The following is a 273,881-nucleotide window of genomic DNA, read 5'->3' as shown; positions in this document are numbered from 1 at the left end:
GTTCAGGTTTTTTGTTTTTGTTTTTTTGTTTTTTTTTGTCTTTTTGCTATTTCTTGGGCCGCTCCCGTGGCATATGGAGTTTCCCAGGCTAGGGGTCCAATCGGAGCTGTAGCCTCCGGCCTACGCCAGAGCCACAGCAACGCAGGATCCGAGCCGCGTCTGCAACCTACACCACAGCTCACGGCAACGCCGGATCGTTAACCCACTGAGCAAGGGCAGGGACCGAACCCGCAACCTCATGGTTCCTAGTCGGATTCGTTAACCACTGTGCCACAACGGGAACTCCCGGTTCAGGTTTTTCTTGGGTGGCACTGAGGCCAGCCACATAATAATGACCCTGCCAAGACAGGTGAAATTAGCTTATTTGGGTATGATGTGGATTATTATGGACTCGATGTAGATAAAATCCTAGAGGAAATAAAAGACCCATCATTTCCCAGGACAGCTGGATTTTCCTGCTTCAGGGCTTTCCTTCACAACAGTAGAGGATGCTTACTTCCCGAAAAAGAATTCCCTCAGCCGGTTGGCTGTGATTTACATGTTTTGATTGAGTGGTACCTAGGTTTCAGGGGTGCTTAAATACTTTGGACATCACCCCTGCTTACAAGATAAAGTCTAAACTCTTAAGAAAGGAAACTCACATTAATGTGGCATTTCTATGTGCCAAGCCTGGACTAAGTGCTTCATAGAATTGCCCTCTTGGTTTTCAGAACAGTCTAGAGACAGGGACAATTCCCATGATAACAGTTGAGGAAACTGCATCTCTAACAGATTTAGTAATGTGGTCTACACGGCCCCTAACACCACACCCTTATACTCTAACCACACTGATTTTTTTTTTTCTTTTCAGGGCCACACCTGAGGCATATGGAAGTTTCCAGGTTAGGGGTTAAATCAGAGCTACAGCCACTGGCCTCTGCCACAGCCACAGCCACAGCCACGCCAGAACCAAGCCTCATCTGTGACCTACGCTGCAACTTGCAGACAGGCCAGATCCTTAACCCACTGAGTGAGGCCAGGGATGGAACCTGAATTTTCATAGATACTAGTTGGGTCCTTAACCCACTGAACTACAAAGGGAACTCCCACACTGAATTTCTGACTGTCCCGCAGTCATAAGCTCTGTCCCACTTCCCTGCCTTGACATCAGCATCTGCTTCTGCCCCTGCCCGTTCTTTCCACCTGAGAAGACCCCCCAACCAGTGCTCAAAGTCACCCCAATGTGAAACCCTCCCTGCCTCAATAGTGAAGAAACAATTACATGGGAGTGCTGCAGTTAACTGAGGTGAATTCAGCCATACACCGTGCAGGGTCCCTGTGCATCAAATAAGCAACAGATACCACCAAGTGTGAAACTGGCAGGGAGGGAAATGTGTAAAATGAAACATACTGTCAGGTAACCAGGCAAGAAGATACTAATGACTTGGTCTAAAACTTAAGAAGACATTTAATTGATTAAGAACCACAGGGCATGATGCAACCACTATGGAAAACAACATGAAAGTTCCTTAGAAAACTAAATATAGAACCACCATATGATCCAGCAATCCCACTCCTGGGCACCTATCTGGACAAAACTTTGATTCAAAAAGATTATATGCACCCCTATGTTCACAGCAGCACTACTCACAATAGACAAGACGTGGAAATAACCTAAATGCCCATCAACAGATGAATGGACTGAAAAGATGTGGTACATGTATGCAATGGAATACTACTCAGCCATTAAAAAACACACAAAATGATGCCATTTGCAGCAACATGGAGGCACCTAGAGATTCTCATACTAAGTGAAGTAAATCAGAAAGACAAATACAACATGATATCACTTATATGTGGAATCTAAAAAAATGGCACAAGGTCACCTATTTACAAAACACAAATAGACTCACAGATGTAGAGAAGAGACCTGTGGTTGCCAAGGGGGAGGGGGAAGGGAGTGGGGTGGACTGGGGATTTGGAGTTATAAAGCAAACTATATGTTTGTTATATAATACAAACTATTATATTTAGAAAGAATAAGCAACAAGTTCCTATTGTATAGCACAGTGAACTACCTCCCATCTTCTGGGAGAGACCATGATGGAAAACAATGTTAAACAGAATATATATATATGTTGGAGTTCCTGTCATGGCTCAGTGGTTAATGAATCCGACTAGGAACCATGGGGTTGTGGGTTTGATCCCTGGCCTTGCTCAGGGGGTTAAGGATCCGGCGTTGCCATGAGCTGTGGTGTAGGTCACAGATGTGGCTCGGATCCCGAGTTGCTGTGGCTCTGGTGTAGGCCAGCGGCTACAGCTCAGATTCAACCCCTAAGCTGGGAACCTCCATATGCCGCAGGAGCATCCCTAGAAAAGTCAAAAGGACAAAAAAAAAAAAAAAAAAAAAAGGATATATATATATATATATATATATATATGTAAACTGAGTCACTTCACTGTACAGCAGAAACTGGCACAACATTATAAGTCAACTACACTTTAATAAAAAATATTAATTAAAAAAAAAAACCACAGAGCAACAGTGGAGAAATTGATAGAGGGTTGCATATACAAAACATCATGGACAATTGAAGAGCTATTCAAGGAGAGTTTGGAATATAAATTAATTCTATTTTAGGGCCGAAATTGTTTATTAACAACTAGTAATAAAATGTAGTTCCTGGAATTCCCTAGTGGCTCAGTCAATTAAGGTTCTGGCGTTGTCACTGCTGTGGTGCAGATCCAGTCCCTGGCCCTGGAACTTCTGCATGCCGCAGGCACTGTCAACACTCCCCCCCCCCAAAAAAAAAACCCCAAACAAATAAAATAAAATGCAATTCCCCACATAATACAGTGTGGCAGGAGAATTGATCCCTCATTCCAATTGGAACAGAGGGAGAGGCAAGATCAAAGGCCCCCAGGTCCCCGAAGCCCTCCCTGACACACACTGTTTTTAAATAGTTGCTTCCTCTTTGCCCAAGAACAGCAACATCAATTTCCTTTGTGATTGCATCTCTTACAGGAGGGAGTGGGCAGTGAGAACTGGAGGGCACGTTGTCAGCTCTTCCTGAAAAACGGTAAAATAAATATTTCTGTATTGTGGGAACCCAGAAGGGTGCTAAACTAAGCTGGGGGAGGGGAGACGAGGTTATCAGCCACCAGGAGGAAGGAGGAATGAGCCAGTCTGGAGGAACAGGGTAAAGGGAGATCCAGGGAGAAGAAGCTGGCCCAAAGCTCAAAGTTAGGAAGGGGAGCCAGAAGTAGGAGTTCAGGATGGAGACTGTGAGGGGGAAATGCCATTTGGTCAAGAGAGAAGATGTTAGAGTTAGAGAAGGGTAGGAGGCAAATCACGAAGGGCTTCGCAAACTATGTTTGGACAGTCGCCTGAAGGCAATAGGTAGCCACTGAAGGCTTCCAACGAGGAGACGGAGGACAGGGCTTGCTCATCAACCCCTGAGAAATACTGCTACAAATCCAGGACAAAAAGAGGAACAGGTATTCTTGTTGTGGCTCAGCAGTAATGAAACTGATTAGTATCCAAGAAGATGTGGGTTCAATCCTTGGCCCTACTCAGTGGGTTAAGGACCCAGCATTGCCATGACCTGTGGTGTAGGTCACAGACACGGCTCAGATCTGGCATTGCTGTGGTTAAGGTGTAGGCCAGCAGCTGCAGCTCGGATTGGAACCCTAGCCTGGGAACTTCCATATGCCTCAGGTGTGACCTTAAAAAGAAAAAAAAAGAGGAACAAAAAGAGCAAGGAGGTGCTAAAGTGAGGCCCAACAGAGCCCTCCCACATTAGCCAACTCTAAACTGGTGATAAATGAGGATGGCAACCATGGCTGGATGCCCCGCCCTCTTTTCTTATTCCCTCCCTACTCACTGCCCTGAGCTACCCACAGGCTGCCCAGGACTCCCAAGGCAGTATCTCACCTAGGACTGTGCTTCTTAAACCCACAACAAGCCTCTACACCCTCAGCCTACTCCCAGAAACTCACTGAACCAAAAGAAATGCAATAAGGACCCACCAAGTATAAGGCACTGTGCTAGGTATTGCGGGGATAAGGATGCAAATATCCAATGATTTCTGCCCTGTAAGATAAAACTACATTTTTTGCCAAGTTCCTCAAGGCCTTGTTTTCTCTCTTTCTTTCTTTCTTTTTTTCTGTTTGCACATGCAGCATATGGAAATTCCTAGGCTATGGGTTGAACTGGAGCTGCCGCTACAGGCCTATGCCACAGCCATGGCAGGATCAGAGCCACATCTCCAACCTACTACATAGCTTGTGGCAACGTCAAACCCTTAACCCACTGAGCGAGGCCAGGGATCAAACCCCCACCCTCATGGATATGAGTCAGGTTCTTAACCCACTGAGCTACAGTGGGAACTCCAAGGCCTTGTTTTCTGCTAAGGAATGTTAACAAAGAGACAATTCAAAATATTAGACTATCTTAGATACTCACCAGTGTTCAGGTTTGGGCTCCATTGTTTAACTGACCTGGGTCTCAGTTTCCTCATATAAAAGATAAAGGAGTTGGCCTAGTTATTCTCCAGTTGGGGGTCCTTGAGCCCCTGGGTCCTCAGATGCAGCACTTGAGAACTATCCTCAGTAGTGAAACCTGATGGAAATCACACATCCGAAAGTGGTATGGCGCCATAACTAAAGTTGGTTTTTTTCTGTGTTAGCTTGTGGCAGGAATTACTGAACACGGTACCATGGTTATTTCCTGTTGATAAGAAATCCACACTGGCAGCAAGCATGTCTGATTAGTAAGAAGGGAAAATAAATCCTTGTTTTAAAATCATGTTTGTCAGCCAAAAGTATTTCAAAATATGAGGGGGGGCTAGGTGATGAAAAGATTAGGAATTATTAGGTTAGGAGGTAGTTAAGAGTCACCCAGCTCTAAAAATCCTATGATTCTGGAGTTCCCGTTGTGTCACAGCAGAAACAAACCCGACTAGGATGCATGAGGACATGGGTTTGATTCCTGGCTTGATCCTTGGGTTAAGGATCCAGCGTTGCAGTGAGCTGTGGCGTAGGTTGCAGATGCAGCTCAGATCCATTGCTGTGGCTGTGGCTGTGGCGAAGGCCAGCAGCTGTAGCTCGGATGCGACCCCTAGCCTGGGAACTTTCATACGCTGTGGGTGCAGCCCTAAAAAAAAAAAATTTTTAAAAAGTCCTGTGATTCTAAGCTGATAAATGAAATACGCTATTATATTATTCTGTTATACTTATCAGCAACATGAACATTGTAAGGGAAGATGTCTGTAATCTCATGATAAGACTAATGTTGAAAATTCTTAAGGAAGTTTGGAGCAGTCAGGATTTTAAGGCCATCCTTCCAGTTATGCTGATGACCTTCTTAAAGGATTGGCCCAGTGCCTTCCTCCCCTAGACACTGTGGGCACTATGAGTACTGTGCAGCCCCAGCAGCACCCATCACTGTTTTGAAACTGAGCAAACAACACATGCTGGCAATGCCTTCACTGATATGGAAGCAGTCAGCTCCCACCACAGACTTTGAGAAGATTTCAAGGAACCCGACCCTTTGAGGACAGTCTTCTTACATGCTTTCTTCAGAGACTGTAGCTCCTGACACTTTCTTTCCACTGATTTTAAATCTAACAACCTAGGCAAGCAGAATCTAGGGGGGGAAACCCAGACAACTCCTCATGTGTCCCTCTAAAAGATCATTCATGCTTCTCCAACCCTGTGGGTTTTTTTTTGTTTTTGTCTTTTTGCTATTTCTTTGGGCCACTCCCGCGGCATATGGAGGTTCCCAGGCTAGGGGTCGAATAGGAGCTGTAGCCACCGGCCTATGCCAGGGCCACAGCAATGCGGGATCCGAGCCTACAACCTACACCACAGCTCATGGCAACGCTGGATCGTTAACCCACTGAGCAAGGGCAGGGACCGAACCCGCAACCTCATGGTTCCCAGTCGGATTCGTTAACCACTGCGCCACGACGGGAACTCCAACCCTGTGTTCTTAAATGTAGGTAAAGGGACAATCCAGTTCACCAAATAAGCAACTTAATAAAGGTATCTTTGGAGTTCTTCTGTGGTACTATGGGTTCAAGATCCAGCATTGTCACTGCAGTGGCTTGGGTTGCTCCTGTAGTGCAGGTTTGATCTCTGGCCCAGGAACTTCCACATGCCACTGTCCTGGCCAAACAAAAACAAAAACAAAAACAAAACAAAACAAAACAAAACACCGCCACCACAACAAATTTAAAAAGGAAAAAGAAAAGTATTCTAACTCAGGCAGGAGAGGAGGAATCTTGAGCTGAGGTAATCTGGGGACTAAAATGTGTAGGCACACTCAAGTCTCAAGATGGAGAAGAGAGTAGAGGTTCAGGGAGAGAGTCCAACCTTAGGACCCAAACTTCTACAGTCCAAACAGGCATTTATCGGAGGTGCCAGCTTCCAAGCCAGTAATTACACTAAAAGGCCTCTGCCTCGCCTTAGGTGTGCCCTTTAACATAAGGAGGAAACAGGCACTCACTTTTCTTTCATAGGGCAAACAAGAGCCCCTGCAGAGCAAGACAATTGATGAGAAAGCACAACACCTCCAACAAGCGGACCCGACCTGGACACAGCTCGAGAGGCCCGCGTCCACCTATCCCGCCCTCCTCCCGCGGCCCCGCCCTCCTCCCGCGGCCCCGCCCTCCTCCCGCGGCCCCCCCCCGCCCCGCCTCCTCCCGCGGCCCCGCCCCCCCCCCGCCCCCCCTCCTCCCGCGGCCCCGCCCTCCTCCCGCGGCCCCGCCCTCCTCTCCGCGGCCCCGCCCTCCTCTCCGCGGCCCCGCCCCCCACACAGCAGCTTCCGGCGAGAGGCGGGGCGTCCGCACGCTCTGCTGCGCCTGCGCGGGAAGGGCGGGCCGGCGCGCCGGGGTAGTGAGTCGGTCTCGCAGACTGCTGTGGCCCGAAGTGCATTTCCCTTAGTGTTGGTCCAGGAGGAGGAAAGATGGTGCTGGATCTGGATTTGTTTCGGGTAGATAAAGGAGGGGACCCAGCCCTCATCCGAGAGTCGCAGGAGAAGCGCTTCAAGGACCCAGGACTAGTGGATCAGCTGGTGAAGGCAGACAGCGAGTGGCGACGATGTAAGTACAGAGACTCGCGGAGTATCCCTGGATCCTAACCCCAGCTACATCTCTCGGATCTCGATACTGCTCCTGAGGCCATAGCTTCCACCCCTTGTCAGACCCCCTCCTAGGTTTCGGTGGCTCGGAAGCTCTCCCTATCACCCAGGGAGCCGGGACGGTCCCCACCTTTCCCTTCCCCCGGGGCGGTAAGACCTCCCTTCCCGGCGTGCGGGGCGCGGATCCCTGCTCCTGAGTCTGTGGGAAAAGAGCATGGCGCATGCGCGTTAAGAGCTGTCAAGCCTTCCGGCCGCAAGGGTAACCCAGAGAAAGTCGGGGCAGATTTTGTTGGGTAATGGGGGAGATTGCTCCCCTTTCCTAACACTTCTCTGTTTGGTCGCCTCCGGTCTTTTTATCTTCAGCAAAGCCAGAGTGGTCCCTATTTTGATAGACTCACAGGCTCCAGTCTGAGTCACATCTGCAGCGCAGTAGGTTCACTCCTCCCATATTGGAGGCATTTGGGGATTTTGGAGGCCGCTACTGGCTAAAAGCAGTGATCGCAGAGCTTTGGGGAAGGCAATCCCCCTGAACTGTGGGCAGTCCTTTAAGAACCGACCATGGGCTTCCATGGTAGATCAGACGTGGGCAGAGGGATGCGGTGAAGCAAGAAAAAACTCGTAATTACTGAGGCTGTTTAATTGTGATTTGTGGAAGTTTTCCGGAATAGACGTTGATGGAGTTGGGCTACAACCTGGAACTGATCCGGACATCTTTCGTGAGGCTAAATAAAACCATAGCACCCTCTGCCTATCAATCTTTGCCTAGATTAGTTGGAGTAGTCACTAATTGGCCGGATGCTGTCAAACACGTGGTTTATTTTGTCTGATGCAATAGGTCTGCAACCCGCTGAAACCCAGGTTTATGACGGCGCCCTGCAAAGTCAGTCACTGTCCCAAAAGGTGATGGATTTCTCTTAGGAAAGTTGATTTCCCTAAATTTATGTGTCACCCGGGTAGGGAAAGAGCTGAAGGAAGAATTGGAACATAAGGATATTGGGTACCAGGAGAATATTTGTTCAGCTCAGATTGTCTGCTGATTCTATGTATCACAGTCAAGTCCCTTGTGGAGAGATCCCACCACCTGAATCTGAATCTGAAGTTTTGAGTTGCAGTGGAATTAAATTAAATGGAAGGGGGAAAAACTAGACTGGACACTGTTTTACTGAGTCAGAAGTCTGAAGTAACAAATTTTTCTAGCAGTCTAGCCATTGTCCAGCTACTAAATGATTTTGAATGTCTCTTGTGTATAATGTACACGTCTGTGAGAAGTTCTGTCTTTTGCCTGAGGATTGGCTGTGTAGTGAGGAGATGAATTCTTCAGGGACAGTGTTGTGTTTTAGTCATCTGTATGTCAGTACCCAGGGTATACACATACATATATGGGGTATAAATATACACATGTGTACAAATAATCCCAGAACCTAGCATTGCACATGGTAGGCTTGACAAAAGTTTGTTGAATTCATGAATATCTTCTGTGCTCAGGGCACTTTGCTTTTCCATAGGAAGAAGCAATTGATGTGAAAAGCCACTGAAGTTCCCATTGTGGCTCAGCAGGAACTTCACTTTGTCACAGAGACTATATGGGGTTCTTAATCCACTGAGCCATAATGGGAACTCCACTTTTTGTTCTTTTCCATTATGGTTTATTATAGACTATTGAATATAGTTCCTTGTGCTCTACATAGGACCTTGTTTAGTGATTGGTTCTTTTTCGTTGCTATATAGTACTTCGATATAGAAATATACCAACCAATTCTGCTGATATTTGGATTGTTACCAGTTTAAGGGTAATAGGAATCAGATGCTGTGAACATTGTATCTTTTTGTGGACATAAGCACCCCTTTCTGTTGAGTACCTACCCAGGAATGGAATTGCTAGGTCATAGGGTAGGCACCTGTTAAGATTTAGTAGATATTACCAAATAGCTTTCTTTTTTGTTTGTTTGTTTTTTTGTCTTTTTTTTGCCGTTTCTTGGGCTGCTCCCGTGGCACATGGAGGTTCCCAGGCTAGGGGTGTAATCGGAGCTGTAGCTGCCATCCTACGCCAGAGCCACAGCAACGAGGGATCCGAGCTGCGTCTGTGACCTACACCACGGCTCATGGCAACGCCGGATCGTTAACCCACTGAGCAAGGGCAGGGACCGAACCCGCAACCTCATGGTTCCTAGTCGAATTCGTTAACCACTTCGCCACGAAGGGAACTCCCCCAAATAGCTTTCCAAAGTGGTTGCAGTAATTGATACTCCAACCAGAAATATATGAGTTTCAGTTGCTCTGCATCCTTGCCCTTGATATTGGCAGTCCTTTTAATTTTAGCCATTCGGATGGATATATAGTGATATCTCATTGTGGTTTTAATTTGCATTTTCCTGATGACTACAGACATATTGAGCACCTTTTCATGTAATACGTATTAGCATTTGGACAGCCTGTTTGGGGAGAGGTCTATTCAAGCCCGTTGACCAATGTGCATGTTTTTTTCTCATTTCGTAGGAAATTTTTATCTATTGTGTAGACAAGATCTTCTCTAGTTGCATATATTGCAGATATTTTCTCCCAGCCCGATTTGCTTTTTTACGTTCTATCTTTTAATGAATAGAAATTCTTGATTTTATTGATGTCTAATTTATTGATTTCTTTTCTTTTATAATTTGTGCTTATGTTCTGTTTAGGAAATCTTTTCATTCCCAAGGTACTGAAAAGATTCTCCAACTTTTTTTTCTAGAGGTTTTATTATTTTACCTTTCACATTTAGGTATATGATTTATCTTACATTGGTGTTGGTATATGATATGAGATAGGTATCAAAGTTCATATTTTTAAATGTGGAAATCTAATTGCTTGTGATAAAATACAGCAAGCTAGGAAAGGAAAGGAACTTCCTTAGTCTGAGAGTAAGTATTTATCGAAAATCCATAGCTAACCTTATTCTTAATGATGAAATATTGAACGCTTTCCCCATGAGGTTGGGAACAAGAGAAGGATGTCTGCTATCACCACTTGTAATCGACTTAATGTTGGAGGTTCCAAACAGTACGAAATAAGGCAAGAAAAAGAAATAAAAGATTGGAACAGAAGAAAAAGTGTCTTTATTTGCAGATGACTTGATTGTATGTGCAGAATCTGAATTGTTAATAGTGAATTTAGCAAGATCACTATATGCAATATACAGAGTCAATGCTATTTCTACATACAAGTAACAATTACAAAGCATCTGAGGGAGTTCCCTTTGTGGTTCAGCAGTTAATGAACCCAACTAGGATCCATGAGGATGAGGGTTCGATCCCTGGCCTCACTCAGTGGGTTAAGGATCCATCGTTTCTGTGAGCTGTGGTGTGGGCCAGCAGCTGTAGCTCTGATTCGACCCCTAGCCTGGGAACTTCCATATGCTGCAGGTGCAGCCCTAAAAAGCCAAAAAAAAAAAAAAAAAAAAGAATCTGATACCTACAAATATATTTAATAAATGACATTCAAGATTCTTACACTGAAAACTATGGAACATGGCTAGGAGAGATTAAAAATAATGAAGGGATATGCTATATTCATTGATTGAAACATTCAACATTGTTAGAATATTGTTTTTAAGTTGTTATATTTTTCATTTATTTCCCAGCCCCTAGTAAGTTATTTTCTATTATATTCCCAACACAGGGCCTTGCCAATAGGCAGGATTAAATTTAATTTTTTTTTAAATTTATAGATAGATACAGATTTATAGAAAGTGATAAAAATTGTACAAGAGGAGTTCCCGTCGTGGCACAGTGGTTAACGAATCCGACTAGGAACCATGAGGTTGCGGGTTCGATCCCTGCCCTTGCTCAGTGGGTTAACGATCCAGCGTTGCCGTGAGCTGTGGTGTAGGTTGCAGACGCGGCTCGGATCCCGAGTTGCTGTGGCTCTGGCATAGGCTGGCAGCTACAGCTCCGATTAGACCCCTAGCCTGGGAAACTCCATATGCCGCGGGAGCGGCCCAAGAAATAGCAAAAAGACAAAAAAAAAAAAAAAAAATGTACAAGAGGTCCTTCACCCATTTCCCCCAGTGATAACATCCAATATAAGTGGTACAATGTCAAAACCAAGAAATTGACATTGCTGCAATCCACACACCTTATTCAGATGTCATGAATTTTACACGTACCCCTTTGTGTGTGCCTGTAGTTCTCTGTGATTTTGTCACATGTGTAGATTTGTGTGACCACTGCTACACTCAAGATACACAACTGTTCCATTATCACAGAAATCCCTCTTGCTGCGTCCCTTTGTAGGCCACTCCCTTTTCCCTGCCACATCTCATCTCTGCCAACCACTAGTCTTCGCTCCATCCCAATATCAGTGTGAATAAGTGAATGAGAAAGTAGTTGTATGATTCATGGTGAAGTTTAGTTCAAATCTAGCTTACTTAAAGTTTGACAAAACCTTAAAGAATAGCTCATCTCTAGTCATCATTTTACCTGTCCAAAACTTGATTTTTTACCATATTGTTGCTGAAGCTTAGATTCCAAAAGTCCAACTTTTGCTAATCAGGTTAGACTGATGAATCAGAATACCAAGATGTTCATTTGGGCCAGAATAGCTCTGTAGGCTGATGAGTGCACTGTCTTCCTCAAAAGAACCCAAAGAAACTGAAAGATTCTCAAGGCTGCCAGATAAGCATTGTGTCAAAGCAAAGGGAACAATGTTAACCATTTTTAACAAAGAGGTGCAGTGACCAAGTTGATGGAAATAGAAACACGATGGCCTTTGTTCGGGATTCTGGTGCATACCACATAGTTTCTTTAAATGAATTTTAAGGTAATTGAACAGGTCATAGTTACTGGAATGTTTTCCAGATTTCTCCAATGTGTTACTCTACAGTGGTATCATCCAGGTTATGATACTTTTTAATTTCAACCCCAGAATGGCCTTTTCATTGTCACCAACATCCCATTGTAGTCACCAGTCTATGTCAACTAAATTTGGGTCTCTAGAGCTGTAAGATTTCACACCCTCGTAAGGCAGATCCTTTAGCTCTAAGGAGAGCTAAGATCGACCCTAAGGAGCCATGGTTAGGAACGGAGGTCTCTTCATTATGTGCTCATCTTTGGTATATTCTCGGGTTCTTTATTCTTCAGGCAGATTTCGGGCAGACAATCTGAACAAGCTGAAGAACCTATGCAGCAGGACAATTGGAGAGAAAATGAAGGTAAGAGAAGTGAGAACAGCCTTGAGAGCTTGAGCAGAGATAGTCAACCTTATTCTTAGTTAATACATAATTTCTAACTTAGTGTTTAATTCTACAGGATACTGAATTTCTTACCATAGGAGGAAGAGTATTTTTAAGAGGCAGGAAGGCAGGCCAGGAGGGAACTAAGACACACTTTCAAGGATCCAAGTATGTCTTAGTCTGTTCAGGCTGCTGGAACAGAATCCCATAAACTGGGTGGCTTATAAACAACAGAAATTACTTCTCCCAGTTCTGGAGGCTGAAGTCCAAAATCAAGGCGCCAGCAGATTGGTGAGGGACCACTTCCTGGTCCATAGTCTTCTTGCTGGGTTCTCATATGGTGGAAGGAACAAGGGAGCCCTCTGGGGTCTCTTCTGTAAGGGCAGTAATCCCACTCATGAGGACTCTGTCCCCCTGACCTCTCACCTCTGAAAAACCCCACCTCCAAAGACTGTCACATTGGGGATTAGGTGTGAACATACGGATTTGGGGTGGGGGGAGGCACAAATCTTTAGTCAATTGCAAGATAAGATTCTTGCCACACAGTCATTCAGTGTCTATTCTGTTCGTATAATATTATTTCCACCAGTAATCCTTTCCAGTTATTTCCTGAGCTCAACCCACAGTGCCAGAAAACTTTCCTTATAGCATATGTCAGATTCTTCACCCCAGTGTAGTCGTGCTCTTTAATGAAAGTACACAAATATGGAGTCCAAATCCTAGACTGTTGGTTGTATGACTTTAGGCTAGTTAACTTCTGAGCCTTGGGTTTTTGGCCTGAAATGACTTGACACCAATTTTTGGACTGGAATTGCGAGAACTACCCTTTTTAAATATAGAAAACCTGGCATAATACCTAGAATGTTGTAGTTAGTTAGTAATTGCAAGTAACAATGCTTGGCAAGTAGTTCCTGACCTTCATCCAGAAAGTGTTTCCTGTCCTTGAAGAATGTTACACGTTTCAGCTCAGCCTTACTTTGTCAACCAGATTAGTTCATGTTGTTAATCTTTCTTCAAAAACGCCCTTTAAGCCCCTTAATCGTTTAAAAATATATATTAAATGCACTCTACAGTCTGTCTCATTTTTAAGTTTTAAGCCTCTAAACTAAAGCAAAAATTTATGAAATTTTGGAACCGGAACCAGGGAAGAATGTAGCCAAAAGATTCCCTTGGGATTTTAGCACCTTCTCCTTCATGATAGTCTGCATCCTTCTCTTTAACACTGTTTCATTACACTTCCACTTCCAGCATGTGGCAGGCTATAGAAATTGATATCAATAATCATACAGTTTTCTTCCTATGGGACTCTCAACACTAAGTCATTTGCATGTCAGAGGCCTCATAATGATGTTAATTTCCACATGGACCCCTGTCTTTGTGTTCTTTGGGGCATATGTACAGATAGTGCCAGCTCAATATTTTTTTTTTTTAGCAAAAGGATGGGGGTGTTTTCACCTGCATTTACATTCTTAGATTCCCTTTAAAGTGGGCCTTGCAAGGAGTGCTTTGGTTTTGGTCTTTGCTATAAACCTGAAGTGGAGGTAGCACATTTGTCAGCCCTGTGGAAAGGGCAAGAGGGTAGGCTTAGGAAATTAAGGAGCTTGTCTAAAACTGCGCCAGAAATTAGTTTCAGGAGTTCCCGTTGTGGCGCAGTGGTTAACGAATCTGACTAGGAACCATGAGGTTGCGGGTTCTATCCCTGGCCTTGCTCGGTGGGTTGAGGATCCGGCATTGCCGTGAGCTGTGGTGTAGGTTGCAGACGCAGCTCGGATCCTGCGTTGCTGTGGCCCTGGTGTAGGCCAGCAGCTACAGCTCCGATTCGACCCCTAGCCTAGGAACTTCCATATACTGTGGAAGCGGCCCTAGAAAAGGGAAAAAGACAAAAAAAAAAAAAAAAAAAAGAAAGAAAGAAAGAAATTAGTTGCAGAGCCAGAGCTTGAACTCAGAACTTGAATTCACTGCCCTGAGGGATTATCAGAGAGCAGGAGGGCCTTGGCTGTCTTGGCTACCCAATGCAACGTCTTTATGTTTTCCGACTTTCCCAACTTTTAAAAATGCTTTTACTTAATTCACTGACGGGTGTGAGTTGGGTTTTGGTCAGAACCCTGACTTCTCGCTTTGGTGGATGAAATGGCTAGTAAAGCTTTAGGACATTGAACATGATTTCTGCATATTATTTTACTTATGCTTGCGAAGCAGACCCTAATGCTTCTCAGCTTATTTTTTTTATATGTGTTTTGCCGAGGTCTTATGTGGCTTGAAATATGGACTTTGATAATTTTATCTCTTTCAGTTTAGGAAGAATTTGACTCTTAAAAGTATCATCTCCACGGCTCTGGACAGGATTAGAAATGATGACTTGGCAGACTCTCAAGGAGAGAAACAAAGGGGAAAAAAAATCTAGCCCTGGGTACACCCCTGCTCTGTTGTCAAGCTGCATTTGATTGCTTTAAACTTAGTTCCAAATTCTGTAGCTCTTTTCCTCAAAAATTGTGTTTCTCAGAGCTCCCACTATGGTGCAGTGGGTTAAGAATCTGACTGTGGGGAGTTCCCGTTGTAGCGCACCAGAAACGAAACGAATCCGACTAGGAACCGTGAGGTTTCGGGTTCAATCTCTGGCCTCGCTCGGTGGGTTAAGGATCTAGCATTGCTGTGAGCCATGGTGTAGGTCGGCAACTGTAGCTCCGATTCGACCCCTAGCCTGGGAACATCCATATGCCTCCGGTGTGGCCCTGAAAAAACAAACAAACAAAAAGAATCCGACTGTTGGTGGCTCGGGTTACTGCAGAGGCATGGGTTCAATCCTGGCCTCACCTGGCTCAACGAGTTAAAGGATCCAGCACAGCTGCAGCTTGGATTCAGTCCCTAGCCCCGGAACTGCCACATGCCACAAGTGGGGCTATTTTTCTTTTTTTTTTTCCATTTAAAAAAATGTGTTTTTTTGGCTCCCTAATATTCTATCATCCCATCCATTTTTTTCTCTTCAGCCTCAGGCTTCAAAGCTAGGGTTGTTCTTAGCAGGTAGAGGAGGATTCACGAATTGACATGCAAGCATCTGCCCAGCACTGAGCATTTTCGCATGTTCTCAGGGCATAACTATTCTGCGTCCACATCAGACATTTTTCTTCTCGAATTCCTGATGGCATCAACCCTCTCCCCTGCAATGGGTAAATCAATCTGTCCAGAATCAGAAAGCTAGAACGTGGCAGGACAAGGACTTGAGATACTGATTTCTTGCTTCCAATTTACTAATTTTCCTCCCAATTTACTAATTTTTAAAAATTTTACTAATTTTTCAAAAGATGTGCTATATCTTTTAGAGACTAAGTTGTGCAGAAAGTTCTGTGATTCGTTTATATATATATTAGTTGAGCATGCACTTTTAAAAACTCTTATCAGAAAATTTCCTTTATAATTCATGTGTTGTTATTTGTTTTTGTTTTTGTTTTTTTCTGTAGAAGAAAGAGGCAGTAGGAAATGATGAGTCCCTTCCAGAAGATGTATTAAATCTTGATGATCTTACTGCAGACACTTTAACTGTAAGTTATTGTCCTTTTCTAGGTTGGCCTTTCTGTTCTTTTATCTTAATTTCCTTCTAAGCAAATACTGACAGTCTGTGGCATCCTTGAATTTCTGAAGCTGGGAAATGTCCCTACCCACTCTTGTTAATCTGTAAAGTTGAATATTAGACAGCACAGATGGAGACAGGTGGAGTGGAAAAGTCAGAGTAGGAAGAAGAGAGAAAAAAAAAAAAAAAGGACTTAAACTATGTTTGGTTTATGTAATAACTCCATTCCCACAGAGTCAAGGAATTTTTTGATTTATTGTAATTCACTAAATATTCACTGCCATGCACCTTGAGCAGTAATTTTCAACTTTTTAAGTCACTGAACCCTTTCTTAAAACCCGCAACACAGGACTTCCCATCAAAACTTTCAGCGTTGTCTCTGCAGTAGCTCTTGTCTGGTTTGATCCCTGGCCCAGGAACTTCCATATGCCGCATGTTTTAAAAAAAAAACCCAGCGGAGTTCCTTTCGTGGCGCAGTGGTTAACAAATCCAACTAGGAACCATGAGGTTGCGGGTTTGATCCCTGGCCTTGCTCCGTGGGTTAAGGATCCAGCGTTGCCGTGAGCTGTGATGCAGGTTGCAGACGCAGCTCGGATCCCGAGTTGCTGTGGCTTTGGCGTAGGCCGGCAGCTACAGCTCTGATTTGACCCTTAGCCTGGGAACCTCCATATGCTGCGGGAGCAGCCCAAGAAATGGCAAAAAGAAAAAAACAAACAAAAAAACACAACACAAAAGCATAGCAGGAGCATAAACCCGAAAAAGCCCAGTTGCTGTTCTAGAAAGGGTTGGGTTGGGGGTGCTATTCCTGTCCTCCCCTACCTTGTAAGGGCTCCCCCGCCCCGCAAGAAATCAGTGCAATTTGAAACACCTGCAGTAAGAAATACAAACTAAGCTTAAAACAAAGTCTCTTGCTCCTGATAAATTTGTAATTGTCCTAGAGCACAGTTAAACGGAGTACATATTAGGGTGTTAAATTGGTTTAATCGGGAGTATCAGGAAGTGCAAGTTAAGGGAAAGAGATCTTAAGAGAGCTATGGTGTTAAAACTCCTGGAGTTCTCTCATGGCGCAGTGGGTTAAGAATTCGGCATTGTCTCTGCAGCTGCCCAGATCACTGCTATGGCGCGGGTTCGATCCCTGGCCCAGGAACTTCTGCATGCTATGGGCACAGCCAAAAAAAATTTTTTTAATTTAAATAAAAAAATAAAACTCCTGAGATAGATAGGAACAAGAAGAGCGGCTGTGTCTGCCTTAGGCATCCTGAAAGAAAATGCCAATGAATTTGTTGGGCAAGACTGTATCTATCCCTCTGTGAAATAAATCACTGTTCTTTGAAAGGCTTCCATGTCAGTTTTTTAAAATGCTATCTATCACTGTGGCCTCGGATGGACTTGGCCTTTTCACCTACAGAACCTCAAAGTCGCGCAAATCAAAAAAGTCCGACTCCTCATTGACGAGGCCATCCTAAAGTGTGATGCTGAGCGGATAAAGCTGGAAGCAGAGCGGTTTGAGAACCTTCGAGAGATCGGGAATCTTCTGCACCCCTCTGTGCCCATCAGCAATGATGAGGTAGGCGTGGGTGACCCAGTAGGCAGCCGCAGCATCGCCTTTCTCCATAGGGAGGTGGCGGTCTGGGCGGGGTACAGTGAAAGCCTGGCTCTCCCTGCAGAATAGAAGCAGGCTCTTTGTCTATGAGCTCTGCCCACCAATTGAGAATTGAAAGAGTCAGATCCCTGCCTGACTGGGGAGAATCAGAGCCAGCAGGTAAGTGGAGACTGCTGGCATGGAGACCTCTCCTAAATCGGGCTGCTGTCCTCCGAGGCGGTGGCGTGTTGCCCTTGGTAGCAGCTAGTGTTGTCAGAGGGATCTGCAAAATCAGCCTCACCCCTCACCCACACCCTGCTGAGAAGCTGCTGGTTGAAGGGAAATCTGCATGATAAAAGTTTCCTGCTGAGCGGGAGCTTCCCTGGCACAAAGCTGCTTGGAGCCCAGCCTTTGTTCCCTGACACCCCAGCCGTGGCAGGGCCCATCTGTGCCTCTTTCATTCATTCCCTGGTGAAGGAACATTAAACCCACCCAGGGCTGGGGTGGCAGACTCCAGAGGTCAGGGCCCCCAGCCCGCCTTCATGTGGCAATAAGAGCCTGGAAAAAAAAAATCTCCATTCTCCTCTGTACCCTAGGCAGTGCGGATAGTCCCGGGGAGGGTTTTCTGTGTACAGGATTTTCAAGGAGTCATTTGAAAGGGTAAGAAAACAAGAGAATACTACAGATTTTTTTGTGTGTGGAAAATCATGACTTCAGTTCCATGGCAAATCACTTCTAGGAATTTATAAATTGTTTCTCTGTTGAGCACAAATTTGCCAGCAGATTCCCTCTCTAGTCTCTGCACATGAGGTCCAAAACCTAGTGTTTGCATTAAGCGGTGGCTTCACAAAGCTCTAGGTGTTTCTTGGAAGAGTTTGGAGAGATGGAGGATGTAAAATTCCGAGGTCACACAGCCTCCTGTCCTGGTCTTGTTTCCTTAGGATGCCGACAACAAAGTAGAGAGGATCTGGGGTGACTGTTCGGTCAGGAAGAAGTACTCTCACGTGGACCTCGTGGTGATGGTGGATGGCTTCGAAGGCGAAAAGGGGGCTGTGGTAGCTGGGAGTCGAGGGTACTTCCTGAAGGTAAGAGGTGGCAACCAGTGGCATTGGTTATAAAGAAAGAACTAGGAGTTCCCGATGTGGCTCAGAAGTTAACAAACTTGACGAGTATCCATGAGGATGCCTCACTCAGTAGGTTAAGGATCCGGCATTGCCGTGAGCTGTGGTGTAGGTCGCAGATGCGGCTCGGCTCCTCTGTGGCTATGGCTGTGGCCGGCGGCTTCAACTCCGATTGGACCCCTAGCCTAGGAACCTCCATATGCTGTGGATGCGGCCCTAAAACGACCAAAAAAATTAAAAAATCAAAATTAAAAAAAGAAATGCAGAAAACATAACCTACTTAAAGAGGCCTGCAAATCCACCACTTGTACTCGCCTTTCCACTGCAACCTTAGTGGCAATTTGATGCAGTTCTCTTTCTAAGGCAGGCGAGTGCTTATCAGGATTCTCTAGAACAAAAGCCACTGAGTGATCCTCCATAATGAATATAAGTTTTGCTGACTGAATTAGAACAGTCTCTGCCTTTAAGAAGCTCAGTGTGATTGGACAGACAAGTAACAAAAAATCAAAAACCCACTGTGAACCAGTGCTGTGCTGTGAGTAGCCCAGAGTGCATGAGAGCGGGTAGGCCGAGGCAGCAAGCCCGGATTAGCTGGGACAGGGGGCAGACGAATTCAGGCAAGACTTCCAAAAGGACATGGTAAAGTAACTTTGGCAGTGCCATCCTTAATATACACATACATAGGCATGCTCTGCAGATACAGATGAATCTAGTGTTTTAAGAATTAGCACAAGACTCTCCCTGGGTGAATAATCCTTTCCCCTTGGCTTGGTATCTAGAAGGGAATTCTCTTCAGCTGATGTTAAGAAAGAGTCTCTCAGTGTTCTTGCCATGGCACAGTGGGTTAAGAATCTGCACAGAGTTCCCAAGGTGGTTCAGCAGTAAAGAACCTGACTTGTATCTATGAGGATGCGAGTTCGATCCTTGGCCTCGCTCGGCTCTGGCATTGCCGTGAGCTGTCGTGTAGGTCACAGATGCAGTGCATGTGGTTGTGGCTATGGCATGGGCTAGCAGCTGCAGATTCGACCCCTAGCCTGGGAACCTCATATACCACAGGTGCAGCCCTAAAAAGCAAAATAAATAAATAAATAAATAAATAAATAAATAAAAGAATCCAACTGCAGCTGCAGAGGCACAGGTTTGATTCCCTTCTCGGTGCAGTGGGTTAAAAGGATGTGGCATTGTCCCCGTGTAGGTCAAAGCTGCAGCTCAGATTCAGTCCCTGGCCTGGAAACTTCCATGTGCCTTGGGTGCAATCCTAAAAAAAACCAAAAAACAGAAAGAAAGAGTCTCTTCAGTCAATTATTTGCATCCGTGGTCTTTGTGGCTTCCTATGTGCCCCCAGGTGCCTCTGGGTGTAAATGATGCCAGCAGGTGAATGTGATGGCGGCAGAACCCAGTCACCCAGTGCTGTGTCTCTGCTCCTGTAGGGGGTCCTGGTGTTCCTGGAACAGGCGCTCATCCAGTATGCCCTTCGCACTTTGGGAAGTCGGGGCTACACTCCCATTTATACGCCCTTCTTCATGAGGAAGGAGGTCATGCAGGAAGTGGCACAGCTCAGCCAGTTTGATGAAGAACTTTATAAGGTGAGTAGCCTGGGGCGGTATGGCACAGTGACCCCTTAAGGTATGAAGTTCACCTTCAGAGACAACGGCAGTGCTGTCCAGCAGAGCTGCCTGTGTTGATGGAAATGTTGTGTGTCATGGCTGCTGAGCATTTAAAATATGGCTAGTGTGACTGAGGAAGTAAAATTTAATTTTTATCCATTGTAATATAAACGAGCACCTGTGGCTGGTGACTAATAGAGCCTATTTTATCTTTCCCCAGATGATCAATGTGATGCATCTAAATTGAACATGCTTTATTTAGTGCCAAGAGCTTAGAAAAGAAGCGCATACATTATTATTAAGCCTGGCTCTGCAGAAAGGAGTCTGAATAGTATCCATGAGGACACAGGTTCAATCCCTGGCCTCTTTCAGTGGATTAAGGATCCGACATTGCCGAGAGCTGTGGTGTAGGTCACAGATGCGGCTTGGATCCCACGATGCTATGGCAGGCTAGCAGCTACAGCTCAGATTAGACCCCTAGCCTGGGAATCTCCATATGCCAAGGGTGTGGCCCTAAAAAGACAAAGAAGTAAAAAAAAAAAGATACAATGAACTTTGTCCTGTCTATAGCCTTTTTTTTTTTTTTTTTTTTTGCGTTACCTTTTTAGCTGAATACCAAAGTAATTCTTCAAAGATTATAACCCTAGACTAACCTCTGAGCACCAAGAGAGCAGAAACTGTCTCCTTTCGCCCAGCATTGGCCAAAAGGACTTGGCTCGTACTAAATGCCTAACAAACATGTGTCAAGTGGATTCATTTATATTGCTATCAGCTCAGATTTTATTGTACACCTGCCATCATTGGCCATTATGCATCATTTGAAAGCATTTCATTTATTAGTAAAAATAGTCTCAAAATATTTAATCTCCTCTTGCGTTTCTTTGCTCTCTAGTAGCGACCCCGTTTGGGGCTGTGACCCATCCCTTCCCTCCTCTTTGTAGCATCCCCTGCTCACTCTGGGGCAGGGATTGAAGAAAATCGCTCCTCTCATCTCTCAGACTGTCATTGTGGTTACTTGCTCAGCTGAGGTCCTCCTCCCTCCCGCTTCACTGGTAAATATTACCCTCCTCCTACAGGTGATTGGCAAAGGCAGCGAAAAGTCTGACGACAACTCCTACGAGGAGAAGTATCTGATTGCCACCTCTGAGCAGCCCATTGCCGCCCTCCACCGGGACGAGTGGCTTCGGCCGGAGGACTTGCCAATCAAGTATGCTGGCCTGTCCACCTGCTTTCGCCAGGAGGTGGGCTCCCACGGCCGCGACACCCGCGGCATCTTTCGAGTCCATCAGTTTGAGAAGGTGAGTTGATAGGTCCAGGTGAGGAACGGGACCCTTCCCGCCATCTCTCAAGGGTGGTGAGACGCGAGGCGGGATCAGGAGGTGCCCATCCCCACCCTGCTCCGGCCTTTCCCCTCGTTGCCTCCAGCCGTGTTTCTGGGGAGGAGCCTGACAAGCCCTTGGTGGAGCGGCCCTGAGCACGGACACTGGAAACGGGCTGTCTGAGTCCCAAGGCCGCTCCACCACCTGCCCGCGGCATAGCCTTGAGCAGGTGGCTCAGCCTCTCTGCTCTTTCCTCCTCTGTGAAAGGAGCCTAATAGGAGTACCTACCTCAGCAGGCTACTCTGAGGATTCAGTTAGTTACCGTGTGCGGGGCATCCACAGCACCTGGCACGTCTGTGGGCAGCTCTCAGCCTTGTTCTTGCTGCGGCCCAGCCCGTCCATCTCAGCCTATCCCTCTCGCCAGGGGGGGGCGCACCCGACTCGCCGCGGTGTAGGACTAGGTCTTGGGTTCATAGCGCGGATATCTCCAGGGCAGCCTGCGGTTTCTTCACCCTGCCCCGGGGTCGCTGTCTGCCTGGGTTCCTCTTTGCAGATTGAACAGTTTGTCTACTCATCGCCACACGACAACAAGTCCTGGGAGATGTTTGAGGAGATGATCGGAACCGCGGAGGAGTTCTACCAGTCCCTGGGGATCCCCTACCACATCGTGAATATCGTCTCAGGTACCGGCCTCCCTTTCGTGCAGCGGCAAACACCACCCCACCCGCTAGAGCTGCCGCACGAAAGAAATCGCTCCCAGTCCAATTAATTGCCCATGTTAATTAAAATATCACACTCTTCTCCCTTGGGAGTTTCCAGCGATGAGAATATCTGGGTATGATTTCACCTCTGGGGATAGGATGTGAATTAAAGCATTCTTTGGCTTTGCTGAAGGTCAGTTCTGAAATCCTATTCCTCCTCCATGAATCCTAGGGGGTTTTTCCTTACAGGTTCTTTGAATCATGCTGCCAGTAAGAAGCTTGACCTGGAGGCCTGGTTTCCGGGCTCGGGAGCCTTCCGTGAGTTAGTCTCCTGTTCTAACTGCACCGACTATCAGGCTCGCCGGCTCCGAATCCGATACGGGCAAACCAAGAAGATGATGGACAAGGTAGGTGCCCCCCCACCCGGGCGGCGGGAGGAGGCCTTCAGCTCGGAGTAGATCCAACCCGTTGCTCGGTCCTTGGAGGAGGGTATCTCCCAGCGTCTTGGGCACATCAGAGCTTCTCGTCCAGACCAAGAAGGGAATCTGAAGATGACTTCACTGTGTCAGGGCTGAGTTTTTTAAGGTAGAAAACTGAGTCTAGCTCTATTCTGTAAAGTCATGCCAGCTTTTTGCTTCTTGGCTGTGTTTTTCACAACTCCAGATAAAGAGTAACCCCATGTCTACACAGAATAAGTTGGAGGCAGTGCCTTCCTTCTTCTCACCCAAGAAGGTCTGGATTGTAAGCTTATCTCTTCAAACCCAGTTTTCAGGTCTCATATTTTCCAGGTCAGGGACTTGAAAGGGGTTAATCAAAGGGCCCAACTCTCCTCAAAATACTGAGACCTACCACTAGGCACTCATTGAGATGTGAGCAGTCTTCCTGGAGTTACCTAATAGGCAACAAACACCAAACAATTCAAGTTTTAAAGATCAATAGGAGTTCTTGTTGTGGCTCAGTGGGTTAAGAACCTGACTAGTATCCATGAGGATGCGGATTCGATCCCTGGCCTCCCTCAGTGGGTGAAGGATCCAGCATTGCCGTGAGCTGTGGTGTAGGTCATAGAAGTGGCTCAGATCCCGAGTTACTGTGGCTGTGGCCGTGGCTTAGGCTGGCAGCTGTAGCTCCAGTTTGACCCCTAGCCTGGGGACGTCCATATGCCACAGATTCAGCCCTAAAAAGCAAAAAAAAAAAAACAAAAAAGAGAGAGAGAGAAAATGGTAATGGGTAAAACTCTTGCTTGATTTTGGATTTGGATAGTTGCAGTTGGGGGTTCTGGCGCAGTGGCTGGTTCCTGGGCATCTGTGAGACCAGCTCAAGGTTGAGTGTAACTGCTCCCTCTGGGGACCCTCTCCTCACAGGTGGAGTTTGTCCACATGCTTAACGCCACGATGTGCGCCACGACCCGCACCATCTGTGCCATCCTGGAGAACTACCAGACAGAGAAGGGCATCGTCGTGCCTGAGAAATTGAAGGAATTCATGCCGCCAGGTGAGCCCCCCAGCCAGTCTGCCTTCCTCCTCTTCCTTATCTTCACACTCTTCTAAAGAGTGAGCCCTTTCAGAATGGACCAAGTTTTCTTATTCAGACTCTATCTGTCCTCTGGTGCTGGGCATTGCAAGGGGCAAGGTTGAAAAGTAGCCAGTACAGATAGGATGTCTGTTTACATGCAGCTAAAATTCAGACTGGGGGAAAAAGAAGAAATGAAAGCAGTGCCCACTCTTGTCTTGTGGAACTTTCCCCAGAGGTCCCTGGGCTTTGTCTCCTGAGAAACGATGGGTTCTTTGGCTGACTCTTCCCTCCCAGGTCTCCAAGAACTGATCCCCTTTGTGAAGCCTGCGCCTATTGACCAGGAGCCATCTAAGAAGCAGAAGAAGCAGCATGAGGGCAGCAAAAAGAAAGGGGGAGCCAGAGAGGTTGCCCTGGAAAGCCAGCTGCAGAGCCTGGAGGTCACTGATGCCTGAACATTCCTCTGTCCCACCTTGCCAGGCTTTCACTTCCAGCAGCTGGAATCTCCGCCTGCCCACAGGCAGGAAGCCAAGCACGCACGCATCACCCACCCATCCGACTACATTGCTAAAAGGGGAACCATCTGCCACGTACAGTGTGCAGCGTTCCCTTTTCTCGCCTGGCATGAGATCCAATCACTGGTGACTGATGAAACCATGTAATAAAGCATCTCTGAGGGAGTCCAGGACTCCTCCTCAATCTTCTGCCCAGGGCCGGAACCCTGTCTCTCACAGCTCTCCCTGGAACCATAAACGCACCTCTGCTTTTCCTTCTATATGAGGTGGTTCCATTTAGCAAAGACCTTTGAGAAGGTAGGTGAAGGCAGCGGTAGATTCAATAAAAGCTCAAGGGGGAGGTGAAAACTCTCCATCTCAGACACACGGGCGTGCAGGGCAGGGGCAGGATCCTCCTTCTTTGCTTCGCTTCTGCTTTAGTAAAACAGTGAGATGCGGCCAGCTGAGAGGCCCGAGTGATGCAAAAAGGTTCATAGCGCTTCTGTCCCCTGGGAAGCGCACGGTGGAGAGGGAGGGCGGCTATGAGACATCAGGGCACAGAAGACTATATTTAACCCAAAAGAGCCCCGAGATTTCTAGAGCACGAGGCAGGCCTTATTCACAGCTGCTTCTCTCTAGTCATCCCCAGATGGGAGACCAACTGCTTGGCAGCTTGTTGCTGCAACTCCAAAGGATTGATGCAGCCCGGCGGGGGCGGGTGGTGGGAAGATGGGTTTCATCCCTTCTGTGGAGCATCCACCGTTGCCCTAATAGGCAGTTCTCCCTTTCTCTGGGCAGAATGATGTTTAGGCTCTTTATTTCCCTGCTGCCTTTCATCTGCAATCTACAAACACATCACTTTAATAACACCTTCTGTTGGTTTAGTGCTTCTCCCCTAGGAACCTAAAATACTTCCTATAGGTGATCTCTTTGATCTTTTGTGACAGTCCCAGACGGGAGGGTGGGAACCTGATTCAACCTCTTCCATCATTGGGAAGGCAGTACGAGGTGGCTGAGGGAGATGAGAGAGCATGACCAGTGGAAGCCAGGAGTCCTGACTCCTCAGCAGGGCTTGACGCTTGCTGCGTTTCTTGGGGAGGATGAGTACAGGGCTCTGAACTGGTCTGTCACTTAGGAGCTTTATTTCATCTTCTTTGGTCCCTGAGCAGCAGCTTCCCCCAGCAGGGGCTCAGCACCCAGAAAAGAGGCCAGGGGCTTCATTTTTCACTGGGGGCTTGGGCTGATCCTATGAATCCTGCTACTGGAAACCTTGTTCAAAACCGGGGCACCTGAAACCCACAGTGGCTCTTTTGCCACAGGCGGACTCACCAGCCCATCTCTACTGTAGCCAGTGGCCCGGCTCTGGGATAACAAAGCCAGGGCAAGAGAACAAAAGAGCAAGCTGCTCCCATCTATCCAGAAGGACGAGATGTTCACATTCCTGTAGCCTCAACTATTTGGTCTGAAGAAGGGCAGTTCACACAGTGAGCAGGAGGCTGGTTTTGGTCACCGCCACACACTGTCCTTTCCTGTTTGAAAAGCCCATTGGGCTTTGGGGTTAGGAACTTTCCAGTGACCCCTAACAGCCCCATCTAGCCCTAGAGGTCACTGCCGCTGCCTCCTCTGCTCCCCACTCCTACCCTCTTGGCTGCTGGTCCCCATGGCCTCCCTTCCACCAGGAGGCACTGCTTTTCTTGGGGCCCTGAAAGTACTGGGAGGGCAGAAGCCAGGACTCTGAGCCCTGAGGGCCCAAGCCTGGCTCCTGCCCCCCTCCTCCCACCCCCTCCTCACTGACCTACCTACTTCTCACCTGACTAGTTTCCAGACCTGTTTGCACCTGGGACCTGGACATGTGACATTTTTACAGAGGGCCTCTTACCTTGTGCTGCTGGCAGCCCAGCTCCCCAGACCAGGCTCCCCTACCTGCCCTGCGGCTAGGAGCCTGCCTAGTGAAAAGGAGTGAGTGGAGGCCTGGAAAAAGCTGCTCTGTGGATCAGCCAGTCTGTTAGCTGAAAGGCTATACCCACTTCTTCCTGAAGCCGCAGGAGGGAGAAATTGTAACTGCAAAGGAAAGAGCAGGTCATACAGGAGAACACACAAGCAGGAGGCACACAGGCACACACCCTCATTTACCAAGTGCGTGCCCTGTGCGAAGCACGCTTAGGAGCAGGGGTTGCAGAAAGAATGGGACACAGTCCCAGCTGTCTCAGAACTCCCAGTCACTGGGAAAGGTGTGGCTTGCCTTCCTCCAGAGTGAGCTGAAAACCAGGCTCCTTCCCTCCCTGGAGCAGTGGGATGGGGCTGATGTAAGCCTTGTTTAGGGTAGGCCAGCCAGCCTGGAAGCTGAGCGCTGGGAATGGGGCCAGCTAACCTTGACTCCACCCCGGCAGTTGCCTCTGCAACCCACAGCTGATGCCCTCATCCCTGGCACCTTGACCTGCCCCATCTCCAACCTCAGCTACCCAGGTTACCTCAGCAAACAACCCCACAGGCGCAGGGGAGTGAGTCAGAGCCCTGGGTCTCCTACCAACCCTTGGTTCCCACACCCAGGGAATTTAGGGACCAAAATGCAGGTCTGGGTGCTTCAGTTAAGGGAAAGAAGCCACTTTGTCTCTACAGCAAGAGAGAGAACTGGAAGCCAGATTTCCAGAGAGAGGTTTCCAGACATCCAGGCCACTGTGGGGACCCAGTGTGAGACCAAGGGGCCTGTGGGAGCTCACAGTCTCCTGGGGAGTTCAGTTTATCAGCCAAACACCTCCAATGGTGAACTGGCTCCTGGGAACTGACACTTTACTGGTGACCCATCATGCTTTTCCTTCCCTGAAGCGGTTCCGGTTTACCCAGGGTCCTGGGAATGCTGCTTCTCCCCCATACCTCCCACTGGGGCGGCCCTGGCTGCACTCCCAGGATGAGTCTGACAGGCAGAGCGGGAAGGGCCCCAGAGAAATGTACTGCATGTCAGAGCCTGTGCCAGGACGAGGGGCCTGTTCCACTCCCCCAGTCACCTCCCAGCAAGGGGTTCCCCAAAAGCTCCTCCCAGATACACTCGAAAGGGGGCGCTATCCTGCATCTCCAACTGGGGAGGACCTGATGCTGCAGACACAGCAACCTCTGACATCGCCCTTTTAAGAGCCCCCCCCACCAACACCACTCGGAGGCGGGGGTGCGGCGGGCAGGTTCCTGTTGCAGAACCCCAGCAAGTGCGGCTCCTGGTCTGCGGAGAGCAGGAGACTGGACGCCAACCTTGCCAATTCTCAGCCTCTAAGTCCCCGGAGCTGCGGGCCGAAGTGGGCAGCGACCTCTGATTCTGAGAAAACCCTTTCTTTCTAGAGGGAAGTTGCTCTTCGCTGTCCTCATCGGTTGGCTGGAGCGCCCTGCGTTTTGGAGAGCGGTAGGGTCCTTCCTCAGGACCAGGGCTTTCCTCCCCCTACGCAAACCTGCTGTCAGAAACGGTCTGGACAATTATTTTCACTGAGGTGTAAATTGCTAATAAGATGGTGTGACCCTCCAGGGAGACTTTTTTTTTTTTTTTTAACCCTAAAGAAAGGGAAGAATTGAGCTCCCATTTAAAATAGCATTCATCCTCCCCTCCTTCCATCTTGTCTCAGAGAAAAAAAAGTGTTAGGTTTTTTGATTTGTTTGTTTCTACTCTTTCTGCAAAACCAATCCTTGTGCACTTGTGCCCTGGATCTCACAGCCATTCCGAAGCCCTGAGACCCTGTTCTTCAGCAGCTCTCTCTTCAGCCTCCCTCTCCAGTGCCCCCTCTCCCCACCCGTCCCCCTCAAGTGCCAACCTGCTTACACTTCCCCATCATACGGCAGCCTTCCTTCCAGCCTCTGCTGTCAAGTTATAATCCCATCTGGCTCCTCTCCCTCAAAGAAAAATAGACATGGACACTTGTAGTTTCTGCTACCTTAACATTACTGGCCCTCCTAGTCCCCGCCCTTCAGAGGTAAGGTGGTATGTTCCAGACGGAGGGAACAGCATGACGGAGCAGGAAGAAGGCCCGAGTAGCTGGAGCACCAAGAGAGAGGGATGTTAGTTGGGGCTAGAGAAGTGGGCAGGATAAGGAGACAGGGCTTGGCCCTATGCTGGATTCCTCAAAGTTCTGCTCTGCCTCCCAAACCCACCATCTCTCATTGTGCATCTCTGGCTCTGGGCCACCTTCCCCCAACACACACAACATCTCCACCAGGATCCAAACTTTTAAGTCCGAAGTCTAACTCCCTATCTGATCCTTTTCCCAACACCCTCCTTTGGGTATTCAGGCATCCAAAACAAATACCCAGGAGTCACCCTGAACCCACCCGTTCTCTTCCCCGGCAGCCGGCCTCCCACACTCCCTCTGAGGCTCATCACTCAGATCTGCCCCTTGGCAGCCTATTCCTCGGCCACAGGGCCACAGCGCAGGCTCTCCTTCTGGATGGCTACAGCCACCTCCTGCTGGTCTGCCAACCCCAGCGCCTCCTTCAGGTATAGCCTCCCTGCTGTGGCCAGTGGTAGAGCTGATGGTACAGCCATAGCATGCCCTCCCTCTGCCAAAACACTTCAGACAGTTGAGTTCCCTCAACTGCTCAAAGTCCAGACTTCTCGGCCAGATCCAGATTCATCAAACTGTGGCCACAGTTCAGATTAGCAGGCTTTCTGCTCCTCTCGTCCTTACTGTGAGCCCTGCCCCAGCCCCAGGGGACTACTCACCTCTCCCAGCACTGACCACGCTTTGCACCCTCCTTATCTGCTCATGCTGTTCCCTCTGCCCAGATGCCTTTCCTCCTTCCTGTCCCTGAATTCCTCCTTCCCCTTCAAGGTGGGTTTTTTGTTTTTTGGGTTTTTTTTTTTTGTCTTTTTGCCTTTTCTAGGGCCACTCCTTCAGCATATGGAGGTTCCCAGGCTAGGGGTCTAATCAGAGCTGTAGCCCCCGGTCTACACCAGAGCCACAGCAACGTGGGATCTATGCCACATCTGTGACCTACCCCACAGCTCACGGCAATGCCAGATCCTTAACCCACTGAGCGAGGCCAGGGATCGAATCCACAACCTCATGGTTCCTAGTCGGATTCGTTAACCACTGAGCCACAACAGGAACTCCCAAGGTGGTTTAAATGCCACCTCCTTTACAAAGCCTTCCCTAACTTCTCCCACCCTCATACAGAGATATTAATGACTACGTTTCAGAGATCCTATCATGGCTTAGCAGTAACGAACACGACTAGTATCCGTGAGGACATGGGTTTGATCCCTGATTTCACTCGGTGGGTTAAGGATCTGGAGTGGCTGTGGCTGTGGCTGTGGCTGGCAGCTGCAGCTCTTAGTCAACCCCTAGCCTGGGAACTTCCATATGCCCAGGGTGCTGCCCTAAAAAGACAAAAAAAAAAAAAAAATTCTGCAACAGCATTTGTCTCTGTCCACACTGGATGGGTTGCGCCTGAGGCCAGAGCTCCTTATTCATCTGTGTACCTCTCACGCCTAGCCTGCTGCCTGGAGCACGGCTGCAACCAGCCAGGGCTCTCTCCTCAGCCTGCTCTGATAAATTGAATGAAGTTATTGCAGATGTTGCTTTGGGATTTGCTGCTCACAGCTCAGCCCCAGGCCCCATCTCTTCCCTTCTGTGCTCAGGGGTCAAAATGAATCTCAGCTGGATCTTAGGTGGACTGTGGGTCAGTGTCGTGGCTATTGAGCCACCCTCAGTAAAGCAGTGCTGGCACGGTGGGCTGAAACAACCCTGGTTTAAGGCATCCAATGCCATCTTTTGAGTCCCAGCGAGAATCTATTTAACTTGGCTAGGACATCAGGCTTAACAACTACTGGCTGCAGCTGGAATTGGGAATACAGTTTTGCGATTAACATGAATGAAATCCATGCTGCCAAAGAAAAGCCTAGAGACCCCACTGGCCCCTAGATGGTGGCTAAGGAATGAGAGACATCCGGTTACCCTCTATGCCATTCATTCATTCATTCATTTGACCAGTTTTTACTGGGTGCCTGCTATGAATCAGATGCTGTGCTAGGTACTAATTGGTATTTAAGGCAAATATGTTCTCCCTGCTCCTGGAGCTTATGGCTGGTGGGTAAGACAGACGTTAACCAAGTAAGTTAACAAATGGTTTATGTAGTTCTGAATGGCAATACATGTCTTCAAGGAGAGGCCGTCTAGGACTGCCATATTCAACAGCTGGAAGGAAGCCAGGGTTCCCAGAACAGAAGGATGGGGGAGGAGTGAGAAGAGGCTGGGCCCCTCCGTCCCTGGCTTTGTGGGCTCACATGAGGAAGTTGGCTTTTATTCAAGGCAAAACCCAAAAGCCCAGTGTGAGGTTTTTAGGGAGGGAGCAACATGCTCAGACCCTGACTTAGTAAGATTACTCTGCAAAGGACACCGTGAGGGGGTCTTCCATTAATCAGAAAAATCCAGAATGTGACACATGCAACAAGAAAACTAGCCTGGCTTTTTCAAACAGTCACTATCACAAAAAGAGAAAGAAGAAAAGGAAGGAAGAAAGGAAGGCAGAGCGGGAGGGAGGGAACTAACGTATCATATGAGCAAATGTAATGCATAAACTTCCAGTTTGAAAGCACAGCCATCAAAGACCTTTGAGAGACAGCGAGCAGTTTAACTGGAACTTCGATGACACTGGAATCATCACTCAGGTGCTGGGTGTGGCCCTGCAGGGTTCTGGCTGGGAACCTGCATGCTGAGGGGCAGGGGACGAGGTGCCAGGATGCTTGCACTTCATTTTCACTTTGTTCTCCAAAAACTGAGCCAAAGCAGAGTGTCAGCAATTACTGAATCTAAGTGGAGAGTATCCAGGAAGTGCATTGTACCATTTGGGCAATTTTTCGGAATACTTGACATTTTCCGAAATAAACAACTGGGGGAGATTTTTTAAATCTAAAAAAATGTTTATTGAGTCCTCGCTGTGGCTCAGTGGGTTAAGAAACTGATCTGGTGTCCTAGAGGATGCAGGTTCGATTCCTAGCCTCGCTCAGTGGGTTAATGACCTGGCTTTGCCACAGCACATACATGTGACTCGGATCCGGCATTGCAGTGGCTGTGGTGTAGGCTGGCAGCTGCAGCTCCAATTCGACCCCTAGGCCAAGAACTTCCATATGCCACAGGTGTGGCACTAAAATAATATAATAATAAATAAATAACTGTTTATTAATTTTAAAGTGTTTCAAGATTACGTAGGGTGCTGCGTGGTGACTGGTTGGCGGGGAAGAATCCGCACAGCTCTGGTTGAGCGCCCCCTCTGTGCCAGGCATGGCGTTGGGGTCTGAGAAACCACCCACCCTGAAGGCACACGCCCTCCGGCTGTGAAGAAGCCTGAGTGTGGACAGGAGAACATGCAGGTCCTGGCCCGCCCAATCCAGGCCTGCTGGCCTGTGATCCCTTGATTCTCCCGCCCCCAGTCCAGGAGCAGCCCTGCTGGGAGCTCCCCAGGGCCAGGCTCGCCCCTCCCCTTGTCCATGCTCTTTGTTAAGCAACACCGAGCCCAGAAACAACATCCAGCTCAGCTGTCCTGGCCTCTCCTCATCTCACGCGCCCGCCCTGCCCCCCCACCAAAAGTCACTTTGACCCCTGCTATTGATAGCCTCCCTCCACTCCCCTCTTTCCAAGCAGGCCATTGGTCGCAGAATTTCAGGCCACAAGACACGACAGAGGTCACCTGGTTCTTCCCCATCCGGCCGTGTCTGTCCCGCCAGGGTGCTGGGCCACAACACACCCACCCGTCTTGGCTTCAGCCAAGGTGACACTCACTTTGCATTCATTCATTCATACTTTATGCTGCTTACGCTGGAGCCAGACTGCCTGGGCTCCGATCCCAGCCATGTACTAACTGCGTAACCTTGGAGAAGACCCTTAACCTGTGGGTTAGAGTTCGCTGGTGAATTCCTCTGGCCAGGAGCACAGTTCCTGATTCCTCAAGAGGCGACCCAAGTCCTACCTCCTCCAAGAGGCTGAGATTTCTCAACCCTCACTGCTCCCTCCTCTGAATTCCTTTAGCCTTTTCTGCCCCTTTTTTTTGGCTCTGCAGAAATTCCCAGGCTAGGGATTGAACCCACACCACAGCAGTGACCCGAGCTTCTGCAGTGACAGCGCAGATCCTTAACCTGCTGCATCACCAGGGAACTCCTCTGGCTCAGTCTGCTGCAAGCATGTACTCTCCATAGGCCTGGGGCACCCTCAGGAAGCAGCGTGGTGAGGAAGTCCCAAGGGAGCTGGAGGACAGCCCGGCTGTCCCCCCACACGTTACTCTCCCTGGCCAGGAGGTTTGTCCTAGAAAGCAATAAGTTCCCTTAGAACAGACTCCAGGATCTCGCTGCACTTTAGTTTTCTCCAATGGAGGAGGGCCAGCTAAAGTGTCCTTATGGCCTTGCCATCGTGGCTCATCAGTTAACGTATCTGACTTGGATCCATGAGGATGTAGGTTCGATCCCTGGCCTTGCTCAGTGGCTCGGATCTGGCGTTGCTGTGGTTGTGGTGTGGGCCTGCGGCTATAGCTCCAATTGGACCCCTGGCCTGGGAACCTCCATGTGCCTTGGGTGCAGCCCTAAAAAGCAAAATAAATAAATAAACAAATAAAGTTTCCTTGAGGAGTTCCCGTTGTGGCTGATTGGTATCCATGAAGATGTGAGTTGGATCCCTGGCCCTGATCAACAGGTTAAGGATCCAGCATTGCTGCAAGCTGCAGCATAGGTCACAGATGCAACTTGGATCCCACACGTTGCTATGGCTGTGGTGTAGGCCAACAGCCGCAGCTCTGATTTGACACCTAGACTGGCATCTTCCATATGCCACAGGTGCAGCCCTAAAATGAAAGGAAAATAAATAAATAAATGTGCTTTAATTTGGAAAGTTCCATGAAATATGCAGGCCTTCCCCTAAGGGTCAATGAGAATACCACCAAGACAAGCTCTAGTTTGAGACTGCTTTGTGGAGGCGGGGAAGCAGCCAAGGAGACGAAAATGTTCTAGGCAGCTCTGTCTTCTGCCCCTGGGGGCAGGATTGGGGGATGATTAAGGACTATTTGCCTAGAGATGAAAGGAAGCTTTCCTTGCCATCCTGGCCGGTCCCTGGGCAGAAAAGCCATGTGGCTAGAAGGGAGCTTCCTGCACCCGTGCTGCCTCCATCTTGGCAATTCCTGAGCCAAGGCTGCTGCGCTCTCCTAAGCTACACTCTCCACAAGCTTATTTTATTTTACTTTATTTTTGTTTGCTTGTTTATTTATTTATTTATTTTGTTGCACCCAAGGCATGTGGTTGTTCCTGGGTCAGGGATCGAACCTGCAATGCAGCTGTAACCAGGGCCACAGCAGGGACAATGCCAGATCCATAACCCACTGAGCCACCCGGGAACTCCCCAGCAAGCGTATTTTAGCACAAAGGGAGCGAGATGAATGGAGGGCTGCAGTTTCTCCATGTGTTGGCTTGGGCCTTCATTCGAAATGAGAGTCTCATTACCCAACTCCAATTCAAAGGATAATTAACAGATGGTATAATTTCTGAGCATTCTCTGAGCTACATGGCTATTACGTGAGAGCAAAATGCCCACACAGCTCCTAGATCCTCCCAAACCAGAGAATCAGAGAAAGTTCAGAGAAGCAGAGCCCCTCAGAGTCCACCTAAGCCACCCCTCTGTCTCTGGAACTGCCCTTGGCCTTGTCCAGAGGAAGAAAGTTCATCTTCCATCAGAGGAGAAGACACTTCCCTGAGCCATGGGTCCTCTGCCCACTTCCTGCTCTGCCTCCCACTGCCAGGAGTGTAGCCTAATCTGAATCCTTCTTTCTGTCCCCAAAGCCCATCTCCTTTCCTTTTCCCTGGGAAGAAAGAAGAAAGATGATGTCTCCACCACGGGTCATAGGGGAGCTCCTTAGGCCTGGGGTCCCTGAGAGGGGAGTCACAGCCCCTCTCCTGTGACTCATTGAGAGTGACACTGCTGCAACCAGAGTGCCATGTAGGAAGGCGGCATCTGGTTCAATGCTTTTCAAACTGGGCTCCTCCAGATCCCCAAGCTTCACAGGGTGGCCCAGAGCCTTCCTGGCTGGGGAGCAGTGGGGGTGGGCAAGACCCTGGCTCTGCCTTCTCCCAGCACCACTTTTATCTGGTTTTTATTCCAGGCTTCTACTATATTTTATTTTATTTTTTTAAAGTGCTGCACCCTCGGCACATGGAAGTTCCTGGGCTAGGGGTCAAATCCGAGCTGTAGCTCCCGGCCTACACCACAGCCACAGCCACTCAGGACCTGAGCCACGTCTGCGACCCACACCACAGCTCATGGCGATCTTGGATCCTTAACCCACTGAGCAGGGCCAGAGATTGAAACCTCGTGCTCACAGGTACTAGTCGGGTTCATTACCACTGAGCCACAACAGGAACTCTTGGGCTTCTTTTTAGATTTCACTTGAAATAAAGAATTCTACTGCTAAATATGTTTTTGAAATTCTGGGAGTTCCCATCTTAGCGCAGTGGAAATGAATCCTACTAGGAATCATGAGGTTGTGAGTTCTATCCCTGGCCTTGCTCAGTGGGTTAAGGATCCAGCATTGCCGTGAGCTGTGGTGTAGGTCGCAGATGTGGCTCGGATCTGGCGTTGCTGTGGCTGTGGTGTAGGCCAGCAGCAACAGCTCCAATTCAACCCCTAGCCCTGGGAACCTCCATATGCCACGGGAGTGGCCCTAGAAAAGGCAAAAAGACAAAAAAAAAGAAAAAAGAAGAAAAGAAATTCTGGAGCTTTTCAATCCCCTCATTTTACTAAAAGAAACTGAGGCACAAGCATTTGACCAAGGTGTCCCAAAGCTAGAGGGTGGTGGGCTTGGAGGAGAAAAGCCCTGGCCTCCTCCCTAGGCCAGCCCTCTCACCACCAGCCTCAGCCTTGTGCTGCTCCCATGGTTGGCTCCCACAGTTCCCCGTCCGTCCGGGGAAGGACGGAGCTGGCAAGAGGGCATCTATTCAGACAAGAGGCCCTGATGGAGCAGTCTAGGACTGGGGAACCTGTGTTAAAACTTGGCTCCACCCCTAGCACAGCCTCATGACCTGTACAAGTTTCACCCTCTCTAGGCCTCAGAAGCAGCTAAGTGTGTTTATACCAGCTGGCTTTGGCTCTGACACTCCTGGCTTACCTCCCCCAGAAAAGCCCAGGTGGCCTCGGAATTGAGGCTGGGGTCATCATTCTGCACTGCATTCTGCAGCTGGACCCCAAGGGGGGCAGCCTGATTAGATCACAGCTTTGCCAAGGCGAGGGGTAGGGGTAGGGGTAGGGGTCCGGGTCAGGGTAGGGGTGGAGGTTGGGGAGAGGGGCTCAGGACCTTTCTGTGTGTTCCCAGGGAAACAGAGTGTTTCTCTGGGCGGTGGGGGAGACTTTATACTATTGAGCAGGGCCATTTTAGCTCAGTCTGACCCGAGAGCTGTGGAGGGGACAGCCACAAGGGCTCTTCTCAGCAGCTAGCAACATCCAGCCTTTCTGAGCGGTGTGAGGTGGACACACGGTCTGAGAGCCCTTCAAAATATTTTGAAAACCCCTAAGCATACTTAGGGGTTACTGCCACCATTATTATCATTGCTGTCTGGCTTCTGATTAATTTCTCTCTAGACTATTGTAGGGATCTGGCATCGGCCCAGGGGCAGGCCTGGGGTGCGGTTCGTTAGGGGCAGGGGCGTCTGGACTGCGGGAATTCTAGAGACTCTTGCGGAGGAGGAAGCTGGGCGGGGCCCACCTCCTTTGGTGCGGCTGGCATCGCCACTTTAAGGCGGCGGCGGCGCGAGCAGGTCTATGGTAATGAGCCGCCGCCGCCGCCGCCACCGCTCTGCAGAGCTCGCCCGCCCGCCAGCCTGGAAGGCGAGGGAGCGTGGGGCTGGGCCCGGGGCCGCGGCGACAGCAGCGGCAGCGCCGGCGGGGACGCGGGGCACGAGCGGGCGGCGCGGGGCCGTCAGGGGCGGCCGGGTCCCGGCCAGGGTCCGGGTGCAAAGCTCCGCGGGCGCAGGTGGGCTATCCCGCGGGGGCGAGGGGCACTCCAAGGACCGGGGGACCGGCAGGGCCAAGGGCGCGGGGCCCGCGGGCGCAGGTGGAGAGAGCCGGGTGTGCAAGTAGAGGCGCCGCGCCAGCCGGTGGTGGTCGGGGTGACCCGGGTCGCGGGCCCGGCTCGGGGAACGGTGGGAGCCGGGGCGCGTGGGAGCGCGCAGCGCCAGGCCCTGTTGAGGCATTAAGGAGCAGGCCCTGCGGGGCGCACGAGTGGACCCCGGGGACTGGCGCCCCGGCCTGGGCATGAGGCGCGGCGGGGCCGGCAGGAGCGGGAGGAGGAGCCGCCGCCGCCGTTGACCCGGCCGGCCGGGAAGTGGGAGAGATGCGGAGCCCGGCGGCCCGCGCCCCCCTTCCAACGCCGCTGCCGCCGCTGCTGCTACTGCTGCTGCTGCTGCTGCTGCGGCCACTGCTGGGAGACCAAGTGGGGCCCTGTCGTTCCCTGGGGCCCGGGGGACGCGGCTCCTCGGGGGCTTGCGCCCCCGTGGGCTGGCTCTGTCCAGACTCATCCTCGAACCTCTGGCTCTACACCAGCCGCTGCAGGGATGCGGGGACCGAACTGACTGGCCATCTGGTGCCCCACCACGATGGCCTGAGGGTCTGGTGTCCAGAATCTGGGGCCCACATCCCCCTGCCGCCAGCCCGGGAAGGCTGCCCCTGGAGCTGTCGTCTTCTGGGCATTGGAGGCCACCTTTCCTCACAGGGCAAGCTCACCCTGCCTCATGAGCACCTGTGTTTAAAGGCCCCGCGGCTGAGATGCCAGTCTTGTAAGCTAGTGCAGACTCCAGGGTTCAGGGCAGGGGACAGCTCGGCAGAAGAGTCCATGGGTGGGCGTCGGAAAAGGAATGTGAATACAGCCCCCCAGTTCCAGCCCCCCAGCTACCAGGCCACAGTGCCCGAGAATCAGCCAGCAGGTACTCCTGTGGCATCTCTGCGGGCCATCGACCCGGATGAGGGTGAGGCAGGTCGGCTTGAGTACACTATGGATGCCCTCTTCGATAGCCGCTCCAACCATTTCTTCTCCCTGGACCCAGTCACCGGTGCAGTAACCACAGTCGAGGAGCTGGATCGTGAGACCAAGAGCACCCATGTCTTCAGGGTCACGGCACAGGATCACGGCATGCCCCGACGCAGTGCCCTGGCCACGCTCACCATCCTGGTGACTGACACCAATGATCATGACCCAGTTTTTGAGCAGCTGGAGTATAAGGAGAGCCTCAGGGAGAACCTGGAGGTTGGCTATGAGGTTCTCACTGTCAGAGCCACAGATGGTGATGCCCCTCCCAATGCCAATATTCTGTACCGCTTGCTGGAGGGCCCTGGGGGCGGGCCCTCTGAAGTCTTTGAGATTGACCCTCGCTCTGGGGTGATCCGAACCCGAGGCCCAGTGGATCGGGAAGAGGTGGAATCCTACCAGTTGACAGTGGAAGCAAGTGACCAGGGTCGGGACCCTGGTCCACGGAGTGCCACAGCTGCTGTTTTCCTGTCTGTGGAGGATGATAATGACAATGCCCCCCAGTTCAGTGAGAAGCGCTATGTGGTCCAGGTATGGGAGGACGTGACCCCAGGAGCCCTGGTACTTCGGGTCACAGCCTCGGATAGAGACAAGGGCAGCAATGCCCTGGTGCACTACAGCATCATGAGTGGCAATGCTCGGGGACAGTTTTACTTAGATGCCCAGACTGGCGCTCTGGATGTGGTGAGCCCTCTTGACTATGAGACAACCAAGGAATACACCTTACGGGTTCGGGCACAGGATGGTGGCCGCCCCCCTCTCTCAAACGTCTCTGGCCTAGTGACAGTGCAGGTCCTGGATATCAATGACAATGCCCCTATCTTTGTCAGCACCCCCTTCCAGGCTACTGTCCTGGAGAGTGTCCCCTTAGGCTACTTGGTTCTCCATGTTCAGGCCATCGATGCTGATGCTGGTGACAATGCCCGCCTGGAATACCGCCTGGCAGGGGTCGGGCACGACTTCCCCTTCACCATCAACAATGGCACAGGCTGGATCTCTGTGGCTGCTGAGCTGGACCGGGAAGAAGTTGATTTCTACAGCTTTGGAGTTGAAGCCCGAGACCACGGCACCCCTACCCTCACTGCCTCGGCCAGTGTCAGCGTGACCATCCTGGATGTCAACGACAACAACCCGACCTTTACCCAACCCGAGTACACGGTGCGGCTCAATGAGGATGCGGCCGTGGGCACCAGCGTGGTGACGGTGTCAGCCGTGGACCGTGATGCCCACAGTGTCATCACCTACCAGATCACCAGCGGCAACACCCGAAACCGCTTCTCCATCACCAGCCAGAGCGGTGGTGGGCTGGTGTCCCTTGCCCTGCCCCTGGACTACAAACTTGAGCGGCAGTACGTGCTGGCTGTTACTGCCTCTGATGGCACACGGCAGGACACCGCCCAAGTGGTGGTGAATGTCACTGACGCCAATACGCATCGTCCCGTGTTTCAGAGCTCCCACTACACGGTGAATGTTAACGAGGACCGGCCAGCAGGCACCACAGTGGTGCTGATCAGTGCCACAGACGAGGACACCGGTGAGAACGCCCGCATCACCTACTTTATGGAGGACAGCATCCCCCAGTTCCGCATCGATGCAGACACGGGGGCTGTCACCACCCAAGCCGAGCTGGACTACGAGGACCAGGTGTCCTACACCCTGGCCATCACCGCCCGGGACAACGGTATCCCCCAGAAGTCTGACACCACCTACCTGGAGATCCTGGTGAACGACGTGAATGACAACGCTCCTCAGTTCCTGCGGGACTCCTACCAGGGCAGCGTCTACGAGGATGTGCCCCCCTTCACCAGCGTCCTGCAGATCTCAGCCACTGACCGTGACTCTGGTCTTAACGGCAGGGTCTTCTACACCTTCCAAGGTGGCGATGATGGAGATGGAGACTTTATCGTAGAGTCCACATCAGGCATCGTGCGCACGCTGCGGAGGCTGGATCGTGAAAATGTGGCCCAGTACATCCTGCGGGCGTATGCAGTGGACAAGGGGATGCCTCCAGCCCGCACGCCCATGGAGGTGACGGTCACTGTGTTGGATGTGAATGACAATCCGCCCGTCTTTGAGCAGGATGAGTTTGATGTGTTTGTGGAAGAGAACAGTCCCATTGGGCTGGCTGTGGCCCGGGTCACAGCCACTGACCCTGACGAGGGCACCAACGCCCAGATCATGTACCAGATTGTGGAGGGCAACATCCCTGAGGTCTTCCAGCTGGACATCTTCTCTGGGGAGCTGACCGCCCTGGTAGACTTGGACTACGAGGACCGGCCGGAATACATCCTGGTCATCCAGGCCACGTCGGCGCCCCTGGTGAGCCGGGCTACGGTGCACGTCCGCCTGCTGGACCGCAACGACAACCCCCCCGTGCTGGGCAACTTTGAGATCCTTTTCAACAATTATGTCACCAACCGCTCAAGCAGCTTCCCGGGGGGTGCCATCGGCCGCGTGCCTGCCCACGACCCTGACATCTCGGACAGCCTGACTTACAGCTTCGAGCGGGGGAACGAACTCAGCCTGGTCCTACTCAATGGCTCCACTGGCGAGCTGAGGCTGAGCCGGGCCCTGGACAACAACCGACCTCTGGAGGCCATCATGAGCGTGCTGGTTTCAGGTAAGGAAGGGCCCAGGTGACCCTGGAGTGGGGTCGGAGGGGGAGGGTGGCCCTTGAGGGAGGGCCTGGGCAGCTGTCCCAGGAGGAACCGCTGAGCTGCCTCTCTGCCCAGTACTGGGTACTGGCCCAGCCGTCGAGGGGCGAGAAGCAAGCAGCCTGGGAAGGAGCCTGCGGAATCCTGGCAGCGGGGCCGGCCTCGCTCGCCACCCCAGGCCGCCTGGGCTGCTCCGGTTGGCTGCCCCCTGCCTACCAGCCTGTGACGTGGTGGGGGAAGCGCTGTGAGGCTGCCCTGGCCATGGCTGCTGCCAAGAATTTGGGGGGTGGGGGAGGCGCGTGGAAGACTGGGGTTCAGGAAAGCTGGGGGAGGGATGGAGGACTGTGGCCGGGAGAGGCCAGCCGCCGCCCAGCGCCCCCCACCCCCCACCCCCCCAGGGTATCCCTGTGATCTCACACAGCCTCCCACAGAGCCGAGGCTCTGGGGGCACGGGGTTGCTGCTGCGGGGTCAGGACCTTGCGGTCGGGCCCCTTCTGGTCCCCGGCTGAGCCGCAGACTGGCTGAGGGGGACTTTGTCTAGTACATTCTTTTCCCTCCAGGCAGAAAGAGCCTGGCCTGGCTCCCTCTTCTGAGCTCCCACAGGAAGTGAGGCCGGAGCTCATTGTCTCTGTCCAAACAGACCCCACTGTCGGAGGTTGTGGTTCGGGTCCCGCCTGGGGGAGGGGCTGCAGGGGATCCAGGGGCAGGCTGAGGCCTCTTGGGCCCCTTGCCACCCCACGGACTGTTCTAGATGCCAGGCTTTCCCTGTGGGCCCTGAGAGCCTGGGCTCAGAGGATGGGACGTGGGGACCACCACGTGCCTGGGAACTGGTGACCTCTGAGGGCAGAGCCGCCGGATCCAGTGGCGAGAGAACAGAGTCCTGGGGCGTGGGAGCCTGGCCAGGACCCAGGCCGGGCGTTCCAGCTGCCTGGCCAAGCGCTCAGCCTGCAGACTCCCAGGACAGAGGGCTGGGGAAGGAGGGTTGGGCCAGGGACCACGTTCTGTCTCTTCTGCCACCAGCAAGGAGGGGGCCCGCCCCAGGCACCTGAGCCCCTGCGCCACACCTGGGAACTGCTGAGATCCTCCAGAGGGCTCCTTGTTGGCTGCACCCTGGGGATGGGCGGGTCAGGGCACCCCCACTCCAGACACATCAGGGAAGGGGGAAGGAAAGGAGCCTGGCGGGCCTCACTTCCAGTGCAGGGAGTCCAGGCCGGGAGTGAGAGGCAGGCGGGACACAGGGCGTGGCTTCAGCGCCCCTACTTGTGGCCCTTTCTGGACTGATGCTCCCCTGCCGCACTCCTCAGGTGGCCATCACAGCCAAGGCACATGAGCGTTTAGAGGTCGCAGAGAAGGCTCTGTGCCTCTGGAAGCTTCAGTTCTCCTCCAGGAGGAGGAAGTGGGAGCTGGAGCTCCCCTGTCTCGTGTCCTTCTCTGTGCTGGGAGCCAGTGGGAAGCGGTGGAGGGCCGTGGCCTCTCCCTCCTGTCCACCCCCCAGTCCACTCAGTGAGTGCGCAGGATGCCGAGGGATGGGGCAGAGGAGGCCCCCCCTGCCCCCGCCTTCGTGTCTCTACCGGGCAAAGCCCCAGACCGCAGCCCCCCAGAATAGAGGGCGCAGCCTTGGCTGGCCCTCCGGCCCTAGCCCCACCCTCTCCCCTCGGCCCTGACCCTTGGAGGCAGTCACCACGGCAACCCCAAAGTTCAGGGAGGTTGGGGTGAGAGGGATCGACTCCCACTGCCCCTTTGTTTTCCTTCTCTTGTTCTTTGTCTCTTCTTTCTTTCCCGCCTCTGCCCCCGGGGCCCTTCTGCTGGGCCCCCTCCACTGCCCTCTCCCCATCTCCTGTGTGACTCTCTCCTCCTTTCCCACTTTCTCCACTGCTGGCTCTTTTCCTGGGCCTTTGTCTTCCCCTGTTTGGTCTCTGTGCTTATGCCTCTCTGATTTCCCCCTCTCTTGTTTGCAGCGGCTGCAGCTGCCCCAGCCTGGGCTGCATGGCTCTCCTGAAGCCTGAGTTCCCCCTGCCTTTTCTTCCTCTGCTAAGACACGCAGGAGCTCCTGTCCATGGCATGGTCAGCCCCGGGAGTGGCAGACCCCCTCCAGGCCTACAACTTCCACTGGCACATCTGCCAGGGGAAGGGAGGCTTGGAATCCGATTCTGCCACAGTCTGGGATGTGGAACTTTTCCAGGTGTGGCTGGCTGGGCTCTGGGCACAGACGGTGTTTCCTGGGGTCAGGGCCCACCCCAGCCTTTTTTCTGTCCAGGAGGATGGCTCACGCAATGCACCCCCCACCCCTGTTCCCACCATCTTCTTTGCACCTGAGGGGTGACCCAGGTCAAGGCAGGGGAGAGGAACAAAGAGGCAGGAGAGGGCAGTGAGTTGACTGCTGGGAGGGGGGACAATAGCAGAGGGGCAGGTGGCCACAGATGGTGGACAGATGGGAAGCAACAGAGACACTGGGCGAGGGGCATAGGCGGGGCCTGAGACAGCAGAGGAGGGACGTGGGGAGGAGTGCTTGTTCCCAGGGCTGAGGGGTGATGAGGTTTCCGTGGCTCGTTGGCCTTGACTGCCGCCTCCCCTCCCCAATCAGTTAGGAGTACTCTGTGTGGACGCTTAGGCCGCTTTCTACCCGGAGGGACTATCACACTCAGGATTGGCTGGGCACCAGGTAAACAGGAGTCCTGTGCCAGCTCCATACCTCAGTGCAAGGGGGGTCTGAAGAAGGGAGAAAAGGAGAGCCTGAGGTCATCAATCTGGGGGGGCTTCCTGGAAAAGGTGAGTTTAGGGCAGGTTAGAAAACTAGGACTATGGGCCGGTGTCTGGAGAGGCCAGGTAGGAAGGAACAGCCTGTGCGGTATCTGGGTATCTGCAAGTCGAGAGAAGGAGGAGCAGAAGTGGGTGACGACAAAACAGGCTTGCTGCTGGGAGCAGGCGGGCCTCGGCGTTCTCAGACCATGAGGCTGGAGGGCAGGTGCGCGGTGGGCCGCGGTCATGGCTGGGACAGGTGTTGGGCTTCGGCTTTCCCAGGCTCAACTGAGACACCAGTGCCGTCGACGCCTCCAGGAGATGTGACAAAGACGCAGAATCTATTCCTAGATCCCTCTCCTACTCCCATCCCACCCCAGAAACACCAACTCCTGCCCCATTCCTGCCAGGGTGTTCTTTTTCATAGCTGCTTAGGCTCCTCCTGCTGTTTGTGAAGCTCATTTTTTCATTATGGAGACCAAACAGATTCTCATGAACATCTTAGTATTGACTGAAAACCTACTATGTGTAGGACACTGTAGTAAATAAAAAATGAGTGTCCCTTGTAGCCCTGCCGAGCCTTTTCCCTCTTCCCTTGGCCTCTAGTTTTCATTTTCAGCTGAGTAAAATCCATTGCCATGTATTTGCGCATTCAGGTGTACATGGTATTTCTGGGCTTAGGGTGTGTGGGTGGAGTGAGACACCGGCGAGTGCATACTTAGCTGTTCATAAGTGAGTGTGTGGCCTGAGGGTGTGCCAGGCTGTAATTTGGCGAGCCAAGTGGGCGATGAGGAGCTGGAGGGCCTAGGGCTGGAGGAGGGGTCAGCCCTGTGGGGCTCTGTCTGGGCAGCAGGATGGAGAGCTGCCCAGGCCCTTCCATCTCTGGTCCCTCGGACCCCGCAGCAGCAGGGCAGTGGGTGGTGCTTCCACCGGTAAGGTGGCTCAGCTGGATTTCCTGGGGTGGGGCCCCCCGGCTACCCTCAGCAGCCCAGAGTTGGGCGGGAAGAATGCTTTGTGTGGGGCGTTGCCATGGGGATAGCGGGCCTGTGCCCAAGCAGCCATGGGACTCAGTGGGAGGAGGACTGGGTGGCCCAGTGACCCAGTTCACCCCCCACTCTGCCGCAGTGGGGGAAAGGGGAACACGGCCAGGGTCAGGGTTGTGGTAGCTGAGATACAGAGGCTGAGGGAGCGGGAAGATTATGTTTGTGGATCTCTCATGCTCTGGCCCCTACAGAGAGGTAAGAAACAGGCAAAATGGGACTCTTGTGTAGGGAAATTTGCCAAGAATGGTATAATGAAGTAGAACCTGTGGCTTGGGCAGGAAAAGGTGCATAGACTTAAAAGATGTGCCCAGGGAGTTCCCATCATAGCTCAACAGTTAATAAACCCGACTAGCATCCATGAGGATGCAGGTGCGATCCCTGACCTTGGTCGGTGGGTTAAGGATCTGGCATTGCCGTGAAGTGTGGTGTTGCTGTGACTGTAGCAAAGGCCGGTAGCTACAGCTCCGACTGGAACCCTAGCCTGGGAACCTCCATATGCAAAAAAAAATAGATGTGCCCAGAAGTTCCCGCTGTGGCACAACGGGAGATTGGTGGCGTCTTGGGAGCACATTCCATCTCTGGCAGGCACAGTGGGTTAAGGTTCCTGCGTCACAGCCAGCTTTGGCTTAGGTCACGACTGCAGCTCAGATCTGAGCCCTGGCTGGGGAACTCCACATGCCAAGGGGCGGCCAAAAATGAAAAACAAACGAACAAACAAAAAACCAGATGTGCCCATGTTACACAGCAGAGGGTTTCTGGAAAGTATGCAATGAGAACTTCTGCAATCAACCCCCTTAAGTGCGAATGGGGGCTGAGCCCTCAAGGAGTGACTGTCCCACGGTTGACATACACATACCTCCTAGGACACCATTATGCCAGTCAGAAAACAGGACGCCTTCTTGGCAACTGGGCAGTGCAGGAGCCTGCAGGGGGATTTCGGCCCACAGGCTCTCCCTCCCCCGGGTGCTCCTGCCTCGGCCGGGTCTCTGGCACCCCTGCCCTCCCCGGGTCCTAACCATCTGGCCTCTCCGCAGATGGCGTGCACAGTGTGACCGCCCAGTGCGCCCTGCGAGTCACCATCATCACCGACGAGATGCTCACGCACAGCATCACGCTGCGCCTGGAGGACATGTCTCCCGAGCGCTTCCTGTCGCCGCTTCTGGGTCTTTTCATCCAGGCCGTGGCCGCCACGCTGGCCACACCCCCAGACCACGTGGTGGTCTTCAACGTGCAGCGGGACACGGACGCCCCCGGCGGCCACATCCTCAACGTGAGCCTGTCGGTGGGCCAGCCGCCAGGGCCCGGGGGCGGGCCCCCCTTCCTGCCCTCGGAGGACCTGCAGGAGCGCCTGTACCTCAACCGCAGCCTGCTGACGGCCATCTCCGCGCAGCGCGTGCTGCCCTTCGACGACAACATCTGCCTGCGCGAGCCCTGCGAGAACTACATGCGCTGCGTGTCGGTCCTGCGCTTCGACTCCTCGGCGCCCTTCATCTCCTCCTCCTCCGTGCTCTTCCGGCCCATCCACCCGGTCGGGGGGCTGCGCTGCCGCTGCCCGCCAGGCTTCACCGGTGACTACTGCGAGACGGAGGTGGACCTCTGCTACTCGCGGCCCTGCGCCCCCCACGGGCGCTGCCGCAGCCGTGAGGGCGGCTACACCTGCCTCTGCCGAGAGGGCTACACGGGTGAGCCTTCAAAGAGGGAGGGGGCCCCCCAGGGGTGGTCCAGGGGGCTGACACTGTGGTGCCAGCACAATCGGGCTAAAGACAAGAGTGGCGGTGTTCCTTTCTGGAGGAAGGTACAGAGTACACTGGGCGCCCACCAGTCCCACTTGCTCTTTCACACCAGCCACCTATTAGGGAAGGCAGAAGGGGGAGCCCTTCTCGGCCACCTATCTGCCCCCACCGCAGGGGCTGTAACTGAGGTCAGCCCTAGCCTTCGAGCCAACCTGCTTGCATTTGTATCTCAAGCTTGGACAGGAGTTGCTGTGTGACCTTGGGCAAGTTACCTAACCTCTCTGTGCCTTAGTATTTTTAAATGGAGATAATGAATCTACTTACATCATAAGGTGGTTGTGAAGATGAACTTAATTAACTTAACCTGTGTAAAGAGCTGGCCTGGAGGAAGCGTTGGCTGTGATTTAAGGGCAGGCTGAGATCAGGTGACTTGCTCACAGCTGGTTTAGGGGTGATGCTGGGCCTCATACTGCTCTCTCCCCACTGCTGAGTGAATTACCTTTCTGGGCTGCTGCAAGTGCTTTTCTCCCGCCTGTTGAGGGGAAGGCACAGGAGAGCTGGGGAAACTGGAGAGTTTGGGTGTGGGCATAGGGGTGTTTCAGAAGATCCCTGCACCTGTGTGACCCGAGCAGAATAGCCCCACCCCCACCCAGGTCTGTGAAACAGGGTCCTGACCAAGAGGCCTTCCTTTTTTGGCCTGATTTACGCATCCTGTTCCCAGCCTCTCCCTGGGATGCTCCTTGCCTCTGCTTTGTGTTCCTGATTGCCCTCCGGATACCCCCTCCTCTCCTCCATGGGCCCTTCCTTCCCAGATGCCTTAGGCCTGGTTCTCTCTCTCCCAGAGCCATGCCCACTGGCTCTGCCAGCAGTGGTAGGCAGGCTCCACTGCCTTCCCTGCTGCATCTTCCTGCCCAGAACTTGCCAGACTTGACTCCTCTCAGCTGCTGCTGGTGGAGGGGGGGCTGGGGGGAGGGGAGGGAAGTCTTTGTCCAGGAGGATGGGGTTGGGGGGTGCTTAGAGTAGGCGAACAACAGTTTCCATGGAAACAAGAGCCAGTCACTAGGCACTGGAGCTGAGAACCTATCTCTAGAATCTGGGAATGGGGAGGGAGAGAAAGGGGTGGATTTTTCCATCTGATCTTGCTGGAATTTTCAGCTCCTCCTTGGACTCCTACTCTGCTCCTAGGCTTGGGGCCCTACTCTCTCAGCATCTCCCAAGTGCACCCAGGTCCTCAAGCTGGACTCCACGGCGCAGGGTGGGAGTTCCCTGCCCCAGTTCTGGAGAGTCCCCAGCTCCCCGCCTACACCTCCCCATAACTCTGAAACTCTGACAAATCCAAGTAGAAGCCTGGTCTCGTCCCCAGGGAGGGAAACTGATCTTGGCGCCTGACAGGGACAAAAGCACCAGTGAGGGGGAGGGCGGGGGTGTTGGCACCAGGCCTTGTGCTGACCCGCAGGCTTTTCCCTCCATGCGTTCACCCCCGAAGGGGCCAGGACACTCCCAGCTTGCTTGGTAGCCCTGACACCAGAGGCCGTGAGGACTGGGGCCTGGTGATCAGGGGTCTCTCGGGCCTGTGTTTTTGAGGCCCAAACAGGGGTATGGACAGGTCTGGGAGCTTCGAGGAACTTGCCGGAGAGCAGTATGTGGGTCTGTGGCGAGTTCGGCCCTGGGGGCCACGCACAGCACTGGGAGGGCGGGGGTTTCACAGCCTTCAGAGAAGACAAGCGCATGAGAAGTGGGGATGCTGGGGAGAGTTGGGGAGATTATGGGGGTCACACTGGGAGCAAAGGAGCCCCAGTTCCCCTCCTTCTCCTCAGGCATTTGGCGCTCACCTGCCTTACCTCTTGCCCAGGTGAGCACTGCGAGGTGAGTGCCCGCTCAGGCCGTTGTGCCCCAGGTGTCTGCAAGAACGGAGGCACCTGTGTCAACCTGCTGGTGGGTGGCTTCAAGTGCGACTGCCCGTCTGGAGACTTTGAGAAGCCCTTCTGCCAGGTGACTACACGCAGCTTCCCCGCCCGCTCCTTCATCACCTTCCGAGGCCTGCGCCAGCGCTTCCACTTCACCCTGGCCCTCTCGTGAGTGCCCTGGCGCTGGGGAGGGCGGGGGCGGGGGGACCCGGATGAGGTGGGAAGTCAGGCAGCAGAAGTGCTCAGAACAGGTTGTTGGTGGAGCAGGATCAGTTAGCATTTGGAGCTGCGTGTGCCCTCGGCCAGCAGGCCTCCCGCACCAGCAGGACCACCTACACTCCTCCCACCCCACACTCAAGGGTGGGAGCCTGGAAGCCCGGGTTCTGCTTCTGGTCCCGGGTTGGGCTCATCTTCCCCATTCTAGTCACGTGGTCTAGAGCCTCGGCCAAGAGTTAGTCCTCTGGAGGGTCCTGAGCAGGGTCAGGGTTAGTTAGGTGGCCGGGGTGTGGCATCCAGCATCCAGGCGGGTGCTCCATCCCCTGCCCCCATCCCCCACTCCTGCTAAGGTTTGCCACCAAGGAGCGTGACGGGCTGCTGCTGTACAACGGGCGCTTCAACGAGAAGCATGACTTTGTGGCCCTCGAGGTGATCCAGGAGCAGGTCCAGCTCACCTTCTCTGCAGGTGATCCCGGTTGCCCCGTGCCCATCTCCTAGAGGCCTCGTGTCTCTTGGCCCTTGACCCCAAGTCACACCCTCTCCCAGCCAAATCCGGGCCCAGCCCGACCGTGAGCACACCCTCCCCGTTCCCAGCCCTCATCTGGTGTCCCAGCTCACCTGGGTCCTTTCCCCAGGGGAGTCGACCACCACTGTGTCCCCATTCGTGCCCGGAGGGGTCAGTGACGGCCAGTGGCACACGGTGCAGCTGAAGTACTACAATAAGGTGGGTGTGGGAGGGGCAGCCAAGGAGTGGGCGGGTTCTGTCCTTGGCTCAGGCTCTCACTCAGACCCGGGTGGCCCTGCCTCCCCCGGGGCTGGTCGTGGCACTCCTGGCTGAAAGCGGGGAAGGGGGCAGGTGGAACTTGCCACCTTGCTGGGCAAACCCATTCCCCGGGTGGTGTAGATGCTGCTTGTTCCTTTAGACAGGAACAAACTTGAGTGGACATTGAGGAAGGTAAACACATTAAGACATGCACACACATCTGTGTGCATGTGTGTGTGTGTCTATACACACGTGTACGTGTAGGCGCACACGGAGGGGATCAGTGTGTGCTAGTGCCTTCATGCCTGGCCCGTGCACTGAGTGGCTCCTACCCACTCTTTCCCATCCCATCCCTGCCCTGTCCACAGCCCCTGCTGGGCCAAACAGGGCTCCCGCAGGGCCCATCTGAGCAGAAGGTGGCCGTGGTGACTGTGGATGGCTGTGACACAGGGGTGGCCCTGCGCTTTGGAGCTGTGCTGGGCAACTACTCCTGTGCTGCCCAGGGCACCCAGGGTGGCAGCAAGAAGTAAGCAGGGGCGAGGGGGGGTAAGGTGAGGTACAGGCCAGGCGGGAGGGAGGGTTGTAAGGGGGGCCTCTGGGGACCCTGGCATGGGAAGCAGTTCAGCTGGGGGCCTTCCTTCAGCTTGCTTCCCTTTGCCCCTTCTCAGTCCTCTGCGGGGGGCTGGGGTCAGGGGTGGGAGCGGGCAAGCTTGGGGGACTAGAGCCGGGCCTTGTGCAGCAGCCTGAGGAGGGGTGGGTATCAAGGGAGCAGCTCCAGGTTGGGGCCCGCCTTCTTCTGGCTGCTCTGCGGGGCCCCTGGATCTCCTGGCCTGGTGGCAGGCCGTGGGGAGAAGAGCCGGAAGCCCCCCACTGTCCCTCAGCTCGTGGCCGTTTTCGTTCCCCCAGGTCTCTGGACCTGACGGGGCCCCTGCTGCTGGGCGGGGTCCCTGACCTGCCCGAGAGCTTCCCTGTCCGCACGCGGCACTTCGTGGGCTGCATGAGGAACCTGCAGGTGGATAGCCGACACGTCGACATGGCCGACTTCATTGCCAACAATGGCACCGTGCCTGGTAGGGGAGCTGGGCCGGGCCCCAGTGCAGGGGGGAGGCGCTGTGCCTGGTGTGGGCCTCAGAGCCCCCTCTAGCCATTGCCACAGCCTCCGCCCGAGTGCCCTTCTCTCCACTCTAGGCTGCCCTGCCAAGAAGAATGTGTGCGACAGCAACACCTGCCACAATGGGGGCACCTGTGTGAACCAGTGGGATGCGTTCAGCTGCCAGTGCCCTCTGGGCTTCGGGGGCAAGAGCTGTGCCCAGGGTAGGAGCGCAGCCATCCGGGGCCAGGGCCCAGGAGCTGTCAGCAGTGCTGGGAACACACTGGCAGGGTCGGGGCAGACACTGGGCAGGGCCCAGCTGAGCTGGGCTGTGGGTGGAAAAGCGTGTCAGGGCAGAGCCCCGAGAGGGCAGCACGAGAGACAAAGGGCCCAGTCAGAGGCAGGCCTGGGCACAGTGTGGGGCGGGCCCGGGGCAGGTACACGCTCAGGAGGGTGGGGCAGACGTGGAGAGTGGGCACTCGGAGAGGCAGTGGTGCCCTGCCTTCCTGGGAGCCACCACTGCTGAGCATCCTATGCCCTGGGTCACTCAGCTGCTTAACCTCTCAGAGTCCGCTTTTATCTGCCTCTCCAGAAATGGCCAACCCGCAGCGCTTCCTGGGCAGCAGCCTGGTGGCCTGGCACGGCCTCTCACTGCCCATCTCCCAGCCCTGGCACCTCAGCCTCATGTTCCGTACGCGCCAGGCCGACGGCGTCCTACTGCAGGCTGTCACGAGGGGGCGCAGCACTATCACCCTGCAGGTGATGCAGGGAGGCGTGGGGCTGGCAGGCCCTGGCCGGGCCTGGCCGGAGACAGCTGGGCGGGGCCTTTACCCGGGAAAGAAAAAGGCGGCTGGGTTCCTTTGGTGGATCATTGCTGCCATCTGTTGAGCCCAAGGGACATGATGCCTTTTCCCCTCAGGCCTTCGCGGGGCTGCGGGATGGGTTTGGTGGCCCAGGAAGGTCAGAGGGCTGGAAGGAGAGTGGATTAGGGCAGGCCGCTGACCCTCTTTTCTTCTGGTGCCAGCTGCGGGAGGGCCACGTGGTGCTGAGTGTGGAGGGCACCGGGCTCCAGGCCTCATCTCTCCAGCTGGAGCCAGGCCGGGCCAATGACGGGGACTGGCACCATGCACAGCTGGCACTGGGAGCCAGCGGGGCCCCGGCCACGCCATCCTGTCCTTCGACTATGGGCAGCAGCGGGCAGAGGGCAACCTGGGCCCCCGGCTGCATGGGCTGCACCTGAGCAACATTACGGTTGGGGGAGTGCCTGGGCCGGCCGGGGGCGTGGCCCGTGGCTTCCGGGGCTGTTTGCAGGTAAGCACCCTCACCTGCCTTTCCATCGGCAACCCTTGGAGGCCTGCTCGGCAAAAGGCCAACAGCACCCCGTCCCTCCCAGGGCGTTCGGGTAAGCGAGACAGCTGAGGGTGTTAGCAGTCTGGATCCCAGCCGTGGGGAAAGCATCAATGTGGAGCCAGGCTGTAGCCTGCCAGACCCCTGTGACTCGAACCCGTGTCCTGCCAACAGCTATTGCAGTGATGACTGGGACAGCTATTCCTGCAGCTGTGATCCAGGTGTGTCAGGGGTCCAGGGAAAAGGGGCAGATTAGCAAGTGCCGGGGTCTCATTCTGGCTCTGCTGAGTGGCTTGGGGCCTGTGACATCACCTCTCTGCGCCTCTCCTCCTACACGCCAAAGTCATAGCCAGCTGGTGTAACGCTCAGAGTAGGAGGTGGCTGAAGGCAGGTTTGAAGAATGTGCCAGGGGAGGGTGGGGATTGAGCTTGTTGTGTCCTTCTGGTCCCAGGTTACTATGGTGACAACTGCACTAACGTGTGTGACCTGAACCCATGTGAGCATCACTCCATATGTACCCGAAAGCCCAGTGCCCCCCATGGCTATACCTGCGAGTGTCCCCAAAATTACCTTGGGCCATACTGTGAGACCAGGTAAGTGACCAGGAGCATGCAGCAGCAGGTCCCCGTGGCCACAGCCCATGTCTGCTGTGGCCCTCAGAGCATTGAGAGCCTAACCGCACCACAGTCAGGGTCAGAAGGAGGCAGAGGAGGGAGCTCACTCCTGCCTGGGCCCCTCTCTGCAGGATTGACCAGCCTTGCCCCCGAGGCTGGTGGGGACACCCCACCTGCGGCCCATGCAACTGTGACGTCAGCAAAGGCTTCGATCCAGACTGCAACAAGACGAGCGGCGAGTGCCACTGCAAGGTGACAGCCCTGACCTAGGCCTCCACGATGGCCTTGGCCTCTGTTCTTTATCTCCTGGGCCTTTTGGGGGGCAGTGAAGAAAGCCTTGCCACAGAGATCTGAGGGCTGTGTGGCTTTGCTCCGTAGGGGGTGGACCAGTGGCTGTTTGTGCACATGTGTCTGGGGTGTGGGGGTGCCTGGGACTCAGCCAGCGAACTCTGAACCAGCTGTCCTCATCTGCAGCCTGTTCTAATTGTTTGGCTCATTGATGGGTTAAACTCCAAATCATTAATCATTATGTTAAATATTTTGAATATACCATTCTTGGGGGGACCTGTGGTCAAGGAGCCTCTCCCCAGAGGGGTCACAGTGAAAGGACCCACAAGGATCCAGGGAAGGGAGCCTGAGCCGGTGACCACATCTTTCCTCCTCCCTCCCAGGAGAACCACTACCGGCCCCCTGGCAGCCCCTCCTGCCTCCTATGTGACTGCTACCCCACGGGCTCTCTGTCCCGAGTCTGTGACCCCGAGGATGGCCAGTGTCCATGCAAGCCAGGTGTCATTGGGCGTCAGTGTGACCGCTGTGACAACCCTTTTGCTGAGGTTACCACCAACGGCTGTGAAGGTGGGGCTTCCCAGTGTGGGCCAGGCCCTGGTGTGCCAGGGAGGCCAGGGGCAAGGGCTGGTTGCAGGCCTGAGGCTGCTTAGGGAGGGAGACGGAGCCTGGCTTGGAGCTGTAGGCAGACAGCTTCTCCTGTGACCGTGTGTGTTTCCCTGCAGTGAATTACGACAGCTGCCCCCGAGCTATTGAGGCGGGAATCTGGTGGCCCCGTACCCGCTTTGGGCTGCCTGCTGCTGCCCCCTGCCCCAAAGGCTCCTTTGGTACGTACTAGGGGCCTGGGATTGAGGATTTGGCCTCTCATCAGTGGGGTGAGGGTAGGGAGGCCTGGCTGTAAATCCAGGACTCCACTTTCTGGCCTCCAGGTCCTGGGAGGCCTCCTGTTCCACACTTCCTTGGCCCATTTCCCAGCTCACAGGGTTGCCTATCTGGAGGGTGCCTACAGCTGAGATTCTGAGTTTTTTTTGTCTTTTTGCCTTTTCTAGGGCCACTCCTGTGGCATAAGGAGGTTCCCAGGCTAGGGGTCGAATCGGAGCTGTAGCCGCCAGCCTACGCCAGAGCCACAGCTACGCCAGATCCGAGCTGTGTCTGCAACCTACACCACAGCTCATGGCAACGCCAGATCCTTAACCCACTGAGCAAGGCAGGGATCGAACCCGCAACCTCATGGTTCCTAGACGATTCGTTAACCACTGAGCCACGATGGGAATTCCAGATTCCTAACCAAAGTGCTCAAAGCCGTGCAATGAGTGTGGCACAGGGCTGGGGACTAGAGCTTCAGAGATGAGTCACGCAGGCTTCCGGTCCTCAGCTTGCCACCCAGTAGGGGTTATGCCACTAGAAAGACGGTCTGGGGAGCAGAGGCTGCTGGGTGCTGTCTCCAGGGACCCAGCCCCAGGGTGGGGGCTGGCGCTGGCCCTCAGATTGGTGATGAGCAGGGTTCAAAAGCACAGAGTGAGTGGCAGAGCGTGCAAGGTGGTGGCTTGAGGGGGCACCATGTCTGGGCTCAAGGAGATCCACTTGCCCTGGCTCCTGTGGCCCTGGTTTCGGCCGACCTTGCAGAGGTTTGGGCTCTGGTATTCAGTGCGCCAACCTTCCTGTTCTCACCTGGGGTGGGGTCCAGGGTGGCAGGGCCCTCGTTTGCTTGTCTCCTGTCTCTGGTCCACAAGGGGCCCCCAGCAGACGTCAGCCTGGTCTCGGCAGCCCCCTGTGTCTCTCCCTGAGGCCCGGCCCTCCTGCTTCCCACCCCCAGGGACCGCTGTGCGCCACTGTGACGAGCACCGAGGGTGGCTCCTGCCAAACCTCTTCAACTGCACGTCCGTCACCTTCTCGGAGCTGAAGGGCTTTGTAAGGGAACCTTCTCGTCTCCTCGCTCCCTACCCCCACCTGCCCAGGAGGACAGCTCCGGGAAAGGGGACTCTGGAATTCCAGCCCTTGTCTCCGGGAACCCCCACCCCTACCCTGGAGGCCACTTGTCCCCTTTTCTTCAGAGTTCTAGTTCTTCCCTGTGGGTACCTCATTGCCATCCTCCTGGGCTGACCCCTGTCCCTCCCTGTCCTGGCCCAGGCTGAGCGGCTGCAGCGAAATGAGTCAGGCCTGGACTCGGGGCGCTCCCAGCGGCTGGCCCTGCTTCTGCGCAACGCTACCCAGCACACAGCTGGCTACTTCGGCAGCGATGTCAAGGTGGCCTACCAGCTGGCCACAAGGCTACTGGCCCACGAGAGCGCCCAGCGGGGCTTCGGGCTGTCCGCCACGCAGGATGTGCACTTCACTGAGGTGAGGCTGGGCGGGGGCAGGGCTGGTGGGGTGGGTGGGGGTCCCAGTGGCAACCTGGGGGCAGGGGGGGCACTCCCCACCCCTGCCTTTGGGGAGCTCCCAGCTGACAAGACCTCTGTGAGATCCCTTGAGCCATGGCCCGGCCCGTGGGTAACCTAGAGGGGTATATTTCCCCACCCTTTTCCTAGCAAGGGGCCTGGTCTGACCAGGCTCCGGGAGCAGAGGCCCTGCCCACTGTGCCAGGGAAGGGAGGAATCGGCTCCTCATACCTCTGTGTGGGCGCAGGCACAGGGCCTGGGAAGCTGTCGTTAGAGCGTGAGGAGGAAGGATTCCAGGGAGGGGCCTGGCGGTGGGGACCAGAAGGCGTGAGGCTGTGGGCACGGCCCACCATGACTGTGCCCACCCTCCAGAATCTGCTGCGGGTGGGCAGCGCCCTCCTGGATGCAGCCAACAAGCGGCACTGGGAGCTGATCCAGCAGACGGAGGGGGGCACTGCCTGGCTGCTGCAGCACTACGAGGCCTACGCCAGCGCCCTGGCCCAGAACATGCGGCACACCTACCTCAGCCCCTTCACCATCGTCACGCCCAACATCGGTGAGGTTGCTGCGCCGGGTGGGGCGGGGAGGGGTTCATGAGTCTCTGGGAGGGCAGCCATGCCCGGGGCCTGCCCACTTCACCCGGGGTCTGACCGTGACCTCCCCGCAGTCATCTCTGTGGTTCGCTTGGACAAGGGGAACTTCGCGGGGGCCAAGCTGCCCCGCTACGAGGCGCTGCGGGGGGAGCGGCCCCCGGACCTTGAGACAACGGTCATTCTGCCTGAGTCTGTCTTCAGAGGTCAGTGGGGGCCACGGGGTGGGTCCAGGCCAGGCCGGGGCGTCTGTGCAGGACCCAGCTGAGTGGACAGTGTCCCAATCCCAGAAACGCCCCCTGTGGTCAGGCCCGCGGGCCCCGGGGAGGCCCAGGAGCTGGAGGAGCTGGCACGGCGTCAGCGGCGGCACCCAGAGCTGAGCCAGGGTGAGGCTGTGGCCAGCGTCATCATCTACCGCACCCTGGCCGGGCTGCTGCCCCACAACTACGACCCGGACAAGCGCAGCCTGAGGTGAGTGGCTGGAGAGACGAGGACCGGGTGGGGGTCCGGGCGGGTGAGGCCTAAGGAGGGGCCAGGGGTTGGGGGCATCTTGGGGGAGAAGGGGGCTTCCCCCCCGACACGTGACTCCCATGTGACCGCTGCCTGCCTGTCCCCGGTCAGAGTTCCCAAACGCCTGTCATCAACACGCCTGTGGTGAGCATCAGTGTCCATGACGATGAGGAGCTTCTGCCCCGAGCTTTGGACAAGCCCGTCACAGTGCAGTTCCGGCTGCTGGAGACGGAGGAGCGGACCAAGCCCATCTGTGTCTTCTGGAACCATTCCATCCTGTGAGCCTGCCCTGCCCTGCCCCCCGGGCTATGCCCCTGGGCACCCCAGCCCCTTTGTGTCCTGACCCTGCCCCTCTCATGCAGGGTCAGCGGCACAGGTGGCTGGTCAGCCCGAGGCTGCGAAGTTGTCTTCCGCAACGAGAGCCACGTCAGCTGCCAGTGCAACCACATGACAAGCTTTGCTGTGCTCATGGACGTGTCCCGGCGGGAGGTTGGACCCAGTGGGGGGAGCCGCAGAGCCGGGTGGGGGGTGGGAGCGCAGGGCACTGGGTTAGGTGCTCAGGCCCTGCCCTTCCTAATCTGCCCTGCCACCCACCCTGCAGAATGGGGAGATCCTGCCACTGAAGACGCTGACGTACGTGGCCCTAGGGGTCACCTTGGCGGCCCTCCTGCTCACCTTCCTCCTCCTCACCATCCTGCGTGCCCTGCGCTCCAACCAGCACGGCATCCGACGGAACCTGACTGCCGCCCTGGGCCTGGCTCAGCTGGTCTTCCTCCTGGGAATCAACCAGGCTGACCTCCCTGTAAGATGTGCCTCCTGTGCTTGTCCCCAGAGCGCCACCGCCCCCCCACCGCCCCGCTGTCAGTCCCTGCAGCAGGGACTAATGAAGAGCCCATCGTTTCCGCCTCTCTAGCACCCCCTTACTTCCCCAGCATCCTAGAGGTACCTTCCTCTGGCCCAGCTTCCTCTGAAGCACCTCCCAACCCCCAGGCCCTCCTCCCCAGTCTGGTGAGAGCAGCACCCATGCTCTGGCTGTGCCTAGTCACTGACTGGGCACTGCCCGGGCCCTCAGTTCGCTTGCACAGTCATCGCCATCCTGCTGCACTTCCTGTACCTCTGCGCCTTTTCCTGGGCTCTCCTGGAGGCCCTGCACCTGTACCGGGCGCTCACCGAGGTGCGCGACGTCAACGCCGGCCCCATGCGCTTCTACTACATGCTGGGCTGGGGCGTGCCCGCCTTCATCACAGGTACCCTCGCCCCCTCCCGGGCCTATGGTTCCACATCCCCAGGTCCACCTTCACACCCCGTTCTCCCGCTCCCATCCCTGTGCCCCGGGGCCAAGTTCTCCATGCGTATCCCTGTGGTTGGACTCTGCTCCTGAGACCCCCCCGCTACTGGGCGTAGGGTCCCCCATGCTAGGAAGGGGGACAGATCAGGGGCAGACCCTTTTGCCCTCTGTGCCTGGCCCTGGGAGCCTCCTTGACTGCCTGATGGATTCTAAAGTCCCTGACCACCCGCTTCGCCTGCTGCTGTCCCCGTACTCCCAGGTCTGGCCGTGGGCCTGGACCCCGAGGGCTATGGGAACCCCGACTTCTGTTGGCTGTCCGTCTACGATACGCTCATCTGGAGTTTCGCTGGCCCTGTGGCCTTTGCCGTCTCGGTGAGTGCTAGAGCGTGGCTGGAGGTGAGCAGGTTGCATGTGACCTCAGGATCCCCTTTAGGAATGGCTGAGGCCCCCTGAGGGTGGGTGGAAGCTGTCTGTTCCCTGCTGACGCCCTCACACTGCCCCTCCCCTGCCAGATGAGCGTCTTCCTGTACATCCTGGCGGCCCGAGCCTCCTGTGCTGCCCAGCGGCAGGGCTTTGAGAAGAAAGGCCCTGTGTGAGTATGGGGGGTGGGTACCTGGGCCATGGACGGGCATCGGCGTGGGACGCCCCACGGCCAGACTCACAGCCCACCCCCTCCCCAGCTCGGGCCTGCGGCCCTCCTTCACTGTCCTCCTGCTGCTGAGCGCCGCGTGGCTGCTGGCACTGCTCTCTGTCAACAGTGACACCCTCCTCTTCCACTACCTCTTTGCTGCTTGCAATTGCATCCAGGTACCCTGCCCATGCCCCGTGGGAGCCCCGCAGAGATGTGGTGGCGGCGGGGAGACGGGTGGGGGGGGGGGAAGCTTGGCTGTGAGGTGCCTTCACAAGCCCTTCCAGACAGTCGCTGCCTCTTGCCTGTCAGGGCCCCTTCATCTTCCTCTCCTACGTGGTGCTCAGCAAGGAGGTCCGGAAGGCGCTCAAGTTCACCTGCAGCCGCAAGCCCAGCCCGGACCCTGCTCTGACGACCAAGTCCACCCTGACCTCGGTGAGGGAGCCAGGGGTCAGAGAGGGGGGCGGGGTCGTGCGGGTGGGGGCGGGGGGAAGGCGCAGGCCCAAGGAGCCTGTTCTGTGTGCTTTTCACCCTACTTTCTCTCCATCCTTACGTCCTTTCCTGGAAGGAGGGAGGGGTGGTGAAATGGGATGTGCGGCCTGGGAAGAAGGGCACCTGTGGTGGGGGTGGGGAGGAGGATTTTGACTTGAGATGGGTGTGAAGCTTGCAAGTAAGGTGAGGAATTGGCCCAGACAGTTAATCGGGTCAGAAATGCCCACACCTACAAAAAAAAAAAAAAAGGAGTTCCCGTCGTGGCACAGTGGTTAACGAATCTGACTAGGAACCATGAGGTTGCGGGTTCAGTCCCTGCCCTTGCGCAGTGGGTTAACGATCTGGCGTTGCCGTGGGCTGTGGTGTAGGTTGCAGACGCGGCTCGGATCCCGAGTTGCTGTGGCTCTGGCGTAGGCCAGTGGTTGCAGCTCCGATTCGACCCCTAGCCTGGGAATCTCCATATGCCGGGGGGCGGCCCAAAGAAATCGCCAAAAGACAAAAAAAAAAAAAAAAAAAAAAAGAAATGCCCACACCTGAGAATCCCTTGTGCCTCTGGTAAGTCTTCTGTGTCTCTCAGAATGCTCTCAGGAGACAATTCTTTTTTTCTTTTTTTTTTTTTGTCTTTTTGCCTTTTCTAGGGCCGCTCCTGCAGCATATGGAGGTTCCCAGGCTAGGGGTTGAATTAGCTGTAGCCAACGGCCTACACCACAACCATAGCAACACGGCCTGCACCACAACCATAGCAACGCAGGATCTGAGCCACATCTGCGACTTACACCACGGATCTTTAACCCACTGAGCGAGCCTAGTCGGATTTGTTAACCATTGAGCCACAACAGGAACTCCTCAGGAGACAATTCTTGGTGCCATCTTTAGCCACCAAGCCCTTACACAGCCGAGTCCAGGGTACCTGGGGTGCATAGAAGTGGCAGAGCTATGGCAGAGCTGCAACCATTTCTAGGCCCTGAGACGGGGCAGCAGAGATGTGGGGCCTATCTCTTCGGTCCTGGGTGGTAGATCTCAGGGTGAGCTCCCTTGGCCTTCCACTTCCCAGCTTGGAGCCACCCATCCTGCTCCCCCACTTACTGACCTCTCTGTTCCCTGCCTAGTCCTACAACTGCCCCAGCCCTTATGCGGACGGAAGGCTGTATCAGCCCTACGGAGATTCAGCTGGCTCTCTGCACAGTGCCAGCCGCTCCGGCAAGAGTCAGCCCAGCTACATCCCCTTCTTGCTGCGGTGAGCTCTGGCCCTGGGAGGCTTGGGAAGGGCAAAAGCACCGCACGTTCTAGACCCAGGTCAGCGGCTGCTGGGAGTTGAGTGGCACACGGCTGACACTTGACCTGGAAGCAGTGAGGGCCATGGGGAGAGAGGAGAAAGTAGGACAGTGGGCGAGGGGCCAGGCTGACACCTCCCGCATGTCTGTCTTCTTAGGGAAGAGTCCACACTGAACCCTGGTCAGGGGCCCCCTGGCCTGGGGGACCCGGGGAGCCTGTTCCTGGAAGGTCAAGACCAGCAGCATGGTGAGGATGGAGCCCCCTGAAGGCAGATGGGGGTGGGGGTGCCTGGCTTCTGCTGAGCGTAGGCAGAGTTGGCGATGCCACCTGTGAACTCTCCCCACCTCCCAGATCCCGACACGGACTCTGACAGTGACCTGTCCCTGGAAGATGACCAGAGTGGCTCCTATGCCTCTACCCACTCGTCAGACAGCGAGGAGGAGGAGCGGGAGGCCGCCTTCCCTGGAGAACCAGGCTGGGACAGCCTGCTGGGGCCTGGGGCCGAGAGGCTGCCCCTGCACAGCACCCCCAAGGGTGGGCCAGCGCAGGGTTGGGGACAACGGGAGGGCCAAGGGTCTGGGGCTCCCTCCCGGGAGGTAAGACTAGGGCAGTGACTCTCTGGCCGTCAGCCTTCCCTGGGCCTCACGGACTTCCTTTCTCCACCAGATGGGGGCCTGGGGCCCGGAAAGGTCCCCTGGCCAGGAGACTTTGGGACCCCAGCAAAGGAGGGTGGTGGCAATGGGACTTCTGACGAGCGGCCGCGGGAGAATGGAGATGCCCTGCCTCGGGAGGGCTCCCTGGGCCCCCTTCCAGGCCCTGCTGCTCAGCCTCACAAAGGTGAGTGGGGTCCCTGGGCCCCCTCCCAGGCACTTCTGCTCAGCCCCACAGGGGCGAGAGGGGTCCCTGGGCTCCCTTCCAGGCCTTCTGCTCAGCCTCACAAGGGTGAGTGGGGTGTGCTCAGCTGCCGGCTCCCCCCTCAGCCACCTCACACCTCACATTGGCCCTGTGGCTGGTGGAGCTTTCTAGGGTGGCCCCATGCTCCTCACGACACCCACCCCCCGGCCCACAGGCATCCTCAAGAAGAAGTGTCTGCCCACCATCAGCGAGAAGAGCAGCCTCCTCCGACTGCCCCTGGAGCAGGGCACAGGGTCCTCCCGGGGCTCCTCCGCCAGCGAGGGCAGCCGGGCCGGGCCCCCTCCACGGCCCCCGCCCCGGCAGAGCCTCCAGGAGCAGCTGAACGGGGTCATGCCCATTGCCATGAGCATCAAGGCAGGCACGGTGGACGAGGACTCGTCGGGCTCCGAGTGAGTGGGGCTGAGCGGGCGGGACAGGGTGCAGCCCCTCAGAGGCCCAGGCCGCGCTGGTCGCCAGTCAGGACAGAAGGGCCGAGCGTGGCCCAGCTCCCCTCAGGCCACAGGCCCCCGACCACGGAGCCCCGTGGGTCGGCCCCTGGCCAGCATCAGGCCGTGGGAGGGAGGGTGGGGAGCTGGGGCTGCTCTTCTGTTTCCTTCTTCTGGTGAAAGCTTCTGTCTCCTCTGCTCCCACTAACCCTCTGTCTGCCTTTTCTGTCACTTTCCTTTCCTGCCTCTCCAGATTTCTCTTCTTTAACTTCCTGCATTAACCCTGGGCCGGTGGTTCCTACACTCTGAGGCTCCCTTACCTTCCCCAGCTGCACTCATGCCCCCACTGTCTTGTGCTTTATCCTGCCCCGCTCCCCCACCTGCCTGCAGCAGCGACGAAACGTCCATCTGAGGAGCCCGGGGCCTTGCCGGGAGGGGCCCCGACCCCCCCCCCAGGCCATCTAGTGCCAACTCCCTCCCCCACCACCCCCCTCACTGCACTTTGGACCCCTGGGGCCAACATCTCCAAGACAAAGTTTTTCAGAAAAGAGGAAAAAAAGGAATTTAAAAAAGGATCTCCACTCTTCATGACTTCAGGGATTAATTTTTTTTATACGCTGGAAACTGACTCCCCTTTCCCTCCCCAAAGAGGATAGGACCTCCCAGGACGCTTTCCCCGCCTCTCCTCAGTTTCCCATCTGCTGTGCCTCTGGGAGGAGAGGGACTCTTGGGGGCCTGCCCCTCATTTGCCATCACCAAAAGGAAGGACAAAGCCACACGCGCCCAGGGCACCCAGCCCTGCGGGCTGCACCGGGCAGGCCTCAGTGTGGCGAGGGCAGCGGGGCCAGGGCGTGCCTCCCCTGGCCATGCCGCCCTCCCAGGAACTGAAAACGCCCTGTCCGGAGAGGGGGCGGCAGGACTCGGCGCCCCCAGACCCCCAAATGCTGCATGAACACATTTTGAGGGGAACCCGTGCCCCTGGGCGGCGGCCGGGCCACCCCAGCCCCTCTCCTTTCCCGGACTCCGGCTGTTGCTGCAGCCCGGGTGTTTGCTCAGTTCGCTGACCCGAAAGTGCTTCATGTCCCTGCCTGACCCTCACTGGGGACGGCCAGTCGTGTATTACGTTGCGCTTCTTTGCTTCGTGCGGGTGGGACCAGGAGGAAGAGGACACCGCCTCCAGCCCAGGTCCTAAGTCTGGGCTGCCAGGTCTTCTCACCCCACCTCGGAGACCAGACAAACCCCACTGACCTGCTGTGGCCTCTGAGATGCGCTCCACTTTGAACCGCTTCTTGGAATTGGCTCTCTCCTTCAAAGGACCAGGTCCTGTTCTTTGTCCCCCTTGCCACCCAGCTCCCGGCGAAGAGAGAGTTAATATATATTTTTTATTTATTTGCTTTTTGCGTTGGGATGGGTTCCTGCCAGTCCCGGGGGTCTGATGTGGCCGTCACAGGTTGGGTATGTACCCAGCAGTCCTGGCGAGGGGGCCTGCGGCCCTTCTCCTTGCCCCGGGCTGTATCTCCCCACCTCCCCCTCTCTCCCGTTTTCGCCAACCGCTATTCATTGAGTCACCATTTAAGCTAAGCATGGATACCAGACTTGTCACTGACTTTCCTCTGGAGCAGGTGGCTAGAAAAAGAGGTTACAAGCAGAAAAAACGTTCCCGTGTCTCATTTGTAAGGCTGGCCTCTGGCTTTTCTGCCATGGATCCTTCGCCTGGCCTCTCCCCCCAGCAATTCCTGCAAAGGATTAAAAATGTAACTGGTTTTTACTACTGATGACTTGACTTAAAAAAAATACAAAGATGCTGGATGCTAACTTGATGCTAACCATCTGATTGTACAGTTTGATTGTTACTGTAAATACATAGAGTTTTGTGTTTTGTTTTCTCATTTTCCCATACTAGTGAATAAACTAGTTCTGTGCGGGCTGAGCCCTGTCACCGTGTGCTTCTGTGTGGGGCCCTATCTTTTCAGAGGCGGAGGCCTGGTGTCTGGACGACAAGAGCAGGTAGGGCCCTGGAAGGGTCAAGTCAGGGGACTTGGATACCAAGTGGCTGATGAGCTCAGCCCCTCTACCGACACCCCAACAGTATTCCCTGAATGGCCCGTGTCCTGGCATTTCCAAGGAAGATGTGGCCGATGGCAGGAAAGTGTCCTTTTCACCAGGACAGGAGAGACTTGTGTGGCTGGAGAGGCTGCGCAGAGTGGGCAGGATTCCAGCCCAGCCCCTTGGGGCTGCATCCTGTCCTGGAAGCAGAATTCAGGAAGCAGGGAGGGCTGAGTTGAGAGGCTGGTGGAAGTGAAAGGTGCTCAGGGACTAGCTGCCTCCCCACGTGACTCCTCTTGTGTTTTTCCCCATCAGAAATGAAGCCACCACTCATGCCCCTGGCCAGCTCTGTGTTTGGCCACATTACTCCTATTCCCAAGTTTTGTGTTTTTCAAAGGTCTGTATAACAAACTAGATGGAGTTCACATGGGGGCAATAGAGGCAGTTGTTAAGAACACAAACCCAGGGACCAGACTGAGTGACTCAAATCTCCCTGAGCCTTAGTTTCTCTGCCTACAAAATGAGGATGATAACGGCATCCGCCTAATTGTGCTTTTATGAGAATGAAGTGAGTTACCACATGTAAGTGCTTCGAAGAGTTCACAGGGCATAGCAGGAGACCAATAAACCTCCGTGGTGCTACGGGGCGGGGGTTGGGGCGGAATGCATAAAGAGAAAGCACCGAAAGCCAGACCAGAGGGAAAGGAGGAGGCAAGTAGTGAATAAGATGGGCAGATGCGCCAGGCAGGCCTCCTCCCCAGCTGGCACTGCCTCTAGAACGTGGCTGAAGCGGATTTGCAGTGGGATTGGAGGGGCAGTTAACAGAACTCCAGACTGACCTCCAGGGAGAGGGGGAAAGGAACAGGCCTTTAGCTCCTCGGCCACCAGGTGGCAACAGCGCACAGGTCCACCGCTTGTTTTGCGTCTGAGGACCCAGGGGCCTGCCCCACACCCAGGCCACGCAAATGTGCCATCTGCTGGCCACACCTAAGCGTGTGCCTGGGCTTTGCTTCTGTCAGAGCAGGCTGTCACCAACAGGCCCTGCTTGCACCAGCACAGGACGCAGCTGGGATCCACACCTGAGGTTTCCTGGCCTCTGCCAGAGGCAAAAACTCAGTGTCTGTCTCCACACCCCCTCCCCTAACTTAACGCTTGCAATCCCAGAGGCTGCAGGAGTTGCTGCAAGAAAGAGGCTCAGGGAAAGGTGAATGTCTAGGCAGCTGTTACAGTGAGGTAGGTGAATGTGTTAAATGAACCTTAAGATCAGCCATAAAAAGAAGAAAGCAGGGGAGCCCCCCCCCCCCCCGCCTGGGAACAGGGGAGAGGCATTGCAGTGCCGCAGCAGGGGGCCCATGTGGTGGTGGGGGGGGCACCAGCTGGAACTCACTCCCTTGGCCCAGCAGCTTGCTGGCCTCCTTAAGTCACAGCCTGGCCTCCGAGGGGGTTAGGTGGTCCTTTCCAAAGTCCTAAGGAATTGAGCTGGTTCTGGGTTGCAAGAATCAAAGGCTGTGAGAAAAGGGAGACCCTCAGTGAAATGTCACATGAATCTTTTGTCATTAATTTTACAGACACTCCCATCTTGCATGCAAATATTTTTTTCAATGAATGAAATTTTCGGCTATGTACACATCACAACACTAGCCACTGCCGAGGTTTATAAATCCTGGTGCCAGCCCTCAAGTCTAGTAGAGGAGAGAGGAGAACACCCACAATCCTAAAGATACAAGGCAGAACACGACAATGACCAGGTGTTCAGGCATCTTCTGAATCAGCAAAGCTGAACACCAGGGTACCCACCCCAGGGCCCCTTCATCCGGTAAGTACAGCAGACAAGATGCTGAATTCCTAGGAGGCTCCATTCTCTTGCCAGGAAAGGACACCCACGTTTAGAATATAAATAGTAATTTACCAAGACCCTGGTTTGATAGGCTCATACACTGTAAATTAAATTATACTTAAGCTGAGCTGGATCTTCTAATAACATTATGAATCCTGGAAACGCCTGGAAAAAGGCAGCCTGTTCCCCTTGAATGCCAACAAGGGGGCTAGTCATAGCCTGTCTAGCTGGAATTTCAAGGCCCTGGGGCCTATTCAGACCCCTTCTTGGGAAGCCCATTCTGGCTCCCTCATTGGAATTACAAAGGCATTTACTAGAAATGTGTTCGCAACTGGAGCAGGATTTCCTTTCACATTTACAGAGAATATAAAAATATATTCATTTTATTTTAGAAAAATGCAGACCAATGGAGTAAGCTTATCATAAACTGGCCTATTAGGAGTCAGAGAATTCACAGGAAACACATTCTGGAGACCAGATGCCCGCCTGTCCCTTCCAACAGGCCCAAGTCCAGTAGAGGAGGTGATTCAGGCTCCTCAGAGAGCAGGGAGGTTAGCTACCAAGGCCATTCACATGCAAATGCCCAGGGAACCAAAGCCCGGGAGGAAGTTCAAACTCTCAGGAGCTGGACAGAGAGCTGGGGTAGAGGAGGACAAAGCACCCTCCTGCATTTCTCATTTTCTGTTTAAGGCAACCTCCTTTTCCTATCTTGTTTCAACTCAAGAGAGTTTCATTCCTCTTCAGTTCAAGCCTTGTCCACCCCATCTCTCACAGCCTCCGCTCCTGCGGTACCAGCGGTGGGTGGTAGAGGCTCTTCCTTCTCTCCCTGGGCCACAATCTGCTGGGGTCAGGCCTGCCTCCAAAGACAGGGCTTGGGAGGCCTCACAGAGGGGAGTCCAGGCAGTGACTGTAGTGGTTTGCTACTGAATTCTTGCTTGCTGTCCTGATCTCTTTACCTAAAGAGACAGAGGGGGAACTGCTTTAAAGTGCCCTTCTTTCACAAGCCCATTTGTCACCAGCTAAGTTCAAGTTCCTCCAGGTAGAAGGAAACAGGACTCCCAACCTCTCCAGGCTCCCCTCCTCACCCCCATCTGGCTGCACAGGATTCGGAGCTGACAGCGTAACAGCTCAGAAGCCCAGAAGACAGAGGGAAGAGAGACAGCATCTCAGCCTGTCTTACCTGGTAGGTCCTGGGGCTGTCACCTTCCTGGGGGGCTGCAGATTGCTGCGGCCGACACTGGTGATGGGAGGATTTGGTCGCTGAGAAACAGGAACTTGATGGGGGTTAACAAAAGACATGAATTAGTAAAAGGTTCAAGTGACCTTCTCAGAGATACTGAATGAAGACAGAACAAGTCCAGGATTTAGCGCCCCTTCCCAGCTAAGGTAAAAAACCTAAGGCTCAAACTCTGCCCAGACCCGCATTTTCTCCTTAAGTCGGTCTCCTCATGGTCAAACAGAGCTGTGAGCAAGGTAGCGAAAGTCACTGTCACCAGCTCCGGGAGGGCGTGTTCAGGCTGGGCAAGGGTGGGTGTTCCTCCTCCTGATTTCTTACCCTCTGTCCACCCTTCCTCACCTTTGTGCCCTGTGGCACCTGGTCTTGGAAGTCCTTTCCGAGCTGACAGCGGGTCTGGGGGAAGGGCACCTTTGCTGGATGGTACAGTCCGGCCAGTGAGCGGCATCTTGCTGGCGGGCCGAGGAATGGCCGATGGAACCGGTAGTCGACTGGAAGGTTTAGCCGTGGCTCCCTGTGGCCGAGATGGGCGCTGAGAATTGCTGGTAGAAGGCTGTGGGGTTAGGACTGGTCTGACGGGGGTCGGGGGGCCTGGTGGAGAGGAGGTGAGGAATTTTAGGGTTAGCTCCACATCCTCCCTCCTCCCACACACCCATGGCTTTGCTGCCAAGGTCTTCTCACTTGCTACTGCTCTCCCACTGGGCCCAGCTTTCCCCCGGACTGGAGGAGTTGATCGGGCAAGAGGAGAAGACGCTGGGCTTTTGGATGCAGGGAACAGACTGCAAGTGGGCGACTCCTGAAACACAAAGAGAGGGAGGAAAAAAGGCACTAGGATGCAAAGAGAATCGGTTCTGCTGGTTGATTAAGGGATCGAGGTGGAGAGTCACCTAGATCCCAATAAGGAAGAGCAGTTAGCTGCCAACACCGTCATCATCGCCTCCGATGTCATTTATCGAGAGCTTATTAGAGACGTTATAGAGCTTTGCAGACGCTGTGCTGCGCTTTGCTCATGGTACCCCGTTTAATTCCAACAATTTAATGAGGTAGAATGTGACTTCCATTTCACTGACAAGAAAACTGCTCTACACCTGTACTGAGTCATGAACAGTGCCAGGGGCACACATCAACCCAAACTCTCTAAACTCACCCTCTTCACGCTGGGGGGCCTCTTTCCAGATGTCGTCCGAAGAGCCCTGACTGACCCCTTCCTGTCACTGCTGCGGAGGCGGGGTGTCAGGCTGCTGGGGGAGGGAGTGCTCCGAGCCAGAGAGCTGACCGTGGGCAGCAGGTCTCGGACAGGACTGTCCTTGAGCACAAAGGTCTCCCGCCGAGGGCTGGGCTTCACTCTTCGAGGCACTGGGCCCTCGCCCGTGTTCTCTCGCTCCTGCAGGGCACACTGCTCCAGCTGAGCTGCTAACCGATTGGCCTCATCGAGGATTTCTTCCAGCTTCTCTGGGCTGAGGGGGCCTAAGCTGAGCCTCAGACCCTGGGGGGCGGGGACCACAGCATTCGGGTCACTTCGATGAGAGAGGCCTCGTCGGACAGGTTTCTCTGGAGTCGCCAACACTGCTATATCTTCTTCCTCTCGACTGACGCAGAAAACAAACCGAACACCATGCCCACACGTTAGAGAGAAGGAGACTGGGCAAAGCCCCCACGTCTGAGCCAGAGCCACAACCCCAACCCTGATGTCCCTGCTGGCTGTGAGATCTACCTGATGAGACACCTGGTTCTATGAGGCCTTCAGCATTTTCTGACATTGGAAATTATGTCAGGATGAAGATGCGGCAAATCTACTTACCCTTCTACTTAACACCCTGCAATCTCATTCCAGCTTATCCCTTCTCCCCTCCCCCAGTCGTGTCACAAGGGGCCCAAGTCAACCAGCTACCCAGAATCCTCAGTGCACCCAATCTTGCTAAATTCCCAATCCAGACCCGAGGCCAGTAAAAGTTAAAGACAAGCATTGTGGAAGCAAAGTAAGTAGGATAAAGAGTCTACTACCTGTCAGATGGTGACAGCCCCCCAAAGTCCAAGGTCTCATCCACTATAAACTTTACATCTGTAGGGGAGGAAAGAAGAAATACAGCCTTGGGTCCCAAACACGGCTCTCAATCACAGGGCCTCATTCTTCCCTCCAGGGTTTCCTTACCTTCTTCTAAACCTTCCATGTTCCAGAGAAGCAAGAATCAGCTTAGACTTGAGCTGGAGAGAAAAATACCTCCCCTCAGGTCTCCATTCTGCCCAAGGCCTCCCAGCTAGGCCCAGCTAGGCTGCAAGGGGTCGTGCTTGGAGGTGAAGCAAGCATCCCGAGAGCAGCACTTGCTCCAGTAAACCACCCCTGTTATCTCCGGGACAGGTCCAGACACGTACCTCCACACTCCAATGTCCCTGCGCACGGCGGCCCCCGCCCCCTGCGACCCGACCTCTCCTCGCAGGGCGGTCTACGCCCCCCCATCTCCCTCTCCGCGACCATTCTCTGGTTCTTCCTCTCTCCAAGCCACCTTTCTACTCCCCGCGGCACCACATCCCTTCCACGCCGGCAGCCCACCCTATTTCTACTTTCCGTTCCGCCTCACCTCCTGCGGAAGGTGCTTTCCTTCCACAACCTAGTCCCGGGAATCAGCTCCGAGGGGGCGGGGCTCCTTTCGAATCTCTCAGGCCCCACCCTCTCCTACCATGCGCACTCATGATTGGTGGCGGCCAGCATCTCCCGCCCTCGTGGGGCGGGGCGGCGGAGGGGGCCGCCGGCCGGAAGTCTGCAGGTGGGAACCAGGCGAAGAGCCGTTCCAAGAAAGGCTCCATCCGGAGAGCTAAAGCCGGGAGGCCTGGAGCAGGGAGGCCGCGAGCGCGCGCGCGCGCGAGCGGGGAAGACCTCTCAGGGCTACCCTCCGGGAGCGGGGCCTGCGAGGGGCGGGACCTCGCGGCGGCGCGCGAGGGAACGGACCAATGAGTGAGAGCCTCGCTCCCGGCCGGCCCCCCCCCCTTCTCCGCCCCCTCCTCGTGCTGGGCGGGGCTGGGTTCTGACGCCCCTCACGGCCGTCGGCCCCAAAGCTAACGCTCTGCCTGAGGAAGTTCGTCCGGGGGCTCTTTTCGGAAGCGCCGTGGTAGCCAGGGCCCTCAGTTGTGATTTTTTCCAAGTTTACGGAAGCAACCAAACTTTATACCTTAGGTATACTGAGGTTCTCTAAGAAGTACATCTTCCATCGACTTTTTAGGCAAGAACTTTAGGAACCTGTGGCATCTTGAGGTATGAAGAAAACAGGCTTTTCAGACAGGGAAGTTTGGCTTCAGATGCAACCGTGGCTCCTCTGTTGACAAGTATATGGAGCATATTTGACCTGGCAGCGTTTATATTTGACCCCTCGCTTATCTAGGAGGATCGTGGCCGTCACAGTAGGACATGGTTAGGAGGATAATTATGAACACACCATGTTTTATACCTTGTGCCTCGGAGGCTTTTGAGGGTAGTGTTGGTGACTTGCTTCCTCTAAATTAAAAGCTGTGTTTGTAAAAAAGCTTAGGCCTCCTTATTAGGGATTTTCTTTGTTGTTTCCAAGGGTTGCCTGTGAATAGACTGGGCTACCAGTTAACTGAGCTTCTTAGAAAGGTTCTAAACATTTTAAGTTAAAAGGCCCTGGAAGAGTGGTTGAAGAGCTTTCTCGAAAACAAAGAGCCTGAGCTTTTAGTCTCCAGAGTTTATGACCATTATAGGCTTTCTGTTTACCTCTTAGTTTTTAGTTGTCAAGTTCAGGTGGTGAGGTTTGCAGGAGTGAGGTGTTACTGTGAGAAATGCCACAGGAAGCAGAGCAGCCTTGGAATTTAGTGGCTTGATAAGGGAAAGGGTGGGGAGGCTGAGAAGTTGCAAGTTGATGTGAGGAAGAGCTCAGAGAAGAGGCTTGCCTCTTTTTCCATAGGTTTTCTGCTGAAGGTGGAATTTTAATTGCTTGTAGGGCTCAGATTGTTTGGAGGTGGGAAAACCTGTGCCAGTAGCTCCCCTTCTCTCCTGGCAGGTAGTGGCAGGTGGAGATCAGAGGGAAAGAAACTCTTAATTAACTGCATTCCTTTTTCCCCTAGGAGCAGCGAGCCGGAGTAGGGAAATCCTTCACCCACCTTCAGGTAAGTGGAGGAGACAGTTTTAGCAAACAAAAGTTTCTCTCTCCTAAGGAAATTCATCTCTAATTTTTTTTTTTTTTTTTTTTTGGTCTTTTTGCTATTTCTTGGGCCGCTCCCGCGGCATATGGAGGTTCCCAGGCTTGGGGTTGAATTGGTGCTGTAGCCGCCAGCCTACGCCAGAGGCGCAGCAACTCAGGATCCGAGCCTCGTCTGCAACCTACACCACAGCTCACGGCAATGCTGGATCGTTAACCCACTGAGCAAGGGCAGGGACTGAACCCGCAACCTCATGGTTTCTAGTCGGATTCGTTAACCACTGTGCCACCATGGGAACTCCACATCTCTAATTTTCTATCACCAAATTATGATTTTGAAAGCTGTTGCAAAAAAAAAAAAAAAAAAAAAAAAAGCAGTGGATCTCCTTTCTTCCATCAGAATGACAATGTAGATTTCAGGCACAAGAATTCTTCATTCAGCATAAGGCCATTCACCTGGGAAATATATGTCCCCCTCAGCTGAACCCCAAAATGATATGTGTGAATAGGTGTTAAAAATATTTTGGATAAATAGGCGTTCCCATCATGGCACAGTGGAAACCAATCCGACTAGGAACCATGAGGTTGCGGGTTGGATCCCTGGCCTCGGTCAGTGGGTTAAGGATCCAGGGTTGCCATGAGCTGTGGTGTAGGTCACAGATGCGGCTCAGACGTGGCGTTGCCGTGGCTCTGGCATAGACCAGCAGCTGTTGCCCTGATTAGACCCCTAGCCTGGGAGCTTCTGTATGCCACACCTGCAGCCCTTAAAAAAAAAAAAAAAAGGAAAAAAGAAAACTTCAGGATTCCAGTGCAGTTCTTGAATGCAGAAAGATTACCTGTGTTTGGAGGTCTTGTCCAATGTGAAGATTTTATTCATTCACCATAAAGGTTGAGAATATGCCAACTTTAAGAGATGGCTTTGAGTACTTCACCAAATAGCAGAGGCATGGGACTGACTGTGGCCTGAGGCCAGAGGTCTAACTGAGCCTTAGGATATCATAGCTGGGGGTATTTTACTCCTTCCTGACCTAGGCCCTGCTTTGGCTGCAGGGAGGCCTCTTGGTCATTGTGTACCGGACTGGCTGGCTCTGGACCCTGGCCCCTTCTGCCTAATGTCCCTCCTAACACTCTCAGCAGGGATTCTCCAGGTACATTAGACCCTGCAAATGATTTGTGCAACTTTTTTCTCAATTCTCCCAAGGATGCTACAGAACTAGTAACATTCTCAGTGCATAGGAAGAAGTTAATTTATGACCTGCAATGAATGTCTTGGGGCACTGGGACTTCATTCTCAGGAAACTCCAATTGACAGAGGCTGAAATAGATACTTTGCCTCCACTGAAAATAGGCCTTTGGTCCAAACAGAAAAGTTCTTCACACTCAGCCAAAACATATCCCCTTCCTCCTCAAAACCTTGCCTAATGTTTATTGCCTTCTAGAAATCTTTTCTTTCCTAAACCCACGATTCCAGTGCAGGCCCAGACAGTGGGGAGGAAATAGGGAAGAAAGGCTTGAAGTCAAACAAACCTGGTTCAAATCCCAGATGCTCTACTTTCCAGCTACGTAACTTGGAACAATTTATAAACTTTATTTGTAAAATGAAGATTAAGAGAAAACCTGATGTCCAGTGCCTGATGCATAGAAGGCTGTTTCAGTCCTGTATTACTATGTAACCAACCACACAATATTTAGCAACTTGAAACAACAGCAACTGTTCATCTGCTCATGATTTTACAATTTGGGCAGGGCAGTGCAAGGACAGACTGTCTCTACATGAGGAGTAGATTTCGCTTGACCAAGGCCAAGGAGTCCAGGGTGGCCACACACGTCTAGGGCTGTGGTGCTGGCTGTCAGCCAGGATGCTTGGTTGTCTTCCATGTGGCCTCTGGTAAATTCAGTAATCTGTCCTGAGATCCTTTATGTGGGAGCTGACTTCTAAAAGCAAAAGCAGAAACTACCAGACCTCTTAAGGTCTAGGCCAACTGACATAGCATCACCTCCACTACATTCTTTTGGTCAAAGCGGGTCCCATGGTCAACCAGATTCAAGGGGAGGAGAAAGAAACTCCAGTTCTTGCTGGGAAGAGCACCATACCCATACCAGGATGGGAGGAATTGTTGCTGTCTCTGGCAGATCGCATCACCGAATGCCTTCAGTATCTTATTTGTTATAGAAATGGAGACATGTAAGCAAGTGCACCTCACCTTTATTCTTTCCCGGGGGCTTAATGAGACTCTGCTCCTGTTTCTTCAGTATCTCCCAGCCCTCCCTCTCATCTTAGTGCTTTGTCTTTAATTAGCTGTGTGACTATTTATGTGTCCTGCCTTCTGTGTCTCTGGGATAGATGTGCATTCTGGTTTTCCAACCGGGAAAGCACAGAGAGGAAGAAAGCAGATCATTTTGAGCATCTCTTTTAGCACCTGGTGCTGCGGGGTTGTCATAAACTCTCTAAAGAAAAGGACAGTGTTAGGAACCTCTGTGGAAGAAAATGTGGATATGGGAAGGGAAAGAGGGGCTGGGGGTCTGCAGATTCCATACAGTCTGGCTAAAGGATTCCACCGTTCTCAATGGTTTTCCATATAGAAAGCTCAAACAGATGGACACTTTTGCACTGAGGATGCATGCATTTATTTAGACTAGTCCAAATAGAGTATGCTGGAGCTCCTTAAGAACAGTCGCAGCGCAGTCTTCCTGGAGGCACAAAAGAGAGAGGGTATGTCGTGGTCATAACAGCAAACCTCCAGAGCGCATCTGGGATACCGAGGCACCCCGTCCCGGTGTCTGGGTCCCAAGTTCTGAGTTCTCTACTTACTCTGTTTCGTTGCTGGCACTGTGTGAAAGAGACGGGAAAGGGCAACTAACACTACCAAGGCTAACACCAACACAGCATAACATTAACCATAACCTTAACCTTCACACAGAGGGGGAATTGAGCGAAGGCGAGAGAACTGGCTGCACAAGCCAACTGGCACAGAGAGCTCCCCTGAGAAGCCTGTACTTTTGATGCATCCCTCAGGGTTTTCATTTGCTTTGTATCAGTGAGAGGCTTAAATAAGTGGCTTCTGGAATGGAATTAATTCTCTGGATTCATCAGCCAGGAGCTACAAGTCAGAGGAGACACTGGGAACCAGTTCTCTTTAATTCTCTCATGAGCTTCCTTTTCACCCCCTCATCAGTTTGTACACAGCATTTCTGCTGTGAGTGATTGCGAGTCTGAGGGAGTTATCAAATTCTAAATGATGGTCTGAGTTGCTCTTTGCCAATAATGAGCTTCTTGGGACACATATCCACACGTTCAATTATCATTGGCATGTAACGATAATGGTGGTTTTCCTCTCTTGGAAGGCAAGGGAAGGAATCCGAAACCTTCAGAGTAAAAAGCAAGCAAACGAATCTGTTTTTCACCATGCTGACTGAGGTAGAAAGAATTAGTTGACAAGGACATTTTCCTCTCTGCTTTTCCTCACTACTGCCGCGTGGCGGTGGTGACCCTCAGCCATCCTCCGGTCCTCATTGTTCCCTTGACACCTTTTCTTCCAGCACCTCCCTTACAATTAGGCAGACACTATCCCTCTCCTTCAGAAGACTATCAGGTTTAATTGCTATCATCGGCGTGAGGAGTACAGATAGCTAGAGGATGTGCCCAAGTGGACCTCATCTATGGTAAATTTCCTCCATAGGGATGATAACATTAGCTTAAAAATCGTGGTGAAAGAAAAGTGGCTGCCAGTGAGTGCGTGGTTGAAAGGCTTAGGAACATACGTCTGTCCCAGACTCAACAACACGAGCCGTAAACATGAAAGACTCCCTCAGACCCTCATCCCTCTTTCCTTACCTTCCCCAGGAGTTTCTCATGTCCATGTTAGGGCGCCTCAATTAGGAGCTGCAAGAATTCAGACATTTCTCAGTATTAACATCTCAGAAATCCCTGGAAAACCTTTCATTGCATTGAGAAGGGATATACTTCTAGGTTTCTGGGGGGTCCATGGTGCCAACTAGGGGTCTGAGCAGAGGGAAGACTAGGCAGGTAATGGCCCATTTATTCCTAATTCGGGCCACACACACTTAGAGAGTGCCTGTGCTGTGTCAGAAACTGGGCTCAACGCTGGGGACAAAGGTGAGTAAGATGGTCCCTGCTCTCAGAGTGCTCATGGTTTATGGGGAAACAGATATTAAATAGATAATTACAAAACAGTATTCTAAATGCAGTGATGAAGATCTGAACAAAGTGACAGGAATGGGTGGATGAATGAATACTTTTTAAGAGAGGTAGTGGTGTTCCCATCATGGCTCGGTGGAAACGAACCCAACTAGTATCCATGAGGATATGGGTTCAATCCCTGGCCTTGCTCAGTGGGTTAAGGATCCAGCGTTGCTGTGAGCTGTGGTGTAGGTTGCAGATGCAGCTCAGATCTGGTGTCGCTGTGTCTGTGGTGTAGGCCGGCAGCTGCAGCTCCAATTCGACCACTAGCCTAGGAACTTTCATATGTGAGTGCAGCCCTAAAAAGACAAAAAAAAAAAAAAAAAAAAAATAGGATGTGCAATATTCCCTTTTGACACACCAGAGATGAAAGTCCTCTGGTTTGCTTAAAACCGCAAGAAAGAACTATAGCTTTTCTGGACTGAATAAGAAGATTGTATAGTTTAAAGAAAAACAGTCCAGGTACTGTCTGGGAGACTTGGCCTCCTTCCATCATAGCGCCAACTCCTCAATTAACCGGTGGTAAAAATCTTGGGCAAACCGATTGATCCCCTTCCTATGCTTCAGGTCTCTCTTTTGCAAAATGGAAAGAGCGATTCTTCCTATATTACAGAATTATGATGGAGAGACATGAGATAGTGGATAAAAAAAATACATCCTGGTGGTGACAGTGATGAGAAGGCCTGAAGGAGAAGCCAAATGAGCCCTTCTCCATCTAGGTGTGTGTCTCTGCCCTCGACCTTTCCACCTGTGGAAAGAGGAGGTGATCACACCCTTCAGGTGCAAGTTCTGCCCTTACCTTTCACGTCCACCCGACAGTCCACGGACGCCTCCCCCAGAGGGTTAACCGCCTTGCAAGTGTAGATGCCCCCATCAAAGGGACCAGGCTTGCGGATCTCTAGGGAGCAGATTCCCAAGTGAGTGAGGGCTCTGTACTTGGGGTTGCCTTGGATATCCATCTTGTTCTTCAGCCAGATGATCTTTGGCTGGAAGACAAAGATGAGGGGGCAGCAAGGGGTGGTAAGAACTAATTGTTCTTTCTGTGCTCAGTCTCTGGACTCTTTGTCTAAAGCCTTGGGGACACACAGGCCAGAGGAGCAGGAGGAGCAGGGTGCTTTAAGAACAGATGATCCAGGGGTCTGGATGAGATAACGGCCTTCTGGAAAACTCCCTGTCCCTTATGTTTGGGAAGGGGTTCCCCTGCAAGTACCTCAGCAGCCTCCCTAGCTCCTTCTCTTGGTCGAAAATAACAGCTGACACCTCGCCTCATTCATCAGGTATTCCTGACTGGAAGAAAGGGGCCACTTCCGTTCCTTTCTGCTTGGCAGCCCCTTTAGGGACCAGAAGTACTAGGCGTCGGGACCTCCTCTTTTCTATATATACGCTGTCGAATCTTTCACAGTCTGTTCCCACTTTTGGCTTGGGAGTTGCTTCTGTCCCATTTGGTTAGCAAGTAGGTTGTAGAGTGGGCTTATTGATACTCTCTGAGATGTTATCTCCACGTGGTCTGGCCCAGGACACAAAAGGTGTTCATGGTGTCCTAAGCCAAGTGTGGAGTGCAGTGACCAGGCTGTAAGTATACAGGGAGCCTTGCTCAGGGTTGTGGTTCAACTCCATGTGTGTGGCCCTGATGGGATGAGGCTTGGAGGGTAGGGAGAAACCAGCAGGACTCCATCACCCGGGCCAGAGAAACAACTTTGCAGCTCATGCCCAGCTGCCAGCAGGACATTAAGGGACATCTTCCCGTGTGAGGCACAGACACTGAAAGGGAAACCGGAAGCATATCCACAACACCCAGTACCCTGGGCATTCCTTCATACCTTGCTGTGGAAGGAGCAGACGTTGGTGATGGGAACAGATGCTTTGGTTAGAATGTTCTTGGCCACAGCTAAGGTTAGAGCAGGAGCAGGGAGCCGCACAGCACAGCCACCCACAGGCCTCTCTGCTCACCTTGGGGGAGGCGCGGACACAGCAGAAGAGCTGGGTGTCGTAGCCAATGACTGTAGTACAGTCTGCCAGAGGCTGGGTGAACTTTGGGGCTTCAGAGAAATCTCGCTGGGCAAAGCCCTCCGTCTTGTAAATGGTAGCTGAGGGGACCAAGAAGGGCCTTGCTAGAGTGCCTGAGAGCCCCATCCCTCTTCAACTCTCTCCTTAACTCTTCCCGCCTCTGAAGGCTTTCTGTGCCTCACCTGCCTTCTGGATGTGGGCCAGGTCAGCAGTGATGGGGGCTGTCTCGCTGAGCCCACACTGGTTCTCAGCAAAGACTCGAAATGCATAGGAGTTGCCAACGATGAGGTTGGAGACGGTGCAGCTGGTGTGGTGGTAGCGCTCCAGCACCGTGAACCACAGCTGCAGGGCCCCAGAACATGGTGGGCGTGGGACCCTCGCTTTGGGAACTCATTGCACCTCAGCCCACCACACGGAGCTACCAGAGCCCCACTCCAGAATGTGCTGTTCCTCCCTCTCTCCCTCCCAGCCCAGCCTCACCCCAGACTTCATGTCAGCCTTCTGCACCGTGTAGCCCAGCAGTGCCGCGTTGCCCGTGTCTTGGGGAGGTGTCCACTCCAGGGTAGCGCTGGAGCCCCAGACGTCCAGCAGCTTGATACTCTGAGGAGGGCCTGGCCTCTCTGAAAGGGTCAAGCATGGCGGCGGGCATGGCACGCGTCACACGCAAGGATGTCATTCCAGGAGGGGCCCCTCCCTTTCTGCTGAGCCACCCCTCCCCCAACCCATCATTGAGCCCCCACACCCCGCTTCCCCAGCTCCCTGTGCTGGCTCCTCTTCAGGCTGGAGAGGGAACCCCTGAGGACCACCCTGTCTCCCACTCCCCGCATGGTACCAATCACCAGGATGTCGATGGCAGCGGTGGCCTCCAGCCCGCCCAGCTGCACATGGAGCTGGTAGCGACCTGAGTCAGCACGCTGGGCCTCTCGGATGAAGAGGATGGAGTCCCGCTCCCCGTGCCGCACACTCACACGACTGGTGTCCAGGGCACAGCCGTCATGTGTCCAGATGGCTCGAGGTCTGGGTTTGCCCTGAGAAATGGGGAGAAGGCTCTGAGTGGCCCCAAGAGGCCCCTTGCCCCTCCCGTCTGTTAGAGGTCAGAACTATCAGGTCCATGTGGTGACTTGAGTCACAGCTGCAAATTCCTTGAGTGGGAGGCTGGTGAGCTGTGCCAGCAAACGACTTCCATCTCTTAGCAGCAGCTTCAGGATTGTGGGAAAGGGGGATGGCCACCCTCTGAGCCTCCAGGTCATGAACAGCAAAGGCAGCTGGGACTGACAAAACTGCCCATAGCCCTGAGAGCCCTCCAAACTTCCAGACCTCTGCTAACTGAAAGGCATGGATTGGTCTCACGTCATCATGTGGGGCCCACCTGACCTGACCCAACCCCTGCTCAGGAGCGCTGATGGATGGCCCCTTTGGCCTCAGACTTCTGGTGACTGGCCCCCTCCATTCAAGGCTAGGATGACTGCCCCACTCGCAGGACTCTTGGTTTCTGCTTCCAAATCCAAACCGTGGCCTGGTCCTGGCCATAGACTTAGCATGGGGCTGGCATGATCACCTGGAACGGGATTAGCAGGTTCACAGCTTCTCCAACCTTCCGGATATAGGTCTGCCTCAGGGCCCGAGGAAGCCAGATTTTGGGATGCTCTGAGTGAAGGAAAGAGAGAAAATTCAGTGGTGAGCCTCCTGTTGGGGAAGAGAAGAGCTTAGAGGAAGCAGATACTGCATCCGGCTGTGCTCCATGCGCAGGTGACCCAGGCAACACCCAGCAGATCCAGCCTTCTCTCCGGCTGGGAAGACTGCTCCCATCGTCTCGCCAGGACTTGGGGATGAGCAACTGGCTGAAGAATCCTCTAGAGAGCATTAAAGTCCTGACAGAGCACCGAAGCACAAGCCTGACGCCTACTACTTTTAATTTGTAATTCTCAACCACTGACCTTTCATCAGATGAGATTTTTTTTTCCTGTTTGTGCACAGACTAGTCCAGTCTGTGTGGTTTGTCTTTCCACTCCTTTTCCTTTTTTTTTTTTTTTTTTTTTGTATCTTTTTAGGGCTGCACCCATGCGGCCTGTGCAATTTCTCAGGCTAGGGGTAGAATCAGAGCAATAGCTGCCGGCCTACACCTCAACCACAGCAACGCGGGATCCAAGCCGAGTCTGCGACTTACACACAGCTCACGGCAAAGCTGGGTCCTTAACCCATTGAGTGAGGCCAGGGATTGAACCCGCTCTCTCCAGCAGTCGGGTTCCTTACTGCTGAGACACAGCGGGAACTCCTCCTTTTCTACATTTGTCCTCAACAACGCTCCTTTTATCAAGGCCACATTCACAGTTAACCCTGACCTCCGAGTGTCAGCCCTGCTTCCCAGTTTGGTGCCAGACCCCAAGGAGAAGGCTGTACATTCTGCAGGCAGAGTCAACACCCTTGGCCCACGAGGACAGCACTGATGTCGCTGCAGAGGGAGCTAGCCTCTGGGTCCCTTTCTCTGCAGGGCCGCCCTGCTCAGGGGCCTGTGTAGTGTCTTCCAGTTTGTGGAGGATCACTTTGTATAGTCAGATTCTGGGAAAGATTAGGTCCACTGCTCGCTTCTCCTTCATCTTCCAGGCATGTTCTAGTGAGAAAAGAGATTAGATTATATTTATTGGCTTCCAGGATGAAGACAAGATATGCTCAGGAAAGTGCTGAGTGGAAGTTTGGAGAATGACCAGCTGTAGTTTCCTCTTGGGAGGCCTCGGGCGCCCTTGGCTGAGGAAGCACCAGCACCCCACTTGGGTTCCTTTGGGGGCCTGGCTGAGACTTACTCCATTTTCCAGCCCTTGGGGGCTCCTGTCTCCTCCTTGGTCCCCTGCCGCTGTTGGACACAGAGTGTGACAGCGCCTTGGACCCCCCCGCCTTCCCCCACCACTTGCTCCTAGCCGTCAGAGGAACCCCACCCCAGTACGCAGCTGTGGCAAACAGCACAAAATGGCTTGAGAGCAGATTCCAGACTTGTTGATAACATACATTTTCCTGCAAATATATTCCCGAACACTTGCCCCACTGTATGCACGTTTAACATGGCGTTATTGAACTGTTTAAAGTGTACATTACGTAATGCAGAAATTTGGTGACATTTAGAATAACATAAGCAGAAAATAAACGAAGGTTCTACGAAGCTCTTCCTACACCTCAGTTCGTAGACTGTTGTTTAGAGACCAGGAGCTTGGCGCCCACAATCTGCCCCCGTTACCGTCTCTAGAGCACTGGCCTCCGCAGAGGAAAACAAGGAGAAATACTCCGTGCACGCTCTCCATTCTATTTACCTCATTTCCCTCCTTTGCCTTATGGCTTACGTTTTAACCTGGGTGGTGCTGCTTAGACTTTGCCCCGCTGCTACCCTGTGGGGCCTCCTGGGCGCCGTCCTGCTCACAGCTCAGGCCTGAGGCCTCGGCGCAGCCCGGCAGCTGACTGACCCCCCTGGGCTGCCCTCTGCTCCTCGTTGGCGGTTTGGGAGGAGGCGGGGTGTGAAGAACAGAAGACGTGTTGTGCGGCGAGTTGCTCTCCTGTGGCCTTCCTGGCAGGCGACCAAGGAGTTGAGTGCAGGAAGGTAGGACTGCAGGGTTTCCTGCACAAAGAGGATGGCAGTTGCAAAGGAGGGTCAGAATCTCATCTTGGGGGGCTGGGAGCTAACTGCTGCCGGGAGAATGACGCTCTGCGCTCGCTGGGGAGATAGCTGGAGAGACGCTGCCTCCAGAACACCCGAACTTCGAAGAACCTTGATGAGCACCCAGAGCAAGGAGGAGACTGGAAGGAAAGGCCTGGGAGAGAGAAACAGATCTGCTGAAGGTCTCATGGCCAGCTGTGAAGTGCTGCCACCAGGACTCGGCCTCCCAGAGCCAGAGTGTGTGTCTGAAGGACCCATTCTCTGAGCACTTCCTGCCTGCTGGCGTCCCCCTGGGACTGGGCACCGGGGTCAGGGCTGCTGGAGGGAGGAGCCCAGGAAGGGAAGGCAGGGAGACACACTCAAGGGTTGAAAAGGCTGAGGTGAGGGAGGGAACCCAGGCCCTCACACCCGGAAGAGGTGCCAGTGGAGCCCTGCTCTGCTTCTACCTCAGGTAGGAAGGGGGCTTCCACAGGTAGGTGCCTGCTGATGTCTGTAGTATTTGTCCCCACTTAGCATTTCTTAGAAACACACCTTGGAAAAGGAGTTCCCATTGTGGCTCAGAGGTTAACAAAACAGACTAGTATCCATGAGGATGCAGGTTTGATCCCTGGCCTCGCTCAGTGGGTTGAGGATCTGGCGTTGCCATGAGCTGTGGTGTAGGTCACAGACATGGCTCAGATCCCGCGTTGCTGTGGTTGTGGTGTAGGCTGGCAGCTATAGCTCCAATTTGACCCCTAGCCTGGGAACCTACATATGCCACGGGTGTGGCCCTAAAAAAAAACAGAACAAAAAACAATGGGAAAATACCTTGGAAATGGTTAGCATTGTTTGACCTGAACTAAGGAGGAAAAGAAATTAGTTTATATGGAACATAAGCTAAGATGGGGGAATTCAAGGAGGATTAGCAGAATGGCTTGAAATCCAGAGGGGAGGCCGAGGGGTTGGGGGAGAGAGAGACAGAGGAGAAAGGCTGAAGCCGGCTGGTGGTCTCTCCCTTTCTGGAGGGCTCCTTGGTCAGTTCTTTGCTTCTAAGTGGGATTCCCTGACAAGATGATGAATTAATAAGAGACAAATTTAAGTTACTAGAAAGTCCCAACTCTGAGGACTAGTAGTTGAGGATTCTGCTCGCCTTAGTCTCCCAGCCCCCAGTGGGAGGGCAGAGGATGGGCTTGAAGCTAAAGCCGCTCACAGTACAGGGAGGTGGCAGAAGAGAGTGTGACAGCTCTGGGTGCTGGGTGGCAGCAAGCTCTTTCCCAGCTCAGCTCAAGCCTTCAGTCTGCCCAGCAAACAAGCAGTCTGACCCTTTGCTAAGAAAGTTAATAGGAGGGCGCATCTGGGGCATCTCTTTTCACACATCCGCAGTCAGGCGAGGTGGTAATTGTACTGACCTTGGAGAAACTGGCTCTCCCTGACGCTCAAGGTCTTTCTCCTCCTCAGATGCCAGGAGGGGTGTGACCCAAAGACTAAAGCCTTAAAGCAGAACCCTGGTTTTCTCCGTTCATAGAGCCTTAGGAAAAGGCATTTTGAAAAGTCCCATGTGAGCCCTCGGCTTCTGAGCTGTGTTGCTCTTCAGCACCGAATTTCTCTCAGACAGAAGTACTATCTTAAAAATTAGTGGTGAAGGAAGCTACTTAAAGTCCAGAAATCTTGACTTCTCTTCATTAGAAAATCTCTCCTAATTCTACCCTATTTCCTTTCTGCTGCAGTTTATGCCCATTTCCTTCTCTGCTTATGGGAAATAACTACCCTTGCTCTCTCCTAATTTGGTTTTTCACGTGGCTAAAGACTTTCCCCAGCGATCCCCTAAGGATTGTGTAGTTCGGATTGATGGTATTAATTATGGCCTGGAGGGGAAGGAACAAGATGGACACATTCATTGCAAGAGTGGAGGCGTGTACGTGTGTGAGTGCGTGTGCGCGCGTGCGCACACGTGCACATGCACGTATGAGTGAATGGTCACCAGAAGAGGGCAAATGCATAAGGTGAGCTGTGGCTTCCAAAAAATCCCAGAGGTTTTCAGGGGTGCAAAAAAGTACCAGTATTTCTTAGGGAAACATTAGTAGATGCGAAGGATGTGGCCTTGACCTTATCAGAGACCTGTCTGGAGGAGTGTATGGGAAAGAAGTGTGGTGACTTCAAAAGCACCTTGTGAAGAACCGGAGTGCCCCCTCCTTAAGGGCCATGAAACTAAAGTCAGAAAAAAATAAAAGGACTTAGAAACGGACAATGGTTCTCCAAGGAGAACACTTCGTCACCCCCTCCCCTTGTGGCTGTCTCCCCCTCATGCTGATGAGTGTAGCCTTGGCTCAGTGTCACTGTCTCCAGCATTGCTCCAGCCCTGATTCCTGGCCATCTCAACACCCAGCCTTCCAGTCCCTGCTGGGCCTCTCACAGCCTTGCCTGTTACTCCTCCAATCTTTCGTCCTCCCCTGCTCAGCTCTGGGTCCTTTGGTCACTATCTAGACCAAGACCTGTGGCCCCTCTAGAATCTGAATTTCAAGCATCTCACTCTCTTGGCACCACCTCCCACAGCAGTTTAGAGATATTTTCTCTTTCATAGTAAATTATCTCTGAGTAAGAGCTGCTCCACTTGCTGTGTGATGAGGAGTCTAGTTCTTACCTGCAAAATGTGAGGGGAAGTGATGAGAATCACTTCTGAGCCGAGGCTTTTAATAAGTGAGTTCTTATTTCCCGTCTGCTAGCTGCATGTAGATGATCGTGGGGCCCCAAGGCATGGCCCTGTGATCCCTTAGAGTGTGGAGAACTGTCTGCTGAGTAGGAACACTTGCTTTTGGTTGTTTTGCTATTAAGAAATAAACATCAGTTGTAGTTGAGTCTTAAATTTTGAGGCCTGTTTGTTTCATCAACAGTCTTGATTCCCAGTGTTCCTGTTGTGGCTCAGTGGAAAAGAACCTGACTAGTATCCATGAGGACACAGATTCAATCCCTGGCCTCGCTCAGTGGTAAAGGATCTGACATTGCCGTGAACTGTGGTATAGGTCACAGATGCGGCTCAGATCCTGTGCTGCTATGGCTGTGGTGTAGGCTGGCAGCTGTAGCTCCGATTTGACCCCTAGCCTGGGAACCTCCATGTGCTGCGGGTGCAGCCCTAAAAAAAAAAAGAGAGAGAAAGAAAGAAACAAACAAACCAAGCAGTCTTGATCCCCTTGTCTCCCTCCTTTCTTCCAGTGCTCCAGCAGCAGCAATTCTTCAGCCCATGGAAACCTCTGATCCATTTCCTTCCCACCTTTTGCTCTCTATTGCCCCTGTCATGTTATTCCTTTCTTTCCCACCCATCTTAGATTCCATGGTCATCATTAGACTTGCTCCCTTGCATGTCCCCCTCAAATCCCTTAATCCTATTCTGCTTCATCGCACTCTCCTAGCAATACCCAGCCCCCATTAACTACTTTCCACCCACTCAGTGCTGACATCCACACAGCTAAACATGCCTGGGGAAAAATACAAAACCGAGCTGACTTTAAATTGACGCCCACTACCTCTAGCAGACCCTGGCACTTCCGCCAGGCTTCCTTAGTTCACTCAACCTCCTGTGCTCCTAGGTGAGGGCTGCTTGCCTCCCTTTCTGAAACCTCTACGCTTTCTCTCACATTCTCAGTTGACAGTCTTGCTAGTGACCAAGGCCTGCTATAGCCAGTTCTTAACTCAGTCTTGAAACCTACACCTGATCATGTCAGTTCTCATCTAAAACCCTGCCAGGGCTTCCACCTGTCTCAGAGTTGAACCAGTGTCCACAATGGCACTGCTACCTCTCTGACGCCAGACCTGCTGTTCTCTCCCTCACTCTGCTACAGCCACCATGACCCCAGTCCATAGGGTGTACTCCTGCCTCAGGGCCTTTGCACTTACTGTTCTCTCTGCATGGACGATCTTCCCCCCAAATATCTGCATGCATTGCTCTTGTCTCCTTTGAGCTGCTGCTCAAATCACCTATTAATGAGACTTCACTGCATATTCTGTTTAAAACAGCAAGCACGAATCCTTCCCCCAGCACCTTTCATCTTCTTTCTCTGCTTTGTTTTTCAGCATAGCAATTAGCATCATCTGAAATTGTATGTATTTTGTTTGCTTATTTATTATTTTTCTCCTTGCACTGGAATGTTGTTGTTTTTTGTTTTTTTAGGGCTGCACCCATGGCATATGGAGATTCCCAGTCTAGGGGTTGAATCAGAGCTGTAGCTGCTGGCCTACACTACAGCTGCGCCGGATCCCCGACCCACTGAGTAAGGCCAGGGATCGAACCTGCATCCTCATGGATACTAGTCAGGTTCTTTTCTGCTGTGCTGCAACGGGAACTCCTTGCACTAGAATGTAATCTCCATGAGGGCAGTGTTTTTTGCTTACTTTGTTCATGTTTGTAATAGTGCCTAGCACATAACAGACAAAAAATAAATATCTCCAGAAGGGAGGAAAGAAGGAAGGATGGTTTCTCCCAGGCTAGGGTTTCAGCATTCCAAGGCTGAAGTCACATCACAGTCCAGACTGAGAGGACACGCCCTCAGTTGGAGCAGTTGTGCTGAGCTCAGCCGACGGGCCCAGCCCCTGGGCCGAAGGGTCTCATCATCTCCATGTCAGAGTGCAGCCTGTCGCCTGCCTCTCACTGTCGCAGAAGCTCTCCTCTGGCCCCTGCCCAGTGTTGTCTCCAGAACACAGCGCCTCTGTGCAGAGCTGAGGGTGTCAGAGGATGGTTTCCCCGGGCCAACCCCCGACCTTTGCTTATTTAGACATGTGGAGCGGGCTTTCTCGACTAGGAGACAGGGTCAGCGGTTGCTTATTTTGATGCTGCAAATGTTCTGATGCCTTTGTTTCAAATGTGTGCACGAGCTCCCCGCAGCACCCCTCTAGGTCCTGTAGAGCTCCCCATAAGGGAGAAGAGGGGTTCAGAGGAAGGCAAAGCCCTCACACTCACCAGGAAGCTGAGGGCCATCTGGTCCAGAGCCATGGTGCCCTGAAGGCCTCTGGCTGGGCTTCAGTGATTCTGTGGACTCTCTGAACTTGGTTGAGTATTTATCTCGGGGCAATAATCCACAGCTCTCATCAGATTTTCCTAGGGGTCCATATCCTTCAAAGAATTAAGAACCCTGATTTAATTTGCTCCCTCAATTTACAGACAAGAAAATGAAAGCGGATTGCCTTGGCTCGGGTCAAGGACAGAGCTAGGATGTGAACTCTTGTCTTCTTTTCCTGACTGTATACCAAATGCAAACCCATGCGCAGAGGGTCACAGGGAGTCCTTACTGCCAGCAGCCTCTGGGATGCCAGTGGGTTGAGCAGCTCAGCGGTGGTGGTGGCCCTGAGGCCTGCGGTGCAGAGAATGGGGCTCTTTAGGTCGCACTTGTGTGCCAGGCCGCAGCTGTCAGGAGCTGACTGCCCACAGCGTCCCCCTGTGGCTGGAGGGAGGATGTGGGAGAGATGAGCACCCTGCCCTGAGGTTTTGTGGAGACCAGGGGCAGGGAGGCAGCAGTCCTGGCTCTCTCTCCCTCTGCCTGTGACTTACTCCCTGAGACTTTTGGGGAAGAAACTGGTTTCTACCTCAAGACCATCTCAGCCTAATATGTTCCCAATAACCTGTGCTCTCTCTCCTATTTTCCAATGGAGCGCACTCAGCCAGCTCTCTGCCCCTGCCGTTCAAATAGCTTCTGAAGAGCCAGCATCGTCCATTAGGATAAGGGGCAGCAAACTTTCCCTTCACACCCCTGTTTGCAGACCGAACTCCTTCACTCCTGACTTGGAAATAATTTATCATCTGTTCGCAACTTGGTTTGACCTCTTCCAAGGCACCTTGGATTATCTCAGCAATCCTGTGAACCCCCGTACCAGGTAGCTACTGGTAATCACCATCTTACAGAGAGGAAATTGAAGCTAAGCATTCTGTTGACTTGGCCAAGGTCACGGTGCTTGGAGGCAGCCCTGGGAATCGAAGTCTAGATCTTGGCTCCTCTTGCTCCCCTTCCTACACTGGGATTCCACGGCATCTCATTCGTGGTCTTTGCATCCTCTTCACTTAAGACCTCAAGGGGCCAGAAGTGGGGCTTTGTGCAGGGAATTGTCTCAAATGTTTCCTGCAGCCCCCATGGTTCCTACCGTGCAGGAGAGGGGACAGCCGGGCTCCTGCCTCCCATGTTCCCTCGGCTGAGCCAGGAGCAGTGGGAGAGACCCCCGGTGAGTGTCAGAGCTGTTGGCTACAGAGGCCTTGTCCAGGGGCAGTGTTGGGCAGCAGGGCTGCTGGCAGGGAAATTGGGACTGGAAGGGCCCCCACCTCAAGCCTCAAAACTCCCTCTTTGCTGGGAGGTTCACAGTGATCGCAAAGGGGGAACCGACTGCTCCTCCCGAAGGGCTCTGCCTCTGTTGGAGCTCAGGCTCCAGGAATGCAGGGTTTCCTGTGGAAGTCACTGTCCGGGTAGGTCACGGACCCATGGCTCTGCTGAGGGCGAGGCGGAATGTTACATACAGTTCACCACTTAGCCTCCTGGTGGCTATCAGCCTTCCATGTCCCCCTTCTCCTAATCCAGGTGGACACCATCTCACCCCTCGTTTCCTTCCTGACTGGCGTTAGTACATCAGGTCCTCCTTGCCCGAGGCATATTGTATAGGTAAAAATAGAAACCTGCCATTATCAGTCACTATAAAGTGCCACAAACACCATTCACTGACTTCTTAGGTAAAAAGCGAAAACCCAGCAGACACTTGAGCAGCAAGCAGGACTCCAGCAAGGAAGGGGATCCAGTAGGGGCTCCTGCATCCTACGTTCCGACCCCCTGAAGCCCTTTAGCTCTGTAAAACCTACCGAGGTGCAGTCAGGGCAGCAGGAAGTCCTTCCAACTCCCACGCCCAGCCTCCCCTCTCCCCACCGCCATGGGTCACCTTCTATGGGGGGTAGCAGCTGGGGAATGGGGCTGCCAGCCTCCTGCTGAGGTGAAGCCTGGGGTCGGTCGGCATCGGCTGGGCTGGCTTCTTTCACCTTCAGTGTGGATCCTGAGGCCACCTCCAGAGCCGTGGCTGCCTCCATGCTGGGCCACCCCGAGGCTGGGCTCCAGAGGAAGATTTTCACTGCTGGGGGTGAGGGAGGGGCTGAGCACCTGCTCTGCAGCCTGGCTTCCCCAGGGTCCCAGCCATGGGGTTATGTAACTGGGTGGCCTTGTCCCACCCAGAAGGGCTGAGGCAGGGGCTAGGGGAAGAGGGGGATCAGACCAAAGCCCAGAATAGCCACAGGAGGAGGGACAGGTGGCCCCGTTATCTTGGGAAAGAGATGAAACCTCTTACACAGCAGCAGGGAGGGAGGGGGGAGCGTGTGCTTCAGACAGCATCCCCCCCTCCCCCGCCACCCCAGACCATCCAAACGGGGCCTCTGGCTTCTGTTGGGAGGGTTGGGTGACCACTTGCTCCTGACCTCCAGCTCATCTAAGGGTGTCCAGGTCCAAAAGAAGGCCCCAGGATTCACTGGTTCACAGGCACACCTTTAACTGGTCTCTCCCTCTGCTCCTGCATTCACTGAGTTGTAAGGTCTTGTCGACGCCACCTTCATGTGGGTGGCCGCATGCTCTCCACTCACCCAGTGGCACTGGAGGGCAGACTCTGTACTCTGGAGCCAGACCCTTGGGTTCACTTTTGGCGCCATTCCTAGCCAGACGGCTGTGTGACTTGAACGCATCAGTCTCTCTCCGGTCTGTTTCCTCATCTGTAAACTGAGATGATAACGACCACAGGGTTGTTGTGAGGATTCAAAGAGGGAATCTATGGAAAGTGCTTAGCAGAACGCAGCTAAGTGCTGGATAAATGTAAGCTATTTTTAGGTGGGGCCAGCACTTGCCCCTTTCAAAGCTCTGTTGCCTGTGAGATAAAGTACAAATAAAGTGAGAGGCGGCAGTGGTGGAGGGAGGAGAGCCAGGGGCTCAGGTCTGAGGGCTTGAGGGGGACTCTGGGCTCTGCTACAACCTCTGGGCTGGGTGACCCTGGGGAAAAAATCACTTACCCTGAACTCCCTAGTCTATGAAACAAGGGATGATGGTGCATGATTGTGTTGAGGAGAAAATGGTAAAAATACATCAAAGTGGCCAGAACATAGGCGATGCTGATTACACATTAAAGGTCCTCTCCGACTTCTAGGCTCATGGAACCATCATTTACACGTCTGTGCACGCCATCCTTTCACTCTGGCTTCCTGTCATACTCTCACCTGCTCATCTTCCGAAGCTGGCATTCCCTCTGTGAAAACGCATCTAATAAATTAAGCAGGCTTTTCCGAGCAGTTTTCGCTCCACAGCAAGGTTGGGTCAAAAGTACAGGATTCCCACAGTCCCACTTCCCTTCCTGCCTTTATTTCATTTCTTTATGGAAACAAATGAGTATGGTTGGATGATTGAACTTACTCGTTTTTTCCTGCTGAGCCCTCAGATTGGGGGCAGTCAATAGGATCCCAGGAAACTGTGTTCCTGGCTTGGGGTGTGGGACAGAAGCCCAGAACTCACCTTTGCAACTTGTAGAGGGGCTGAGGACCAGGACGACCTGTAGACACACTTGGGCCTGTTTATCAGGAGCTAGGATGGCTGAGAGGGTGACTGTGGAGCCTGACCTCTGGGGCTGGTTGGTAAGAGGCTGCACTGTCATGTCAGTCTTGTGTAAAGGCCCTCTGACCTAGTTCTGTCATCTAACCTGGCCCTCACGTGTCCAGACAGCACACCCCTCTCATACCCCACTTAATCCATGCCCTGATGAAGCGATTGGCCCAGGCTTTCGGTCTTAGCTCCCTGTTGCAGTGAAGGTGTGAAAGAGTCAAATAACAAATGCACACCCTTAGGGTCTTGTCCACTGGAAAGGTTAATTGAATAGGTCTGGGTGGGATCTGCATTCTATTCTATTTTTTTTTTTTTTTAAAGAGAGCAGTTTCTCTTTTATTGTGGAACCAGACAAGGCAAGGGGCCCAGAGGAATAGGGGACCGCCAGCCCCAGCCTCCCTCCACTGGGGGCAGTCTCCCGAGCTTGGAGAACAAGGGATTCCATGTCTAGCCAGGGAAAGCCAGTGGCAGAGGGCTCCAGAATGGGGTGGGGAGGGCGGCGTTGACTGGGTCGGGAGAATCTTTAAATAGAGGAGGGGGCTGGCCAGGGGACGCGCAGTGGGGCTCTAGCGCTTACGCAGAAAGAGAAGCCTCTGAGGAGAGGAGGAGGAGGTGAGGGTCCGCGGCAGTGAAACAATTGCAGCTGACTTGCTCGTAAAGATTGTGTATGTTCTGGGGACCATTCTCAAAATCTTTCTCCGTGAAAGGAACGTCCTCAATGAGCACCGCAGAGTAGACATTGAAAAAGATTCTGATCATTATACGATCACTCCCCAGGCGCTAAAGGTGATGCTGCAGGCGGCCAGCTTGGGTCCATAGCACAGAGCGATGCCATGAAGAAGGGAGTCGGGGATCGCCTAGATGTGGGCCAGGTAGAAAGACGGTGAGAGGAAGCCCCGATGAGCTGGGAGAAAGTGAGCAGGACTTGGGGACTCCGGGATCTGCATTTTATTGCCTTTTTTTGGTCTTTTTCTAGGGCTGTATCCACAGCATATGGAGGTTCCCAGGCTAGGGGTCTTATCAGAGCTGAAGCTGCCGGCCTACGCCACAGCCACAGCAATGCAGGATCCTTAACCTACTGAGCGAGGCCAGGGATCAAACCCGAAACTCATGGTTCCTAGTCGGATTCATTAACCACTGAGCCATGACAGGAACTCCAGCATTTTTAAAAAGCAGCCTACTGATTCTCTTACAGGAAGTCTTGGAACACTGTGTTAGACAGGATTCCTGACAATAAGAGCACCTTGGATAAAATCCCCTGGAGGAGGACAGTGGGCTCCTGAAGAGCAAGGTCTCCGCCTGGTCGTCTTCAGACCAGGACGCCCGGTGAGTATGCAGTGGAAACACCCCAGATGGCAGGCTGAGCAGCAGTTACGAGGCTTGGCTAAAGGCTCAACGGGGTGGGCAGAAACCTCTCCTAAAAGAAATCTTTTGGAGGTGAGAAAAGTTGCAGCTCTTTGAAGGACCCAAGCCACGTGGATCAGGAAGGACTATGAGTAAGAGTGGCAGGAGCAACACGAGGAGCAAATGAAGGAGAACGTCTTAGGTTGTCATCTGTCAAACCTGCTCTGAGAACATGTAATTCAAGAGAGTAATGATAGGTTGCTGTGCCCAGAAGGAAGTGTAGCAATCAAGACCGAGAAGGTGTGTGGGGTGGGGAACTGGCGGTTCAGGGAGTGAGAACCAGGAAGCCGCTCTTACCAATACCCGTGGGAGGTAGATTTCCATGAGCATAAAGAACAAGAAAAAAGTGAGTTTTCCCCATAAATTATCTAATATCTTTCGTGCTATAATTGGATAGTCCTGGCTTTTTAATTGACTTATTCTCTGGTTGCTGGAGTTTGACTTTTTTTTTTTTTTTTTTTTGTCTCTTTAGGGCCGCACACACGGCATGTAGAGGTTCCCAGGCTAGGGGTGAATTGGAGCTGTAGCTGCTGGTCTACACCACAGCCACAGCAACGTGGGATCCGAGCTGCATCTGTGACCTACACCACAGCTCACGGCAATGATGGATCCTTAACCCACTGAGAGAGGCCAGGGATCGAACCTGCGTCCTCATGGATGGTAGTCGGGTTTGTTAACCACTGAGCCACGACCGGAACTCCTGGAGTTCAATTTTTAAAGCTAGAAAACTGGAAAAGCTTTCATATTAACAAACTGTAACTTAGTCATTTCAGTAGGTCAGGTAATAAAGTCCAGTCTGTTTTATTTCTAACCCAAATATTGCAAATATACAGAGAATTACCAGTACAAAGTTAAACACATCCAGATTTATTTACACAATGCTAGAGAAATTTGAGTTTCATTTCCATTTTGTGGAATTTTATTCCAGGGTCTGGCTTTGTTGTGTAACTGACGGAGGTCATTGAAACTTGATTATCCCACCTCACATGCAATCTTCTGTCTCAAAGGAACAGAAAACTTGGGGTTTTAGCGCACATGCAGTAATGATCTTAATACTGCTTTACACTTGAGTAGGAAGGCAGCTGTCCCACAGCTTGGGGAGGGGGCAGAGAAGTTATAGAACAAGGAGGGACCACATGCTCAGATGGGGAACAAGAGACAAGAGAGGGCTGGGCTACAGGCACACGGGGACCCTGAGCATTTCTGTGCATGAGGCTAGGAGGGCACCTTCAAACCCTCCTCCCTTAGACGTCCAAACACTGGAGGTGGGCAGAATCATTGGGAATGTTCAAGTAATCTGACCACAGACTGAGGGCATGCGAAGGATGAGAACTGCGTTAAAGATTTGGGACAGCTCAATAAATCAGTAACATGTACACTCTACAGTTTATACACGTATATATGTACACATATATATAGAAAGGTACAGATTAGTTTGTTATTCTATATAAACAATGATGCTTAAGAATGTACTGGTGTGAAAAATGCATACAGCAAGTTGGTGAAGACAATTTCAAGTTAATGTTCTGATTCTCATTGTTATAAGTAACCCCAGAAATCAGCATGTTCCTACTATCTCAGTTATCCTCCACGAGGGCGAGGCCCAGGCTCTGCTGGGGCAGGACGGCACTGGCAGAGCTGCCTGAGCTGGGCGAATCGATGGCGGACAGAGAGGAGAGTCTGGCACCTGTGGAGGGCCAGTGCTAAAAGTCAGGTGGCAAATCTTAAACTTTGGTTTTCGTTCAGAGGACATGTAAGTCCATGTTTATTTTTCTGCCTGAGGGAAGATAGTAGCAAAGTTGAAAAGCGGAATCTCTTCCTCTTTGAGCAGTTTGGAACATCCAGGCTTCCTGTGGGGCAAATGGGCCATACCAACACTGAGCAGGGCGAGCTCTAAGCCACTGCATGCTGGAGCAGGGCTCCTTGGACTTTTTCTAAAAGTCTCCCACGGCCTTGATCACAGTACCTGGAGAGAGGAAAGGAGTGCAGGGCCATCCACATCCACTCCAGGAGGCAGGACTGGCCTGGCTTCAGTCATTTCATTATTTTCTTTAGCATTGTGTAAATCACCTCTCTACCTGGATCGTTTGCCTAGAAAATAATGAAATCACCCCAGGTACTGTGATCAAGGCCGTGGGAGAACCAGCTATGGTTCATAGAACCAATGGGGGCCAGCGCATTACTTAACTGTCAGGGATGAAAGGCCAGCTTGGGCATGGAGAGGCCTAGAGGCAAACCTAAGGATGAGAGAGATGCACATGGGAAAGTGTATTCAGAGGCAGACAGCAAATCCTAAGTTTCAGTTACAGCAAATCTACTGAATCTCCGGAGCCCAGACCAGAACTGCCACAGCCTCCAGACACGTTCCTACTTATAGGTGGTGCTCCCACTCAACCAACAGCCTAGGTGTACGCATCCCTGGTCTCAGGTCTCACTAAAATCCCAAGGCCCCTGAAGTCCAAGACGCCTGTCCACAGAGCAGGAAGGACGAGGAGGTCTCCACCTGGATTTCAGCGCTCAGATCACTTTGGACAGTCTGATACGTCCAACCTTATCTTCCAGTGCTAACTTCTATTGCTGATTCATCGCTCTGATATCAAGCCCGAGATTTTACACAACTTTACTTTCCAAGATAGTTCTCCTAACCTAACATCAGTAGGACAAATTATAAATGTTTCCTTCCTAGAAGCTATCATGGCTTTAGGTCTTTGACTCCCTGGCAGATGGCATCCACAGCGAGTGAGGAGGCTGACACAGAAGACTAACTGGCCGGCTTGTTAGCTGGCTGGCCGGCTGGGGTGGACGGCAGAGAGAATGGAGAGGGGTCCCTCATCAGTGGGAAGTCCACCCCCCGCACACTTCACAGTGACTCTCACACATGCAAAATGACCGTTACTTTTGTTTTCAGCCGTGAATACAGGAGAATAAAATCTGTTTACCAAGGTAGCAAAAAAGTGCTAAATACTGCTCTGAAAGAAATGCCACCGATCCCTGGCCTGGAGAACACCTGTAGGAAAGCAGCCCTGCTCCAGGTGTTTGGCACTGGCACACATCAAAGCGTGCAAGAGCACCGAGGACAACCACCTAACACACAGGGCCCCTGACAGTCTAGTCCATCTTGTACCTCAGCTCCATCTCTAATGGGAATACAAGGCTTGCCTTTTTTTTTTTTTTTTTTTTAAATCTCACGAGAATGTTGTGAGGTTCAAACGATATAATGCAAGTGAAAAAGTGCTGCGAAAATTGCTAAGTTCTATAGAAATCCCAGTTGTCATTACAGGCAAAGAGCCCTAATCTTATAGGTTAGAGAAGAATATTAACTTTTCTACATCTTAAAACTAATCAGAGAATGACCATACATATACCCAGGGGGTATACTCAGGAGAAACAGCATGTGGTGTAAGTAGGCCTTTTCAGGGCATCAGATTTATTTCGGGCAGGAGGTGAGGGCATCTGGGACAAGGCCGATACTTTATCGTTGGTGAGCTGGTATATCTTTGGAATTATTTTTAATTGAAAAAAACCTGCAAAATGAATGTGCGTCTCCTCAAAGACTAGTGCTTTCTGGCTCTAAACAAATATTAACTCTCTTCACAAAAACTGCCCTAACTTTATTTTCTAACTGAGCTCCCTGACTCATTTAATTTTACTGCAGTTTCAAAGTCTCTAAAATTCTCCTTCCACTCCCTCCCCCACTTTCCCTGCTGCTGTTGATCCACTCTGGTGAGGAGAGAACTTGGCCATCTGCTCTTGCATTCTGACAAAAGTGAATTTGGCACATTTACTTTTAACTGACTTTCTAGCCATAAAATGAACTAGCAGCAAAATGGCAGTTACCAAAGAATGTCTCGGTCATAATTACTGCGAGAAGTTGTGACCAGCACAGGAGGTCTGCTACGACTGAAAATATACACTGCTATATTCCTGCAGAGCAGGCAGGCTGTATTAAAACTAATGATTACAGCTTTCCATCCCTATGTTATATATGGCCACCCCAAAATCCACCCTGCCACACTTCTAATTTCATTTTTTTTTTAATGTCAAATGGATTTTTAAAATTTAAAATATGAACTTAGGTTGTGATGATGGTTGTACAGCTATAAATAATAAAATTCACTGAATTAAAAAACATATGAACTTAATGTACCACCCAAAACATCAGCTCCACTGGAAGTGTGTTTTTCAGTTGGTTCAGCCAGAATTTTCACTCTTAAGAAGTTACTTGGCAAAGCTGGGAAAAGGGGCTGAGGAGGAAGTCCTGGTCATAAAATTCCTTTTTTTTTTTTTTTTTAAACAAAAGCCTATAAAATCTGAAAAAGTGTCTAGTTGAGGCTCCATGTACAAGAGCGACCTAAGAGGAAGCGAACAAGCAACCATTCTAATGATTCACCGGAGCCAGCGGAGCAGGCAGAGGGGACGTGGAAGCTCGTGCTGTTCCCGCCTCGGGGGCTGCGCCATGCGAGCCACCAGCTCTAGTGAAGGGATGGCTCGGCCCGGGCACACAGCCCGGGCCAGCTGAACCCTGTCCTTGAGCAAGTCCACTGGCACACACACAAAGCATGGCTTGAAAGATTTCGGAAGAAGCAAGAATTTCTCCTTTAAGAGGTGCTAAATCTAGTCCTCTGCTGCTCCTTTCTTTCTGCCCCAAGTGAAAAATATTGCCCTTTAGGTTTTCCTGATTTAGTGTCTTGGAAGCACATGGTTAACTTAGTTGCCAAAGGGCAATTAACAAGGGTACTGCCTAATTAAACCGGGGAAAAGAAAAATCACTGTGGCCTACGGTCCCTGAAAGAAAAAACAAAACAAAACAACAAAGAGCAGGGAACTGTGAGGAGCTGGTATGTGTGTTCTTGGAGCAGGGCTGTCCCCAGTTGGAGAGGGGCTGCCCAGGCTGTGGCAGCCATCGCAGCCTCTGTGCTCTCTCACCAGCACAGCCCAGAGACAGCACCAGGTACTTTGTGAGAGTCGATGCTGAAGCGGGCAGGGGCCCTGGGGCAGGTGCCATGCAAAACATGCAACAGTGGGGTTAGTGAAAAGTTCCCTTCATTTCCATTTCATTTCCCTTCAAAACCAAAACCCAAACCAAAAAGGCCCATGCCCTGCAAAAAGACAGAACTCAAAATGAAAAGTTAAAGGATTAAAAAATTTCCCTCTCTTCTCAGAGCCAATTTTAAGAGTGTTTAGCGCCCCCCACCGCCCCCATTTCTTTAGTGTAGGTCCTTTTGGCTTTGATGGAAGCAGCAGAAACAGAGCTGGGTCCCTTGCAATGGGAATTTATTTCCCCAAGTCGGAGCCACAGGGAGTGTAGGAGGTACTGCGGTTCCATCATCCATGCTTGGTCCCAGCTCCTTTGAGGAGCTATTCCAGGAGGTCCTGAAAAGACAGACATAGGCCATATTATTTATAGACCAAAAAAACCCCATTTTGAAAGCCACTGCCTAGTTCCAGGCCGCCCAAGTCTTACAGCCATTAAGTTACTGCTTCTAGCTCATACCCTCCTTTGTGTCAATCATGTCTTGATCATGAGTAAGGAAATCACTCTTCCATGATGGAGAAGAATAGAAAAAAAGAAGGTATGTATATGGATACAGTAGAAACTGACAGAACACTGTAAATGAACTATACTGTAATGAAAAAAAAATCACTCTTATTAAAAATTTCTGGACCATCCGTCAAGAAGTAGTCTCACCTCATCTGAGTCATCGTGATAACCGCTTTTAGTGGTGTGGGAGGCTGTGTCCAGGGCGTCCACGCCATCCACCCCATTGGCCTCCGCGTGCTGCTGGAGCACAGAGTATCGGTGCACCAGGAACCTGTGGGCAGAAAGCTCTGTCATCCCTCACGTGCTGAGGAGGTGTGCATTTCTTAAAGGACTGGATTTTCTGAGTTGTAAACACTCACAGAGTGAGTCACACACACAGGAAGCACAGCCCATAGTTGGCATATGGAAAATGCCAGGGAAGATGGGGGCCTGATGTTTCAGGAACATCACTTCAACCAGCTAGTCTATGCCAGGGGCAGACCCAACCACCTGCCCTTGGCTGACTTTCTGGTCAGACTGACCTCTACGTTCCTTACCTTCCCCCACAGACGTATTTCTTCACAATGAGCACTCCGGCTACGACTGTGACCAGCATCAGTCCCACAGTGGCCAGGATAATGGGAACAGAACTTGACTTGGAATTCTTGATAAATTAAAACAGAAACATAAAGTTTCAGGTGTGCATATGCGAGGACTGAATTCAAAGAGGCTGCTCATACCCCAATTTCTCTGTTGAATGATCTGCAGTCTCTAGGCACTTCATGCTGGTACTCTGCCACACACCCCCGCCCCCAAGATGAACCACCTCAGTGCTACCAGAATATCACAGTGGGCAGGGTAGCCAGAACTTCAACTGCCTTGAAGCTGTCAGAATGGTGGAAACTCAGTGGCATCAATGTCAAAGAAACACTGGAAGCTATGGCACGTACCGAGATCAAATGGTACTTGTGACTGTCCCCACTACCACTGTTTATACACCTTGGAGCTTATAAGGCTGGGGCAGGAAAGGCAGACGGTGATAATAAGTGGGCTGAAGGAATCTAGAACAGGGCTGATACCTGGGAAGAAGCTGTGACAGTGCTATGTCAGGCAGGCCATCCTGTGACACCAAGACTGATTTTTTACTGAATCTCTTGTATGTTTTTACAAATAAGCTTTTTCATATCATTGTTTGAGTGTGACCTACCTGCTTCTGGGTGGGAGATAGGGAGTGTGTGTTTTCAGTGTATCCAAGAGGAGGCGGAGCTGGATTCTGGGACAGGTTGTGTCCCTGTGGGCGGGAGTCCTGTGCAATCACACACACAAACACTCTGAGGACAGCCCCCGGGGTTCGGGGCGGGGATGCACAGGAGGGGCTTGCCTCCTGACAAGTACACACACCCACACATTCTTCTCCCACTGCCTTTTAAATCCCACCCCTTGTCAGGCCCTCACCCTTAGGTAGGCCGTCGCGGACTGTGGATTATCCACTTCTCAATTTCCAGATTAGGAACCTGGGGCCCACAATTTGCTGTCCCACATCACACGGCTGGTCCAGTGCTTCTTTATCAAGAGGTTTCCTCTTTATCATATTCCCATATCCCAGCTAGAAACTTGCTCCTAAATCAAAACCAGCCCACTCTTACCACAGTTGTTGTCCATCCTGAACACACATGGCATGACTCAGCACAGAGACCCCCCCAGCTATGGCCCAGTGCTCTTCCTGTCCACGTGTGCAGACTCCAGCCCTTTACAGCCAAACCTCTGGAGTCTAAATGACTCGGTGCTTCATGAATGTCCTTAACCCTATGCGTCTAAGACTTGAGAAAACTTTACCAAATACTACTTCTTTCCCAGACAAAAAGGTTTTCAGTAGATGAGCTTATCACTGGGTCCTGTGACCATCCCCCATCCTAACAGTGTCCTGTGCAAAGGGAAGCCTGACAAAAGCAATCTGGCCACTTGTATTTGGCAGTACAAGTCCTGACGCTCTCGCTTTGACTATTCCTGGCAGAGCATGAGACCCTACTTGTACCTAAACCAGATCTACTTTAACATACCTGTTTTTCTGGACTCAAAAAGTTGCTCGTGCATTTCTTTTTTAAGTCTTTTACTTCTCGAGCTGGATTCACTCCACCCTGGCATCTGTCTCCTGGAATTTTCCGGTACCTGAGAGGCAGAGAAAATGTGCTAACAGAACACAAGATTCCTGGATTCTTGCGTACTTCCTGAAAACGAGTTACTTCCTCCCACCATCTTTCAGGTCATGGGGAGATTTGCCAGGGGCTCTGGGGATATTCTGCATAGTCTGGCCCCTGGGTAGACCGTGTGCCCCCTGTCTTGCTGCAGGGGCATGCTGCCTGTCTGCCTTAAGAGGCCGTGCCAGGAGTTCCCATCGTGGCACGGTGGTTGACGAATCCAACTAGGAACCATGAGGTTGTGGGTTCGATCCCTGGCCTTGCTCAGTGGGTTAAGGATCTGGCATTGCCGTGAGCTGTGGGGTAGGTCCCAGATGTGGCTTGGATCCCGCACTGCTGTGGCTGCGGCGTAGGCCAGCGGCTAGGGCTCCAATTAGACCCCTAGCCTGGGAATCTCCATGTGCCTCGGGAGCGGCTCTAGAAAAGGCAAAAAAGACAAAAAGCAAAAACAAAAAAAACAAAACAAGAGGCCGTGCCAGAGAAACTGTGACCTGGGAAAGCACATCGGCATGGGCTGGTGGGCTGCGTGGTACACAAAGGAGGGAGGGAGGCAGTGAGGTGCCTCCAGAGCAGCATGTACCCCGGCGGCTATCTGCACTCAAATTAATTACAATTACTGCAGTTCCTCAGTCACATGAGTGTCAATAGCCGCACAGGCTAGTGGCTATGTATCAGACACAGCAGGTTAGAGAGTATTTCCATCATCAGAGAAAGTTCTGTTAGGCAGTATTTTTCTAGAGTGCTCCAAAATTCTGCTCAGATCTGTGTGGAGGGGCAGCTTCACTCTGCACGTAGAGACACGGGCCTGATACAGGAGAAGCGGCCGGCTCACCCATTTGTCGTCAGGTGCTCTTCTCTCCCATACAGACAAAACTCTAGGTCATGGCCCTTCAGTTCTGGCTGTTCGACACACTTGGAGTCGTTTTCTGGACGGAAGTAGCCAAAATCACTGCAAGAATCAGCAAATAAGGTATCTTTCAAAGTTGCTGGAAGACAGGAAGTGACTCGCAAGGAAGGCTCTATGTGGGGCAGTGGATGCTTATGATTCCAGGCTCAGGCTGCCAGAAAGCAGCTCAGGAAGGCCTGTGACAGCTATAAAGAAGCTGTTTTAGGGAAAAACACATATGCGGAGGGCGTAATGGAGGAAAGAATAGCTTACGGCCTCCTAACTCCTTGAGCTAGGAGGCCCGCACAGAGTGTGCAGGCTCCGGGAAAGGAATGAGTGCCTCCAAGAGGTGGGGCCACACGCAACAAAGACACAGGGAACTACTGCATCCACGACAGAGCTAAATCTGGGACACTTGGCAATTCTTTTATCTCTAAATAACTCATGTTCTATCCATGGGGTGCATGTCAAGTCTTTCCTGCCTTCCCCACTTCTGTGTTCCTTTTAGCTTCTTAGATGGCCCCTGCCACCAATGTGAATACTCTTGCTCGCCCTCCAGTCCATCCCTTCTCTCCGTAGTGCCACCCATCTGCTCCCCCCTCTGCCTTCCCCAAAGAATGACACACTGTCTCCTCTCTGAGGCTGACCCTGACATGAGCGGCCTCGGCCTCACCCTCCCTGGTGCCTGGGGGTGGGGGAGGCTTGCTTCACGGACCACCAGTCCCACTCACCGGGCAGCTTCTCCTCTGCCTGCACCTGTCCTCTCCTTTCACCATCCCCCTCCCCCTTACTGGCGACTAAAACTTGTAGGTTTTACCTCTTTTGAGCCCTAATCCGACATTTCCAAATACCTGCTGGAGAGGTATAATAAACAAATAAATATACCTCCAATAAGTAAAATGTTCAAAGTACATCATGTTTCCTCCTCCGTGGCAGCCTCTCCTGTCATTTCCTTAGGTTTGTCCACGACACACCTCCTTCCCACCATCTAAGCTGGAAACTCAGCCTGAGCGTCCCTCATCTGGACCTGCTCACGTCCTCCTTGTGACTTCTGTGACCCCCCTCGGGGCCTGTCTTCCAGCACGGCCTTCCTCATCACGCTGTCTGGTGTCTATGCTCACATCAGTCTGCTGGCTTTAACGACCTGCTGCTTCCCGGATGTGCATGGTCAAATCCTACGGCTTGTCAGGGCTCAGCTCAAATGCCACCTCATCTACAAAGCCTTCTCTGATCCAACTCCTTTCAGCTCTGGAGGGAACAGTCTCTCCCGTCTCTAAATCTCCAAAACACCACCTGTTTCAGACGTAATTATGTGTATCTTACCAGGAGTGCCCATGACAAACATTCCATTATTACTTTGCACTAACCTGTGCATAGCATAGTATTTGTGAATATTTGATGAATTATACATGCTGCTTGTACTTCTGACAAATATTTAGGGGAGACGGTAGAGAGAACAAAAGATACAGAAGACATCACCCTTCCAATAGCAAGGAGACACTTCTGGCAAAAATTTCATGTGTTCAGGCCAAACTTTCAGAGCCCATACTCTTCCACTCACAAGTACACATTTCTCAAGCATGTGGTGTACCGGGTACAGGCTCTGGGGCTGAACTGCCAAGTTCAATCTCAGCTCTGCCACTTCCCTGCTAAATGACTGGGCAAGTTATTCACAGCTCTCTGTGCCTTCGCTTTCTCCCTTTGTGAAATGGAAATAACCACTGTGGCTGTCTCAGAGGGCTGCTCAGGACAGTGCCTGCTACCGAGGTGGTGCTCGAGCATGTCAGCTGCGCCATTAGGACTGTATGATTATCAAATGCAATATGCACTCAAGGAGCCTAGAGTTTCATGGTGGAACCCAATCAGACACAATAATTAAAATATAGTAAGTGCTGTAACAGGCATACTACAGGAGCCTAGATGAGGAAAAACTGGGGAAGGCTTTAAGGAGGTGGTATCTAAGCTAAGTATTAAAGGCCAAATAGGACTGCACCAGCTTGGGGTTCAAGCAGGGAGTGTGGAAAGACTTCCAGGCCAAAGCAGCAGCATATGCAGTGGCATGAGCTCTGGGGAAGCAGAGCCTGTCTGGAAGACAGCAGAAGCTCAGGTAATTAAGAGCCTAGCCTACGTGCAGTTCACGATGGGAGACCGCCCTTCAGAGTTTCACAGGGTCAGCAAGCTCTAGCCCCACTGTACCGTCGAAGTGATCGGAGTGGTATTTTTCCAGTGGAAATAGGCAAGAGGGACCGTGGCCATCCCTCATACAGATACGAGCCACATGGGAGGAAACACACTGGGTCAGCTTGGGGTCTGCTCAGTCCCCTCTTCTCTGTCACCTGTGGTTCAGGAGAACATGCCTGCCATCTGCCTCCCTTGTTTCCAGATGCACTCTTACGTCTTGTATCCAGGTAACGAGTTCTATAGAATTACTTCCTGTCATGTGAAGCAGTTCCTCTTGTTTGCCTCATGTGACCTTGCTTAGGCTACTGAGGCACTCCCTTCCCCTGTATAATCAACTTACCCAATGCCAGCCAAGCAACTAACCTTTAAGCCTGGACGGTCCAAACCTCTAGGGTGTTCACTACAACGCCTCCAAAGCCTTGATGGGACATACGGACCATATGTACTAATGTCACCTCCTCCATCAGGACAGAACTTTGAGTCTTGCAGACGACCCCAAACCCAGGCCGTCAAGCTGTTCACTAAAGTCCAATTACCTCTTAGCTCCAAACCACTTTTCTTGGTGTTTCTGTCCTATCATCTTCTCTCTCTCTCCTTTTTAAATCTCTGTCTCCTTATATATCTCTCTGCTTCCCACCATTGCGAAGGCAGGATTTCTGGGGGTTGCGGCTGGCTCTGCCCAATAATTAAGTATCTGATACAACAGTAGTATCTGCCCAATTACTAACAACTGTGGTTCCCTTTTCCTGTCCTCAATTTCCTTCATAAGATGCTGAGATGCAACGGTTCTCCACTCTTGAGGAAGAAGGGGAAGAAAAGGATTTAAATGTTTTTCAACTATCTTTTGCCTCCTCCAGTACAGGGAGGGGCTGACAGGGATCTGAGAGATGCCAATACCAGAGGAAGTCCTCCAGGGAACAGGGACAGACGGACGGCTGCTTGGTCACAACATAGTCCCGACCATTCTGACAGACGGACGACTTGCGCAGCCGGAGGTACTGTTCCTTATAGCCTAAAATGCAGCCATCTCCATAATCCCCAGGGTCCGTGGAGTGAGCCAGCCATACGGTGTAGTCCTTCTCTTCACCTAAATGAAAGACAGGCTGTTCAGGAGACGGCACGGTACAGAGCCCACCCACGTGAGGCACCTGCCAGGCTAAGGAAGAACGAGGAAAGGGAAACTCGGGTGTCTGCTTCAACCTACTGCTTCCTTTTGGAACTGCAAATGCAAGTTACATTCGTAGGCGCCTGTGAGCAAGCGCCCTTTCCTTGTGCCAGAGAAGTCTTTGCATCTCACTGCCCACTTGAGTTTTAGGAAGAACCTTATTTGTTTTGAAGTGGGAAGGTAGAGGGAGAAGCTCCATGGTTCCTTTCAGACTGAGAGGCGCTGTCTTCAAGGCTTGTGTACCTGTGCCCCTGGTCAGCAGCATGTGTCAGGGGTAAGCAACCAGATGTTCACCTTAAGGACAAGGTACCGATTAGCCAAAAGCATAGGTTTAATTTCACTAAGGGTTAGTTTGCTTCAAACAGAAGGGAAGACTTATTAACTCTTGCTGACAGGCTTTCAAATGAAGACTGTTGATGACAGTAACCTGGCTTAGTGTATCCTATCATCCACTCCCAGAAAAATGACTCAAAAAGCTGTGGCCTAAAGACTGTGGATTAGGTTTTTATCTTCAGGATATGAAGACCAGCACAGAGCCTGTTACAGAGCAGGTGCTTAACCAATCCTTTAATGATGTTAAACTTGAGGGATAACTGTAATGCTGCCTGCTGAGGGCGAGTTTCTTTGCAGCCTGTCTAATGAATTTAAACTCTCTGGTTTTAAGTCATATTGAAACATCTTATAGAAAAGTCAGATCCAAACCAAGTGCTTCTGCTCCCTACAAGAGTCACTGAGGAGTTCCCGTCATGGCTCAGTGTTAACGAATCTGACTAGGAACCATGAGGTTGCGAGTTCGGTCCCTGCCCTTGCTCAGTGGGTCAAAGTTCCGGCGTTGCCGTGAGCTGTGGTGTAGGTTGCAGACACAGCTCGGATCCTGCGTTGCTGTGGCTCTGGTGTAGGCCGGCAGCTACAGCTCCGATTCGACCCCTAGCCTGGGAACCTCCATATGCCGCAGGAGCGGCCCAAGAAATGGCAAAAAGACAAAAAAAAAAAAAAAAAAAAAAAAAAAAAAAAAGTCACTGAGTTAACATGCTGAGGAAATGGGCCCCTAATACATTGTTGTCACTTTTTCTCCAGTTTTTCCTTTTTTTGGCCGCCCCACAGCATATGGAGTTCCCAGGCCAGGGATCAGATCTGAGCTGCTTGCAACCTACACTGCAGCTGTGGCAACGCTGGATCCTTTAACCCACTGTGACAGGCGCTGCATTTTTTTTGGGGGGGGGGAGGCATGTGCATGGCATGCTCCTGGGCCAGGAATCAAACCTGTGCCACAGCAGTAGCTAGAGCCAGAGTAGTGACAATGCCAGATCCTTCACCCACGAGCCACCAGGGTACTCCCAGGTTTTTTTTGTTTTTGTTTTTGTTTTTTAAATCCTCCATATTTTCAGTATAATGTCAGCATCTTTGGCATTAGAGGCCTGGGATATGATTCTTGCAATGAGTATTTTAACTCCTCTTCTGAAGCTATTTTCTGGGCCTTTAACATGCCCTCCAGTTTGAAGTCACAGCATTCTGAAATGGTTGGTGTGGGCGTCATGGCTGCCCAGTAACCAGCCTAGAATCTCACTTGTGACTGACATTCAAGCCAAACTCTGCATGAAAACTTCCTCACTTCAACATTTTGATAAGTGACACAATCAATCAGATACTCTTTGCAACACACTTTTTTGAAGTTTCCTTTTCATAGTTCTGTTGTAGTCAAGGTGAAAAAACTCTGAAGTTTAATGAAATAATTTTAGACAAACATAAACATGCATTATCCATGCTGATAAAATGGCAAAGAGATCTAACAGTGCAAGGCAATACTCTCCTATATGTCCACATATGGCTGGACTGAACTGAGATTTACTATAAGGCTGAGTGCAAAATATACACGGGATTTTGAGGACTTAACTTAGAAGAAAAATAATGCAAAATATTTCATTAATAATTTAAAATATTGTTTACATGTTGAAATGATATTTTGGATATACTGAAATAATTATACTAATATGAATCTTACTTCTTTTCCTTTCACAATGTAGCTAGCTGATAGAATAATTTAAATTATATATGGGGCCCCTGTTTTATTTCTCTTGGACAGAGCTAATCCAGAGAGATGTGCTCTTCAGATACCGTTCCACTGCCTGCTCACCCATATGGAACATCCTTCAATCCTCTTTCATAGACATGACTGCCTTACTCCAGCCAGAAGAAATTAAACTGATTTGGTTATTTAGGAAAACGGGCTCACAAGTTTCTGGAAGAAGAGGTCAAAGCAGACACTCACAGTTCCTTTCAAGGATATCTTTAAAGTCGATGGTGTAGGAGACCCACTGGCGAGTCAGGAAAGACTCTGTGAAACCCCAGATGCTGATGTTCATGGACCGAGCTCCGGGTTCGGAGGCCAGGCCAGTGAAGTAGATAGGCTCCCTGCTAAACACGTAGGTTTGCCAGCACTGACCTTCGTCTGTGGAGAACCTGAAGCCACAATGAGAGAAAGATCACGACACAGGATCAACATTTAGGAGAATGACAGGAAACCAGGCCGGCTGTTTGATCTCAGATCAGAGAAAAACGCTCATATTTAGATGATGACTTACTGACTGACAATTATATTAATCTTTAATGCCTGTTGTTACCAGGGAAAAGGGATTCACTCAAATAGTATGGAAGAAAATGTCTTTATAAAAATTCTCCCAAAGGAAAGAGAGGATAGTGACCCATGTAAGAATGGGCTTCTGAGTCAACACACAGAAGTTATTTAATACGAATTTGGTGGGGTTTTTGTTTGTTTGTTTTTGTCTTTTTAGGGCCGTACTGGCGGCATACGGAGGATCCCAGGCTAGGGGTGGAATCAGAGCTGTAGCCACCGACCTACCCCACAGCCACTGCAACGTGGGATCCAAGCTGTGTCTGTGACCTACACCACAGCTCACGACAATGTCAGATCCTTAACCCACTGAGCGAGGCAGGGATGGAACCCAGTCCTCATGGATGCTAGTTGGTTCCATTAACCACTGAGCCATGAAGGGAACTCCTTAATAAGAATTTGTACTTAAGGAGTCATTTTCCATCCAGAGTGCTTACAGGCTTCCATAATATTCTTGTGCGGAGAGAGAAGGGTAATTTTTTTTTTAATGTGATGAAAAATGTTGGCTAGAGGGAGTCAAGGGAAAAACAAAGCCATTTAATTTGAGTTACTCTGAATGCAATCCCTTCAAGAACCTTCCCTACAGTCTACAGAAGGCACAAATCTGAATCAGGGTCTGTAATCCCCACAAACGAACTGAAAACATCCCACAGGTGCCCTGTCTGCAGACAGTGTGGGTGGAGCAGAGCTCATGCATACTTAATCACATTGATAGGATGGCTGCTGTGCTCGATGGCTACAATGATGCCCCCGGAATCCAGGATGGTGTAATAGTGGGGTCCTTCCAGCATCTTCAGCCAGGAGTAACCCCCGTCATCTGAGATGTACACATCTGGGATCATCACTGAGATGGCATCTCCCACGCTACCTGCAACACAATCCACCATCTCATCAGCACACATCAGCAATGAAACAGGATTTACTGTCACCGATGTCATCATTTATTTCCCATCATGCTCCTGTGACAGGAAAAAGGGCACTGACAATTTGGTAAAGGGAGAAATCTTGTCACTCTCTGATGGAAGTCTACGAAAAACCCACAGAATCACTGTCTTGCAAGAAGTTCTACAAAGGCTGGTAGCAGCCACGCTGAAGGGTTTTCTTACAGTCTCTGTGCTCAACTGCTCCTCCCCTGGCAGGAGAGACAGGCTGCTCACCGTGGGCGATGACTATGCCGACAGCATTGGGCTCTGAGAGTGGGGCCATTGGGACATTTAGTTTCTGGGAGATGCTGTAGGAAGCGTGAATATGAAGGCTGCACTGTGGAAAGAAACCAAAGCTTAAATTAAACCCAAGCACTTTTTTTTTTACTCATTTCTCAAGTCTAATAGGCTTTGAACTTACTAACCCAGACCTAAGTGAGATACTCTTGTTTTTTTGTTTTTTTTAAATTGTGGTAAAAGTCACATACCATGAAATTTACCACCCTAACCACTTTCTTTTTTTGGCCGCATACGCAGCAGATGGAAGTTCCTAGGCACGGAGATGATGTTGGTCCTTAACCTACTGCACCACAGCAGGAACTCCCCACCTTATCTCTTTTGAAGTACGGTTCAGTAGTATTAAGTACACTCACACTGTTACACAACCATCACTATTACCCATCTCTGGAACTTCTTCATCCTGCAGAACTGAAATTCTGTGCCCATTTAATAACAAATGCCCACTCCGCCTTCCTCCAGACTCTGGCAGTCACCACTCTGTCTTTATAAATTTGACTACTCTAGGTAACTCACATAGGTGAAACCACACAGTATTTATTCTTTCGTGACTGCTCAGTTCACCTGGCACAATTTCCTTACAGCCCATCCATGCTGTAGCATCTGTCAGGATTTCCTGCCTTTTTAAGGCTGAATCTTATTCCATTGTATTTATTTTGCTGGTTCATTCCTCTATCGATGGACACCTGGACTGCTTCCATGATCTAGCTCTGGTAAATAATGCTGCTGTGAACATGCATGTGCCAATATCTCTTGAGACCCTGCTGTCAATTCCTTGGGATATATACCCAGAAGTGGATTTGCTGGATCATATGGCAGTTCCATGTTTAATTTTTTGAGGAACCATCATACTGTTTCCATACTGGCTGCACAATTTTCATTCCCACTAGCAGTGTACAAGGGTTCCAATTTCTCTACATCCTCATCAACACTTGTTATTTTGTGTTTTTGTTTTTTGGATAGTAGCCATCCTAGTGGGTCTGTGGTGATCTCTCACAAATCATTTTTTTTTAGGGCCACACCTATGGCATATGGAGGTTCCAGCTAGGGACTGAATCAGAGCCGCAGCACACAGGAGCCAAGCCATGTCTGCGACCTACATTGCAGCTCAGGGCAACGCCAGATAGTCAACCCACTGAACAAGGCCAGGGACAGAACCCTCATCCCCATAAATACTAGTCAGGTTCATTAACCACCAAGCCATGAGGGGAACTCCACAAATCAATTTTTTGATTTGCATTTCCCTAATAATTTCCCTAGTAATTACTGATACCTAACATCTTTTCATGTGCTTATTTGCCATTTGTATATTTTCTTCAGAGACATGGCTATCAAGTCCTTTGCCCATTTTTAATTTGGGTTATTTGGTTTTTTGTTGTTGAGTTATAGGCTCAGTGGATATCTTGATTCTGATATGCATGAGTATATTTGGGAAAAATTATGCAATTATTTTATCATGCATAATCTGTCTTAGTTTATTTTATTCGTGCATTACACCAAAGCCTTTGATCAATATCTAAAGTATGGTTCCACACAAACCTGATGAATGCCTACATATTTCAGATACTGTACAAGATGTGGTGGTGATCTGAAATAAGACCCAGTTCTGTCTTTAAGAAACATTTCTCAAAGTTCCCTTGTGGCACAGCAGGTTAAGGATGCAGTGTTGTGTAGCTGTGGTATAGGTTGCAACTGTGCTGCAGATTTGATCCCTGGCCTAGGATCTTCCACATGCCACAGGTGTAGCCAAAAAGAAAAAAAAGAAAAGAAAAGAAAAAAGAAAACATTTCTCAGACACTAGTAGAGGTATAGTGCCTTCGTTTTTCTTTTTTTTTTAGGGCTACACCCACAGCATATGGAAGTTCCTAGGCTAGGGGTTGAATCAGAGCTGCAGCTGTAGGCCTACACCACAGCCACAGCAATGAGGGATCCAAGCTGCACCTGTGACCTACACAGCATCTAGCAATGCTAGATCCTTAATCCACTGAGTGAGGCCGGGGACTGAACCTGTGTCTTCATGGATACTAGTCAGGTTTGTTACTGCTGAGCCACAATGGGAACTCTGAAAATTAGTGCTTTAAAAGAGGTTCAGATTGGTTAAAATATCAATTTATGACATGAATATTTTACTGCAGTACAAAAAGCCTTAAGCAAACTTGAAGTGGAATGAAGAGGCATGATCAGCTCTAAATGAAAGGGGACACTGAGGCTGGCTAGGACTTCCGCTAACCCCAATGAGCTGGGGCAGGGGAGACAGATACAACCTCCTCAGGAATAACATGGGCAAAAGGCACAGGCAGGGTGTTCAGGGAGCAGTGGAGGTTACAAGTGTGGTAAAGTGGGCAATGACAATAAAAAGGCAGAAGAAAGCCTGACGGGAGGAGCAGGCCTTTATGCACCAGGTCACAGGAAAAGGGGAACCAAAAAGGGTGCTGGGGAGGGACAGACATGGCAGTGTGTGGCGGCAGGGTCAGTCAAGAGGCCACTGAGCCTGCCTTAGGCTTAAGGTAGGAGGCAGGTGCAGGGCTCGGCCGGGCCAGGGGGATGGGAGAAGGGGAGCAGGTGGGGCAGAGAGACTCCACAACACTCACGAATACAGAGAGGGAGAGAGTGTGCTGGGGGTGGTGTAGGTACACTTATCACACGCTGCCTGAGGCTCTTCAAACAAAGCCCAAAGCCCAGCCTCGACAACAGAATGCATGTCAGCCATAGGTACTCTGAAGAGAGCGTGGAACTACCAACACTGTCATTTTTTCTTTTCCTTTTTTTTTTTTTTTTAAGGGCTGCACCTGAGGCATATGGAGGTTCCCAGGCTAGGGGTCGAATCCGAGCTACAGCTGCTGGCCTACACCACTGCCACAGCAATGCAGGATCCAAACTGCATCTGTGACCTACACCACAGCTCACGGCAATGCAGGATCCTATAACCCACTGAGCGAGGGGCCAGGGATCGAACCCACATCCTCATAGATACTAGTTGGGTTCATTACCACTGAGCCACAATGGGAACTCAACACTGTCACTTTTGGAGAAAACTCCCAGGGTTTTGCTAAGCTCATCTCAAATTCTCTAAGAGTCAGGCACAAAGCTTGCTTTGCTTTTCTTCTTGCCGTCAAGACCTGTCACTTGTGGACCTCCTGGAGCCTTTGTATTTCTAGTCTCAGTCTCTCTTCAGAGGGCTCAGCCCCTGCTCCACATGCCATACTGGCTACGTGGGGGCTGGCAGAGGGGAAGAGAGGCCACGTTCTCCTCCATCTGTTTCTGGCTGGCATGGCTCCACACTGCTCGTGAACGGCTGGTCTGGGGCTTTCTATGGAATTCCTGAAGTCTCACAGCTGTCACAAATTATTAGTTTTGGTCTTCTTTAAAAGACAGATAAACCCTACTATTTTGTCTTCTCTTCACAGTTCCTATTTCCTACATCCTAGTTAATGTCACCTCTCCTTTCCAAACTTTCCATCTCAAGCTGTGGACCCTTGTTAATTACAAAACTTCTTTATTCAAAAGCCTGGCAATAGTAAGAGCAGAACATATAACAGTTGGAGTAAAACAAACCTCGTTCTTATTTTTTGCGGTAGCGTCACATTCACTGTTTTCAGGCTTCCTCAGGTGTTTCCACCTTCCTCCTTGGTCAAAAGTGATCATAGTCTGGATAGAATTATCTGAATGGGAAAAGGATGGTATTAGGCCTGATGCACTGGAGACGTCCTATTAAATTCAGTTTATCATTGTGTAACTCTCTCCTAAGGGAGACTATGTAACACCATCTGACCCCTGAAGTCCCACAAGCTTGTGACATCCACTGGGACGGCTCAGTGCTGGGGGCAGCAGCACTCTAAGCATGATATTTGAAGGAGGTCTTGCCACGTGAACAGGACACAGCTGATCCCAGAAACTATCCAGTCTGATACTCTTGAAAAAAGACACTTATTTTTTTCTTTTTTTGCCATTTCTTGGGCCGCTCCTGCGGCATATGGAGGCAACACTGAGCAAGGCCAGGGATCAAACCCGCAACCTCGTGGTTCACTAGTCAGACTCGTTAACCACTGAGCCACGACGGGAACTCCGAAAAAAGACACCTTTTATTTCCTTACCAGTACAAACAGGCTGACACCTAGTCATCTTGCTTGCCTGCTTGCCTTGGAAGTAACACCTACAGAGGGAAGGCATTCTAATCTTGACTCTCGCAAGGCCGTGAATGTCAAGACTGAATGTCCTGGCACAGGCCTCCGTTAATTCCCCCTCTCCACCTTCTTCCCCTCTTATACCTTTTCTTTTTTTTCATGTGTCTTCCCCTTTCTCTATTTGTAGTGATATAAACTGTTGCAGGTTTAAATTCAGATATTGTACTTTGATTTTTTTTAAAGGAAAATTTAAAAAGGCAAATAAAGGAAAAGTCATTTATTAAACAAAGGTTTATTGCGTGCCCACTATGTGAGAACTGCTGTAGGGCTTTGGGAATACATCAGTGAGCAAAACGGGAGAAAAAACTATGAAATACACATTCTAGTAGGGGTGAGACAGACCCATACTAGATATTGTAAGTAGGTAAATTACATGGTATATCAGAAAATAAGTGTCATGGACACTGAGGCATATGGCACAATGGCCAACGGGGACCTGCTGTAGAGCACAGAGAACTCTACCCGGTATCCTGTGATCATCTATGTAGGAAAAGAATCTCAGAGAGAACAGATGTGTGTGTATATGTATGACTGGGTCACTTTGCTGTGCAGCAGAGATTATCATAGCCTTGTAGATTAACTATACTTCAATAAAATGTAAAGAAAATTAAAGAAAAGAGTGCCATGGAAACAACCTGCACAGCTAGTGGGGGACTAAGAATGAGTGTGGGCTGGGGAGAGGCAGACTAAAATTTAAAAATAGGATAATCTGGGCAGGTCTCCTGAGAAAGTTATGTGACCAAAGACTGGGAGGAAGACGGTGTCAGCCTTGCAGACATCTGGGGGAGGAGAGAACAGCCAGTGCCAATCTCTAAGCCACAGACCTGCGATCTGATGTGTATAAGGACTGGAGAAGGCTGGGGTGAGCACGGGAGAGCGAGCAAAGGAGAGGAGGGTCAAAGGTGGGGTCCGGGTGGAGATAGGGGGCCAGCACCACTCTTACGTTGTAGACAACTGCAAGGTCTTTACAAAATAAGAACATCCTCCACCTCCTACCAACACATAAAAACATAAAGAAACAAAACCTTAAGAATCTCGTAGGTGATTTTTTTTTGTACAATTGGGCCTTAGTAAGGGTGAACTCTGCAGAACCACTGAGAACCCAGGAGGGATCAGGCCCTCTACAAGGAGAAAAGCAGCGTGAGCCTCCCAATATACAAGGCTTATTTTATAAACTAAACAACATTGACTCCCCCCCAATCTTTCTTTCTGCCCGCTGTTGCTTGTTCTTAGTTCTGTTCACCCTAACTTATTTAAAATAGCCAGCCAGAATTCACGTGGACAGGTTGTTGGCTAGGCAAGCAACAGTACCGGGGGACTGGCCCAGTCTCCCCAAAAGCATCCACGCCCAATAGGTTTGGCTGAAGGGTGGCTGTGCCGAGCCTCACCTTCGGATAGCACACTTGTCATGTAGACGCCGCGGAGGGAGGTCACGTTGGTAAAGTCTGTCTCGCCACCTGTGGTGGTGTAGAGGTGCCGGTCCAAGGACTTGGAATAGACGATGCCTCGATCATCCGAGGTAAATATGGTGCCAAATCCGGTATCTGGGCAAAGGAACAAAACTATGAAGTTGTGGAGGGAACAGAGAGAAACACACAACAGTCTACCCATACACGACTGACTGCACACAGAGCCAACTGTCTCTTCATGACATAGACACAGAGCTGAGAGCTAATCAAGGGTTGATACTAGAGATCTTTGTGGCCACCTCTAATCTACTACCCAGCTTAGTGCCTGAAACACAGCAGATGCTTTGCTGAATGAATGAATGACCTGTCACAGAAAAGCTCTTCCCAGTTATATTTTGGTAGCAGAGGCACTGTATTTAGCTTCGTATCTTGTACATCTTTAAAACTTTATGCTTTAGAATAACGCTTCTCAAACTCTGTTGTGAAGGATGGATTTAAAATTTTTCAATTATGCACAAACCAATGCTTTTAGAAAATATAACAAAAATTAGTCACTAGAAAAAGAAAGACAAAATATGATCCACAACAATTTTATACTAAAATTTACAGATATGAAATTACTTTGCCAAATGGCTATAGGAATTTCTTTTTTCTCTTTGATTGTGACAGTGGTGTATGGAAGTTTCCAGGCCTGAATCAAACCTGCACCACAGTGGTGACAATGCTGGATCCTTAACCCCTAGGCCAACAGGGAGCTTGCTCTTGCTTTCTGTATTTATTTGGTAACAAAGAATCTGCATGTCAGTACTGGTCCTCCAACCACTTTTCAAGCAGCATTGCTCGAGAACACCTGGACATACCTACAAGCCATGTTAGAGTGTCAAAGCAAGTGACCTTTTTAACAGAAACTCCACATCAACTCTAAGACAGAGTATGCAGTAGGTCACTAATAAATTCCTAGGGGTAAGAGGAAAAACTGACATGTAAGAAGGAAAGCTGCTCAAAATAGGGTTCAGAGGTTACATCTCCGTGCACTCAGGGGGGCCACTGCAGGCGCTTACCTCCAGGCTCGTCTACGTGCATGAACACCATGTCATCGTTAGCTGCTAGAATAGAGTAGAACTGCTCCTGCCCCACAGAGGGGAGCTGGGCCATGCTCCATGTGTCCCCTTGATCTGTTGATACATGAATCCTTCTGGTTGTATCCTGGAACACATGCAATACTATCTTTTTAATTTTCCACCACAATGCCATGTGCAGTGACATCAACGGGAACATGATTATGAACAATTACGTGTATCATTATCCATTTCCTCACTGGGTACAACTGTCATCCATGAAAGGTTCTAGTACCAATTACCAAAGCTACTCCTAACCTCTCACAAAGATCCAGGCACTATTGAAAGGAAGGCTATCTTGGCTTCACCTTGGGCTTCTTCATTCTGCTGCGGCCATGGAAGACAGTATCTTGCCAGCTGCAACATCCCACCTTCCTTCAACAGAGCCAAGGCTTTGTTGGGACCATCATTAGTTTGGCTCTATAGCATTTGCATATGCTTGCTCAGATAATCCTTCAACTAAGGGTTGCTCATAGAAGTCTGTGAGATAGTCCTGGCATAATCCAAAGAACTAGATAATTATGGGTCTAGAAAATAGAGATGAAACCCAGGATTTGGAGACCATGAGGGAAGTAAGGATGAGACACATCTCTTCTTCTTCTTTTTTTTTTTTTTTTGTCTTTTTGTCTTTTCTAGGGCCGCTCCTGCAGCATATGGAGGTTCCCAGGCTAGGGGTCGAATCGGAGCTGTAGCCACTGGCCTACACCAGAGCCACAGCAACACGGGATCTGAGCCATGTCTGCAACCTACACCGCAGCTCATGGCAACGCTAGATCCTTAACCCACTGAGCAAGGCCAGGGATTGAACCCACAACCTCATGTTTCCTAGTCGGATTCATTAACCACTGCGCCACAACAGGAACTCCTGAGACACATCTCTTCTTTAAGGAAGGTTCTCAGGACAGCCGAGAGGGAGGGTACATGCACAGGCTGGGAAGAGGCGGAGGCGAGTCAGAAATTCATCTAAGGAAGCTTATCAGGGGTATTCAGCTGTTAGAGAGGGTCTGGTGAGGAAGCAATTACCATCTACTGTCTGATAAACAGTTTAAAATAGCTACTGGACACAGCTGAGTCAGGGCACGGGAATCAGTCCCCGAGCCTCCTTATGCTAAATGCTTTTTAAAGTCCAGAGACAAGTACATTTAATTTACATTTCTTACATTTCTGATGTTACTTTGAATCTTACTTTGTTATAGGGAGAAACTAGAGTTTAAAAGCACAAAGCAAAATTTTAATTTTGTAGACAGCAGCAGTATAGTGTGTAGGCAGCTACCTCTGGAATCAGACAGTCTGATTTCCCCAGGTTCCATCTCTGGGTGACCCTAGGCAAGTTACTCAATTTCCTCAAATAAAAACCGAGATACCAGTATAGCTTACGGGGTTGTTGGGAGGGTTATTACAAAATTGCTCGAGGGAATGATTTGCAGTTACTGTATCTACTTCCCCATCTCCTATTCTCTCGGAACCCACTCCAGTCGGTCTTTTTTAACCTCACTCCTCCCTCCAAGGAAATGGCTTTCATCAAGGTTACCAACAACCTATATTTTGCCAACTCCAACGGATAAATCTGAGGACTTATTTCACTCCAGTTCAGCTGAGCTTAATACAGGTGACCATTTCCTCCTTGAAATGTTTCTTTCACTTGGTTCTCATGACATCATGCTGTCCTATTTCCCCACCTCACCGGCCCTCCTGCTCAGTCCTCTTCGCTGGCCTGTCCAGTCTCCTTCCCACCTTTCTGTGCTGGGCCGCTTCAGGGCACCAGGTGCTCAGCCGTCCAGCCTTTTCTTGACGTACTCACTCCTCCGTAAGATACCCATCTAGTTACATGGCTTTAAATGCCATAATAATTTGGGGAGACTCACATACCAAAATGCTTGTTGTACATTTCCACCTAGATAGCTAATAGGCATCTTGCATCCAAAACACAAATCTTTTTTTTTTTTTTTTTGGCCACACCTGCGGCATGCAAATGTTCTCAGCCCAGAGACTGAACCCAAACCACAGCAGTGACAATGCTGGATGATAATCCCACTGCACCACCAAGAAACCCTAAAACGGAATTCTTGATTTTCCTCCTCCAAACTTGCTTCTCCTGCAGGCTTTGCCATCTCAGTAAACGGCACCACCATTCACCTAGTTGCTCAGGCCAAAGACCCTAAAATCATCATTGGTTAATCATCTGCTCTCAAATCCATGTCTAGTCCATCCCAAACACTACTGGCAATACATTAAAAAATACATCCATAATCCTACCACTCGTCCCTCATCCAGTGCTAACAGCCGGCTCCAACCGACCGTCTCTCTCGCTGCTGTTCCTGCTGCTTCCATTCCTGCCCCATTAGGCTGTTCTGCGCAGGCCTAGCCCATCAAAAGGGAAGGCAAATCACACCATTCCCCTGCTTCCCAACACGTGAAGAATGAATGGGAGCCGAGTCTTCATCACGACCTACGAAGGCCCCCATGTGATCTGGCCACTGGCTCCCTCTATTACAACCAGCCCTCCCTGTGCTCCCTGGGGCTCCCTGGTTTTCAGCTGTGCTGCTCTTCTCACTCTTCTTCAGCGCTCCACCCGGGCTCCAGCCTCTACTCTCCACACTGTCTCCCCAGCCTGGTATCCACATGGCTATGCTCTCACCTCAGTTACGTCTCAGAGAGCCCCTCTAAGCCACCCCATCACGAACAGCACTGCCCCAATTCCTGCCTCTTTCGATGTATTTACTCTGCGTTAGGTTTCTTCATAGCTTTCCTCATTACCTGTTATTATTATTATTATTTTTAGGGCCACACCCACGGCATATGGAGATTCCCAGGGTAGGGGTGGACTCAGAGCTATAGCCACCAGCCTACACCACAGCCACAGCAACGCAGCAACGTCTGTGACCTACACCACAGCTCATGGCCATGCCGGATCCTTAACCCACTGAGTGAGCCAGGGATCAAACCCACAACCTCATGGTTCCTAGTCGGATTTGTGCCACGACGGGAACTTTTTTTTTTTTTTTTTGGTTTATTTATTTTTTAATCGTCATTTCTCCAGTACAATTTTTTTTCTACTGTACAGCATGTTGACCAGTTACACATACATGTACACATTCTATTTTCGCACATTCTCATGCTCCATCGTAAGTGGCTAGACAGTTCCCAGTGCTACACAGTAGGAGCTCATTGCTAATCCATTCCAAAGGCAATAGTTTGTATCTAAGCTCCCCAACCACCCCACTCCCTCCCCCTCCCTCTTGGCAACCACAAGTTTATTCTCTAAGTCCATGATTTTCTTTTCTGTGGAAAGGTTCATTTGTGCCGTATATTAGATTCCAGATATAAGTGACATCATATGTTATTTGTCTTTCTCTTCCTGACTTACTTCACTCAGTAACCTCATTACCTGATACCATATCATGTTGTTAGTCTAGCGTCTCTCTCCCTACCTGAATATGCCAGAATTCAGATGCAGGAGCTCCAGGAGCACAATTGGTTTGCATACAGTACCTCACGCTGGGTACTAATTGAGGTGGTGACCCAGGCCAAAGCAGAGAGGAGCCAGAGAGTCAATCAGCTTCTATAAACAGGATCACCCTCAGAGCTTACAGTGTTATTAAATATTGTAAAAGGCAAGAAACTCCATCAGTACACGTAGTAAAAGCTACTATCTATTTGAGGCATATTTACAGAAATATCGGAACGGAAAGAGAAGAGGCAAACACCCACCTTATCAGCCATCACAGAGGCAAAAAGGAAACGTCCCCCAAGACCAAATGAGTAGATTTTCACACCAATGGTTTTGAAGCTTTTCCCCAAGTCTGAAGTTCTCCGTAATTCCAGGGCCCCAAGGTCAGCTTCTTAAACAAGACAAAATAGCCATTAAAATTTCACTTACTGGTGAGCCTCTCATTCAAAATAGCTGCTTCAGACTTATTTTTAATTTTACAGTGAAAGAAATTTTAATCCTATGCATGTCAATCAAGTAACAATATAAAATGACACAGCATTAGACACAGAAAATTACCATTTGGGTTTTATCTTTATACATGTGAGGTTTTATCCTGGACAGAAAGCTACAGTTTACTTAATTCCAATACAATGCTGCATAAAAATGCCACAGCCATAGCATCCTGCTTTACTTGCTTCATAACACAGTTTGAAATTATCTTATTCTAAGTTGACTTGTCTGAGTTTCTATTTTCCTGTTGATCATCCAATATCCCTACTTGACTTTAATCTCCATGAGAGCAGGCCTTGGGCGTCTTGTTCTCTTCATCCTTAAGGTACTGTTTAGCACACTACTGCAGATGCTCAAATGAATGAATGAATGAAAGGAATCTGCTGAATGAACAAATGAAAGATTATGCTTTCTGCTTTGAAACTGTGCCACTGATTGGAAAGCCAATGGCTTCCACCAACACAAACACAATCCATGTTCTTTGGCAGAAATCACTCTGCATTTCAATTTCTTATTGCTTGTAGCCTAATACTTACTTTATGTAAATACACTGCTAAAATTAAGTACACTATCTCCGTGTACGGCTTGTATTTTTTCTTTGATCTAGGCACAGCATAGTATTTTGTTGTTCTTTCAATATTTTAAAAATCATTAACAACTCTCCTTAGGTGTCAAAATTATGAGGGATGGGAAGATCTTTGATGCTTCTACCTCTTACCAGAATATTCTATCATGAATGGACACCAGGACACGCTCTTCTGGGACTAAATATACTTACTGCAGGAGCCGTTCACATAGGTGGTGAAGAAGATGGTGCTGTCTGATCCCCTATAATGAGGCAAAGACAGGGGAAGGACATGGTTCAAGACTGCCAGCAGACGGTCAACCGTAGTCACTTAGCTCAAGCCAGCCTAAGAGGCGTCACCCATGGTACTGGCCTTCTCAGACGCTGTCCACTCAATTCTTTCACAGCCTTGTGGGCAAGGTCCCCAAAACCTGGTCCCAGGTATTTTCCACAGTCTGCTACTTCTTTACCTGAACTCTGCCTGCTGCTCAACCCTGCCTCTTGCATTTGTTGGTACTGTCTTCCTTCTTAGGACGCTTTTCTCTCATGTAGCCAAATCTCACCCTCACAATCCTCAGCCTCTAGATCATGATCTAGCTCTTCCATGAAGCCATCTCTGCCACTCTGACTGGAGCTGCAAACTTCTAGAACAGTGGTTCTTGACCAGGGATGACCTTACTCCCTAAGGAATAGTTCTGGTTGTCACAACTGGGGAAGGGGTTGTATGACTAGCAGGGTGGGAAAGGCCAACGATGCTGCTCAACACCCTGCAGCCAGCCGTCACGACAAAGAATTGTCCAGTCCAAACGTCCTTTGCCCTGAGGTTGAAAAACCCTGTTCCAGAGCCCATGCTGCTCTGTGTCAGCTACTTGGCACTCCTTTGTCTCCTGTCTGGCTATTTTAATTGCATGCTTATCTCTCCTACGACACTGAGTTCTTCAGGACATGTTCTAAGTTGGACGCTTTGCTGTTGCCCCTTAGAACCTAGTTCAATGCTGTGCATGAACTAAATAATTTAGTTCTTTTATCTCAAGTGGACAACAATGTCAGAGGCTGAATTATTAATATTCTAACTTGGAAAGGGAGTTTGTAGGGAACTAGATTCAGATTCTGATGGTGCTTATAGATCAGATGTAGAGAACAAACTAGTGGTTACCAATGGGGAGAGGGGGAGGGGAGGGGCGAGAAAAAGGTAGATGATTAAGAGGCACAGCTACTATGTATACAATAAGGAAGCGACCAGGATATCTTGTACAGCACAGGAAACATAACCGATACTTTAGAATAACTGTAAATGGAGTATAATCTACAAAAATTTTGAATCACTATGTTATACACCTGAAACTAATACACTATTGTAAATCAACTATACCTCAAAAAAACCGATGCTGAGTCAGAGCATGTGCCTTCAGAACCTTAGATTGTAAAATTCCAAGAAACCAAAGATCTAAACTGTGAGTAAACAGTTAGCAGCAGCCCAGTTATCTTATGTTTTCGACACTATTCAAAGAAACAAGTTACACAAGTAAAAAATCCTGTACAGGACAGAAAATAAAATACCATTCAAAAATGTTTCAGTTTTAAAGATGAGTTTTCTATTTATTTCTTTTAGCTTTATTGAGGTATAACTAAAATTATAAGATATTTAAAGTGTACACCGTGGTATTTGATATACGTATGTAAAGGTGAGTTTTAATGGTCAAAATTATTATGCTCTTATTTGAACCCATCCTACATATTTTAGATCCATCAGGAGTGAAACAATTTGTTAACTGAGTTGCTTTATAAATTCCTTCCTGTTAACACCATATAAGATAAAAATACAATTAATTAAAATTCACAAAACAAAAGCAGATATGGCATGTGTACCAATGTGGTGCTGTAAAAACCTCATTTAACCAGCATATTCTAGAAAATGCCACTTTACTTAAGCACCATTTGTTACCATGGAGTTAATTTTGGTAGACACATTTGGCAGTTTTTATACTGCACACTCCCTACCTCCCTAAGTAGAGGACATCAACTATCGACTCTTCTTGGGATTATGGATTCCTGCGGGGAACATCAGCTGTGTGAAACTGCAAGACAGTGTTCCCACGAGCAGTTCCGTGTGCTCTCCTGACGCAGCACTAAGTCCCCTCATCCTGCTGCCTCCTCTGTCTCTGCCTGCTCTTGGAGTTCTCCGCCTCCCTGCGGCCCCCAGGCAGCAGACTCTCAAGCTGACCCATGCTTATTGTTCCAACACACATGCCCACCTCTGGCAGTGACCTGCTATCAACAGGAAACCAGATCAAGAAATTGGTTGAAATCAGTCAAAGAGAAAGAAGAGGCTCTAAACAAGGGTCTGAGCCTGATCAGAATTTTGAGGTATGAAAGGTCTTCATTCTTGCTCAACCATGCCCCAAACTTGCCAAACAAATCTCTTTTCATAGAAGGAACAAACTAAAGCCCAGAGAGGTTAAGCCACCGACTAGCACAGCAGCAGACCCAGGAGAGCATAAAGGTGACTGGACTCCCAATAAGAGCCTCCTCCACTGTGCTGTCTTTAAGCCGATGTGGGTGGGGGTGGGAGGCACCAAGAGAAGTGAATGGGTTTGCAGCAGCAACACTGGGACTCTGGCAGTCTGCCAGCACTTTGAGCTTTCCTCCTGAGTCCTCACTACACTGCACATCACTGAAAGGATCGCTAGATGAGGGGGTGTCTATCTGGGTGCGCAGAAGTTTATAAGGCTCCAAATCAAGCTGTATTTTATGTTATTGCAACTGAAGTCACCATTTACAGAGAATAAACCTTTTGCAGACAACAGTTACTCAGTACTGGCCCTAGTCTTAGACTTTATCTTCTAACACTCAGTGATACAAGGCCTTCGTTCCAACAAAATGAGAAGCTTGTCCAGGTCAAGGTTTGTGTCCTACCCCGCTCTCGTAGCCCTTATGGCACCCTGAAGGGTACCTGGCACCCAGTAAGTGCTTAATATTTATTCATGTGACTTCTGGCAGCACTGTCAGGAAAGGTTTGGGGCTCTACGCAGATGGAATCTTCTGTTACTCACCATTTGGCCAAACATACTGCTTTGTGGATTTCTTCCCATTTTCCCCCAAAATTCTTGGACACCCACAGGCCATTCTGAAAGATTATAAATGACTTATCAAAATTCCAGCTTAAGCTGTGCAGCTGCTTGTATGATCTTTAATGATTCATATCCAATCATTCAGGACAGTAAAAACACACACTGAAGTTCCATCCAAGCTGTTTAAGCCACACACACACACACACACACACACACACGGTGGCCCCTTCAGGGTCTTGGAAGTTCAGAATAACAAGTCTTATAAAGTACCTACTATGTGCTGGGCACCATACCAGACATTACACAGGGGATACAAAGGACACACTTCCTGCTCTCACGGAGCTCATAGTTTAACAAGGGTGCAGATAAGAAAGGCTGATGCATGTGGTAAGTGTGATGGAAGCACGGTCTCTGGGGTCAGGTTAGGGAAAGGAGGGACTCTGAGTTGACTCAGATGGTTTGGGAAGAAGACAGCTGAACTGGGTCTTAGATGATGAGCAGTGTAGCCAAAAGACGGCAAATGGGAGATGAAATGTCATTGCACAAAGAGAGACCATACAAGCAAAGGCAGAGAGGTGGTGAACACGTCCCAGAGTGTGCAGGGAGCCAGCGCCTTGGGACGCAGAGGAGCACAGACTCCGAGGTGGAGGAAGGAGGGGACGAAGCGGGAGCCGGTGGGGCTGCTCAGGGAGAGCCCTCCTTCAAGGCCGGCGGAGGAATCTGCTCTTTATTTTACATGAGGGCCTTGAAGCAGGTAAATGACACAATCAGTTTTCCTTCTTTAAGAGGAATACTTGGATGAAAATGGGAAAGATGGATTTCAGAGGGCTCAAACCAGAAGCAGGAAAAGCTGTGACAAACTGACACGTTCATTCATTAAGAGTTAGTGAGGCCTGAAACCACGGCTGCGAGGAATAGGCTCAGGAAGAACTTAGACACTAGATTGGTAAAACTGGAGAGCTTTTCCTCTAGGGCAGGGTGGGAATGTGAGTGGGAGTGCAGGGGAGAGGGAGAGGATGTGGGGGAGTGAGAGAGAGAGGGCGAGCTGAACACTCTGGGGTCCTGGCTGAGGGATAAGCAGCACAAGGATGAAGGGAGGAACAAGTGTGAGAAAGCGCAAAGAAGAAGTCAGCAGCAGCCTGAGCTTGAGGGACCTGTGAGCCATCGGCTAGAGATACCATGGGGCTTAACTAAGAGAGGAATCTGCAGCCCTGGGGAGAAGCCTGGACCAGGAACAGGGGCTTGAGAATCTTATGTGTTCAAGCGCTAGTGAAATGGCAAGTGTGGAAGGGGCTGCTCAGAGTAAAATGAATAATAGGGATTTAAGGGGAGGTTGAAAAAGTTTAAGAGACCAAGATGCAGTGGTTAGGAAAGACAACAGAGAAGCCAAGCCAAGTAGCATTCCCAAAAGGAGAGACTGGTTGGTGCTTTCAAACGCAGCAGAGACCTCCAAAGGTAAGATCGACAGTTTCAGTGATGTTGGCAGCACGAGCCAGCAGAGGTGGGACAGAGGAGCGCGGGTCTGGGCAGAATGGTCTGCAGCGCCCCTGCCCACACACCCGCCACTCTTCTTCCCCCTCTAGGAGTGCCTGCCTCCCAGCTTCTCTCATTTACCCGATTTTACTTACAAACAGGGAGGGGCCTAATATCACCTATTTGCACTTTATTACAAATTGGTCCACCTTCTCCACCCTGATTATTTGCACTCCAAACTTACCCTTAATTGGAAGAAATTTCAGGCAGGTTGCGCCTGCCTCTTCCTGAGGATAGTCTGTCTCAACAAGCTCCAGGTACTTGGTAATGGCGGTGGGGTGGTCAAAGGCATGAGGATGGTTTTGTCCATTCCTCCAGGGGTCCTCTGATTCCCTTGAAGGGCCTTCAGCTCAAGCTGCCGAAGGCCAGCTTCCAGGAATTGTCGCTGGAGATCTGAAGGCTCCCCAGCAGGCTAGTTTCCTTCCTCTGGGCTCCTTTGGCTAAGCTCAACTCTGACCTTCCTTGAGCCCGCCAGCCTCACCTCGCCCCAAAGATCTGCCTGCAGGAGACCCAGAACTCAGACCTCTCTTTCAAGCGCCCTTCCCCCTTCCTATGCCCTCCATGTGTTCAGACCAACCTGTCCATATTTGCTCATCCTATTTCTGTCCTCAGAATGGTCATTACAACAATGGCTCTCAAATTTTAGTGCGCTGGCTCAGCTGGGGAGTGGGTAAAAAACACGAGCCACCTCGCAACCAAAAGTCACCGATGAACTAAATCTGGATCAGGGCTGAGGAATCTGCATCTTAAACCAGCCTGCCAGGGTTTCTATCTGATGTTGCTTGTCAGCAGACCACACTCTAAGAAATAAGATGTGAGAGAGCCATATAAACATAAAGTATAATTATGACTCTATCATTGTCTAGCAACCCAGCCACTCTGGGCCCTTAACATCAAAAAGGCGGCTGGTCCTTCAGGAAAGGACAAGCTGAGCTGCTCCTCAGGAACTTTCAGAAAGGAAGTGGGAAGGACAGGGAGAGACAATGGTTTCTGGGGAGAGTATAGGAATGTGGGAGAGGGTACAGGGGTTTAAGGCTCTGGATATTTAATACATGGGTGTCAAAGACAGAAAGCAATAAGCTTTACATACTAAGGGCCTACCAAGCAAAAAATTATGAAAATGTGGGTTGGCCACAGGAAAGGAACAATAACAACATTAGGAGTTTGACAACTCATGTCTGTCCCTTGCAGCACAAGAAAGATTACATTAAACTGTTTCCCAGTCCATTACTCTACAGCACATATCTCTTCACTTTTTAAAAGCTGTAATGTCAACTAGCCATTAGACATCATACTTACCTGGAATAGATAGCACATGAATATTGTACCCTTTACCACACAGGAAAAAAATGCCAAAAATACATACTTCATGCCATATGAAGTCACCAGAAAACAGTCCAACATAAAAGCATCACCTACAGGGTCCTTTGAAGACAGTATATGTTGAGACCATAAAAATGCAAAAACCAAGACAAGTTCTTCAACTAGACTTACTTCGGTGCTGAGGGCTAACAGATGATCAGAATTCTGAGGGCTATACATCATCTGAGTCAGAGGGTGAAAAGGGAGGTTGGTCTGAATGAAGTTCTTTGCAAAATCTGATGATCTGAAGATTCTTCCTCCATGACTTCCCCCCGACACCTCTGCTGTTAAAATCACCTGATCAGGGAGAAGGAAGTTCAGAATCAGGCTCTAACACGGCACAAGTACCGGAAGTTCTCACACCATTTCTATCAGACATCTGTTAAGACAATTCCAGTTTCAAAAGTAAGAAGGATTATAAAAACAGATTAGTTGATACACTCTACTTCTCAAGTGTTAAGTCTTTTCAAAAACTACTGTCCTGAATTGGGGTAGTGCATTGTATTTATGAGGCTGAGTCAGGTCAGTTTGAGATTAGCTAGTTTCCCAAAAGGCTAAAATGTTGTCTTAAGATGTACACCTTGTAATGTTAAACCACCACCAAATAATTATGGTGCATCTTGGACAGGGACTAAAAAAAGGAAGCTGTGTGCTAAATTCCATTCTGCTGTGATCAGCATGGAATTATGTTCGATTTTACAATACAGTAAAAGTAAACTAAACACATTGTTGTGTATCAGCAGACCATTCAAGTATCAACCTGTGACTGTTGTACATGTATAAATGACTCACCTTCCCAGAGTTCTCAGGACCAATAGCCATGCCAAATTCAGTTCGAATGAAGGTGTTATTGATGAGATTTGTAATATCCTTAAAGTTCTTTCCATAGTCCTCACTGAGAGGAAGGGGAAAAAAAGACAAATTTAGAATGGAGTGGGCATGGACACTGCTGGGTTCCTACTCAGCTTCCACTGCTCTCTCGCCAACTTTACGGAGTACTTCCCTCCTCCAAAGGTCCCAGCTTCAGGCGAGCTGATTCTACCCTTCCCCCCAGTGCCAGGCTGATTAGCGGAAGGAGGTTCCAAGCCCTCACGGGCGATGGGGTCAGGAATGGGAGAGTGACCCTGGCTGAGCCAGTCAGACAACGGGGGAAAGTGGGGCCCCTCGGGGAACACATTTAAGACAGCCACCTAATGAAATGATCTGTTTCCCTTTAGACCAGTGGTTCTTTTTTTTTTTTTTTCCCCTGCTCTTTAGGGCCACACCTACCGCATATGGAAGTTCCCAGGGGTTGAACTGGAGCTGCAGCTGCCAGCCACAGCCATGCCAGATCCAAGCCACATCTGTGACCTACACCACAGCTCGCAGCAACCCCAGATCCTTAACCCACCGAGTGAGGCCAGGGATCGAACCCACATCCTCATGGGTACTAGTTGGGTTCGTAACCCACTGAGATACAACAGGAACTCCGTAGACCAGTGATGCTTAACCAGAATATTTTTGCCCCATTCCTCTACCGCATCAAGCAAATATTTGGGAATATCTGCAGACATTTTTGATTATCACAGAGGTGCTACTGGCATCTAAGAAGGTGAGGCCAGAGGTGCTGCTAAACACCCTACAATACACAAGACAGTCCCCCAAACAGAGTCATCTGGCCCCAAATGTCTACAGTGCCAAGACTGAGAAACCCCCATGCTGTAGTAATGTGAATGTAAAACAAAAAAAGGCTATAGGCCTTCTGACACAATGACAGATGAAGCCAGCCTAAGTAGAGAGTACTGCAGAGCCAATTCCGGAGAAGCAGAGACTACGACACTGGATTGAATCGACCCTGAAACCCATCCTTCCTCTGTGTTTAGTTATGAGCTGTGTTCTGAAACAAGGTCATTTTAAAAATAATAATACTACACATGAATCCTAATATTTGTTCTTTCTGGTTACCCAAAATAAATGATCACTTTTGCATATATCTGTGGTATAAATATGTATTAGAATATGCATGTTAATAACAAAAAAAAAACTGCTGAGATGCACATATTTTTGGAATAGAGCCTAATACCCCAAAGAACATGGAAAATCTAGACATTATTTAAATAAATGGGAAAAAAGAAGTACTCATCCCACGGACTTCTGGTAAGACACAGCATGAAAATTCCTACTAAGGTGAAGGACTCAGGAGGGCATGAAGATATATGTTCTTTTCAGAAGATACATGTTGACTGATCAGCAACCCAAAGGTCAACAGCCAAGAATCATAGACTTGTTTTTTGTTTTTGTTTGTTGTTGGTGTTGTTTGCTTTTTAGGGCTGAACCTGCGGCATATGGTAGTTTCCAGGCTAGGGGTCAAATTGGAGCTGCAGCTGCCAGCCTACACCACAGCCACTGAGATGCTGGATCCAAGCTGCGTCTACAACCTGCACCACAGCTCACAGCAACACCATATCCTCAACCCACTGAGCGAGGCCAGGGATTGAACCTGCATCCTCATGGGTACTAGTCGGGTTCATTACCACTGAGCCACAGTGGGAACTCCACACCCTTGTTTTTGAGCACTTTTCATTGACAATATAGAGGAATTTGTGATATGATCTGACCTGCAGACATTTAATGAAAAGTAACAGTAAAAATCCTATAAAAGCTCAGAAAATATTATGTTTCACTTTTCTCAACAATCAAACAAGCACAGAATCCTTGTTTGGTTGGCTTTCAGGCATAATCATTTTTTTTATTCCTTTAGTTCATTTTTGCCATGATTAAGTCACTATAAATTATAAAAGCAACAAGGATGACAACAAACCCTAAAAAAAAATTATAGTTTTTACTAATCTGAAAAGTTTATACAGCTAATCCTCATTATTCGCAGATTCCCTATTTGCAAATCTTTCTACTCACTAAAATGTGTAACCTCAAAATCAATACTCAAGGCACTTTTATAGTCATTTGCAGAACTGCACAGGTCGTGACAAATTTGAATCACCCAGGACGCACGTTCCCAGCTGAGGTCCAACAAGGGGACACTCTGCCTGTTTCAGCTCTTATACCAAACATGAGTATCTTATGGTCTATTTAGTACCATGCATTTTGCATTTCTGTGCCTTTTGTTGGTGCCTTGCTGTTTAAACAGCCCTCAAGCATAGTGTTGAGATGCTGTTTAGTGTTTCTGGAGAAAATGTGTGAGTTAGATAAGCTTCTTTCTGGCATGGTTATAAGCTCAATGTTAATGAATTGACAGTATACATAAAGCATCTTTAAACAGAAATACACATAAAGGTTATGTACTGATCAACTGATGAAAATGAATGCTGTGACCAGAGGTTTGCAGGAACCTGATTCTCTCTCTCCCCTAAGGGTAATGGTTCGGTATTCACTAGTTCAGTATTCACGGAGACTCTGCAGAATACAACTATTGTGAATAACAAGAACTGACTATACTGAGATTTCCAGTTAAAAGATCAATAGGAAGACTGTAGCTTATTAAAATGTGCCCAAAGAATCATGGACCTGAAAACACTGCCAGGTAAAACTTGCAGAATTGGAATTTACATTAAACTGAACACCCAATACTTGGTCTCTTTCTTAAACCTTGTCTAATGTTACCTTATGTGTTTTTATTTAACATTTCATTGTATTTTATCCTTATTGGAAAATTATACATAAAATACAGGTGGGAAAATAAAGGTAAAATATTATAAATAAAATCACAACTTTTTATCAGAAGGAATATGAATATGTATTTGGGGTCCTTATCTTGCTTTCACTGAAAAGACAACTCTAAGAATAGGTATTCTGATGAGACTATTTCTTAAGTGATGAAAACCTCCAGTTTTATGATTTTTATATGCCCTAAGTTTGTAAAAGTGAAACTGCAGTAAAATGCCATCATCACACATTTCAATCAACTTCTTATTTAAGAAATAAAAAGCAGAAAAATATATCTTGTAAATGGAATTCATGCCAATCTTGTAATTAAAAAATGTTAATGCAATTTACGCTACTCTTGTAACTAAAATATGTTAATGGTCATTGTTAATAATCTACTATAGTCAGGTTAACGATCTACTGTAGTGAAAACTGAACCAAACAAATCATTAAAAAGGCTGTCATAGGAGATGCCTTGGAGAAGCTGGTTTACTAAATTCTGCTTTAGTATTTGTTGCATATCTTTACGTTATTCATTTAAAAAAATCTCAAGTAACATCATGAAAAACTTACACTGACTGTGGAGTAATCTTTAATGTGAAATTCTTGGTGATTTCTTTATTAATTTCCAAAATTTGAACAGCAGGAAATAGAAATCACTACTAAAATAGCCCAGTAGTTTTATGGTAATTTGGTACAGAATTCTGCCATAGAATAATGCTTACATGTGCTTCACTAAGTTAATCTTACAATGAAAAGTTAGACTCAAGAGGCCACAAAGCCAAAAAGTATCAAACATCTTTTGGATGCCAATAATAAAATTATCATCTTAACCATAACTAGTTTATTTCCTTTTTAACTCCATATCTGCAAGTAAGAGGCAAATGTACTTTATTATATGAGTATTCCTTAGCAGAGAATCAAAATTTATACTATTCAAATATGACTCATTTAAATTGAAGATATTTGTGTATTATTAAATTTTACCCCATCATTAATGGCCAGGGACTTTATTTCCCAAATCTTCCAACCATCCCTTTTTACCACCTAAGGACTGAGTCATACTCCCTCTAACACAGAGTAGTGCACAGGCAACAGAGATGAATTCCTGCTCCTCCTGTGCACCCCTGTGCAGCACAACTTCCAGCAGGTAGCATGTGATTAGCTATCTGAACAACAGCTAATGGCATGCGATTCTATCTGAATCCCAAATGAACCTCTGACCACACATAAGATTTAGTAGAGAAAGATAATCCAATAAATAATACAATGATTAAAGCTGTGAAAGACAGAAGAGTGTTCACAGTCGACTCAACAGGCTTTTATTTCTCAGCTGGAGAAACTCAGCATATTCAGGACTCATTCCCATCAAACTGCTCCCCCTTTTCCCGTTTCTGAAGCAACCCGTGCCTCTAGGCTGGTGTAGCCAACAAACATGAGTCACTTCAGACCAGGCCAGCCCAGCTGAAGAGGCAAACGACGAAGCATATTTAGAGTTTTCACTTAAACTATGGAAGAGTTTTCACTTCATAGCCAAGAGGAAGTAATTAATATTCAAAATGACCTTGGTTAAAAACCAACCAACCAAACAACCAACCAACCAAACAACCCTGCTGGGCAATATGAAGAAAAAGAACCTTAGTAATATGATCCTATGCTACACAAAGAAAAAGAAAAAAATGGATTACTCTCTGGTCAAGTCCATGTTAGTGGTTTCTCACAAGACGTCATAGGATGGAAAAGGGCTGAGTCAGATGGTGGTAGATGATGAAACAGTAACACAGTGATACCGTTCTGTTTTGGTTTTGGTTGTTTCAAAGTAGGCACAACACCAAAAAGCAAAAGGATACGGAAACAAAGTTCTGAAGATACATTTCACTCCCCATGGAGACGACTCAGGAACCCGTCAGGTCCAGTTCTAGCCACATGATTAAAGAGCACTATGAAGACTAAAAAGTGAATTCAGAAGGCAAACAGCAAAGTGGCTTAAGCAACAGGTTTAGAAGACAATTCAACCAGGACAAGGAGGAGTTTAGTAAATAGGCTTCAAAACATATAGGGATCAGGAGTTCCCGTTGTGGCGCAGAGGAAACGAATCCGACTAGGAGCCATGAGGTCACTCAGTGGGTTAAGGATCTGGCGTTGCCGTGAGCTGTGGTGTAGGTCCGCAGCTGTACCTCTTGATTCGACCCCCTAGCCTGGGAACCTCCACATGATGTGGGTGAGGCCCTTAAAAGCAAAAAACAAACAAACAAAACCATGTAGGGATCAATCAGAGAGGAGGTTTTTCATTTGCTACCAAAAAATAGTATTATTAGCATACTCTACGGCATATGAGATATTTATCACAGCAGTATTAACAGTACTGAAAAAAATTAGCTACAATTTAAGTGTCCAAGAGAATAATAACTTCTATCAATCAAACAAAAATGATAAGTTACTAGCAGAGAGAATATGAAAAATACATGGTATGAGCACTGACCACTCAGAATGGTTATGGTTGATAATGCCAGGCATTAGTAAGACTTGCGGGTTGGCAGGGGCAGGTAGTGTGTACATTTGTAGATGCCACCGAGGCATATGGGGGTAAGCAAAATCACTTTTTATCAACTGGTATGGAAGGTTTTCATTTTTTTTTCAATGATTTTTATTTTTTCCATTATAGTTGGTTTACATAAATTCATTTTAAAAAGCTGGCACCACAGTGCCAGTATATACTGACCACATGCCATCTCTGACCATTGGCATGGCAACAGCTAATAGCACCAAGTTCTTACCCTACGCCAGGTACCGCAAGGCGTAACTTGCGAGAGCTCTAATGTAGCTGTTATTATTATCCTCCTTTTACAGATGACAAAAAAAGACCCAGGGAAGTCAAAGGACTTGCCCAAGTTCATTCTGCTTACAAATGACAATGCTGAGATTCAACCCCAGGCCTATATGCCAGTAAAATTCAGCGACTTTGCTTCCCAAGACTATAGAGCCGTATGGTGTAATATTCAAGGGGGAAAATTAAGATAATAAACTCTAAAGATTGGGAGTTCCCGTTGTGGCACAGTGGAAACAATTCCAACTAGTATGCATGAGGATGTGGGTTCAATCCCTGGCTTTGCTCAGTGGGTTAAAGATCTGGCACTGCTGTGAGCTGTGCTGTAGGTCACAGACTTGGCTCGGATCCTGCACTGCTGTGGCTGAGGTATAGGCTGGCAGCTGTGGCTCTGATTCAACCCCTAGACTGGGAACTTCCATATGCTGCGAAAACAGTAAAAAACAAAACAAAACAAAAAACCCCAAAACAAACAAACAAAAAAACCTCTAAAGTGTAGTTGACTTTAGGGTGAATTTTTTCTTTTAAAACTTCCAAATGTTTTATAATGTGGTTGTATTGCTTTTCTAAAGAAAGATGAGTTGGTAAGAAACACTGTACCATAAAGATTCTATGACAGTAAAGTTTTTTAAAAACTGGAAAATTTTTACTAAAAATTTTTACTAAATTTACAAAATTTTTAATGCATTTTCCCCTTCCAAGACAGAATATTTTTCATCTGTCTGAAATGATTCAACTACTGTTTTAATTTAGTGAACAAAATCACCTAAAATCACAGCTCTTCTAGAACTAGGGTTCTAAAATACATTGTCAATCCTTATCAAACAAATAAAAAATGATATTGGTCTAAGAATTATTAGAAAATGCCAAGTATGCACTCATTCAATTAATATGTAGTACTGCCCATCTGCTATGCATCGGTTGTTCGGCTAGCTGCTGAAGAACCCCAGTTAGTTAACAACCTTGCCTTCATGGAGCCTACAACAATTCCACAATGGCAATTCCTTCTTGGCCTTTTTTTCTGTGTGTGTGTGTGTGTGTCTTTTCTAGGGCTGCACCTGAGGCATATGGAGGTTCCCAGGCTAGGGGTTGAATCAGAGCTGCAGCTTCTGGCCTGCACCACAACCACAGCAACACTGGATCCTTAACCTACTGAGCGAGGCCAGGGATCAAACCCAGTTCCTAGTCGGATTCGTTAACCACTAAGCCATGACAGGAACTCCTTTCTTGGCCTATTTTTAAGCCAATGTCAGTGTACTGAAGGGCAGAGAGCGCTAGCTCCAAGCTCAGGAGTAGCAGTCAAGGGTCACCTATTGAGGAAGGGAGGCTGGGCTGGTCCCTCTCAGTTTCAACATGGGTTCACTCCCACCGTGGCCAATATTCAAACAAAGAACCCCGAGAAAGTATGATGGCTCCTGGGCGATCCTTTGGCCCTGAGGTTAATTTCTATGTCATCTGCGGGGATGTCAGATTTCTTTAGATCTCTAGGGGAAAAACAGGATGACACAAATGACTGAGACGACAATTAGCAACTTCCTGGATTTACCTGGTTTAGAATCTTAAGAGTAAAGGAAAAAACCCTACTCTTTAACCAAGGGTACCTTTGAGAAGACAACTCTAAAACTTGTGAATGTCACAATATGGACTATGGTTCCAGAACATACTGTACCATCATTATCACCAGGCACTTTGGCAGGTCTGATCTTGAACCCTTCCTCCTGATCTAAAAATAATCTGTTTGGGGCTCAAAATGTTAGATAAATAATATTCACTTGGAAGGTACAGTATGAATTGTTACTCCAGGGGAACAAAAACTGTTTTGTGCTCATAATAAACAGAAAGATGGTTAAACTCTATGTTACCTCCCCTCAAATAAATACTCATTTAAGGAGTTCCCGTCGTGGCACAGTGGTTAACGAATCTTACTAGGAACCATGAGGTTGCGGGTTTGATCCCTGGCCTTGCTCAGTGGGTTAAGGATCTGGCGTTGCCATGAGCTGTGGTGTAGGTCGAGGCTTGGCTCGGATCCCGCATTGCTGTGGCCCTGGTGTAGCCAGCAGCTACAGCTCTGATTGGACCCCTAGTCTGGGAACCTCCATGTGCTGCGGGAGTGGCCCTAGAAAAGGCAAAAAGATTAAAAAAAAAAAAAAAATCCATTTAAATACACACACACTCCTGCAGTTCCCGTCTTGCCACAGCGGTTAACGAAGCCAACTAGGAACCATGAGGTTGCAGGTGAAATCCCTGGCCTCGCTCAGTGGGTTGAGGATCCAGCGTTGCCATGAGCGGTGGTGTAGGTCTCAGACGAGGCTCAGATCTGGCTTTGCTGCGGCTCTGGCATAGGTCGGCGGCAACAGCTCCAGTGCGACCCCTAGCCTGGGAACCTCCATATGCCGTGGGTGCAGCCCTAAAAAGACAAAAGACAAAAAAATAATAATAATAAAAATAAATAAATATATTTATTTAAATATATAGACTCTTCCTTCATCTCCTTTACTGTTTTGTTACTCAGTCAGGTCAACCTATTCTCCTTGGAACTAGATCCCTCTTCATATTTCTTCAGGTTGCCGAGCAGATATTAAAAAGTGTGCTGAGCATGACAGTCTGGTGAAAATTAAAGATGGCTAGACAATCTTTTATTCTTTGCCTTTTTCTAGGGCCGCACCCGCGGCGTATGGAGGTTCCCAGGCTAGGGGTCGCATTGGAGCTATAGCCACCGGCCTACACCACAGCCATAGCAATTCGGGATCTGAGCTGTGTCTGCGACCTACACCACAGCTCACAGCAACGCCAGACCCTTAACACACTGAGCGAGGCCAGGGATTGAACCCGCAGCCTCATGATTCCTAGTCAGATTTGTTAACCACTGAGCCATGATGGGAACTCCTAGAAGATCTTTTAAATCACTGTCAGACCCCATCATATCTAGAAAAGCAGAGAAATTACATTCACATTGTGTTACTGAAATGCCCCAACCATATACTATGCATCTCACCTTCGATACAGCTTGGACTGTCCAAAAGTCATAATTACCAGTGGTACATGGAAGGTAGTCAGGACTAGGATGATCTGGAGAGACAAAAGCATGTGGTCCATAAGAAAGATAGTCCAATTACAGGCTTGCATGTAATAGGATTAAACCAACATCAGAGAGATTGCCAACAGCCCTGCTTCACAGCAGCCTATATTGCAATATATCTGAAAACCAAGAAGGACCAAGTGATTAGGGCTTACGATGATTCAAAACCTCAACTCATTCTGAGACGGTCCCATCACCTACACTTGAAGCAGTGAGACAGAGCTAACAGACTCTACATTACAGTAACAGGAGGTTTTAACTACCTTGTACTCACATTGTTGTAAGATATTCTCAGGGAAGAATCATCTCTCTTTCTGCTTACAGAGGCTAGAAGAGTGTGGGTGCTCTAACAGAGGTCACTCTATCACATCTATCCTTTCCTCTTCTCCCTGCTGCTAGTTCCGCATGAAATTAATTTTTTTGGGAGGGGCATGGCCGCAGCATGTGGAAGTTCCCAGATCAGGGCTTAAACCTATACCACAATAGTCTGAGCCGCCGCAGTGACAATGCCAGCTCCTTAAACCACTATGTCTCAAGGGAACACCAAAATTTTTTTTTTTTTGTCTTTTTGCCTTTTCTAGGGCCACTCCCACAGCATATGGAGGTTCCCAGACTAGGGGTCGAATCAGAGCTGTAGCCGCCGGCCTACGCCAGAGCCACAGCAACGTGGGATCCAAGCCGCGTCTGCAACCTACACCACAGCTCATGGCAACACTGGATCCTTAACCTACTGGGCAAAGCCAGGGATTGAACCTGCAATTTCACGGTTCCTAGTAAGATTCATTAACCACTGTGCCACGACGGGAACTCCAAAATTAATTTTTAAAATATTTTTTCTAGAGAAAAAGATTGCATAAGATTCTGATAGATTAGAACAAGAGGCTAGGGAGTCTCAAACAGCCACATAATAAGAAATCTTGGAGATATCAACTATCTTAATAAATCATGGAAATTAGGGAACATCTCAATTTGAGAAGAAAATGAGACATGCTTAAAGAAATTCTACCAGGAGCTTAAAAATTAACTTATGACCCTGATGTTCAGCACCAAAATTACATTTCTTTCAACTCCTGATATGGCGTGCCTCAACGCCATGATCCATTCATGATCCATACATGATCCATACATTACCAGGATACTAAAGGGGCACGAACTGTGGCCCCTAGCCTTGCTCAAGCAGGATAATAACAGAGCCAGGTAAGGCCAAGCCCTGAGGCCAGTGAATCTGCAGCATCCCCCTCCTGGGAGATGGGCTACCTTCTAGGAGGGATAAGGAAGAGCTGACTGACCCTTGTTCCATTCCCCCAATCCTGACAGTAGCTCCTTAGTGGTAGGGGAAGGGACAACATATGGAGCTGAACAATGAGAAGGCCATGGCCACCACAGTCCTTCAACACTAACAGTGGGAAAGGGCACAGGGACAATACAGTTGGAGGAAAAATGCCAAGCTGTGTAAGGTGCAGTTTTCTGCTTCCACACCGAGGCTTCCCCAGGCACTGCAAGGCCCCTTCTCGCACAGAGAACTCTCTCCTTCCTCTTGCTCCTCTTGATGCCAACCAGCCACCAAGAGCTAAAAAGGTGCCTCTCTTCCTCTTATGGAATAAGGTGTCCCAAAGATGTTCCCAGTTTTAAAGAAACCATAGCTATCTGAAAGTCTATCCTGTGAACATGTATTTTCTCCGATTGAGGCAGAAACACTTTTAGAAAGTAAAACATCCAGTGCTTAAGCTCGCCAAATCTTCACCAGCTTCTTGCTGGGCCACATGAACAGACTCCGAATATTACTTACCCCAGTGCTATCCCCAACCCAGGACAAGGACACCGAGCCACTGAGATCATCAAACACATGCTGTAAGGGAAAAAAAATTCATTTAGAAATGACATCTCCTCTTCAATCTTTGACTTCTTTAAATAATTCCAAACACTACCGCTTTCAAAGTCATCTATGTTTATAACTATAAGGAGACATGGATTCCTGGAACAAAATTTGGAAGAGACAGGATTTAACTACTTAACCTGAATTACAAATAACTTAGAAATTTTAATTCTCTCTCATCCAAAGCAAGCCAAGCAGATGAGTTTTCTTCACTGTACCAGATGGGAGATGGGTTAATCTAATTGCTGTCTCCAACAGAACTAAATATATATAAAGTATTCTTAGGATATTTTAAAACAAGGGATCACAGCCCACAATGACAGATATAATTGTAACCCGATCAGCACAATTTAAATTTCTCTAAGCAGCCTTCACAGTACAGCTGAATAGCTAATAGCCGATTCCTTTTGCTTCTAGGCTAACTCACTCAAAGTGACAAGGGACAGAAGCAAGAGTAAATGCTCTTTTTTCACTTTATAAATTTAGTAACAACAAAACAATAATAACAATAGAACAACCTTCCTAGAGTTGTGGTGAGAGAGGGGAGACAAAAAAGCAAATGCTGGTATATTCTATCCAAAAAATGGTAAGCATGTTAAAATGCAGGTTAATAAATATTGCAGGTGCTTCTGTATTTTGGTTTTCAAATACTTTCTTCTCTATTTATAAAATAATATATATCCATTATAGAAAGTGTAGACAATAATGGATATAGTAAAAAAAACACAGGAGTTCCCCCATCTTATCCCACAGAGACATTCAAGGTTAACATCATGCCTCTAATCATCTAGTCTCTGTCACTTTTTGGGGGGCCATGCCCATTACATGCAGAAATTCCTGGGCTAGGGATTGAACCTGTACCACAGCACTGACAACACCAGATCCTTAACTGCTAGGCAACCAGGGAATTCCAGTCTCTACCACTTTTTTAACTGATAAAGAAACAATACCAAGAGGGCAATCCTAGCACTTGGTAAAAATTTCCAACCATGTAGAAATGTTGTGGTAAGAAGAGAAGATCCTTCCTCTTCCCCAGAGGGTGAAGAGTTTAGCATATATTTCTACTCAGTGTTGACAATTATGCTGCTCCCTTAATGAAGACTTAGATCTTGAGATTTTAAAAATCTTAAATATGCCCTGCCTTTCCAAATATGAACAGTGCCTTTAGGAGCTGAGGATATAATTTTATATTTGTGGTATTCCCTGGGCCTGCACAATCAATGAGCATTTGTTGAAAATGATTATACATCCTTCCCAAACCACAAACTTGATCTCAAAATAGAACCTGCCTATAATGGTGGGATGCCAGCTGCTTGGTCACTCAAGTCACCAAACCCAACAGAGGAGTCTGAAGAAACAGAACTCACACACTGTTTTGCTTATCTTCCAATTTTCTTCTGAGATCCTCCTAAATGGGCCACTGAATTCACCTATGCTATTTCCCCTCTGCACTGCAAGCACCTCTGAGGTCAGGAGAATCTCCTACACAATCCCTGTAAATAGCACAATCAGTGCCTCACAGACAGCTTGCTCAATAAATGCTCGTTAACTCCCAAACACTTAGGCAGAACTTCTCACAGCCTCTGCAGGACAGAAAGGCTATTCATACATATAAGCTGGCCAAGCGTCTGAGAAAAAGGAGGTCTGCTAGAGACATCTGGAACCAGAAGCTTAAGACACAGCAGCGTGTCTTGTAAGACAGCACACAGAGCCAGAGAGCATGTTCTCCTGAATGAGGACACGTGTCTGAAATTACATCAAAGAGCTCCTTGCGGAGAAGCAGGAATACATATACCCAGCGCTTCCACAAGCACCAGACAGATCACAGGGGCTAAGAGATATCTAAACAGAGGCTCACTTTCCAAGAAAGGTTCTGACTAGGATAAAAGAAAAACTCCATCACTGGAGCACTGGCAATCTTGATCAAGCTTTCACTTTTCAGGCAATGCTCTACTCACATCTCCTATCGCTAGGTCACGGGAAGAGGAGGATTACTAAATGACACTAGCAACCTTCGATTTAACCCAAACAAATCAAACAACAGTTGACCTCATTCATCATCCAGAGGGCCTTTGGAAAAATGCCGGTGCGATTCATTAACCGTAATCGTGGCCTTCTGCTGTCCTTAACCTACCCTGCCCTTCCCAACCACCAATTAAATTTCGCTTTTGAAAATATACAAACTCACTGAAAAAACTCATCCATCTATAGAAAATTAACTAAGTTTTCATATTTCGGTCTTTACCATTCTTAATACTGTTGAGTATAAAAAAGAAAAATGAAATCAGATCTAACTACAGACCAAAGCTCAGGCAGAAAGAAAAGGTCACGGAGTTCAGGGCTCATGGCTCAGCGAAGCTGTGCGTTCAGTGGTTAATGAACCCAACTAGGATCCACAAGGGTGCGGGTTCGATCCCTGGCCTCGCTCAGTGGGTTAAGATCCGGTGTGGCTGTGACCTGTGGTGTAGGTCACAGACTTGGCTTGAATCCTGTGTTGCTGTGGCTGGGCGTAGACTGGCATCTGCAGCTGCGATTTAATCCCTAGCCTGGGAACCTCCATATGCCAAGGGTGTGGCCCTAAAAACCAAAAAAAGAAAAAGGAAAAAAAAAGTAAGAAAGAAAAGGTCATATGGAAAGAAGACAAATCCAGGAGAGTTGAGGAGCCAAGGCCACAGATATAATCCTACCCCTTCAATGGGAGGATTACAGACGTCCAGGCACGGGTGGACAACCTAGTCATGGTTATGGCACAGAATTTACAGATGTCACCAAAAGGCCACTGATTCTAATGCTTGATTATCATATTTGATACAAAGTACAGGTCACTCTACATTATGGTGGCACCTTAGATATTTCAAAACATGTATTACTTTTTTTTGATCCACCTTCTAGAATAATGGCAATAAAGACACAAACTGATGGCATCTAATCAAATTCAAAAGTTTTGCACAGCAAAGGAAACCATTAAAAAAATGAAAAGAAGGGAGTTCCCGTCATTGCTCAGTGGAAATGAATCTGACTATTGTCCATGAGGACACAGGCTCAATCCCTGGCCTTGCTCAGTAGGTTAAGGATCCAGCATTGCCATGAGCTGTGGTGTAGGTGGCAGATAAGGCTTGGATCTGGTGTTATTGTGGCTGTGGCATGGGCCAGCAGCTGCAAATCTGATTTGACACCTAGCTTGGGAACTTCCATATGCCATGGGTGCGGCCCTAAAAAGCCAAAAAAAAAAAAGAAAGAAAGGAAAAGAAAAACATGAAAAGAAAACTCACAGAATGGGAGAGAATCTTTCTGTGTCTGACTCACTTCAGTTAGCATGAGAGTCTCTACTTGCATCCATGTTGCTGCAAATGGCATTATTTCATTCTTTTATATGGTTGAGTAGTATTCCATTGTGTATATGTACCACATCTTTTTTTTTTTTTCTTTTTCACCTCTTAATCCATTCATCTATCGATGGACATTTAAGCTGCTTCCAAGTCTTGGCTATTGTGAAGAGTGCTGCTATAAACATAGGGGTGCATGCATCTTTTTGAATTATGGTTTTGTCCAGATATATGCCCAGGAGTGGGATTGCTAGATAATATGACAGTTCTATACTTAGTTTTCTGAGGAACCTCCATACTGTTTTCCACAGTGGTTGTACCAATTTACATTCCCACCAATACTGTAGCAGGGTTCCCTTTTTCCACATCCTCTCCAGCATTTGTTACCTGTAGGCTTATTAATGCTGGCCATTCTGACAGGTGTGAGGTAGTACCTCATTGTAGTTTTGATTTTCATTTCTCTAATAATTAGTGACAATGAGTATTTTTTCATGTGCTATCTGAAAAAAAGACACTGGCTATCCATATGTCTTTTTGGAGAAATAAAACATGTATTACTTTTAATCATAGCAACAAGAGGTCTGACTGCCTCTCTCACTAGACTTGAAGCCCATCTGGCACAGGGACCAAACCCGTATACTGTAGCAACTAATATACAGAATGGCACATGGAAGACAATAAATACTAAATTAATTTCCTATAAGAACTACTTGTGGGGAGTTCCCGTCGTGGCGCAGTGGTTAACGAATCCGACTAGGAACCATGGGGTTGCGGATTCGGTCCCTGCCCTTGCTCAGTGGGTTAACGATCTGGCGTTGCTGTGAGCTGTGGTGTAGGTTGCAGATGTGGCTCGGATCCCGCGTTGCTGTGGCTCTGGTGTAGGCCGGTGGCTACAGCTCTGATTCAACCCCTAGCCTGGGAACCTCCATATGCCGCAGAAGCGGCCCAAGAAATACCAAAAAGACAAAAAAAAAAAAAAAAAAGAACTACTTGTGGAGTCATCACTCTGGCACAGTGGGTTAAGAATCTGACCACAGAGGCTCACGTCACTGCAAAAGTGTAGGTTCAACCACTGGCCCAGTGCAGTGGGTTAAAGGATCTGGCACAGCCACAGCTGTGGCCCAGATTCAATCCCTGGCCCAGGAACTTCCGTATGTTGTGGATGTGGCCATAATATTAAAACAAAACAGACAAAAAAAAAGAACTACTTGGAAGTTCCTGTTGTGGCTCAGCAATAACGAGCCCAGCTAGCATCCATGAGGATAAGAGTTCAATCCCTGGTCTCGCTCAGCAGATTAAATATCTGGTGTTGCTGTGAGCTGTGGTGTAGGTTGTAGATGTGGCTCAGATTCTGCATTGCTGTGGTTGTGGTGTAGGCTGGCAGCTGTAGCTCCAATTTAACCCCTAGCCAGGGAACTTTCAGGTGTGGCCCTAAAAAGCAACAAACAAACAAACAAACAAACACTACTTGCAAAGCTCTGAAAAAGAGTTTAATAAAATGAGAAGATAAAGCCAAATTCACTTAATTTCCCCATATCAGAAATGCAAAAGTTCTATTCTCAGAGGACTTCTGCCTCTGGCCCAGATGGAGTAACATGGATCAGATTTACCTTCCCACCTGAAACAACTAAAAAAACCAACCACAGAATATATAAAACAACAGTGTTCAAGACATTGGACTGTAGGCAATGAAGGACAATGATGCTGAGAGTGAGGAAACAAACGAGGGCCTACCTCTGCCTGGCTTAGTGTCTGGAGACCATTTTCAGGACACGGTGTAGGAAAAGGGAACGGAGGCAGAGCCCAGAGGTCTTTCTCACTTGAAGAGATGAGCTGATAGTCTGGGGAGGCCAAGGAGGCCCGGAGTTCATAGTGTAGAGCACTTAGGAGGAGAGGGCCATGCAGAAAGAGAACACTGGAGGTCCACAGATGGGGACTCCCCAACCACCCTGCCATGTCTTCAGCTGAGTACCAATCACCACATGAATGCAAGGAAACCACCTGAGGCCAGGGACAAATCCACCTGAAAGAACTGAAGGAAACAAATCTGGGCCTCGCACGGGACCAGAAACAATTCCTATTCCCAAAAACCGTAGTAGAAAACCTCACATTTCACAAGGAATTGGAGAGAACACTCAGGTAAGTTTTCCTTTGTAATGAAGAAAAATTAACCCTAGACTAAATGCTATATTCTAGTCTTGCCTAAAAAGCTTAAAAAACAGGACCATAAAGGATCAAACTATTGTCAAGTAACCGAAATCCCAGAACAAAGTTCAAGAATATTTATAGGAATATTTACAAATCCAAATAGATAAAATTCACCATGTCCTGCATTCAATAAAAAATAACCAGGTATACAAAGAAGCAAGAAAATAGGACCATAATAAAGAACAAAAATTAATCAAACTGACTCTGAAACAACACAGATAATAAGATTAAGGATATTAAAACAGTTATACTCCAGGAGTTCCTGTCATGGCTCAGTGGTTAGCGAATCTGACACAGCTCGGATCCCACGTTCCTGTGGTTCTGGCGTAGGCTGGTGGCTACAGCTCCGATTCGACTGGGAACCTCCATAAGCTGTGGGAGCAGCCCTAGAAAAGACCAAAAAAAAAAAAAAAAAAAAAAAAAAAAAAAAAACCCACCAAAAAAAACCCCAATTATATTCCATACATTCATTCAAGAAATTAAAGAACAGACTGAGCAAAGATGAGCATTAAATAAAGATATAAAAGATACAGGAGTTCCCGTCATGGCTCAGTGGTTAGTGAATCTGACCAGGAATCATGAGGTGCCAGTTCAATCCCTGGCCTTGCTCAGTGGGTTAAGGATCCAGCGTTGCCGTGAGCTGTGGTGTGGGTCACAGACGAGGCTCAGATCCCAAGTTGCTGTGGCTCTGGCGTAAGCTCTGATAAGACCCCTAGCCTGGGAACCTCCATATGCTGTGGGTGAGGCCCTGGAAAAGACAAAAAGACCAAAGGAAAAAAAAAAGATATAAAAGATTAAAAAAAAGACTCAAATTGGACTTTTAAAGATGAGAATTACAATGTCTAAGATGAAAATCACTGTGGATAGGTTTAACAGGAAATTAGATATTGTGAAAGAGAAGATTAATAAACTGGAAGACATATCCAGTGGAAAATATCTAAAGAGAAACACAGGAAAAAAAGAAAAAAAATTAACAGAGCATCACTATATATATAAAACTGGAGTCTCTAGAAGATGTGGAGGGTGGGAATGGACAAAAACTTTGAAGAGATACAGCCAAAATGTTCCCACATTTAATTAAAAGTATGAACCCAGAGATCCAAGAAGCTCACAAACCTCAAGCTCAAGAAACACAATGAAAACTACACTAGGGCACAGCCTGTTCAAATTGTTTAAAATCGATGATAGATAAAAATCTTAAAAGCATCCAGAAGCAAAAAATGACATTATATAAAGACAGAGGAACACAGAATTATAGCAGACTTTGCTTTAGAAACAATGCAAGCCAGTGTTGTATCAACATCTTCAAAGGACTGGGAAAAACCTGTAAAGACAAAATTCTATACCCAACGAAAATACCTTTTTAAGATGCAGGTTTTAAAAAAGAAGGTCTTTGTTCTGAACATGTCCATTGCTCCTCAGCATTATATGGTGGGTGTTTCTTTTCGACAGCAAGAGGGGGACTGTACCAGTGCAAAAAGATCTGAAAGACAGCCGAAATTCTATTTTTCCACATAAAACCAACCATTCTAATGCCTAATTACTGCAGTGTGAATGATCTCTTCCTAGGCATTATTCTCACAGCTCTTGCGGATGTTGCTTGTATACAACTATTTACATATTTGGTTACCTTTCAAATTATGCTAGGAATTCTTAGATGACAGACAGTATGATCTGCTATTACCCATCAGGCCTAGCACAAAGTCTTATAAATATTAAATGCTCCATGAACATCTCCATAGAAGTCTATTCACAAATCCCTGCTACCAAAATTGGTCTGTGTAATCTCCCTTCTACCATGGTCACCACCATTTCAGTAAATAACGGCCAAATAGAATTTCTTCCTATGCCTTACTGCCAGCCAAAACTCTGTTAAACACTAGTAAGTGTTCTTGGGGATTCTCAATACAGTGACCTTAATCCTCTCCTTCCCATTGTAGTTACCATCAACTCCATAGTCAAAAATTGGTAAGGATCCCCTGAACTATCAAAGTGTTTAGAGGCAACGGCCAGGGCTAGACCATACAGAAGAGAAATTAAATTTCTGAGTGTGAAGAAATAAAGTCTGTACTGAGATGTAACCAGGGCTTACAGAGGTAGCAGCAGATATAAACAACAGTAAGATATGGTAGAGGGGAGTTGTGCAGCAGAACAAACATGAAGACACACACAAGTATCTGAACAATTTCAAAGGGCATCACAAATAAAATATATCAATTTCACCAACTAGTAAAGTGCTGAGCATACAGTAGATTCTGTTAAGTACTTGAAAATAAGAATTTTAAAATCAGGACGAACACAGTTATGGTGGGAATAGGAGAAAAATAAAAATAGAGAAAAGGAAATATGTGTGTGAAAAATACTTCTGCTTGAAATATCCAAAGAAAGCTGAGACAAGGCCACAGGATGACTTACTCAAACAAGGAAGGGGGGGGGGTCCAACAGTGTATACAGCTGAACATAATCAACTAATAAGTCATGGCTCTACTGTTCTGATCAAGGCAAAGTAAGCTGAATAAGAGAAATAAGAGCAGAGGACAAAGCTCTGTGGATAGAAAAAGGCAGAATAAGCCCTTTAGGAAGAGAAAACTCCAAACCTCCAAAACGATATTTCCAGTGAACATACTGCTATACTAAAATACCAAATATATAAAATATCGAGGAGTTGAGGAGCCCAGCCAACAGAAGCAGAAGCAATACTTGTCTACCTCAAGTATTGTTACAAAGATGTTACATATTAGCTGTATACATGACAACTGAAATGGAGAAGGAGGGGGAAGAGTTGAAGCCTGCTTTATTTCTGGTAAATAAGAGCTGTGTTTCTCCAACACAGGATACCTAAGAGGTAGATTATTTAGCATAAAGAGAACATAATCTGGCCACTATATATTGCTAAGCAGTCAGCAAAATGTAAATTCTAGAAACAGGCCAAAATTAAGGGAAACCACGTAAACACGCTGTTGGTGTGACTGGCAATCCAAAACCAGCATTCAGAGGAGCCACAGAGTAAACACAGTAATTCAGACTATTTAATCATACCCTAGCGTAGGAAGCTCAGAAACGAAGAAATTTAAGACTAGATATGTAAAATGTCAGCTTGATTCTATCATGAGTAGATGAGTATGAAGCTTCCCCTTGTGGTGAAAGATTTATTAATCCCCCAGCACAGTGGCTGGCACAGGAACAGATAAGACAGATCAATGAAACAAACAAAGCCCAAGACTGGACAAATTTTCTTGTGGTGTATAATAAAGCATTTCAAATCAGTGGAAAAAGTGTGTTGGAAAAACCAGCTATTTGGAAAAAATACAAAGCTGGATATCTAACTCCCTTCTTACCCTCCACTCCAAAGTAAATTCTGCATAGCACAACGATTTAAATACCAAAAGTTAAGCCATAAAAATCCTAGAAGTATGAGTGAACATCTTTACTTACAATGAGAAGACCATTACAAAAAGTGATACAAAACCCAGAACCCGTAATATAATACAGGGGTTACTTTGACTATATAAAAAAATTTTATTTATTTATTTATTTATTTTGCCATTTCTTGGGCCACTCCCGCAGCATACGGAGTTTCCCAGGCTAATCAGAGCTGTAGCCACCGGCCTATGCCACAGCCACAGCAACGTAGGATCCAAGCCCAGTCTGCAACCTACACCACAGCTCATGGCAATGCCGGATCGTTAACCCACTGAGCAAGAGTAGGGATCAAACCCGCAACCTCGTGGTTCCTAGTTGGACTCGTTAACCACTGCACCATGACGGGAACTTCATAAAAAATTTTTAATAGCAAAATACTGAAAAGACAGTTGAAAAAAACTGGACAAAATTATTTGTAACATGACAAAGGGTAAATATAGAATGTTTTCAAAGCAGTAAGAAAAAGGCAAAGACCTCAAAAGAAAATAGGCAAAGGACACCAACAAGTAACTCAAAAAGGACACAGAAATGACCAATAATGTTTGAAAAGCTATTCAATCTCACCAGTAAGCAAAAGAAAATCACAGAAAAATAAATGTGACAACATTTTTTCACCTTTTGAAAAAGCTTGACACAATGTATCCAGTGAGGGGTAGAAACCAGAGCACCTGCCTACACTGTGGGTGGGAATATATAAATTGATTGTAACTTTTCTGGAGAGCTATTTGGTGATGTGAATCAGAACTGAAAATGTCCATACCACATGACCCAAGGAAGCCCACTCAAGAATTTATCACCAGGGGATAATTACACATCTTTACAAAATATGTTACACACCAAGATGTTTACGGCAGCTAACAACTACCGAGGGCTTCCTGCGGGCCATCTACTGTGTTAAACATCTTACACATATTATCATGTATCCACATAACAACCCCATATTATTACATCTGTGTATTCTAGACGAAGATCAGAAGCTTCGTTAAGTATGTTACGCAATAAAACAATATACCAGGTGCTACTGAAAATGTTTTTTCACTGACATTGAAAAACATTCCTAACATTTAAGCAAAAAGCAGGTTTACAGGAATAGCATGTAAAATTGTGTGTGTTTGTGGTTCCAAATATTAGCAGCAACTGTCTCTAAGAGGTAGAATTTATGGTGATTTTTTTTTTTAATCACACCTGCGGCATGCAGAAGTTCCAGGGCCAGGAATCGAACCTGAGCCACAGCAGTGACCTGAGCTTCTTCAGTGACAACACGGAATTCTTAACCACTGAACCACCATGGAATTCCTGATGTTTCCTCTTTACAGTTTTTCCAAATTGACTGACTTATTCCTCACCCCATCACCTGTAGAACAACAGTGGTTTCTAGAGTCCCACGAGGCACTGAGAGCCACATAGTGACCTCCACTAGAGGAGCACTGGCTGGCTTTTTTTTTTTTTTTTTTTTTTGTCTTTTAAGGGCTGCACCTGGAGCATACGGAGGTTCCCAGGCTAGGGGTCAAATCAGAGCTGTAGCCACCGACCTATTCCACAGCCACAGCAAAGCGGGATCCAAGCCCCATCTGTGACCTACACCACCGCTCACAGCAAGGCCAGATCCTTAACCCACTGAGCGAGGCCAGGAATCGAACCCAAGTCCTCATGGATGCTAGTCAGATTCATTTCCAATGAGCCACGACAGGAACTCCTGGCTGGCATTTTTAACCAACTTGGTTTTCAGGGACTCATGTTAGCAAGTAAGTGACAGCTTGTACTACCTTCTTTCTCTGAGACACATCCACACTGCCAGCCAGGATGATGTGAGACTCATTCACACATTTACTGCCCATTTTTAAGTCTGAGGTCCACACATTTAGAGACCATGAATTAACACAAATGTCCATTTCTGTGGTCATTTAGCTAATCTCTAGTTGCATTTGGAGAAAGAGAACGGCCACAAAACAACATTCTTCACAAAAATAACTGTCTTCACATCTATTAAACTAGAAGCCTAATCAAACTACTGTTACTATAGCTGGGAGAACTTAAAGCTGGTCCCAAGAGTCACTCTGGCTTGGGGGGAAAAAAAAAAACAAAAACAAACTTGGTAATGAGAACCTTCTGCCTATCTTTAGTTACACACCTGATCAAAAGTAAAATACTGAGAGAACTGACACCAGCACAACTGAGCATGCGCAGTTTCACACACCCAGCCCCAGTTTAAATGCCATTTTTAAAGCCGTCTTGCCATCAGGAACAACCTCTCTGGCCAGAAAACAAGGAGCAAATTCAATGATGTCATCCTTCACACACATTCCTTCTTTCAACAAATACATCTGCTTGTTGGCCATGTGCTGGACCCTTTCTGGGGCACGGGGAAAAGCAGTGGAAACACACACTCAGTGCTCACAGAGCTTACACTCTATAACACACTTCTTGCGGAAGTCTAAAAATGAAGACTAAACATGCTAGACGCTCAACCGACGAAGACAGCCTGTCACTGTGAAAATAAAACTGCAAAGGGGTGTTAAAGTCTGGTCTAGTCACTAACTGGTTGGGAAAGTAGGCACAAATCATTTTCTCTCTTGGGAATCTATTTCCTCAGGAGTAAAACTGAATTATGCGCCTTCACTCATTGGAATAATAAGAATCAAATGAAACAGCATACAAAGGAAAGGCACTGGTGACCCCATAACGGCTGGAAATTTAAGATTTAGGCTTCCAAACCCCGCTGAGGGAACACAGGGATAGATAGGACACAGTGATGTGTTAAGAGCAGTCTAGAACAAAACCTGGGTGACACTCTTGTGGACAGAAACAAAATGTTAACAGACTACAGTTCTGTTCTTAAATAAGGACTGCTAGAATCATAAAACATGAGCCAAAAATAAGATCACAAATGTTCCAGATCTCCCAGAGACTATTCTTAGAAATAAAAAGGCTAAACATAAAACATTATACAAGTTTGCAACCCTATTCAATTGTTCAGGGTTTCCTGTGGGGCATGATAATACAGAGGAGAGCACTGGGCTAATACTGGGTCAACCTGAATTTGATTTCGGCTCTGCCAACAGGTGTGTGAACTTGAGCAGTGCAGCCTAACGTCACCACCAGGGCGAGGAAGCTGGAAGGACAACATTTCTAGTCCCTATAAGATTTAAAATTCTGTGACTCATCAATAATTTCACAACTCAGTTTGCTTTTACACTGCTCTGCTTTGGTTGAAAAAAAAAAAAAGAAGAAGAAGAAGAAGAACAATCAATGCCTTGCTCCACAATACTCTAGCGTTAAAAGGACAACAACAACTCCCCAAATGCTAGAAACCCCAATAACCTGGACACTCACTGAAAGGAAGCAAGGGAAAGAGAACTCTGATGCCACTGTCCAAGCAATTAAAAAAATCCATGCACTTGACCACTAAGACAAACTTACAGACCATCACTCTAAATCAATTTGCTAAACTTGTTAGAACTGCCTACAATTAGGAATCTGTTTGCTTAGCTTATGGAAGAGACAAATAAAATTTGGGGGATAGTGCCTCTAGAGACAGGGACAGCAGCAAGAAGGAACAGGATGTTGCAAGACGACTATCTTTTCTGCAGGAAAAAGAGAATAAACTTTGACAAAGAGATAATGACACTGAACTTATAAATCTGAGCTGTCTGAAATGGGAGAAAATAGCCCCACATACTCAACAGACCCATTAATGCCACACTATATTAAAATAATGTGAGTCATCACAGACTTAGAAAACAAATTTATGGTTACCAAAGGGGAAAGGTGGAGGTGAGGGATAAATGAGTAGCTTGGGATTAACATATACACATGACTGTATGTAAAATAGATAATCAAGACAAGGATGTCCGCTCTCGCCACTACTCTTCAACATAGTTTTGGAAGTCCTAGCCACAGCAATCAGAGAAGTAAAAGAAATAAAAGGAATCCAAACTGGAAACGAAGAAGTAAAACTATCACTATTTGCGGATGACATGATACTATACCTAGAGAATCCTAAAGACTCTACCAGAAAACTGTTAGAGCTCATCCTTTAATTTGGCAAAGTCGCAGGATACAAAATTAATACACAGAAATCGACGGCATTTCTATACACTAACAATGAAAGAGCAGAAAGAAAAATTAGGGAAGCAATCCCATTTACCAGTGCATCCAAAAGAATAAAATACCTAGGAGTAAACCTACCTAAAGAGACAAAAGACCTGTACTTTGAAAACTATAAGACTACTCATGAAAGAAATCAAAGATGACACAAATAGATGGAAAGACATACCAGGCTCTTGGATTGGAAGAGTTAATATTATAAAAATGACTATACTACTTAAGGCAATCTACAGATTCAATGCAATCCCTATCAAATTACCAAGGACACGTTTCACAGAACGTGAACAAAATATTTTAAAATTTGGAGTTCCCGTCATGGTGCAGTGGTTAACGAATCCGACTAGAACCATGAGGTTGCAGATTCGATCCCTGCCCTTGCACAGTGGGTTAACAATCCGGCGTTGGCATGAGCTGTGGTGTAGGTCACAGACATGGCTCGGATCCTGCATTGCTGTGGCTGTGGCATAGGCTGGCAGCTACAGCTCCAATTCGACCCTTAGCCTGGGAAACTCCATATGCCACGGGAGCAGCCCAAGAAATGGCAAAAAGACAAAAAAAAAAAAAAAAAATTTAAAGTTTTTTTTTTAGAAGCACAAAAGACCCAGAATAGCTGAAGACATCCTGAAAAAGAAAAACGGAGCTGGAGGAATCAGGCTCCCGGACTTCAGACTATACTACAAAGCAACAATCATCAAAACTGTATGTTACTGGCACAAAGACAGAAATATAGATCAGTGGAACAGGATAGAAAGCCCAGAATTAAACCCATGCACCTACAGCCAACTAATCTATGACAAAGAAGGCAAGAATATACAATGGAGAAAAGACAGCTTGTTCAGTAAGTGGTGCTGGGAAAATTGGACAGCCACATGGAAAAGAATGAAATTAGAACACTCCCTAACACCATACACAAAAATAAACTCAAAATGGATTAAAGACCTAGATACTATAAAACTCTAAGAGGAAAACACGGGCCAAACACTCTCTGACAAACGACAGCAACACCTTCTCAGATTCACCTCTTAGAGTCAAGACAGTAAAAACAAAAATAAATAAATGGGACCTAATCAAACTTAAAAGTTTCTGCACAGCAAAGGAAACCCTAAACAAAACAAAAAGACAACCCACAGAATGGGAGAAAATCTTTGCAAATGAAGCAACTGACAAGGGATTAATCTCCAAAATTTATAAACACCTTCTGCAGCTCCATACCAAAAAAACAAACAACCCCATCAAAAAATGAGAAGATCTAAACAGACAGTTCTCCAAAGAAGACATACAGATGGCCAAGAAACACATGAAAAGATGTTCAACATCACTCATTATTAAGAAATGCAAACCAATACCACTATGAGGTACTGCCTTACACCAGCCAGAATGGCCATCATCAAAAAATCTGCAAACAATAAGTGCTGGAGAGAGTGTGGAGAAAAAGGAACCCTAGTACACTGTTGGTGGGAATGTAAATTGGTGCAACCACTGTGGAAAACAGTATGGAGATTCCTCAGAAAACTAAAAATAGAACTACCATTTGATCTGACAATCCCACTCCTGGATATCTATCCAGAGAAAAACATGACTCCAAAAGACACATGTACTCCAATGTTCATTGCAGCAGTATTTTCAATAGCCAAGACATGGAAACAACCTAAATGTCCATTGACAGAGGAGTGGATCAAGAAGATGTGGTACATATACACAATGGAATATCACTCAGCCATTAAAAGGAATGAAATACCAGCATTTTTAGCAACACAGATGGACCTAGAAATTATCATGCTAAGTGAAGTCAGCCATACAATGAGATACCAACATCAAATGCTTTCACTGACACGTGGAATCTGAAAAAAGGACAAACTGAACTTCTTCGCAGAGCAGATGCTGCCTCACAGACTTTGAAAAACTTATGGTCTCCGGAGGAGACAGTTTGGGGGGTGGGGGGATGTGCTTGGGCTGTGGGATGGAAATCCTGTGAAATTGGATTGTGATGATCATTGTACAACTACAAGGTGTGATCAATTCATTAAGTAATAAAAATAACTATTTAAATAATAAAAATAAAATAGATAATCAACATGGACCTTCTGTATAGCACAGGCAATTCTACTCAATATTCTGTAATAGCCTATATGGGAAAAGAATCTGAGAAAGAAGGGCTATGTACATATATACATATAACTGAATCACTTTGCTGTACACTTGAAACTAACACAACATTGTAAATCAAGTATACTCCAAAATAAAATAAAAATTAAATTGAAAAAAATAATGTGAGTTGTGGTATAGCATAATTTAATCCAGGGTCATACTGTTGACCAAGAAGGCAGAGAAGTATTTCAGAAAAACATCCATTAAAAAACAAAACAAAACTTTGTCACTTAAAAGAATGGGTTTAGTTTTTGAAAAACTCACTTTCATGGGATAATTCTTTTCTAATCACACCTAATAAGTGAGTTAAATTTCAAAACTGTTAGCATATAATTTTTACATCTTAGTCCCATTGCAAGAGAGTGATGAAGGAATATATACCGGCTGCCAACTGACTGGACCGTAAAAGCTCAGAGCTCCCCACTGGGTGAGGGACTACCCCTCAGGCCCTCAGCTCCAGCCACACTGGCCTTCTTCCAAATCTTTGGAGGCGCCAGGCTCTTTCTGGTCCCATGCCTCTGAACATGCTCTTCTCTCGGCTGACACTCGGACGCTCCTACTGGAAACAGTCTATTCATCTTCAAGCACCAATTTAAAGGATTTCTCAGCAAGTCCCTCCTAATGCCCCACACTAAAAGGCCCTCTGTCAATGATTCTTCTCTAGTTGCTTTTCCCCTCTTGGCGCTTAACATGTTTATAATTACATATTTGTTTAATGTCCATTTTCTTTACTAGTCCACAAAGGCAGGGATCTTGTCTGTTGTGTTGCATATCCACAGGACCCAATACAAAGCCTAGCACATGGTAGGCGCTCAATAAACAATTGTTGAATTAAAGAATAACAATAATAATACTGACCTTTACTGAGCATTCATATATATAAAGGATCCCTGATACTTTATAAATGAAGGAGGGTCAGAGAGGTTAAGTACTTTGCCCAAAGTTCACAGCTGGTTAAGTGGCAGAGCAAGGATTCAAACTCATGTCTGTCTGGAGTTCCTGTTATGGGTGCAGCGGAAATGAATCTGACTGGTATTCATGAGGCTATGGGTTCGATCCTTCACCTTGCTCAGTGAGTTATGGATATGGCATTGCCGTGAGCTGCAGCTGCAGCTCCAATTTAACCCCTAGCCTTGGAACTTCCATATGCTGCAGGTGACGCCCTAAAAAGCAAACAAAAAATAAAAAATAAAAAACAAAACCAAAAAAAAACCCCAAATCAAATCAAAAACCCAAAAAACAACCTCATGTCTGTCTGACTCCACACTATACGTTTAATGACTACTCTCTCTCCAGGATCATGTAAGGCAAAAAGATGAATTAAGGGGCCATGCTTGTACTACCTTTAAGGAGTTTATAGTCCTGATAGTACCAACTGAAAAAATGAAAGTGAATATAAAACAGAATACTAGGAGTTCCCATTGTGGCTCCGAGGTAACGAACCCGACTAGCATCCATGAAGACTCGGGTTCGATCCCTGGCCTTGCTCAGTGGGTTTAGGATCCGGCATTGCCATCAGCTGTGGTGTAGGTCACAGACGTGGCTCAGATCCCATGTTGCTGTGGCTGTGGCGTAGGCCAGTAGCTATAGCTCTGATTTGACCCCTAGCCTGAGAACTTGCATATGCCTCAGGTGCAGCCCTAAAAAATAAATAAAATAAAATAAAACATATACTAGATATATGTTTATAAAGCATATAATGTTTATAAAACATATACTGAAGTGCTGCATTGTATAGTATGGTTAAATGTTATAGTAAAGAACAGAAGAAAAAAACTCAAGCAGAGCTAGAACGCCATTCAGACTGGAGGAATGCCGGAAGAACAAAGATGGAGAAGCCACAGAGCACATGGCAAGCTAAAGGGACTGGTGAGAAGGTAACTTCAACTTGAGCAGAGAGTTAACGTAGGCCAGGAAGTGGTGAAATATTACCTTAAAGAGATATGCACATGATAAAAAATAATTCCACTGACATTCTGGCCTGTCACATTTCCAAGCTAAGTTCTTGAGAAGTACCTATCTCATCTCACCAATATTTCTTAAAACTTCAGAGAGGGCCACAGAGTACAAAGCTAATAGTGGTTGCTCAGTTAATGAATGAGGGTGAAATGGGCCAAGTGCTATTTTAGAGCCAGCAACTTAAAACCACAGTCACTAACTGAAAAAAACTAAAGCTTCAAGGAGTATTGAAATAGTTATTGAATTATAAATAGTCTTTTAAAAATAATTGTAAGTTCTTTAAGACTATAAGTAAATAACTATACATCCTTGAAACTATTATAACCAGATGAGCAGGTGTCTGATAATAGTGGGGTTATTTTCTCCTCCGTATCTCATAGCTTCAAGAAAGACACTTTGGACAGGTGTCTCGCCTCCCTCATTTTATCCAACTTTTTAAAAACTCTGAGTCCAAGGACAAAAGTAGTACATATTTCTTAACCCACATTTGGTTTGTTCCCATACTAATTCTCAAGGAATATTACAGCTGTGGAAAAAAAATTTAAGTGCTCACAGATATTTGAGCATCTAACTGGTAATGCATCAGAAGCTTTGTGAAGGTAATCATTATAAAATATCCTCAATAAAGGATAAATACACACCAAGTCCTACCCTGTCTCGTTTTATCTCCATAAGGATTCTAAGAGGTAGGTATTAGTATACCCATCTTACAGATTCATCTGTCCCTGGTCACCACTTAAGTTTGAATCCAGATCTAACCTGAAATCATGTTCCTTCCCTAACTACTGCCTCAAAGAACTCCAGTTAATACCACATGGTAGCATCACTCATATTAACAAGTTAAAATTTTGATGTAATCATGAAGGTTAAAATAAGAACACATATGCTTCTTACATTTCTGCCAATCTTGACTCACTCTCATTCTTGCTACCCCCGCCCAAGCCTATCACCCAACCTGCCAAATGATAACATCAAATACATGGATGCATCATCCATCTCCTTTTTTATGCACACGTTCCTCTGGAGTTGGTATTTACCAAGATCACTTGGCTGACAACTGGGCTCTGTGGGCGCAGCAGCAGATCAACAGGCTTATTAAGAAATGACATAAATCCTACATATTCGGTGTACCAAGATTTTCAAAACATTTTCTCTTCAGAGTCTCATGACAATGATGGGATAACTGAGGCTTAGGAAGACTAACTTAGCTCTGTTGAGGGAACGATGACCTTAAGGAGCAGAAAGGAAGTCACAACTGTGTGACTTACAGCTGGAGTCTATAACCTTGCCTTATCCCTACAGAAAATGCACTGACTTTAAACAAGTCTCTATGAAACACTTCAAAGTGCAGCACCGTGTTGGGACCTAACTATTCTACTTCCAGCTTCTGACCCATAAGCAAGTCATTTAGCCTCATCGGTAATAGATCTGACTAGCTAATCAGCCTAACAATCTAGATTTAAACTGCTAAATACATTATCAGCAAGAGTTCAATCTTATTCTTGTTCATAAAAGTTCAGAAAAATCTGTTTTCCCGGCTTCACTGTCCTTTTCTTTCTTTCTTTCTTTCTTTCTTTTTTTTTTTTTTTTTTTTTTTGTCTTTTTAGGGCTGCACCTGCAGCACATGGAAGTTTCCAGGCTGGGGGACAGATCCGAGCTGCAGCTGCTGCCCTACACCACAGCCAGAGCAACATGGGATCTGATCCACGTCTGCCACCCACACCACAGCTCATGGCAATGCCAGATTTTAACCCACGGAGCGAGGCCAGGATTCAAACCCACATCCTCACGGATACCAGTTGGGTTCTTAATCTGCTGAGCCACAACAGGAACTCTAGGCTTCACTGTCTTACAGATCTTGGGTCTCTCATGCCTTGGCTCACTTTCCCCTTCAATAAAGTTCAGGAGTCCGGGAATATTCTTTGGAACGTTGAGCACTTCAGGTATAAAAGATAGTCTGCCCTGCCCTCTATTCTGCTCTCCTGTTGGATATACTCTTCCAAGACCGCAGTAGTGGTCAACTTCTACTTTTCTTTCCAAGGAAAACTGTGCTTGGCTCCCCATGTCCACCTCTGGCTTATCCAGCTCTGTCCCATGTCCAGCACTACCTTTGAAAACACTTTCCCCAGTATGACCTAACACCAGATTCCCTCCCCATACCTCCTCTCTTTCCACCATTCACAAAGAGCTATTTTAAAATTTTTTATTTTTATTAGAGTATAGCTGATTTAAAGGATTGTGTCAATTTCTGCTCTACAACATAGTGACCAAGTCATACATAATATATATACATTCTTTTTCTCATGCTATCTTCCATCATGTTCTATCACAAGCAATAAAAAGCTGTCTTCTCTGGCTTCTCTTTACGCTTTCCTGGACACCTTAGTCACACTCCTCATCAACTACTTCTCCCCAACAGCAAGTCTCCACTGACCACTCCCCGAGCCTGCCCTGACCTCCTTACCTCCAGGTCCTTACAGCTCTCCCTAAGAATCCCCTTCCACCTTGATTCTCTCTTCATCCCAGACCACCACACTGCAGTGTGCTCAGGCCCTCTTCCAAAATCCTTCCAAATTCTCAGCAAGCTGTCTCTCAATAGCTAAAGTGGATGTTTTTATGTTTAACTTTTCTTAAGCACAGGCCTGAACTCTAAAAGCATTTCAGGGAATGCTATCTACACAATACTTTACATTTACCAAAACATTTTGATAAAAATTCTCATTTGGCCTCCAAATAATCTTAAAGTTGATTCTCCACTTTAAAAACCAAAAACAAAAAACCATAAAGATCAGAAAAGTTAAGTGACGATCCATGATCACACCACGTAGCTATGAAGCAACAGAGCCAAGACTCCAATCTGGACATTATCTCTTGTGAATTCCGTATACAGCATATTCGTGACTTGAATCCCTCTGACAAAGAGCAGGTACGGGATCAACATTTGATCTGAACTATCTTGTGTCTGTGAGGTACTAAAGTTCATTAAAAATTTCCTTCCCAGTTCAATTTCTCTTGGTTCATCAGGGTGATCTTCCTGTTGAACCAGGTTTACAAACTGGCTCAACTACAATATTACAGCTTAGTGTTTTAGAACATACAGGAAGAAAAGAAAAAAACTCTCAACAAAAGCAAATATAAGAGAAATACTACCCATAAGCCCTAGAAAGAAAAAAAAAAAACATACATTTTCTTCTAATGAAAATAAATTAGGCCAATTAACCATATATAAGTTTCTAACTAGCATAGGGCTGAGTATATTAATAGTAAGCTGACCATCTATTTTCAAACACACAGGCAGCCAGAACAAGAAAAAAAGCCCAGTTCTGGCAGAGTACTGTAGGGAAGGGAAAAATATTTACTGCTAGATAGCTATTTGGCTTGCTTTTGGACTATCCAAGCTAGCAGCTTTGATCAGCTTTAGATTTTTTTCAGCCAACAAGGGACAATAAAGTATTTCCCCCAAAATAAGAGTCAAACGTCTTTCATAATTACTCGAAAAAAAAAAAAAAAAGAAAAAACAAACAACTCCTGTTATCTTTAAGAACACTCGTATTTCACTGAAGCAAGCTCTGGAGGTGGTAACAAATTACCCCCAGATGTGAAATCCAGGCTATGTTCAAGTTCAACTGGGAAGCAGAACAGCCACAATTTTGCTTCTAAATTTGGAATCAACCAATAAACATTTGTGATCGCAATCTCTGGCCTCCTCTTCTTCCATACAAATCAGAATTTTCTAGACATTTTAAATCTGGTGAAACTTCTCATACTGTAGATGAGGAGTTAAGGGCCAGATACTGAAATGCAAAACAGAAAATAAACTGCATTCATAGAAAAGGTTCTCAGCAAAACACCACAGGCTCTAAATAGAAGATTCTTTTTTTCCCCCACTGTGGTTTCCTGAAAATGAAGATGAGGACAGAGAAAGAAAAAGAGCCTTAATCTTAAAAAAAAAAAAAAAAAAAAAAACCACCCACATGTCCAGCATTCACCTAACAACCTCCAAAGGCATGAAAGGTCTATCACAAAGATTCATTCAACCCAGCTAGCTCAAAGCCACATATTCCTAACCCAATAGTCACCATTACAGTGACTGTTAAAAAAAAAAAAAAAAAATCTAAGAACAGACTGAAATTGATTAGCTTGTCCCTCAAGCCCCATTACTCTTCAAAGCCACCTACATACAGATCAGGGAGGTCACAAGGACAGTGGGAAGAACAAGTTTTCATGAAATGTTTAAAAAGAGGAATAAAAGATGCAGTAGAAACACTGGTTATAAAAAGACAGAACGATAACTGAAATTTTTTTAAAGAAATTTACAAATGCAGCATCTGTTTCATAATATTTTTGGAGCCATTGCCATACAGAATTTTGCTAGAAAAGCTGTGTTTTTTTGTTTTTGTTTGTTTGTCTTTGTTTTTAAAAGCACATGGCCACACCCATGGCATATGGAAGTTCCTGGACCAGGGATGGAACCAGAGGCTTTGCAGAGACAATGCCAGAGAAGTTATGCTGGAAACTACTGGGGAAATCTGAAAAGCTATATTTTTAGAAATCACTTTTTTGTTTGTTTGTTTTGGCTGAGCCTGTGGCATGCAGAAGTTCCTGGGCCAGGGATCAAACCAGCACCACAGCAGTGACCCAGGCCACTGCAGTGACAATGCCAAATCCTTAACCTGCTGTGCCACAAAAGAACTCCAGCTGTATTTTCAATCATATGTCGAATTTGATAGTCTTGCCTACCTTATTACTAGCTTCTAATCTTATAAAACATCTGAGCATCATTTCTCTAGGTCTCAAAGCAGAGTTTACTCCCTGTAAAGACAGAACTTGAGGGGTAGGGATGGTTAGGAAGAGAGAAAGAGAAAAGGTGTCTTTCCTGAGCTGACCACTACAACTCTGCGTCAAGCACTGCCCTTCCTGTGAGGATCACACGAGGGTAAGAGGCCAAGTAGGACAAAGTTGGGGGCACAGTCTCTGCAGTCATCCCCTAAGAACTCGATGTTTACTGGCAAGAGCTGACTGGAAATGGGCAAAGAGCAAAAGAAGCTGTTGTTGTTAGTTTCTGTGAACCTGACACAAAATATCAGATCAAAACAGCAGAATGAAGAGCCTGTTATTATCATCATTACAGCAAGAGCCATTAGAAACTGACCGGAACATAAGCCTTATTGCAATTATTTGCACAGACAGGAGACTCACCATGGGCAGAGCCAAGTGTCTGAGTCAGCGGAGCACTTACCCCGCTGTTGGACTGCAGTCTCTTCGAGGCGTCTGGCCCACCTGGAGAGCTCTCGGCCTCGCCTCACCCGAACCTCACATGAAGACGTTCCCCAACAAGTACAGTTTCTCAACTCTGCTGCTACCTTTAACGGAAACCCCAATGCAGAGTCCTCTTCCCATCCCGCAGGGGTTAAAGGTGTCCTGAGCACATGCATGGGTGCAGAATCCTCATGAGGATTTTGCTCATTCTGTTCAACCAGGACCCGGAAGGAGAGCCTGCAGAATTCCTATTCCTTGATGCCCCAAGATGAACGGCTGAAACGACTCCAGGGACAATTAACTAGAGGCTGAGGGTGGGAGTGCTGGAAGAAGGTAGTATGAAGACAGGCTGGGTCCTGGACTAAGAGAGGCGGTTAGAAAGTGCCGGGTAATCAAAGGCACTGACCTTCAGATTTCTGGGTGTGACAAAGATCCACAACAGGCTGAGCGGGGCAGCTCCTTGAAGCCTCCAACAGGCACATTCAGTCCTGTCAGCCTGGACTGAGCCCTGCCAGCACGAGCAAACAAACACACACATTCTTCCCAGAGCTGACACCCCATACAACACGGCCTCCCTACAGGGCCTGTTTGTTTAAGGAACCAGATCCTTTGATGTTGGGGTAGAAGCTGGGAAGCTATGTGTAAAGAAGTGGTTAATGACAGGAACAGAAGGAGGACAGAGAACGGACAACAGTTCCTGGCTCTATGAACCATGAGTTTTAAAAGTTTCAAGGAAATTGTCAAATGGTCTGAACTCAGGAATGAGAAGTAAGGAAATTATGTCAGCCACCACCACAACTCTGGCCAAGGCATTTCGTCTGTTTCTTTAAGACAGAGTTTCATGCCTAACCTCAAAGGGGTGCTTATATGGAGGAATGTTTTGAAGCAGTCCAACTTAGCAACCAATATTAATAAAATCTTCTAGGCTTGCTCAACTTCTCTCATGCATAAAGGTTATACATGCCATGAACACTCCAGGCACTTAAAGGAAAGAATCTGTTAAAAGTGTGGCACAAAAACTGTTTGAGATTAAGGGCAAGAGGAAGCTTATTATCAAGTCCAAGAAAGAAGCATTTATAAATACGCACACACATACTTGTTGGGTTTCATGAGTGAAGAAGCCCGAGTTATGGGTCACTAAGGCACAGGTTTCCTAAACCCCAAGACTATAAAGCCGTATCATGCTTTAGTTCTACTTTGCTTCCCTAAGAAGTTTAGTTAGGAGTTCCCGTTGTGGCGCAGTGGTTAACGAATCCGACTAGGAACCATGAGGTTGTGGGTTCGGTCCCTGTCCTTGCTCAGTGGGTTAACGATCCGGCGTTGCCGTGAGCTGTGGTGTAGGTTGCAGACGCGGCTCGGATCCCGAGTTGCTGTGGCTCTGGTGTAGGCCGGCAGCTACAGCTCTCATTTGACCCCAGCCTGGGAACCTCCATATGCCGCAGGAGCGGCCCAAGAAATGGCAAAAAGACAAAAAAAAAAAAAAAAAAGAAAAAAGAAAAAAAGAAGAAGTTTAGTTAAACACCAACATATTCTCACACGCCACATAAGCCACAGAAATAGGTCTAGATTTGCTAAAGCCTTTTGAGGCTCTTCGTTCTCCAGTTGAATTATCTCGTCTTTCTACCTTGGCACCCCGAGTATCTAGCACATCTTGGACATCTGGAGGGCACCCAGGTACACTGACTACATGAAGTAAGGTGGCTTGACATGCACAGCGAGTTCTAACAGAGAAGAAGAGAAGCAAGAACTTTTCATTTTTTGGGGAATTGAATCCTGTCATTTTATGAAAAACTACTCTAAAAGGCGTTTTCCCAGCTTACAAAAGTATACACTATGTCTAATACAAAGTCATGCTGATATTTTTATTTCACAGTTTATAAAGGATCCCCCAACACTGGATCTCTTCAATAGAGTTCAGGATGATTTATTACGGCTTCTAAAAACATAGAGTGGAAAAGCAGAACCGACTACAACATAAAAATTCTTGGTTAAGGGGGTGCACCACTAAGAACTGCTTTATTCAACCATTTCTAAGATGAAGACTGTTGATAGTGGCTTCACTTTTTCCACATATACATGCTACAAAAAAGATGGAATCTCTGAGGAAACCATGGATGATTAAGAAATGCAAAAGCAATTCTTTTAAATGAGGTCACTGAAAGAAGGCTAAAAAAATAAGTTTAAAAAAAATCACTGGAAACAGCAGCTAAATAAAATGAAAGAAAAAGAGGGAAGACTTTTTTTTTTTTTAACATATGGACTTCAAAGAATGAGGTTTCATTCAGATCTGCTCTTGAGTGGATTTGTTCTAAGAACCTACTTGAGCCATTTTTTTTTCAACTTCTAGAAATTAATGCATTACAAATGACATATCAATTCAAACCAAACAGGGAAGACTCTGACTAAAGGAATAAATCCAGGAGTAGCAGCAGGTCCTAAAGGTAGGTCAGCTAGCAAGAGAAGAATCTGAAATGTGGAGTAGGAATGCTGTGTCCAGCTGGCTCAAGGAAGGAAATGGTCTCATTATAAATGAGGCGCTAGTGTTATAAAGCCTTTCTCAACTCCCCACTGAGATGGAAGTCTGTAAGTTTTTTTTTATTGTCAAACAGGAAGACTTCTCAGTTCTCATTCCACTCTGTGTGCACCCAAACTGTCCCACACGTCAGCACTAGCTTGGCCACTTTTATGCAGCTGCTGCTTGGACTGCATTTAGCAAGAGTTATCCCTGACAGCTTGTGCTTTGACTGCAACTGCCCTGGGTCCCCAGACCAGAGAATTCTGCACAGGTAATAAGTATAATCCAGGCAGAGGGAGAAAGACAGTTCAAGGGGGGATTTGGCTATTACAGCATGTGGTTCTAAAAGGACAAGTGCAGTTAACCACTCACTTCTGTCCCCATGTGCAACTCTCCTTGAAAGAGGAAGGAAGGAGGGATGGATAGAAGAGAGAAAATATATTCAATTGTAAATATATTACGCAAATGTGGGTAGCAATTAAATCGCTAGTTCTAGGAAGAAAAAAAAAAAAAATGAGGAAGACGCCCAAGGTGCAAGGAGCCAGGACATAGCCAACAACTGGCTTTGTCAACCAGTAGTACTATGCAAAGGTTGAGCTGCTTATCCCCAGAGACAGAACTGCCATAATTTTTAAAGTTTTCGACGAGGACCTAACTCAAAGCAGAATATCTGCAACGTGTTAAGTGTTGGAAATCTTGTTACAATGGGATACAGTCCAATGCCATGACAGAAGGTCAAATCGAAGGCGTAAGAGAGATCATATACGTACTATCAACCCCACTGCCAAGCTTGTTCCTTTAGCCGTTAAAACACACAGTAATCTAATAACTGCTCTGGGATTACTGAACACCCGCCTACCCACCCAGAAAGTACTGACCCGGCGAAGACACACCTTTGCTTCTGCGTAGCCCAACTTCTCCAAGCACTTAAGAGGTAATTACTCCTCCAGCTTCCTGGTGGGGTATAGCGTTACTGGATCCTAATTATTTATACAGACGGAAAACAACGACGCTCGAGAGATTTTGACAATTAAACAGAAAAATAAAAGTAAAAAAAAAATTAAAAAAAAAAAGAATCCCGTGAAAGTCAAAGCCTGCCTCCCCTGTGACGAAACATGCTCGGCCGCGGCATCTGAGGGCAGCTCCCCGGGCCCAACTCGGCCCGCCCGCCGGCCAGCCGCAGTTTCGGGGCTGCGGCCGGGGGAGCGCGGGCCAGCGGGGCTGGCGAGCAGCCGGGGTCTCCTCCGCGGGGACGCGAGGCGCACGGACAAGACAGAGGGCCGGGCTGCGCTGGCGGGGCGGGCGGCCGCCAGGGGCCCGGGGGCAGCACCTCACAGTCCGGGCGGTGCCCCGGCCCGGCGCCCGCTCACCTGGTGTGTGTTGTTGGCCAGCCTGGCGACGAAGTCCCGGACCCCGCCGCAGTCCTCGTCCTCATCGAGCGCGCTGCGGCGCCAACGGCCGCCGCGGGGAACCGGGCCCCCAGGCGCGGCCGCGCGCAGCCCCCAGCTCACCCCGACGGGGCCGGACCAGCGCGACAGCGGCGCAGCGGGCGGCGGCGGCGCGTCCAGCCGGTCCTGGCCGAGGCTTGCCGGCGGCAGCAGCTGGAGGAGGAGGAGGAGAAGGAGGCCGAGGCCGTGGGGCCAGCGCGAGAGGCCCTGCGCAGCTCCCCGGGGCCGCTCCATCGCCGCCGAATGCCGACGCCGTCGACACCTGCCGCCCGGCGCGCCCGCCCACCCCCGCCGGCGCCGCCCACCTTCCCCCCCCTTGCTGGAGCCGGCGCTCCCTGGATACGCCAAGCCAGACCTCTCCGCCCATAGGCTGGCCGCCTGTCTTTCTTCCCCGGTCCACTGCTGATTGGCTCGCGGCGCCTCCTGCTTAGGGGGTCCTGGATTCGGATGCCAAGATGCGGGGCTGATTGGCTGGAACGTGGCAGAGACCGCTGAGGTCATCCCCCCATCGCCCGGCGTCTCCCAGGCCGGGCTTCCAGAGTTAGCATGGGGAGCTTCCCTCCTTCTCGAGAAGCCCCCAACTCCGTGGGGCCCCGACCCCTAGCTCCTCCCTCTGGCACCCTCAAGTTGGGGCTGAATTGGTCCCTTCTTCCCCAGAGACACCCTTAAAATTCCTTGGGTTGCTGCAGCGCCTGGAAAATCTCCTCAGGGAATCCCTGAGCTCGCTTAGCTGGAAATGGGGGCTCTGTCATTAACCGGTGCGTCTGGCTTTTAACCCTTGCAGGGTTGGAGTGCCCCATTTGTCTACAGTGAGTGAGAGCTGTGTGGGCTAAATCTCGCGGAGGCAGATAGACATTAGGACATCCGTGACTCATGCGAGCCCGAAGAAAATTCTCTCCTCACTCATCTTCCTCTTCTGCAGGGAGTTAACCAAAGGAGGAACTGCCTATTGGTTTTCCTGGAGTTAGAAAGTAGCTTAGACATAAGGGACAGGTAAAAGGGGGACAGAATTGCCCAGTGCCTAATTGAGAGATGATCATTGTATAGATGCGTATCTGTCTTTACCAAAGTGTTTTAACCCTGCAGTGAGTGCATTGCACAAGTTTGGTGTTCGGTATATGATGTCCCTTAAATTAGCATCCTGTCTCCAGTAAATAAAACAAAACCCCTACACTGTTCCGTTTATCGCAGGAAGGAGAGGCACATTATTCTGGAACACACAGTGGAAGTAAAACCAGTTTTAGATATCCTCCTTATTGACTCTTTGGAATGCTAGAAGTTGCTCAGTAGAAAAGGTAATAAGTAGGAAGATATGAAGTATACAAAATGTTACACCTAAATAAAGCAGCTAACAACTACTTTTAATTATAAACTGGAGGTAAATCCAAATGAGAATATATTCATTGTAGAGCAAAATGAATGGTGCAGGGCACCCAACCCAAGGCTTACATTAAAATCCTTCTGGTTGTGTTAATTTGCAACGACTTACATTTTTTACATTTATAAATTTACATTTTGTCAGAACAACCATAGCGAGAGGTGACAAGTTAAAGGTATTTTTAAATGGCATCTGAGCAGGATGGTAAAAATTGCTAGAATAGTCTTCCAAGTTCTCAGCTACTGAACTGACAAAGCTCCATGAAAACTGGGGAACAATTTGTTCCTTTCCATTAACTACAATGTGTCAGATAATTTTTTAATACAGCACTATTTTTTAATCTGTGCCAACTGTGGAGTAGATCACAAGACAGTCAGTTCCAGTAGCATGTGATTAGCTGGGGGGAGACTAGGGGCTGTACAGGAATATTTCTTTGTTTGGGTGACACAAAGATGTCTATTGTCTGTCTGAAAAGAAAAAAGCCAACTCAACAGTGCCATCTCTCGGAGAAACGACTAAGTAAACGCTAACTCAAATTGTTGGAATTACCTGTACTTTTGCTTATTAATACATTGCTTTTAGGTATCATTATATGCTTACAGAGTATATATTTCCTTCCTCAAACTGTATCAGCTGCTAGGGACCTGGTACCTGGCATATGGTACTGAGAAAATATTTGAATGAATTGTTTTAGTATTTCACTTCTGTCTAAATGACACAGGCAATAAACACAAAAGTTGCATCATCAGATCTCCTTTGTGAAATATTGCACCTAAGACTTAATTTACAGAACTAAAATATATACATTTATCTTATTGTTAAAAACCATATTTTCCTCCAAGATAAATTCTATAGAAGAAAGATGAATAGAAAGCAGTTACACTTCACAAAACTATTGCTTTTTGCAGATTTTCTCATTCTGCTTAAATGGACACAAGACCTTGTAGAAAATTTTCTGATTCTACAGAAAACCAAAGTTCTATCTCTTTCAAGAATGCTATAATTCTATTCCTTTAATAATTCTATAGTTGGGATTATAGAGGATATGAAATGTTTCACCAGTACAGTGTAAGCTGAAACTAAGAGCTATTTAATTCCTTAGTATTTTTCTCTACATAGTACACATGATTCAGAGACACAACTTCACCTCTCCTTAAAGCAGCACGTTTTGTCCATTTCTGCATTAACCCTATAGTGAGTTAAACAGGATATTGTTTATTGTCTAGTTCTCCCCACTAGAAGCTTCTTGGTAGCACAGACCACACCTAGTATTACCATAGCTCTAGCCCCAGTGCCCAGTACATTATTTGGCATATAGTACATAGGTACTCAAATTCATTAAATCTGAATAAATAGAAGTTGAGATAGGATTTTTTGATGGCATTTTTCTATTAGGATTTGATGAGGTGAACAAGAGAAATTAATCTCAAGATCATGTTATATTTTATAACAGGGTTCAAGTCACTAGGACAGTGTCCAGAACACTGGTGACAATATAACGCTCGTTTTCTACTTTCCTTAGTGTGTGTCTAGAGCAAAGTTCTTTTCTTTCAAATATATACATGGGTTTTTTTTGCTGGAAATACAGTAAGAATATGAATTCAGCCTACTCAATCAGAATTTGACATCAGAGTACAGCTTCCTACAAATGTTAATGAAGATAACACACAATCAATTCTTCATTATCCACATGAGTTAGCCATGTGTGGATAGTACAATTTAAATCCCAAAGAGATTTCCCTATTACTCAGTAGGTAGCTAGGCTTCTCAGACTTGGCATTGTGAAATCAAGAGGTAGTTCCTGTTGTGGTTCAACAGGTTAAGAACCTGACTAGTATCCATGAGGATGCGGGTTTGCTCAGTGGGTTAAGCGACGGTGTAAGTCGCAGATGTGGCTGGGATTTGGCATTGCTGTAGCTGTGGCATTTGCTGGCAGCTACAGCTCCAATTTGACCTCTAGCCCAGGAACTTCCACATGTGGCAGGTGCGGCCCTAAAAAGAAAAAAGGGGGGGAAAAATTGAGTCGATGACTTAAAACCAGAAAAATCTATGTTCAAGTCCCAACAGCTTAATTTTCTGTGTCCATGCTCACACAGCAGGAGATTCTTCATCTGTTAAGTATGACATGGTAAGTAACAGTATCTACTACATATGGCCATTTTTGATTCTTTAAATAATCTCAACCAGTCATATGACAGCTCTAATGGGGGAAGTTCATATATTCCAAAAATCTAATGTAAACTACTTCTGAATTACCCAGTTCCCTTACTGATTTGTAATTGATTGCCAGTGAGGCCAAAATCATGAATTCGATTCTTCTACAGTTCTTCTACAGTTCACGAAAAAAGAAAATCTTGTTCTAAACTGTCTACAAAAGCACAGAACGTACATGGTAGCTGGCTTATCCCAGCTCATTAGTGTTTTGGGGAGGATCTCAAAGCATGGTCAATTAGTAGCATCTCCTTCATATAAGGAAAGCCACAAAAATACCTATTCATTCAAGAGAAACTACAAAACTGAAATGCGTTTACAGTGGTATTAATATCTATACCACATGAAGAGGAGCCAAACTAGCTTGAGTTCATCTGTCAACACAAAGGACACTTCATGACACTTCATGACATAGTTGATTCTGTTGTAGAGCCACTAAAACAATTTCAGAATAGATGCTCTAATAGGATAGGGATATTAATACCATAATCATAACTTTTTGCCCCCAACGTAAGCATTTTATACAAGAGGCTGCATTAGAAGCAAATCGTCTATTAACAAATATTTTAAATGTTTCTTTATTTCAGAACTGTCTTTATGTACAGATATCATAAAAAAATGCACATATACTTGAGATTTCCAAAGAATTGGAGCTGGAAATAAAAGTTAAGGGCAACTAGGAGAACTGAAATTGTCCCCAAGAAATTCTGAGGATCACGCTTCCTTAAATGTCCTTGATAACCTCTTCGAGTTCTTCCTTTGTGAACATGTGGAAATTCTGGCCAGGTTGCACTGTGGCTAGCTGGAAAGAAAACAGAGAAGGGTTAATAGGCTGGGCTCGCTGCCCCTGCTTGCAGCCCTAGCAGCCCTTGCACAGTCAGGAGATGCTGTTGGTGAGGCAGCTGGGCACTAGGAACTTAGGGATCTGCTGTCGAAGGGATATCCTTTCCAGCAGCAGCTTCCTAAAATAGCTCTCTGACTCTCCAATAAAAATTCTTACTGACCAGACTTTCTATTTTGAGGTTAGTGCACCACGTAATAGTTAACCAGATGCCTGGCGTCATTGTCACTTCTTGAAGTTATTTCAACAAGGATCACGAAAGAAGCACCAAATTGGGGTCCGTACTCTTTTCTGTTAAAGATCCCTTTAGAGATATATTAAAAGCGCATTCACCCACTTGCAAGTCAGGCTTGTGTGTGTGACCTTGGGTTAGCTAGCCACCCTGTGCCTCAATTTCCATCAGTAAAATGGGGATAATACCCTCACAGGGTAGCTGTGAGGATTAAATGTGTCAATCCATCCTTAGAATGGTGCCTAGAACACTGCAGTAAGCACCACATAATTAACTATTATTGTTGGGTATTATTTTCTCTAAAATTGTCCATTTGGTAGCTTAACAAGAAAAAGGTTTTTTTTCTTTTTCTTTTTTTAAGAAGGACGGGCCATGAAAAGATCCCATTAACACTGATAATTAGGAAATCAGTTGTGACTGAAGAGATTAGTAATAACTAGCAGTACAGATGATAATCTATTTAAGCAGAAAGAGACCAGAGTCAGAAGATGGTTAGTTTCAAATTTAACCAAACTACAAGGTTTTCCATCATCTCTGCTGACAACACAGTCTCATAATTTGGGGCAATACTGAGGAATAAGTGCCACTTCAGAAGAGCCCCAAACATATTTGTAAAGTAAATGTTAAATAATTTACTGATATCCATACAGACCATGAGTTCTACTCCAAGGAAATTAAAATACATAAATGTTACTACTGCTTTTCTTAAGGATATGAGGACAGAAAGATACAAGGTAAATAAACCAGAGAGGAGTGAGGACCTACAGAATTTCTTGTCAAGTCAGCCTGCGGCTCACAAGCTAGTCCTCCCAAATCACTACAGGTGCTAAAAACCAGAAACTGGGCAAACGGAATTAGAACAGTCCTATAGAACCAGGCTGCAAATCAATGCTAATAGGACTTAAACCAAATTCTGCTTTCAGGAAGGTACTCATCACCAGATGAATAGAAATAACCTCTTGCATTTACATAATGATACATTTATTTACATAATAAGTATGAAAGATACTTTTCTATTTATCTTTACTTTCAAAAACCTCTGTGAAGGAGGTAAAACAGATATTTTCATTCTTTGATTTGATTGATAATTAGGTTCTAAGCATCTGTGTACTAGTTATAGTTGTACGAGGCACTAGAGATCCAAAGATGAAGAAAGTCTCTCTTATTTACTCAGTGTGCTAGAGACCAAAAGCTTTTAAAGCCACGTAAGTGATGTAATAGAGCCAAGGGTAGGTAAAGGCACAAGGGAGTAATCCATGGGGAATCCAGGAAGGCATCAAGGAGAAGCAACCTTTGAGCTGTGTCTCAGAGCACTGCAAGAATGGGTCAAACTGCCCAGGAGCAGACAGCAGACTGAATATGCAGATGCATAAAAGCATGAAACCAAGATGATGTATTTGCAGAGCCGAGTAATTATGAATGCCTAGAGCAGAGGCTGCATATGGGATGAGATGAAATGGAGAGGTAGCAGGAGTTCAGAGCTCATAGAGAGACAGAATATTAAAGTGGTTAGAAGTATAGGACCCCAAATCAGACCTGGTTTCAAATTCTAGCCCCACCATTTACCAGTGCTGTTATTCTGGGCAAGGTCCTACTCTCTCAAAGCCTCAGTTTTGTCCTCTGTAAAATGGAAACAGGAATACCTATCTCATAGGGCTGTTGTGAAGATTAAAAGATAAATTGCATGTAAAATGCTTAGCAAGGCACCTAACAGGCTAAACGTATGACTTAAGTAGCCAATTATTGTAACATGAAAGGAGTTTGGAATTTATCTTGTAGACAGAGTCAGAAAAGACCTTTAAAAGAGAATGATTGAGATTAGATATGCAATTTGGAAAATCCACTTCAGCAGGAGAAATGGAATGAAAAGGAGGAGGGCAAGGCAAGAGGCAGGAAGACTAGTTAGGAAGCCTCTGAAAATACATAAGGCAGGAGAAAAATGAAGGCCTGAACAAAAAAGAAGGCCCTGGGGAGTAGGGATGAAGAGGAGGCGATGTTATGAGAGTTATTTATAAGGAGGCAAAGACACAAATCGTGAAGGCAAAGGAAAGTCAAAGTCTTCCAGGTTCTGCCGTGAGTGACAGGTACTCTGGGGGTGTCATCGACCAGGATTAGATATATGGGAAGAGGAAATGGTTTTCAGGAAAGATAATGAGTTTAGTTTTAGAATTGAGGTGGCTACTTCACAAGAGCTCAAACAATAGCTCTTAGAAATGACTAGGAAATCTGATAAACAGGAGTTAACTTAGCATGGAGCAGTCTCAGGGAAATAACAACAACAAATGGCCATGATCGAGGAATATATGAAAGGTGGGGAAGTGAAGACGACGAATATGGATCCTGCCTGGAAGAGACTTGGTAATAAAGGTTCAAAAAAAGAGTATGGACGGAAAGACAATAAACTGCAACAGGCTCCTGCATCTCAAAATCATCATGCTAAATGAAAGACATGAGACATAAAGAGTACACGCAGTTAGGACCTATTTATAGAAAAATTTAGAACATGCAGAACAAACCCATAGTGACAAAAAGCCGATCAGTGGGAAGGAAGTGACTAGAAAAGGGCATGAAGAAACTTTGAGCAACGACAGACATGTTCTCTGTCTTTACTGTGGTGGCAGACACAGGGGTTATGCATGTCTCAAAATTCACTGAGCTGTAAAAAATACGTGCACATTACAGTGTATACACAATCATACCCCAACAAAGCTGATCTCTCATAAAAAGATACTAGTTGGAAAGAGAGGTTCACGAAGGTGGGCTTTGGTCTTTCTTTCTTTTTTGCTTTTTAGGGCCACACCTGCGGCATATGGAAGTTCCCAGGCTAGGGGTTGAATTGGAACTGCAGCTGGAGCCTATGCCACAGCCACGGCAATGCCAGATCCGAGCTACGGTGTGGGACTCACACCACAGCTCACAGCAATGTCGGATCCTCCTTCACCCACTGAGCAAGGCCAGGGATCGAACCCGAATTCTCATGAATACTAGTTAAGTTCATTACTGCTGAGCCACAAAGGGAACTCCTCATTTTTCTTTTCCTTTCGGCCACATCCTCAGCATGTGGAAGTTCCTGGGCCAGGGAATGAACCCATGCTGCAGCTGCGACCCTCACCATAGCTGCAGCAACGCCAGATCCTTAACCCACTGCATCACACAGGAACTTTTTGTTTGTTTTTCTAAAGAAAGATCCAACTTGGAAAATCTCCCGTTTTGTGGGCAAGGCAGCTGTAGAGGAGAGGCTGGTGATCCAAGGGACAAATGATGGAGCAGAGACCTCGAAGACACTGAGGAGGCTGGGCTCAAGCGCAGCAGCTCCCCAGTGCCTGACCTTCTTAGAATGACCATCAGAATTGCCCAAGGAGATTTCAAAAATACGGATTCCTGATGGACAGCCAGGTTTGGAAACCACGAGATGGAGTCTGGACAAGCGGAAACGCCCCCTTTTAAAAGCGAAGAAAACTCTAGTCAGGGCTTAATGCAGTCAGTGACAGAGCATGGGTGAGACATACTGGATGCTCTCTTCAAAGCAACACTGTAGCTGCACTGAAACTCAATGAGCTACAAAATACTTGCAGTTTTAGTTGAATCAAGCAGGCCTTAGAACTTTCACTGTGAAATTAAAAGAGCTACATGGGAATTACTCTGAGACAGGCTTCGTGGAAAGGCCAAGACTCTGTCTCATTCAGCACCACAGAAAAGCACCCAAGGAACTGACAAGATCCCTCCTAAGGGTCAAGCTGGGGTATCACTGCCTTGGCTGTGCCTCATCGTCTCAGAGAGTGGCACGAAGGGGTAGCATTTTCAAATCTTTGCTAAGAAGATGAAGAAATAACATATTGATAAGTTTCTCCATTTCCATTCCAACCTCCCCTTCTCTCCATTACTGCTCAAGAAGCAAGCCAACTGCCCCCACACCCCCAACTCTTCTTAGATCTTGCCACCTTTAGGCCAGCCCCTTGTCTGGCATCCAATTTTGCCGTTTTCATTGCAGCCTATGGAACCTGGCTCTACTGGTGAGAGATTGACCAACAATACGCTCTAGTACCTCTCCATTCTTCTGCCCATAATCAGCCAGTCCTCTGCCAGAGAATAATCCAAATAAACATTTTCTCTATCTCTTTTCTTTCTTTCTTTTTTTTTTTTAAGGCTGCACCTGCAGCATATGGGAGTTCTCAGGCCAGGGGTTGAACTGGAGCTGTAGCTGCCAGCCTATGCCACAGCCACGGCAACGTAGGATCTGAGCCACATCTCTGACCTACGTAGCACCTTGTGGCAAGACGTGATCCTTAACCCACGGGAGCGAGGCCAGGGATCAAACCTGCATCCTCAAGGACACTATGTCGGGTTCCTAACCCACTGAGCCACAATGCAAACTCCCAAATAACATTTCTCAATCTATGTTGAATAGAGCTAAAAAATATCCCATTAAGTGCTGAATGGTTTAATCACTGACTTGTGATTACAGGCTCAGTTGGCCTTTAAAATTTTTTTAATTAAAATATAATTTACATACACACTATGCCTTCAAGAGTAACAATGATTCTGACTTTTTACAACTTGTTTTGTGACTCCAGCCTCAGCTAGCATTTTAATGTGGCCTAGCAACCCTTTCATTTATCCTATCTTCCCTTTTCCCTATCCATGACTTTTCCAAATATTTCCCAATCTTCTTAATTTCTTTGCTGCATTCATCCACCTCAGCAGAGGATCTAACAATCACCTCCGAACCTACCTTTACTCATTACTACCTCCTTTTATCCCATCTACTCTTAGCATCCTACATAAGGGCCTTCAGGATCTAGTCCATCTTTCCAGTGTCAGCTCTTATTATCTCCTGACCCTACACACATCTTACGCCCCAACACTCAGACAAAACCCTCAAAGTTCCCTTTCATGCACAGTGTTACTCTAGAACTGCTGTCTCCTCTTCCTGGAATACCATTCTCCAAACACCACCTGATCCAGTATGTTTTCCTAGTGCCCCAGTATAAATAATATGTTCCGGTGTCAATCCATCCTTACCACTCTCAAGGAAGTATCAACCCGTGTTATTATCTGAACGTCCTCTATACTACACACCCTACTACTTAAATGGGAACTGGATTTTCTGTGTCTGTTCTGAATCTCTGATGAAACTCTACTTTTCTAAACCAACTCCTTCATTTGTACCATCCTTCTACCTTCTAGAACTTTTCCATCACTATCTGGCTTCTGCTTTTAATTCTTTTAACATTTTTCCATCCACTAGTTTCTTCTTAGACTGTAAAAGTATTTTTCAAGTCTTTCCCCATCTTCAAAAAGACAAAAATCCTTGTCTTTAATGCTGATGCTGCTGACAGTAATTACGTCCTGAGAAAGCAGCATACTCTTGTTTTTGTCCACTTCACATTCCCTTTTATTCTTTAGCTCATCAAATTCTAGTTTCTGCCTTCACCACTTTACCAAAGTTGCTTATTCAAAGGAAAACAACTTCTTAAGAGCTGAGCCTACAAAAATGTGATCATCTTGATCTATTTAATCTACAGCAGAGAGAGCTATGATATCTGAATAAAACACGAAGAAAACAGAAAAATACCTCTATGTTAGTTGCATTCAGTTTCTCCTCCATTACTTGCTTGAGGATTATGAGTGAAGATTTGATGGCTTCTTTCAGTGTCATAGACTTGAAACAAAGACGGTAAGAAGAACAACCATTAATTGTACATAATCCCTCTTCAAAGATTCCCCCTTTATCTCCCTGAAGAAATGATTTAGCAAATATTAATTAAATCAAACATCTCAATAAGTACAGTGCATTACAAGTATCTCCAGAATTCAAGTAAATGGTAAATAAGTAGAGTACATTTATTGAGAGAAAAAAAGTCTTATTTTGAACCACAACAAAACCGTCAACTTTAATATGAAGAAGGGGAAAGGGTTACACTTCTCTAAGTTATCTTCTTTTAATTTAGAAGCAAGATAACACTGGTGATATCCTGTGAATAATAATTCCAAAATGATCTAGAAGGCAGCCAGCCCAATGGTTTAAAAAAATCCGCTTTTTTCTTACCTGGTTTTGTATCTAACTTCCTCAATATGTAAAAGCAATACATACTGTGAGGGGCTAATGTAAGCAAGCATCCTGAGTGAACCATTTGAATGGTAAGTAGGGCAGCCTTCAGCCACTACAATGACTTACCCCCAACCAAGTCTTCCCATCCCACAAAGATCAAAAGTGCCAAATGCCCTCTTGGTTCACGGGCCAGACTAGGAAATATAAACTGCTACATAAAGCTGTGAAGATAGCGGATAAACAAAGTGTGGTACATCTATGCCATGTGTACCACTCATCAATGAAAAGAAACTCTTTTGTTTTTTCAGGGTCGAACTCGCGGCATATGGAGATTCCCAGGCTAGGGGTCCAGTCAGAGCTCAGCTGCCAGCCTACGCCACAGTCACAGCAACGCAGGATCCAAGCTGGATCCTGCAACCTACACCACAGCTCACGGCAACACCAGATCCTCAACCCACTGAGCGAGACCAGGGCTCAAACCCGCAACCTCATGGTTCCTAGTCAGGTTCATTTCTGCTGCGCCACAACGGGAACTCCAAAAAGAAACTGTTGATATGTGCAATAATGTGAGTGGATCTCAAAAACAGTATGTTGAACAAAAAAAGGCAGACACAAAAATACAAACCCTATGATGCTATTTAGAAAAAGAACAGACAAAACTACTCTATAGTGGCAAATGTGGCTGAGAAGGTGGGAGAGATTGACTGGAGAGGAGGCAAGCATTTGGCGGGGGGCGGCGGTGGGGAGGTGTGGAGGCAGGGGGCAGGCAGTGACCAAAGTAATCTTTATTTTGTTTTAGGTGGTGGTTACAAGGCTGCATCCATCATCAGCACACAGAGATAATAATAAAACGATAATAAAAGTTTCGAGAATGCTTAATTACCTTGTGGTAGACTTCTTGCAAGGAGCTCTGGGCACCCTCTGAAGCAGAGCCGATTGCTCGAGCATCACACTGTACAAACGTTCCAGATGGATCCATATGAAACCTGCAAAACCACCAAAAAAGGATTAAAATGCTTAAGAATGGTGGCATTTTACGTAACAAATGTCTCACTAAAAAATATAAATCCTGGGCCCCAACCAGGAAATACCGAGGTAAAGATCCTAAAGACAGTCCATGGCTGGAGAAGCCAGATCTTGTAAGAAATGTTGAAGAAAATGAATAATAACTTCCTCAGGAATTTTGAAGTATATATAAATATACTTTACAGAGAGAGCATATATAAATTTGGCACTTATCTATGTCTATCCAAATGCTATTTGAGGACAGGGATCAATCAATATCCAAAGCAAAGCTCTAAAACACATCTCAACCACAGTAACAAAGTTACTTTTAATTTCTTTCTAAAATTAGCATGGTTCCAATAGGAGACTTCTTCATAAAATCCCCCAATCTGTCTTTGTAAAAAGAGCATAAAATCACCGAACTTTCTAGATTTAGAATCCCTTCATTTTTACAACTCTACAATAATCTACCCAGTTGATTTAAACAACCAGTCCCATCCCAAGTGAAAATAATTCTCCCAAAAAGAAAGCAGGAAAAAAATAGTATAATGGTACTTACAGCTGGGGTCCTTTTTCATCAACTCCTCCAAATAACAGTGCTACTCCGAAGGGACGAGACTAGAATCAAAAAGCAGGGGGTATGTGATAAAGGGCTATGAAGTAGAGCGGTGAGAAGGGCTGGAAAAGATATGTCCTGGGGACAAGCGTCTTAAGTTCCACAGAACAGCAAGAAATCAAGACACACGCATCACACTCACCATGGCACCTGGATCTGCATCCTCTTCTCCAAACTGGAGAGCCAGATTTGACACAGCCTGAGTCACACTCTCTACTGTCATTGTCTCATTGTAGGTGAACCAATGGTTCTACAAGAAGAGCAAAGCATGGTCTACCTTTAATAAGGACATCAAGCCCCCATCTCACTACACACATCCCTGTGGAGTGTGGTTAAAACCTGAAGGCTCAAGCTCTGTGTGTTTTCCATAACACTAAACTCAGATGCTTGGGACTGCCTAAGAGAAAGAGAAATTGTTCTGGAAATAAATTTATACCAAAAGGACTCAAAGCAATGATGGACTAGAGGACTGCTCCCCTGAAAAACAGCCTTAACATCTCAAAGCACCAAGTTTTGTCTTTTCACAAAGTAAAAGTTAACAGCTAAGTGCCACTTTCCCTCGAAAACCCTATCTTATTAGTCTGTGTTTAAATTAAATAACTTATTCTTACATAAGTATCAACAGCAAACTTGCAAATAAGTACAAAAAAATTTGCCAATCAGATTTTTTTTCTTACTACTCTATAGGCAGTAGGAGCTCAGTTTAAAAAAAAAAAAAAAAATCAGTATTTCAAACCAGTATTTATCACCTAGTACATATCATTACTCACCATAGGAGAACCATTACTTGCAAGCCTACCAGCAAAGGCAGTGTCAGGTGGGGGGAGAATTCCTTTAGCTATTTCTACCTCCTGCTATGGTGCTCCCACAAAAAGTCAATTAGGGAACAGAATGCAATGCTTCCTTTATTATAAGGCACATCAAAAAGAAGCAAAGATTGCCAGCACTACTTACTAGGGCTTCCTTAAAGCTACAATACTTGGATGGCTAGACTCCAAGAACTCAGAAAGTTCTAACTAGGGATTCTACCCCAAATCACTCCCAAGAGCTACATCGGATATTAACATAGATACCTATAGGCCAGCTCAGGCAGTTATATCATCATCACTAAACAAGGAACACGAGCATCCTGGTAGAAGGGAGATATGATGCTAATTTTACCTGTGTCTCCACTCTGGCTTTATCAATTAAAGTCTTAGCATCAGCAATTAGCCCACTCATGGCACAACCTGCAATGTAAAAGCAACAGTGACCCAGTAGCCAAATTGTTGTACAACACTTTCATCCACTCAGGAAACACTGAAATTCTAGAGTGAAACCATGACAGCTATTCAGCAATCACACAGCAATATACTCAAGAGAGGAGATGGGAAATTATCTGCACTGAACATAAGTATAATTATATCACACACAAAAAAATCCATAATGACACAGAAGTCCAGCTACCCAGCTATTAAGAGACAGAGAAGAACAGCTAATCAAACATGAATTTCCGCATGTTAATCCTCAAGCATTCCTTCAGCACTCTTTATAGACCATGATACACCTTCAAACTAAGCAAACATGGACACCCCAACAGGACAAATCAGGGAAAAAAATAACCATCTCACTATGCGCTACAGTGGAAGACCCTAGAATAAAATCAAGTTTTTTTCACCTCCTGACCAAACACAAACTAGTTCTTTTAGAGATGGTTCAAGATGCCAAGATTACGGCTGTTAGATTATGACTCAAATCTAAAACTGCAGCCTAGGTCTCACTCTCACGTTTCAGACCTATAAAGTCAAATGACTCCCTTAATATGCACACATGGATATACCACATACTCAACTCATTTCCCTTCTGGACTCCCATCTTCTTCCCTGGCCATGATAACACACTGAATCTCAAATTCTATCAATCAAGATCTGATTAGCCTGTCCGGCATTAGTCCTTACCTCTCCATTTTCTGGCCACTGCCTTTGTTAAAGCCCTCATCATCTCTTTATTTGGACTATTAAAAAATCTCTTACCTGGTCTTCCTGCCTCCAGTCTTAGCCCCCTGCACTCTACCTTCAGCACTACTATTAGAATGGTTTCTCTAAATCCTCATCTGATCACATGACCTCAACGCCACTACCATGGCCACAGGCAACACTAATTATTCCCTTCGTTGCGCCCCTACTGACCATACACTATACGTTCTTCCTTAATACCTACATCAATTAATCGCACTGACTTATTTCCATGTCTACCTCTGTAATTAAACTGTATGCTCCTGGAAAACAAGGGCTCTTTCGCATTCTTCTGTGTCCCAGGTATCTAGCACAAAGTCTGGCACACAGGAGGTTCTCAGTTTGTTGAATGAAGTGACACTGACCTACCTCCAAAAGATACATGACTTGAGATAAAGCAGACACAATGTTCTAATCTTAAAATACTAAATCTCAGTTTCTAGATCTATGATAGAGAAAATGTCATGCTCCCTGAATCACCACTGCATTTGGTTCTGATGCCTTCAAGCAATTAATTATTTTACCAATGTTTCATTATCTAGATGACTAGATAGGTTAAGAAAAAAATGTGGACATAAAATGTCATGCTATGAAAAAGCAGAACTACTCATCGTGCTACAATGATGCCAGAAGCTAAGGCAGGGGAATTTAACAGAGACCCAAAACAAGGAAGAAAGGAAAGGTAGGGAGATAAAGAATACAACCCGAGAAATCTGAAAACAAAGGAGGAGTACTGATCTGGTCAAAGTCTACTGTCTGTACACTCTCTGAACCGCAGTCACTTTGAAGAGCCTTAATTTCTCTTTTCTTAGGGGACACCCTTAGTTTCCCATGCAATCCTCTGCTACAGGTGGCCCCCTAATGTCATGCGGCAATGAAGACTACCCATCCTAGGGACCTGGCCTTCAACCTTTACCTATTTCAATAACCACCATATTTGCCAAGTCTAAATTCGAGGGAGAAAGGAACTTCTGTGAGGGAGTCCTAAAACTGCTTCCCACTCCTGTGTTATGTACAGTGGCCAACTACCCGGAAACGGAAAACGATGGCTGACAAGGAAATAGCATGTGATGAACCGCCCACCCCTGGAACACCAAAGACTAATTCACCCAGGCCAGTTCCTACAGGACAGCTTTCCCCTACTCCTTACCTATGTGAGCATCAATCTCTACAATCTTCTCAATGCTGCTGGGCTCCATGAGCGGAGAGGTAATTCTCTTCTCCACAGCTAGGCACACACCCTCTGATGTCTGGATCCCAATGGCTGTAGAACCAAGCTAAAGAGAAACAGCTTATGGTTATCATGTAGAGGGCAAAAAACAGACTCACATACCCACCAGGACTCTCTGTTTCTTCACATGACAGAAGCCTCAATCTGCCATATCTAGTACACAGAGAGAATACAGAGCACCCTAATAAATGATGTACTCTGCCTGTCAAAGGCAAGAGCACCGATTTACAGAATTTTGTGCTTATAAAGGGGAAGTTCAGTGAGGTCTTGAAAACATTAGGAAAATGATCATCTCTGATGCCAATTTTTTGGAGTGGGGCAGATTCTAAAGTTTAAAACATAGTGGACACGAAAGTAATAAAACTCTAATGCTTTTTTCTGGACCTGGTATCTTTTTACCTCTGCTACCTTGATCTATCCCAAAAGGTGATATCACTCAAATCTAGGTGACCTCTAGAAAAGTAATTTACTGAAAGAAAGAACGAAACAAAGAACTGCCATATGCCGCAGGTTCGGCCAGGAAGGAAGTGAGGGAGAAAAGAAGAAAAGAAAAGAAAAACAAATACCAACAGCAAAAAATATTAACTTAATCTTTCAGGGGCACTAGCCACCTATAATAGAGCTTGGTTTCGTCTCTTCATCTCCATGCCGCCACCCTAGTCACCCAACCCTCTATGTCAGTTTCCTTACCTGAGACATAATGGGGACAACAAGAATAATAATACCCACACATCCAGAAGGTTAAAAACACTAACACATAAAATGCTTAAAATGGTAACTAGCACATAATAAACCAGCAACAATTGCTAGCTATTTTTATTACACACCAAGATTAGTTTAACAACCTTCTGCTTATAGTCTCCCTATCTTCAGTCTCTCTTCCCATGTATCTTTCATGCTATAGCCTGACTGATGTAATAAAATGCTCTTTTCATTATACTTCTCCTTCTCTGAAGAATATCTCCCTACATAGCCTGTAACATAAAATCCAAGTAAGCTTCCAGAGTCCTTAAAACCTAATCCTGGGAGTTCCCGTCATGGCGCAGTGGTTAACGAATCCGACTAGGAACCATGAGGTTGCGGGTTCGGTCCCTGCCCTTGCTCAGTGGGTTAACGATCCGGCATTGCCGTGAGCTGTGGTGTAGGTTGCAGATGCGGCTCGGATCCCACGTTGCTGTGGCTCTGGCATAGGCCGGTGGCTATAGTGGCTATGGCTCCGATTCGACCCCTAGCCTGGGAACCTCCATATGCCGCAGGGGCGGCCCAAGAAATAGCAAAAAGACACACACACAAAAAAACCTAATCCTACTTTTCTCTTTCAACTTCATTATTTATTATTCTTCAACAAAACCCCTCAGGTATGAGCTTCAGTTGTGGCTCAAGCAGTACAAACCTGACTGGTATGCATGAAGATGTGGGTTCGATCCCTGGCCTCGCTCAGTGGGTTAAGGATCTGGTGTTGCCGTGAGCTGTGGTGTAGGCTGCAGACTCAGCTCAGATCTGGAGTTGCTATGGCTGTGGTATAGGCCAGCGGCTACAGCTCCAATTTGACCCCTAGCCTGGGAACCTCCATATGCTGCAGGTGGGGCCCTAAAAAGACAAAAAACAAAAAACCCCAAAAAACAAAAAACCCTCAGCTATTGCCAAACCCATTTTCTTATCTCATCTTATCCCCTCTCCTTGCACCTATGCCTATCCAAATCTCACCCATCATCCTAAAGCCTTCCATGACTTTATGTGCTCTCTCCCCTAAATAATCATTACATTTAGTTAGTTCCACAAAGCAATGACTATGGGTGTGAGCATCAGACACCTAGAAGCTGTTACTGTAAAGCACTGCAAAGAATTTCAGGAATCACTGTGCATAACATGTTTAATATGTCTGCAGCTGAATGATCATGTCTTATATGTATTATTTTTCAAATGTGTAAGGTTGTGTCTTTATTTGGAAGTGTTATTAAATGTATAAACCTGCTTTTTACTGTATGTTTTCTTCATCAATGGTACATGCATAACTACAGGAAATGTGTCAAAGAATTTTATGTGGAAAATAAGTGCTCTTACTCCTGAATACATGCCTTAGCTCTACTCCTTCCCCAAGCCTGACAATAGAAGATTAAAGGCCTTAAGCCAGAGTAGGATAAATCCACAACAAAGAGAATGGGCAAGGACAAGGCAACGAGATTTTAAAGAAAGAGGATGGGTTAGTGATAATTTACTTAGCCGACCTGAGAAACCCAAGTCCTAAGCCATAGTATAGAAAGTCAAGAAACAACCTGATTTACATCAGAGGATCCCCAACAAAGGGAATGGTGGCAACAAGGACCTCTGCAAACAGAAATGGAATAGCTAAACTGGAGAGGGTTAGTTCAATGTTTACTTAAGAAACAGATTTCCAGGAGTTACCATTGTGGCTCAGTGGTTAATGAATCCGACTAGGAACCATGAGGTTGTGGGTTTGATCCCTGGCCTCGCTCAGTGGGTTAAGGATCCGGCATTGCCATGAGCTGTGGTGTAGGTCACCGATGTCACAGATCTGGCGCTGCTGTGGCTCTGGCGTACGCTGGTGGCTACAGCTCCAATTAGATCCCTAGCCTGGGAACCTCCATATGCCAAGGGTGCGGTCCTAGAAAAGACAAAAAAAAAAGAAAAGAAACGGATTTCCAGATCCCTCACCTCATGCTATGGAGCTAGATGGTGCCCCCACTACCATTCCAGCAGAAGAACTTGGAGAGAGCATGACAGAGGTCTTGAGATTGGGAGATGGCGAGCACAGTCAAAGGCAAGAGTGCTACAGTGCAAATAGGGAATTATGTAAAAACTGACATGCTTAATATTAAGAACCCCAGCAGCCTTCTTGCCCTACTCAGCTCTCAGATGTGAGCAGCCTGCAAGCATGAAATGAGATGAGGTAGTTTTCTCCAGAGCAAAGTTTTCAAACTTCCTGACTGAAATCTACATTAAGAAACATATATTATGACCCCAATACACAAACACATACAAATAGATAAATCTAATAGCTACATTATATCAGTAAATACCACAGTACTGATCCACAGTTTGTTAAACAGGCGAATGAGAAGCCACAGACACGGAGGGCCAACTATAGATTACAGGACAATTTTAGACTGCTTAGAGGGTTGGTGCCCTTAACCTCTGCCCTTAACAAGGGTCAATTGTAAAATTTAAAGTCAGAAACCACTGCCAGAGCATTTAATTTGGCACTTAGTTGTCCTCTAATTGTTTTAGGTACAGTATATTGATCTTGAATCTCCAACTAAATAGAGCAGGGAATAGAATTCATACCTCCTTTTTTATTTTATTTAGCAGAATTTTCTCAACCAGGGGCCACTTTACCCCCAGGGGACACTGACAAAGTGGAGACATTTTTGGCTGTCACAACTGGAGAAATGAGTGTTACCGGCATCTAATGGGTAGAGGCCAGGGATGCTGCTAAACATCCTACAATGTACAAGATTGTCCTTCGCAATGAAGAATTACCGGGTCCAAAATGTCAAGTCTCTATAATTGTTCTGTGGAGGAAGGGAAAAAATTCTCAACCTGTTCAATTTAGCCTCCAATTTAAATAGCTTTCTAAGCTTCCACTCCAAAAAAGGGCCAATGTTTTTGAGAAAAGCTATTTTATAAAATATATCAAAATCAAGATAATTTTCTCTTGTACATTACATTTATCTCCAGGTATTTCAAAATTACAATTCTGCCTAGACTGGGTTGGGACTGGGGAGAGGGAGAAGAGAAGAAAGGGAACATTTGAACTGACTACATACTATTTATTTTTATTTTTATTTTCTTGCTTTTTAGGACCACACTTGCAGAATATGGAAATTCCCAGGATAGGGGTGGAATTGGAGCTGCAGCTGCAGGTCTACACCACAGCAATGCTGGAGCCAAGCCACATCTGCGACCTACACCACAGCTCACAACAACGCTGGACCCTCAATCCACTGAGTGAGGCCAGGGATTGAACCTGCATCCTCATGGATACTAGTCCAGTTTGTAACCCACTGAGCCATGACAGGAACACCTATGTACTATTTAGTTAATATAACTCACCAGCATAGTAACCAATGTCCAGATGCTTAGTATAATAATTTTGACACTGTCACAGATTTCCATTCCTTCCCCCAAGAAATCCACTCTAAAAGGTACTTTGCCCACACCTCAGCTGACTATATGTCACCCTTGAGATCCAAACGACACCTCTAAGTGGTAATTTCTACTTGTCAGCCATTTTTAGTCATTTCTCCAGATCCTTTCATCCTACTAAATCCGTATAGTTATCAAATTGCCTTCACATTGGCTACTCCTAAGTTGCCAAGACAACAACAAGGTTGCTTCAATGCCCAAGAGTCTGAATTTTCACACAGGTTAAGCACTACTCCTAGCTACCTCAAACTAGGGCTACAGATCAAATACCATCTTATTATCTCCAAGCAATCTGGAAATTACTAGCACTAAGGGGCTTAAGGAGAACCAGAAAAAAAAAGCAAAAAAAACAAACAATCAAACAAACAAAACAAACCCAGACTCACTCTTGGTTTATACACCTGGATAGAACAATTATCTTAGCTGAGGCTCAAAATAAATGCTACAGCTTGGAGGTGTGATAGTCTAGAACTTCATAGGAACATACGGTTTAAATATAGGGCACACATGATCAGAAATAGGAAACAGGCCCTTTTTGTAGCTAGCTCATCATTTTCTGCCCACTTTCTACACAATGCTTTCACCTTCACTTCTGTGTCTTCAACTAAGAACGGTCTTTGCTCTTTTCCAGATTGTCACACAACCATTTCCCCCAATACACTCTTTCTAGAAGAGGTAATTTAGAGGGAAACACAACAGCTCTCTTCAAACATGTGAGGAATTATCTTATGGAAGAGATTTAAACATTCTGTATGATTCAAGAGCAAAACTGGGGCCAAATGAAGAAAACTTCAGGAAGCTAAACTTTTCATTCAACACAAGGATACATTTCTAAACCATTCTGAACTATTCTGAAAGAGAATGAGCTATCTAGTGAGAAAATATTCTGTCACTAAAACTATAGAAACAGAGGCTGTTTGGGGAGGTAAGGGGTGACTGAAACAGAAAGGGTGGACTAGATCAGTGAGCCTAGTCAGTGATTCTAGTGATTACAAAAATACTGATGCCTGGATCTTGTTATCCTAGACAAACTAATTTATATCTAAATTAGAATTTAGATTATCTATAATCCAACAAATGGGAGATCCCACATAATTAACTCTAAGTATAGATAACTTTTTTTTTTTTTTTGTCTTTTTAGGGCCGCACCTGCGGCATATGGAGGTTCCCAGGCTAGGGGTCTAATGGGCGCTGTTGCCGCCGCCCTACGCCAGAGCCCAGCTGCGTCTGTGACCTACACCACAGCTCACAGCAGTGCTGGATCCTTAACCCACTGAGCAAGGCCAGAGATCCAACCCACAACCTCATGTTTCCTAGTCGGATTGTTCCCGCTGGCCACAATGGCAACTCCGATAACTTACTTTCTAACCAATTTTTTTCTTGCCGCATCCACAGCATATGGAAGTTTCTGGGCCAGGGAGCGAACCCAAGCCTCAGCAGTCAGATCTGCCACAGAGACAACACTAGATCCCCAACTCCCAAAACTAATTTTCCAAACACTGATTTGAACTATTTGATTTTGGTGTTAGATTACAGGACATCTCTTATTCAGTCCCCCAAATGTCTAGTACAAATTCACAACTTTACCAACAAAAATACAGGTGATCAGGTAAATGATTTGTTCATTATGGCAAAATACCTCCATGTGCTAACTCTGGAATTCTATACCCCTCTCTTTAGAGCCAAAAAAGATTATAAACACAAACGTGTCCTTCCTACCCCCCTTAAGGAAAAGCTACTTACATAACTATGAAGCAGTTATTTGTTTAAAAAGTTTTAAAATAGTTGTCAGGAATGGGATTGAAATTGTTATAAGAATGGTTAATTGTGGCTGCTTAAAGGGAGATAAAAAACATTTTCTAAAGGAATAGCTAAAACACATTTATTCCAAATGTTCTGCCAGCAAAGCATTAAGTTGCAATGAAATTCCAAAAATGATCCCACTTGATACTATACCTTGATAGCCTCAATGGCATATTCCACTTGAAATAATCTTCCTTCAGGAGAAAAAGTGTTCACACCCCTATAATTTAAAAAAAAAAAAAAAAAAAAAAGGTAGTAAAATAGAAATAATAAGTGTAGAAAAACTAAATTCAGATTCCTTGACATCTAGCTCAGATGGCTACAAGATATAGCACACGGTCACTATTCTCTTTTGCTCACAACAATCGGTAGCTATTTTTTGGTACATCGACAACTTTTCAAGAGAATGGGACCTATATATAGAATACTTCTGCCCCACTCCTAGAATATCTTCAAACTGATCAAGTGAGAGAAGATGACTTTCTGCCTCAATCCTGACTCAATTTGGAATTTCTCTGGTAAATTCATGCCCCCAAACTATCTGGCAATTCCTAAGAAAAATGCATAGTTCTCCTCATCCTTCTCCCGTTATGTGAATTTGATGTTAATACAATACTTTTTAGTAAAAGCCAGTCACAGGGACATTTCTCTATTGATTTGTATGAATTAATATTGTTATCTAAACAACAGGCTGAGACCTATTAAGTTAGATCTACAGCCGAACCCAGTTAATTCACCCAATACATTACACCAATTATGTGCCAGACTGCTTTTCTCCCTTGAACACTTCCCAACCTTTCCTTGTTCTAGTCTGTTAGAAACCCCTTTGGAGAAGGGGCATCATGGTCTTAGCTATAAAAAGCTTTCAGCACCCAATGGACACTTTAAGACTATTTGAAGGAATGAATGAAAATAGTCATGTTCCTTGGTTTATGGAGTCTGGAGTTTATAACATGCAACATGATATAGAGCAGTGTTTTCAAATTTGTTTTATCAAAAACTCTTTTCTTCAAAAGATATATATAACAGATAAAAGTTTATATAAAACAGATAAAAGTTGGCATTTACTGCATATCTACCTTATGCCTGGCACTAAACCTTTAAATGACTTAACTCACCTACTCCTATGATTAAGACACTATTTCACAGCTGAGGAAGTTGAAACACAGAGAAGCTGAGTAATTTACTCAGCATCACTCAGTATATAAGAGGCAGAGCTGGAACGAGAATTTAGGCAATCTGACGACAGAGACCAAGCTTTCAACTCTCAGGACTCAAAGGAAAATCTCACCATTCCAGCTTCCCATTTTCCCCAGAGGCACTATCTCTAAGGTCACTTAAAAGAAAACGTAGGACTTTAAGGAACAGTTTTTAAAAATCATAGAGAGGTAAGTCAGTGCAGAAGACGAGATTAAAGCCCTGGTTCTGCCATTTTTTACTTTTATTTCTCTCAAATGAAAAAAAAAAAATCTATCCTGCTTCTGTCACCATACAATTAGTACTGAATTGCAGAGACTATGAAAGTACTTTGTAAAGTGCAAAGTACCATGTGAGTATGAATCCAATATTTTCACCCTACTTCAGGAACTTCATCCTGCTGAGGTATTACTATGTCCTCTGCTCTTGGCCCTCTTTCCAAACCTGCCCCAGGTTATTTCATTTATGCCAAGCACCACCTAGGTCCACATCTCTTATTACTAGTTTGCCCTCTTTCCTGATTAATCTAAATGCTTCCTGAGCATTTCTACTTGGATATCTGGGAGCACCAAATACTCATTTTCCAATCCGAAATTTCTTAAATCCAGTCATTGTTGCAAAATCAGCTCCGTCTCCTGCCATTCCTACTTCGTTTTCACTTTAAACACCTCCCATCTCCCAGTTTCCTAAGCTAGAAAGTTCTGAATAATGTGACTCACTCCTCCCCTTCTATATTAACCATGTGCCAAGTCACATCAACTCAAATCAGTCCCTCCCCCATAGTTACGCAACCTTCCCTTCAATGCCCTTATTACCTGTCACCTAACTATTGTAATAGCCTTCTAACTGGTACTGACTCTCTTTGCTCTAATCCAGTCAATTAATCTCTATAAAACACAATTATGACTATATAACTTCTTAAAACACTAATTAATGGTGCACAGATGCCTAAAGAATAAGACCCAAGCTCCTCAACCTCATGTCAAAAGCCATGCAACATCTAGCACCATCCTCATTTCCCCATATTGCCCCCCTATTCCCATATGTGTACATGTGCCAGCAGACTAGAATTTTCTCAAACATGAATGGTGCCTTCCCACTGCCCATCCTCTGTTCATCCTATATCTCTGTCTCAAAACCACAGACCCTCCCTGTCCTTATTTATTAAAATCTTATCTTTTTTTTTAGGGCTGCACCCACGGCATAGGGAAGTTCCCAGGCTAGGGGTCTGATCAGAGTTGTAGCCACCAGCCTACGCCACAGCCACAGCAATGCCAGATCTGAGCTTTGTTTGCAACCTACACCACAGCTCAGGGTAACCCTGGACCCGTAACCCACTAAGTGAGGCCACAGATCAAACCCGAAACCTCAGGGTTCCTAGTCGGATTCAGTTCCGCTGGCCATGATGGGAATTCCTTAAAATCTTACTCTTAAGACTCAATTTAAGCATCAGCAACTTTTGAAGTTTTCTGTAATCCCAATATTGAATACAATCTCTGATCAAAATTCCCAAAGTGTTGATTTGAGTTTCTCTAATGACATGAATACATTTCTAACTTATACTACAGTTACTTTGGCAGAGAGCCCTATAAAAGAGTCTCCCATGTGAGCACAAGGATCGTGATTTTTGTTCTCTGCCGTATGTACGACCAGCAACTAGAACAGTGCCTTGTACATGGCAAGCATTCAAGTACATTAACTATGTGAATAAAAAAGTACTGTATTTTAGACATTCTTGGGAAGATACAAATAAGGATAACACAAAACAGTTAATGAAGATATTAAGTAAATGATTACAGAAATCTTAATAAAGGCTTGCTGATAAGGACAACGATTTCCATCATACATGGCCTAATTCAAAATTGTATCACCCAAAGATGATTCTCTTCAATGCTCTGGAAGCTAAATACTGACTTAAAAAGTCATTTTATAAGACAGTAGGAAAACATCAGTTTTACTTCACATATATCTTCTATGAGTCAGTAAAAAGATTTTTGAAAAGTGGTAGTTTTAAGTGATAACCACCACTCCCACCCCCCCAACCCTGACATATGGAAGTTATCACGCCAGGGATCAAACCCACACCACAGCAGTAGCCAGGGCCACAGTATTAACAACGCTGGGTCCTTAGCTCGCTGAGCCACCAGGGAACTCCATGATAAAACTTTTGATAGATTCAATATATACTTGAAAAGAAATGCAGCTTCTCAAGCCATGTAGTATAAAGAAAACATCTGCTTTTCCTGGCTTTAAAATTCAAAAAAGCTTAATAGCTACCTGAAACTTAACTGACCAAAACAGAAACTGAAAGTTAAAAAGTATGCTGTAGGCATAAGTATGTACAAGTTAATATTACTTAACATTTCTAAGCTCTGAAAGGCTTTTTTAAAATAAATACAACAATCTCATAGTTTTGGTTTCAAAAACTGATTTGGTCTCAACATACACTTAAAGTAACTCGCTACACTGTTCAACCAGTCAGAAAAGCCTAGGGCTAGCTGAATCAGCACGGTGACAAAACTCTTAAGAATCATTCTAAATACCAGTTCCCATAAAATGAGAATCCTGACATCACATCTGGGCAAAGTTGAGACTGTCTTCGCGCTTTTGCAGAAACTACACAACACAGCACGCCCTTCTACACCTCGATCAAAGGAATGGCTGCTCTATTCCCACTACCAAGAAACAGGAAACGAGGTGGTCCTCCTAGAAGGAAAAAGAAGCTGAAACTAACAAACCCATTAAGTGATCTCTAACTGTTTTTCTTCCAGGCAGCACATTTACATTTTAAAAAGGCAGTCCCGCTCAGCACGAAAAGATGGACGGAAGTAGGGTGACTCCTGTTCTTCCCCGGGTTAAAGGTCGGAGTCACGGCCCCTCAAGCCTTCTTTCCCCAAGAACAAAGCGGAGTTTCTCGCTTCCGTGCCGACTCAGGACCCAGCAGTGACTCAGCGGTAGGACATGCGCGGCCCAAAACCGCAAGTTTAGCCTCGAGAATCACAGCGAGAGGCTGGGGAGGCCAAGAGATCCTCAGGCCCCGCCAGACTTGGGTTCCTGGGGAGCCCCCATGACACGGCAGAACCCAAGCCCAGACCGGGCCCTGGGCCCGCCCACCCGTAACCCCGATCCGACGTCCCACAACCACACAGACCTGTCGTACTCAGACCGGGTAAGAAACATGGTAACGGCAGGACAAAGCGACAGCGGCTACGCGGGGATTCTAAGGGCCAACACGAGTCCACCGGCACCCAGATCACCCACACCGCCACACCACTGAGGTCCCGCTCCCAACTGCGCGTGCGCCGGCGACCCCTTAAGCCCGCCCTCCTGCGTCAGCCTCCTATTGGTTGGTCGGAGTTCCCGCCGAGGTGATTGGACTAACGCGCTCCCCCGCCAGGCCTCGGTTGGTCCTGGGCGAGCTGGGCAAAGGTCGCTCTTCCGCTTTAAATCGCGAGTGGTTGCTAGGGGCGCTCGGAGCTGAAGGCAGGTGCTGAGAGTTCGCTTTTTCGAGAATGTGTGACCACGTCCCAAGGTTGGCAACTGGGAGAACTTGTATAGAAAGTTGAGCTGACTGAACCCTTGGCTGGATAGACTCCTCGCCGACTCCCGCAATCCCCGCCAGAGCACATGGGTCCCAGTCTCTCTTCGCCCTCTACCCTCCCGGCGTTTCGCAAGATCCCTGGCTCGTCCCGCTCCGGCGCGGATTTCCTCCAGGGCTCGACGTGAGAGGTGATGGGGTGCGCTACGGTGCATTCGGGCTCGTTTGTTGAGAAAAGTTAGTGAGGTTTAGTCATTAGGAAACCCTTCAAGCTTACGCACCGCACCATCAAGGTAATTTTCCCAGCATTTCCTTCCATTCCTCTCCCCAACCCCTGCCCCCTGTACAGGTTTTCGACTTGGTGACCCAGAACTCTGAATCCTGGCTTCAAATTGTTCACTGCCTTTTTCTATTATTCATGAAGAATTAGCTGGCAATGCCATCTTTTTGTGTGTTTCTTGCTTCCCTTCCCTAAGGGTAGAAAAGCAACTTCATAGCTTCATAGCTATGAACGAATGAGTTATTTGCTCAGGAAAGCCAGTTAGGAAGTCATTTAGTGGGCAGTTTATGACTAAAAGAGAAACGCCAGCGTTCTGTTTCCGGTAATGAGACACCACTAGGCAAGGCCTCAACCTCTCCAGGCCTGTCTCTCTCAAGCGAAGTTCATAACTTGGCCCTAGATTAGGTTTGTAAATGACCAAGGCATTTCAGTGGTAGAGGAAATGTAGAAATAAGACATTTTGGATATTGATATTTATTTTTCCCATCGTTTTATTTGCTACATTCTTGAGTTCACCAGGAATTTCATTTTGTGGTTCCCTAGCCAAAAGAAGTTTGACCCTGATAAAACTGAGGAGACACTCCAAGTGGCAATCCTCAAGGATCTGTTAGATTTCTGAGAAAAGAATTATATCCTTTAGGTTTCTGGTTAGCTCATGTGGCCTTACTATTGAAAAATGTTAGTTAAGTTCACTATGCTTGCTCTTTTGAAGTTCTTTTGAAATTACTGGGGAGTTCCCGTCCTAGCTTAGGGGTTAATGAATCTGACGAGCATCCATGAGGACGCAGGTTCAACCCTTGGCCTTGCTCAGTGGGTCGGGGATCTGGCGTTGCTGTGAGCTGTGGTATAGGTTGCAGACATGGCTTGGATCCTGCATTGCTGTGGCTGTAGTGTAGGTCAGCCACTACAGCTCCAATTCGCCCCTGGCCTGGGAACCTCCATATGCCTTGGGTGCAGCCCTAAGAAGCAAAAAAATAAAAAAAATTTTAAAAAAAAGAAAGAAATTACTATGTAGGAACTCTATATATACCTACATAAACATTACCTATATACCTGTATAGGTACTCGAGCTTAATAATATTTCCTGAACATCCAGGGGTGCAAGGTGCTCTGCAGCCCATACTAGTATCAGATATGGTGGTGAATGTCTCACAAAATTACTTGAATGTAGACTTCTTCAGGTAAATGTGTTACCTGGAGAAAGGAAGCCACAGGTAGCTCTGATTGTGGCTAAGAAGAGAAATCTTGTTTTCTCCCAAAAAAGTGGATCATTATGGCATAAAAATCCAGCACCTAGTATAGTTTCTTGCCCATAATCAATTCCATTCAATAAATAATTGTTTCTTTAAAAATTGAACCAGATGTTCCTCTGAACAAAAAAAAAAAAATAATAAAGGAGCCATCGAAGACAGAAAGAAAAGAAATATGGTAAATCATAAGAGAAGGAGCTAGACTCAGAAACTGAGAAAAGTATGTAAGCTTCTTGGAGAGCGAGGCACATGTGTCCTGGAGCAAAATAAAGTGTGGCAGAATAGTCATGGTGGACTGGAGATGCTACCCAAATAAACCAGGAAGAACTGATCCCCGAACTGAATTCTTTATGTACCTGGAATTGTCTGACTTATAAATGACTGCACATGGCTAGTATGCTTCGTTGCTATAATGTTTGGGACTCCTCTGATGGGCAGCTTTGGCTGGAGGACTACTCATCACCCTAGCTTGGACTTTCTTCAAACTGTGCTGCAGTCGGAGACACCACCTACTCAGTCTTTTCTTATCCCTCTCCTTTGCAGGTGTCACAGTTTGCATACTCTCCCACCTTCCCTTGCTCCCTTCCCTTTTATCTTTCACAGATAGTTCCCCTAAGAAATATCTTGCATGTCGTTATGGGATGAATTGTGTCCTCCCGAAAATTCACATGTTGAAGCCTTAAGTCCAGAATACCTCAGGATGTGACTGTATGTGGAGATGAGTCCTTTAAGGACGCAGTAAAGTTACAGTGAACACTAATCCAACTTGACTGACGTGCTTAGAAGAAGAAGAAATTTGGACACACAAGGAGACACCAGGGACATGTGCACAAAGAAAGGGCCACACGAGGACACTGCGAGAAGGTGGCCACCTGCAAGCCAAGAACAGAGGCCCCAGAAGAAACCAAACCTCTTGACACCTAGCATCTCCAGAGCTGTGAGAAATGATTTCTATTGTTTAAACCACCCAGTTTGTGGTATTTTGTTAGGGCAGTCCTAGCGAATAATACCTATGTCAAATCCCGCACTGGCACTGCTTTTCAGAGGACCCAAACTAGTGCAAGTGGTGTCAGGAGAGGTCTAAGAAAACATAATAAATTGAGCTTTCGGGACTGGCACACTCACTACCTCATAAGCAAAGACGACGCTATCCTGAGTAGTACAGGGGCATGAGTAGTTCTAGCACAAGATGGTGAGCCAGTTGCTAAGTGACCTGGGAAAACATCCCAGTGGTGGAGAAAGCCCTTGCAGGTACACTTGGGCATGTGAAATATGAAGGAACATGCCTACAAAAATAGTGCCGCTAGCTGGTTACTGCTAAGTTGTATTGACTCTGAAGAGGGATAAGGAGAAAGCAAGGGTTCTCCCCTTGTTCATGGCTAAGTGTGAGAGACAGAGGGCCTCTTTAGTAGCTTACAAAGAAGCTTTTATCTCCCTACAGTGGAAGAGCTGACACAATTAAGCCACAGACGCAGGGTGGCTGACCCTCTATCATGATAGAGGCACAGAGCTCCAGAGACATTTAAATCTGCACCCAAAGCAGGTCAGAACTCTGGTTGAGAAAACCTGAAATCCTGAAACCAGGGACAGAACATCTGGATGACATCTGTAAGGGTGTTAGCTCTGCAAACCCTCATGAACTTTCCAGGTTGGCGGAGGTGGTTCACCTTTACGCAGCTGTAGGAAGAACTAGTACTTCCTACATTCTGAAAGACACTGCAGAGCCACTGCCCCACAAGCCAGTATAGAAGCTGTCCCTACCTCCTCTCCTGGATGCCAGGCCAGTAACTATGGAGTTAAAACCTAGCAAAACCCAGCTGAGAACATGATGGGCCTGTTAAAGGAGGAAAGATTATATACAAAGAGCTGTAAGAATTAGCATATACAGACCGAAGCCAGGGAAGCATCCTGCAATTGAATTTTGAGATTGCTTCAGCTGGAATATGAGACTAATCAGGAATTCACTGAATTGAGAGCACTTTTTTTTTTTTTTTTTTTTTTTTTTTTTTTGGCTTTTTAGAGCCGCACCCGTGGTACATGAAGGTTCCCAGGCTAGGGGTCTAATTGGAGCTGTAGCTGCCGCCCTAAGCCACAGCCACAGCAATGCAGAATCTGAGCCATGTCTGCAGCCTACACCACAGCTCACGGCAACGCCGGATCCTTGACCCACTGAGCGAGGCCAGGGGTCGAACCCGCAACCTCATGGTTCCTAGTCGGATTTGTTTCCGCTGAGCCACCACAGGAACTCCAGGAGCACTTTCTTGAGGCATAGGATTTAATGTCCTGGCAAGAACTCTTGGGAATGAAAAAAACTCTCAGCTAGGGGGCATTTAGAAACCTAGAGAAAGTGATGGCCAGTGCTGAGTAAAGTAGAAATGTCTCTGTTGCCCTGGCATGTGTTAGAAGAATGAATAAAAAGACAGGGCAGTGGGCATTCAGGAATAGGTGAGTGAAGCCAGAAGACCCCTCAGAAGATCATATTCCGCAGGAAGGCCCCCAAAACATGCCGTTCACTGAGGCCATTAGAAATTCTCTGGTGAGGGGCCACAGCATCACCAAGAAGCTCTCTGCAGCCAGGGCTGACAAGAGAAACAGTCACAGAGCTGGGGCTCATTAGTAACTATGGGAAAGATATTGCCCTTCCCCCTAAGTAATAGAGACCAGATGGAGGCAGTCACCAGAAGCCAGGAGGCCACAATTATAAATACCAGCAACATCTAACAAGAGTGGCAGCCAAGGGGGCTTGACCCACAGGGACTTGTGGCGATGAATACAGAACTTGGCACCTCTGGGGCAAGGTAAACCTCTACTACAACCAAGAAAAGCCAAAATGGAGAATCAGGAGCCTAAGGATGCCCACCCCCACCCCAAAATCATTATCCTTTGTTCAGTGTCCAGATCCAAGCCACTCTTAAGATCTGAAACCCATTGGTGTAAGAGGTGGCAGATCCTGCAGCACTGCAGCAAGTATACATGTAGTGGTTCTCCAGTCCTTCCCCAAAGAGATCTATGGCCATTGACTTTGATGACCATATACACTGAGGAAGAGAGAGAGCCAGAAAATTGAGGATGCTGGACTCAGAGTCTGAATTGACATCAGTATCCTGAGACCTAAAGCATTGTCATGGCCCCTATTAGAGCAGGGTCTAATGAGGGCCTTGTAGTAAATGGGGTCCTTTCTAAAGTCCAGAATGCAGTGGGTTCCTTGTATCTGTGGGCCCACCCAATGGTCATTTCTTTAGTTCCTGAGTGTGTAGTTTGAGTTGATACATTTGGGAGTTGGAGTAATACCCACATTAAATCCTTGACCTGTGTGAAGTAAGAATTATCATAGTGGGGAAGGCCAAGTGTAAATGCCTGAAAATGACCTTCCACCCCTGGCTAACATAGTCTGTTTAAAAAATCAATATCCCATACCAGGGGCATGATGGAAATTAGTGCCACCATTAAAGACCTAATGAACGTGGGTGGAGGGAGGATGGTGCTTATCATATCTCCATTTGATTAGCCTGTCTGGCCCCTGCAGAAACTAGATGGATCCTGGAGAATGGATGTAAACTTTAGCAAGTAACAGCCCTAATCCCACCTGCTGTGCTGGGCGTAGTATTGTTGCTAGAGCAGATTAATAAGGCATCGGAACATGGCATGTGGCCAGTGATTTGTTGAATGAATTATTTTCCATTCTGATTAGAAAAGAGCATCAGAAATGGCTTAGTATATGTGAGACAGATAACAATATTCATTTACAGTTTTGCTGTAAGGATAGGTTAACTCTGCTCTTTGTCATCATATAGTCTGGAGAGATCTGTACCTCCTGGACGTCTCAGAGAATATCACATTGGCCCATTACATAAATGTTAGTGGTCAGACAGCAGAAGCAAGAGGTGGCTAGTATGCTGGAGGCATTGGTAAGACCTATGCTCCAGAGAGTAGAAAAACGCTAAAAGTTTCGCAGATTTGCCACTTCAGTGAAGTCGCTGGTCAGGAGTGTGACAATATATCCTTCCAAGTAAAGGACAGATTTGCATCTGGCATTCCCTACCACAAAGAAGAATGTATGTACCAGGCTTGGTTGTCTCTCTCTGTTTTGGAGCAAATACATCCACACCTAGGAATACTGGTTTTTTGTTTGTTTGTCTTTTTATAGCTGCATCTGCAGCATATGGAGGTTCCCAGGCTAGGGGTCGAATTGGCACTGTAGCTGCCAGCCTACACCACAGCCACAGCAATGCAGGGTCTGAGCTGTGTCTGCGACCTACACCACGACTCACTGCAACGCCAGATCCTCAACCCACTGAGCGAGGCCAGGAATCGAACCCACATGCTCAAGGATACTAATCAGGTTCATTAACCACTGAGCCAGGACTCGAACTCCTAGGAATACTGTTTTAACTCAGTACATCAGGTGACATTGAAGATTTCCAGCTTTAGGGCCCAGAATAGGAAAAGGGCTCTTCAGAAGGTCCAGGCAGCTGTACAAGCATCCCTGCCTCTTTGGCCGTATGTTCCAGTAGACTCTTGCACTAGAGGTGTCAAGAGTGGGGAAAGATGCAGTTTGGAGCTTGTGATGGTTGATTTTATGTCAACTTGACTGAGCTGTGGAGTACCCAGATATTTTATCAGACATTATCCTGATTGTGTCTGAGGGTGGTGGGGGTGGTGTTTCCGGATGTGATTGGATGGGTAGAATGAGTAGAGCAGATTGCCCTCCCTGATGTGAGTGAGCCTCATCCAATCAGTTGAAGACCTGAATAGAACAGAACTGCTGAGTAAAAGCCTACCTGACTGCATAGCTAGGATGGTCTTTTCTAGCTTTCAGATTTGTACTGAAATATCCGTTAGTTCTTCTTGGATCTTGAGCCTGCCAGCTTTCAGACTAGAACTTACACGATCAGCTCTCCTGGTTCTCAGGCCTGTGAACTCAGAATGGAATGAAACATGAGTTTGCCTAAGCCTCCAGCTTGCAGATTTAAATTGTGTTCCAGATATAGGGATATTAAAGACAATGCTGATAAGATCTCAGGTAGAAATGAGGAACATGTTATTGGAAACTAGAGGAAAGGCGATACCTGTTATAAAATAGTGAAGAACGTGGCTGAACTGTGTCCTAGTGTTTCGTGAAAGGTAGAATTTGAATGTTAAAGTTGGGTATGGGGCTTGGTTTCACCTGATTGCTTGTAGTGAAATGAGAAAGGAGAGAGGTGAATTAAAGAAAGAATTGTTAAACAAAGAACAAGAATTTGATGATTTAGAAGATTCTCAGCCCAAGAGTTCCCATTGTGGCTCAGTGGGTTAAGAACCCAACTAGTATCCATGAGGATGAGGGTTCGATCCCTGGTCTCACTCAGTGGATTAAGGGTGTGGCATTGCCATGAGCTGCATCTGTGTAGGCTACAAATGCTGCTCAGAACTGGTGTTGCTGTAGCTGTGATTTGACCCCTAGCCCAGAAACTTCCATATGACACAGGTACAACCCTAAAAAGAAGGAGAATATTCTCAGCCTATACATATTGCAGAGAATGAGGAAGCATGTTCTAATGAGAACACCAGTGGCACTACTAGATTATCACTTAATACAAAGTTTATGCGATTACATGAGCAGAATCACTGCCAGTTTGAAGGGGAAGGAGATACAGCAAAAGGAAGGATGGCTATTGGATTTATTGACTTGGACAGGATGGAGTGATAGGGCCACTGCCTCAGTTATGATGTGTAGAAGGCCTCTGCCTGAAACTTTGCAAGTGGGACCACCCAGCAAAGCCCCAGGGATGATGCTGCCACCCTACTGGACCTGGACGGCAGAGCACTGAACCAGAGAATTATTTTCTTTCTTTTTTTTTTTTTTTTTTTTTTTTTTTGGTCTTTTTGCCATTTCTTGGGCCACTCCCACGGCATATGGAGGTTCTCAGGCTAGGGGTCTAATCAGAGCTGCAGCCACCGGCCCATGCCAGAGCCACAGCAATGTAGGATCCAAGCCGCGTCTGCAGCCTACACCACAGCTCACAGCAACGCCGGATCATCAACCCACTGAGCAAGGGCAGGGACTGAACCTGCAACCTCATGGTTCCTAGTCGGATTCGTTAACCACTGCGCCACGACGGGAACTCCCAGAGAATTATTTTCAAACCTTAAGACCTAATGGAATTTCCTTGCTAAAATTTAAACTTGTTTAGGACCCATCACCCCTTCCTTCTTTGCTGTTTCTCCCGTTTAGAATGGAAATGTCTAACTCATGTCTGTCCCACTACTCTATTTGGGAAGCACATACCTTGTCTGATTTTCAGATTCACAGCTGGAAAGGAATTTATCTTAGGATGAATCATACCTTGAGTTTCACTATATCTGATTTAGATGATATTCAGATAAGACTTTGATCTCATCTAAATATCAGAGTTGATGCTCAAATGAGTTAAGACATTGGGATGGAATGGATGTGTTTGACATGCACGAATGATGTGAATTTTAGGGGACCAGAGTTGGAATGTTATGGACTAAATATGTATCCTCCCTTTGGTATGTTGCAGCCCTAACTCCAAAGTGATGATGAAGAAGAGACACCAGAGAGTGCTCTCCCCTACCTGCCCCCTACCCGACAAGGACAGGGTGAGAACGAGAAGGTGGCTATCTGCAAATCAGGAAAAGGGATCTCACCAGAACCTGAATGTACGGGTACTCTGATCTCAGACTTCTAGCCCCTAGAACTGCGAAGTAAGTGTCTGTGGTTTAAGCCACCCAGTCTATGGCATTTAGTTATAGTGGCCCAAGCTAGGACAGACCTTATGGTAAGCCCCAGAGGAAAAATCACAGTGAGGTCCCTGGGACTGGAGCAAAGCCATTGCACCTGCAGCAGAGAAGTATATACATTTGAAGAACCAGCTACTGGTTAAAAAAAAAAAAAAAAAAAGAACCGGCTACTGGTGTGATACTGGGCCTTGGTAGAGAATAAACGCTTAACCATGGGACGCCAAGTAAGCATGTGTTCAGAACTGCCTCTCATGGCCCGGATTCTTTTGGTTCCAAGGACCCAGCAGCATCTATTGTAAGATGGAAATGGTACCTCTGAGATGGAGCTCAGGCACAGTTGAGGTACTTGTAAGTTGTATGACCAGGTAGTCCAGACCCCCGTGTCACCCCCCGCTGCTGCAGCACTACCATGACCAGCTGAAGGAAGAAGGGTAAATCCTGAGTTTGGTTTGTGGATGAGTCAGCTTAGTATGTGGGTGTAAGCCAAAATTAGACAGTGACGGCCTTATAGCCACATTCTTGAGAGGCTTTGAAAAACAGCGGAAAGGAAAAAATCTTCTTAATGAGTAGAGTTACAAGCATTGTCCCTGGTCATCTACTTTGTGTATAAGGAGAAGCAGACTGAACTAAGAATATGTATAAATATAGATTCTTGGGCAGGGGTCAATGGCCTAGCCCCCTGGTAGGACACCCGGAAGGAAAAGGACTGGAAGATCAAAGACAGGAAACTCTGGGGTAGAGTCTTAAGGGTGAATATACAGGAGTGGGCATGAAATGTGAAGATTTTTGTATCATGTTTTTGTACCCACCAGGGAGGAAGTACTAAACAATGAAGTAGTCAGAATGACTCGTCTAATTGGGTCAACAGGCTCAAGCACTGGCTACTTGGAACCAGCCTAATGGGCACTGTAGAGGGTTATATTGTATCCCCCCCCAAAGTTTATATGTTCAATTTCTAATCTCCAGTACCGCAAAATGTGCCCTTATTTGTAAATAGGGTTGTTGCAGATGTAATTAGTTATGGTGACATCATACCAGAGTAGGCGGGCCCCTAATCCAGTGTAACTAGCCTCCTAATAAGTAGAAGGCCGTGTGAAGACAGAGATACATGGAGGGAAGGCCATGCGAAGATAAGAACAGAGACTAGGCCCATGTAGGAGAAGCCAAGGAATGCAAAGATTGCCAGCAAACCACCAAAAGCTGGGAGAGAGGCATAGAACAAGTTTTCCCTCACAGGCCTGAGAAGGAACTAAGCCTGCTAACACCTTGATCTCAGACTTCTAGCCTCTAGAACTGTGAGACAATAAGTTTCTGTTCTTTAAATCACCAAATTTATGGTACCTTGTGAAGACAATTCTAAGAAACTAATACAGGCACTATAAATGGAGCGGCCACAGTGGCAGAGATAGAGGCTATGGATAGATCCCAAAAGCATGGACTCCAGCTTTTTAAGGCTGATCTAGCTACTGATGCCTAAATGTCCAGCATGTCAGCAATAGAGACTGCGGCTGAGTCCCATTATGGAACTATTACTCAAGGAGACAAATGGCTACTTGGTGACAAGTTGATGACATTGGGTCTCTTCCATCCCGGAGGGGCCCCTGTTGCATTCTCACAGTAATAGGTAACTAATTCTGGGTATGGGTTTTCCTTTCTACCAACAGATCCCCAGCTCACAGTACAGTACTGGGGCCTGTGGAATGTCTGATCCGCAGGTGTAGAACCCTGCATAACCAAGAATTCAACTGGGACAACAGCTTTAGAGTAAAAGAGGGAGAGAGTGGACCTGTGACCTCATACCACACCAACCAGAAAAGGCTGACCTCAAAAAGAGCTAGAATAGTTTTCTAAAGGTTCAAGTGAAATACCATTCAGAGACAACTCTGAAAAAACTGGGTACTATCATTCAGGATATGTTATACAAATTAAATCAGAGGACATTTGGAAGCCAATAGGAAAAATAGATGAGTCCACTAACAAAGGAGTGAATGCAGGAATAGCTCCATTTACCTTCACTACCAATGACCCACCAGAGGATCTTGTGCTCCTTAGACCCACAAAGCTGTGATCTGTGCCAGATACTGCTCCCCAGAGGGATTGCACTCCCTGTGTTAAGGGGCACAGCAAAGATCCCAGCAGCTATGACTGCTGCTGAGGCACTTTAGACTCATTATTCTGGGGGCCAGTAGGTGAAAACTCACCATCATGACAAGGATAACTGAGCCTAATGGGTAGGAGAAGGTAGCACTGCCTTTTACAGAATCCATGTGACTCACTTGGGTGTCTCCTGATACTCTCTTGCCCCATTGCAACTATGAACATATGCAGTGACTCTGACCTGAGAAGTGTTTGGTTACCAGCAGCTCAGTTCCCGCAGGAATAAAGGTCTGGCTAATACTATCACATAAGACCTCAAGATCTGCTAAGATGATAAGTGAGGGTGTGGGGAATTTAGACGGAATAGTAGAAAAGGGAGAAAATGAATATCAATTGTGGCCTCCAGACCAGGTGCTGTAGTTCATTCTACTTATCTTTCTCTTTTTTTTTTTTTTTGGTCTTTTTAGGGCCATATCCACAGCATATGGAGGTTCCCAGGCTAGAGGTTGAATCCAAGCTGTAGCTGCTGGCCTACCCTACAGCCACAGCAACACCAGATCCAAGCTGTGTCTGTGACCTACACCACAGATCATGGCAACACCAGATCCTTAACCCATAGAGTGAGGCTAGGGATCGAACCTGCGTCCTCATGGATGCTAGTCAGATTCATTTCCACTGAACCACGACAGAACTCCTCATTCCACTAATCTTTCTTTTCTAAGTTTCTTTTTAGGAGGAGAGGCCCATGAAAGAGCTTCTTCCCAAACTGGTAGATCTGTGAGGCAAAGGAGTGGACTGCAGTGTTTCTAAAAATGGGCCACTGGATTTCCTGCTGTGCAGAGTGTAGTCAGTTGATGGCTCCAGTTACTGAGGCCACACTTCCCACACCATATTCCTAACTAATGACTGAGCATGCAGAGTAATAACGCAGCTCATTCCTTCAAGACTTGGGGCTCCCCCAATGGACCACTTTGGCTAGAGGGAGCTATTCTTCAGATTCAGAGTTCAGAGGGAAATTTAAAGACAGGAGATTTATGCAAAGAAAACTTTTATAGAAATTAAAGATAAAATCAGAAATTGATGAATCAGAAAGCAGAAAAACGAGAGAAAATCAACAAAGCCAAAATTTTAGTAACATTCAGAAAGATTAAAAAGAAAATCAACTCTTAGCAAGACTGCTCAAGGAAAACTTTAAGAAAACACATTACCAATATCAGCAATAAAAAGGACATCTCTGGGAGTTTGGGCCTAGCGGTTAAAGATCCAGTGTTGTCACTGCGTGGCTTGGGTTCGATCCCTGGCTTAGGAACTTCCACATGCCTCGGCATGGCCAAAAAAAAGAGGACATCACCACAGGTCCTATAGACATTAAAAATATAAGAAAATATCAGGGGATACAACTTTATACCAATAAAATTGGCAACCTAGATGAAGTGAAAAATTTTATTGAAAAATAAAGCTTGAAACTGAAATAATAATAATTCTGTATTTTAAAGGAATTGAATTCATAATTTAAAACTTTTCTACAAAGAAAACTCCAGATGGCTTCACTGGTGAATTCTCTCCAACATATATATTTCTTTTAGAAAGGCATAAAAGGCGTATTCACACTTTCTGATGCTTATATATCACGCACTCTATTTGTGCGTTAACTTCCCCCTGCTCCATGCCTCATTCATTTAGCACATTACGTTAGGAGTCGTAGATAAAAAGATGAATAACGTTTTTGGCAGCAGGAGCTTTCAGATTGGTGGAAGAAGCAGCCATGTAATGTAAATGCCATGAAATAGGTGCTAATAAAGATTTTTATAAAGTACTGTGAGAGATGGGTGTAATCCAGGGAAGGAAAGGCTTTACAGACAGGAGAAGTGAAACAGTGTGCCATGTGCTGTAGGCATAAAAATAACTGGGAAACAGAGAACATCCTTTCCCGGTCTTCCTTCCTGGATCTTCTCCCCTTCTCCCCTCACATTTTCAGTACCTCAGGGTTCTTCCTTGACTTCTGTTTTTCAGTCTCCTCCATTTCAAACACTCTCACATTCATCCCTTTCAGATATAACTTAATCATTCCAAAATATGTTATCTCCAGCCTCCAGCTCTCTCTTGAGCTCCAGGCCTAAGTATTTAAATATCCAGAGAACTCCCCTACTCAAGCGCTTTGTTTCACTCTTGTTCTCCTCTCTCCCCTGCATCACCAGTCTTCTCTCCCTTCTTGGAAGAGCCCTCCCTTGATGGCATGTGCCTCTTCAGCTACTACTATACTACTTTTCTTCTCCCCTTTATATCATCATCTCCCTTTCTTTCTACTGTATCTTAACCTTTTATGATACTTAAAAACCTTTCATGGGTCTTTTATCCCCAATATTCTGCTGAGATGTCCCTTATCAAGGTCATCAATAACCATCATGTCGCCAAATCCAGTTCTCAACTCCTTTGACCTAACGGCAGCATTGAAGCCGTTGCTCATGTCCTCCTCTTGAAAGACTTCTACCTGGCTTCACCCGCTGCTGATTTCCTTCTCACCTCACTGGATGCTCCTTCTTAGTCTCTTGGTCGGATCTTCTCTCTCATCACAGCCATTAAGTATTAGAGTATTCTGTTGTTCCATCCTTGGGCTTCTGCTCAGTTTTTACTTACAATCATCTTAGAACTCTTAACCAGTTCTAGCATCTTAAATGCCATTGTATAATTCCAAAAATGTATATCTATATACTTGACCCCGCCCCTGAACTCCAGACTCATATCTCCAGTAGCTACTCTCATTGGATGTCTAACAGTATTCCAAACTAAACATGTCTAAAAGCAAACTCTATCAAACCTAATTCCCTTCAGTCTTCTCCATCTCATAAATGGCTCTATGATTCAGTCTGTTGCTCAGGCCAGAAGTGTTGGAGTCATTGTCAACGTCTCTCTTTTTCTGTTACCCTCATTCAGTCCATTAGCACATTGCATCAGCTCTGCCTTCAAAATGTATCTCAAGTCTGGGAGTTCCTGCTGTGACACAGTGGGTTAAGAATCTGACTGCGTGGCCCTGGTTGCTGCGGCGGCACAGGCTCAACCCCTGGCCCAGCGCATTGGATTAAAGGGTCTGGCATTGCCACATCTGTGGCATAGGTCACAGCTGTGCCTCCAATTCGATCCCTGATGGATATATATCAAGTATATATATGCTTGATATATATATCAAGTCTGATCAGTTCTCACCAACTTCTCTCACCTAGACCCCTTCTTCCTAACTGGCTGCCCAGCTTTTACACTTCCCCCACTACAGTCTTTGGGGAGTGATCTTCTACAGTGTAAGTGAGGACATACCACTCCTGTGTTCAAAAACCCTCCAATGATTCACATCACACTTAAGATAAAACCCAGAGTTTTCCCCCATGGTCTACGAAGACTTGTGATCTGGCGTCTTGCTCTACTCTGACCTTAGCTTCTTCCATTCTTCCCCTCCTTTAGTCTGTGCTTCTATCACGCTAGTCTCCTTGTCATTCCTGAAACATATGACAAGCACATTCCCTGCACTGGACATCTGCACTTCCTCTTGACTCTGTCTGGACTACTCTTTCTCCAGGTATTCACGCGGCTCATTTCCTCTCTGTTCAGAGGGTACCCCTTCATGGGTACCACTTCATCTAAAATAACTTTCTCCTTTATTTGCTGTGATTTTACTCTGCTCTATTTTCTTTCATAGCTTGTAGCATTACAGAGATCATATCGTGTGTGCATTTGTTTGTTGGAAATGTGTTATCTGCTTTCCACAGTAGAATGTGAACTCCACAGGGGCAAGGAATTCATCTGTTTTGTTCAGTCACCAAATCCTATCAGTTCTACCCCTTAAAATATTTTCAGTCCATCTTCGTCTCCGTTATCACTACCTTTGCCTTAATTCAGTTGCCATCATCACTTGCTAGGACTATTATTGTATTCTCCTACTTGACTATCTGCCTTCACCTTCTATTGAGACCTTTCTCTCACATGACTACCAATTCGATAGCACTATAGTTAATATGTATTCATGTCTCTCCTACATAGAATCCTTTATAGGGTACACGCCCTTTGCATATTGGGTTAAGTTCAAGCCCCTCAGCACAGCATCCAAGTCATCTCCTGCCACCTTTACTTTTACTCTCCAGCAGCACCAAACTGCTTAAATAGCCTCATGTCCTTGCCTCTGTTCTTGGGACATACTGGTTCTTCTATTTAGATGCCCTTTCCTGACTCAGAGATAGATAAATATTTCTTCCTTTGGCTGTACTTCCATTGCATTCATTATACTGCGATGGATTTTTTTTTTTTCTTACATGTAGGTCTCTTATTACAATGATCTCTTGGGGGGAGAGAGTTCTATCTTGTTGAGGTTGCAGCTCCTGTCACACAGTAATGGGTAGATGGAGATGGGAGTAGGGCGTGGAGAATGTTCAAAGTAGAAAGGACTGCGTGTGTAATCACTCTGAAGCATGAGGGGGCTCAGCATCTTCAGAAAAGAGAGAAGGACTGTGTGACTGATCTAGTAAGGGGGAGAGTGGCGGGAGGCAAACTGGAAAGACTCTGGGAACCAGATCATGCAAGGCCCTTGTCGAACATGCAAAAGATGTTGAATTGTGAGAAAATGAGAAATGGAAAGTCTCAAAAAAGCTTTAAGGAGAAAAAGATGAAGTTTGCATAAAAAAAAAAAATCACTTTGCTTGCTTTGTAAACAGTAGATTGAAAGATGTCAAGAATGACCAGTGAGGGACCTGCTGGGCACTATTGTAATAGTCCAGGCAGAAAGAGATGATGCCTTGGCCTGGGCTTTAGCTGTGGGGATGGTGAGAAGTAAATAGATTCAAGTTATATCTTGGAGATAAACTGGATCAGGTTTAGTGATAGAATAAATGAGGGCGTGAGGAAGGTAGATAACATAACTGCTGAAATGCAGCTGATTTGCCAGAGGAGGGTCAAAGAAGAAGTAGCTAAGTTTCGAGAAGTTAAGTTTGAGATGCTTGAGTACGAGACATGTAAAGGGATGTGCCAAAAAGGCAGTTGAATATGGAGGTATGAATTTCAGAAGTGTAACTGAGCTGGAAAAAAAACTGTCATGAGTACACAGACTGTGTATAAATCATAAGAGAACCTAAGGAGAGATCACAGTATAAAGAGAAGATTATGGAGGATGCATAATTGAGAAGAAATTCATTGGATTGGAGGAAATGAGGCAGGAAACTGAGAGGGCCACATGGACTTTATAACTGCCCAGGGGGTGGCAGAAGTTGACAGGAAACTTGGATCCCGCATTGCTGTGCCTGTGGTGTAAGCCAGCAGCTACAGCTCCAATTCGACTCCTAGCCTGGGAACCTCCCTATGCCAGGGGTGAGGCCTGAAAAAAAAAAAAAAAAAGAAAGAAAGAAAAAGGAAAGCAACAGGCAAAAAAAAAAAAAAAAAAAAAAGAACTAAGAGGCTACACTAGATTCAGGTGAGAGGTGAGGAGGGATTGAATTAATGCAGAGGTAGAGGGAACAGAAAGGAGGGGCAGCTTGAGGAAACAGCTCTAACATGCTGGAGATTGAGTTCAGTCTCAGTGGCCAGTGATCCAATCAATCATACCTTCCTAATGGAATCCCAGTAAAATTTCTGGACACTGAGGCTCAGAGGTGTTCCAAGTTGGGGAACACAGATGTGCTGGGGAGATGACATGTCCTTGCTGCACAGATAGAAAACATGGAAGCTCTGTGTTCAAGACCCTCCCAGAATTCACCCGTGTGTCTCTTGCCTGGCCCTGATTGTATCCTCTAAATAAAACTGTAATTGTAAGTGTGCGCTTTCTTGAGTTGTGTGAGTCATTCTTGTGAATTACTGAACTGAGGGAATCATGGGAGCCCCTGAATTTGCCAATTGGTCAGAAGTGTGGCTAGGGACCCTTAAAGTGTGGTTGGCACCTGAAGTAAGGGCAGTCTTGCTGAGGACTGTGCCCTTAAACTTGTGGAGTCTGACACTAATTCCAGGTGGTTAGCAGCAGAATCGTATTTAGTTGGGGTTTGTGTTAGGATTACGGGTAACAAAACAGAGAATCCTACTCAAACTGACTGAAAAGTAAATGAAATTTATTAGTGAACATTGCTAAAAAGTCCACAAATGGCTTCAGGCATAGCTTGATCCAGCAATCCAAATAATGTGACCAGGACCTGTATTTTCTCTTCTAGTTTTTCTTAAGACTGGCTTCATTCTCAGCAAACTCTCCCTTCCTGGTGCAGGATGGCTGCCAGTAAGTAGTTGCTGAAGCTTTGTGCTTCGATTGAGAGAGGGAGAGAGATTCTTATTCATTCAAATAGATGTTCAAGAATTGAGTATAATTAGCCTAAATTAGGTCATATTCCCATCCTTGAATGAATTATTATGACCAGCATATTACCATAAGTCAATCAGAACCTACTTCTACAACCAGAGGTAGGAGTTATTTTACCTAAACCATTTGGCCATAAACGGCTTGCCTTAAGCAAAATCTGGATCCTGCTGTTGGAAAAATGGGTAAATGAATACTGTGAAAGCAATCAGTAACGTAATGGTGTTGATATTTATTTAATTTTATTTCATTGACTCCTCATTTTGAAAATTAGCTGCATTCTGGAAAGTAATCCCAGATTCCTTTAGTTCTTAAATTCTGCACTTAAGAGTTGTTCTCTCTGTACTCCAGGTGGCTTAAATATCCTGTGAGGTTCTCTTTGCAACCTGATGATTTGCTGGTGCAATTCCAAAAGAGAGAAATATAGCTTGTCAGATTACAGTACAGCTCATCTTCCCCAGAGACCATTATGCGACAGTTATTCAGAGAACAAAACCCTAAGAGGTGCCCACACTGAAAGAGTTGACAGAGAAAGATGATTCTGCAAAAGAACATCTCTGTGTCCTCGGCTCTGAGAAACCACTTGGAACTACCAAAATAGATGTCACCAAGTTTATATAGCAGAGTTGATGGACTTTATTGATGGAAAGTATTCTTCAGTCCTCACTTGCCATGATTCCAGATGCAGTTCTAACAGGTTTGTTATCTGAACAATGATCATCTGGGTTTTTTTGTTGTTTATTTTTGCTCGTTCACTATTCTTTCACGTTTAGGCAAAAACCTGATTTTCTTTTGGGGAAACTAGTTCTAACTTTTCAACTTTGTGGTGTTGATGGGACTGCTACAAAATGGGCGCATGATAAAGATTTTTCCAGGAGTTCCTGCTGTGGCAGAAGGGTAATCCATGAGAATGCAGATTCAACACCTGGCCTTGCTCAGGGATTAAGGGTCCAGCAACCTTAATTTTGATGCAAGCCGTGGTGTAGGTCGCAGAACTGGCTCAGATCTGATGTTGCTGTCTGTGGTGTAGGCTGGCAGCTGCAGCTCCAATTCGACCCCTAGCCTGGGAACTTCCACATGCTGCAGGTACGGCCCTAAAAAAGAAAAGGACCTGGCCAGTCCCTTGGCCACACTATGATTGATTCTGAAATGGGAATGTGGCCCAATCTGAGCTATTGAGAGCCTTATCCAGAACTTTGCATGGGATTGCTAGATTGTTAAGACACAACACCAAGCTCATGTTGGGCCACAGTGGGGAGAATCCATAAGGAAAATGAAACCAACATAAAGAGGAAAGCAGAGGAGAGGTAGAGGACAGAGACAGAGACAGTGAAAGAACCCAGTTCTGATGTTATCATTTGGGCCCCTGGAACCAATCATAACAAAAACTCTTAGATTTTTCAGTTATAGGAGGCAATAGCCCTTTTTCCTTAAGCCTATTCGAGTCTGACGTCTGCACTAAAAAAAGTCTTAACTAATTCATCTGGTTTTCTAGTCAAGAAAATTAGAAGCAACAATAGAAGAGGGGTTTTGCTTGGAGGCGTGCGGATTAGCAACTATTTTTTTTAAAAAAATTATGAATTCTGAACGCTTAATGAAATAAAATCCAATATTTTGGAATTCTGTGCTGACACCAAAGGAAAGCAAAAGAAAACTACAAAATCTCTCTCTCTAATTTAGAGAGCGAGAGAGAAAGAGAAAGGGAGAAAGAAAGGAAACGGTTTGGGATCCAAATCATGATGTATCTCATTGTATAATATCTTACAGTACAGAACACTGTTTGATAGTCTTTTTTTTTTTTTTTTTTTTTTTCTTTTTTAGAGCGTCACCTGCAGCACATGTAAGCTCTAAGGCCAGGGATCCAGTCAGAGCTGCAGCTGCTGGCCTATGCCACAGCCGCAAAAAGGCCAGACCCAAGCTGCTTCTGCAACCCACACCCCAGCTCTAGGTGCGGTCCTTTAATGCCAGATCCTTTGACCCACTGAGCGAGGCCAGGGATTAAACCTGCGTCCTCATGGATACTAGTCGGATTCTTAACCCACTGAACCACAATGGGAACCCCAGTATTTCCTGATGTGACAATTCCTATTTTTATAATTGTCCTTAATGGTCTTTCACACTTAAAACCATCTTTGATTCCTCTCTCGGTGAGTAGTAATACTAGAGCAAAATTGTAAATGTTTTTCCTGAAAAGCCAAAATACTGGATTTTAATTTTTTACATGTTTAGAATTTATAGTTTAAAAAACTAATGTAAATATTATTTAACATATTTTAAAATGAACCTTATAAACATTACAAAACATCCTTCTGGCCATTACTGGTTCTCTGCTTTCTACAAATTCATTGCTGCTTCACCCAGAGCCCCACATACATCCTCTCTGATGCAGCTCTTCTGGAAGAGCTTCAAGACTTTCCTGCCCAGCTTTACAACCCATGGAGTTTGGGGACTACTGCCTCTGATTGGAAATAATTTCTCTCCTGTGAGCCCCAAAGGGGTGGCTCTAACTGGGTCTGGACACTTCTCTATCCCCTGTGGGGAGATTCCTGCTTCCAAGGCTCCTCCTGGCCCTTGCTCAGCACTTTTGCTGAAATAGTGCGCTGGAGGATAAAGACATTTGGAAGAAGTACGAAGTTACTGGAAGTGGGAGGTAATGAGATGGGAGGGCTTATGGTGATAGTGACGAGGAGAGCTAGGGTAGGAGAAGGAAGGAGAGTTTGAAGAGCAGCTAAGAAGAGTAAATAAAGTGGCCAACTGATGTCTAAATAATGGTATTACACCAACAAAAATACCTAAATTTCAGTACTTAAAAATAGCACAGTGTATGGGAACACTGGAACAGAGAAAACAATGCAGTCACGACACCCTCTTCCCTGACCTTCTGTCAGAGTAGCCTCTAAATCTTGTTAATTCCATTTCAGAGACATACCATTCCACCTAGAGATTCGACTTCGTGAAATATTCTTGACACAAACCTTGGGAGGCTCTGGTTCTGTTTTAAGAAGGAAAGCCATGTACTTACATCACTTACACACACTGCTGCCAGATTAATATTCCTGAAGCATACACAGTTCTATCAGGTAGTCACTAATATTTATTGAATATTTGCTATTTTGTAGGCACCTGGCTCTCTTTCTCTGTTATCTTACTTAACCTTCATAATAGCCCTTCATAGTAGATACCATCATAAAAAACATTCTGTAAATAAGAAAATAGAAGCTTAGGGAAATTAAATCTTTTGAAAAGGAAACACAGCTACTAAACAGCAAAACTAGGTTTGGAACTCTGATTTGTCTGACTCCACATGGGTCCTTAACCACTAAACTTTATTATCTCTTCTGTTCAAAATCTAAGTGAGTAGTCAGTAAAGTCCAAGGGCTTATCACTTAAGGCCCTTACCCCAAACTGCCATTCCAACTTAAGTTTCTGCTGTGCCCCTTCAGGGCAAATATAAGTATTTGCTGATCACCAACATCCCTCAGCAGTTCATACTTCCATGCTTTCTTTATGTAAGAATGTTTTTTTCTGTGTCACTGGCCCCAGAAAAAAACAGACATTTAAAAGTCATTGTTTCACATAATAATTGTCATAGCTTTTATTTTTCATTATAATAACATCATTTTTTTACACACACACATACACACACACATAGTTCTACCCTTAAACTATTTTCTTCTGAAGCATGTATGAAGATTAAGTGGTTTTTAAGTGTGTTAGGCCTTTACAAATTGTTTATAAATCCAAATCCAACAGAATTAGGATTCTAGATAGTAGAAGTCATTTTTCCAAAAGTCCAAAAAGTCTTTAGGGTCTCATGAGATTATCTAAAATAAACAAAGAAACAATAGTTATTAGGACTGAAATTTGGCTAGTGGTCCATCTCCTTTGTAGGGTGTCTCTACTCCTAACAGGCATAATTTTCATATATGAAATATATATGCTGTGGAATAATTTCAAGGGTTAAAAAAATGCTGATTACCGAAGTGGGTATAGAGGGAACATACCTTAACATAATAAAAACCATTTATGACAAACCCACAGCCAATATAATACTCAATGGAGAAAAGCCGAAAGCCTTCCCACTAAAATCTGGAACAAGACAAGGATTCCCACTCTCACCACTTTTATTCAACATAGTATTGGAAGTCCTAGCCACAGCAATCAGACAAACAAAAGAAATAAAATGTATCCAAATTGGAAAGAAGAGGTAAAATGGTCACTGTATGCAGATGACATGATCCTATACATAGAAAACCCTAAGGACTCCACACAGAAACTACTCAAACTGATCGACGAATTTAGTAAAATAGCAGGATACAAGACTAACATTCAGAAATCATTGGCATTTCTGTATACTAACAATGAAATTTTAGAAAAGGAATACAAAAATACATTTTAAAATCACAGCCCCCAAAATTAAATACCTAGAAATAAACCTGACCAAGGAGGTGAAAGACTTATATGCTGAGAACTATAAAACATTAATCAAGGAAATTAAAGAGGATTCAAGGAAATGGAAAGATATTCAATGCTCCTGGACTGGAAGAATTAATATTGTAAAAATGGCCATACTACCCAAAGTAATTATGGATTTAATGTGATCTCTATCAAATTACCCATGACATTTTTCACAGAACAAACAGTCCAAAAATTTATATGGAACCTTAAAAGGTCCAGAATTGCCAAAGCAATCCTGAGGAATAAAAACCAAGCAGGAGGCATAACTCTTGCAGACTTCAGACAATATTACAAAGCTACAGTAATCAAGACAGTGTGGTACTGGTACAAAAGCAGACAGATGGGCCAATGGAACAGAATAGAGAACCGAGAAATAAGCCTATGGTCAATTAATCTTCGACAAAGGAGGCAAGACTATAAAATGGGAAAAAGACAGTCTTTTCAGCAAATGGTGCTGGGAAAACTGGACAGCCACATGTAAATTAGTGAAACCGGAACACACCCTCACACCATACACAAAAATAAACTCAAAATGGCTTAAAGACTTAAGACAAGACACCATCAAACTCCTAGAAGAGAACATAGGCAAAACATTCTCTGGCATCAACCTTACAAATATTTCTCAGGTCAGTCTCTAAGGTAACAGAAATAAAAGCAAAAATAAACCAATGGGACCTAATCAAACTGATAAGCTTTTTCACAGCAAAGGAAACCATAAAAAAAAAGACAACCTATGGAATGGGAGAAAATAGTTTCAAACGATGCAACTGACAAGGGCTTAATCTCTAAAATATACAAACAACTTACACAACTCGACCGCAAAAAAACCAACAACATTTCTCCAAAGAAGATATACAGGTGGTCAACAAGCACATGAAAAAATGCTCAACATAACTGATTATTGGAGAAATGCAAATCAACCACCTCACACCAGTCAGAATGGCCATCATTAATAAGTCCACAAATAAATGCTGGAGGAAAGGGGAACCTCCTACACTGTTGGTTAGAATGTGAATTGGTACAACCACTATGGAAAACAGTATGGAGGCACCTCAGAAAACTATACATAAAACTACCATATGACCCAGCAATCCTACTCCTGGGCATATATCCAGACAAAACATCCCTTGAAAAAGACATAGGCACCCATATGTTCATTGCAGCACTATTCACAATAGCTAGGACATGGAAACAACTTAAATGTCCATTTGACAGATGAATGGATTAAGAAGATGTGGTATATATACACAATGGAATACTACTCAGCCATAAAAAGAACAAAATGCCATTTGCAGCAATAGGAATAGAACTAGAGACTCATACTAAGTGAAGTAAGTCAGAAAGAGACAAATACCATATGATATCACTTATATCTGGAATCTAATATATGGCACAAATGAACCTTTCCACAGAAAAGAAACTCATGGGCTTGGAAAACAGACTTGTGGTTGCCAAGGGGGAGGGGGAGGGACTGGGAATCTGGAGTTAAAGATGCAGAATTTTGCCTTTGGAATGGATAAGCAATGAGATCCTGCTGTATAGCACTGGAACTATATCTAGTCACTTGTGATGGAGCATGATGGAGGATAATGTGAGAAAAAGAATGTAGGTATGTATGTGACTAGGTTACTTTGCTGTACAGTAGAAAATTGACAGAACACTGTAAGCCAACTATAATGGAAAAAATAAAAATCATTTTAAAATGCTGAGATACAGCATAGGGAACTATATCTGGTCACTCATGATGGAACATGATGGATAATGTGAAAAAATAATGTAATATAGGTGTGTGTATATATATATATATATATATGTATGTATAGCTGGGTCACTTTGCTATACAGCAAAAATTGAACATTGTAAATAAAAAAACAAAAAAGTAAAAATAATGCATATGTATGTATATGTATAACTGAGTTACTTTTCTGTAGAGCAGAAATTGGCACGACATTGAAAATCAACTACATAAATTTAAAAATTATGATGGAAAAAAATGCTGAGAGAGTGATATTACCTTGAATACAGAGTTGATTTGGCTACAACAGAGCTTCAACTTTTTATTTTTCTTTTTGGCCAAGCCCATGGCATGTGGAAGTTCCTGGGCCAAGGACTGAACCCATGCCACAGCAGCAACCTGAACCACAGCAGTAACAATGCTGAATCCTTATCCCTCCATGCCACAAGGGAATTCTGATAGCTTCAGCTTTTTAAGAAGCAGTAGCTCTCCAGAAAACATAAAGAAAAGGGAAAATTTTCCAACTCATTTTAGGAGGCTACATTTACCTTGGTAGCAAAATCAAAGACAGTCCAAAAAAGAAAACTATAGACCAATAGCCCTCATGAACACAGATACAAAAATCCTCAACAGATATTATAAAATTTAATTCAACCACATACAATTTACACATGTATATTTTGAAATATATATAAAGAATAATATATCATGACCAAAAATTCAGGGTTGGTTCAATATTCAATGTTCAATATTCAAAAATCAATCAATAGACCCACAAAAATATGGTCATTTGAGCTTTTGAGAAAGAAGCAAAAGCAATTTGTAAGAGAAAAAAATAGGCTATTCATCAAATGGTCCTAGAACAACTGGACATACACATGCAAAAAGTAAATAAATCTAGACACAGACTTATATTCTGCACAAAATTAACTCAAAATGGAGTACAGACAAATGTAAAATGTAAAACTATGAAACTCTTAGAAGATAACACAGGAAAAATATAGATGACTTTGGGTTTGGTGAGATATTTTTAGATACAACATCAAAGGCATGACTTATAAAAGAAAAAATTGATGTCAGACATTGTTAAAGTGAAAACTTCTTGGAAGTTTCCATTGTATCTCAGCAGTAATGAGCCTGACTTGTATCCATGAGGATGCAGGTTCGATCCCTGGCCTTGCTCAGTGGGTTAAAGGATCTGGCATTGCCTTGAGCTGTGGTGTAGGTTGCAGACTTGGCTGGGGTCCCATGCTGCTGTGGCTGTGGCTGTGGCCTGCAGCTGTATCTCTGATTTGGGAACTTCCATATGCTACAGGTGTGGCACTAAAAAGAAAAGAAAACAAACAAACAAAAACTTCTGCCACACAAAAAACATTGTCAAGAGAATGAGAAGACAACAAAATATTGAGAGAAAAAAATTTGCAAAAGACATGTCAAATAAAGTGTTGTTAACCAGAATATACAAGGAACACTTAAAACTCAACAATAAGAAAATGAACAACTTAAAATGGGGGAAATATCAGAACAGATACTTCATTAAATAAGATATACGGATGGGAGTTCCCATTGTGGCACAGTGGAAATGTACCTGACTAGTAACCATGAGGTTGCGGGTTCAATCTCTGGCCTCACTCAGTGGGTCGGGGGACTGGCATTGATGTGAGCTGTGGTGTTGGTCGCAGACACAGCTCAGATCCCAACTTGCTATAGCTGTGGCGTAGGCCAGCAGCTGTAGCTCTGATTCAACCCCTAGCCTGGGAACCTCCATATGCCTCAGGTGTGGGCCCAAAAGGCAAAAAAGAAGAAGATACATGGATGGCAAATAAGCATGTGAAAAAAGGCTCAACATAATATGTTACTAGGGAATTGCAAATTAAAACAACAGTGAGGGAGTTCCCCATTGTTGCAAAGTGCAAATGAATCCAGCTAGAAACCATGGGGTTGCAGGTTTGAGCCCTGGCCTTGCTCAGTGGGTTAAGGATCCGGCGTTGCCATGAGATGTGGTGTAGGTTGCAGACGCGGCTCAGATTCTGCGTTGCTGTGACTGTGGTGTAGGCTGGCAGCTGTAGCTCCAATTAGACCCCTAGCCTGGGAACCTCCATATGCTGTGGGAGCGGCCCCAAAAAGCAAAAAATAAATAATAAATAAAACAATGAGATACCACTACACACCTATTAGAATGGCTAAAATCCAAAACACTGACAACACCAAATGTTGGCAAGGATGTGGAGCAACAGGAACTCTCATTCATTGCTGATGGGACTGCAAAATGGTATAACCACTTTGGAATATAGTTTGGCAGTTTCTTACAAAACCAAACATACTCTTGCCATGCAATACAGCAATTGCATTCCTTGGTATTTACCCAAATGAGACACAAAAACCTGCATATGGATGTTTATATCATCTTGATTCATAATTGCCAAAACTTGGAAGCAACCAAAATGTCCTTCAGCAGGTGAATGGATTCACAAACTGCGGTACATTCAGATAATGCACTGTTATTTAGGGCTAAAAAATGAGCTATTGATGGAGTTCCCATCGTGGCTCAGTGGTTAACAAATCCGACTGGGAACCATGAGGTTGCGGGTTTGATCCCTGGCCTTGCTCAGTGGGTTAAGGATCCAGCATTGCCGTGAGCTGTGGTGTAGGTTGCAGTCCCGGCTCGGATCTGGCATTGCTGTGGCTCTGGCGTAGGCCAGTGGCTACAGCTCCAATTAGACCCTGGAAACCTCTATATGCCACGGGATTGGCCCTAGAAAAGTCAAAAAGTCCAAAAAAAAAAAAAAAAAGAGCTATTGAGTCATGAAAAGACAGAAGAAATTTAAATGTACTTTACTAGGTGAAAGAAGCCAATCTGAAAAGGCTACATGCAGAATTATTCCCACTATACGATAATCTGGATAAAGCAAAAATAGGGAGGCAGGAAGATCAGTGGTTGGTTGCCAGGGGATTGGGGGAGGGAGGTATGAATGGGTAAAACACAGGGTATGTTTAGGGTAGTGAAATTATTCTGCATGGTACTGTACAGGTGAATACATGTCATTATACACTTGTCAAAATCCATAGTCTATGTAAGAGTAAAAACCCTAATGTAAACTATGGGCTTTGGCTGATAATGATGTGTCAATATTGGCTCATTGATTGTAACAATAAATGTACTATATTGATTGAGAATGTTGATCATGGAAGAGGCTGTGTGTAGGGAGGGGATAGAGAGGTGGGAATTCTATGCACTTTCCGCCCAGTTTACTGTCAACCTAAAACTGCTCTAAAAATAAAGTATCACATATACCTTATATATATATTATATATATTATACATACACTTAAAAATTTTTATACATATTTATATATAAATACATATATCCTTTTAAAATTCTAAAAAAAATCAATCTACCATACTAATTATCCAAAGAAAAAAAAAACACATGATCATTATCAATTGATACAGAGAAAGCATCTGACAAAATTCAACATCCCATCCATGATTAAAAACTCTCAGCAAACTGGGACTAGAAAGGCACTTCCACAAGCTGATAAAAAACATCTATAGGAGTTCCCATCTTGGCTCAGTGGTTAACAAACCCGACTAGTATCCATGAGGATTCAGGTTTGATCCCTGGCCTTGCTCAGTGGGTTAAGGATCTGGCATTGCCCTGAGCTGTGGTGTAGGTCACAGACGTGGCTCAAGTCCCACGTTGCTGTGGCTGTGGTGTAGGTTGTTGGCTACAGCTCCTATTCGACCCCTAGCCTGGGAACCTCCATATGCTGTGGGTGCAGCCCTAAAAACACCAAAAAAAAAAAAAAGAAAGAAAAGAAAAAAATCTATACAAAACATAGAGCTAACATCATACTAAAATGGTGAAAAGTTGACTATATTTCCCTAAGATCAGGAACAAGGAAATGATGTCTACTGTCACCACTCCTATTCAACATTGTACTGGAAGTCCTAGCCAGTGCGGTAAGGCAAGGAAAATAAATAAAAGGCATATAGGTTATAAAGGAAGGAATAAAATTTACCCTGTTTTCAGATAATATACTGATTTATGTAGAAAATCCCAAGGAACTTACAAAAAAACTCATGGAACTACAATATGAGTTTAGAAAAGTACAGGATACCAAATGAACAGAAACAAAATCAATCATATTCCTATGCACTAACAATTGTCATAAGGAAACAAGACTTACCTTGTGGCTCAGTGGGTTAAAGACCTGGCATTGTCACTACTGTGGCGCAGGTTTGATCCCTGGCCCAGGAAGGTCCCCATGCCACAGAAATGACCAAAGGAAAAAAAAAAAGAAACTTAAATTTAAAATAATATGATTTATAATGGCTCCCCCCCAAAAAATACTCAGGTATAAATCTACCAAAATATGTACATGAACTACATGCTTGAAACTACAGATGCTGATGAGAGAAATTAAAGACCTAAATAAATGGAGAGGCATGCTGTTTCATGGATTAGAAAATGCAGCATAGAAATGACGTCGATTTTGTCTAAATTGGTCTGTAGATTTAATGCAATTCCAGTCAAAATTCTACCAGAATTTTTTGAAGATAGACAAGCTGATCTCAAAATTTATTTGAGGGGTTCCCGTTGTGGCTCAGTGGTAATGAATCCGACTAGAGTCCATCAGGATGTGGGTTTGATCCCTGGCCTTGCTCAGTGGGTTAAGAATCTGATTTGCTGTGAGCTGTAGTGTAGGTCACTGACAAGGGTCAGATCTGGCATTGCAATGGCTGTGGGGTAGGCTGGCATCTGCAACTCTGATTCAACCCTTAGACTGGGAACTTCCATTAAGCCCCAGGTGCAGCCCTAAAAAAAAGAAAAGAAAAGAAAAAGAAAAACAAAATTTATTTGAAAGGCAAAGGAGCTAGAATAGCTAAAACTACTTTGAGGAAGCCAACTATAGTTGGCCAAACCATATAATCCCATTTTAAGATTTGCTTTAGGAGTTCCTGTCGTGGCTCAGTTAACGAATCGGACTAGGAACCATGAGGTTGAAGGTTTGATCCCTGGCCTTGCTCACTGAGTTGAGCTGTAGTGTAGGTTGCAGACGTGGCTCGGATCTGGCATTGCTATGGCTCTGGTGTAGGCCAGCGGCTACAGCTCCAATTAGATCCTTAGCCTGGGAACCTCCATATGCTGCAGGAGAGGCCCTAGAAAAGACAAAAAAAAAAAAAAAATTTACTTTAAAGCTACCCTATCAACACAACATGAATGGCAAAGGTATAGACACATAGATTAGACAGAGTCCATAAATAGACTCATACAAATATGGCCATTTGATTTTTTTTTTTACAAAAGTACCAAAAGCAATTAAATGGAGAAACAATAGTCTTTAAAAAAGATGTTAGAAAAGTGGACATCGACATGCCAAGTGAGAGAGAGAGATAGTAGGGAGGGAAGGAAGGTTGGAAGGGAGGGAGGGAGGAAGAAAGAACCTTGACCTAAATCTCACACCTTATACCAAAAGTAACTCAAAAATATCTAAATGGAAAGCATAAAACTATAAACATTTACGATAGGATATAGAAAAAAATTCTATGTGACCTAGGGTTAAGCAAAGAGTTTTCAGTCATGTTGCCAAAATCATGATCTATTTTTAAAAAAAGATAACTTAGATTTCACCAAAATGTAAAACTTTTGTTCTGCAAAAGACATCATTAAAAGAAGGAAAAAGACAAACTACAGGCTGGGAGAAAATATTAGCAAATCACATATCCAAAAAAAGACTTGTATTCACAATATATAGAGAATTCTTGGAACTCACTTGTTAAGAAACAAACAATCCAACTAAAAAAATAGACAAAGACTTGAACACCTTGCCAAAGATACACAGATAGCAAATAAACACATAACCAATTTTCAACATTATCGGCTACTGGGGAAATGCAAATTAAAACAACAATAAAGTACCACAGCACATCCTTTAGAATGGCAAAAAAACAAAAAACAAAACAAGAAAACAAAAAAAAAACCCTAACGATACAAAGTACTGGAGAAGATGTAAAACTCCTGGACTATATCACTGGTGAGAAAGCAAAATGGGATATATAGCTACTCTGGAAAATAGTTTGGTAGTTTCATATAACATTTGACATATAATCTAGAAATCCCACTTGCAGGTATTTACCCTAGAAATGAAAATGTTATGTTCACTCAAAAACCTGTACAAAAATGTTTTTTAGCAGCTCTACTCATAATAGTAAATTTGAAATAGAAATAACCTAAATGTACTTTGGCAAGTGAATAAACAGTGATAGATAATATTTTATGATATGATGGAATACTAGTCAGGAACAAAAAAGAGAAAACTACTGGTAAGTACAACAATATGGATGAATCTCAGAAACATTATGTTGAATGAAAAAAGCCAGACACAAAAGAGTACATACTGTATAATTCCACCCATCAGAAATTCTAGAAAAAGCGAAACTAATTTATGACAGAAAGCGGATCAGTGGTTGCCTGGGGATTGATTGCAAAAGGGCAGATGATAGAAATCTTCCTTATCTTGATAGTAATGGTACTTACATGAGTATACACAAACACCAAAACTCAAAATTGAATGTTTACTTCTTACAACTGACTCACTTTTATCAAAGAGCAATGTTTATCAAACTGCTGGTAGAGACCCATCATTAAAAGTGAATCATTAAGTCGATGAAATATATCTAACCAGAAGGGTATTTATCCTGAAACTAATGAAACTTAAACTTTCTTCCAAAGTCTGGTTTCTACATCTATATTCGTAATTTTGTATTTCTTTTTCCCAAATCATATAAACTTTAGTCCTCACAAAACTTGAATCTCCCTCTAGATGATCAGAATCTTTTAATGAAGTGGAATAGAAAATATACATTTTTCCCCCCTTTTTTGGCCACCCTGGGGCACATGGAGTTTCCTGGCCAGGGATCAGATACGAGCCACAATTGTGATGTAAGCTGCAGTAGTGGCAATGCTGGATCCTTAACCCACTGTGCTGGGCCAGGGAGCAAACCTGTGCCCCAGCGCTCCTAAGACACCACTGATCCCATTGCACCACAGCGGGATCTCCAATTTTTTAAAAAAATGTTACGGCTGCAGCCACAGCATATAGAAGTTCCCGGGCCAGGGATTGAATCTGAGCCTCTGAAGCAACCTGAGCCACTACAGTCAGATTCTTAACTCACTGCACTCCAGTGGGAACTCCTTGTGAAATTTTTCTTTCAATTTAGACAATGGGTCATGACATAAAAATTTGTTTCTTACAGGGTTTGTGTTTTAAAAAAGAAAGGAAGGTTGGAAACATAGTGCAGTGGACCAGCCTAAGCACATGTGCACAAAGACATGCAACACGGCATTGTTTGTGAGAATAGATGTTTGGAAATAACCTCAATGTCAATCAGTACGAGAGTAAGTGAATAAATACACTTGATGTGTGTATATAGCAGAATTCCGTATAGCTAAAAGGAACAAACTAAAGGTACGTCAGGCCAGACAACTTTCATAAACACAACATTATGTAAAAAAGTAAGTTTAGGAAGGTTATTTTAAGCATCCCATTATTTTGATAAAGTTTAAAATAATTTGAAAAACAATACTATGATAAATATGCATTATTTCTAGATACAGTCACATATATACAGAAAGTAACAAAATAGACATGAGGCTAATAAAAAAAATGCAGGATGAGATAGTGGTTACTTCTAGGGAAAGAGGAAGAAGGGGGAGGATAAGATGAGGATATTGCACAGGGTTTGATTTTATATGCACTTGTTATTTTGTTTTTAAAGAATAGGATTGAGACAAACAAGGAAGAGTGTTAACATTTAACAAGGCTAGAAGGTAGGTCTGTGGATTTTTGCTGTGTTATTCTGATACTTTCTTGATTGGGTTGTATTCTGTACATGTTGTAGACACTGGTAATAAGTACATTATTTCATATTTGTGTTATGTTATGTGGGCATTTATATAGCTTCCGCAACTAAAGCCTCATGATCACTTTATGAAATAAGGACATAAATTGTTGTCCCTGTTCCACAGCAAAGGACCCTAAGAGCACAGGATAATTTATTCACAACTGGATTGTGGACTCAATAGTTCCTTGTTTAGCCTAGATTTGCAAGGAAGTCCACTGGAGAAGTTTCCTTTAAGCCTAGGTGACTTGACCCCAGCCATTCCCTCCACCCCAACCTTGGAAGGCACTTAATGGGGAAATGAATTGTATTAATAACAGCTAAATATTCAAAAAGCAGTCATTCTAAAGTACAGGAAATACCAGAAGGGACCTCCAAAAAGACTGTGAGGCAATGGATTCATATTTACGAGCCAGTTCTTGGGCGGTGAAAGTGAGTTCCCTGGCCCCCACCACTGGCTCACACTCAGTGACCTTGGGCAAATCACTTAACTTTTCAATACTTACATTTACACTCAGGCAAACTGAATGTGTAATACTCATCATTAAACATTCGGGCTCCTGCAAACACGTTTTGAAAATTAGGGGCAAGATTAAGGTGGATTGTGTGCAACAACATCAATACACATTACACACCTCAAAGACTATCTTCACTCATTTAAATGGTGATGGCTATTTTAAAGGAGTTTCAAATGATTGATAAATTAGTAACACAGAATGGCTTTTGTTGTTAAAAAAATTAAAGCAATGCTTAACCAGACAGAATAAAAAGTGAGAAATTATATATTCTATTGCCCTTTTCGTCTGAACTGGCTCTTTAAGATTTTGGAAGCAAGTGGTGTGTTAACCATAAGCTTTAGAACTTTATTTCAGCACTGGTAATGCCTTTATGAGAATCCTTTAGGTTCTGAGTATTACGGTGTGGAAGAAGAGAAGACGGCGTAGAGCACCTTCAATTCCAGGAAACTTGGGAAAGAGAAACTAGCACGCCAGGCTAGTTCCCACCTTTGGCCATGAGGTTGGAGCGGCCGCGGTGTCTTGCTGGGGACCAGCCCTGGCAAAGAATCCGAGCCCCCTCGCGGCCGAACTGCCCGCCGAGGCCACAGGTCCCTTTAAGGCGTCCTGCGGGCAGGAGCCCGGGAGCGAAGTGGGCGGGAGCAGGGTTAGCAAGCGCATGCCACGTGACGCGGCTGCCAAGTTGTTCGCGAGTTTGACAGAAGTTTGAATTGGACTCGGGGGTTTTCTGCAGCCGGCGGGGCACAGCGGCGGCCGCGGCCTCAGCGAGCGTGAGCAGCAGCGCCCCCACGACCCACCCCGGCAGCCTGGATCCCGGGCCATCGACGGTCGCTTGCGTTCCGGCTTCGCCCGCCTCCCGCTCCCCGGGTCAGCAGCCCCCAGCCCCACCGCGACCCCCGCAGCCCCCGCACCGCGTCCCGGCCCCGCCGCGCCAACATGTCCTCGACGGAGAGTTCGAGTCGCACCGAGGACAAGTCGCCGCGCCAGCAGGTACTCCCCGCGCGCCCCTGGGAGCTTTCTCACCGCCCCTTCGCCACCTGGGTGTCGGGTCGACCCTTATTCCGCCCCTCTTCTGGGTGTGAGTGGGAGGAAGGGGGCCGGCGATTTCCCGGGTCCCCCACCGTCCTGACCCGGGGCCGGCCCTGTCTCCGCAGGTGGACCGCCTGCTCGTGGGGCTGCGCTGGCAACGGCTGGAGGAGCCGCTAGGCTTCATCAAAGTTCTCCAGTGGGTGAGTAGCTGCCCCAGCCGTGGGCTATTTCGGGAGCCTGGACTGTGACGCTGACCCGAAGCAATGCGGCCGGAGTGGGGGGCGGGGAGGTGCTGCGGCGGTCCCCACGGAAGGGTGGGGGGCGGCGACAGGTGGGCGGGGGAGGGGCGGGCTGGGGCTGCTTCCCCAGCACTTGATGGCAGGCGAATGAAGAACGAGGCATGCGGAGTCCCGGATTCGGTCCTTCTATGTGCAAGGAGCCTTTGCCCAGGGCGCTCACATTTCACCCAGGCGAGCGGACCCGGCTGTAACCTTTCCAGAACTCTGATCCTGCACATACCGCTCGTTGGTGGCAGGAGGGGGGAAGAGGACAAGGGGGATGAGGAAAGCTGCAGAGGGCAGAGGAGGGAAGGAGGCAGGCGATGGAAACCATCCTGCCCCCAAACCCACCATGACCTGACTGATCCTGGAGGTGGGCTCGAGGGACAGGGTCCTGGCTGGCTGTGGCCTTGTTGAGGTCACTGGAGTAACCTCTCTCTGTAAGTGCGAGAGTGGATGAATGAATGTATATGGTTCATGGCTGTAGGATTAAATAAAATTTAAAAAAATTAGACAGTAAAAACCAGTGTGACGAAAATGTGGCTCATAGCATAAAAAAAACAAACAAACAACAATAACAACAGAAAACAACAACAACAACAACAAAAAACAAACATGAGTTGGAAAGCTGCGGCCCTGGGTTCCAGATCTGGACCTACCCTACCCTTTCTATCTATGTGACCTTGAGCAAGTCTCTTCTTTGGACTTGAGTTTTTAATATCAGTCAAAGGATCAGACCATCCCGAGGGTCCCTCTCTGCTCTAAATGGGTTGGCTTGTTAGAACCTTGCCCTTGGTTAGACTTATCCTATGACCTTGAGGAAATCTGCCTCAGTTTCCCCTGTAGTGTTATAAGGGAAATAGCATGTCTTGCCTCACCAGTACTTAGAGACATTGGCATGCTCTCTGTCCTTCTCAGTGCCCAAGGCCTCCTGGGTATAAATTAGGAAGGTGGACAGGGGCAGTCACTCTTTCAAACCATAAAGACTTGTTGGGAGCATTCAATGCACTATCACCGAGATTTAAGTTAGACAATCCACACACCAAATGGTGTGTGAATAACTTAATTAATGTGCTTTCAGCACAGAATTCAACTAGGGAATGAGTTGCCATTAATACTGAGGAGGATTGTGTTCTAAAGGGCTTTTTGACTCACTGGAGACAGCAGGTAGCACTGTGTCACTGATTCTTAAATCATCCTTTGGATGAGAAGCATCAGATCTGGAATTCAGGGGCAACAGTGCATTTGGGGTTATCTCTGGATATCTGAGACCCTGACTGGGGCTGCAGGCCAGCCTGCGGAACTCCCAAGTGCAAACTCTGGAACCTGATGGGAACTTTCCACTCTTCCTACTGCCTCAAGAGCAATTGGAACAATTGCTGACTGAACTCTTACCCTCCCCCCCAATTCACTTCTTTGACCCACTACTTGAGTACCTAAGGGGGCCATATAAGAATAATATTAAGGGAGTTCCCATGGTGGCTCAGTGGTTAATGAATCCGACTAGGTACCATGAGGTTGCAGGTTTGATCCCTGGCCTTGCTCAGTGGGTTAAGAATCCTGTGTTACCCTGAGCTGTGGTGTAGGTCGGAGACACGGCTCGGATCCTGAGTTGCTGTGGCTGTGGCTGTGGCATAGGCTGGCGGCTACAGCTCTGATTAGACCCCTATCCTGGGAACCTCCATATACTGCGAGTGTGGCCCTAGAAAAGGCAAAAAGACAACAAAAAAAAAAAAAAAAGAAAGAAAGAAAGAAAAGAAAAGAAAAAGAAGAAGAAGAATATTAAGGCTCCATGTGATGACTGTCCAGAACTAGGGAACCATTATGAGCGATTCAGAGGAGCAGAACCTGAAATGTAAGGGTACAATTTTATCATTAAACTAGACAAAAGGATCTAAGGGAAATTTGAGAAATACTGTCAAGGGATGAGGGAAACAATGAGGTTATTAGACCATGGAAGCATCTTCCATGGGGGATTCGAGAGCTTCCTTTTTCAACCCTTCTATCCTCTTCTCAACGCATCTCCAACCAATACCCACAATGTTTCTATAAGGCTACACAAAGCAATGTCCAGTCTCCTCTCACAGTCGGTTCTGATCCCTAAGAATCAAGAGCTATTTGGCTTTTTTTTTTTTTTGGCCGCACCTGCGGCAGGTGCAAGTTCCCAGGCCGTGGCGTCAACCCGCACCACAGCAGCACAGCCTGAGCCTCAGCGGTGACATCACCCAATGCTTAACCCGCTGTGCTAGCAGGGAACTCCTGACCTATTTGACTTTGAAGATCCTCAACTTCTTAGAGAGGAAGTTTTGTCTTTCATAACGCTCAATCCAGGAGTCCCGGGCTAGACTCTGAACTGAGCCTTCACTCAAAGAGTAGCATCATAAAGAGACGTGATTTGCTTTTCCTGCCATCCTGGTAGCTTGAACTCGTTGTCTGAATTTCACTTGCCCTGAGTCTCTTCAGGTGAACTAATGTAAAAGGACATGGGAACCAGCATCAAAATGACAGTGATTTGGGACTTTTTATTCATTTCCTGCTTAGATGGGCAGACCAAATACTCCTGACCAGAAAAGGGGGAGCAAAACCACTCACAAAGCTTGCAGTTACTGTAATAATAGAAAACTTTTGTTGCTACTATTACTAAAAAGCAAAGGTTTTACAGGAATCCTGGTGAGATAAAAGCAATGTTATTCTTGGAGTTGCCTGGTGGCTCATTGGGTTAAGGATCCAGCATTGTCACTGCTGTGGCTCAGGGAACCTCCGCATGCCACAGGCTCAGCCAAGAAAAAAAAAAAAAAAAGTAATGTTGTTATTTTATTACTGAGATGCTTGGCTTAGAGTATCTTTTTTAAATTTAACAAGTAACTAATCTTGGAGTTCCTGTCTTGGTGCAGCAGAAACGAATCCGACTAGGAACCATGAGGTTGTGGGTTTGATCCCTGGCCTTGCTCAGTGGATTAAGGATCCCACATTGCTGTGAGCTGTGGTGTAGGTCGCAGATGCGGCTCGGATCTGGCATTGCTGTGGCTCTGGCACAGGCTGGCAGTGACAGCTCCGATTTGACCCCTAGCCTGGGAATACCCATATGCCGAGGGTGCGGCCCTAAAAAAAAGGATAAAAGACAAAAAAAAAAAAAATTAACTAATCTCATCTCAGTTCCAGTTCTGACGTCTCACCAAGTCTATACTAAACTAGGAAAATGACATGGGCATAGACATTATTGGAGAACTGGTTTTTGTTTTTTTTTTTTCTTTAAGCAGACTTTGAAATGATGGGCTTTGGTTTAAATCTAGACTCCTTTGCTTTCTAGCTTTGAAACCTGGGGTAAGTGATGAAATCTTCATGGGCTACAGTTTCTTATCTATAACTGAGAGTAAGCTCTATCTCATGAGCTCACTGGGAGGGTGACAGGAGGTCATATCTGGAAAGCACTGGAACATTCAGGAAGACTGTGGGGAGCCTGGCAGTCTAGGAGGTAGTCAGGAAATGTTGGTTACTGAACCTCCCCTTCTCCCTAACTTTCCCCCTCTGCAGACTGTCAGCTAAAGTTGTCCTGGGGTGAGATTATTCAAATGTCCCTGCCAAATCCTCCTTTTGAGGGTAGAGTACGAAAGAATCTCCTGGATTCCTCAGTCACTGTTCCGATGATGTCATTTTATCTTTAACTGGGGGTGCCCTGATCAGTAATTCCCCTTTGAGGTGCCAGAGTCACTTTTTTGGGTTTGGAGTCTCTGTATTGCAAATAAGCTATTCCAGTAAGTGTGGGAAATGTGAACGTACACCATCCAAGTCCATAAAAACCAATGATGATTGTGGGGATGGGATTTGGGGGGAGAGCTTGTCTTCCTTGTGCCCTGCGCTAACTGCAGATGTTAGTGTTCTCGGAACTGACAAGGGATTGTTACCAATAAGCAAGTCAGCCGCAAAATGGAGCCTCATTCTTAAACCAGCAAGGTTATTCTGCTATCTTCCCAAAAGAGCTGCAGGGGCCAGAGGAAGGCAGTGTACGGCCATCGCTGTCCCCAAGCAGCGCAGGTCCACAAGGAAGCTGGTTGGTAACCAAACTCTGGAGATCCTCCTTGTCTCGGGGTCTCCATTTCTCATTGGCTCCTAGTCTTTTTTTTTTTTTTTTTTTTTTTTTGACTTTTAGCACCACATTCATGGCAAATGGAGGTTCCCAGGCTAAGGGTCAAACCCGAACTGCAGCTGCCAGCCTCAGCCACAGCAACGCCAGCCAGATCCGAGCCGTGTCTTTGACTTACATCACAGCTCATGGCAGTGCCAGATCCTTAACCCACTGAGCAATGTCAGGGATCGAACCCACATCCTCATGGATACCAGTTAGATTCATTAACCACTGAGCCATGACAGGAACTCCTTGGCTTCTATTCTTTGTGACCAGTTTGTTCATCTCAGAGCCTTATGCTTGGTGACAGGGGTGGTTTTTCTTTCCCACTCTTCCCTGTGACTCAGGCACTGGGCACTTTAGAAAGACAGAATGTCGGGTGCCTAAAAGTGGAGGGGGTTGGGGGAGGGTGTCTTTCTCTCCTCCTTCCTCCATCTTTGCAATCCTCCCTGCACATAGTAAAGATCTCTTTTTTCAGCTGTAATAACTTTGTGATGCAGGGCTTTGTTTTGGTTTCTATTTGAGCATGCATTTTCCTTTCTGGATGCAAACGCTCGAGAGCAGGCACCAGGTCTTATTCATCTTGGTTTCTGCAGCACCTGGCACGAAGTAGATGCTCGATAATTCCTTGTTGATTAATGAATGGATGATGCAGAAAGAGCACTGAACCGGGAATCAGGAGCTGTGAAGTCTAAGCCTGGCTCTCACACCGGCTAAATGTGACCTTGGGAAAGTCACTTAATCTTTTGGGACTTCAGTTTCCACCTCTGTGAAATGAGACTGTTGTGCTTGATAATCTCTGAGATCCTTTTTGCTCTGCTGTTCTGTGAACCTGTGAGATTTCCCTGAGCTTCTTCCATCCATTCACTTACGTAGCAAACTGTCACCTGTTATCTGACACCATCTAACTGTGTTATGTTCAGATTTAATCACATACTCTGGTTAGTAAAATTACATATGGTATTTAGAGACTCCTGACTTTCAGAAGAGAATATGGTTAATACTATAAATGACATCTTTCTGAAGACGGTCAGGAGTGCCTGTCAAGGGAGTGGCAAGGTTATTGTGGGTATATTTTGCCCATAGAGGACTCATAAAGCAGGTTCAGCTTTTCAGAACCTCAAGGTTGTCATCTGGACATAACAGAACTTTCCATGATGACAGAAAAGTTCTACAGTCTGTGTTGTCCAGTATGGTACCTGCTAGTCATAGGTGGCTATTGAGCAGTTGAAATGTGGCCAGTGTGACTGAGCAACTGGATTTGAAATGTCATGTAGATTTAACTAATTTAAATGTAAATAGCCATACTTGGCTAGTGGCTACCACTGTGGATAGCACAGCTCTAGAGTAGGAGCTCCATGAAGACAGAGATGTTTTTCTCTTTTGTTCACTAATAAATCATACTGCCAAGACCAATGCCTGGTACAGAGCAGATGCGCAGTAAATGACATCTTTCTGAAGATGGTCAGGAGTGCCTGTCAAGGGAGTGTGGTAAAGAGAAGGCTGCACAACGGACTGCTCACTGCCCCGGGTTAGGAGCACCTACTTTTGGGGGAACCTGTACAAAGCCATTCACTGACTAACTGCCAACAGGTAAAAATATGTTCCACTGTCTGCCCTTCCTAGAATGTGACACCCTAATTGTGTCCAGTTCTGGACACCAGGAGCTAAGAGGAACAAAGAAACTTCCAGGAGGAATCAGAGAACCAGAGCTGACAAAAAGATGAGAGAATTCTTATGAGCAAGAACTAGGGAAGTTCCATTGTTATGCCAGGAGGCACCTTGGAGTGTGTAAGGGTAATGATGCAGAGGCTTTGGGGGACTTTTGTGGGGACTTTTGTGGGGACTTCTCTCCAGTTCTGTCAAGAAGATGAGCAGCTAGGGCTCTACTGCAGCTTCCGTAATTTAAGTCAGGTCGGGGGCTGATTCAGGCATTGTGGAGAGGTTATACTCTCTCCTTTCCTGGATGACTTTTAAAATGGAGACAATTCTCATTTTTCTGAACTAAACCTCCTGGGAACAGAGAGGTGCCCATTATGACCTTTAGAGAGGGGTCAGCAGCGCCAGCATGGAGAAGATCTGCCAGGCCCGGTGATGCAAGGCGGGGCCGTGGCACCGGACACCACCCAGGGGCAGAGCACAGCTGCTGGCAGGCCCAGCCAAGAGCACACTGAGAGCGTTACCCTCAGAGAGCGAGTGAGCAAGAGAATCACAGAGCTGGAAAGAGCCTTTGGATTGCCTGCCCCAGACCCCTCCTTTTACAGAGAAGGAACCTGGGACTCTGAGAAGCAGAGTGACTTAGTAGAGGTCACCCAGCTGGTCAGTGACAGGGCCAGGACTAGGACCCAGATTTCCAGACTCCCAATCCAGGTCTCTTTTCACTCCACAACACTATCAAGCATTTTCCAAATACTGCGCACACAACTCTATTCTCTAAACTCTGGATGCAGGACCAGGACATGGATCAGCTGTCTTTGAGGTGTTTAATGTCCGAGACACTGAGTCACAAAGAAACTTACAGAAAATGAACAATTAACAGAATAAACTCTCTGCTTAATGCAAATGATTACAGCCAATGGTAAGTGCACAGGAAGCAGGGCCAGAACAGATGATGTGGGAGGAGAAGAGATTCCAGTTTCTCACCTCCTTTTCTAACCAAAGTGTGTCTCCCCAGAAAGAAATTCGAAAATCATAGGATGAGGGAATTTCATTTCACTCAAGACAGGAGGTTTAGTAAAATGCGATGAAGGGTGAAGAGGAAAACAATTCGAGTGATCTGAAACGCTTCTGGTTCTTAACACTGAGAGATGGCAGCATCAAGAGATTATAAAGGGAAACACCACTGGGGAGACAGCAGAAGCCGATAAGGCAAGTGGAGGGCACTTGACTCTGGGCTTGAGCCAGGACTGCCAGCATCGACCCAGCCAGCACGTTGCTGAAAGAAAGGTGCCTTTGGGGGAAGGGGAATTAGCTGGTGCTACTGTGGGACAGCAGCCCCTGCCCCTTGACCCCTCAGAAGGCTTGGCCGAAGTTGTCCCCTCCAGCTACAACCTCCACTGAACCAGGAAGCCACTGGAAGTTAGCACGAAGGTAATGACAAGATTTAGTGACGACTTCAAAGGAGAAATGGAAAGAATTCCATGCATGCCTGATCTAGGTTGGTGCAGGGGAATCAATTTCTCAGATGCCTCTCCCTTGGGAGGAAACAAGTCCAATTTCGAGCTAGAAGTTTCCAAAGCCCAAGATGGACAGGTAGTTTCCCAAGATGTGTTAGTCATCGTGTTAAGGAATACCTGTCTCAGTGTCACATCCAATGGGGAGACCTGGAAACGGCCCATTTCTCCCTTTTCATCTCCATCCCAGGTACCACTCAGAGTCAACCTTATTCATTTGGCTCTGTGGTCCGGCACCCTGTGCAGTGAACACAGCCCCCGAGGCTGGGGGACCAAGGGAAGCCATGGGTCCCTGGCCAGGGGGGACTCAGTTAAAGAGCCTCTGGCCCCTCCCCTTATCTGTACCTGCTGAGAGTCAGAGGGCGGTTCTGAAGGGACAGATGGTGGCCAGCTGAGGCCTTCTGACTCTTAAAGGGGCTCCGCTCTCCCTCAGCTCTTTGCTATTTTCGCCTTCGGGTGCTGCGGCTCCTACAGCGGGGAGACAGGAGCAACGGTTCGCTGCAACAACGAAGCCAAGGACGTGAGCGCCATCATTGTTTTGTTCGGCTATCCCTTCAGGTGAGCAGGAATCGATTCTCACCCCGCACAACCTCTCTCACTGGATTGGCAGGACCTGCTAGGTCTCTTTCTCCTCCAACCTAAAGATCTTTTGTTGGGTGCCACTCCAGCTTCAGATAGAATTCCGAGGCTCTGATCCTTCCTACTCTTTAGGAATTTCAGCATGCTGGCCAGAGAAAAATATAAGGGAAACTCAGATCTTTGCTATAATAATGTTCCAGTCCATGGATAACCAGTAGCAGGTAACAGGAGCTCTTACAGAAAGAACCCGTGCAGTGTGGAGTGAAGGGTTATGGAGTCTGGGCAAGCTGGGCAGGTCTCTCTGACCCTCGGCAGCCTCTTCCCTGCCTTGCAGGTGAGGAAGCTTGTCAGTAATTAGATCCTCGAAAGCTGATGAAGTGTGCTTACCTGTACCACCAGAATAAAGGAGGCACACCTTGACCAGGAGATAGAAGAGAATACTCCTCCCTGGGTATTTGGGAGCTTAGGGAAGGGGGGAGCCCAAGTATTCAGGGAGGAATGGAGACAGGTCTCACTCACCCTTACAGAAATTGCTAGAAGCAGCAGCCAAGTTAGATTAGCGGTCTCTTGTATATAATAAGGTATTTGTTTTTCTCCCTTGATTTTGTCCCATGTAGTCTCATTGCAGGACCTGGATGTAAGGCCTGAGAATGGGTGATGATGATGCTAACTTGGCCACTGTGGCCCAGTGCTTTCCCAGGGGCAGAATGAAGCTCATTTCCCTGGTGGGTTGACTACCGGAAACAGATGGACTGTATCTATCGTGGTTGTGATCCAAAGGGTCCTGGAGAGACTAGGAGCTATGCAGGGTCAACATATCTGGGCAGGGGGGCCGAGTGTGGGGGTGGTGGCCGAGTGGGAGCTCGGGTCTGCCCAGAATTCCAGGGACATTCCTGTCTTGACTGCAGGTTCCCTCCAGAAACTTTCCTCCATCCATGCCCCTTTTCATGGCCCTGTGAGAGTCCCAAGGGGAGCACAGGGCTGCTCTGGGGGCAGGGAGAGCCCACTGCCTCCACAGGGAGAGGCCCCTGAGCTCAGGGTGGGCTCCCTGCCCCCCCGCAGGTTGAACCGGGTCCAGTATGAGATGCCGCTCTGCGACGACGAGTCCACCTCCAAGACCATGCACCTCATGGGGGACTTCTCTGCCCCTGCCGAGTTCTTCGTGACCCTGGGCATCTTTTCCTTCTTCTACACCATAGCCGCGCTGGTCCTCTACCTGCGCTTCCACAGCCTCTACACGGAGAACAGGCGCTTCCCGCTGGTGGTGAGTGGGCACGGCCAGGAGGGATGGGGCAGAGACACTGAGACATACGTTCTGGGCTGAGGACAAATAAACGGTGGCTTTCCTGGGTCCCTGACACCCTGATGTGAACCTCTTCAATCTCCCTGCCAGTTCGTCGCTCTTGGTCCCTTCAGGTGCTGGGTGGGGCTGCCACGGTCCCTGGGGCCGGTGGAAGGCCCATGTCCCAGGGCTCTGCCTCCACCAGCTTTCCATCACTCACTCTGCTCACAGGAGGCACAGCAGCATCCAGAAGCAGGCTCTGGAGTCAGACTGCCCAGGTTCAAATCCCAGCACAGTCCCTTACTAGCTGAGCGCTCTCCACAAGGGACTTAACCTCTCTAAGTCTGTTTCCTCAACCTAAAATGGGAATGAGATGATAACTGCTTAATAGGGTTCTGGAAGGATAAAATGAACATGCATGTAAAATATCTGGTATATAGTTAGCCTCAGTTAGTGCTAATCATTATTATTTCCCCGTTACTTTCTCCTTGTCCCAGGCATGCGGGGGAAAGGGTGCCTTAGGAGACCCCGTTTATCTCCTGCAGTCTGCCCTCCCTCTGCCCTAGTTAGAGCGGGGCAGTGGGGATCAGAGGAAAGCCTGAGAGGTGGGGTGGGTGGCAGGTTTAGGCTACTTGGGTTTGGGGATGACACTGACCAACAGACGCCATGGAACATTGCTGCCTGACCTCAATTCTGAGGGCCTGGGCAGGGGTGGCCCTGGGTGGCAGGATTCTCTTGGTGGCAGTGAACAGATTCCCCGGGATGACCTGGAGTCCCTGAAGCTCCAGGTGTTGGGTAGGACGGGAAGAGGCAGCTGTCCTGGGACACCAAGATCCTGGCGCATGTTGTCAAGAGGAAAAGAAGTGTGGGGTCACGTGACCTTTGTTTTCCTTTCCTTTTTTAAAAAAAAAAATGTTTTTGTTTTTTTAGGGCTGCACCCAAGGCATATGGAAGTTCACAGGCCAGCAGTTGAATTGGAACTACAGCTGCCAGCCTACACCACAGCCACAGCCACGCCAGATCCAAGCTACGTCTGCGACCTACACACCACAGCTCGCGGCAATGCTGGATCCTTAACCCACTGCGTGAGGCCAAGGATCGAACCCGCATCCCCATGGATACCAGTCCATGGGGTTTGTTTTTTCCGCCGAGCCACAATGGGAACCCCTATGGTGACCTTTCTGATTGCATTTCTTGTCCCTCTGCTCCTCCCAGGACTTCTGTGTGACTGTCTCCTTCACCTTCTTCTGGTTGGTAGCTGCAGCTGCTTGGGGCAAGGGCCTGACTGACGTCAAGGGGGCCACACGGCCATCCAGCCTGACCGCCGCCATGTCCGTGTGCCACGGAGAGGAAGCTGTGTGCAGTGGTGGGGCCACGCCCTCCATGGGACTGGCCAACATCTCTGTGGTGAGACCGGTGGTCCCCGAAGGGGTCTAGGGGAGGGGGCACTACCTCAGCTGCCCAGGCCTGTCACCACAGCAGGGGCTGAGAGGAACAGAGAGGGTGTCCCCGCAGCCGATACCCCGGCACCTGCAGCCAGTGCTTCCTGTGTGCCTAATGCTGGCTGCTGGCCCCTGGCTGACCCTGAGGGACATTTGGGAAGGGGACACCCAGGAGCCACGCAGCCTCCTGTTCCTTTCTCCTTCTGCACTCTGCCTGTCTGGGGTCAGACCCAGAGTGAGTGAGAAGGGGCTTACTGTCACTCAGGCCTCCAGACTGGGAAAAGGATTTGAGCAGTGCTGGCTCCAGCTGGTATGCACGTGTTTGGCCACTCTAGCTACTGAAACAGTGAGATATCTCCATATCAGTTGCTAAATAGCTGAGGTCCCGAACTTTTCAAATGCCCTCTGTCATCCCAGCCACCTCAGCTCTGCCCTGAAAATGGCCCAAACCTCTCCAAGGACCAGCAACTGAAAGGTTTAATTCCTGGCACACCAGGGAGCCTTCTAGACCTTGCTGAAACCCTGCTAAAAGGTTTTAACAGCCACCCCCCCCCCAGCATTTTACTGTAAAAATGTTCACACGTACAGCAAAGTTGAAAGAATTTTACAATGAACACCCACACACCCATCAGCTAGGCTGTACCATTAACATTTTACTAGACTTGCTTTATCACATGTCGAGCTGCCTCTCTTCATCTATCAATCCATCTTATTTTTAATGCATTTCAAAGTTAATTGTGGCCATCACTATATACTTCCCCCTAAATACTTCCTGCTGGTAGGTTTTAAAATATTTTGATATAAAATATTCAGATATAGCCAGCTGGGTCGCTGCCCGCTACCCTAGGGAAGGAGCACCTTGGACAGCTCTGGCCCCACCCATCCAGATGCTTCGGGAAGCACCCAGGGGCCCTGCCTCCTTGCTGTGCTTTGCATGATGCTCCACTCCAGGAGCCAGATTCTCCTAGTGACCAAGCCACAACTTGGGTGCATGCTATGGATGGACAGAGTTAGACACTTTTTTAAAAAATGGCGTATGGAAGTTCTCAGGCCAGGGACTGAATCTGAGCCACAGCCGCAATCTACGCCGCAGCTGCGGCAATGCTGGATCCTGTGCTGGGCGGGGATTGAACCCATGCCTCCGCAGCGTCCCGAGCTGCCACAGTCTGATTCTTAACCCATTGTGCCACAGCGGGACTCCAGAGTTAGACACCAGAGAGCCCCTCAGTGGGTGATGGTCTTAAACCCTGCCTCTGTATCCAGTTCCCTTTTAGTCTTTCTGTCTCCTGCCAGCCCTCCACCCCAATACACAGGTCCTCCCCCTCCCTGTAACCACGATGCCCTCCTTCCTATTCTCACAAACCTCCTTGATGTCTTTGCAGCTCTTTGGCTTTATCAACTTCTTCCTGTGGGCCGGAAACTGTTGGTTTGTGTTCAAGGAGACCCCATGGTATGGGCAGGGCCAGGACCAGGGCCAGGGCACCAGCCAGGAGAGCGCAGCTGAGCAGGGAGCGGTGGAGAAGCAGTAAGCAGCCCCCACCCGGCTACTCCCGAACAGGACAGCACCTCTTCAACCACCTCCGGCCTCCGGGACCTCCCTCTTCTTCCCCCTCCACCTTCCCTCCCCCAGCATCTGGGCTTTGAGCTTTGAGACGTTTTTGCCAGATGGGCAGGCATCAGCTGTCAGAAACCTGGGCAGCCCTCCTGTGGCCTCGTATCCCTCCTCTTGCTGGAGTCCCTGGATGGCAGGAGCTCAGTGCTTCTTGTCTCCTTTCCAGACCCCGGCATCTTCCTTGGGGGTCTTACTTGTATCCTCACAGCTTCTCAGAACCAGCCTCTGCCACAGGCAACACATGGGGTCAGGAGACCCGAGACTGGTTCCTAGCTGCCACTTCCATCCCTCTGTCCACTTCAGTGAATGTGGGGGGAGGGGAAATTGGCTGGCAGGCTTTTCCCTTGCATGGAGGGCCCACTAGTGGTTTAGTGATCCCTCTTCCATGGCTGTCATCAGGGCTCCGTGTCAGCCTGAACGCCGTAAGCTCCCCACTCTCTCCTCTGGCCTCTGATTGCCCACGGAGCCCATCCCGTGGGAACCCAGGAGGCAGACTAGCCTAGAAAATAGCCCTTCAGAGGGTCCCAGTGAGGCCGAGACTCAGTGGGGAGCAGATAAATTGCAACTGAGTTGCAACTTCAAGAAACTGAAGCCAGAAAATTGCTAGGGAATCAGTTTTTTTCTGCTCCCTTAGTCCTCCTACCCCTCCAGGCTGGAGCCCTTTCCCCCAAAGCTCTAAACTCATACTTGCCCTAGAAACTCCTTACTATCCTCCCTGTCCCCCTTCTTGGGCTTGGTCTCACATGTGGGACACAAGAGGAGGGGTCCCTAGGAGCATCTCCATGTCAGCCCTCCCCACCCCCAGCCTCTCTGTCCATCCCCCTTCCCCAGCTCTTGGGGCTGAGGCATTCAAGATCCTTTTTGAAGTCGGTCCAGGCCTTCCTTTCATTCCTGCGGGGCCAGAGAGGGGCTTTGGAAGGGTGAAAAAGGACCACCATGGGTCTAAGTTGCCCCAGAGCCCCAGGATATGAATGGATGGATGGGCCCATTTCTTCCTCACTCTCTGCTCGTCTTCCCCCACCCCACCCTGCCCTGCCCCTTCAGGTCTGGCCCATTTCATCGTTTTCCTTCTTACTTTCACAAACAAACATGCCCTCTCCCTGTGCCCTCCACCCCTCCCCTGCTTCCTCATTTGTTCCAGGCTCTACCCCATCCCCAGTCCAGGGCAGGCCGGTGCTATTGGTGCTTCTTTACTTCGGGACCCAGTTCCATATTTGTCTTTGGTGTGTCTCTTCTTCCTGACGCCCCCTTCAGTGCCTCTCTGGACGCCAGGGCCTCAGAGTCAGTGCTGACCGGATAAGGGCCATGTGTCTGCCACCCAGCTCAGAGCACTGCAGTCTGCTCTAGCCGTAGGGCTGCCCAGGGAAGAACGAAGAAGGAGGAATCCAGCCATTTTCCAATGCAGTGCCAATTAGCCCACGCATCATCCCAAAGGTGAAAGTGCCCTGTGCCCGTCTCCTCTCAGGACCGAGTCTACCCCTCCCACATCCTCACCCCACTAAGCACCCTCCACAGGAACCTGTGCATTACTGGGGTACCCAGGCCGCAGGACCTTTGACTTCGAGCCCTTCGTTTCTTCTTTGGGTCACATTTTCCCCACTCGACAGAGAAATGTGAGATTTACATCTTCAAATGCTCCACCAGAGTCCTTCAAAGAAACTTTACCATACTTGTTTTTTCGACTTGGGGGAAGAGATTTGAGGAGGGAACATAGGAGATGGGGAGGAGAGTGTTTCTAAGTCTGAACCTCTCTCTGTCCTGAGCTGTCCCCAAGGTTACTCAAGGACAAGAGGGGGGACAGTTTTGTCTACAGCTTCAGAGACACAAAGAACAAAGGGGTGATCTTCATTTTCCTCCAAGCTGGCCCCCGGGAGGGTCTGTAAACAACTTCTACTGGAACTTTGTTTGGCTTCTGTGTACATATTTATAATTTATCTGAAATATGATGGATAAAGTGTTCTCATTTGGGGCCAAAGTTACTAACTGGTCCTTCAGCTAGGGAAAGGGGTGAGTGGGTATGCACGCCTGCCAAAGAGCCCTAGCCCAGAACTTTCCCTAAAGCAGAGAAGGCTCTTTCTCCTCTACAAGAGGCTGGCTTGCTCTCAGCCAGAAGAGCCTTGACTTCGGCTATGGCCTCTCCCTCTGTGGCCGCCCTAAGAGGAAAGGCTGCTTCACCTCGCTACCTTCAGAGGGCTGGCCTGGTCCACATGCTGAAGGCCGGGCTATCCTCAAAAGGACTCACGTCCCCTCCCACCAGGGCTGGCATCACCACTTCGCCAAGTGGGGCCTGAGGTAGGAGAAGGTGTCTGGTTTCTCCAGCTGCTGCGGGAGGCCAAAAGGCAGGGCACTTGCCCTTTGCCCCAGTAAACTGGCCCTGCCAGTGTGCCCACCTAGGACCTTTCCTGAACATGAGTTCTCTCCACCATCGTGGTCATAGGTGTCCTTCTTCCGGGATTGCAGGTCGGGGTGGGGTGGTGGGGGGGAGAATGTTGCATGTTGTTTTCTGGTGCTTGTTACTATACATTTGAATAAACAGTGCTTCAAGCATTTGCCACGAGGGAGCCAAGAATGGAGCCCTTCTGGGGATTTTCTTTCCTCCTCCTTCCCTTTAAGTTCTTGGACAAATATCAGCATTTCCATCAAAACATCATTCCACTCCTCTCCACTCTGCACACTCCCCCCCCCACCCCGCCCCCCACAGTGGAGTCTGCAGGCTGAGGAGTTGTTCCTGGCAGGCCCCAGGCTGGTGACATCTCCTCTTTTGGTGGCACCAATTAGTCCAAAGTCATTAAGACTCATTAGTAAATTTAGAGCAAACTCAAAAGGCGCGAGATAGTAGCTTCCACAATGCTGTTTCCATTTGCTCTCCTACCATCTGTGACCTAGACAGGCTTCCTGTCAGGAGATGAGAGCTACGTGCTTTGCCGAACAAACTTGCACCTCTTTCCCCTTCCAACAGTCAGTCACATGCTACCTTTACATCCCCTAGAAAAATACACTTAGGCACAATATTACATTCAATGTCACCAGGTTCCCGGACCTTTTGGGAATCATCTGTGGTTCTCAGGTTAAGAATCTCTGCCCTCGGAGATTATATTGAAGTACTTAACTTTCCCTGGGTGAATATGAGAAGAAAGTCCGAGGTCTTGACATCACAGACCTTGACTTATTCGACTCCAATTTGTTTTCCCCATAGATGAAATAATGAATACAGGGTGAAGTGTAAGTTGTTGAGGAGGGAAAAGAGAATCAGTTCTCTCTTTTCTGATGTGATGGTGTTGGGGGGTGGGCTTTTGTCTCTTGATTGTGTGAAGGTGGGAAGGAATGTTATCAGCTGAGAAGAAGAAAGAGGTGGATGATTAAGGTTTTCCCAGGCCTTAGCAAGGAAAATGACAGATCTGATGAGAAATCACCCTATGCCGAGGCTCTGGTAGCAACCCTTCCAGCAGAGAAAATATTCGTTAGAAAAAGAAGCCAAATTGATGGATGAAGCCAGGGTCCAGCCAGGGTTTGGGAAGAGGCAGCACAGGGTATTGATCGCAGTTCTCGGGAGGAGAGAGACGGATCAGCAGAGATGCTGCAAACACCAGCAGCCTCGGGGCCACCCCAGTTCCGGGGCTGGCTCGGGCTCGGAGATAGCTTTCTGTCATCCTGACAGGTAATCTTGGTTAGCTCAGCTAAGTCCTCCCAAACCTAGACAACGCCACTCCAATCCTCTGCTCTGCATCAGGGCAGCGTGGGTTTCCCACACAGGAGGCACAACACGAGAGTTGATGACCCTCCCCCACTCCAACCCTTGTGTCCTTCAGCACATCCTACAGACCCCCTCCCTTTGCCCTTCGGATTCACAGCGCCCACCTCACTGCACCTACCCTATTCGATCTACAGGGAAGCGAAGTCGCTTCGTGGCCGCCAGCCCAGGAAGGGGCGCCAGCCAGCTGGCGGAAGCACAGCTTAAAGGGGCGTCTTGGGCAGAGAGAGGTTTGAGACTGAGGTTTGTGAGCAGTGAGCTTGGGATAATGAGCTGGTAGCACAAAGGATGTGTGCACAAGGGTTAGGAGCAGAGGTCCTGGGGCTTTGGTCTCTTTACCCCCCTCTCCTGCAATTGTGCATTTCGAGGGGCTCTTGCTGCGAGCTCCGTAGGCAAATGCACCACCTCTAAGACTACATTTCCCAGAAGGCTACTCAAGAGGGAGAGTGAAGTGAAGGCGTCCAGTGCTGCGCTTGCGCAAAGAGTGAGCTGAAAAGGTGGGCAGGAGAGGAGAGGCGTGCCCGCGGCGAGGATGGGGGGAGGGGGCCGCGCGGCGGCGGCGCCGGGGCGGGCGCGCGTCCGCGGCGGTGATGGCGGTGCGTGAACGCGCGGCGGCAGCAATGGCCGCTCTGGAGCGGCGGGTGCCGAGTCTCGATGACTTCGCGGGACAGAGCTGGAGCTCGTGGGTGGAGCGGGCCGAGCTGCCTGCGGCCGACGGTGAGTGAAGCTCCCCTAGAGTCCAAGGACCCCATCACTGTCTCCCCTCCCCCCCTCCGGGCCCCCGCCAGCAGAGGGGAGCCGCCGACGGGAGCCGCCGTCCGGCTCCCCGGCCCCCCAAACAAAGGACCCGCCGGGTCCTAGTGCCCGCCTGCTCCGCCACCTTCGCGCCTCCGGGTCCTAGTGCCGACTCTCCGCCAGCAGCCCACCCTGCCCACCTCTGCCTCTGCCGTTGCCCAATACCTGCCCCCACATCTGCTTGCCTTTATGTTTCTCCTTGCTTGCTATCCTCCAGCTTCCGCCTCTCCTGCACCTGCCTCGAGCTTTCCCTATCTGCAGCAGTCCTCTCCACGTGTTTCCCACGCACCCCACTTCTGTGCCCCCCTCCCAGTCCCCCTTGTTTCTTCGCCTTCTGCCCCACACCTCCTGCTCCTTTTTGGCATTTGCCTGCTGGCTGCAGTGCCACCGGACCCCCCCTCCTCCGCATTAGTTCGTTGGTCCATCCATTTATCCATCCTCCCTTCCTCCCTCCTTCTGTCCATCCATCCATGCCTCCAGCCCTCCATCCTTTCCCGGGCCTCTCACCCTGCCTCCCAGGCTCTCTCTCCTGACCCTCACCTTCTCTAGGCCCCCGAGTGCTTTTGGTGAGCGGCCTGACAGCCCCTTCTCCTGATCTTTGTCTCCTGGACCCCAGGGGGCATCTGGCCTCGTGGCCTTTAGGGTGACAGCAGGCATCACGCCCCTGAAGAAGTTTACAAGTGAGAAGAGGTGAAGGAGGAGACCACATGGAGCGGTCTCTGATGACACTTGTTCTCCTCTGAGACATCCAACTCCCAGCTCAGTTCTGTCCATCGCTGCATTTTAACCAACTTAAGGGTGGGAGCTGGCCCTCGGTTCTTGCATGCCTAACCCACCGCCCCTCATAGCTGGAGATTATATAAGACTGTCAGTGTTCTTCTCATTCTAGAAAGGGGCAAGTCTATTAGTAGGTGTCAGAAGCAGACCTAAGTGGAAGCCCAGGCCACCTCAGAACTGCCCCATGCTGGGTGGGCAAGGATGGGGCCATTGTCAGGGTCTGGGTGCAATGAGAACCGGAAATGGAATCAGACGGGTTTGGTGACTCAGAATTGATTTTTTTTTTCCAAGGGACAGGGAGGGGGCGTAGAGGAGGAAGGGGAGAGAAGTAAGGCAGGGGGATGGGGAGAGAGCTGCTTTGCACAGCTAAGATGTTTTGTCATCAACAAAAACTGAGGTACAAGGGCAACCCTTGCCCACCCCCCCCCAAAGAGGAAAAGGGCTTGTGTGGATGACCAGGGGGACTTTGAAGATGTCCAAACACCCAAGACAGCAGTTTCTCTGCTCTGTGGCCATCCTCTCAACACAGGACCTGAGAAGCTGGGTGTAACTTTGACAGTGTCATAGCCACCCAGGTGGAACAGAATTGGGGATGGGGACCTGGGAGAGTATGTGTTTGGGATTCCACAGAAAAGCAGAAAGGACCCACCTGAGACATCTCAAGAAGAGACTTGGGGATCTGTAGTAAAATATATTAAGGACTGTTTCCTATTTAAGTGAGGAAGTAAGCCCAGAAAAGCGATACATTACCTGTAGTCACCCAACTAGTCAGCAGTGGAATCCTGAACTGCACTTTGGAGCAAAGGAACCATAAGAAAGTTATCTGGATCCCTCCTGATGGGGCCGGCTCATTCCAGAGGTAGCTGGTGAAGGAACGATGGGCACTTGAGAAAGATCTACTGAAAAGTTCTTTAATGGTCCTGAGCGCCAGGTGCTTGCCAAGAAGTCTGCGCTTCCTCCTGCTTAGCGGCAGACCCTGGACAGGTTGGAGATGGGGTTTCTGGGATGAGAGTGGTCCTTCTGAGCTGTGTTTCTCCTCCAGGGGCTGAGTTGGAGGAGAGCAACAAAAACATGAAGAAGTTGGATGCCATGACCCTCATTAAAGAAGGTGGGAGTCAACACACATTAAGGCTGGGGCCCAGGGCAGACAGGGCCACCTTCGAAGCCCTCTCCCACCACGTCCCAGGAGGTGGCTGCTCGAAGCAGCAGGTCTGGGGATTCTCACTTTCATAGGTCTGAGTCAGCCCATTCTCCTGGCTCCTGTGACCTATTGAGGAAGCTGCTAAGCATAGGTGTTTGGCACCCACTCACCTGAAAGCCCACATTCTTAGGGACTGGTTAGATGGAACTCTGGAAGCTGGGAGAGTCCAGTCGAAAGCCTGTCACATCGGCCGGGAGGGGAAGTGTCATCTGAGTGGTGGGTGGGATGTCCTCTGATCTTACAGGGAAACCCTGGGGTCCCCGGCCTTGGTGATAAGGGCTTCTGTCATTGCAGACATGTCCATCTTCGGGCACTGCCCTGCCCATGATGACTTCTATTTGGTTGTGTGTAACCATTGCAGCCAAGTGGTGAAGCCTCAAGCTTTCCAGAAGCACTGCGGTGAGGGGAGCCCTAGGGAGGAGCTAGAGGGGACAGGGGAAGGTGAAACATGGAACTCCGAGGACAGACAGGGTCCGTTGGGAGGTCGCGGGGTGACGGAGGGAGGCTTCCGGAATAGGAAGGCGGGGGAGGGGCTTCAGAGATTGTTGCGGGTCGGAATTTTTGTTTAAGCAAACATCTAGCTTCTGGTGGAGTAAAGTTCTAACATCTGCAAAGAGCAGAGAGGTTCAGGAAGCGATAGAATTTTGAGTCTCAAAGGCTCCAATTCAGATGGGAAGGAGGCAAATTTAAACTCTAAGCTTGGGAAACTCCGGCATCTCTATCATGAGTCTGTGAGCAGGGTTAGGGGCTTGGAGACCGAGGCAGTTGATACCACTCACGTGTATTACTCTCTCCACCTCCTGGTGACAGAAAGAAGACACGGGCCCCTCAGCAAGCTTTACGCCCGGGCCCCACCCCCACCTCCAGCCCCTGCCAGCTCTCAGAAATGCCATGTAGTGAATGGGCAGGGCCCAGCTTACAGGGCCTCAGGTTCCACCAAAACCTCCTCCAGGGAGAAGGGCCAGGGGTCCCGGAGCCGTGGCCACCAGCCTCCCGAGAAGACCCAGAAAGACAACCTCTGGTGAGGAAAGGCTGGCGGCTCCCCCCCCCCCGCCCCGAGACCAGCCCGGACCATAGCTCCAGGGCGGGGGTGACCCAGGGGGAGGCGGCTGTGGGGCGATGGGCACAGCTCCCTTCCCATCGCCCCAGGGAGGAGGTCCCCTTTCCCATGTCCCGCACCCCTGCAGGAGCCCACGCACGGTCCAGGGCTGGGAAGGGAGATGGCTCTGGGCTCGAGTCCAGGGCCCAGCCTCCCCCCACCCCCCAGCCTACACCCTCTCTCCATGTGTAGCCTTTTCGTGCCTGTGGTGAATCTGGAGAAGATGTCCAGTCTCCCGAAGCCCGACGGACACGGAATCAGGGTGGCCCCGCCCTCTGCTTTCCTCAGCCAGCCAGGCAGCCTCGCCAAGGACTCCCCTGGAAAAAACCCCATGGCACCCCCTTCTAAAGAACCTCCTGGCAGAGAAGGCATTGAGATAACCCCCAGCGAGGGCCTGAGTCACCGGGCTGAAGGCAGCCCCCCTGAAAAGGAGCCTGGTGGGACCAGGCTGCCCCCTAAAACCCACCGGAAGATGGCTCGTGAGTAGTCGTGGTCTTGGGGGTCAGGAAGGTAGAGTGGGGACTCTTTGAGACTGCTTGGTCCTTGGGTCTGACGGAGACGGGGTGGGGAACGAGCGGGCCTGGCCTTCGCAGGCTGCCAGGGTCGGAGCCGCTGGTCATCCCTTGACGTGGACACACGCTTGACCTGCTTGTCCTCTTGGAAGCTCTTTTCAGCCCAGGTCTCCTGATTAAGGCCGAGGGAACCTGTGCCATGCAGCCACCTGGGGCGGCTGACTTTTACCTCTTTTCTCACCTAGATCCAGGACCCCAGACGCCTCCTGCAGCTGGTTTCCCTGGCATCCCAGATGCCTGCAGCTGCTTTTGTTTCTTGTCTTGTCCTCCTGGGGCCTTGGAGTCCCTGGAAGAGTGCCTGGCTTGGGAAAGGGGACGGGATGGTTCTGGTGCCCGGCAGAGAGCTGCCGATGGTCAGAGGAGCTTCTCTGGAAGGGCTGCAGCCCCAGACTCGAGGCCAGAGGCTCTCCTGCCTTCGGCCCCCCCCTCTTCCCAGGCCTCTGGCAAGAAGAGGCCAGACCCGCCCGTGGGCCTTCTAGAAGTGGCCTTGAGGATCATGGGAACCACTTTCCCCACAGGGAAGGAGTGCGACCTCAACAGGCAGTGCGGTGTAGTGAATCCAGAGACCAAAAAGATCTGTACCCGCCTGCTGACCTGCAAGGTAACCCATGCCCACTGTGAGGTGAGGGTGGGACAGCTCAGCCGGCGCCCTGGCAGGGAGGGAAGTGAGATCTTAGCCAAGATCCAGCTCCAGGGATGGGGGTTAAGCCCAGACCAGACGCAGGGAGAGGCAGCGGCCCCCAGCGGGCCCAGCATGCGCCCAGCAGGCAGGGGGCTGCTTCCACCTCCCCCTGCAGAGGAGGGTTCTGGCCCCATGGGGGAGTGAGATAGACACACTCAGGCGCCTTCCCTCTCGGCTTGCCCAGGCCAGAGCACAGCGCTGCCCTCACCACCTGGTGGGGTGCTCAGCTCACCGCCCCTCCTCACCCTCCCCGCTGCTGTGTTCTAGATCCACTCGGTGCACCAGCGCCGGGAGGTTCAGGGCCGAGCCAAGGACTTTGACGTGCTGGTGGCAGAGCTGAAGGCCAGCTCCCGCAAAGGGGAGTCTCCCAAGGAGAAGAGCCCAGGGCGCAAGGAGCCAGCTCTCGAGCGCCCCTCCCAGGAGCCCCCCTCCTCAGTCCAGGCGGTGGCAGCAGCGGCTGCTCCCGGCAGCACCTTCTCTGCCCGTGCCAAGCAGACCTACCCATACTGTGCACTGCCCAGGTACGTCCAGGATCCAGCGCCCCCCGCATCTTACCGGGGGACACTTGGCCCCAAGCCATCAGGAACCCCTGGAGACAGGCCCAGGGAGCATCCCAGAAGATGCTGCTCACTCCACCCCAAGTGTGGGGGGAGGGCCCCGGCAGTGGCGTGGAAGTGGGCGATTCCCTGTTCCTAACCTGGCATACTGTGGACCCCAGCCTCTCTGTAGTGTTCCAACACCCAGGATAAAAACATTTCCCAGCCGCTCCCACCGGGCCACAAGTCGGAACTGGGGAGCCGAAAGGGTCAGGGTCCCGGGTGAGGCAGTCCTACTGTGTATTTATTCACTGGCCCCTTCGTGTGCAGAGGCTGCGCTGGACCCCGGGGAGAGCCTGCCTTGCCGAAGGAGACACACACGCATCTCTGCCTGTAACACGAGGGGCAGACACGAAACACAGGCTCAGCTCCCAGACAGGCTCACAGGAATATGTGATGCACGAAGGGGGTTGAGAGAATTGACGGGGCTGACCAGAGCTGGGTGCACTTAACTCAGAAGATGTTCTGGAGGAGGCGAATCTGGAGCAGATTTCCCCCCTGAGGAGACAGGGGCTGGGAAGTGAAGGGGCTGGGGAGAGGAGCCCGTGGGAGCTGTGGCCCCGATCTTTCTGGCTCTTACTCTGTGAGCTCTGTCGTTCCCTCCCTTCCTGTCCTCCTTCCTCTTTGTCTGACTGCCCAGCAGGGGGTCTGCCCTGGCGTTTGGAGCTTGGCGGGTTCAGGGACACTCCCCACCCTGGCCCATCCTCACATCCCCTTTGGCCCTTCCAGGTCCCGGGCCTCCTCTGAGAGTGAGTTGGATGCCGAAGGCCCTGGTGGTGGTGATGGGGACCCAGGCCTGTTTCCCTTCCCCCTGCCCCGGGGGGGGGCCCAGGCCTCCAGTGAGGAGAGCGAGGAGGAGGGCACATCTGACGACCTCCGCCTCCCCACTGACTGCCACTATGCAAGCCGGCCCCCTCGGCCACAGGCGGTAAGGACCTGTGGCGGGGACCTGGGGTGGGCTTGGGATGGGCGGGGAGGGGGGCAGCACCCCTGGCTCACAGCGTGGGCCGGGGAGGTCAGATCCTGTGAGCAGGAGCCCTCCCTGCGCTTCAGGCCCCACTAACCACGTGCTTGCCTTCTGCCTCCAGTTCTGCACCTTTGGAAGCCGGCTGGTGAGTCCTGGATGCTACGTGTTCAGCCGCCGGCTGGACCGGTTCTGCTCAGCACTGAGCTCCATGCTGGAGCGGCATCTCAGCTCACACATGTGGAAGTGAGTCCCTCAGCCCCACAGGATCCCTCCCTAGGCCCCAGGCACCCATGGGCTTCAGAAGCCCTGCTTCTTCACACATACTTGGAGAGGGGGCTGGACTGTTTGCCAGGGAGACCCCCGTGTAGGATCAAGAGGCCATGGAGAGACTTGGAAGCCTGGAGCTGGGCTAAGGCAGGGCGAGAATGGGTCACCTGGGAATGAATCTTAACTCTTACCCATCACTTCCAGGACCTTTCGGGTAACTAGGAATAGATGCTGTCCAACCTGAGAGTGAAAGGGAGGTTCTTAATGGGTCTGCACACTGGTTCATTCTTACCAGTCCCTGTGCTTTCCTCCTGTCTCTCAGTTCCAGCGTCTCCCAGCAGATGGCAGCACTGCCAGGGATTTGGGCCATTTCTAGGTGGGGCAGAGACTGTTGTATGTGGATGGGGAGGCCCTCTTGCTTGACTGGCATCACAGTGGGGCTCCCTTCTTATTGCAGGAAGATCCCCCCCGCGGCTGAGCCTCCATCCCACCTTGTCAGCTCCCCTCCGGCTGCTCCCCTGAGCCCATCCTCTGCGAGCAGCTGCCCCCGGCTTCCAGGCCCACCCCCTAGACCCGCCTGCCCAGCCTCCATGCCCCCTGCCAAGGACAGCCTAGTTCCCAGCTACCCTGCAGGCTCCCCCAGTGTGGCAGCCGCCTGCAGCCAGGCGGAATGCATGGGCGGAAGCCAGGCTATCACCTCACCACTGCCTGCCAACACGCCGTCCCCGTCCTTCTGCAAGCTCCCGCCTTCCAAGGCCAGCAAGTCGTCCAAAGGCAAGGACGCACTTGAGGTGGAGGCTCCTTCTCGAAAGCGGAAGTTATCCCCTGGCCCCACCACTTTCAAACGGACCTGCATCCTGGAGCCCACTGGAAAAGGCAAACCCCCTGGCTGCCGGGGCCTCTCGGCCAAGACTAAGACCGCTCTGGGCGTGGGGCTCAATGGGACGGTGGGGCCAAGAGTGAAGCGAGCAGGGCCCCTGGACTGCCGGGGCCCCCCTCATCCGCCCCCTACGCCGGTCAAGGCTTCTCAGCTGGACAGCCAGGGAGGGGCTGGACTCACAGCCAAGGCCCTGCCGACCAGCTGCCTCTCCGAGGAAGAGGTAGCCAAGAAGCGGAAAAACCTGGCCACTTACTGCCGGCCAGTGAAGGCCAAGCACTGCCAGGCTGGTGCCCCCGCCGACGCGGCCTGCTCCGTGCGCCGCAAGAAGCCGGGTCCGGCCCTGGCCTTTGAGGACAAGTGTTCTCCACTGAAGGTACCAGCCCAGCCCCCTGAAGAGGTCCGGGAAGGGGCGGAGTCAGCAGGGATGCGGGTGGACAGCACACGGGGAAAGTGACAGAGAGAGGCGCCGAGGACATGTTTGCGAGGACATGTTTGCGCAGGGAAGGGAGGCCTGGGGAAGGGGAGCAAGCGTTCTGGGCCATCTTCTCCAGGGAGAGGGGACCCCGGCTTTGGCTGGCTGGGCCTTCCTCCGTGCCCAGCCCTCTCCCTGCACTAAGGAGATGCTGCCCCTGCCTGTCCCCCTTCCCCGCCTTTGCTTTAATCAAAGGGCCACTTTCTGATTTGGCGGTGGCCCTCACTCCAGGAACTGGAGCTACCTCTGTTCCTGAAGGAAAGGAAGTTGGACTCCATGAGCTCTGATAAGCAAGGTTTGGGCAGTGGCGTTGAGCTTGGGTCCCTGAGCTGTGGCCTGATATGCTGGGCACAGGGTGGGGGGCCGGTCTGGTGCATTGGTTTTGCCTCTGGGCATCAGGGCATGGAAGGGCAGGGCCACAACCCAAGGTCCACGTGCATGTCTGCCCACCTTGCACACATACCCACTGCCAGGTTTTCAGGGGCCAGGCAAGTCCTCTGGGGTTTCTGGTAAAGCCAGCAGCCAGGTTTATTTGCCTCTTCTGATGGGAGCCCTGGAGTAGCATGCTGGGCTGTCCATGTGATCTTAGCCAGGAGGGAGGTATTGGAGGTGGGAAGGGGCGTGCCCTCCTGGCCAAGCACTAGCCAGGTGCATACCAACACCTTTGGTGCCCACACCAGAGTAGTAAGTCTGACAGTTGCCCAGGGCTCGAGTGTGTGTGTCACATGTGGGCCTGGGTGATCTCTGGGCTGCCTCTGCTGGGGCTGGCATTCGTCTTCCCCCTTGCCCAGTGTTACTCGCCAGACCATCGGGAGGAAATCAGGCCTTACTTTTATGGCCTGTGCAGTGACAGGAGGATGGGTAGACCCCCTCCCGCCCCCCAGCCTGACCCTGTCTCTTGCCTGTTGTCTTCCTGCAGTCAAAAGCCCATTAACGAGAAAGTGCCTGCCCACTGCGATGGAGACGCCAGCACCTCCTCCCCTCCAGATCCGGGCCCCAGGCTGCTGCCGCTTTTTATAACTTTATATTATTTTTTTTAAGAAAAAAAACTCTTTAAAATACCTCAAGACTGTCTCCCTGTTCTGTTGCTGCTAAGAAAATACAAAAACAAACATAGAGAAGGAAGCAAAGAAATGTAACAAAACGAGTGTCCTTACTGTCCCCATCCGCACCCCAGGAGGCTGAGATGATAGGCAGCCAGGCTCCAGCTCCCATCGCTTGCCTGCAGAAAAGTCTCTTAGGCTTGTACATTTTTTGTCCTTTAAAACTGTGGAAATGGCTGGGGGTGGAATCACTGTGGGAGTCTCAGGATGAGGAGGCATGTGCGGCTCCAGCTCTGAGTGAGCAACAGCCACAGGAACTACAGTCCCATTAGGAAAGGAGACCGGATGGGGGAGGGGAGCCACACCCCTGGCCCGGCTCTTGGATCTTTGCCTTGAGGGTCTGTGGGCATCAGCTTGTGGCTCTTCTCTGGTCTTTGAGCAACCCTAGGCCTCCATCCTGTCTCCACATTATTGCCTCACGTTTCTTCAGCTCTTCCTGCCTCTTGCTAGCAGCCTTATTTTCTCAGCCACTGGAGCTTAAGTGGGTAACTGCACCCAGGACGGCCTGCTTTGGTCCCTTTTTCTCCCTGACCTGTGGGTTTACCCATAAGGAAGGGGCGCAACCTCTTTAAGCCGAACCACACCTTTTTTGGAGGCAGGAAGGAAAAGGGTATGATCACATACAGAACTTCCCTTGATGTGGGAGGCAGCGGGCATGTGGGAGGCCCCAGTCCCTCAGGATCACCTGGCTCCCCAGGGCTGAGCAGATGGTGTGGAGGCGGCCAGCGCTGGGAGTGCCCTAGTTTTTCCATTTGTCTCACTGGGGACAACAACCACTGCGCAGATAGGGGATAGGACTGTTGCATGGCCCGCCTTTGGTCCTCAACCCTGAATTTACCAGGCACAGGGCACCAGATTCTAGCTTTATTCTTTCAGTCTTCTTACTTTTAAGCAGAGGGGAATCTTATTCCCTTAAGACGAAAGAAGGGATGATGGGAGACAGTGGCCAACCGGGGAAATTCAGTATTTCTGGAAAACTGCTCAAAACACGGGTTTCACACGCTTGGCCCAGTGTACCAGATTTGTGATGTGGGTGAAATCAGTTGTCATAAACATAATTTCCACAGGCTGCCTGAGACACCAGCCCCATAAGCCCTTGTAGACATCAAAATGCAAATGAGGCTGGCTGAAGGAAAGCGCTGGGCCGGGAGCTGTCCAGTCGCCTTCTGCCCTCGGGGCTCTCCGGGGCCGAGGCTCTTTCCCCCCAGCCCCCAGAGGGCGCTGTGGGCGCATCCGCCGTATTGCCGGCGGCGTCCTGGGGAGGAGCTTCTCCCGCAGCCAAGGCCGCCTCCGCGATCGCAAACCCGGAAGACGTGCCCCGGCAGCTGGGAGGGTGCGGCGGCCGGGGACCGCCATGCAGCCCCTGGAGGTAGGTCTGGTTCCCGCTCCGCCGAGGGAGCCGAGACTGACGCGTTGGCTGCGGAGAGGCTGTGGGATCTTGGCACACCTGGTCGCTTTGGGCTTCACCATCTTTCTGACTGTGCTGTCCCGGCCGGGAACCAGTGAGTGGGCACGGGGGCGGGGCCAGGGGACGGGGCGGAGCCGAGATGCTGGAGGGGCAGAGCCCGGGAGCGCTAGGAGAAGCGTGGAGTGGGGACCCTAGCAGTGGAGGGGCGGACTGTGGAAGGGTAGTAAGGGCGTGGTGGGGCGTGGCCCTGGGGGTGGGTCCTGGAAGGGTGGGGCTTTGGGTGCCGGGAGGAGAGGAGACGACTGAAGTGAACGGAATAAACTCACTAGTTCATCATAAGCGGAGCCCCTCACGGACGATCTAAGTAAAGGAGGGAGGCCACGATCTATTCTAGGACTTGGCTGATTGCTGCGAGGCGCTGAATTGGGAACTCGGGCCAAACTGGTTTGTTTGCCCTCTTGGTTGCTCCACTTTGTGCTGAGTTCCTGATTGCTGATTAGTGTTGGAGATAGTACACTGTGACTTTTCTTCTCCAGCCAGATTCTTTGGGCTCCAGCCGGCCAAACGCGGGCAGAAAGAATGGTGCCCAGCCGTCAGTCTGTTCTCTTTGATTCTTAGGTTTTTTCTCCTGGCACCCTGTATTCATGGCCTTGGCGGTGAGTTTGGGCTTCTTTCTGCAGGTGATTTGTTTGGATATTCCCCTAAGGAAGCATCCAGCCTTGAGAAGGCTCAGCCTTTCTAAGGCTCAGAGAGGTGGGGGAAATGGCCAGGGCCCCATCTTTCCCTGCAACTTAGGAGATCAGGGCACACAGAAGGCTGGGCTCTAGGTAGTGTCAGGTGGTTGAAGGGGGTGGAGGGCGTGGAAGACACCATTTTTTCTCTGCTAAGGCCTGAAAGGAGGAATTGGAAGGGTGTTCTCCAGTCGCTCCCGATCCCCAAAGTTCAGTAGGAAGTTTACCATTTGCCCTTCCCCTTGGTCAAGACGTGGGAGTCATTGTGGAGGGGGTGGGGAGGGGGCTGGATGTCAGCCTGAATCATTGAAGTGTGGATTCCCAATTCTGCCCAGAAATGCTGACCTGGGAGGCAGGGGGTCCTGGTGGGAGTTCTTAGCCCCCACCCTTTGTCCTCATTGTTTGAATATATGAGGGCACCTCCTTTTTCTTAGGCCTCCAAGCTGGGCCTGAGGCTCACTAGCCCTCTCCTATGTTCACAGTTCTGCCTCTGCATGGCTGAGGCCATCCTACTCTTCTCGCCTGAGCACTCCCCGTTCTTCTTCTGCTCCCGAAAGGTCCGGATCCGACTCCATTGGGCAGGGCAGACCCTAGCCATCCTCTGTGCAGCCCTGGGCCTGGGCTTCATCGTCTCCAGCAGGACCCGCAGTGAGCTGCCCCACCTGGTGTCCTGGCACAGCTGGGTAGGGGCTCTGACATTACTGGCCACTGGTGGCCAGGCACTGTGTGGGCTCTGCCTCCTCTGTCCCCGGGCAGCCAGGGTCTCAAGGGTGGCTCGCCTCAAGCTCTACCATCTGACTTGTGGACTGGTGGTCTACCTGATGGCTACGGTAACGGTACTCCTGGGCCTGCACTCTGTGTGGTTCCAGGCCCAGATCAAAGATGCAGCCTGGTACCTGTGCCTGGCGCTGCCCCTCTATCCAGCCCTGGTAATCATGCATCAGATCTCCAGCTCCTACTTGCCAAGGAAGAAAATGGAAATGTGAGTTCCTCTGAACTCTGAATCTAAATGGGACACTTAACTCGGACTTCAGTGGCTCCTTGGGTGACCTTCAAGGATCCAGTTCAGAAGTTGTAGGGTTTTTGTACTTCATAGCTGGGCCAGGGGCTGCCGAAACCCCAACTGCTGTGGCTGACAGATGACTCAGTGGGCAACATCGGGGAACTGTACTGGGTGCAAGTGGAAGGTGATGATGGGAAGCTTGATCCTGAAGCCCCTGCTCTTGATGGAAGACAGAAGCGTTGGGTGGTGGTGGTGGCGACGGTGTTGGCAGTCATTTCTTTGCACTCCTGATGAGAAGTTGGGTTTCTAGAACTGAATGGCAGCCATGGCTCTTTGGGTCACTTTGAGAAAGCAGTGTAGTGGGCAAAGCCCTTGGGTCTTATTTATGGACTATGGTCCTTAGAGGCTCTATTGTGCAACCTTATGCAAGTCATGTGTCTCAGGACCTCAGCTTCCTCATCTGTGTAATGAGTGGTTGTTTCTAAACAATCTCTAACATCTAGTGTCTGTTCAGTTGCTGTCACAGAGCACCCGCCCAGCACTGAACCCTGGACCGGACCACTCAACAGAGTCGGGATCTAAGTCTTACACTCATTATTCCCTTACCCTCCCGGATTTGCCCGCATGACCTTTCAGGAATCTGTGTTGATTTGGTCCCTGGAGTCAGGTGCTGTGAGGGAGGGGACCCAAGAGGGTCTCTAGAATTCCAAGACATTAAAGGCACTGAAGTCACTTTAAAGCTTTTAGAGGAGCAGAAAGGCATTGGCTTAACCAAGCCCATGGGCTGGGCTTCTTAGCCCAGCTAAGAACTTTCTTCAGCTCAACTCAGGATCTGGGCTTGAGGGCCTCAGGGCATCCGTTCCCAGCGGCAGAGTATACTGAGCATCTCATGTTTTGCCCTTCTAAGGGCTCAGGTCTTAGCACATAGCTTTGTGGAGCTATTCCGAAGCGCTTAGAACAAAATAAGAGCCAAGAAAGCAGGGCAGGGCTCTTCTGATCTAGAGAAGACAAAGTCTCCCTGATCCCCTCTTCCCTTGGCAGCTAAGCTTTCCTCAGTGGTCGTCTCTTGCCAGCTCTTTGACCCAGGAGGGAGCTGAGTTTGGTGCCAGCTGGCACATGATGGCTGGGCTGTCTTCCCTGCAGAGACCCCTCGGTGTTCCAAACTGAAAGTAGTTCCCCAGACTGCCCTGGGCGGTGAGGGCTGGATGCCAGACTGGCTAACCCTGGCCTGGCTCAGTCGGGGAGTCGGGAGCTCCATAGATGGTGGTGAGGACGGAAATGGCCGAGTCAGGAAAGCTGGTGTTGGGGCAGGTAGAGGAGCTCGCTGGGAACTCCGGGAGGCCTGGAGTGAGGGCGTCGGAGCCAGGGGAGGCATTCCTGGATGGCAGTATTTTGGATATGACAGGTCTGTAGAAGATTCAAGACGTCCCCTATGGGTGGCTCAGAGGCAAGGAGGTTGCTCTGCGTGGACAGCACAGGAGCGGGAACTGCGGGGGCAGAAGGGCCCTCTGAGCGGTCCTCGATAGGCTCCTCCTGGGTCAGACGGCATCTCCCAGGAGGGCTCCAGGCCCTGAGCATCTAAGGGGCGCCTGCTATGCAGAGGGTGGTGGTTCCTGTCTCTTTCATTGTCCTTTCCAACCCCCCAGTGTGGTGTGAACCGGGAGCTGCTTACTGGGGCCGCACCGAGGAGAGTCTCCCATAGGGCTGCTTTGGTCAGGGGTCCATCTCCCCTGGCCCGGTCACAGCCCAGGCCGTGCCGGGGGGTCTCACTCTGCCCACTGCAGGGTGAGGAGGCCGGGCGAGGTTCACCAGCTTGCTCTGGGAGCCAAGCGGGCGACGCCGGAAAGCCCGAGCCGCCTGAGGTGGTGCCTCCTCCCAGGTGGTGCGGGGGCGGCGGGCGGGCTGACAGCCGGCAGTTTGCGTGGGCGGTGCCAGCTGATGTCTATTCCCAGCCCCGGGAGGAAGGGGGAAGCCGTTTATATTCCGAAGGAGGAAGGGGCCCCAGCTGTCACCTCTCTGACTGGGAGGGCTGGGGGCGGCAGGGGCACAGGGCAGAGGGGAGGGCACAGGTGGTCTCCTCTCGCTTAGCCAGTCTGACTGCAGTACCGGGAGGCGGTCACCAGGAGGAGCCCTTCTTCCCGGCTGGCCGGACCCCCCCCCCGCCCCCGCCCGCCCTCCGCTTCTCCCTCCCCTCATCACCACCTGCCCTCACATCCTGGGGGAGCAGCTGGACAATCCTTAGACCTTCGTGCCCGGGCACCCTGCCTCCAGCTGGGAGCTTTGTGGCTGCTGACTGCCTGTGCCTCCTCTCGCTCATGTGTTTCCTCCCCCCCACCCTCTATCCCCCTATCCCTACGCCCCACCCCTCCCCCAGCCCCCCATCTGGGACCTTAGCTGGGCTGCTCAGCAGAGAGGCACAGGCCTTGGGGAAGACGCAAATGGCTGCCCTTTTGCCCTTGTGCCCTAGCTAGAAAAGCTGCTAGTTGTCAGGTGGTTTGTCTTTAAAAAAAAAAAAAAAAAAAGCTGGGGTGCTCAAGTTTTTAAAAATTCCATGTCTTTTGCACACATTTGCATTTCAAGCTAAGTCCTGATTCCAAATATGATTACGTTCAAACTCAACCTTGAGGACATTAGAAATATAGATGTTTTTTGTATCCGGATCCACATGGTAATTGGATTCCCATTCTGGGTTCAGATACCACGCCCGAACCCCCATCTTTCCCATAGCCACCCCTTCCCTTGGCCCCCCGGCTGGGGGTAGTGTTGAATGGCAGGAGCTCTGTGTCTGGGGAAGTCTGCCTGGCTCACCTTCTTGGCTCTTCAGCCCCATCAGAGGTAGGCTGCTGTCTCTGGCCAGCTGGTGCCTCACCCCCCCCACCTCCCTACAGAGCAGACTACCCCTCCCCACTCCCTGACATTGGCCCATCCTGTCCCTTCTTTCTCATTGTCCCCACCCTTCCACCCCCATGCATGGCTGCTGTGGGTCTTGTTTTTAAAGCCTCACTGTGGGAGAGCCAGGCATTCTTCCTGAGCCAGCTGGCTGCTATGCCAAGGCCTGTTCAGAGTTAATAATAATGATTAGCTGAACAGGGCTGGGGCCTTTTCAGCTCCAGATCTCTGAAGCACTCGCAGGCTGAGTCAGCCAGCCCTCACCTTCCCCCTCTGCCTGGGCTGCACGGTCTCACCTCCCAGCCAAGCCGTGAAGCTTCCTTCCTCTGAGAGTCCTCTGAATAGACTAATAGGGCCTTTTCACCTGACAGAGGTCAAGATGTAGGGCACACAGTGTAAGCTCTGCAGACGCGGGTGGTGGCAGTGGTGGCTGTTGACTTTGAACTTCTAGAACTCCTGCCCTTCCTTGTGTTGACCTGTCTTGGCCTCCAAAGGACACCCTTGGTCCTGACTCACTCCGTCTGCAGGTTTAGGGAGTGGGTAGGCATCTGGTTTAGTGCTTTGGCTGCCCCGTGTCTGGCTGGCATAAAGAGCCTGTGTACTGTGAGGTGAAATGTGCATTGACCTGGGGGCTCAGAAGCCTGCAGTCCGGGTTTACTCAGCCCCTGATGGCTGGCATGGCCACAGGCAAATCACTGATTGCCAGACTTACCTCGCAGGGGTGTTGTGAGCTCTAGAAGACAGAATGCATGTTAACAGGCATTAGAAAGCTCAAAGCATTAAACAAATGTGAACAGGTGGCATTGTATCCTCGTCCTTATCTCTCAGTCTGGCTTGGGTTTTACACTGCGTTTAGGGAGACAATAAACAGTTATGGACAATGATGCGTAAGGGACCCAAGTCTAAGAGCGGTTGTGTTGCTGGCCCTTGTCGGAGAACAGCCACATCTCCTCCTAGGTGCTGGGGCAGCTCCCCGCTCCTCCTGTCCTGAGTGCTACCACGGCTGTGATTCTAGCGAAGCTTGCGCTGAGTGCTCCCAACTGGGGTTTTCAAATCATGGGGCTGATCGCAAATCTGGGAATCAGTGCAGTTTCCCCCGGGCCCGGCTTGAAATTCCTGGAGTTGGTCTTAGTTGGAACTCTTGGTTACAAGTCTATCTAAATGTCTCCTACCCAATTCCGCGCTTGGGCAGCTGGGACCTGGCCCCTGGCTTGCTCACAGGTGTGTTTCTCCTGCCTTGTTCCAGGCACTTGGAATAGGATGAGAGTCCCTTCCTCCTCAGAGGACTTTGTTGGAATTAAAACACGCGCGCGCGCACTGTGCATGTGCATCACGAAGGCAGTTCTGTTTCAATTAGGAGGATACCTTCCATTTTTCTGAGAGCAGCCAGCAGTCTGCCTGAAGTGGACGTAGAGAGGCAGGCACCACAGCAGCCCACAAGCTTCGGCATTTGTTTTTTAATCTTGGCATTTTGGGTTTTTTTTTTCCTCCTGTCCTGGGATCCAGGAATGAAATACTAGTCAGGCATTGTCGTCATGATCTCAGCAACTGTCACTAGCGTAGGCACAGAGAAGACACAGTTGAAAGACAGGCTAGGGTCCTAGAACTGCCCCTGGGGTGGTTTGATGTGGATACTCTCCAGCACTGGGCTAAGCTTAAAGCAAACACAGATTCCCTCCAGGAAGACAACCTTCTCCCCCACGCCTACACCCAGAAGGCTTGACTTAGTTGCAGTGTGCAGGGAATAAGTCCCAGTTGTTTTGTTTGTTTGTTTTTTTTTTTGTCTTTTTTTTTTTGGTTGTTGTTGTTGTTATTGTTGCTATTTCTTGGGCCGCTCCCGCGGCATATGGAGGTTCCCAGGCTAGGGGTTGAATCGGAGCTGTAGCCACCGGCCTACGCCAGAGCCACAGCAACGCGGGATCCGAGCTGCGTCTGCAATCTACACCACAGCTCATGGCAACGCCGGATCATTAACCCACTGAGCAAGGGCAAGGACCGAACCCGCAACCTCATGGTTCCCAGTCGGATTCGTTAACCACTGCGCCACGACGGGAACTCCTTAATTTATTTTTTGTCTTCAAGGGCCACACTGGCAGCATGTAGAGGTTCCCAGGCTAGGGGTTGAATTGGAACTGTAGCCGCCAGCCTACACCACAGCCACAGTGACGCTGGATCCGAGCCACGTCTGCGACCTACACCACAGCTCTTGGCAACGCCAGACCCTTAACCCACTGAGCGAGGCATCCTCATGGATGTTAGTCGGGTTCGTTAACCCCTGGGCCACGACAGGAACTCCAATCCCAGTTTTTATCAGAATTTCCCAGGTGATTTTATTTATTTATTTATTTACACACTTACTTACTGGCCTCCCTCACATCATGTAGGCAGTTCCCAGGCTAGGGATCAAACTCATGCCACAGCAGCTACCCAGTGACAACACTGGATCCTTAACCCACTGCACCACAAGGAAACTCCCCCTAGGTGATTTTTTTAAACCTTTGTTGCCAGTAGATTAAGTAGCTATTGTAGCTTACCCTGGTATCAGAGGAGTCAACTCTTTGTCTCATACACGAGGGGCCTGCTGCATACCTCTTTTAAAGCAGATTCCAAGTTACCTCACAGTGATTTCTTTTTTTTTTTTTTTTTTTGTCTTTTTTGTGACACACTCATGGCATATGGAGCTTCCCAGACTAGGGGTTGAATCAGAGCTGCGGCTGCCAGCCTAGACCACAGCCATAGCCACAGCAATGCCAGATCCAAGCCCCATCTGCGACCTACACTACAGCTCATGGCAACACCAGATCCTTAAACCACTCAGCGAGGCCAAGGATCGAACCTGCAAACTCATGGTTCCTAGTCGGATTCGTTTCCACTGCACCACAATGGGAACTCCCTCCCAGTGATTTCTAAGAATGCCCAGGACCGGCTAGGCCCTTCCACATAGGCCCACACCTACAACAAACTTTGGCCAAGTGAAGGAAAAGCAGCACACAGTTCTGTCCAGCTACAGCGCTGCTCGACCTGTGTGCATGTTTGCACACAATGTGCCTGCACACACAACCCTCCTCTCCAACGTTGGGGTCCCTGTCTCTCCCTTACACACGCTGCGCTGTAGGACCCATGTCCTGAAGGTCAGTTGTCTCCATGCCCTCTGTGGTTCTGGGACGGTCACCAGGCTCATGCTGACTGGAGGCCTAGGGCAGGTCTGAGTATCTTGGCTGCTTGCTCTTTCCCACGCAGCAGTGGATAAGCCTGATGAAGGGGCTGACATGGCAGCCGCCCTGTCCCCTCTCAAGCCCCAGAAGAGGAAGTACCAGCAGAGGCTTACTGCAGCCAGAGACTGCAGGGGCCTGGGCCTTTTCTGCGGGGGGGAGGGGGGGTGGTGCCTGGGCGACCACAGGTACCAGAGCTACAGCTGCAGACAGGGAAGGAGCCAAGAGCTCAAGTGGAAGAGAGCCTAGACTGGCCAATCCACTGAACCCTCAAAGGCAACCGTTATAGTGACCTCTTTCATGCTCCTGCAGTGCCAGCGAAGAGAAGCCGGGGGAAGAGCTGCAAGACAGGGCAGACAAAATTGCACATCTTGGCCAGAACCTAGGGCACTTCTTTGGCGGGTGGGGTGGGGAAGGGAGGGGTGAAGAGATGCAGCCTTGGACACCTTGGGATGACGGAGAAAGGGGTCTCAGAACTTTACAGGCTCAGAGAAAGGGCTTGGCACGGGCCCAGAGAGAGGGGAGAGCTCTTCAGGGGTCTTGCTCAGATCTGTTCTCTCTCCCATCTCATCTCTTGGCTAAACTCAACCATAGCAAAGACTGCTCCGAAGAGATTAAAAAATACTAGATAAACGTAGACTCTGGGGTTGCTCTGGCGTCAACATCTGTCATTGCGCGGACTGCCAAGGTTGATCTGTCTGCTGCGGCTGCCTGCGAGGTGCCTCCGTCCCTCGCCCCTTTGGTTGTTCCTCCTGAAGAGAAAAAGACAACGCTCCAGACGGAGGCGAGCCGCCCTGCGGTCAAGATTTTACCAATGCAAAAAATTAGGTAATTACTCAAAAGTCAGATTAACCCCCCCCATTTTTGTCCAGCTGCTCCTGTGGCATGTGGGAGTTCCCAGACCAGGGATCAACCCTGCACCACAGCAACAACCCAAGCCGCTGCAGTGACGACACGGGATCCTTAACCTGCTTCGCCACAGGAGAACGTCTCTTTTAATTTCTCTTTTCCTTCGACCATTTCCTCTCGCCTTTTGGAATCTACCGTGACGGTTCGCTTCCAGAAGTACTGAGCGTAGCCAAAGAAGTGGCATGTTCAGAGTTTAGGAGAATCCAGTCCAACGGCTGTCTCTGTACCAAGAAAGTGGGGACTGCACGTCTCTGTTCTATGCAACGCCCAGGACACACGACACTGTCGACGAATATACTTTAAGCTAAACGAAGATGGTTACCACTTATGAACATATACTGGCAGCAATCAAAATACCATGAGAGTGAGCTGCTCCCCATTATTTCTTTTAATCCAGTCCGAGCATTTTTCCGCGGTACAGTCAGTAGGCGCCATCCAGACTTTTAAGAGCACTCTGCAGGGAGGCAACCCTGCTCCCCAGGGATCCAGAAAGCCTTTGTTATCTACGGGCTATTAGCCACAAGTCATGGAATTTCTGAATTCTCTCCTGCTAATGCATCAATGGCATTTCTTCTGAGAATATCTATGGGGTTGGCAAACGATGGTCTGCTGGCCCCAAACAACCTGCTGCCTGGTTCTGTATGGGCTGTGGGCTAATGAGAGGTTTTGCATTTTCACATGGCTGAAAAAACGCAAAATACATGTTACAATGACATGAAAATCAATTTCAACATCCATAAATAAAGTTTTATTGGAACAGAGCCACAGCCATTCATTTGTGTACTGTCTGTGGCTGCCTTCCTGCTTCAACGGCACCACCGAGGCACTGTCACTGAGACTCTGTGGGCTGCAAAGACTACCCAGCTTCCTGTCTGGCTCTTTGCAGGAGAAGCTGGCTGACCCCTGCTCCATCTTATTGCCTAGATATGGAGGCTACCTGTGCCTTAGAACAGCATTTAACTTTTTCTCTCCCGAGACAGGCCACCACCCTGGTGAGGTACAGTGACCCCCACCCATAGGCTGAAAAGAGAAATAAACCAGCCACAGACTCTGCCGGAACGGAGACTCAAGCCAGGTTTAATGATCAATGTCTAGTTTTCAGAGCCCAGAGGCTCCAAGGTTTGCCAGCCCGGGAGTACACAAGTGGGAGGAGGGCTAAGGTCCTGGACACAGGGAGCCCTGCTGCTTCGCCAGCAGGGCTCCAAGGAAGTACCAAAAACACAGAGAAAATTGGAATCAGCGGGCTTTACTCTCCCCAGCTCTCCTGGCTCCTTCCTAGGAGCCCCCTAAATATAGGCAAAGAAAAAAAAAAAAACAACCACAAATAATCACAGAGACAAACTGTAGAGCCCTGGCATCCTCGTCTCCAGGGACACCTGTTTCCTGGGAGACAGGTCTGGTTTATGGCGGTGGGGGTGATCTCTCGACCTTTAATTATAAGCAGACTTGGCAGTTCCCCACACAGGGTTCTAGTGAGCTTACGTATGCTGAGTACCCAATCCCCCAAGGACAAAGCTACCTTTGGGTTCTATCACCTAAAACCAAGGGAAGAGGCTAGTCAGCTCAATTTCTTGGTGGGGCAGCCAGGCACAGCTACCAGTCTCTCAAACTGGCAGATACTAGCCAACATACTGGATACAGTAGGGAGACTTAGAGCCTCAGGGCCTTCTATTATGCCCTAAACCAGGTAGGACTTATGAAGGAGATGGCCTTCCTAGTCCTCGGCAACTCCGCTAGAATGCTCCAGAAGACCGTCTGCATTTGACATTTACTGCAAAGATTTTCGGAGCCCTCGATGGTGCCCAGGGCGGGGGAAGCTGCAACCTGGAGCTAAGACTTTCCCTGGTTCCCTGATGGTCTGAGGAGGGAGTCATGGTTCCTATAGCTCCAGTATCAGAATCTTCAGAACTCTCAGGAATATGACCAGACAACTCTTTCCTCCTGCTCCCGTCTAACCAGGGCAGTTAACATAGGAAGAGCAACTTAAAAGATGCTCCGTCCCCTGCCCGGTGTTGCCCTGGGTCCATCGCTGACCTACTTCTACATCTTCCTCTCATGTACAGCATCTCAAATCCAAGGAAGGTTGCTGGCGAGTCTGAAGAACTAGCTAGCTCCTCAGCACCCCTTCTCCCGAGCTCTGCAACCTGTGCCTCTCCTAACTGCAGCCTTTGTGGAGAAGTGATTCCGTGCCATGGAGATGCGGGTGTAGCTTCAGGTAATTCAGAAATCAGGAATACAAGAGTCTGTATTTGCAGAGCCTGGCATGGTCACTGTCTCTCCTACAGGGCACGAAAACTGTGTGCGTGAAGCACATGGGTGGAAATCGCTCTGGACGCAGACATTAGGGGGACTGGAGAATCCCTGTCCTGATGGAAGTCGGGGTGCTGGGGTGCATGCAGACCTATAAGCATGCATCCCTACGAGCATGCAAGTACTTGAGTGAAATGCTGCAGCTCTCCTGACAGAACTAGGTTACTCATAAAAGATGCACAGCAGTCTTGACATCCCAGGAACAGACAAGGGGAAGATGTTGCGTTCCAGTCCCCTCCCCGAATCTGAACAGGCAGCGGGAGCTAGGCCCTCCTGGCGAACAGCCTTCCAAGGACACTTCTTGGAACCTAAAAGAGCAGACTAGAAAACTAGAAGATCTGGAGAACTTCCAGTGGACAGGGGACTTGGCGGTGGCAGAGGGGGCACTTAAAAAGACCGATGTCAGAGAACATTTTCACTTTTGCTCTGCTCACCCCCTTGCCAAAGCTCAGAGCAGCCATCTCCCAGGGCCCGCGGGAGAGTCAAAGGGAGAAGTCGGTCAAAGGGAGCCTTCGTCTCTATCCCCAAGTACTCTGCAACCTCGGGCGGAATGGAATGTTGGGCCTGTTCTTAGGCTGCTCCGGTCTAACCACCACAACCACACAGACCTCTGGCTGAGAAGGTCTCCCGAAAGTTTAGTGCCACTGACTGTCTGTTACAGGACTGCCTGGAAACTTGTGGACAGGGCACCACTCTAAGCCATCCTCCAAACTGCCATTCTTCTGGGGCAGAGAACCACCCAATTCCAACTCCTAGGATGGTGAGATCCCAAGCTATGGCTTTGCGTCAGGGGTGAGATCTCGAAGGGAGGAGCAAGGTGGCTTTGTCAATGTAAAGATACATCCCCGGGCCCCTGCATCCCTGAGCCCAGTCCAACCCAGCTGGGGCCAGACTTTCCAGGACTTTCTGCTCTGCAGAGCAGCATATTAGGGAAAACTCAGAATCCCACCTGAGCTTGCTCAAGAGACCAAAGGAAGTGATGGCATACACAGAAAATCAGGTGGGTCCCGCTGGAAGCTACATAATGGAGGCTGATTTACCCTCCTCCTCCTCTTCGTTCCCCATCCCACGTCTGTGGCAGGCAGTCTAGAGGCTCTGCTTTCAGCAACCCCCCCACCCTGGTCCGACACACAGGTGTCAGGAGTAAAGCTACCCAAGGGTTTCACCCACCAGGAATTCGCCAATGTGGAGTTGGTCCCCCACCTACAAGTTCTGTGCTGGCCTCTATGCTGTGACATGGCCCCTTGGGTCATGCTGAATCTCTCTGTGCCACTGGTCCCAGCACAAGGCACAGATACCACATGGGACACGGCTGCCATACCTGTCAGGCAACAGGCCAGGCTCCCGCAAAGGCCCATCCACCCAGGGCTCATCGGGAAAGAGGAAGGCATTGGTGGGAAGTCTCACAACAGCTTTGGGGAGAGTTACTGATCGAGGTCTCAGCCTTTTCCTGACTCATTTTCCCAGAGGTTTCCGATTTCCCCAGCTGTGAAGTGTGACTTCCTGGCCAAAGAAGATAATGCAGCTTTTCCCCAGTGTGGCTCCCGTGGCCGCTCCTCCCAGCACACACAACATCACAGCTGTGGGTGGGCAGAGATAGAAAAAAATGATTTTTTTTTTTCCCAGATGATTTTCTCTGAAGGAGCTAGGGCTGACCTCAAAAAAGTTTAGGGAATCTGCTCTTTCTCCCACCCCTTCCTCCTTCCTCTTCCTCCACCCCACTGAGAACTGTCAGGGCTCTGGGTAGGGCTGTCACAGTTGCCTGAGGATTAGCATATCCATATTTGAAAACCTGGCAGCCACCCCCTGCTTGGGGTCTTGCCTGCTGTCGTACCCGTGACCAATTCCCTTGAGGTCGGTGGGGGGGGGGTCCCCCTCCCTTGGGCAGCCAGCCCTCTCTTCCATCCCCTCACATCCTTCAGGGGTGCATTACCTCTCCTGGGGCAGAATCTCCCCACCCACCCATCCTGCTCACACCACAATGGGCGTATCAGAGAAGACCGAGCTGACCGACTCCGGATCCGACATCCGCCGCTGGCCCTTGCCGGTCACCTCGGGCACCGGCAGGGTGTTGCCTGGCTTGAGCTTGCCATTTTGCCCGGATCCGGCAGGGTCCAGGAAGGCCACCCGCCGGTCAAAGCCATCATCCTTGTCCCCGCCAGCCATAGGATCGTGGTTGGGTGTGGTGCTAAGCATGGAAGAGCTGAGGCTGTCTCCTTGATGGCTGGACGGCTTCTCGACACCCCGGCACCAGCAGCGGCAAGGGGTGAGGTACAGGTAGATGAGGACCAGGACCACGCTGAGGATGCAGCCCACGAGGGTGGTATAGGCTGTGTTGAGGGTGTCGTGGTGTCCGTGCGAGGTGAAATTGTACACTTTCAACTCCACAGACAGTGTCTCGTTGAAAGCCTCCCCCATGGCATAGCAGGTGTACACGCCCCCGTCCTCGACCTGCACCCGCTGGAAGTGAAGACTGCCGTCGTCCTTGGACACTGTCACCGTGCTGTTGGCCCCCTCCTCTAGCACCCGCTCGTTGCTCGGCGTCACCCACACCTTGGTCATCCCCTGCTGCTTGGTGTCACACTTGATGGTCAAGGTGTCCCCCAGGTGGGCCTCCCAGGCACGCTCCTTGTACTCGCTGCAATTGAGGAAACTCAGATTGAAGACATTGTGCAGCTTCTTGGCGCTCATGCAGTACAGGTCCTCCTGGAAGTCCATCACGGAGCTCAGCTGCCGGTACTGCCAGTGGGAAAAGAGCTGGTAGAGCTCACAGTCGCAGTGCAGGGGGTTGTTGTGTAGGTAGAGCCCGTTCTTGATCCAGGCGGGCAGCTTCTGCAGGTCGAGCAACGGTAAGTTCTTGAGCTTGTTGGAGGAGAGATCCAGGAGCGTGAGTTTGGGTAGCTTGGCGCCTTCCTTGACCAGTTCCAGAGGGAAGCGGGAGATCTGGTTCTGGCTCAGGTAGAGTTTCTGCAGCTGGGCCATGTCGTCGAAGGCGCAGCGGTCCACTGCCATGATGTGGTTATTGTAGAGCAGCAGCACCTCCAGCGCCTGCAGTTCACTGAACAGGAACTCGTCCAGCGTACGCAGCTGGTTGGAGGAGAGGTCCAGGTAGCGCAGGTTGGGCACCGGGGAAAAGGCCTCAGAAGAGATGAAGTTCAGGTGGTTGTGGCTCAGCAGCAGGGAGTGCAGGTGGGTCAGGCGTGTGGGGGTCCACTCAGCCCGCAGGCGGCTCAGGTTGTTGTGGCTGAGGTCCAGCAGCGCCGTGTAGCTGGGCAACGAGTGGGGCACGCTGGGCAGCTGCTGCTTGGAGCAGCTGAGGATGTTGCTGGCGCACAGGCAGGCGGCAGGACAGCTAACCACGGGCCGGCCAGCTCTGGCCACCTCAAAGAGGAGCAGGTACAAGGACAGCAGCAGGAGCCAGAGGCCTCGCAGGTCACGCTGGGGTTGCATAGTGTCACGGGGGAGGGTGAGGAAGGCCACAAGGAAGGTCCGGGAGGAAGTCACCCGGGCATGTTCTGGTGGGTAAGGAAGGGTCATTTTCACGACAGGCTTAAGAGCGACAGGATGGGTTTGTGGTCACCTGGGCCCCTGGCCTCTCCCTCCTTCCCCTCTCCTCCCCCTGCCCCACCCCCGCTGGGCTAGAAGAGAAGGGATGAGATGCTGGGTAGTTCACCGGCACCGTGCAGGCAGTGGGCTCAAAACACTGGAGCCGAGGAGGAGGTAGGCACAAGGGCCTACTGGGCTGGGGTCGCAGCAGTGGGGGATGGGGTATCCCGGGGTGTCAGGGTCACAGAGGTGGCAGGGCCCGCGTCTGGAGGCGGGGTCAGCAGGGCCTTTGGGGAGGAGCTGACGGAAGGTCGACAGGGCACAGACCGGATAGGGAGAATCCCAATAGGGTTGAGGGCCCTGCGAGGGGCCTGTGGGGGCGGGCTCCCCCGGGGGGCTTGGGTCACTGCACCTGCTCGGCGAGGACGTGTCTCAGCCCATGGCGGGTCCGGGAGCTCCTTCGCGGCCTCCCCCGGCGGCGCCTCACCGGCCGGCCTGCCGCGGCGCCCGCTTTACGCAGGGGCCCGCGCCTGGCACCATCGCCTCCCAGGGACTTGCCGGGCTCCGCTCCGCTCTCCCCGCGCCACCGCCTCGACCGCTGAGCCGTGAGAGCCGCCAGACCACGGCCGCTGGCTCCGGGTCCGCGGGGCGGGCGTGCAAGGGTGCGGGGACCTGCAGGCACCGCGATCTCAGCGCAGGGAGCGGCGTGGGGGCAGCGAGCACCGCGCGCGCGCGCGCCCGCCGCCGCCGCCGCCGCCGCCGGAGCCTTGCGGCGCGTGCGCGCGGCGGGGGCGGGGCGCACGTGCGTGTGTTTGTGTCGGAGCCTGGCGGGCGGTCGCGCGCGGGTCCTTCCTTTTCCGAGCGAGGGGGTCGGGACCTGGCAGACCAAACCGACGCGAGGGGGACGCTGGCCCCTTCGTTCCCTTATTACTTCTTCCAGTCCCGTCACCCCCGCCCTTCTACCTTCCAAAGCCGCTCTCGGGAAAAGTAGGTCTTGCTGAAGTGAATTTCGCTGCAACTGACTCCGGGCCAAGACGCGTCACTCGTCTTCTAATTTTACAAATTAGAGAAATCTGGCTCAGCTCCCGGCTGTCAAGGTTGGCGGGAAATTCATCCGTCACGTTCTGAGGTTCCCCCTCCCCTCTCTCTAGGGTTGTCAAGTCTCAAAATTTGGTAAAAAGGTTTGGAGAAGGGCCTTTTTTTTTTTCCCCCCTCAATCTTGAGGTTACCATTCCACCACCCTTGGAGTACCACCGAAAGGGGCCAGCTTCACAGCCCACAAACTGGATAGGCAGGAGGAGGGTAAGGGGGGGGGAATCTTTGGGGCATGCCTAGGCCCTCGATCCACTTCCGCTCACTTCCCCAGACACCCTGTGAAGCAATCCCCCCTCCCCCACCGCGTACAAGCCAGGGACGAGTTTCCATTCATCCCTAGAAACTCCCCCAAAAACCTTCCACGCCTGGAGAGAGAATCATTCATTCCTTAGGCCTGGCCACTTGCCTTCCTCTTAAACCAGTCTCGGTTCTTTCCCCTGCCCTTATGAGGCAATTCCAGCCGAGACCCTCTGTTAGCTGTTCCGCAAGAGGAAGGTGAGGGGGGTTGTCTTTTTCAGGGCGGTCCCTGAGACACCAAGAAGCTGTTAACCAGTGTGTGTTTTGGGGGTTGGTCATGGGGAGAGAGGGATGTAAGAAGAGCCTAGACCTTATAATTCAAGACTTTGGCTATTCTTGGGATATTTGACTCTGAAGGAGAAATTACCTTTTTATTCTTTCTACTCTCTTACAACAGCAAGAGCAAGACTGAAATTAATGTCCCAATACATTAGCCTGCTAAGAGTTTTAAAAAGAAAGAATTTATGTCTGTCACAGGTTTTACCATGAATTTAAGGGAATGTATTATCTCTCTCTCTCTCTTTTTTTTTTTTTTTTTGGTTTTTTGGACCACATCCGCAGCATATGGAAGTTCCCAGGCTAGGGGTCAAATTGGAGCTGTAGCTGCTGGCCTATGCCACAGCCACAGCAATGAAGGATCCAAGCCGAGTCTGCGACCTACACCACAGCTCACAGCAATACCTGATCCTTAACCTACTGAGCGAGGCCAGGGATTGAACCCACCCTCTTATGGATACGAGTCGGATTCGAGTTGGATTTGTTTCTGCTGAGCCACGACGACGGGAACTCCCAGGAATGTATTATCTCTTCAAGGGGTTTTAGCGGGTTAGCCCTATGCACGGTGTGAAAAGCTCTTTCTTTTCCTGTTCATTTCAGGCATCTCTGACCATGTGGGGAGAATATTCAGGGAGTGGGAAGTCCTGAAATCACATTGCATTGGTTCTCTATTGCAGCATAACAGATTACCCCAAAACGCAGTGGTTTAATACAGGGTATACATTAATTGTCTTTCACAGATCCTATTGGTCAGAGATTCAGGAGCGGCTTGGCAGGCAACTCTGGCTTGGAGGTCTCTTGTGCGGTTACAATTAAATGGAGCTACAGTCAATGGATGGCTTGACCAGGGCTGGAAAATCTGCTTTCACAGAGGCTCACTTACATGGCTCACTCACATGACTGGCTGGCTGTTGGCAAGAGGCCTTGGCTTCTCCCCATAAAGGCCTCTCCACCAGACTGATTGAGTTTCCTCACAGCATGGTAGCTGACTTCCTTCAGGGCAAGAGATCCAAGAGAGAACAAGGCAGAAGTCACAGTGACCTAGCTCTCTGAGGTCACACCTATTAACTCCACTTCAGTCACATGGCCCAACCCTGATTCAGTATGGAAGGAGACTACACAAAGGTATGAATACCAGGAGGAGGTGATCTTTGGGGGCCATCTTGGAGCCTGGCTATCACAGGCTTTATCTCTGAAATCACATCCATTTTTTATTTATTTACTTATTTTTTAGGGCCACACCTGCGGCATATGGTGGTTCCCAGGCTAGGGGTTGAATTGGAGCTGTAGCTGCTGGCCTACACCACAGCCACAGCAACGCCAGATCCTTAACCCACTGAGCGAGGCCAGAGATCGAACCTGTGTCCTCATGGATGCTAGTTGGATTGATTTCCACTGAGCCATGACGGGAACGCCTGAAATCATGTCTATTTTTTAATTTTTTTTTTTTTCTTTTTGCCATTTCTTGGGCCACTCCCGCGGCATATGGGAGGTTCCCAGGCTAGGGGTTGAATCGGAGCTGTAGCCCCCTGCCTACGCCAGAGCCACAGCAATGCGGGATCCAAGCCGCGTCTGCAACCTACACCACAGCTCATGGCAACGCCAGATCCTTAACCCACTGAGCAAGGCCAAGGATCGAACCTGCAACCTCGTGGTTCCTAGTCAGATTTGTTGACCACTGAGCCACAATGGGAACTCCTCTATTTTGTAATTTTGAAAAATTTCAAACATACACAAAAGAGGAGAAAATAGTACCATGAACTCCCATATACCCATCATCCATAGCTAATAATTATCAAGGAAATTCCATCATTTTATTTGGTACAGGTACCCCGAGAAACTCATGCTCTTCCCACCACATCCCACCCCATCCCCATATCCTGTACAAACTTTCCTTAGAGCCAGTGTTCCAGGCTCTGTCCTTTCTCTCCCTGCTGTGTTTAAAGGATGGATAAGAGACAGATACAAGAAAAGAAAGAAAGTCCTTTATGCCAGACACCAGTCTCCAATGTGGGTGTTATATTTGAAGGGTCACCATTGATATGATTCTCAGTCAACCTTTCTTTTTTTCAGGTCACCGCAAAGTAACTTTGCTGTTTTCAGTTTTTAACATGCATACAGATCACCTGGAGATCTGGGGAAGCTCCACATTCTGAATTGGTAGGTCTAGGGTGGGGCCTGAGAGTCTGTGTTGCCGACAAGCTAATAGGGTGGTTCAGACACTGCTCACCCACGGGTACTCAAGGCTCTAGAACTGCGCTGTCCACATCAGTAGCTGCGAGCTTTATGTGGCTATTTAAACTAATTACAATGGAATAACATTATAAATCACGGCATGAGTTGCCCTAGCCACATTTCAAGTGCTCCGTGGCCCCATTTCGCTGGCTACCCTGTTGAACACAGTCACGCAAAGCTTCCCAGGATGGCACTGGTGGAAAGAACTGAGTCATGATAACTCTCCCACGGCCACTTTCTAGACCAACAACCATCTATTAATTCACAACAAAAAGAGGGCCTTGGCAGGATACATAGCAACAGGCTCTTTATAGTGGGCGTTTATTTCCCTTGTTGGAATGGATCAACCCAGTGTTCCTAAATACAATTTGTAAGGTTATTTGGTCAGCTCAGCATTGGAGTAAGAAATGGGATATATCTACCAGGTTATGAGACAAGGAATTGCTTTTCTCCATACTAGACGTATTTTTATTTCCCCTTTCTCAATAACTAGTACTGGCCACTTCAGTCAGAGCTGGAGAAGGACCCCCTGTTAGGAATCTACCTTTTAACTCCTTTCCAAAGACTCCAGGCAGCTGGCCTCCCTTGTAGGACATCTCATCTGCTGGGCACATGTAGGTATTCCTTTCTGTGATTCCATTTCACATTGTCTGTGTGTCCTTGTAGAGCTTTTCATCTACAATTCTGTCTGTTTACATATCTGCTTCCCCATTAGACTGTAAGCTCCTTGAGAGCAGGGATTTACCTTGGGTCTGGCTCCTAATAGGCATTAAAACATGTTGGTTAAATCAATTCATTAATTAATAATTGCATGAGGAGTTCCTGTCATGGCTCAGTGGAGACGAATCTGACTAGCATCCATGAGGATGCAGGTTTGATCCCTGGCCTCGCTTAGTGGGTTAAGGATCTGGCATTGTCATGAGCTGTGGTGTAGGTCGAAGACGTGGCTTGGATCCCGAGTTGCTGTGGCTGTGGCATAGGCTGCTGGCTGCAGCTCCAATTCGACCCCTAGTCTGGAACCTCCATATGCCGCGGGTATGGCCCTAAAAAGCAAAAATAAATAAATATTCATTTCTGAAAGAAGCTAAGGAATATAACTTTTCACTTATGTGCATAAGATGTCTAGTCATTATATGTATCCCTTGGGGAGAACCAGGTTCCTGCCCTAAGGCCGTACTATTGTTGCTTGACTTTTCCTCCCTTGCCTTTGCTCCCCGTCCCTTCCACGAGCAGCAGCTGTCTGAACCTTCTCCTTTAGGCCCCAAGGAAAGCCATGGAGGCTGAATGGGGCCCATTCCCTGAAAACAAGAAATGGGGACACCGATAGGCTTTTGTGCCCAGGAACCCTGCTCACTCTATCAGCACAGTTTTTTTTTTTTTTAATTTTTATTTTCCCACTGTACAGCAAGGGGATCAAGTTATCCTTACATGTATACATTACAATTACATTTTTTCCCACCCTTTGTTCTGTTGCAACATGAGTATCTAGACAAAGTTCTCAATGCTATTCAGCAGGATCTCCTTGTAAATCTATTCTAAGTTGTGTCTGATAAGCCCAAGCTCCCGATCCCTCCCACTCCCTCCCCCTCCCATCAGGCAACCACAAGTCTCTTTTCCAAGTCCATGATTTTCTTTTCTGAGGAGTTGTTCATTTGTGTTGGATATTAGATTCCAGTTATAAGTGATATCATATGGTATTTGTCTTTGTCTTTCTGGCTCATTTCACTCAGTATGAGAGTCTCTAGTTCCATCCATGTTGCTGCAAATGGCATTATGTCATTCTTTTTTATGGCTGAGTAGTATTCCATTGTGTATATATACCACATCTTCCGAATCCAATCATCTGTCGATGGACATTTGGGTTGTTTCCATGTCCTGGCTATTGTGAATAGTGCTGCAATGAACATGCGGGTGCATGTGTCTCTTTTAAGTAGAGTTTTGTCCGGATAGATGCCCAAGAGTGGGATTGCGGGGTCATATGGAAGTTCTATGTATAGATTTCTAAGGTATCTCCAAACTGTTCTCCATAGTGGTTGTACCAGTTTACATTCCCACCAACAGTGCAGGAGAGTTCCCTTTTCTCCACACCCCCTCCAGCACTTGTTATTTGTCAGCACAGTTTTGATAATTCTTAGAGTAGCTAAGAAAAGATACTCTAGGAGTTCCTGTCATGGCGTAGTAGTTAACAAATCTGACTAGGGACCATGAGGTTTCGGGTTCAATCCCTGGCCTCGCTGAGTGGGTTAAGGATCCAGCATTGTCATGAGCTGTGGTGTAGGTTGCAGATGCGACTCAGATCCTGCGTTGCTGTGGTTCTGGTGTAGGCTGGTGGTTACAGCTCCGATTAGACCCCTAGCCTGGGAACCTCCATATGCTGTGGGAAGCAGCCCTAGAAAAGACAAAAAAAAAAAAAAAAAAAAAAAAAAAAAAAAAAAAAGGATACTCTAAAAAGAGGGGGCTCCGAAGTGAAGCTATTTCTAGGAGAGGTAGCAATAAAGAAAAGATGCCTCCTTTGTTACGTGTTGCTTAAAGGGTTAAAATTCAGGCCCTTGCATTGGGTTGAGCCATTTCTTTATCTAGCAGTTCACCCAAGTTTCCATTTTTGTTTTGTCCCTGGAGGTGCTCGGTCTGGCGGGTTCCTGTCACCTCAAAGCGTGTAAGCCATCGTTCATTTCATGGACCCCTTTTAACCTTTAACTTGCCGTTTAGCTTGCTCGCCCATTCTTTACTGCTCAGGAGACATATGTCTTCTTTTTGCACAGCTGACATCCCCCTCCCTTTTCGCTACCTCTTACTCTTTTCCACCTCAACCCCACACACTTTTTGGAAGCTCTACTTGATCTGCTGGAACCACAAGGATGTAGATGCTAACCAGAGGCAGAAGAGGAATCACTAGCCTGGGTGGTGGGGTGCCACAGATACCTTTCAGTGTCCTGGGATCTTCAGTTTTGTCAAGTGATTCTGCAGCCCCCTGGTTCAGCATCTCATGCTCTTGGTCAGGGTTATTGTGCTTCCATAGAGATGATCATTCCTGATGGCTAAACCATGAATACTTTGACTTTTGACACTGACATATGGACATCTCAGAATAGTCCTGTACTGAGTCATTGGATAGATGTGTCTTTAAAATATTGCTGACAAATATATTCAAGGTTCATAATGTTATTTTATCCTTTAGAGATGGGGTTCCCTTAAAAGGAACTTAGCTTGCGCTGGCTGTACATCCCAGAGGTGGAAGACTTTTACTCCAAGGCATTGTTACAAATAAGATTACCCTGGAACTTCTGCCTGTGAGCCTGGGATAACCAGGAGGTCCTCCAGAAGATGTTTGGTGTTTTTTTCATTATGAATTTTTTTTTTTTTTTGGTCATTTTAGGGCTGCACCCCAGGCATATGGAGGTTCCCAAGCCAGGGGTCAAAAAGGAGCTGTAGCTGCTAACTTACACCACAGCAATGCCAGATCTGGGCTGCTTCTGCAAACTACACCGCAGCTCATGGCAACACTGGATCCTTAACCCACTGAGCAAGGCCAGGGATCAAACCTGCGTCATTCCTGGATACTAGTCAGATTTGTTTTCTGCTGAGCCAAGACGAGAGCTCCCATTAAGAAGTTTTGTCATAAGTCTGAAAATATTTTCTTTTCCAATACATGAAACCCTCTCTTTCAATTTTTTTTTTTCCTTTTTAGGGCTACACCTGTGGCACACAGAAGTTCCCGGGCTAGGGGTTGAATTAGAGCTGCAGCTGCCGGCCTACACCACAGCCACAGCAACACCTGTTCCTTAACCCACTGAGTGAGGCTAGGGATTGAACCCACATCCTCATGGATACTAATCAGGTTTGTAACCCCCTGAGCTACAAGGGGAAATCCTCTCTTTGGATTTCTAAAGGCTTTATATCTAAAATTAAATTTTAACTCATGTGAGACTTCTAAGATAGTTCATATCATATGAAGCCTTAACTAATTTGCACTATATTGGAGAGTTAATATTCTAGTTTAAGAAGTCAGTGCTTCCTAATTTTGGATTTTGGAAAGGATTGTAGTTAAACTAAATGTTAACCTTGCAGTTAAGGATTTTTCATACTTCTCCAAGGCTATTTGACTAACTCTTTGAGTTTTCCTCTAATCATACTTTTTTTTTTTTTTTTTGGCTGCACCCACAGCATGCAGAAGTTCCTGGGCCAGGGATGGAACCCACACCACAGCAGTGACCACTGAGCCCTTAATCAGTAGGCCACCAGGGAACTCCCTCTAATCATACTCTTTTATTAATGTTTGAAGTTTCTACTCTTTGACCACTTATACTGTTCTTAGCCTATTTTCAGGCTAATCATAATGTCATTGGTCTGGCCCTTACCTTTGATGAGAGAGAGAGCACCAGTGCTAGAAGCTACCTTAGCAGTCAAGTTCACAAGCTGGTTCAAGGCAGAGATGAGTTAGCCTGGAGAGGGGGGTGTAGCTTTGTAGTTAAGAATATAGTCTTTGGAATTGCGTTGTGGCTCGGTGGAAACTAACCTGACTAGTATCCATGAGGATGCAGCTCAGTGGGTTAAGGACCCGGCATCGCTGTGAACTTGGTGTAGGTTTCAGATGCAGCTCGGATCTGACCCTGCTGTGGCTGTGGTCGCAGCTGCAGCTCCGATTTGACCCTTAGCCTGGGAACTTCCATATGCCTCATATGCGGCCCTCCAAAAATATATATGTATAGTCTCTGGGAGTTCTCTTGTAGCACAGTGGGTTAAGGATCCAGTGTTGTCATTGATGCTTACTGATGTTGCAGAGACATCTTTGATCCTGTTGCACCACAGCGGGAACTCCCGAATCAGAAGTGGCTTGGGCTGCTGCTGTGGTGTGGGTTTGATCCCTGGCCCAGGAACTTTCACATGCCACAGTTGTGCCCATTCCCCCCACCACTGCCCCCGCCCCTGCCAAAGAACATAGTCTCTGGGGCCAGGCTTCTTGGGATCAAATCCTGGCTCTACCACTCACCGGGTGACTTGAACCAGTTCCTTAACCTATAAAATGGGCATGGGCTATATACCTATGGGGTTGTTGTAAGTATTTAATAAGTTCATGTACCTAACAGAGTCTTTTCCAGGCGGCAGGCACTCCATAAATGTGGGGAGGCAGGAGTGGCTGTGCCCCGTCTTTGTTCAGGTTCTTTGCCAGGAGTGCTACAAAGCATAGACCTGGGGGGAAGCTGTGAGCGTTTTAAGTGTTGATGAATGGGAGACTAGGATTAGAAAGCCACAGGAGAGGTGGAAGCAGTGAGGCGGCCGAAGACCAGTCATAGAGCCGCCAGTTCCTATCAGTGTCATGAGGGCACCCACCTCACCGGACCTGCAGGAAGGGCACAATCCAGCTCCCTAGACAGGCAGCAGTTCCTGGAGAAACATGGGCACAGGAGCTCCTGCTGTACTCAGTTTGGGTCGGACCATCACTGGCACATCAAGTTCAGTCTGGGCAGCTCATTAACAGTCTGGAGCACAGCCAGAGATAGTGGATGGAGTGGTACCCAGTGCAGTAATCACCATCATGCATTCTCTTCAAACGTCTGTTGCATCCCTGGGACAGACCACTGTGTTGTCTGCCCTGGGGTGAGACTGAGTGGAGTGGGATGCAAATATGCTTTATAGAAATAGTTTCTTCAGGAGTTCCCATTGTGGCTCAGTGGTTAACAAATTCGACTAGGAACCATGAGGTTTCAGGTTCGGTTCCTGGCCTTGCTCAGTGGGTTAAGGCTCTGGTGTTGCCGTGAGCTGTGGTGTAGGTTGCAGATGCAGCTCAGATCCCGTGTTGCTGTTGGCTCTGGCGTAGGCTGGCGGCTACAGCTCCAATTCGACCCCTAGCCTGGGAACCTCCATATGCCGTGGGAGCGGCCCAAGAAATGGCAAAAAAAGACAAAAAAAAAAAAAAAGAAAGAAAGAAAGAAATAGTTTCTTCCCTCTAGAACTGGTGTGGATTCTATCTAACAAACCTCTGTCCATTGCCTCTTATGTTCAGGACTCTATGTGGGTATGTGGGCTTTGTGACCCAGTAGAAAGAGCATTGGACTGAGTGTGGAGAGAGCTGGATTCTAGTCTCTCTGCTGACATCAACTATCTGTGTGACTGGGGATAAGTTACTCTGCGTCTCAGTTTTCTCATAAAGTGGACGTTATGATACCTGCCCTATTCAAAATACAAATTCCAGAGCCCCTGATCCACTGAATCAGAATTTTTTTCTTTCTCTTTTGGCCACCTCTTGGCATGTGGAGTTCCTGGGGCAGGAATCCGATTTGAGCCACAGCTGCAGCAACACTGGATCCTTGAACCCACTGTGTTGAGCCGGGGGTCCAACCTGTGTCCTGGTGCTGCAGAGATGCTGTTGATCCTCCTGCACCACAGTGGGAACTCCCAAATCAGAATTTTTGTGGGAGGAGGCTGAGAGGCATTTTGAGCATGAAGGCAGCTAGGAAACACTGCCCTCTAGGAGAGGGTTTTCCTTGTGTGGACTGCAGACTACCTACATCAGAATCTCAAGAAATTTGCTTAAAAAATGGATTTCAGAGTTCCCATTGTGGCTCAGTGGGTTAAGAACCCAACATAGTGTCCCTGAGGATGCAGGTTTGATTCCTGGTCTCCCTAAATGGGTTAAGGATCTGGCAAGTTGTGGGGCAGTTTGCAGATGCAGCTCAGATCCAGCATTGCTGTGGCTGTGGCATAGGCTGGCAGCTGCAGCTTGGCTTAGACCCCTGGCTGGGGAACTTCCATATGCCATGAAAAGAGAAAAAGAAAAAATTAAAATATAAACAATGGATTCCAAGCCCCCCCGCCCCAGACTTGCATAGAACTGCTGGAGATGGGGGCTTGGGAGTCTATATTTAAGGTGAAGTCAGGTGATTCTTTGTACTCCCCCGGCAAGTTTGAGGACCTCTGTTCTAGGATTTTTGCGAGTATTTAATGAGCATGTAGGGGGATAGCTTGGTAGCTCATATATGAGGGATGATTTCGCAATGAGGACCTTTTGCTTTGGGAGGAAGTCCTAACAACCACTTCTGAAAATGGAAGGGTTGTGTCTTAGAGTCTTTGGAACTGCAAAGACGCATCATACCTAATAGGTTTCAGGAAGAGAGGTTAATTGCAGCCAGGGAGTTGCCTTATTAGCTGCACTCAGCATGAGCCCAGCGCTTCCAAGAACTGAAAAAGTGGCTGGAAATGGTAGAAAGAGGCTTGCAACTCATGAGTTGCCCACCTTCTGGGGGCACCACCAGGATGTTTACTTGCCCAAGTAATAATGATGAGTCCACCAGCCAGCGGTGGACCACCCTTTTGATCAGAATTCCTATCAAGGCCTTTCTTTGGCATCCTGTGTGCCCCACCCACACATGGTCAAATTCAGCATGTGAATTAATCCTCATTCAATCATCTGTGGTTAGAGAAGCAGAGCTAGTTTTGCTCTAGGTACATAACAACTTGGAGATCTGCTTTCCATGGAGAAGGAAGGAGGGGAACTCTAAAACAGGAAGCGTTTTGAACACCCTTGTTTTGTCTAGTATACATTTCACGAGGAAGGGAGTAGACAATGAAGTGTGGCTCTAAATCTGGTAACACAGGAGTTCCCGTCATGGCTCAGCGGTTAACAAACCTGACTAGTATCCATGAGGACACGGGTTCGATCCCCGGCCTGCACAGTGGGTTAAGGATCTGGCGTTGCCTTGAGCTGTGGTGTAGGGTGGCAGCTACCACTCCAATTCAACCCTTAGCCTGGGAACCTCCATATGCTGTGGGTGTGGTCCCAAAAAGACAAAAAATAAAAAAATAAAAAATAAATAAAATCTGGTAATACAAACTCCTTTGGAAACCGTGGCTTCCCTGCCCCTCAGCACATGGGCGGGCATACAGAATTTTACGCTCTTTCTCGGGGGCAGGGTTCTCATAAGGCTTATATATAGAATTCTGGCTTGAAGGGCCTGTTCTTCCGGGATTCTAAAGGGAAGAACTGCTCTACTGGCTACAAGTGTCAGAGAAGCAGCAACCCATTCCATGTCCAGAAACCTCTTTTGACATTTCTCCCCCCCCCCTTTTTTTTAAGGCCACACCTAAGGCATATGGAAGTTGCCAGGCTAGGGGTCAAATTGGAGCTACAGCTGCCAGCTTATGCCACAGCCGCAGAAATGCAGGATCTGAGCCACGTCTGTGACTTACACCACAGCTCGTGGCAATGCCAGATCCTTCTCAACCCACTGAGCGAGGCCAGGGATCGAACCCATGTCCTCATGGATACTAGTCAAGTTAGTTAACACTGAGTCACAACGGGAACTCCTCTTCTGACGTTTTGATTGTCCAATAATGGACATTTTCCATCTTGAAGTAATGAACTCCCCATCACAGGAAGCATTCAAGCAGGGGCTGGCTGGCTATTTGCACAGATGTCTCTTCATTTGTTTGTTCATTCATTCTATCACACGTACCCCCATTCATATAGCAAGAACTCCTGTGAGTGTTTAGAAGTACAAAAGTGAAATACAAAGATAGACTCCTAAGAAACAGTATCTGTTCTCAAGTGTCATTGTCTGGTGAAGGAAACTCAGACACAGTTGGTTACGATGCATGGTCACAGGTGCTATAAGAGCCTGTGTAAAGGGCTTAAGGTGCCAGAGAAGCGAAGGGAGCAAGCTTGTGCAGGAGTCTCGTACAGGACCCAAGGTTGTCCAGATGACCTCTAAATTCTCTTCCAACTCCGGAATCCTGTGCAGCAGTAGGGCCAAGAAATGGCTTGGGAGGGCTTTATCCACACCTTCCATACAGATGTACAATATATGTAAAACGACAACAGACCTAATGTACTCGCTTTGCAAATACAGCTTTTTTTTTTTTTTTTTTGGTCTTTTTAGGGCCGCACCCACGGCATATGGAGGTTCCCAGGCTAGGGAGCAAATTGGTGGTGCAGCTGCCGGCCTACGCCACAGCCACAGCAACGCCAGATCTTTAACCCACTGAGCAAGGTGAAGGATCGAACCTGCATCCTCATGGATACTAGTCAGATTCGTTTCTGCTGAGCCACCACGGGAACTCCTGCAAATACAACTTTAGTACAACTCTCCCAGCTTTCTCACTCCCTGCCTTCCAACCAGATAGCAACCTCTTAGCCTGCCCTATACAGAAGTTCTGCAACTGCTACTAATTCTAAGGTTCTATATTTTACAAACTTCTCAAGTCATAGGTCTGAGCCTTCCCAGCGGTTGTTGTTTGCATGGAGATCTTCAGTCTACCATTTGGTCTGGAAAGGCAGGGTTTGCCTGTGCGGATGGGCTGGTGAGGATGAAGAAGGGACCAGGAGGGAGTGTGGTGGCCGGTGGCGCACGTCCTCAAACCCAGAGCCATCTCCCGTGGCTGCGCCAACAGCTCTGAGGTTTGAAAGCATTTCCTTCCCACCAGGTTTTCCTCATTTTCTTTGCCTGCTTCCGCAGACAGTACACCCGCCCTCTCCCCCTCCCACCAAGGTCACCGCTCAGCAGGCTTTGATAAATGTCATCTTTTTTTTGAAAGTCGCCTTGGAAAAAGGCAATTTGACTGCAGTGAGGCAGAACAGGGAACTGAATGCCAGCCGCCCTTTATCGACCAGAGCCCAACCCGAAGAACAAAACGAAGTGGAGCGCTGCCCGCGCCCCCGGGGCTCCTGGTG

The 273,881-nt window shown here is 48.3% G+C and overlaps 10 protein-coding genes and 3 long non-coding RNA genes across 38 annotated transcripts; 7 read left to right on the top strand and 6 right to left on the bottom strand.

The window, feature by feature from the left end:
* Nucleotides 6,788–24,433, top strand: SARS (seryl-tRNA synthetase). Its single transcript, XM_001925670.7, has 11 exons — nucleotides 6,788–7,082; nucleotides 12,235–12,305; nucleotides 15,785–15,865; nucleotides 17,303–17,461; nucleotides 18,418–18,561; nucleotides 20,028–20,183; nucleotides 21,281–21,502; nucleotides 22,077–22,206; nucleotides 22,474–22,631; nucleotides 23,586–23,715; nucleotides 24,031–24,433. Exons 1-11 carry the CDS (start codon nucleotides 6,947–6,949, stop codon nucleotides 24,186–24,188), a joined length of 1,545 nt encoding a protein of 514 aa, XP_001925705.4. The 5' UTR covers nucleotides 6,788–6,946; the 3' UTR covers nucleotides 24,189–24,433.
* Nucleotides 36,146–62,078, top strand: CELSR2 (cadherin EGF LAG seven-pass G-type receptor 2). Its single transcript, XM_021090085.1, is given in 35 exon segments — nucleotides 36,146–39,876; nucleotides 44,727–45,374; nucleotides 47,278–47,500; nucleotides 47,899–48,014; nucleotides 48,184–48,272; nucleotides 48,680–48,837; nucleotides 49,218–49,381; nucleotides 49,500–49,625; nucleotides 49,994–50,160; nucleotides 50,426–50,546; nucleotides 50,549–50,712; nucleotides 50,795–50,969; nucleotides 51,200–51,341; nucleotides 51,494–51,614; nucleotides 52,034–52,217; nucleotides 52,373–52,474; nucleotides 53,464–53,558; nucleotides 53,778–53,987; nucleotides 54,398–54,581; nucleotides 54,693–54,821; nucleotides 54,906–55,090; nucleotides 55,237–55,403; nucleotides 55,488–55,614; nucleotides 55,727–55,927; nucleotides 56,198–56,372; nucleotides 56,673–56,785; nucleotides 56,926–57,005; nucleotides 57,094–57,220; nucleotides 57,354–57,476; nucleotides 58,643–58,770; nucleotides 58,966–59,054; nucleotides 59,160–59,342; nucleotides 59,475–59,645; nucleotides 59,878–60,112; nucleotides 60,402–62,078. Coding segments are annotated over 35 exon segments (8,760 nt in total). The 5' UTR covers nucleotides 36,146–36,566; the 3' UTR covers nucleotides 60,430–62,078.
* On the bottom strand, nucleotides 61,685–68,194 carry PSRC1 (proline and serine rich coiled-coil 1). 5 transcript variants are annotated; one of them, XM_013997292.2, is made up of 8 exons: nucleotides 67,845–68,191; nucleotides 67,418–67,470; nucleotides 67,270–67,327; nucleotides 66,413–66,854; nucleotides 65,918–66,061; nucleotides 65,608–65,779; nucleotides 65,212–65,305; nucleotides 61,685–64,987 (listed from the first exon to the last, which is right to left on the bottom strand). In XM_013997292.2, exons 2-8 carry the CDS (start codon nucleotides 67,434–67,436, stop codon nucleotides 64,984–64,986), a joined length of 933 nt encoding a protein of 310 aa, XP_013852746.2. In that variant the 5' UTR covers nucleotides 67,437–67,470; nucleotides 67,845–68,191; the 3' UTR covers nucleotides 61,685–64,983. The 5 variants fall into 5 exon arrangements, with proteins under 5 accessions (XP_013852746.2, XP_013852743.2, XP_013852744.2 ...); XM_013997289.2 differs by having other exon boundaries at nucleotides 64,379–64,987; nucleotides 65,608–65,856; nucleotides 65,947–66,061; nucleotides 67,845–68,188; XM_013997290.2 differs by lacking the exon at nucleotides 67,845–68,191 and adding an exon at nucleotides 67,639–67,838 and having other exon boundaries at nucleotides 64,379–64,987; nucleotides 65,608–65,856; nucleotides 65,947–66,061.
* LOC110260358 lies at nucleotides 68,249–103,485 on the top strand. Of its 2 annotated transcripts, none has more exons than XR_002343531.1 (4): nucleotides 68,249–68,515; nucleotides 69,343–69,384; nucleotides 89,039–89,169; nucleotides 103,282–103,485. It is a non-coding gene; the product is annotated as an uncharacterized LOC110260358 (long non-coding RNA). The 2 variants fall into 2 exon arrangements; XR_002343530.1 differs by lacking the exon at nucleotides 103,282–103,485 and adding an exon at nucleotides 100,891–101,021 and having other exon boundaries at nucleotides 68,250–68,515.
* On the bottom strand, nucleotides 72,021–88,872 carry MYBPHL (myosin binding protein H like). Of its 9 annotated transcripts, none has more exons than XR_002343526.1 (9): nucleotides 77,183–77,673; nucleotides 76,457–76,652; nucleotides 76,105–76,244; nucleotides 75,807–75,966; nucleotides 75,568–75,704; nucleotides 75,438–75,441; nucleotides 74,417–74,603; nucleotides 73,252–73,299; nucleotides 72,021–72,107 (listed from the first exon to the last, which is right to left on the bottom strand). XR_002343526.1 is itself a non-coding variant. In XM_021090079.1 (8 exons), exons 1-7 carry the CDS (start codon nucleotides 77,486–77,488, stop codon nucleotides 73,289–73,291), a joined length of 1,137 nt encoding a protein of 378 aa, XP_020945738.1. In that variant the 5' UTR covers nucleotides 77,489–77,673; the 3' UTR covers nucleotides 72,021–72,246; nucleotides 73,252–73,288. The 9 variants fall into 9 exon arrangements, 5 of the variants coding, with proteins under 5 accessions (XP_020945738.1, XP_013852747.2, XP_020945739.1 ...); XR_002343527.1 differs by having other exon boundaries at nucleotides 75,438–75,704; nucleotides 77,183–77,271; nucleotides 77,562–77,670; XR_002343525.1 differs by having other exon boundaries at nucleotides 72,021–72,246; nucleotides 75,438–75,704.
* SORT1 (sortilin 1) lies at nucleotides 90,094–160,390 on the bottom strand. 4 transcript variants are annotated; one of them, XM_021090071.1, is made up of 21 exons: nucleotides 159,975–160,355; nucleotides 133,573–133,632; nucleotides 131,700–131,773; nucleotides 123,028–123,130; nucleotides 122,368–122,532; nucleotides 119,323–119,396; nucleotides 116,483–116,532; nucleotides 115,473–115,603; nucleotides 111,705–111,849; nucleotides 110,623–110,778; nucleotides 108,606–108,712; nucleotides 104,988–105,090; nucleotides 104,530–104,698; nucleotides 103,468–103,658; nucleotides 100,931–101,120; nucleotides 97,799–97,915; nucleotides 96,829–96,937; nucleotides 95,976–96,074; nucleotides 95,326–95,432; nucleotides 94,937–95,060; nucleotides 90,094–94,620 (listed from the first exon to the last, which is right to left on the bottom strand). In XM_021090071.1, the coding sequence occupies exons 1-21, from the start codon at nucleotides 160,284–160,286 to the stop codon at nucleotides 94,606–94,608; spliced, it is 2,601 nt and encodes an 866-aa protein (XP_020945730.1). In that variant the 5' UTR covers nucleotides 160,287–160,355; the 3' UTR covers nucleotides 90,094–94,605. The 4 variants fall into 4 exon arrangements, with proteins under 4 accessions (XP_020945730.1, XP_020945731.1, XP_013852742.1 ...); XM_021090072.1 differs by having other exon boundaries at nucleotides 115,473–115,600; nucleotides 159,975–160,331; XM_013997288.2 differs by lacking the exon at nucleotides 95,976–96,074 and having other exon boundaries at nucleotides 159,975–160,390.
* On the bottom strand, nucleotides 164,192–186,071 carry PSMA5 (proteasome subunit alpha 5). Of its 3 annotated transcripts, none has more exons than XM_021088747.1 (9): nucleotides 185,564–185,624; nucleotides 181,736–181,802; nucleotides 175,532–175,658; nucleotides 173,549–173,616; nucleotides 172,530–172,637; nucleotides 172,331–172,389; nucleotides 171,650–171,752; nucleotides 170,290–170,376; nucleotides 164,192–164,443 (listed from the first exon to the last, which is right to left on the bottom strand). In XM_021088747.1, coding segments are annotated over exons 1-9 (699 nt in total). In that variant the 5' UTR covers nucleotides 185,566–185,624; the 3' UTR covers nucleotides 164,192–164,365.
* On the top strand, nucleotides 186,161–201,557 carry LOC102167065. 2 transcript variants are annotated; one of them, XR_002343528.1, is made up of 3 exons: nucleotides 186,161–186,610; nucleotides 188,391–188,784; nucleotides 194,372–196,450. It is a non-coding gene; the product is annotated as an uncharacterized LOC102167065 (long non-coding RNA). The 2 variants fall into 2 exon arrangements; XR_303194.3 differs by lacking the exon at nucleotides 188,391–188,784 and having other exon boundaries at nucleotides 194,372–201,557.
* LOC110260359 lies at nucleotides 200,973–218,768 on the bottom strand. The gene is made up of 2 exons (XR_002343532.1): nucleotides 218,644–218,768; nucleotides 200,973–202,953 (listed from the first exon to the last, which is right to left on the bottom strand). It is a non-coding gene; the product is annotated as an uncharacterized LOC110260359 (long non-coding RNA).
* SYPL2 (synaptophysin like 2) lies at nucleotides 218,301–233,710 on the top strand. Of its 2 annotated transcripts, XM_021090083.1 has the most exons (7): nucleotides 218,301–218,610; nucleotides 218,775–218,849; nucleotides 226,660–226,784; nucleotides 227,868–228,069; nucleotides 229,303–229,494; nucleotides 230,912–231,054; nucleotides 232,396–233,710. In XM_021090083.1, exons 1-7 carry the CDS (start codon nucleotides 218,557–218,559, stop codon nucleotides 232,439–232,441), a joined length of 837 nt encoding a protein of 278 aa, XP_020945742.1. In that variant the 5' UTR covers nucleotides 218,301–218,556; the 3' UTR covers nucleotides 232,442–233,710. The 2 variants fall into 2 exon arrangements, with proteins under 2 accessions (XP_020945742.1, XP_003125917.1); XM_003125869.4 differs by having other exon boundaries at nucleotides 218,303–218,610; nucleotides 230,912–233,710.
* On the top strand, nucleotides 235,419–244,267 carry ATXN7L2 (ataxin 7 like 2). 4 transcript variants are annotated; one of them, XM_021090074.1, is made up of 12 exons: nucleotides 235,424–235,609; nucleotides 237,507–237,572; nucleotides 237,960–238,064; nucleotides 238,476–238,686; nucleotides 238,957–239,243; nucleotides 239,855–239,937; nucleotides 240,286–240,539; nucleotides 241,344–241,542; nucleotides 241,703–241,824; nucleotides 242,306–243,101; nucleotides 243,396–243,495; nucleotides 244,120–244,267. In XM_021090074.1, the coding sequence occupies exons 1-12, from the start codon at nucleotides 235,483–235,485 to the stop codon at nucleotides 244,218–244,220; spliced, it is 2,451 nt and encodes an 816-aa protein (XP_020945733.1). In that variant the 5' UTR covers nucleotides 235,424–235,482; the 3' UTR covers nucleotides 244,221–244,267. The 4 variants fall into 4 exon arrangements, with proteins under 4 accessions (XP_020945734.1, XP_020945733.1, XP_005663647.2 ...); XM_005663590.3 differs by having other exon boundaries at nucleotides 235,425–235,609; nucleotides 243,432–243,495; XM_021090075.1 differs by lacking the exon at nucleotides 237,960–238,064 and having other exon boundaries at nucleotides 235,419–235,609.
* Nucleotides 245,562–255,780, top strand: LOC100624950 (cytochrome b561 domain-containing protein 1). 2 transcript variants are annotated; one of them, XM_003355263.4, is made up of 3 exons: nucleotides 245,562–245,805; nucleotides 246,330–246,367; nucleotides 246,925–255,780. In XM_003355263.4, exons 1-3 carry the CDS (start codon nucleotides 245,658–245,660, stop codon nucleotides 247,426–247,428), a joined length of 690 nt encoding a protein of 229 aa, XP_003355311.1. In that variant the 5' UTR covers nucleotides 245,562–245,657; the 3' UTR covers nucleotides 247,429–255,780. The 2 variants fall into 2 exon arrangements, with proteins under 2 accessions (XP_003355311.1, XP_020945743.1); XM_021090084.1 differs by having other exon boundaries at nucleotides 245,586–245,805; nucleotides 246,248–246,367.
* AMIGO1 (adhesion molecule with Ig like domain 1) lies at nucleotides 249,951–261,071 on the bottom strand. Of its 2 annotated transcripts, XM_005663589.3 has the most exons (2): nucleotides 260,724–261,071; nucleotides 249,951–260,280 (listed from the first exon to the last, which is right to left on the bottom strand). In XM_005663589.3, the coding sequence occupies exon 2, from the start codon at nucleotides 260,213–260,215 to the stop codon at nucleotides 258,737–258,739; it is 1,479 nt and encodes a 492-aa protein (XP_005663646.1). In that variant the 5' UTR covers nucleotides 260,216–260,280; nucleotides 260,724–261,071; the 3' UTR covers nucleotides 249,951–258,736. The 2 variants fall into 2 exon arrangements, with proteins under 2 accessions (XP_005663646.1, XP_013852740.1); XM_013997286.2 differs by lacking the exon at nucleotides 260,724–261,071 and having other exon boundaries at nucleotides 249,951–260,717.

Source organism: Sus scrofa, chromosome 4 (genome assembly GCF_000003025.6).
Source record: "Sus scrofa isolate TJ Tabasco breed Duroc chromosome 4, Sscrofa11.1, whole genome shotgun sequence".
In the NCBI taxonomy this organism is placed as follows: domain Eukaryota; kingdom Metazoa; phylum Chordata; class Mammalia; order Artiodactyla; family Suidae; genus Sus; species Sus scrofa.
The sequence above is the reverse complement of the archived record's forward strand: the minus strand, read 5'-3'. Positions and strand labels throughout refer to the sequence as shown.

Bases quoted from the DNA above. Each gene is read 5' to 3' on its own strand.
- SORT1 (XM_021090071.1), bottom strand. From the start codon at position 160,286: ATGGAGCGGCCCCGGGGAGCTGCGCAGGGCCTCTCGCGCTGGCCCCAC. The intron at 131,774-133,572 runs GTAAGTAATATT...TTGTCTCTCCAG, and splicing joins GGGTTGGGGATAGCACTGGG to ATCATCCTAGTCCTGACTAC. The intron at 108,713-110,622 runs GTGAGGCTCGGC...TTTCCCATTCAG, and splicing joins GACAAGTGTGCTATCCGAAG to ATAATTCTATCCAGACTATG.
- SYPL2 (XM_021090083.1), top strand. From the start codon at position 218,557: ATGTCCTCGACGGAGAGTTCGAGTCGCACCGAGGACAAGTCGCCGCGC. The intron at 218,611-218,774 runs GTACTCCCCGCG...CTGTCTCCGCAG, and splicing joins ACAAGTCGCCGCGCCAGCAG to GTGGACCGCCTGCTCGTGGG. The intron at 226,785-227,867 runs GTGAGCAGGAAT...GCCCCCCCGCAG, and splicing joins TTGTTCGGCTATCCCTTCAG to GTTGAACCGGGTCCAGTATG.
- ATXN7L2 (XM_021090074.1), top strand. From the start codon at position 235,483: ATGGCGGTGCGTGAACGCGCGGCGGCAGCAATGGCCGCTCTGGAGCGG. The intron at 240,540-241,343 runs GTACGTCCAGGA...TGGCCCTTCCAG, and splicing joins CCATACTGTGCACTGCCCAG to GTCCCGGGCCTCCTCTGAGA. The intron at 241,543-241,702 runs GTAAGGACCTGT...TTCTGCCTCCAG, and splicing joins GGCCCCCTCGGCCACAGGCG to TTCTGCACCTTTGGAAGCCG.
- SARS (XM_001925670.7), top strand. From the start codon at position 6,947: ATGGTGCTGGATCTGGATTTGTTTCGGGTAGATAAAGGAGGGGACCCA. The intron at 12,306-15,784 runs GTAAGAGAAGTG...TTTTTTCTGTAG, and splicing joins CAATTGGAGAGAAAATGAAG to AAGAAAGAGGCAGTAGGAAA. The intron at 20,184-21,280 runs GTGAGTAGCCTG...CTCCTCCTACAG, and splicing joins TTGATGAAGAACTTTATAAG to GTGATTGGCAAAGGCAGCGA.
- AMIGO1 (XM_013997286.2), bottom strand. From the start codon at position 260,302: ATGACCCTTCCTTACCCACCAGAACATGCCCGGGTGACTTCCTCCCGG.
- PSRC1 (XM_013997291.2), bottom strand. The intron at 65,857-65,946 runs GTGAGAAGACCT...CCTCTCCACCAG, and splicing joins CAGTGGGAGAGCAGTAGCAA to GCCCCCCGACCCCCGTCAGA. The intron at 65,306-65,607 runs GTGAGGAAGGGT...ACCCCCATCAAG, and splicing joins AGGTGCCACAGGGCACAAAG to TTCCTGTTTCTCAGCGACCA.
- MYBPHL (XM_021090077.1), bottom strand. From the start codon at position 77,488: ATGCTCTCTAGAGGATTCTTCAGCCAGTTGCTCATCCCCAAGTCCTGG. The intron at 76,653-77,182 runs GTGATCATGCCA...CCCATTTCTCAG, and splicing joins ACCTGCTAATCCCGTTCCAG to GGCAAACCCAGACCTCGAGC. The intron at 75,705-75,806 runs GTGAGGCACAGA...TGGTCCCCTCAG, and splicing joins GGCCCACATCCAGAAGGCAG to CTACCATTTACAAGACGGAG.
- PSMA5 (XM_021088747.1), bottom strand. The intron at 172,638-173,548 runs GTAAAATTAGCA...CTCTTCTTGTAG, and splicing joins AAGCCAGAGTGGAGACACAG to AACCATTGGTTCACCTACAA. The intron at 172,390-172,529 runs GTGAGTGTGATG...TTTTGATTCTAG, and splicing joins ATGCAGATCCAGGTGCCATG to TCTCGTCCCTTCGGAGTAGC.
- LOC100624950 (XM_003355263.4), top strand. From the start codon at position 245,658: ATGCAGCCCCTGGAGGTAGGTCTGGTTCCCGCTCCGCCGAGGGAGCCG. The intron at 245,806-246,329 runs GTGAGTGGGCAC...TTTGATTCTTAG, and splicing joins GCTGTCCCGGCCGGGAACCA to GTTTTTTCTCCTGGCACCCT. The intron at 246,368-246,924 runs GTGAGTTTGGGC...CTATGTTCACAG, and splicing joins CTGTATTCATGGCCTTGGCG to TTCTGCCTCTGCATGGCTGA.